Source organism: Rhineura floridana, chromosome 9, assembly GCF_030035675.1.
Source record: "Rhineura floridana isolate rRhiFlo1 chromosome 9, rRhiFlo1.hap2, whole genome shotgun sequence".
Taxonomy (NCBI): Eukaryota; Metazoa; Chordata; class Lepidosauria; order Squamata; family Rhineuridae; genus Rhineura; species Rhineura floridana.
The window spans coordinates 99,049,824-99,338,181 of record NC_084488.1 but is presented as its reverse complement, the minus strand read 5'-3'; the positions used below and the strand labels follow the sequence as shown (position 1 = coordinate 99,338,181).

Below are 288,358 nucleotides of genomic sequence, written 5' to 3'. Positions count from 1 at the left end.
GAAACTTAATTAACTTGTAAGATCACACCTGGCTCATTGGCCTGCAAACCAATCAGTCGGACCCGGACAGACTAGTTTTGTTTTTGTTTTGTTTTTTAAGATCAGTTTTTAAAAGATCAGGGAAATTATGCAGCTCTCTACTCAGTCCCCATCTACTCCATACATTTAAAGCAGTATTATACCACTTTAAACAGTGATAGCTACCCTGAAGGAACACTGGGAACTGTAAAGGTGCTGAAAGATGTTAAGAGACCTCTGTTCCCCTCACAGAGCTGCAATTCCCAGAGTGGCTTAAAAATCAATCCCTCTTCCCAGGGAACTCTGGGAATTGTAGTTCTGTGTGGGGAACAGGGGTCTTCTAACAACTCTCAGCACCCTTAACAAACTACAATTCCCAGAATTCTTTGAGGGAAGCCGTGACTGTTTGAAGTGGTATCATACTGCTTTAAATATGTTGTGCATATGGGGCTGAAGTGTTAAAAAGTTGGATTTTTTTAGCTCGGGAGAAGGAGAAGGAAGCTGAACAAAAACATTAAAGGGGAATATTTTGATTATAGCATTATGTGGATGTCCTGAAGAATGTGAGTAAACATAGTGTGTTTATTCCACAGTAAATGCTCAGTGAAGAACAAGCCAAAATCCCAAGGAGTTCTCTGCTTAATTATATCAGGTATAGCATGCTCTATGCACAGTTTCCTGTGAAGTCACAGAAGTCTTTTCACATATCATGCTTAGTGTTTACATGGAGCAATCCAGGACATCATATTCTCTCATAACTATAAAGGAGCCAGACCCTTGGGGAGACCTATCTTGAGTCAATGGGAGTTTCTGCTTATACATGTATACAACTGCTCTGTTAGAAACTATTTTGGAGCTGCTTTATGTCTTAAGATATCATTTAAATGTTTCAGGCAGATGGAAGCAAATGGGGTGTCTTACTTGCAAGCAGCCTCTGTTTCAAAACAGAACAGATTGTGTGGAAGGAAATCATTATACAGATCTGAATGATATAAACTGCATTTGAAGGGAAAGATTAAGAAGAACACAACCACTGTGACATTGTCAAATGGTGTAGGGGCTAAGAAGCCACCAACTGTAGATTTAAATTGTTGCCTAAATTGCCTGTGGGAGATCAGAGCTACAAACGTAGTCCCATTTCCCTTTGTGAACCCAAGTGGATACTAGTGCATAGCAGTTGTCTCTGTGTAAAGGGGGGAAAAGCAAAGGAAAAGACCCTTTTCTTAAATAATCTGCCAGTGGACAAGAGGAACATAATGAACAGCTGCAAACATAGTGTTCCATTTTAACTTAAGGTTCTCTGTAAATTTACACCAAGGGTAGCCAATATGGAACCCTCTAGATGTTGCTGGACTACAACTCCCATCAGCCCCAGCCAGCATGGCCAATGGCCAGGGATGATGGGACTTGGGGTCCAGCAATGTCTGGAGGCCACCACATTGGCTACCCTTGATTTGCACCATTTTGAATGCCCTGTGATTCTAGCTGCACATTTTGTACAAAATGGTGCAAAATGCAATGGTACAATAGCAGGATTACAACACTGCATCCATCTCATCCTGACTAACTAGTACAGGGCTGTATTATTTTTCATATATTCTCTTCAACATCTCCAGCCAGAGCAACGCAAAATAAAAAATAAAAAAGAGGGTTCTAGGAGACTTATGGTCAAATCTCTGTTCAGTGTATGCCCTTCCACAAACTGCTATGTGAAAAGACAGTGTGATAGACAGATATTTTTTTCCCATGACAATGAGGTACCCAGAGTTTTGGACATGCCAAGAGTTATCACAGACTTCCCTTGTTGCTGGAAGCTCTACATAAAAAACAGTCCATTTTGCAGTTATAGGATGTGGCACTTGAGTTGATAGCTCTCATGTCACATAAGATTGTTAGATAGATGGATAGGACCCTCTCTGAAGGCATCCTACTGGTTGGAAAAGGCTTCCTTGTTTCAACAAGCCTGCATGTCTGTTGGGCTAATTATGCACAGCTATTGGAGGGAGGTTTTAGTTTTACTTGATTGCTGTTTTCACTTTATTTTTTATATGTGTGCTTTTATCATATTGCAATTGTATATTTTATTGTTAGCTGCCTTGGTTGCATAGCATGGTATTCAACACTACACATGGGAGGGAATTAACTTGCACCACTTCTAAGGAGCTTTTTGGAGGAGTGCCAGGGAAACAAGTAGCCATAGTGTCCTGCAGATCCACAACCTTGTGAACCGCCTTGAGGGCCTTTCGGCCAAAAGGTGGCATAGAAATAGAATAAATAAATAAATAAATAAATAAAACACTAGACCTACTCGGAATAGAACCACTGAACTTAATGGACATGGCTAACATAAATTTATTAATTTCAATAACTCTGCTTTGAGTAGAACTTAGGTGAATGCAACCTATAGTGCGGAAAAGAAGAATAGAAATTAAAATAATAAATGAGAGAAAGAAAGAGAGAGAGAGAGAGAGAGAGAGAGAGAGAGAGATGGTTTGTTGTAGCACCTCAGGAATGGGGAACATTTGGCCCTCCAGATGTTGTTGGACTACAACAACCATCATCCCTAACCATTGGCTGGCTGGGCTGATGGGAATTGGAGTCCAACGACACCTGGAGGGCCACAGAATAATGGGGTATAAAACAGGATAAAAGAGGATAGCACCATTGTGGAGAGGTACCTGGGAACAGTCCCAGGTCCCACACTCCACTAGATGTGACACAGCTATGCCAGAGAGGACAACCCTTGGCTGCCAGAGTAGCCTGAAGATGCTTAGAGGTGGAGGGGAGGCCAGCAGAGATAGCAGGGCACATAGCTGCAGCACCAAATGAAGGAGCTCGACTAAGAATGCCACCATAACCTCAAAGGCAGCAGAGAAAGCTGAAATGAAGGAGATTTGAGGTGGGGACTGCTAAAATAGAGGACTGTGAATGCCGAGAAACCCTAGAAAGGAGTATATAACACTTTGCATATTTATTTATTTATTGAATTTATATCCTGCCCTTTCTCCCACAGGAGCCCAGGGTGGCAAACACATCAAGACAACATTTTAACAACAACAAAATCTAAAAACAGTTACAGATTAAAAAAAAAATCTTCCTGTGCATTTACTGTAGCATTAAGTCACATTAGAACTTACATGATGAGAAGACCTCCTCTAATAATAGAGTAAGAGTCTCTGAAAACATGAGTAGCCTTGGAACTAGGGATGGGGGAGAAATTCAACTCTGTTTGCTTTTAGAGCTGAACCTATCAAATTTACACTTTCTGAAACAATATGAAAACCGAAAAACAGCCATCCTTCTATATTTGCACGTTTCTGAATTTTGAGATACAGTTCTTCAACCAAAGGATGTTTACAAAAACGCATATATTAGGGGAAGGTGTGCACAAAAATGCATATAGTGAAAATATTATTAAAAATGCATTATATTAGGATAATGTGTTTGCAAAAATTTGTACATTAGTCAAAACTGCAACAAAAATGTGTTTATTAGGAGAAAATCACACTAAAATGCTGAAGAATTTCCATGAGGATTTTTTTTAAAAAAGCAACTTCTTGTAAAAACCTGGAGAATTAAATTTAAGACTGGCAAAATGAGAAAATGAGAGAACCAAAACTGCCATATTCTTCCATCTGGGTCTCTGAAGGGATCCAGTCACAATGCTGCAGCCTTCACGGGCGATAAACTAGAACAATCATGTGTACTTTCAGAGCTTGGTGAAGAAAAGGTTGGATACAAATGTAGCACAGAAAATAAACATAGACTATGGATATAAGATTGGTAAAATATTTTATATTTCCCAGAGGACTATAGTATTTTTTTGGGATAGCTTCACTGGGTTTAGTTCCCATTGCAAAACATGGTGACATTTGAGTATATGTGGGATTGATGGTGTTCCTCAAAATTCCAACTTCAAGGTTGGATTTATTACAATGCATGCTATGTGGAGCTACCCTTGAGGTTGCTCTGGAGGCTGCAGCTAGTGCAGAACATAGTGGCTAGGTTGCTTTGGGGGAAAACTACTGCCAGCATGTAACACTTTGGTTGTAGAATCTGCATTGGCTGCCAGTCAGCTATTAGGCCAAGTTCAAGGTCTTAGTACTAGCATACACTGTATGGCCCTGCTGGCGTGGAAAATTCTCCTTCTTTGAGGTTTATGTCTGTTATAAAAAAAATGTATCTCTCCCTAACCTTTTAGGCTTGTGCTAAGTATGTGTTAATTCTTGGCAAAGCAATGACATCTATAATCTGTTGTAACTGCCTTACTTTATCTAGAACAAATACAGAGTCATGTTCCTTTTAGAGACGATTTCAATGATGCATTTAACCACTGGTCACAAAGTGTCTGGTTGAAGGGGTGATAACATTAGGGTAAGATCTAACAAGAACAGGAAGACAGAAAGGATGAGACTTCACCTTCTGTTTCTTTTGAATACGTATGTTCCCTATATTACGTCTGTTTACATCCTCGTTTGATGACTCTGTCTTTTGCAATGTTTACTGCTTGCCATGCCATGTTGATCTATAAATTGTTGCTGTTTCCTGAATAAAGTTGTCTTTCTGACCAAGGTTGCACTCTCGGTTGGACTGAGAAGCTTCTTTGATCAACCTTTGATCAAAGTTCTATTGTGTTTGAATCGTTTTCCTTCCTCACTCGATTCAGGGTCCAATTGCAGCTCGTGTCTTACCTGGGGAAGGTGGCACAGCAAGATAGCCATTGAGATCTTGCCCATCAGCCCTATACAGCTCAGGACTAGTTTACTTGAGAGACTGCCTTGTTGAAAGTGTGGCAAGAACAACTCCTGTTTGGGGTCTTTTGCTTGTATTCCAGAAGAAAGATAGAGTTAGGGTCCTCCAGCTGGATAGGCTTGCCTACCTTCCCCTGTGCTCTTCTCTATCTAACTTCTTTCCATTGTAAACTGTTATGCTCAGGTAAGATAATCTGTCCCTCCACCTTCTTCTTCTTCTCCACCTTCTGAGGAGAGAGGAAACATCTTCGTCTTTGGCCTCTCCTGAACCATGAGGGCCATACCCAAGGGCTCCTGCTGAGAGGAAGGGAGGGATATAAATCAAATAATAAATAAATAAATAAATAAATAAGTCTGGGCATTGCTCCTCCACCTTAGTTAGAACTAGGTATGTCTTTTCTATCTACTATGTATTTCTATAAACAAAGTAACTTTTTTCTTATTTTACTAAGTTTTACGTTTCACTTATTTAAATGCAGGGTAAAAGCCTGCATAATCTTAGATAAATATACACACTGGCACATGCAGGTCAGATGACTGGATTACTCTGCATATGCATAACATGCCTTATCCCTTACATACCCAGAAGGACACTGCATTTTGCAGGAGAGATTCTCCTTCAAGTCCCTTCAAAATATCAGAAGCCTACTCCACAGTAACTCAGAGCAAGGCTTTCAGAGGGCTACTCCTGTTCTTTGGAACAGCATCCTTGTTGAGTTATGGCAGGCAGCCACACTCTGTTCTTTCCAGAAACATCTGAAGGCACTTTTGTTTTGACAAGCCTTTCCAGGTGGATGAAAAGATCTCTGCCTTAGGTGTTCATTTTGTATTGTTTTTAAACTTAACTTTAGTTGTTTCTTTGTACCATTTTAAAAATTATTTTAGCTGTTTTTGTATGTCTGTAAATCACCTTGAGCCAAATGCAAAAAGCAATTCAACAACTCTTATTATTATTATTTTATTTATTTATTTATTTATTTATAACAAGCACTAGGCAAAGGGAATTTATTGGCATTTAGCTTCCACTCCTCTCATAGAAATGATTTGTTTTGATTTTCTCAGTGAAAGAAAGGAGAACAGCAGGATTTTATTCTGCCATATGCTTATTTGCTGAGACAGCAATACTTGGAAGTCACTGAAAAGGACTTCTCCTTTGGAGTCCAGCATCAGATCTATAGAAGGCATATCCTTGGGAGGGTTTACACATGATGCTGTCAGGTGATGCACAGAGTTAAAACAAGGCAGTTACAATGTTGACTAAAGTAGGACATCACATCTCACAGTAAGGGATTCTCTTGGGTTTTTGTCTTTTGTTGTTACTACTAATAAAAGCTGAATGCAAATCTATGGCCCAGAGACAGGGTAAAGATAGGTCAGGAGTAGGATGGATGAATTTGTCAATTTCAGCTTCTCTCACTTTCTCATTTTTCTCATTTTAAGTTCAGTTCTCTATATTTCCACATCAGTTTGCAATTATTATTTTAAAGTCCTCATGAAAATCAATCAGCATTTTTTTTGTAAATTCTCCTACAATACACATTTTTGTACTCAATTTTGTCTAACATACATATTTTTGCAAATTGAACTCCCCTAATAAAATTCATTTTGGTATGTTATTTTCACTAATACTTGGAATTATATGCACACTTTACTGTGATATATGTGCATTCTGAGGAACATAACTTGGCAGGAGAACTGCTTTGGAAAATTTGGACTAGTGAGAATTCCAAATTGTGTTTCAGTTTGTGTATTGTTTCAGAAAGTGTGGATTAGATAGGTTCATCTTTCAGTGCGAATGATTTGAATTTCTCCCCCATCCCTAGTTAGGAGCTGTCATTATGGCCAGCTGAACCCACAGGAGAATTCTAAATGTCAAAGAGGGGGTGATTTGCTTCTTTTAAACAGTAGAAGATATTCCAGCAATTTTTTAAATTTATTGATATATTTGTATACCCCTATTTTGTCAAAAACATCAGAGTGGTTTACAGCAAGCTAAAAACCAAACAAAATAAAATTAATAACAACCATACAATAAAAACATTAAAATACAATAAAAACAAAGGTCACTTATTGCAAATGGACATAATCTTAATTGCCTGCATAAGCCTAGAGGAACAGAAAGGTTTTCAGCAGGCATTTAAACGTTATAACAGAAGGTGCCTGCTGTTTATCCTGTGAAGAACTGTTGTATTGATACTACAAGGAGAAGCCTTAAAGAGAATCATTAATGGGGAGAACGAGTGTGCGTATGTGTGTGTGTTTAGATGCTATCATCCAAAGCTTGGAAAAGTTACTTTTTTGAACTACAACTCCCATAAGCCCAATCCAGTGACTATGCTGGCTAGGGCTGATGGGAGTTGTAGTTCAAAAAAATAACTTTTCCAAACTCTGCTATCATCATTGCCCAAGTATGTTATATGAGACTTCTGAAAAGAAGACCACAAGCCGCCCTGGGCTCCTACTGGGAGGAAGGGCAGGATATAAATCTAATAAATAAATAAAAATAATCATAAGTAAGATAATGATGGGGTGATGTAGTTATGAGGACAACTGATCTAGAGGAGCCCCAGATTACCCAATCAGGTGATCTACAGAAGCATCATGCAGGTCGGCTTGGGTATGGTAAGGGGCAACAGTTCTTCTGAGAAGCCTCTCTTGGGTAAGATACCCTTACAATCCAGGTGGATGGGCTTAAAAATTCATCTAAGAGACAGACGCCAATGAGGTAACTCATGTTCCATTCCAAGTCCTCTTGCTTACACAGATGCCTACGAAAAAGACATGTTCCATAAGCAAGCAAGGTGATACACAGATCAAAATCTCAAGAACACAGATGCCAACATGGTACCCTCCAGGTGTTGTTGGACTACAGTGCCTAGCATCCATAGCTAGCATGGCCAATGGTCAGGGATTATGGGAGTTGTAGTTCAATGGCATATGGAGGACTGTTGGCTGACCCTGCTTTAAAACTTATATTCACTTTATTTTCTCTCCTTTCTTTTTATTCATTCCTCTCTCTCCCTTCTACAGAAAAATCCTTGAAAACATGGTCTATTAACACACAACAAACGGAAGATGGATTCTGCAGTTATTTGGGTCACATGTGTCCCTTATATAAGAATCCCAGCTGTGCATATTCTTAGAATCAGGGTGCTAGTGAGCAAGTAAGAAACTAACAAGCTTTCTCAGGAGAATGTGTCATTTTTGCTGAGAAGTCGCACTGAGCAGTAATAATAGAGTAAATGTAGGCCATCATGATAAAGGTACAATGACAAAGTGCAGAGTACCTTTTCTTCAGGATATCTGAAAGAACATCTCTCTGCCTCCACATCAACCTATGTGCTGAGATCATCATCTGAGGTTCTCTTCTGAATGTCCCACATATAGAAAGGCTCCCATTGCTGTTGGAGAACTAAGATACCAAAGCAAGGCCAGGAAATCATCCTGCTATTGCTGGACTACAACTCTCATCATCCATGTCCATTGGCCATGCTAGCTGGGGCTGATGGGAGCTGGACTCCAGCAACATCTGGAGGGCTACAGGTTCCTCTCATCTGCTCTAAAGGAGATGATGGTGTCTGGGAAAAGTTGGATGGAAGCTGGAGAAAACAATCTCAGTGGAATTCTCTTCCCACAAAGACTCACCATCTGCCAGTTTGGCTGTCTTTTTGGTACTGGTAAAAAAAAATTATTTCCCAGCCTTTTTAATTGTTCAACTGATTTTATTGGCCTCCTGCAGGTTTTTATTATCTGCAATTCTATGCTTTTTAATAGAGCATTCTTAAATGCTCTACTAAATCCCCGTCCAGGGTTTAGTGAGGCAGAGTGGTGGAGCCAGCTAGGGTGAAATTTCTACTTCTACTCTTCAGACTGACACAGCAGATAAGCTCCTCAGGGGATCCATTGGGCACCCTGTGCCTGCTCTTCCCCACCCTGTAACAACCTGTCTTGGAGTTTTTCCTTAGGCCACCCCCTACTGCGAACATCTTGGGCCTCCAGAGTGATGGAACTCTTCCAACTGATGGAGCCCAGCAGAGGATCCTCTCTGCCTTATAATAATCCCCTCCAGTGGTACAGGTCATTGGTTAGGGTTGCCCTATATGGTATCATTCTGTGAACCACCAAGGCAATGTAAAGCAGATAAAGACAATAAAAACTGCAGCAAAAGCTAATTGGGGGTGATTAATATTTTGAAAGGTAGATACTTAACAGGTAGTACTGGATTGTTGCTAGAGATGGATCTCTCTCACACACAGAGCCGGTTCTAAAGGGTGGCCAGGTGGGGTACTGGCCCGACAGCCTCTGGAGCTACAGGGGGCCCCTCAGCTGCCCCTCTGCTCCCCTTCTGTGATCCACACCCCCCATGTCCCCCACCTACCTGTCTGCTGTTTTTTACCATTGCCCTTAACGAAGATGGTGGTCATGGTTTCCCTAAGGTACTGAAGCCCCTGCCGCCATCTTAGTTGATGGGAGAGATGCGCACGCATAGCACACACACGTGCCATCAACAAAGATGGTGGCGGAGGCATCATCCCCTTAGGGAAACCGCGGCCGCCATCTTTATTAAGGGCAATGGTAAAAGACAGCAGACATGTAGGTGGGGGGGCACATGCGTGTATGTGTGTGCATGCATGTGCATGCGCAAACACACAGACACTGGGGGCCAGGGCAAGCTGATGCCATCAGCTATGGTTGAGGGATCTGAAGCACAGCCTCAGGTGATAATCCTAGTATGTGGGGAAGAGTGAATGGAACCCAAGTCTTGAGCCTTTGGGGGCTCTAACGGTTTACATCAGCACCATGAATGAACTGGCAGTCAGAACAAGTCACATAAAATTGGTGTCATGCAACCAAAGAGCCTGGAACCTGTCAGCAACCTGGCTGCAGCATTTTGTACTAATTGCTAAACCAAACCTGAATTCATCCTGCTTGAGTCTTTAGCCCCCTCCTTCCCACCTACCAAGCTGCCCCTCCCTCAGTGGCAGAGGTTGGAAAATTACATTTTAAATGAAATAAATTACAATGACTGTTACGTGGCCCCCAAAAGGAATAAATTACCATTACCATTACAATTGTTCTGAAAGGAATTGATTACTTTACTGTTACTCAAAAGTAATTACTACAATTACACTTCAGCTACTTAAGTGCTGGCCTTGGCTGCTGCACACTAAGTCACCTAAAACAACATTAAAAATAAACAGAGAGAGAGAGAGAGAGGTAGTAGAATAATTCTCTTTATCCATAAGATAGCAGTGGTGGTCTCTCCATTGGTAAGGGGGGGCGAGGAGGAAGGCAGAGGCCACTACTCAGTTCTATGCACATCAAACCAAGTGCAACCCACACACACACTCAGCCAGCAAGCATAATCTCTCTCACTCAACCACCTCTCAGACCCTGCCCTGCCACCAACTAAGGAATACCCACCCAGGCAAACATTTTCCCCTGAGATGCAAAAAAGTTTAAATACTGCAAATACAGCACAGTAGCCAGAGAGGGTGGTGGAGGCCACTTTGTGTGCCAAGGGCAAAAATTGTATTCACACACACACACAAATGTTGTCATCCTTCTCCTCCACAGTTCTTTATCTCCATTCTGCTGCTGCCTCCTTCTCCTCTTTTATCCATGTTCTTGCCCTCTGGCTCCTTTCTCTCTCCCCTCCATTCTTCTCCACCACCATCCATTTTTTTAAACAATTGTTTTCTCCAATCCACCCCCATCTCGCTCTCCACCTCCTCCCCTGTCCCCTCCTACCCACCCACAGAGCACGAGGGAAGAGCAATGCTGCACAGAAACCCAGTTTGAGGCACATGATTTTCATCCACAAATCAGAGGAGTTGAAGACTTACCCTGCTCCCCCCTCCCAAGTAATGCCCAAAAATAATGCTGGAAACATTACAATTACTGCTCAAAAGTAATAAAATTACTCCTCGTTCTATTACAGTCAAAAAGCAAAGGAATTACCCACTTGTTCCTCAAAAAAGTAGTAAATTACAAGTAATTCATTTTTTGTAACTAATTACTTCCAAGCTCTGCTCAGTCCTTCCAACAATTTCCTTCAATCCCACTTCCCTAGGTGGCACAGTCTGACATGGTGTTCTGGAGGTGGCAATCAGAGGGGATAGGGAGAGAAGGAAGGTCTTTGTCTCTTCTCTCATCTCTTGCACTTTGCAGTAGCCTCTGAGAAATGCAATATTTGTATCATGAACCTAAAATCCAGCAGCCATCAAGACACATTGTCAGAGGCTGTAGATTCATAGAGCTGGGAACCTCATGGGTGCCTTCCACTGGGCCTAAGGAACTGAGTGCCTTTTAGCTTACTTCACTGGTCCACTGGCACAGGGAGCACACAACACAGGAGACCAGGAAGCACAAAAAAGGTGCTTGTCTGCAGACACCACTGTAAGAACTGCAGTTTTGCAAAGGGAGTCAAGTTTAGCAGAGGTGGATTGGAAGTAAAGGCTCAAAAGGCCTCTGTCTTCCTCTAACTTTTGTTGGAGCAAGTTGCTCACTGGGAGCTCTCCATGGTGCTGCAACAACTGACCTGCTTTGCTGCATGAGCTCCTTCACCAGATCAGAACAAGACAATTCCCAAGGCCTCTCTCGCTTTCCTCTTCTCCTGGCTTGCAGCTGGAATGCTGTGGCCACCAGAAACTGAGGTGGGAACTGGTTTGGGTCATCAGTAAGTGAGGATGAGGGAGCCAGGTGGAGGCTTAGAGGGCACAGCAGAATTCTTCTATTGCTTGGATTAAAATCTGAGCTGGAGAAAAAAATTAGAGGGCATTAACTGTAGAAGAGGCTAGTGTTATGAGAGCCCTGGAGCTCTATTTGCTGCAAAATTCCAGAAATGAAATGCCTTCTGGCAGCAGACTCTGAAATCCATCCTTTCAGATTAGTGGGGGAGACATCTAAGGCTTAGCAGAGAGCGTGCCAGCTCTAAACTCTGCCCCCTACACACACACACTGATGAAATATCTGGCCCCCCTCACCAATATTGGATCTGACTAAACCTGAGACTTGAAATGCCACTACAAATTAGTGATATTCTTCACTTATGTCAGCATGCCAAGCTTCAGTGGGCTATTGCCAAACCTGTGGAAGAAGGGGCAGCCAATGACCTGCAATGGCATCTCAATCTCCATTCCAATTTAGCAAATCCTGGCATGCTGTTGCTGCAACCACAGACCCTGACAGTTGCAGTGATGGCTGGTGTTCCTGAGCCCAAAACCTAGAGAAGAAGAAAGGAGGAGGAGGCGGCAATATGAGAAGTATAATTTTTCAAAAATTGCTAGAAATATTTCAGATGGGTAGGAAATTGAGGGGGAAATGATGGATGCATTCCAGCGACATCTTACTGAGAGAAATAAAGCAGCTACCACCTGAAATTATGTATTTCCAACATGCTATAATAACTTTGGGAACCCTGTTTGGATGAGTATGACTTAGACTTAGTGAGATTCAGTTAGCACTTCTTCTTTTTTGCTTTTAATCAGTTGTTTAGTGAGAAGAAGGGTTAATAGTAAAATCAATAATTTAAAGTCTTTCTATTTCTTAGGATGTCAGTTACCATTTGAAGAAATATTACTACTGCTTACTTTTGTGTACCATAAAAGCTTGAGGAATATTGGCAAAGCAAACACCTGCAATTTATGGGCAGTAATCAAATCGTTCATGCATTGCCTTTAAACATTTTATTCTGTTGACCATTTCCAAATATCCTTTGGGCAAGAGGGTCATGTTGCCATATTGCCTGTAACTTGACAGTGCAGCCTCACTCATGCGACAATCAGAATTCTTCTGAGTGGAGTGACTTATATGCCAACGAAAAGAAAGAAGAAAGAAAGAAAGATGTATCACTCTCCCCTCTCCAAAAAAAAAAGACAAAAGAGGATGCAGGCATGCATAAAATTTCAGTATGCTAATTTACATGTCTCGATACAAATTTATAAATAATGACTATAATTTAAATAGAAGTACAATACATCACATCATGTCTTGTCTGGGCTGTGTATGTGTGTCTCATTTAGAACATGGGCACCATGACAACCATGAGGCTACCTCAATACATATTAGGGAGACATATCCTTGACCTGAAAGACATATCCTTGATTGCCCCAAAGTAGGTTGTTAGTGATCCGGTATGAGGGTGGAATGTTAGTATTCTCCACTGTCATTGACAGATTTGAACTGGCAGCATCATGACCCTCCTCCCTTGCAAGGAAGGGAGTCCAACCCCAGAGATGAATGGAATCCAAAGGATTCCCTGAATGCTTTGAGGGATTTTCTGGCTGGCATGGCAGTGTGCTTATCAAGACCCTGGTCTCACTTAGATTGGTGACATGGAAAAGTTATTGTGATGTCTCTGTGTATATATAATACTGTAAATATGGTAAATGCAGGTTTATTAGAGTAAATGAGGTAGGTGGACTGAGTGAGAGGGGGAGTACATGGGTTGGAATGTTGATGAGTGTTGCATGATGATTGGCTGAGCATTTGAGTGTCTGAAGGTATAAATGAGAGGATAACAGTTGAGAGGGAGTGAGTTTTTGTAGGGCGGTTCATTTGGTTGGTTTTGGAGAGGGTTGTTGGAAGGATTGGATTACGCAGGTCATGAGGCAGGATATTGATGACTAAGAAACATAAAGAGTAACGTATCTTATGAAACCACACACTTGTTGACTATACCTTTAAGTAATCTTGTTATTCCCTGTGTATATAAATAAATATTTCTTGGTTTACCAAAACTCCTGATCCTTGGCTGGGTTTTCACAGACCAGAAGGGTGGGCAGAGCATATACCAAGGTTGGGAAACAGTATCAATTGTGGCAGCAGTGAAGAGATAGTGTAACATCATCAGGTATCCAGAGCAACCCAGGGCTATAAACTTTATAGGCACAAAGATACAGGGGGGTTGAGGCCTGTAAGTGCACCCAGACACAACATAGCAATAAGCAAGGAGGAGACAAAGGCATAGTCTCAAGGCAATATTGTTTACTGGGAGTGTCTGGTGGTGCTGCCTAGCAGAGGGATCTTGAGAGACCTTTGCTAGAGCCAATGAGAGAACTGTTAAGATACCAGGACCCTGAGGTGGGACTGTAACAAGGTGGGGTCCACAGGTGGGGTCCTGACAGGTGGTGACAGTTGCGGTGGGATATGAACAAGAGAGAGTCCCTAGAAAGTAGTGTGATTGTGAAGGGAATAACTAATAAAGATAACTTGTGAGTGTGTGGTAAAGTTTATAAGCTCTGAGAAACATGGCTGAGTTCTTGAAAATGAAGAGAGCAGAGGTGGTGGAGAAATTTATAGCTTTTCATTCACCTCAAAAGGGTAAAGGGGTAGATGAATTGCGGGTAGCACTAATCACTTATACATCGGTCCAAACACAAGAGCCTGTAAGAGAAGAGACCCCTGAAGGGTGTTCAAGTAATCCTGCCTATGTGGAGTATTTAAGAGAGAAGTTAAGATGGGAACGTGAGGAAAAGGAGAAGCAGCGGGTCTTTGAAGCTGAGGAAAAGGAAAAGCACCTGGTCTTTGAGGCTGAAAGATTTAAAATGGAGGCTGAAAGACTGAGAATGGAGGTTGAGGAAAAGGGGAAGCACCGAGTCTTAGAGGCCAAAAGATTGAGAATGAAGCTGAGGTAGACGTGGAAAAGTTAAAATTAGAAAGGGAGAAGTTTCATTCTGAGGAGACAAGAAAAGAGAGGGAGGAAGCAAAAATAAAAGTCACTCCAAAAGATTTTGCTGTGTATGAGCCTGGTCAAGATCCACAAATTTACCTCACAACATTTGAAAAGGCAGCTCAGATGTGGGGGTTACCTGAAGATAAATATATGCAGTATTTATCAAGCTTAATTAAAGGGGAATTGGCTGAGGTGTATCAATATTTCTCCTCAGATAGGCCAGTGACATATGCTAAATTTAAGGAAGCAGTGTTCAAAAGATTTAGATTGGGGCCTGATTATTTCAGAAAACTGTTCAGAAATTGCCAGATACAGACAGGGAGGTCTTTTGTGGAGTTGAGGGCAAAACTGATGGACATATATGAGAAGTGGATGACAAGTGTGAAAGCTCAGTCTGTTGAAGAGGTGAAAAGCCTCATGATATTAGACCAGTTATACCATCAACTGCCACCAGAAATTAGGTTACTGGTTAAAGATCGTTCCCCTAAGTCTGTGCAGGAGGCGGCAGAGCTGGCAGATCATCTTACCTCAAACGAACTGGTTAGATGGGAAGGACACCAAGAGATTTTAAAACAAAACCCAAATCTAATGGCAGAAGGGATGTGGCACCACAGACAGTAAACCCTCTAATAAAATCGGAATGACACAGGACACCTCAAATTGGGTCTGTGTATCCTAAAATGGAGGAAAAACATCTGTTTCAGATGTGGTAGGCCAGGACATCTGTGTTTTCAATGTGAAGCTACAAACCCCATCAGTAATCCTGTTCAAGGGAGAACAGTGAAAAATGAGCTGAGAGAAGGGGAAACTAAGAAAATACAATTCTGTCAAATAAGCTGGTTATATGTGCAGGATTTTGACTCAAGCTTAAGAGGAGAAGTGTGTGAGCAAGGGGTGAAATATTGGGCTTTTTCTCTTTCTGTGCTTTATTTGGGTCAGAATGGGACTTCCATATCTAGCCCATGAGCCAAAACTCTACCTGTACTGTAACCTTCACTAGACCCGAAAGATCTCACTCTTGCTTAGTTCTCTTGTTTCCGTGTAGCTCTGATGTGGTTCCCAGAATGCGTTGTGTAGAGTGAGGAAGTCGTTGGAGCCCCAAAAGGTGCTGCTGACTCCTCCAAATGCTAGGTTTAAATATACAGTACTTTGAACCTTCATTGGACTTAATGTAAATTGGGAGGGGGGATACTAGTGAGCGATTTGGTACATGAAAGAATATCCTGTGACTTGATTGTTCTACCTGTCCAGAGTTAAACCTTCACTTGTAGCCTCCAGAGAAATTGTGTAAGTGTAAACTAAACTAAAACCTTATCTTGTGTGGGTTTTGCTGACTTGAGCTTTACCCTGGGCACAGGCCATTGTTTAGTTAAAGGGATTATTCCTGAGCAAACCTGGAAATTGGAACCTTTCTTATTACTTGTTAACTCTGTTGGTACAGATCTTCCTGAGATCAGCAAGTCAGTCGTGACCATCCTGAAACTTGGGGTCAGCATAAGGCCTATATTATAGAGGTCACCCATACGATAGATTGTTCTACGCTGATCCATTGAGATGAATCTGAGAATAAAACCCCCATTTTATGCACACCTCCTTACAATACTGCATATAAGGAAGGAGGGAGGGTATGGCAAACTTTTACGGAGGAAGAGCTAGGGGAAGGAGCAGGATTATAAAGCCAAGCTTCAACCCCCTTGTGATTGGCCAGATGGGCTACCATGTGGCCCTCCCCCAACCCCTCCCTTTGGGAGACAACTACCCATGTCCTCTTTGAGAAAGGAATGGGTGGGAGCAAATGTGCTCCCACTAGAAGTGTGGGTGCAGAATTCAGTTTGCTGAGATCCCCAGACCTAGTCTAACAGCATTAAGCATGACTGCACTCTGGCATTTGTACTCCCTCCTCACAATTGACACCTACTAGGGAAGGAATAAGCTGGAGCTGAACCCTGACAAAACCAAGGTACTGTTGTGGGAGACAAGGGAAGGTTGGGGGATGTGGACCTGATGTTCAATGGGGTACAATTGTCCATGAAAGACCAGGTCCGCAGCCTGAGGGTCATTCTTGACTCCCAGCTGTCCATGGAGGCTCAGGTCTTGGCTGTGAGCCGGGCGGTGCTGTATCAACTCCATCTGATATGGAGGCTGCGCCCCTACCTTCCCAACCATCTGCTCCCATCTGTGGTACATGCCCTGGTCTCCTCTCGCCTAGACTACTGTAATGCGCTCTACGTGGGGTTACCCTTGAAAACGGTCCGGAAGCTGCAACTGATACAGCTTGATTAAAGGAAGCCGCCGGCAAGATCAAATCACTCCAGTGCTGAAGGAGTTGCACTGGTTACCGGTTGTTTTCCGGGCCCAATTCAAGGTGTTGGTTCTGACCTTTAAAACCCTATATGGTTTCGGCCCAGTCTATCTGAAGGAGCGCCTCCAACATCATCAGGGATGCCACTCAACAAGATCAGCCTCAAAAGGCCTTCTCTCTATCCCACCAGTTAAAACAGCTAGACTGGTGAGAACTAGGGAGAGGGCTTTTTCAATTGTGGCCCCCACTTTGTGGAATTCCCTCCCAAATGACTCCACCATGCCCCCTCTATGATGAGCTTCCGCTGGGCCTTGAAGACCTGGTTCTTCAGGCAGGCTTTTGGGGTGGGTTAGGTTTTATTATTATTGTTGAGATTTTTAATGTTTTAATGTATGTATATGTTTTTATTTTGTACGTCGCCCAGAGTGGCTGGACAGCCAGCCAGATGGGCGACTAATACATTTAATAAATAAAATAAATACTAGTCTCCATGTGAGAACAAAGCCATTCCATCATGTGACAAATGCTTCAAATGGCCAAGATATCATATGACAACTGCTGCTATCATCTGAATTTCAGAGTTGTCTTCATCCACCTGTGGAAGAGAATTGAGAACTGATGACTGTAACTGTAGAGCCAGCATTAGAACATGTTTTTCTATGAGCAATATTGTAGATGATGATGGCCGGGACCAAAATATATGTACCCAACACCAACTCAGTAGTTTGTCATTAATAAAAATGTGTTTAGTATAGTGTTCACACTAAAGGAATCTAGGGCACTGAGGAGCTGCAATTCATGCAAAACTCAAGAAAACAACTAGACTTTGCATGCAAATATAAAATAAAATAAAGTAACTGTTTCCTTTGTAAACACCTAAACGAAAAGGTTCCACTTGTCGTGCTAAGGAAGACAGTGTCTAGCTTTTGCATGAAGAAAATGATGCTGGAAAATGGTTAAACAGTTGTCGTATTTCATTTCACGCAGGTCTTGAAATCCGATAATGGTGCTTTCTCAAAGAGCTGCTGGATGCTGTTGCCCGGCTTTTTTCCTAAGCTGCATGGCTATTTCTGCTTTCTGCCAGTGGCCTGTGAATGTCTGAACTGAATGGTTCAATAAAACAGTAGATCAGCAGGTATCCTTTGTCCACAGCTGAACAAACTGTAGCAGGCAAACTGGGATGCTGGCAGAAAGAATATAGCTGGAAAACACAATGGAAACTCAGTGGCTTTAAACATCGCTGATGAAGTTTCATTCAATATTAGATAGAAAGGTAAATAGAAATCAACAGACAATGCATTCAGGAAACTGCCTGTCATTCCTTCTAGAAAAGCAAGTTACGCTGCTGTTGACAACTGACTCCTCCCTCCCCTGCACTATTTTCGCCTCAAGAGAAACTATCTTATATCTTCTGGGAACAGGTCAGTAAACTTTACAGCGTTTGCTGATTCACTCCAATGTTACTCCACAGTCTCTTAAAATAACAACTACCACCTCATATGTTATCCACTCCAGGGTCAATGGTAGATAAACATCAATGCACTCTGATTTTAGAGCATAGTGCTTTTCTTTGTAGTAAGCTGTTCCACTTTGGCAAAGTGTAATGGGGGGAAAATGATAAGGAGCCACAGCTGGTCACAGGCTATCATCAGTACACTACTGGTACCACATGAAAAGAAGGGCATGGGTGATGGCAGGACTTTGGTTGAGATTGAAAAACCGCACACATCCTATCCATGAAAATATTTAGCCTAGAATAAATTGCAGATATCAGGAAAGAAGGATAGTTTCTCACTGAGATCATAGCTCAGGGCTGGGGACCTTTGGCCTGCAAGCCTAATTAGGCATGCCAGCACTCAGAGCTTAGCCTGTCAGGAATGGGAGACTTTAAGGTGCATCTGAAATGAAGGATCAGTAGTGCAGTCTAAGTGTGCTCCCAGTTCTGCCTATGAAGTTTGGGCTTTTTAATGCAAAAGAAGAATCAGGAGCGCATTTCAATTGTATCTTCATAGTAGGGATGGGATCCATTGGCCGGTGCTGGTTCAAAAGCATTTTGTTGACCTGACAGGCCGGTATCAATCTGAGTTAATTCTCTGTCTGCTAGCTGCTGCTTTTACCAATTAATTCCAATATTAATATCAATACTTTTAAGGAAATATCAATACTTTGAAAGGAAATATTGATAAAATTATCATTCATGATATCAATATTTTAAATGTGGATTGTTTTTTTAAAAAATCCACTTTTGAAAACAGCCATGGAAAATTGCTACATAAAAATCTGATCTGAAATTATAGAGGATAAACAATTTAATGGAAAATTCAGTACCAAATCCAAATTGGGCAGAATTCTAGCACATACCTAATTCATTGCATAGCCCTATTCAGTTGTTCCTAATATAGCCTTCCCAACACACACACACACACACACACACTTTTGCCGTTATAGCGCTTCCACCTCCAATTTGTCCCCATCATGGTCCATGCAGTTCTAGCAGTCAGTTATTAAAATAAATACCAGGTCAAGACTTTCCTCTTCTCCCAGGCATTTTAGCATGTGTTCTATATTGTTTTAAATTTTTTAATTGTGTTTTAAATTGTTTTTAAAAGATGTATTTTAAATTGTATTTGTTTTTAGTTGTTGTAAACCGCCAGAGAGTTTCGGCTATGGGGCGGTATACAAGTTTAATAAATAAAATAAATAAAAATAAATGTGTTGGAGGCTGAACTGCTCCAGCAGGGACTTTATACCTTGAGTAGGTGCCCCACATTATTTAGAACCTAATACTCTCCCAGCTTTCTAAATCATGAGGCAGGCCTCCTTGAGTCAAAAAAGCTTTTTGCTGCAACAAATGTGCAGCTCCCAATGCAGGGAGGGCTCCAGCAATGACTCTGGGGATATATGGAAGGAGAGAGGCCAATGGGATCATCTCCACTCCCCCACATACAATGTTAACTGTATGTGAGGAAGATGACTGAATAGGGCTCAAGTAATGCGTTAAAGTAGGGGTGGGGAACCTTTTTCATATGATGGACCACTGAACCATGGGAAAAGTCAATCAGAGTCCGCAGCCAAGCCAGATCCAATGGTGGATGGTGACAGAAACAGAAGTGAACTGAGTTTGATGATTACAAGATTGCATAGGTCTTTCTGTAACTGAGCCACACCATCCCTTCTCTACTTCTGTGATTGCTAGAGGTCTGGGGGGCCAGAGTAGGCCTGCAGCATCTAGAAAGCTGGATGGCACCAAGGACTGCATGACATTAGGCTTAGAGCCACACGTGGCTCTTGGGACTCAGTTTAGCCACTCCGGAGTTAAAAGGAATCTGTTTCTGACTTCCGAGCATAAAGCATCCTCACCAGCCTGACCTGATTAATGCTGACCACTTAAGCATAAAAATGAGATGAAAAAATGGAAAAGGACTGCCTTCAAGTCGATCCCGACTTATGGTGACCCTATGAATGGGATATCAGCTGAAAATAATTATGAAATGAATGAGAATTTCAGGGTAAGGATGCCCGACACATATTAAAAAATGATGCTGTGCTGCATGCGGCAAAAAAACCCATATTTCTATGTCTTTATTTGTTAATTTTATCAACATCACTTCTTAAAATTCACTGTTTTAATGGAATTTAGCAACAGGCCTTTAAACCTTGCTATGTTGCTCCCCCATTAAACTATTACCAACCTGGGCTCCTACTGGGAGAAAGGGCAGGATATACATTTAATAAATAAATAATAATAAACTATCTTTGCCCCCTCTTGAAATCAGAAATGGCATCCCATGTCTTTCCTCCAATAACAACTCAAATACAAGCAACAAATTGTATAGCAGGTCTTCATTTAACCTGTCTTCTTGATAAATCTATGCTCTTTACAGCTTCTTTGAGATTTTAGTGAGCTAGCTTGCCCCCATAACTTGCATTGGCCCTTTTCCCACAGAGGAAATCTTAGGGAACTATTTTTATAACTATCTTTTTTTCCCCATTTGATCTATGAAGCTTTTTTAAAAAATAAAAAAAAATCTCATTAGAAATATTTTGGTATTGCAGTGTTCAAAGTTAAGATAATAGCAGATTTTGTGATATCATTTCATCTGCTAGAAAAACATGTTGTCAAAGCCATTGCACAGCGTGACATTCTTCCTGATCAACAAAGATTGCTCTTTTGTGACATCTTGTCTAATAAAGGAAGTTAAAAACAAGGGCACATTTTTTTTAAAAAAAGGATCCAAACTGTAAGAGAGGGGGGGGGGAGAGAGAACCAGAGTTTATTTTTAAAAACCTTATCTGCACAGGTGGGAATGGGGAGGTTTGATCATCTACAGCTAACAACTGACATGAATAGAACAGGTAGCTCTGAAATAAGGGGGGACAAATCTGTTGTGCTGCACCATCCTAACTTGCTGTTCTCTCTGTATGTGGCCACATCTGCACCATACATTTAAAGCACTATTATACCACTTTAACAGTTATGGCTTCCCCCAAAGAATCCTGGGAGCTGTCACTTGTTAAAGGTGCTGAGAGGTATCAGGAGACTCCAGTTCCACTCACAGAGCTACAGTTCCCAGAGTTCCCTGGAAAGAGGGGTTGATTGTTAAACCACTCTGGGAACTGTACTTCTATAAGGGGTATAGGGGTCTCCTAACAACTCTCAGCGCCCTTAACAAATTACAGTTCCCAAGATTCTTTGGGGGAAGCCATGACTGTTAAAGTGGTACAATAGTTCTTTAAATTTATGATTTGGATGTGGCCTATATCTAACCAAATCTTTGTTTTCCCTTTATTATTACAGAACCCCATTTCTATCACTATGGTATAGAGTTCTCACCAAAATTTTACCTAAAATTCCCCCAGCAGGAGAATTTGGAAAAATATTTTTGACATGCCTAGTAAATGTTTGGTGGGGAGTTTATATATGTTACATTGTATGTTAGGATATCCTGTGTTGCTGACTGTTACTGAGCAGATCGGGCAAGATCTGAAGGTTCTTGGTGCACCAACACCACTGAAGCCAAACTAGTCTGGTCATTGCCAGGATGAGAGACCACCTGGAAACCCCATGCATGATACTTTGAGTTCAGTTATGGGGGGGGAGAAATAAAATAAATAAATGGGAGAGTGAGTTGCAAAATAGCCAGCCACAATCTGGGAGCAGATATCTAGTTGTGGAACTATTAACTGTTCTTTATGACTCTAGAAGTATTGGTACATAGTGTGAAATGGAAATAGACTGCCTTCAGGTCAATTCTGACTTATGGCGACCCTATGAATAGGGCTTTCATGGTAAGTGGTATTCAGAGGTGGTTTTACCATTGCCTTCCTCTGAGGCTGAGAGGCAGTGACTGGCCCAAGGTCACCCAGTGAGCTTCATGGCTGTGTGGGGATTCGAACCCTGGTCTCCCAGGTCGTAGTCAACAGTGTTTAAACATATGTAGAGTCACAGTGACCTTGATACTGCAGGCCAGTGATGAGCATTTATGGCCCTACAGATGTTGCTGGACTCCAGCTCCCATCAGCCCCAGGCAGCACAGTCCATGGTAAGGGATTACGGGAGTTGTAGTCAAACAACATTTAGAGGGCCAGGGGTTCCCCTGCACTACTGTAGGAATTTAATCAAATTCTAGCTGGTTTCAGAACCTTCATATTGAAAGAGGAAAATAATAAGTTGGTGTTTTTTTTTTTACTGAGATTACTGTTTACAGATAAAGATAACTTTATTTGTTTCACTGAACAGACACAATTGAAATTTCCACACAGGCAATTCCCTCTTGGAGATTCTCTCAGGTAAAGCAGTCACAGTCCTTTTCCACAGACGCAGTGGTGCAGTTAGGCAATTTCAGTCTCTGGACTGAATGGTCTCATGAGGAGGGGCTCTCTTTGGATAGTCCTATGTATTACCTCAAAATGTATTACTTCCAGTGTGTTGAGCCAGCACTGCTTTGTTTGCCCTCCCTGATCATTCTGCTGAGTGGGCCCCCGACATCTGCCCTAAAGTCCTGCCCAGTCAGCATCACTGCACAGAAGTGCAACCTTTTGTGCCTGTTGCATCCATGTGGGATTACCTCACTATTTGAGCACCATATTCCTTTCTTTTCCCATTCAATCCATACCTCAGAATCTGCAGGCTACAATTTTCTACTGCTTTCTACTCCACATGTTTGGCCTCAGGCCATGTTGCATAGACCCCCAATTATCATAAACAAGTGTGAGGCTGGTCAGTGACTGGAAGGGTGACCTCAAAAGCCCACATCAGTTGTTAAGGCCATAGCTCAGTGGAAGAGCCTCTGCTTTGCATGCAGAAGGTCCTAGGTTCAATCCCTGGCTTCTCAGGTAGGACTGGCAATATTCCTCTCTGAATTCCTAGAGAACTGCTGCCAGTCAGTGTAAACAATACTAAGTTAGATGGAACAATGATCTGATTTAGTATAAGCCAGCTTCCTGTGTTCCTAAGTTCATTTCCTATGCTCCTAAATTCATGAGCGTCTGCCAACTTTATTGTGTAGCTGCTCTGCAATACAAAGGATCCTTGTAAAGGATTTAACTATTCAATTATGGTATTGAGCATTTCCCAAATATATTCCAGAGCCAGTAGTAGCCTCTTACTGCATAAATTTTTATTGACCCCTGTGTATAGTACTTTATACTGTTGTAGGGTGCTTTTTAATATGGCAGATCAATAAGGAAACCAGAGTGAATGGTTCATGTGGGCCATTTTCCAGACACAATTACTGGGCTCAAGGAATCAATAATGGTAACATTTATTGTATAAAGTTAATATAACTTTTGCTTAATCAATGATAAACTCAATGGAGTGGCTATAAAAATACCCAGTTCTGCTTGTCTGTACGCAAGGAAGGGTTGCCTTCTGTTTTTCTGCTACAGATTTACAGTGGTGTAAACTCAATCCAGGATCTTACTGAGACATGCTACAAGTATAAATTTATGATGATTGATCCTCCTGTTCTTCTTAGAACATATAAATGCAGCCCTTAAATTCTTAATGTACTTTGAGTCAAGGAAGACTGCGGTTTCCTATTTTGCTACTGTATTATTAGATTATGGTGATTTTAATTAAATGAATGAGATAACAAGGGAGGTTTAAATAGGGAAATGGAAACATAACTAGACACCTTATGCCCTTGCTCAGGGTTGACCAAGTTCACCTTAACCCTAGTTATGCCATTTGGTCCTGATGCATTTTAGAGTTAAACTTTTTACGTAACATAATGTAAAATTATTTTCCATGTTAAATGGGGCCAGCCCTATTAATAGGCAGAGTGATGTGGCTGATTCAGGCAGTCAAGGCTGGAAGGTTAGAGGAGCACTGGTGGCAACTTCCCTAGCTGTTCCTCCTGAGCATTCCTGGTAGTTCCCTAATATTGGAAGGCACAGCAAGTATTGTGCAGGTATTATCTGTTTGGAGTAGGGATGGAAAGATCTGTCAATTTCACTTATCTTAATTTCTCAGTTTTTCCAATCTTAAATTTAAGTTCTGCAGCACTTTGCAATTTTTTTTTTAAAATCCTCATGAAAATTCTCCAGCATTTTAGTGCAAATCTCTCCTAATAAACACATTTAGACACATGTAGGCAGTTTTGACTAATGTACACATTTTTGCAAGCAATTTCCCATCATAAAATGCATTTTTGAATGTTATTTTCACTCATATATTCATTTTCATGTGCATTCCCCCCTAACATATGCATTTTTGTAAACATTGGTTGGCGAACTGCATTGCTAAATTTGGATAGGTGCAAATTTCAGTTTTGTGTTTCGGTTCTCATATTGTTTTGGAAAGTGTGAATTTGATAGATTTGACTTGAAATGCAAACTGACTCGAATTTCTCACACATTCCTAGTTTGAGGTCATATCATTACGACTGTAATTCTGTGAGCACTTACCTGGAAGTAAGCCCCATTGACCTCAATGATACTTACTTCTGAGTAGGCATTGATGGAACTGTACTGTCAGTAAGTTTATATTAATATCACTGGTATCTATTATATAGGCAGTTTTCACTTATGTATTCGCATCCAAGCTGCTCAAAAATGGTCCCAAAGTGTAGTTCAATGCCCTCAGGCACGTATGGAATTCATTTGAGGAAGTTGTAGGGTGAATTCCTAAAGCACTGCCAAAAAAAGAAGAAATGCCTCACCAAAAAAGAGGGGGGAATGTCTGGTATAGCATTTGCACATGCTAATTTATTCTGAATGTGCTTTCCAAATATTCACTTTCAATATTAAAAAGAAAAGGAAATGGTCACCTTAATATTACCTACCCTAGCCTTCCACAAAGACAGTAAAATATCTGGTTTGCACCTTGTATATTTCTCAGAATAATTTTCAAAGTGTTTCTTAGAAGCCCTAATGTTTTGTGGAAGAAGTCATACATCCACCAACTTTAGCAAATATTCCAGCCTAATGGAAGTGGCTGCATAAACAAGTAATTTAAAAAAACCTCCAATGACACGATTTCTCTCTTTCTCTCTCTGGCTAATTATTAGTCCATGCCATAGAAAAGAAAGCAATTATTATGCTGCTTAGATCAAAATAACAGAGTGAATAGGGAAGAAAATGGTTTTCCCCAGCTTGTGTTTTCATTATTCATTTGGCCTTTGATATTAATAATACATGGAAATATACTACACTGCAATAAGACATTACATAGGGTTCTTATTATTAAGTATCCCTAAGGTTATCTCAGAACAAAATCAAAAAGAAAACTACTGGGCAATAACTCACCCATAAAATGGAATTAAAGATTTCCTTTTAATCTATTGGGATAAGGTCCCACCACATGAATAAATTTCAGTAATGTTGCTTTCTTTCCTTACCCCCAGTTGTTTGGGACTTGTTTACAGCTTATATTATGCTAACTAGGAGGGAGAATGCCAGTCAGTTTCTCCTGGGATATCCCATGAAAAAGACTATGGACTGGAAGTCCTGAAAACTTTCAGTGTGCATTTGATGATATAGATCAGGGGTGGAGAACCTGTGGCCCTCCAGATGTTGTTTGACTATACCTCCCATCATCCCTCACCATTGGCCATTAGCCATCAGCTAGAGCTGATGGGAGCTGGAGTCCAACAACATGAGGGAGGGCACCATTCTGGCTACCGGTCTAGACCAACTGACTTGATTTTGGCCCCACCTCAGTTCTATATGGAACATGTCCCTATTCTCTGCTACATCACTTTAAAAGTGGACAACTCTGGTTAAAATGTGGCCACATCAGATGCAACTTCCATATTCATGATAGGACCTCTTTGGCCTGCCCAAACCAGTTGCCCAAGTCCTCAAAAGGAGTTGGCCTTTATTGTTACTCAAGCTGGGAGAGAGTTTCAGATCTGTAGAGACAGACAAATCTCTCATTTGTGTTCTCCCTGTTTCTCTTCCCCTCCTCCCCCAGTCTTAATTTTAGTTTTTTTGCAGCAATTTGCAGTTGTTGTTTTTTAAAAATCCTCATGAAAACTTGTCAGTACTTTAGTGTGAATTTTTCCTAATAAATGCATTTTCGTATGCAGGTTTTTTGTATGCAGTGTTTTTCTGTATGCAGTTTTGACTAAAGTACATAATTTTGCAAGCAATTTCTGTTAATATGGTTTTTGTCTATTTTCACTAATATATTCAATTTACACACATTTTCCCCAATATATGCATTTTTTGTAAACATTGCTTGATTGTGCCCGAACATTGTGTTCTAAAACACAAATTTTAGAGACGTGTGAATTTCAAAGGATGACTGTTTTAGTTCTCATATTGTTTTGGAAAGTGTGCATTACAGACTTTTGCCTTTAAATGCAAACTGAATGTAATTTCTCCCCCATCTGTGCCACAGTGCTAGTAGCTCTCTACTCCTTTCCTCCTGGACCAGCTATCAGGAAGACATGGATTCCCACCCTCTCCATCACCAGTTCTTCCTTCAGCAATTTGTCCCTCAAATCTCCTTCACCCTCTTCCCTTAGCAAGGATCCCATTCCTCTGTCCCATGGCAGTATCATGGTGGGTATCCTGAACTTCCACTTTACTTAAAAAGTCCACCTTTTTCATTCATGACAATTGATCTATTATTTAATTTCAAATTTCATGTTTAAAAGCTCAGAAACCCAGTGTTCTCTGAAATGAGATATTGACCAAGAAAATTTTACCAAAAATGTGAACAAATTTATTTAGTTCTTGTTCAGTTCTTTAACGTCCATTAATGTAAACAGCTACATCATGGTACATAATAGGAAAAGCACAGAATCCTGTCAGGCAGAAGAGAATTGGCGTGATATCCTGTATTTTAGAATAAATCGAAATAAACAACATAGGCAAGATTTGCAGCATCGACGATCTATTTTAATGGTAGTGGTAATTAAACAAAGGTCAAGCAAAGGCTATAGTTGGAGAGGTGAGAGCCACCACATGTCTGCTAGACCCTTGCCTTTCCTGGCATATAAAAAGTGCCAGAGAGGGACTGGCTGAGTGGGCGAAGGGAGTGATTAATGCCTCCTTATACCAAGGCAGAGTCCCAGGTTGCCTAAAGGAGGCAGTTGTAAGGCCTTTGTTAAAAAAAAGCCCTCCCTGGACCCGTCCATAATAGATAATTACCGGCCAGTGTCCAATATTCCATTTTTGGGTAAGGTAATGAGCATGTGATGGCCTCCCAGCTCCAGGGATTCTTGGATGAAACAGATTATCTGGATCCATTTCAGTCTGGTTTCAGGCCTGGTTATGGGATGGAGATGGCTTTGGTCGCCTTGGTGGACGACCTACGCAGAGAACTGGACAGGGGGAGTGTGTTCCTGTTGGTTCTGCTGGACCTCTCAGCGTCTTTCGATACCATCGACCATGGTATTCTTCTGGGCTGCCTTGCTGGGATGGGACTTGGGGCACTGTTTTGCAGTGGCTCTGTTCTTCCTGGAGGGACGAACCCAGAAAGTGGTGCTGGGGGATTCCTGTTCGACCCCTTGGCCGTGGCCTGCGGGGTCCCTCAGGGCTCAGTTTTGTCCCCTGTGCTATTTAACATCTACATGAAACTGCTGGGAGAGGTTGTCCGGGGGTTTGGGGTTCGGTGCCATCAGTATGCTGATGACACCCAACTCTATTTCTCCTTTCCACCTAATTCCAAGGAAGCTGTCTCGGTTTTAAACCAATGTCTGGCGTCAGTGGTGGACTGGATGAGGGTGAACAAATTGAAGCTTAATCCAGACAAGACAGAGGTGCTCCTGGTCAGTCGTAAGGCGAATCGGGGAATAGGGATACAGCCTATGCTGGATGGGGTTACACTCCCCCTGAAGACACAGGTTCACAGTTTGGGTGTGCTCCTGGACTCAGCGTTAAATTTGGAGTCCCAGGTTTCTGTGGTGGCCAGGAGTGCTTTTGCACAGTTAAGATTGGTGCACCAACTGTGCCCATTCCTTGAGCCGTCTCATCTGGCCATGGTGACACATGCTTTAGTTACATCCCGTTTAGATTACTGTAACACGCTCTATGTGGGGCTGCCTCTGAAGACTGTTTGGAAACTTCAGTTGGTACAACGTGCTGCAGCCAGAATATTAACTGGGGCTGGTTACAGGGACCATACTACCCCCCTGTTAAAAAAGCTCCACTGGTTGCCAGTCTGTTTCCGGACACAATTCAAAGCTATACGGCTTAGGTCCAGGCTATTTATCAGACCGTATCTCCCTGTATGAGCCTGCCCGGGCCCTGAGAACCTCAGGAGAGGCCCTTCTCTCAATACCCACATCTTCTCAAGTATGACTAGTGGGGACGTGTGAGAGGGCCTTCTCGGTGGCTGCCCCTAGGCTTTGGAATTCCCTTCCTAGGGAGGTAAGAATGACCTCCTCCTTGCAGTCCTTCTGCCAACAAGCAAAGACCTTCTTATTCCAACAAGACTTTGGAACTGAAGGCTGTTAAGGATAGGGCATGAAGGGTGCTGCATTGCTAATGTCTATTATATTATTTTTAAACTAGTTTGAACTCTTAGCTATATGTGTGTATGGTTTTAATATTGGAAATAGTTTAATTTTATTTTAATGTAGACTTTGTATGTTTTTAATTATATGTATTTTTATTTGGAAGCCGCTGTGAGTTCCCGTTTTGGAAAAATAGTGGGGTGTAAATAAAGACTATAATAATAATGATAATAACAATAATAATAACAATAATAAAAGTTTCAGTGCAAATAATTAACCCGGGTATCGTGTGTGTGTGTTTATATATATCTTAGAGATGTGCTAGAATTCCACCCAATTTGGATTTGGTTCTGAATTTTCCATTAATCTGCTTATTCTCTATCATTGTGGATTGGATTTTTATGTAGCGATTTTACGCAGCTGTTTTCAAAAATAGTTTTTTTAAAAAAAAATCTGGATCATGTATACCCAGTTGATCACTTCACTCTGCAAGTGAGGGGCCTCTGCAGATACCATCTTATCAGGAGGTCCGTTCCACACAACATAGGAAGTGGACCTTTAGTGTAGTGGCACCTACCCTTTGGAATTTATTTATTTATTATTTGATTTCTATCCCCCCCCTTCCTCTCAACAAGAGCCCAGGGTGGCAAACAAAAGCACTAAAATACATTAAAACAAAACATCTTTAAAAACATTTTTTTAAAAGCCTTCAAGACATCTTTTTTAAAAAGGTTAAAAACATGTTGTTTTTAAAAAAGCAATTCCAACACAGATGCAGATTGGGATAAGGTCTCAAATTAAAAGGCTTGTTGAAAGAGGAAGGTCTTCAACAGGAGCTGAAAAGATATCAGAGATGGCGCCTGTCTAATATTTAAGGGGAGGGAATTCCACAGGGTAGGTATCTGCAGGAGGCCCTCACCTCCAGAGCGCAGTGATGGACTGTGTATATAACGGGTAAGATGGTCTTTCAGGTATCCTGGTCCCAAGCTGTATGGGGCTTTGTACACCAAGACTAAATCCTTGAACTTGGCCTGGTAGCAAATGGGCAACCAGTGCAATTCTTTCAGCAGCGAGGTAACTTGTTGGTGATACCTTGCCCCAGTGAGCAGTCTCGCCGCCACATTTTGCACCAGCTGCAGCTTCTAGACCAACCTCAAGGGCAGCCCAACATAGAGTGCATTACAGTAATTGAGCCTAGAGGTTACCAGTGCATGGACAACAGTGGTCAGGCTATCCCAGTCCAGAAACGGCTGCAACTGTCTTACCAGCCGAAGCTGGTAAAAGGCACTCCTAGTCACGGAGGTCACCTGGGCCTCTAGCAACAAAGGTGGATCCAGGAGCACCCCCAGACTAAGGACCTGCTCTTTCAGAGGGAGTACAACCCCATCCAAAGGAGGCAACCAATTATCTGAACTCGGGAACCACCAACCCACAGTGCCTCAGTTTATCGGCCCTCATCCAGCCCACCACCAAGTCCAGGCAGCGATCCAGGGCTTACACAGCCTCTTCCAATTCAAAAGTTACAGAGAAATAGAGCTGGGTATCATCAGCATACTGCTGACACCTCACCCCAAATCTCCTGATGACCACTCCCAAGGGCTTCATATAGATGTTAAACAGCATGGGGGACAAGATGGTACCCTGCAGCACCCCACAGCACAACTGCTAGGGGGCCAAAATACAGTCACCCAATGCTATTATCTGAAAATGACCTTGGAGATAGGATCGGAACCACTGTAAAACAGTGCCTCCAATACCGATCTCACCAAGTCGGCCCAGAAGGATACCATGGTCAATGGTATCAAAAGCCACTGAGAGATTAAGTAAGAGTAACAATGTCACACTCCCCTGTCCTTCTCCTGATAAAGGTCATCCATCAGGGCGACCAAGACTGATTCAGTCCCATAACCAGGCCTGAACCCAGACTGGAATGGGTCAAGATAATCTGTTTCATCCAAGAGTACTTGCAATTCCCTCCCCTTAAATATTAGACAGGCGGTTTCTCTGTTGTACTTTTAGCACCTGTTGAAGATTTTCCCCTTTCAACCAGCCTTTTAAGTAGAGATATTTTCCTAGTTTGCATCTGTGTTGGAATTGCTTTGTAAGATGTTTTAAAGGCTTTTTTTTTTAAAAAAAGATGTTTTAAAATATGTTTTATTTTAATATATTTTAAAGCCGTTTTTTATGATTTAGAGTGCTTTTAGTGTTTTTGTTTGTCACCCTGGGGTTCTACTTGGAGGAAGGGTGGGATATAAATTTTAATCATCACCAACAACCATCAACATCATCATCATCTAAAATATCAATATTAAGAATGATAATTTTATCAATATTTCATTTCAAAGTATCAATATTAATATCAATATTTTCTGCAAAGGAAAAATCTGGATTGGTAAAAGCAGTGGCTGCCAGACAAAGAACAAACTCAAATTGATGCTGGTCTGTCAGGTCGATGCAAAGCTTTTGAACAGGCACCAGCCAATGGATTTCATCCCTAATGTGTGTGTGTGTGTGTGTTTATAGTAAATCACTTTGAGCTTTGTAGATAACCAGTAAAAATGTTTTGTTATTTTTGTTATTGTTCAGTAAAATGTTTTAATGCAATAATATCATAATTCATATAGTGAAAGAAGCTGGTAAGTAATAGTTGCTGGGAAATGATTTCAAATATTAAGCAAGCATTTTCCTATTGAACTGAAACACATGGCCTCATAAGCGTGTGTGGGGGGGATGTAGCCATTGCATGATCAATCTCATTTCCTATTATACGTTTTTGAGCCTAAATATGAAGAGGGGCTCTTGAGTTAAGATTATTAATGGGCCGATTCTAATGACAAGTCTGAAGGCTGAGGCTGTCAGTCCCTGGATAGAACTTGATACATTTGCCCACCCTGAATTTCCAATGCTGATGAGATATCAAGAGAGGACACGTTGTGTAACTGAATATAAAATGGAGCAATGAATTAGCCAGGATGAAAAGAGAGGGTGAGAGACAAGGGAATGTCACTTTTATATTCATGTCTTTCGGTGTTTTTATATTTAAGGGCCTGTCAGTCACATTTATTACAAACCTCTTTTTTATGGGCTTTCTTGCATCATTATCATCACCATCAACAACAACATTGTTAGGGAAACTTTTTAAACCTTTTTTTAAAAAAACAGTCTCCCTGCAGTAATTTTTGGTGTATAGTATGATGGCCTGACACTACTTCAACTTACTGCTGGGCAAGCACAGTTTGAGAGCTACAGCAGGAAGTGAGCCATGCCTTTACAGCTTTACTTCACTGGCCAGTCACTGGACCTAAAAGCCAGTGCAACAAAGGTACAAAGATGCATGCTGCTGGGGCCATGGGGCTGCTCTGCTTTGTGGGTCTGCCCAAAGCTCTGTAAGCAAGGTCATAGCCACCATCTATCAATTACCTTCCAGACCATGCCACTGTTTCTCAGGGATATTTAATTGCCTCAAGCAGACCAGTTGTAGTTGTAGGCTGCTTCCAGAAGATTCACCCACACTGGTAAGGGGCCATCCCAAGACATTTTGCTGCTTTTGATGGTTGCCACCCTGGGCTCCTGCTGGGAGGAATGGCAGGATATAAATAAATAAATAAATAAATAAATAAAAAGGCAAATTGTGCTCTCCCTCAAGTTAAATTACATCAGGGACGGGGAACCTCTGGCCCAGGGACCATATTTATCTAGACCTCAGGACTCTTCCCAGGTAGCAGCGCCTTCTGAACCACAGCCCTCACCAGCCCCGCTTTGCTCCTTGCTTAGGTGTTTTTGCTTGGCTGGAATGTGCCTGTTAAATCTGACAATGCTTTTCCCTTGCTTCCATGGAGGATAGAGAATGGTGTTCCCGCCTTGTGTGGGGGCGTGTTTGCCGCCACCCCATCACTTTTAGGGAAGACTTGGGAATATTCCTGAAGGTTGTGAGAGGGGTCAGGTGGGTCTGATGACCAATAGGATGAAGGGATGAGCGGGGTTTAAAGCCTGCTCCTCCCTTGCTTACTTGCCATTTATGCCTTGCGGCACCCTCCCTCCCTTGTCAGTATGGGCTTTGCTAGTCACCAGTTGGGGCTGAGTAGGAATTTGGGGGGGGGATTCTGATTTCAGAGTCCCTTTTGTTTTGCCTACTCCATACTGCTGGGATTTGATTCAGTTGGCCTTCCGGGGGGGTTGAGGTTGTCTAGCTTTGGTTGGCATGGAATTTGGGCAGGTGAGGAAGCAGGGGGTAAAAACAGGAAACTGAGGCATTTTGGTAAAGGGCAGTCTCTAGAGAACCATCAGTGCTGAAGGTCTGGTGAGGATCTGGCGGGTGTCCTTGTGGAACCAACTTGCGCAGCGGGGTGAGCGCCTGTACGGTGCAGCCACGCTGCAGAGGTTGGAACCACATACCTGGCTCCAATAGCAAGGAGGGACTGGTTCTCCCACATCCTTGACTGGTGGGTTACAGTCCGTGGTGACTGACATACACTGAGGAATGGAGGGAATACTCCCTCACAGTTAGGTTTGTCCTCACCTGCCCGAAGCGGATTGAATCTGGTTATCTGGTTTAGATTGGCTAAGATTTAATCATTTGTTATATTTTAATAAATATAACATTATTCCATCTCTGTGTCACGAGTCTTCCCTGGTGTGGTGGCTGGGGTGTGTGTAGAAACCAACCTACTCTACAAAGGTAACATTCACATTTATTGCTCTGCCCACTGCTGCCTCCAGCCCCACCCGTCACTGGCATGTGGCCTCCAGAAGGTTGCTGAGAAGGGAAAGGGAATGTGGCCTCGGGCTGAAAACGTTACCATATCCCTGAATTACATGTTACCCAATCCCAGTCAAGTTATTTTGGTTCTTGAAGTAGAAAATCCCACAAGTGGACTATTTTCCTACCTGGCAGAATTACAATAATAAACCCAATAACTAACAATTTGCTGCCTTTTCATAACTGATGCCCTTTCTACTGACTGAGGCAGACGCCTCACTCTGCCTAAAGAGAAGAGCGGCCCTGCAAACTTTCATGTACAATTTACAGCCATTTTTTCTGTTGTAGCTTTATGACTGTAGTATTATATGAACACACATATGATTTTGAGTCACCTGAAGATCCTTTTAAGGTGAAGAAATGCAGTGGCAAAACAAACAAACAAAAGGTGCAGCAGATGGAAACAGCTGAAACGGGATCTTAACTGTCAACTAAAGTTACCAACTGCACAAACATTTGGATAACTTCTGGTTTTGTCTTGAAAACAAGTTGCTAGCATATCAAAAACAAAGTGTCAAAAATGAGAACAGTTACCATTACTGGGAACCGCAGATGGGCAATTCTGCACGGAGCACACTCACCAGGATTTGTCTTGAGGGTAACTGTTTTTTGGGGTTTAGCCACAGACTCAGTCTGGCTTAAGTCAAAATTAAAGTGTCCAGAATAGCAAATGTCAGCTTTTGAATGTCAATTATATTTTCCTTAGAGAACATGCTTTTTGGTGAAGAATTGCAGGAGAGTGGGAGGAGGGATTATCTTTCTAACGTCTTCCATGAATTGAGGCATAAGGAAAGGCAAGAACACTGTAACAGAAGAGATATATATTTCTTTTGACACCGATTCCATCCCGTCCTCCTTCTACAAGAATCTGTACAAAAATCCACACAAAATTCTAATCATCTTCCAGAGAATTTATGGTGTACTCTGATGGCTGCAATTAATTACAGTCCAAAGCTTCATTAAGTTGGTATTAAATGGGACCAATCCTGCAGCATCTCTCTGTGTTGTCATTTTTCTAGGGACTGCATATTTTGATTGTTTTCAGGCCTTGTTTTCTCATGAAAATTCATATGGTATATGGTTTTGATGTCCTGTTGGAAAAGGTGGCACATGCATTTAAGAAAACGGTCAGGTGGTTTAAAGTGTGGGCAAGACAGAACTTCCTGTACTGCTTTGTCAATCTCATGACTAGGGATGGAAAGATCTGCCAGTTTCAGTTCTCTCACTTTCTCATTTTTCCAATCTTAATTAAGTTCTCCACAATTCTGCAGTAATTTGTAATTTTTTTAAAAAATCCATGTGAAAATTTGTCCGTTATAGTGCATCTCTCTTAATAAACCCATTTTGATTGCAGTTTTGATTAATGCATATATTTTTGCAACCAATTTCTAATATAATGCAGTTTTGACTGTTATATCCACTAACAGATTCATTTTTATGCACACTTTCCCCTAATATATGCTTGTTTGTAAACACTTAGTTGGACAACTGCATCACAAAATTTGGATGAGTCTGAAGTTTGAAGAATAGCTGTGTTTCAGTTTCTCATATTGATTTGGAAACTGTAGATTTAATATATTTGGCTTTAAATCCAAACTGAATCAAATTTCTTCCCCATCCCTACTCATCACTAACAAGGCCCACCAAGGACATTCACCTGCTACCTTTCAGACAGTGATTAAGAACTTCCGGTTCAGACTTCCGGGAAGGGTGACTTAGCCTGTGCCTGCTTTTGAGACGGGCTCCTGCCTCAAAAGAAGCTTATTCAGATATATCAGTCAGTTTTTTCTTTTTTTTTTGACTGATTAAACTTCTCCCGGGTAGGGAGAAACGAAGAGATTAACCTCAAAGCCTATTTTTGTTGGGACGACCAGATCTCATTAATTTATGGGACGAGGTCCAGCCGACGAAGGTGGGACGGATTTTCAACAGCAAGCTCTATCTGTTAAAGCGAACGTTCATCTTATCTTCTAAGAGAGAACGCACTAACAGGCAAGCACCCTTCTTTCTATATTTTTCTTTTACTTGACTTAAATTGTTGCTGCTTAAAAGAGATTTGCCAGATTGATCGGTTTTTGACATCTCACTGGGGAGCCGTAACTTCTCTCTGCTACGCACTAATTAATAGCTTATCTCTGTTTTTGTTGCAAAAAGCTGTCCTGGATTTGCATTCTAAAGATATACACAGAAGAGGGATTTCTATTCCAGATTTTTATTTTGAAAAATATTATACTGTTTTGAGACTACTCTCTTTTTGGTCTATTTTATTTTGACGAATCTGTTTCTTGACGATTGCCATTAATTGTTTCGATCCTGGGAACTGCATTTTGTTTACTTAACTATTGGAGAGATAAGGCTGTCTGCTCTGTTTATACTGTGATGTCACCAAGTTTGGAGTATTAACCCAATTGTTGCTGAAATAAGAAGTGGTTTTCCTATATTTTTCTTTTAAAATGGCAATTAAGAAAGTGGCTGAGAATCTGGAAATAACTATGTTTCAGAAAATAATGGATGAGATTGAGATAATGAAAATTGAATTGAGTAAAATGAAGCAGGAGATTAAAGATATAAGGGTCCCTGTGAGAGAGGTGACCCTGGAAGGGGTCCCTGTGAGAGAGGAGACCCCGGAGATTGGAACAGGGGTCCCTGTGAGAGAGGAGACCCTGGAGACTGGAATAGGGGTCCCTGTGAGAGAGGAGATCCCGGAGATTGGAACAAACGTGGAACAGGAACAAGATTTGGAGTCTATGGACTTTAGAAATAAAATCTATTGTTTGGAACTCAATGTTATCTCTGAAGAAATTAATGAAGATTCTAGAGATAAAGTTATCAATGGCATGGACTATCTTCTGGACTGGAATGATGTGATGGAGCCCAATATAGAGAAAATCTATGGACTTAACTGCAGCCATGTGACAATGGAAAAACTTTTAAGAGATGACCCAGTGTATTTTGAAAAAAAGAACAGAGATATGATTTTACAGCAGTATTTCAGCAACCTATTCAGAATGGATGGCAAGAAAATATTTGGGATAGAGGTAATTCCCATCAGACTCTTACTATATGACTATGGCTTTGACAGCAAGATTATTATGGAATACTGATAATGGAAGATTGGATATTGAAATTACTGGACTTAACAAGACTACTGAAGATGGAAGATGGAAAATGGAATTACTAGAGATAATAGAGCAATGGCTACTGAAATTACTGAACCTAACAGATTCTGATGTGATGGATTAATTGAAATGTTTATTTTGACTATGGTTATGACAATAAGATTATCATAATTAGTAATGAGATGGATTAATCGATATGCTTATCTGGAAAAAAAAAATTGATAGATATATTTCTTAAAGAATTGAAACCTCTCTTTGACTTTTTGTGGAAAGAATAAAGTAATGTTTATGAGATTTGATGATTAAGTAAGATAACTACTGGAGGAAAGTGATTTTATAATATGACTTAAGAGACAGGATTGTTATATATTATAGACTTATAACTGATTTGATCTTTGACAAATGGGAAGTCAATATTTTACTCTTTATTTTTTATTTTTGTTTTTTTTTTCTTTTTTTCTTTTTGTTTAACTATTTTTGATTTTGTTTTTTGTCTTTGAATGTTTTATGATTTTGTCTTGTATGTTTTATGAAAATCTGAATAAAAATTATTGAAAAAAAAAAAAAAAGAACTTCCGGTTCAAACATATTTTTAATAGATATACCTGCTGTCTCGATTTTATATTGCTTGTTGCAGTTTTACTCCATTTAAATTGTAGGTTTAATAGTCCCATAAGCTATCTTGAGAACATCTGTGAGGACAGCAGCCAGGGCATAAATTGTAAATAAGCAGGTATAAAATATGGAAATAATGAAGATCGAAAAACTGCTTGCGTAGCTTGGATTGTACATACTTTAAAGACAACCATGCACACCTTGATGTGTCAGTCATCTTGGAGGAAATATATCCTTTAGTTTAGTTTCTGGGGATAAGTATAGGGTAACTTTTGCAATGTTAATAAACGTTGAAAGAAAAATCTTCAGAATTGCTGTTTCATGCTGCAGTGCTCTATGTAAATACTCTATGTAAATACATTCAAAGCTACCATGAATTTGAGGAAGACCACAATGGTGAACCTAACTGAGTTCCTTTAGTTTTTATTGGCATTTATATAAAAAAAAGTACATAATAATAATAATAAATTTAATTTTTGTGTCGCCTATCTGGCCGAAGCCACTCTAGGCAACGTACACATTAAAATGCAGTAAAATACAATATAATACAAAATAAAATACAATGCAGTCAACACTAATGTAGCAGTATAAAACCATGTAGGGCAATCAATAACAATTATAAAACAATCACAGAAAAATTAGCCCACCCCGGAGATCCCAAAGGCCTGTCCAAAGAGCCAAGTTTTCAAGGCTCGGCGAAATGTATCCAGGGAAGGGGCATGGCGAAGATCGAACGGGAGGGAGTTCCAGAGAGTGGGGGCTGTGATGTTCCTATATTAGTGTAAATAGGGTAAGTGCTGTTTGTTTAGAAGATACATGGTAAGTGGAGTGAAAGAGGAAGGGGGAGTGAATGGGCAGTAGAATGCTGGATGATTGGCTGAATGTTTAAAATGGCTGACAGTATAAAAGGAAGAATGTCAGGTAAATCTGGGTGGATGTGGTGTGGATGTGTGTGGACGTTGGTGGACTTGCGAGTGTTGTTTTGGTGGGTTTTGAGAGGAGAGGGTGGAGTTCGGATTAATACTAAGACCAGTACCTCAGGAATAGATGTAACCATATGCTTAAGTGACTTTTAAAGAAATCTTGTTATCTTTGTTATTCAATAAATACTTTTGGTTTACCAAAGGCCTGATCCTTGGCTGGGGTTTCACAGACCAGAAGGGAGGGTAAGGTAAATACCAAGGCTGAAGGATAACAAATGGTGGCAGCGGGGAAGGGTAGAATAACACCACAAGCAGTCTGAGTAAATCAAAGGGATTGGGACAGCTTAAGCACGCAGTCACAGAGGTAACCTAATTGAGGGAGACTCAGGCCGAGTCTCTGGGACTACTGGTTATAGGACGTGACTGGTGGTGCTGCCTAGCAGGGGGATCTGTTGAGATCTGTGCTAGAGCGGGGAGAGAAACCATAAAAAAGGACAGTCCGGACTGATGGAGTCCCTGGTGGTGCCTAGAGACAGGCAGTAACCACGAGCAGGTAGGAACGTGACAGGGAGAGCCAGGGAAGGGCGTCACAGGGGCCGCCACTGAAAATGCCCTCTCTCTAGTCCCCACCAATCTAGCTGTTTTTGTTGGTGGGACTGAGAGAAGGCCCTGCGTGGCTGATCTAGTTGGGCGGCTTAATTGGTGGTACTGGAGGTGCTCCTTCAGGTAAACTGGACCGAAACCGTATAGGGATTTAAAGGTTAATACCAACACCTTGAATTGGGCCCGGAAAACAACTGGAAGCCAGTGTAGATGAAATAACACTGGCGTGATGTGATCACACGGCGGCTGTTTGTAAGCAAACGAGCTGCCGCATTCTGCACCAGTTGTAATTTCCGGACCGTTTTCAAGGGTAACCCCACGTAGAGCGCATTGCAGTAGTCTAATCGAGAGGTGACCAGGGCATGTACCACCAGTGGGAGCTGATGGATAGGGAGGTAGGGTTGCAGCCTCCGTATGAGTTGTAGTTGATACCAAGCTGCCCGGCTCACTGCCGAAATCTGAGCCTCCATGGACAGCCTGGAATCAAGAACAACCCCGAGGCTACGGACCTGATCCTTCAGGGGTAGACTCACCCCATTAAGCTTCAGGTCAACAACACCCAACCTTCCCCTGTCACCCACAAGTAGCACCTCGGTCTTATCAGGATTGAGCTTCAGCCTGTTCCTTCCCATCCACCCACTCACGGATTCCAGGCACTTGGACAAGGTCTCCACAGCCGACTCCGGTGAGGATTTAAAAGAGAGATAGAGCTGCATGTCATCAGCATATTGGTGACACCGCAGCCCAAAACTCCTGATGATAGCTCCCAGCGGTTTTATATAGATGTTAAATAGCATGGGAGAGAGGATAGAACCCTGTGGCACTCCACAAGTGAGGGGCCAAGGGTCTGAAACCTCATCCCCCAATGCTACCTGTTGATGCCTGTCAGAGAGAAAGGAACGGAACCACTGTAAAACAGTGCCTCCTATTCCCAATCCTTCCAGGCGATCTAACAAGATACCGCGGTCAACGGTATCAAAAGCTGCTGAGAGATCCAGGAGGACAAGAAAGGTGGATTCCCCCCTGTCTAATGCCCTCCTCATATCATCCACCAGAGCGACCAAGGCTGTTTCAGTACTATGTCCAGCCCTGAAACCCGATTGGTATGGATCCAAATAATCCGTTTCATCCAAGTGTGCTGACAATGACATGAGCTCAAGATTTACAGAAATATCTTTGGGAGTTTGTCAGCAAATATAGGGGTTACATAATCTGAAAAGTTCACATCTTTGTTTAGGATGTTTTTAATTCAAAAGCTTAACGCTTAAGACTCAGGATTCAAGACAGAATTTACTACTAAGCAGGGTAAGAGGATGGCTTTATATTAATGGCTGTCAGTTATTCTGTGCCTTTTTTCAACCACAGAAAATATGTGTGTGCATGCATGTATGCTAGTGTGTCTAGAAAAAGATGAATTTGTTGGAAGAGCAGGTATTGAGTAATAGTTTTGAAAAGCCTTTGCCATTAATGTTGAACCCTGACTCAACGTAGGGCACATTGTACAATTAGTTCCCTGTACTCCATCTTCACACAACTACTGCGACACAGAATTAGTAAGGATAGAGAAATATTCAGATGGAGCAGCAGCACAACTAAATTTTCTGCGTTATGTATGGACTGCTTTCAAGTCAATCCCAATTTATGGTGACCCTATGAATAGGGTTTTCATGGTAAGTGGTATTCAGAGGGGGTTTACTATTGCCTTCCTCTGAGGCTGAGAGGCAGTGGCTGGCCCAAGGTCACCCAGTGAGCATCATGGCTGTGTGGGGATTCGAACCCTGGTCTCCCAGGTTGTAGTCCAACACGTTAACCACTACGTTAAAGGTAAATTATTAAGGAATCCTGTCCACTGATCATGATTTTAATCCGTTTGCTTAGTCTTCAGTTCATGCAGTCAGTACTAAAAAGTCCTGGATTCTGTCAGTCAACAAATGGTTTAGTACAGTTTGTTTGGTTTCTTGGGTAAAAAAAACCAAAAAACAAATGAGGTGTTGGTATTCATATCATGGGCAGCAAAATAAAAGGTGGTGGTACTCCATACTAGTGAGTACCATCACAAAAAAAAGCCCCAGTTTAGTAATACGTAAAAGTATGCTATAAGCAGTGAATTTGGGGTGAATGCATGCTGATGAATATGCATATTTTCAAGGATACTTTCTATACTTCTAAATATCATAACATCTAAATTGTGTTCTACCAATTATTCCCTTACCCTTCAAGTCAATAGCATTATGAAATAGTTAAGATAATTCACTTGCAACCACTTTACATTAAGTGGTACTAATTACACCATGACAAGAAATTAATTGAGGGCCCCCTTGCTATCTTTGCACAGTTGCCTGGATTTATGCATCACAGATCCTGTTCTAAGTAACCAGCTTTTTGCTGTTGAGTCCTTGTCTTGCAAGGCCTAATATGAACAAATGTATGTGTAATTTCCCAGTGTAACTCTATAGAGGTGATTGTGTAATTTGGTGTAACTCAATAAAAATGACAATATAGCTTCTGCCCAATTACATAAAGGTTGCCGGATACTCTGTGTTTTTTGTGTAAAATGTAATTGATTCCTAATTTGGGAGATAGGCTGCAGTCCAGAGCTTCATTAAGGTGGTATAATATAGGACCAATTCAGCAGCATGTCTGTATTTGCATTTTATTGAAGCTCCCAGTCACTTGAAATACATGGATTGTTAGAGGAGGACAGAATAGTACCTGAGCTCTGCATGACATTTGTAGCCACACAGATACACAAAAAAAAAAAACCCTTTAAATTTGCCTTATTATTATTATTAATATGTTGTTATTGTTGTTGGGACCAAATACATAACTGGAGTGAAACTATTTTAAAAACTGAGCAACTGAGAATCAAACATTCTTGAAAGTAGTATCAGATTTGTAGGTGGATGGTATTGCCCTTTTAAGCTATCTGTCTTTGGAATATGAACTAATGACCAACTCTCATGCTTGCCTCAAAGGTGGTGGCAGAAATCAGAGGTCCTGGGCAGGGCAGATGTTCTTTAGAGTCCTCTTCTCAGTCCACCAGATATTCCTGCAGCCACTACAGTATTAATAGTTCCTGGTCCTTAGAACTCTCAGAATCAGTGGTTGTTGGAAGCATGATTGAGCATGAGAAGCCAGAGAAGAATAAGGAAGGTGTTACTTGTCCAAACTTTCCCTTGATAGAGCCATAGACATTATTGAGAAAGACAAAGGGCTTAAGTGCTACATTCTATGCAGCACTTAAGCCCTTTGACAGATTCACATGTAATGGATTAATCTACCTAACGGATTAATGAAATATATTAATATGTTTTACATAATTAATACAACAAATGACCCAGATTCACACTTAGTTAATGCAGGACATCCCTCACTCCACCCTGAATGTATTGAATGGGCATGTGGCACATTGCTTATGCAAATCTGCCTGTCAAAAATGCAAATTGCAACTCTGTTGGTACAAGAAAGCCAGCATGGGCACTGCCATTCACACATTTTAGTGTGAATCATAACAAAATTAACTGCAAAGTAGATCTCCATTTCAACAAAATGAAATGTGGAGTGGTTCTCTGTTTTAATCTAGTCTAATGAGTGGCCTTTACAAAGATGCAGCAAGACAGATAAACCCTTCTCAGACCCTACAATCCAACAAGGAGACCCGGTTTGTGGTGCTGTCCAGGTGGCATTGGGCTTGCTGTGACAGGGCCTTCTCAGTGGTAATTCCTCATTCATGGAATGCCCTCCCTAGTGAGGTGCGCCAGTCTCACTCATTGTTATTATTCAGGAGGAATTTAAAAACATTCCTATTTACCCAGAAATTTGATACTGTTCCTGGCAGCCCTGAAATTATTATCTGTGAAGATGTGTTCTTCATATTTTTGAATGTCTTTATTTTATTTTTGATTGTGTTGTTTGCTGCCGGGGGCTTCTTTCAGAGGGAGGGCAGAACAGAAATCATCATCATCATTTGTAATCTGCTTAGAGGTCATATTTACAATTAATACAAATTCTGATAAATAAATAAAATCATCAACATTAACCTAACCATTTGGATACTGTCATGTTGTTGTGGCCTTTTCAAGACCTTCTCCTGACTCAGCATTCTGCCATCTCTTTTCTTCTGTCACTGTGTGAAAGGCACAGTGTGTGAAAGTGAGTGAGCTCCATACAGCATAGCAGGAAGCCTGGCTGCTTAAGGTCCACAGGGATTGCATAGTGGTAGGAGGTAAAAATAGCTTTCCTAAATGCAACACTTCCTACTTCTTTTCCTGGGTCTGTAGCAAAGAAGGATGTCAGGTGTCACAACAGTGGATGGGAGAAGAGGAAAAAAGAAGAGGAAAGAAGGCGCTGGATTTTTTTTAAAAAAAATGTGGCTTGAAAAGGAGCGTTTAGCTAACAGATAAAATCCACACTTATGAATAATCCAAGTGCCAAGAATGTGATGCTATATTATTATTAAGAGGAAGCATATCATGCCCTATGATCCAATGGATGCTTGGAAAGACCCAGTATCAAATAAATAAGTAGAATGAAATCTACTTTAAAATGGAGTCATCTTGATATTAGAAAGCCAGGATTGCTCCCCAAAGGCCTTCCAATACAGGGAGACAGCTGTCACTCTTCAATGGCCTAGTTTGCATGACACAGTAAGTCAAGCTATGCCTTACCAAGCCCATGTGAGTATGTGGGCTCCCAGAGAGGCACATGCAACCACTTGCTCCTCCCTGGCCTTTTTTATTGCCACACCACACTGAGCTGAGCCAAGAACTAGCAATTAAGCTCTGTCCTCAATTACCATGAGCTCTATACAAAGTTTGCTCTCGGTGTGGCTTAGCTCAGTGCAGCAAAGCAGTAAACAGCCCCAAGAAAGAGCAAAGAGACTACAAGCTCCTCTCTAGGAGCCACATATTTGTGCAATCTCATAAGAACATAAGAACATGCGAACCAGGCCTATATGCCACAAAGGCATATGTGCCCACTCGAGCACTTTGATCTGAGGAACAGGTACTGTTCCACATTTGTAAGAAATTGTTCTTTTAGTGTTGCAAGCAACTACACTTTGGAATTCCCTGCATATTGACATCAGGCAGGCACCTTTGCTGTATTCCTTTCAGCGCCTGCTTAAAAAGTTTTTGTTTAGGCAGGCCTATCCACACACCTAGATGAATTCTTTGCATCTGTCTTCCTAGTGGAGGATTTAGGGCAGCTCCCTGTTCCTGAACTAACTTTTGCAGGAAGGGAGTCTGAGAAACTGAGGCAAACAGGGGTGATGACAGATGAAGTCCTAGGCTTAATGGACAACATAAAAACTGACAAATTGCTGCGTCTGGATGGTATCCACCAAAGAGTTCTCAAAGAACTCAAATGTAAGATTGCTGATCTTCTAACAAAAAATATGTACTTCAGTTCCACCTTCGTACCTGATGACTGGAAAATAGCCAGTGTAATGCCCTCTTTAAAAAGGAATCCAGGGGGGATCCCAGAAATTATAGGCTGATTAGCTTAAAGTCTGTCCCGGGAAAACTGGAAGAAAGTATTTTTAAATATAATATAAACGTATAGAAGAGCGAGACTTACTATAGGAGAACCAGCATGGCTTCTGCAAGGGTAAGTCCTGTCTCATTAACCTATTAGAGTTCTTTGAGCGTGTCAACAAGTATATAGATAGAGGTGATCTGGTTGACATAGCATACTTGGACTTTTGAAAAGCTGTCAGCAAGGTACCTTGCTAAAGACTCCTGAATAAGCTTAGCAGTGATGGAATAAGAGGAGAGGTCTTCTTGTGGATCAGGAACTGGTTAGGAAATACAAAGCAGAGAGCAGGATGAAATGGGCCTTTCTCCCAATGGAGGGATGTAGAAAGTGAGTCCCCCATGGTTCAGTATTGGGACCTGTGCTTTTTAACTTGTTCATAAATTATCTTGTTAGAAGTGAGCAGTGAGGTGACCACGTTTGCTGATGATACTAAATTGTTCAGGGTGTTTAAAGAAAAGGGATTGCAAAGAGCTGCAAAAGTACCTCTCCAAACAGTGAAAAATGGAAATGGACTGCTTTCAAGTCGATCCCGACTTATGGGGACCCTATGAATAGAGTGTTCATGGTAAGCGGTATTCAGAGGAGGTTTACCATTGCCTCAATCTGAGGCTAGTCCTCCCCAGCTGACTAGGGCCTGCTCAGCTTGCCACAGCTGCACAAGCCAGCCCCTTCCTTGTCTGCAACTGTCAGCTGGGGGGCAACTGGGCTCCTTGGGACTATGCAGCTTGCCCACGGCTGCACAGGTGGCAGGGCATGTAACCCCTGGGCCACTCACTGTGGGGGTGATCTTTAGCTGGCCCTTGACACCCAGGAGACACAAGGGGTGATTTGAACTCACAGACTCCCAGCTAGGCTCTCCTCCCCACTGTGCTATACTAGCTCACCAAACTGAGTGAATGAGTGGTAAATGGCACATGCAGGTCAGTATAAACAAGTGTAAAGTTATGCATATTGGAGCAAATCTAATTTCACATGTGCTCGTGGTGTTTCCTCTGGTGGTGACTAACCAGCAACAAGACGTTGGGGTTGTAGTGGATAGCTCAATGAAGATGTCAACCCAGTGTGCGGCAGCTGTGGAAAAAGGCAAACTCCATGCTAGGAATCATTAGGAAAGGTATTGAAAATAAAGCCACGATATCATAATGCTATTATATAAATGTATGGTGTGGCTGCATTTGGAATACTGTGTACAGTTCTGGTTGCCTCACATCAAAAAAGGATATTGTAGAGCTGGAAAAGTTTCAGAGAAGGGCAACCAAAATAATCAAGGGAATGGAGCGACTCCCCTATGAGGGAAAAATGCAGCATTTGGGTTTTTTTAGTTTAGAGAAAATGTAAGAGGTGACACGACAGAAGTGTATAAAATTGTGCACGGCATGGGGAGAGTGAAAGAGAAAAGTATAACCCCTCTTTTACAACAGCTGCATCGGTTGCCAGTTCATTTCTAGCCTCAATTCAAGGTGCTCACACTAATGTTTAAAGCTCAAAATGACTTAGGCCCCAACTATCTGATAGTCTACCTCCTCCTATACAGATCCTCTTGAGTGTTGAGACCAGCAGAAGGGACTCTTTTGGTAGTTCCACCACCCTCAGAAGCTTGGGGATGCTATCCTGGGAGAGGGCATTCTCTGTGGCAACCCCTAAGTTGTGGAACTCCATCCCTACTGATAACTTCACTATACAGCTTTTGGTGAATGCTGAAGACGTACCTGTTTACCCTGGATGTTGACACCTGAGGGTATATTTTTAATATCCACCCTATTTTGTGATTCTGGTTGTTTTTAATTGTTTTTCACAGTGTATTTTAAGATTGTTGTAACCAGCCCTGTGACCTCTGGGTGAAGGGTGGGATAACAACAACAATAATAGTAAATCTAAGGTTGCAATCCTAACCCCATTTACCTGGGCGTATGCCCTATTGAATCTGAGTACTTCTGAGCAGACATGATTAGGATTGTACTGGTTGCACTTTTTGCCTCTTATTATATGTAACACTATGGCTCAGTAAAAGTACCGTTATTGAGTATCTTCCACATCACAGTGAGCCCAGGAGCAACCAAGACAACATTTAGGCATGAAACTGAAAGTGGATCCTACTTGAAAATGATTGAACAAGCTCAGGACAAGTATGTTATAAAGTCATTTTTTCACACTTCACATTTCCACGTTGTGAAGACTCTAATAAGACTTTCCAGCTTGGCTGTCAGTTGTTCCACTACTCCGATTTTCCTCTTCCTGGCAACTGAAAAACCCTCTCTCAAAACCTTCACACCTGCTCTACATGCTGTACTATCTTTATGTTAGATGAGGCAGGAGATGTAAGCCAGGCTCAGCAGCCTCTTAAAGCACTCTGTCAATTCAGCCTCTTTGATAGTGGAATATGGAAGATTTTGTGTACCTCTCAGTAAGGCTGTAATCTTGGCAGCACTCATACAACATAGAGAAAATATAGGTGAGCTTATTGTTGTAGATTATGGGCTCTGCAATCTTCCCCCTAGAAAACAGTGGGGGGGAAAACCGTACTTGCTAGGAATGGGTTAGGATTAGGATTAGGAACTTGGTGAAAGCAAGTTCTGATGATCATCATCATTGTTTATTTGCATGCCTCTCTTCCAAGCTAAGTCATGTGTCTCACCACATCAACAAGGTTACAGAGTTCACTAACAGGTACAAGACATTACAAAAGTCATACACAATAAGCTAATGGAAACATCTCATATTAATAAATATACAGTAAAAATAAGCAATCCACTGATATGATAAGGTCTAACAATAAAAACACAGGGACATAAGCCACAGGACAGCAAAAATAATGCATCTCCGAAGCTAAATCTTAACTCTGAAACAATACTGTACCCCGATGGTCTCTAGGTAGCCTGGGCAGCTGAAGCAGCCTTTGTAGCTGGAGTCAGTCAAGGCCCCACCCTCCCAAGCCAGGTGGAAATAGCACAGCACACACCAAGCAGGGAACAAGTCTTACAGGGATCACAGCAAGATGCTCTCTGGCACCTTTAGCAGCTGGCATCAGTCAGGCCAAGTGGAAATAGGCCAGACACATCTGATCTGCCTGTTTGGACCAATGTAGGGATTGGATAAAGTGTCTACATGAATCTTCACATTGTTGGATTCGCTGCTTACCTTGTGGCTATCATACAAAGTGGTCTGAGAGCTGCTCCTCTGGCTCCTCTTGTTTTGTGTTGTTTAAAGTAATGACAGCCACCTACAAGTGGCTAGCTAGGCTATGTTGCTTCTGCTTCCACATGAATTGAAAACAATGCAGTAGCAGCAAGTCCCTCTGGGAGTTGTGGGACCTGATGACATGCCATTGTTCTTAGGAGGAATTGTACAGGAAAAAAATGGCACTCCTGATAGCTCCATGGGCCATATGGATGGCAGCATTTCCCCTTGTCTGGGGTTTGCAGTTAAGTGATTCTGTGTATATGTAAATAAAGGATGGGGAAACTTTTTCAGCCCAAGAGCTGCACTCTGCTTCTTGGCAAGCTTCCAAGAGCCAATGAATGTAATTTTTACCTTTGTACAGTAGAATAATAGAATAGTAGAGTTGGAAGAGCTTATAAGGCCATCTAGTCCAACCCCAGTGCAGGAATCCAAATTAAGCATACCTGACACATGGCAGTCCAGCTGCTTCTTGAATGCCTCCAGAGTTTCAGAAATTGCAAATCTGATAAATTCTGCTTGAAATGTGAACTAAATCGAAATTCTAACCCATTCCTACTCAAGTATGGACTTCCTTGTGATCCACATCCTCTACAGATCAGGCAGGTCCCCAGAAGCAGAAAACAAATTATATGTGGAACAGCTTCAACATGCATTAAGGCTGCATGTTCAATGGACACATACTTAGGAGGAAGTCCCACAGAATTCAGTGTGATTTATTTCTGAGTAGGGATGGAGAAGAAATTTGATTCAATACACATTTAAAGGTGAAATTACTTAATTTGTCCTTTCTGAAACAATATGAGAACCAAAACAGAGCCATCCGTCAAAATTCACACTTCTCTGGATTTTGTGATGCAGTTCTCGAGGCAAAATGTGTACAAAATGCATGTATTAAGGGAAAGTGTGCATAGAAATGAATATATTCATGAAAATAACATACAAAATGCATTATATCTAGGAACATTGCTTGTAAAATACGTACATTAGTAAAATGCATTATATTAGGGGAATTGGCTTGTAAAAATATGTACACTAGTAAAAACTGCATATAAAAATGTTTGTTGGGAGAAATTTTGTCAGGCAGTACTCCAACCTAACAGCATTTACAAAAATGTACTGTACATAACATTAGTGAAAATAACATACAAAATGCATTATATGAGGGGAAACTGTTTGCAAAATATGTAATTAGTAAAAAAAAAGATCTGCATCCAAAAATGTATTTCTTAGGAGAAATGCACACTAAAATACTATTGAATTTTCATAAAGATTTATTTAAAAAAATGCAAATTGCTGCAGAAATGTAGAGAGCTGAATTTAAAATTGGGAAAATGAGAAAGTGAGAGAACTAAACTTTGCAGCTCTGTCCATCCCTACTTCTGAGTAAACATATCTAGGATTCCACTGTTATTTTTTATTTTTAAAAACCCTCTTTATTTTATTTTATGCATACAACTCCCAGAGTTCTTTTATTATTAACAAAAATGATCTTTCCCTTATTTGAATAAAGTTGGAATGCCCTTCTTTCTCCAAGGGTTCTTAACACAAGATCGAATTGCACTGCTCTTGCTCCAGCAGTTCAGAAAAACATCTGAGACAAAATAGCTTAAGTATCCACTTTACTTTCACCACTTTGAGTTGTCGTTTTGTTCCTTTTTCCTCTATAATTCAATATTGTTATCCTTCATCATTGTTCCAGTGGTGGTGAATGTCAAAGAGCCTGTATTTGGCATGCAATCAGCAAATAATTTCCAGATAATTAATTTGTGTTTCATCCATTCCATTTGGATTTTGTGTGGGTAATTTGCAGGTCAGGTAACTCATCAGAATCATGTCTTTTTATGGGGAATGCAAAAGTACATGGCTGATAGTAATTTTTAATCTGGCTTCCTTCTCTTTCCTGACATTAGTTTTTCATTGCCATTAGTGCATCACATACAATTACCAACAGCTTCAGGATATAATTATATCATCATTTAATTCATTTGTAGTAGGGGGAAAATGAACAAAGCAGTGAAATAAATATGTAATGACTATTGGCGTAGGATGACTTTTCCTTTTTTAACACCTTCATCAATATTTTGCAATGTTTGAAAGGAATAATTCCTGCTGCAAAGAATAGCCATTGTATCTATCTAATCTGATGACAACAGCAACATCAGAAAGATTGGGGGGGGGATGAGCCTCTGATCTCTAGGACACCCCTTGTTTTACACAGCAGTTATGATACATTCTCCATGCAAGCCAAGGCTCTTCAACCTTCAACCAACAACGTGAAATGCAACTATGGATCTCTCAAAGGTCTTCCCACGAGCACTTCAAGGGCCACATGGCAGTTTATTGTGGACTCAGTGCTGGTCATGCGTGCACATTTTGTGCAGCATCCACATGATGACACCCTCAGCACAAGGCTGAGGAAAGGCCATTGCTCAGTGGTATTATTTATTTATTTTCTTATTAAACTTCTGTCCCGCCCAGAAGGAGTCCAGGGCAGTAAACAAAGGACAAAACACACAAAACATCTTAAAACATCTCCAAAACAGCATCTGCTTTGCATGCAGAAGGTCCCAGCTTCAAAGCCTGGCATTGCCAGGTAGGACTGGGAAAGGTCCCACTCTGAAAGCCAAGAGAGCCACCTTAGTCACTGTAGACAATACTGAGCTAGATGAACTGTGGGTCTGACTTGGTGCAAAGCAGCTGCCCGTATTCCTATATTATTTTTCTATTTACTCTGTATTTACCATTTCAATGGAAAACCCAAAAAGTAAAAAAACGACATCTGGACTACATGGGGAAAATATGGGAGATCATTTTAATGAGCACAACGTTGTATGGACAACTGCAAAAAAACCACACCTGTTTGCATGAGCAACACCAGGTCTGCAGGAAGGTGCTATGTGGAAATGCCTCAAGTATTCATTCCCATTTGCCTGTGGCTCTGTTCTTACACTTACCCAGCTGACAATCCTCTTTTTATGTATGGAGAATGAGAACATGCTGCTTTCCAACATGTCCCTGAACGTCCACATGACAGTCATGTCTTCTAACTTCAATGGATCTGCTTGAGTAGGACCAACATTGTATACTGCCCTGAGCCTCCACCCCTTTCTTTAAGAATATACCTTCTTAAAAAGGAGCTGCCAGCCTGAATTATAAAATGCATTATAAAATGCTCTTTTCTAGACAGAGACAGCTTGTCCACTGTGATTCATGCAAATGGTAATCTGATCTCATAATTGGATGACTGTAATGTGCTCTCTGTGGGGCTTCCCTTGGGATTGGGCCAGAAGCGACAGTTGATGCAGAATGCTGCAGCCAGATAGTTGAAAGGAGCACCTGGACACTCGCATATTACACCTGTGCTGAGGAAACTGCACTAGCTGGTGATGAGCAACCGTGCAATCTTCAAGGTCTTGTTGTTAACATATAAAGCCCTGAACAACTGAGGACCAAGGTACCACTTCTCCCAGTATAGACCTGTAAGATCATTTAGATATCTGGGAAAATTCTGCCCATGGAACCACACCCTGCAGAATATCATAGGGCAATGACCCCCAAACAGGCATTCTGCTATTGCCACTGTACTATGTACGCTGTACCTTCCCGCTGCCATACATGAAGCAGCAATCATCAGTTGCTGCAGACATCTTGTAAAGGTGTATCTTTTTGCCCAGGCTTTCACTGATACATAAGATCAGACCCTGTTTTATGTGTTTGAGTCCCTTAATTCCTGGCTTTTATGTGTTTTTATACTGCTGTTTTATTGGGTTTAGGCTGTATTTTTAATACTTGTATGGGGGTGGGTAGGGGGTGTCTGTGTTTGTGTCTTTTAAAAACTGTACAGAGATTTTTAAAATATCATGTGGTTTATAAATGCTTTTCAATACATATATGTATACATATTTATTTTATTTAACAAAATGTATATACTGCTTGATTGTAAGAATATTATAGGCGGTTTACAAAAATATTTAAAATATTAATAAAACAATTAGAAACAATAATTAAAACATTTTAAAAACAATTAAAACAGCATCTAATTAAAAAGATTAAAACACCTGTGTCCGGGTAGGCTTGCCTAAACAAAAAAGTTTTAAGCAGGTGCCAAAAGGAATATAGTAAAGGTGCCTGCCTGATGCACTGTTATTTTCCATTTGACTCATATCTGAGTGTTGAATTGAATATAGCTGTTGACAATGAAATATGCATCACTCTTCTGTTATGGATCCACTTTCAAGGTGACAGAGTCAGTTTATCACTGGATACTGACACCTGATTTGTAGAGGATTATCAAGCTCACAAATTACAGATTTTCTTTAAAATCCTGAAAGATGAGTCCAGGCATGTGATGATGCACTCACACATTCAGTCATGCTGGTTTCACATCTGTTGTTTTGGTTGGTGGTGGTCGAGTTATCTTGCTATGTATTATTAATGTCACTTGCAACGCCCTTATATGTGGTAGTGGCACCTCACTGGTACTTTTACAGCAGGGTTGCCCTTCCAGATGTTGCTGGACTCTAACTCCCATCACCTGAAGCCAGCATGACCAACGGTCAGGGATGATGGGAGTTGTAGTCCAGCAACCTTTGGAGGGCACCAGGTCTTATGTAGCATCACAACTTGATGTGATAATAAAAACATCAACAATTAAAACACATATTAACAAATTCATATACAAAAAAGAATCAACAATTTCATATATAAAAACAATTTCAAAACCAGTACGGATATAGTCTGGGATAAAAGTCTCCACTTAATAGGCTTCTTGAAAAAGGATGGTCTTGAAAGTTGCCAGAAAGGCAATAGAGACAGTGCATATGTAATGAGAGGGAGTTCCAAAGGATAGGTGCCGTGGATGCCACGCTCAAGGCCTGATTCCTACAACATATCTACAAGATGGTATCTGTAGAAGGCCCTCTCCTGCAGAATGCTGTGATCGGTTGGGAATATACGGGATCCGAAGCTATGTAGGGCTGTACTAGCACCTTGAACTTAGCCTTGTAGCTGTTTGGCAGTTTAGTTCATAGTTAAAGAGTAACTGAAGTGTATCCTAGGTTATGTGGGTTGTTAAAGACAAAAGACACACATGATAGCAGTGAAAAGCCGGCCGTAGTCTCTAAAGATAGACTGCAGTTCTCTGGCTTTTAAAAAACAAAACGGAGCTGAAATTAGGAACATGGGAAGCTGCCTTAGACCAAATCAGACCATTTGTCTATCTGTCCCAGTTTTGTTGACACTGACAGGCCATGGCTCTCCAGGGTTTCAAGCAGAGGTCTCTTCCAGCTCTATGTGGATGATAATGCAGAGCATGAGCTCTACCTCTGAGCTTTGGTCCTTTGCCAAAATGTCTCAGAAGAGAATACTCCTCTGAGTGGAATCACCATAGACACAATTTTCAGATCACCTGAAGTTGGTACAAACACCATCATCTTCCATGGAGGCAAGTCACGTGTTTAACTGCAAACCATTGATGGATAAGAGCTAATACAGTTTACTGGATTAAAAATGAAATGTGTAAGTTGGGAAGTTCTGGACTAAAATCTTATGTAAATCATAACCTCACTAGGCAAGCCAATCTTCTCTCAGTCTCAGGCCCCCAAATTACAATACAGGAGGTGCCGGTACTCATATCTTAATAAATGTGCTGTGGGTGCCAGCCCAAAACGACTGCCATGGACAGCAAAGAAAAGAGGTGCTGGTACTCCATACTAGCGAGTACCATCACAAAAAAGGACTTTGATTATATTATTGTGATAAAGAATTATTGAGAGCATGCATGTGAAGCACTGTGAAGCTTTGAAATGTGTTATAGATATGCTAAGTCTTGCTTAGATTATGTGTGAATCTGGCCTTTAGTATCCTGAGGTTGGTGACAGGTTGATTAAATGGCATTGACAGGTAACTAACCCACATGTAGCAGTGTCAATTATGTTCCTGTGTGCCTTTCAGAGACAGAGGAAAAGTCTGTTTTGTGTTCGATCTCAAAAATCAGCATCGCAAAAGAACAGGGAGGTTTGATACTTTGAGAGCTAAACTTTTGTCAGCCCCTGGTGTGGATTTATGATCCAGTATAGTAATCCCTCATGATTATCTGGCTTGTTGTTCTCCATTACTGCATCTTTGAGGAGGTTGCTGTGCTGTCTGCTCTCTATGTCATGCTTAGCTGGAGTATAATTGACTAGCAGCCCACCTACACTTATGGTGCATTCATAGACAAAATAAATGAGTCCTGGTAAAATTGTAACATCCATTAAGCAGAGTATTAACTTTGATGTCGTTCATTCATCTGCCAGTGGTGCCTCACATGGTTCAGTTTTCCCAAAGAAAACACAATTTACAAAACTGGACGCTTGAGCACAGGGGCTGCAAGGGAGAAAGTGACACAGATCAGCTAGTTGAGGACTATCCTAGGAATTCCTCTTGTAGCTTTTCCTCTATCTCTGAGGACTCCTCCAGATGACCTGCTTATTGAGCATTCAGCCTGATTTGCTTTCACAAAACTTAAGCAGAGGTTAAACTATGTTCAGCCTTCATTAACCGTTCATTCTGATTTGTTTGCAGGAAGGTTATACAACAATGACCATTTGCATCCTCATCCACAAAGACTTGGGTATGGACCTAACACGAGCACCCAGGCCCCACTCTACCAGCATTCACCCAAAACATGCATGTCCTTCCCCCCCAGCATATAGATCCCTAAAGGGTGCCTCTTAACCTAATAATGCCTCAATACACCTAAATATTTTTCTCCCCCAACATCCTCACCTGACTCTATTCCCCAGAAGAGCAAAAAAGAAAATGTCTCTCCCCAAAGCCAAACAAATTCATCTCAACAGTGTGAAGCTGGTGAAGAAGGCCAATCAAGGAATGCCACGAAAAATTCCTACTTAGCTTCTTCACCCAAGTGACTAGCAAAACCCACCCTATATCTACAGTATGTAGGGAGGGAGGGTGTTGCAAAGAGGAAGGCTCAGGTGGAACCGGTCTATAAGCCATATTCCAATCCTTCCCATTGGTTGTTAGGCCAGCATACAGTTCTCCCCTCAGCCCCTTCCCTTCAGGAGACAACCTCCCGAGTCGTCTTTGATGAAGGGAGGGGTGATGGCAAATTCACCTCCACTTCAAGAGTGGGAATGGCATCCTCCTGATTTCCTTGCATGGTTTTATACATCTTCCCACAAATCAATCCTTCATCTCACTTTTCAGTGCATTTCCCCATCACTTTCCTAACTGCAAATAGTCTGTGGGTTTGTAAAGTGGATTTGTTGTGCTTGGGCAACAGAGCACTTCAACCCACTTTAATTTTGCAAAACTTATTTTTTTTTATGCGCTTGAATCCTACCCTCTCACAAAACACTGAGAATCTGGAGGTGACCCTATACAGATCTAAACACTTTTGATTATTTTTGCCTATCCCCCAAATTTATCCACATTGATTCTTCCTTTTTTGTACCATTGTAGAATGGGTTTCTACTCATATCCCTTCTGAGCCTTCCCCTCAAAGACTGATAACTAAGAACTAGAATATCTTCACACATTTCCCACCAGTTGAGATGCCATAAGTGAGGGATAAATGAGGGCTATTTCCCAAGGTAACAATTAAGGGTAAGATACACTATCTATTATGTTTTTCTCAGAAACAGGTGTGCTGTTTTTCTCAAAGTGCATTTTCACACTTTGTCAGGTCTGGGGATAGTGGTGAATGTGTGTCTTATAGCTCCTAAGGGCAAATATGATTTTGCATAAACTCAAAGCTTCAAGATTAGCTTAGACTTGAGTCAGGAATGTTCTGATATGGCTTATTGCTGTCCCTTGCCATAAACTTCTCATAAGTGCTGATTAAAGGTGAAAAGAAAAGTGCTATCATCACCATAGCCAGTATGACTCTAACTCTCAGATAGCCTATTGGTTGTCCTGAGAACGTTAGAAGAATTCAACATTTGCAAATACTGATACAATGACTGACCTAATCTGTACCTCCCAGACAAATAATGAGCATACTGGAAGGTAGTTATTCTTCAGACTGAGCAGGTTTCCATATTTTGTGATATAGTCCTCAGCTTAAAACAAAAAGTATTTTGAGAGCAAAATACTATTTCAAATGCTACTTTAGGCTGCATTAACAGAAGTATAGTTTCCAAATCGGTATTGGAAATCAAAGTATTGGTTCCCCTCTATATGGCACTGGTTAGGCCTCATCTTGAGTACTGCATTCAGTTCTGGACTCCACACTTTAAGAAGGATGCAGACAAACTGGAACAGTTTCAGAGGAGGGCAACGAGAGTGATCAGGGGACTAAAAACAAAGCCTTATGAGAAGAGACTGAAAGAACTGGGCATGTTTAGGCTTGAGAAGAGAAGACTGAGGAGAGATACGATAGCACTCTTCAAGTACTTGAAAGGTTGCCACACCAAGGAGTCACAGGATCTCTTCTTGATCATCCCAGAGTGCAGGACATGGAATAATGGGCTCAAGTTGCAGGAAGCCAGATTTCGGCTGAACATCAGGAAAAGCCTCCTAACAGTTAGAGAGGTACAGCAGTGGAACCAATTACCTAGGGAGGTGGTGGGCTCTTTAACATTGGAGGCCTTCAAGAAGCAGCTGGGCAGCCACCTGTCAGGTATACTTTAATTTGGATTCCTGCAATGAGCAGAGGACTCACTGGCCTTATAGACCCCTTCCAACTCTACGATTCTATGATTCTACCTTTAGAAGTGTGCATTTTGTGAGAAAATGCATGTTTGATGACTGCAAGTTCTATTTAAAAACAACAACCCCATATTGATCCAGAAATGTGGGGAACTGAATTTAAGATTGGAAAAATGAGAAAATAAGAGAACCGAAACTGACCAATCTGTCCATCCATATTCACAGGGGAAGAAAACTTTCAAGAAAGTGGAGGACAGGATCCAGCACAGCTCCAGAAAATATAGGCTGTGTCTGTAAAGTTAATGGGTGTTTTGTGGACTGAGACCTGCAATGCCTGGATTCTCATTTATTGCTCCCTGTTGCATGCACTGAGATGAGATGATCTTGCAAGGAGTTTTGGGGGAAGTTGGACAGCTTGGTTGTTACACTGTAACTCCATTTCTGTTGCATTTGCATACAAATTGATCTGGAAATCCATCAGCTGACTCTCTTAATGAGGTCAAGAAAAAACATGCAGACTTAATCAAGTCCAGCAACAGCTTTTGTTGGTTACCATCTCCCAGGAAAGAAATTTAGGAATGCTGCCCCCTCCCTGCTCTGCTTGCAGAGACCCTCTGCTTATGGAGACACCTCCCCTCATCTAAAGATAGCAGGTTTGTGTTTCATTGATGAGCCCACACTCTTTCCTTTTACCCAAAAGTTATCCATGCATGCCACTCTTGTCTTTTTAATTGACTGGCACATGAGGAAATCGTCTCTGGCAGTATAACAATAATAATTTATTGCTAAAGGTCTGGGAAAGAAACCTGGGATTTTTACTAAAAGAAAGAAAGAACAGGGGGAAAGGAAAGAGGATGTACCTACGACATGCAGTTCTTGCTGCCTGTCAGTACTGCCACCTTATCCATTTATTCCTGTGCCTTTCTCTTGTTGCTTAATTTTAATTATGCCCATCATATTCTGAGCTATAGCTATTAATCAAATAGCTCCATCTGTTCCAGCCTATATGGGTTCTTTTTGAAAAAAGGAATAGGCCAATGTTTTCTATTGCCCCTGTTTTAATAGCTGTGAAGGGTTTGTGCAGATGTAGTTCCATTCTCTTCCTATCCTTGGCAAGTGCAATAGGTTTGTCCTACTATGAAGTATGCTAGTTCCAAGCCCATTGAAACACTTGTTTGCCTTTCCCATAAAGCATGCTGGTTGTGGTACACTATTGATTTGGGTGACATAGGCAGCTGGTTGTGGGTCTAAATAGGCCTGCTTCTTTGGTAGAAGTTAATATGCAACAGGTTTCTTTCATTTACTTAGCATATCATTATGATTGTTTTAGTATTCCTGGGTAGATGATATCCAGAAGGCCTTTGGAATGTTGTGTAGCTATGTTGTTATCAACCTTATCCATGTAAATATGGAGAGTGTTGCTGATATGTTTATTATTTATATTCCACACTTGTTCCAAAGTGCCTTATCCCCATAGCAGGTTGTCAAGCATAGATTTGAACCTAGGTGTGCCCTGTTTTAAGTACAATGTATTGACCACTATACTAGGGTGGGCAGACTTCATGGTTGTAAGATCTACTATGTTTTGTTTTGTTTCCCCAGACCATAAGGTCTACCAGATGGAACCAAGTGCAAAATAGTGGCTTAGAAAGAGGGGCAAACATATTTATTTGTTGCATTTATATCCTCCTCTTCCTCCAAAGGAACCCAGGGTGTAGGGTTGCCAGGTTCAGGTCCTGAGACTGATCCTGTACCTTTAGGAGAAGAGAAAGTCAGCCAAGTGCAGGTGTACTTGCAACATTATTATGGGAAAAACCACAAGGTGGAATTCTCCCTTCCCCCTGCACAACTTTTAAAGATACAGAATACCTCTTGGTTGGCAGGCCCAGCCTCCAAGAGGTCTTCTGTATCTTTAAAAGTTGTGCAGGGGGAAGGGAGAATTCCACCTTGTGGTTTTTCCCATTACAGGGTTGCAAGAACACCTGCACTTGGCTGACATTCTCTTCTCCTAAAGATACAGGATCAGTCTCAGGCCCTGAACCTGGCAACCCTACCAGGATGACATACACCTAGGACAGGTGAGGGATCCTTTGGTCCTCTAGATGCTGCTAAACAACATTTCCCATTAGTCCCAGCAAGCATGGCCAAGGGCCAGGAATTATGGGAATTGTAATTCAGCAACATCTGGAGGGTCAAAGGTTCTCTACATCTGTCTTAGGATAAAGGAGGAGAGCACCTTTGAGTGCATCTCAATCCAAGAACTTGTTTTCAGTACTGGAACTGAGCTCACAATCCTTTCACACAAAATCCATTCCTGATTTTCCCTCAAATTGTATTTATTTCAGCAAAAAGAGAGAGTTGTTGCTATGATTTAAAAAAAACTAGGTGTCAGAAATCCTTGGTGATCTACTGCAAATCAGCTAGAGATCTACTGTTGTAGCAAAAATGCTACAAGTTCTCCCAGGTGGAGAATAATAACATACACGTGGGTAAAATCGAGTTCAAGGCTCCTTATTTATTTACTGCAGTAAAAGCAAACCATACACTTCACACAAGGGGTGAGGCATGAGAGAGCCCCGAGCCCCCCAAAACAGGGATTTTTATACCCTTTACAAAACAAGCTGGTTAATTTTACACCCATCGTTTATTATGCTCTGCTTAATCAATGGTATAGTTACTCTTTCCTAAGGTCAAACGGTTAATCCTTACTTTTGCAAGCGTATGTTAAACAGTGGGTCACAGTCCACTGACCATGCTTATTTCAAAATGCGAGCCTTAAGCTTTTAAGCAAACAGACAGATACAAGCAGTATTTAGGCAAATAGGCAATACTGTGACCTTTAGATTTTTCAAACTTCACATACCAATAGATCCTGATCTACCTTTTACCCACCTCTGCACTATATACCACATTAGTTCCCAATGATGAAATGTTGCTGATGTCACCCATGCTAGTGAATCAACAAGACAGCCGATGTCAGTTCTGGATCTTAAGCCAGCACTCCAGGTTGTGACATTTCACTGGTGTGGCAGTCATTTTGCCAGGCCCTTATCTGCCACTTAATTTATCACTTGTGCAAGAGCAGCAACCATTTTGTGACAAATGTTCTTATGCCTTTAAATGAATTGCAGAGCCAAGAGTTTCAGTGCAACCCTGTTATACTCAGAAAAACTAAGTCCCTTAAGAGTATGCTAAGGTTTGAGGCCCACATCCACTTGATCACCTTGAAGGATACCAGTGAGACAGTGAATCTCTGATTATCCTTGATACTATATATTTCTGATTATATATTTATACATGGTGACTGAGCAAAATAAATCCACCCAGTTTGGCAAAAGCTTGTGTTCATAGTTAGATCAAAGGTTCAGTCCAAGGGACCCATGTAAAACCAAAGTCTGTACATGAGGCCCGTTTATAGATACATGTTCATCAAACCCCTTTGAACTGGTTGAATGCATATTTTTGATGTTCATGCTCTGTTCCACCTGGGGCCACTAGTTCCTTATGCTGCTGAAGCTGCACTAGGGATATAGAATCACAGATTACAATGGAGGTAAACTGATATTGTGGATCTTCTATATCTCTCAAAGTGAGGATGGCATTTCTGTTTTGGTTAAGGAGGCATGATTCTTAATATATTCAGTAGTTTCAGGGTGGCTTGAAGGTTTTCCAGAGGCCTAAGGGAATCCCAATAAAATCATATATGGTAGTCAAGGCACTGCATACATTCCCCATACAATTCAGTTATGAATTGAAAAAGCCATATATTTTCATTGCGGCAATGAGCAAAATAAAATAAAATAATGTTAAGGGACAAGAAGATGACGACGACGAAGAACTTTATGCAGAATCAAAATGCAAAGACTGGCATGAAAATGGGATGATTTAATATGTATCAGTGCAACACAGTTCTTTTTCAAAATCCATGTATTATAGTTGCCATCACAAAATCCTTTCTCCATAACTGGTAGATATAATCTCTTTCTTCTGGTTATGTAGGGGAAGCTGGGGAGAAGATGAGAAGAGACTCTGAGTACACTAGCACATGCACAGCTTTCTGACTTTAAGCACTAGGGATTGGGTGTAGAAGTACTTTCTATATCTGTCTACATAAGCTACTGAATAATTAAAACTCAGAGCACACTGATGCACCAAAGAATGAAGTATCAACATTATGCAGGTCTGTGAAGCAGCTGTGCCCCTGTTAACAGACACACAAGTTGACTATTAGAGCTCTGCTGGTATTGCTGGAATATGACAGCTGCCCTAACCAACCTTCAGCTTCAGAAAGTTATTACCATCAGGAAACCGACAGAAGTACCATTATTCTGCAATTTAGGTCCCCAATACTTATTCTTAGGAATTACCACTCTGTGTTTGTGTGTTTGTTGGTACATAACCATCCCTTGCAGAAATGCTCTCAATGTATAATTTCTTGCAGAGATCATTCAAGGAGACTTCTGCCATTTTCAAGTATTCAAAATGCATTATGAAGATTGTACAGCCAGTGTTGTGCAGATAATTATGGATGTAATAAAACAATATAAGAGAGAGAAACCAAATGCAATCCTAGCTTGATGCAACTCTGCTAATAGAAATATAGTTTAGAAATATACCACAGGGAACAGCAAATTAATGCATTTATTCATGAGGATAATACTCGAGAAATTAATAACAGCTTTCAAGCCCCAACACTGTTCCTGGTAACCAAACAGCAGGGATTCACTACTATATATGATACAGATTTAGGCTCTACTTACACGTTCAAGTGTTTAGTCTTGTTGCTGGGGGGAAATGCAAGTACCTGAAATAACTGATCAATAGGAGAAATCCCAAAGGTTGAATATGAGCTTCTGCACACATGGGGAATTTCCAGGTACAGTAAGTTTGTCTTGGATGCCACTCTTAATTGAACACAAATATATTGAGGAATGTATGCTTTCAAATAACGCAAGCTCTTGATCATGCACAATGGATATGCAGGTAATGCTAATTCCATATAGTTTGGATTTGACAGTGCAATCCTGTTTATGTCTACTCAGAAGTAAATGCAAAAAAGGAGTCACTACCCAGTATAATGTAAAGCAAAAAAGAGGAAACAACAGGCACTGGGGCATATCATTGTAATGCAATGTAAGCAAGCATACAAATAGCCAAGCTACAATGAAAATCACTGCAAATGGTATATAATATTACAGATACCAAAGACAATGAAGTGTAACACTGTAATCCCAATAATACAATGCAAACATACGTTACAAATGGCCTAAATGTAATACAATAGACAAAAAGCAGTACAATATGGCACAATAGCCAAGAGCAGTGAAATGAGATACAATGATGGAATTACACTGACCACAAGCAGTAAGGAATGAAGCTGCAGTGACAGCTACTCCAGATTGTAAAAACTGTTTCAATACTTCTTCCGATACCCTTGCTTCTAAAATCCCAGATTCTTGAATCAGCAGCTGGCCTTGATTAATCAATGTGCTGTTGGGATTGTAAAGTAAATAACCAACATATAAATATATGAATATAAAGGTTCTTAGATCTTTTACCAGTTGTAATTCGCATCATTTACATCAGTATGTGTCCATGTGCTAAAATAAAGTTTGCTTTCCATCATACTGGGTAGTGATTCCTTTTTTGTGTTTGTTTGTAAATCCCATTGAGTCCAACCTTAAAGTTGTAAACAAAAGGTGACAAGAATTTGTCCCCAGGAGACCTCTGCAACTCCTTTATGGATTTTAATGCTAAATTATCTGCCAAATATTCAGTAATCAGTATTGGATATCTGATAGTATTTTATGATATTATTAGTATTTATTAAACATTAATCGCTTGTAACCTAAAAGGTATCCAATGACTTAAGTTCAGAAATATAAAGATAAATACATTATACTATAAAAAAGAAAAAATAATAATATAAAACATTAACATTTTCATTCAACATACCCCCCCCCAAAAAAACCAAAAGTGTCCCGCATAGCAGCCACAGGAGGTTTTGGCAGCATACTAACAATAAAACACAATCAACTCAGTCCATCAGAGACCTGGGAAAAAGGTAAGTCTTTACCTGGTGCCAAAAAGATGTAGTGAAGGTGCCAGGCAGACCTCACTAGGAAGACAGAGCATTCCACAGATGGGGACCCACAACTGAAAAGACCTCCTCCCTTGTCATCACCCTCCGAACCTCCCTCAGAGGATTCAATTAATATTTAATTTCAGTATATGAAACTGTGCATATAGGTGGGATCTACAGAGCGTCTGTGCATGCACAAGAGTTTCTGCTTGTTCTCTGATATTTCAGAGCCTCTCCCTTCCTTGTGATCCCAAAAGACAACTTGGAAAATTTTGAAGAGTTCTAGCAATATGGATACAGAATCACTTTGGCAGACAGGGCCAGCCCTACCATTAGACAGAGTGAGGTAGCTGTCTCAGGTACCTAATTTTGGGTGTCATGTAGTAGACAGTGGGGCCCCCGATGTCAAGTGAGTGTCCTGGCCGGTTCCATGGGATTCAGGCTCAGGCTCACCAGTGCGTTTTTCTCTGTTATGTTTAATGTGAAATCTCAATTTAGAGCATTTCATAGATCAGCTTAAAGATTACACCGAACTCTGTATCTCTGCACAGCATAAATAGGCATGACTATTCAAGCTAAGATGTTGCAGCAATTAGACACGCCCCTTGAAACCCTTTAAATAGGCTTGGGGTAAGGCATTCCATTTGTGTGGAGAGGGTTTCTCTGAATGGGAGAGAGCTAGCAATCTGGCAATCCTACAAACAGGTTGAAAAACTAGTACCATTTGTAAGTGCCTGTGCAGCTTTGGCAACGATGACAGTGGTACTTCATTGAGATCCTCCTTGGACACCGCCTCTGGTTGAGCCACTCATCCCTCCTCCTCAAGAGGAGGTGCAAGTGGCAACGGTTCAGGTGATGAGGGAGAGCTGAGGGGAGGGAAAGGGGCTGGCTTATTGTCAGACAGTGTTACTTCAGTTATATAACTGGAACTACAGGGGTGGAGCTATCAGTGTCAAAAGTGCTGAAGCCTTCTACTGTTTCAGTCCCCTCCTGCTGCAACCCGCTGGGCCCCTCCCCAGGACCCCAGACTTCCTCCTCCTCTTGATCACTCCAGGAATGTTCCACAGGGCTCATGAGAGTGGGACAGTGAATACACCCCAGGTTTTAGTCCACATTTTCAAGAAGCTGTCCAAGGTGCTTTTCCCAGATAAAAGAGACACTTCTCAGCATGTCAGAGAATGGAGAAGAATAAGCCACCCAGGTCCCTGTACTGAGTCTCAAACATCCCTTTGCCTCCCATGCCCCAGAGACGGTGTATATAGTCTGCTAGTTCCCTGGTGTTTCTTGCCAGCCCTTCAAGGTGAGAACTATCCACTCTTCTCCCTTTCTCTATATGTCACCCTCTGAGTTTATATTATGGGAATGGACTTTATCCTGGTTTTCTTGATGCATTTAGCCAGATCCCTGTTTTGTTTCCTTCCAGCATGGTGCCAGGGAGCCTAGCAATCCAGTGCCTTTGCCCCAAGATGGATCAGTTTGTTATTATTTCTGGAGATTAGGAATGCCATGTCTTCAGCATGCCAAGATGTGTCAAACCTGCGGGTACTATTCACTGTTGTGAAAACAATCAGATGATTTGAGATATTTTATTTTATGAAAAGATTATTATTACTTGATAGAAGTATTCAATTTTGCCTTCACAACACTTCTGTGAGGAAGGTTAAACTGACTTGCCCAAGAACAACTTTAGGGCTGAACAAGGATTTGAACCCACAGCTTCCTGATTCCAAGGTCTTGAGCCTACACTACCCTAAAGTGGTCTTGAGCTTTGCTCTTGCACTGTACTGTTTCCAGACTTGTGGCATATTTTACTACATATGATTTTGATTCATTTTTAATGCTTGGTTTTCCAAACTTAGCCTTTTACACCTCTCTGTCCAGTCTCTCCCACCCTTTCATTTCTTGTCTTCAAAGGAAGCTGGATAACATCTTTAAAGGACACGTCTGGAAATTAAGAGGCGTAACCTTGATATATTTAAAGGATGGTGGCTCAAACAGAGCTCTAAACAACTTGGATCCTTTACAACTCTGTGCAGACATTACAGATATCTGGAGTTCTTTTCAACTGACATCTTATTTATTTGATGCAAGTTCTGAGTTCAATTCTAGGAAGGAATGATCTCTTCAGAGTATATAATGAGTAAAATGTTCACCTGTGACAGCACTGAACATGTTCATACAGTTCAAAAACAAAGAAATAAAAAAAGAAGAGAAAAGAACACAATCTCATTATAAATCTGCACAAACACCATTGGCCCATTCTTACCACAAGTCCCAAAGGCAGCTGGTGTTTAGATCTTTTTTCTTGTTTAAAACATCTAGGTTGTGGTAAGTGAAAATTTATTTAAAAGGTCAGGCTGGATTTTGTGCTATGAGATGTAGTAAATGTTATATTAAAAGGTCATTGCTATATAAATGTACATAATAAGAAATATACCTATTTGAGAATTTTACTTAAAATAAAAATATGCATACCTATTTTCCCCTCTTCCCTCCCTCTCCCCCTAAATTATTAAAAATGTCAGCATCTGCCAGTGGCTTCTGTTTCATAACTTGTAAGATTATATTAGGCCCCATCTGCACTATACATTTAAAGTGGTATTATACCACTTTAAATAGTCATGGCTTCCCCCAAAGAATCTTGAGAAGCGTAATTTGTTAAGGGTGCTGAGAGTTAGCAGACCCCTATTCCTCTCACAGAGCTATGATTCTCAGAGTGGTTTAACAGTCAACTCCTCTTTCCAGGGAACTCTGGAAACTAGCACTGTGAAGGGAAAAGGGTCTCCTAACAATTCTCAGCAGTGGAGGGAGGGAGAGGAAAACAGAAACTCAAAAGTGTGACACTTTAATTGCTTCATTCTGCTGTATATGCCTTTGACTTGGTGAGTCCATGTGTACCGTTTATCAAGGACTTTGTTGTTTCTGCTAATCAGAAAACAGAGGCAAAAGAGTGTGGAATTATATTTGAGGCTGCCATGATTCATTGGGATGGATCCAGACAAAGGCCTATATTCAGCATTCTCTGGTCACACAATAGCATTTGCGCTAGTATATGACAGAGTAAAGGTTGTGCAACAAAGGGAGCCAACACAATAGTTGTACTAGCAGAAGCTTGTTGTGCAACAGCAGTGTCTTATGTAATCTGTGGCACAACAGTGTTTGGTAATGTGCTTGTGTTTCCCCTTGTGCAACACCATTCTGCCAGCATAACAAGTATACCACTAAGTGACTTTAACGTAGCACTACATTAGATACAAGCCTCAGTTAGTCATGCTTTGGTCTGAAATGAATTAAGTTAGTTGCAATTAACTTGTCCCCTTGAAACAGCCAAATCAAGCCTGAGCCTACCATAAATGTAATTGTACTGCCTTCAAGTCAATTTTATTATTATTTATTATTATTTATTAAATTTATATACCGCCCGACTAGCAATAGCTCTCTGGGCGGTGAACATAAAATTTCGACTTATGGCGACCCTATGAATAGGGTTTTCATGGTAAGCAGTATTCAGAGGGGGTTTACCATTGCCTTCCTCTGAGGCAGTGACTGGCCCAAGGTTACCCAGTGAGCTTCATGGCTGTGTGGGGATTCGAACCCTGGTCTCCCAGGTTGTAGTCCAGCACCTTAACCACTACACCACACTGGCTCTCGTCTACCATAAGCCAATCAAATTAAGAGCAGTGTGAAGTAGGTGAAAGAAGATGTACCCGAAGCCAATCAGGGTGCACCCAAAAAAATCCTATTCAGCTCCAAATTGGCAACTGGCAAATCCCATATTGCTCAAAGAGTGGGAGGGTTGGAAGAGGAGGACTTAGGGAAAGGGCATCCCTTTGTAGGCAAGCACACTCTTGCAAGCCCATTGGCCATTACAGGCCACATAATGGGGAGTGGTCTCCTCCTCCCCTTAGGAGAAAACGTGAGGCTGCCTCCTTCATGGGTGGAGCAAATCTATTCCCAGCTAAGTTGGAAGTGATGTTTTGTTTCTAGGGCTAGCTTTTTAAAGTAAAACCCTGTCCCTGAAAGTATGTGATAAACACATTGCTCCTGCAACATGGTAAATTGTGGCCTTGAATCAGCAAGTTTAAATTGTACAGGAGTAGCTCACTCAGTGGAGTAGAGTCACAGCAATAGCCTCCCAGCAGCAGCAGCATCACTGACACTTACTGGGAGGGAAGGGGAAGGGGTGAGGCAGTGCCAAGGTCAGGGCTGTGTGGGCACACTGGGAAACTCAATTTGGCACTCCCACCAGTGCATTGTTGCATCAAGGCTATTGTTGCAGCTCCACCCTGCTGGGCAGGCCACTCATGGTGTTATCCCATTATCAGATCAGTTGACTCAACAGGCTTGAAACACTGATAACATATGATGCTGCAGGAATACACAGGAATAGACATATTATATTTACAACGCAGGCAGACAGTCCTTGTTTTCTGTTCATGTGTTTAGCCAACATATGGCGGGAATGCCTGAACAGAACTAAAAGCTTGCAGACATTTAAGCTTAGCTTAGAAAAGTGACAACCTGGACTTTTTTTTAAAATAGCCTTTTCATTTGACTATTTACAATTTTGTCCTTGTACTTCTGTGTGAGTATGTCGGGGTGGGGAACATTTGGCCCTCTAGACATTGCTAAACAACAGCTCCCATAATCTCTGCCATGGGCCATGCTTGCTGGGCCTCTTGGGAGTTCCAGTTCCAACAACATCTGGAGGGCCCAAGGTTCCCCACACCTGGTATATGCAGTAATAGGGATGTATGGCTCTGTCCGTTTTGGTTCTCTCAGTTTCTCATTTTTCCAATCTTAAATTCAATTTCTCTGCATTTCTGCAGCAATTTGCCATTTTTTTAAAAAAAATTCTCATGAAAATTATTCACAATTTTAATACAAATTTATCCTCATAAACATATTTTTCTGTGCAATTTGGACATACGTTTTGCAAGCAACTTTCTTGAATATAATGCATTTTCATGCTATTTTCATGAATAAATTCATTTTTATGCACACTTTCCCCTAAGTTATGCATTTTTAAAAACATTGGTTAGAGAACTGCATTGCAAAATCTGGTGAATTGTGAATTTAAAAGGATAGCTATTGTTTTTTTGGTTCTCGTGTTGTTTTGGAGAGTGCCCCTTTAAATATGATCTGAATCTAAATTCTGCCCCATACTTAGTGTGTAGGCATCTGTGCATGCATAGACGCACATCTGATGGTGGATTCTAGTTCACAAAAGATTATGCCATAATTAATTTGTTAGTCTTTGAGATGTCACAAGACTCTCTTTTTTGTGGGGTTAACAATGCACAAGGAAATGTAAGCCAGTGCCGGGTGTATCTGCATCAAGGCAGGAAAAAAGATAGCTCCTGCTGTCGGGCAAGATTCTCTGCTCTGGATATGGCTCTCCTGGTGCTCTGAATGTGTTACCCTTTGGGGTCAGTGCAATTACAGCAATTCTCCATGGAACTAGTGTTTTTCTTCACTTTATCATTTCAAATCAATGTATTTAAAATTCCACAGCATCTTCATCTGAGGGGGGGAAAAGGAAGAAGACTTTGCACTTCACCCGAAGGTCTTGGAGTTAATTCCCAGGAGAGCTCTCTGATGACTGTGTTTGTTGTAACGTGCTCGTGTGCATTTGACCCTAGCAGTGTTCTCCTACAGGTGTAGCTATAGCCTATCATCCTTTAGAGAAAAAGAAAAAGAGAGGAATTAATGCAAGACTCCCTTCACCAAATGCGGTGTTTGATAGGAAATTATATACATATTGGGTTCATAATATGCTATTAACTCCAATATGGTAGGATAATGCCTACCTATCCATCATCACAGTGGATTAAAATGATTCCTAGTTAATTAGATATCTGCAGTCATATTGTACTCAGATGGAAATGCAAGGATGTAAATCACACAGTGCGAGTTCTTCAACATAGCATTGTTCAAACCAGCATTACAGATATGTGGTTAAAAACTTGTCATTTGGTTAAAGACGTCTGTTTGTTTGTTTTACAGGCTTTACATTATAATCATAAATCAGAATAAATTCTCTTTTTAATTGCACGTAGAAGCCATTTATTTTTCAACATAATTAAAAAGCAAAGAAAAATGCTTCCACAATAGTTAGAAGGAATCTCAAGCAGGCTAGTTAATGAATGAGCCAGGTATGAGAAACGCTTTCCCTACTCCTAGATGTGAAGGTTGGCTGTGGTTACGCAGCAGTAATACATGGGCACTTTGCACAATCTCAGAGGCACTCTTTTCTGTATTATTACTTTGCCTCTCCCAAGGTCAGTATTTAAAATAGCTGTGTTAACCGATGTCAGCTCAGATTCAGGCTGCCCTAAGCTGTGGCTGGAATCCAAAGACCTACTTTAGGTGAGCTCAAGCGTTGGTGTAGACTTAGGGCTGGTTCACAAGGAGGTTAGTGTGAATCAGGCATTATTTGCAGCACCGTTTAATTCACAGGGTTTACATGATGTATCTGTGAATGCAAAGGCATGCTGCTGCTTTTCCCTTTAAATCTGCATCAAATCAATCCAATTCTAATCCGAAAAGGGAAGGAAAAACTGTATTTGCTTCATATTTCTGGGACTTGTAGACGCTTAGCTCCAATGCTTTTGTGAGTCCACGCCCACTCCCTCCTCCTCCTCTTGTTCATGTCATTTCCTGCTGGCTCCCATTCTGCAAACCTGCTGTAAACTGTGCTTTTTTTTTCTTTCCCCCCTAACTTGTGCAAAAAAGCATAACACTGTTCAAACAAATATTTGTATTTCTGCTGGATTCTGAAAATGCAAATACTTGCGCTTGAGGGTTTTTTCTTTTTTTTAATGAAACTTACTCTGGAACAAACTGAGCATGCTTGGTTGCCAAGATAACCAGAGAAAGTGGTAGTTTGACCTTAAGAGGGCATGGCCATTAGGAAGCCGCATGATTGACCCTTTTCCTTCAGTATGAACAGAAAACAGCAGATTTGAAGGTAGGAGCGTGAACCTTTAAACTCTATCACGATGGGAAAACCTTTGTCTTTAAAGCGGAGTTCAGCTCCCATGTGACTGAGCTCTTAGTTAATTTGTGAATAGCAGACATGCATACACCTGCATGATGACATATCATCAATTGTTTTTAACTCCTTGAGGTTTCTCCCCATATAACACAGGTTACTGAAATTCTCAAGCCCAAAGCACCAGTGGGCAGCTGGAATCAGCTGATTGGTTTTCATGCCCTTCTCTTCTTTCCCTTTCTAACTATTTTTCCTCTTGAACCTCAGCTAATGATTTCAGGAACCACCCAAATCTTGGTAATAAGAAGTTTATTTATCAGAGCTATATACAACTCCCTGGCAGGGCTTTCAAACACGGGTCTGCTGCAGGGTTTCTTCTAGGCCAAGAGAAGGGGTCTTGAAGGCTGGCATGGACTTAAGAGGGCAATCCCCAGGTAATTCACAGTACCCGAATACAGTGGAACACCACTTCTCACTTTCCAATATGCAGTATCTTATGACCCACCAAGCTAAATGCAGTCCACTAGCCAAGTACAGAGGTCCACTGGGGCATTGACAAAGCTCCTGTGTTCTGTAATCTACCAGGAACTACAAAAATATATGGCTCATGTAGGGGTATAGTCATCCCGGGCCTGGGGAGGGGATCTTACGTTTTTGGGAGCCGCGTTCCAGCAGCCTCCATAAGTCTCTGAGCCAATCAGCATGAAAAGGGAGTGTGTTATCCACTGAGAAGAGTCTTCTAACTTGCTTCCTTGTTGTTGCTGACTGGGGCCAATCAGAGTGAAAGAGTTGAGTCAACCACTGAAATGACACTTCTCAGTGGCTAACATACTCCCCTTTCATGCTGACTGGCTGCTGGGGACATCTGTTATTGTGGGAGAAGGCGGCTATGCACGGGAAGGACTAAGGAGTCCTCCAGTTTGTTTGTTTGTTAACAAGGATCTCATTCTCAACCCAGGGGGAGGGGGAGGGGGAGGATGCATAATTTTGTTCCAGCCCAAGCCAGGAGGAGGGAGAGAGAGAGAGAGACAGAGGGTTGCCAGGTTCATGGCCTGAGACTGATCCTGTATCTTTAGGAGAAGAGAAAGTCAGCCAAGTGCAGGTGTTCTTGCAACTCTGTAATGGGAAAAACCACAAGGTGGAATTCTCCCTTCCCCCTGGACAACTTTTAAAGATACAGAAGACCTCTTGGAGGCCAGAGTGGAAAAAATCCCTTCCCACCTTATAATAGGTGGCGAAGTTCAAAAGGTTATAAATACCTATGCAAAATTAGTGGCCTGCTTAGAGATTGTGAATTCCTTCCTTTAGGAAAAACAGACTTTGTCTTAACATAGCAGTAAAAAAGCCCCCCGAGAAAGAAAGTGGGAAGGTGGGGGAAGCATTTATTGTTCTATGGCTTTCTGAGTCAGTTATGCAGGCCCCAATGAGTGTCAACTGCAAGTAAGCCTTTATTAGTTCCTACTTCAAAAAGCCAAGTTGTGGAGAGTGAGAATTCTCTAATTGCAGAAGAAGAGAGATTGAATCCTCATGACAGCATCCCATCTACATCATCAGGCAGTTTGGTAACAGCAAGACATAAAAGATTAGACACTGAATTCAGTAATTCCAGCAACATCTCTGACAGTGAGAAAGGACAGGCAAATGGTGACTGTGATGGTGGAAGCAGAAAGCAGTATTCAAGCCTGACCAGATTATTCTATAATCTTAGAAGGTTGTATAATCTTTGAAGACACGGCATGGCTGTGACTATTATGAAGGAACCCTGCACTTCCGAATTTGCCACTACGCTACTGGTATTGTATTCATATCAGTGGGTCAAAAGCTGTGATCAAAATTTAGGGATTCTTGTGGAATTTAGCCTTTGCAAATCCCTACGTCTTAATCAGAAGCTGTGTAACTCAGCCTTTCCCAACTAGTGGGCCACCAGATGTTGTTGGACCACAGCTCCCATCAGCTTCAGCCAGCATTGCCAATGGTCAGGAAAGATGGGAATTGTAGTCCAACAACATCTGGTGGCCCACTAGTTGGGAAAGGCTGGTCTAGCTAATGCACAGATCAGAAATTAGCTATGCAGATGATTTTGCACTTCTCTGAATGTTGCAAAGCAACTTGCTGCATTTTATGTGCAGTAGCAGCTGGTGTGGTGGGGTGGAGACATCTTCCTGCTACTGGTTTTGCTGCAGCTTACCTGGATGGGGATGGGGATGGGGATGTGTGACGTCCTTCCCCAGCACCACCAGTGAAGCTCTCACTTGTGGCTACCAGCAGACAGGAATGTCAGGTTTTCTTCTTACCCTTTACAGCTCTAGCACAGATTTCAACAAATCCCCCTGCTAGGCCTTACTACCCCACACTCTGTATCTCTTATAACCTTTAGACTGTACCTAGTCTCTGCCTGGCTATCTCGATACCTTGTGTCTATGGGTATAGGTAATTTCCAACCCCCCCTGCAGCCTCCTGCACTTAAGCATACAGCCCTGGGTTTCTCTGTGGGACTGGATACACTTTCCTCCGATCCACCGCTGCCACCATTCGATACAACTGTTCAGCCTTGATTACTTGCTATCCCCCCTGGTATGTGTTTCCCAGCTGAAGGAATCAGGCTTATGTTTAACCAAGAAATATATTTATTAAGAATTAGAAATAAGAAGATTACTTTTAGAATGTTTCACAAGCGTATGGTTTCATCTATATTCTGTTATGTACTTTACTTCTTACTAATTGCCTCAGAACTCCGACTCACTCTCAGCAACAACACCAAACACCATCCACCTCAATTCACCTTACAATTCACCTCTCAAACACCACCTTCACCTTCCAAACACCACCCTACTTCACCATCTAAACACCACCCCACTTCACCATCTAAACACCACCCAGATTCAACTGTCATTCTTCCATTTATACTCCCAGCCATTCAAACGCTCAGCCAATCTTCCAGCATTCTACTGCTCATGTACTCCCCCCTCCTCTTTCACTCCACTTACCATATGTCTTCTATATAACCAGCACTTACCATATTTACAATATAAGCAGGAACATCACAGGATGTGGCGGGGTGGGGCAGGGTGATGGTCAGGTCAGGGCTGTGTGGAAGCACCAGCAGGAGGACCAGAATGGATCTGCTGGTGCATCTGCACAGCCCTGTACTCTCTGCCACCCAGTCCCATTCAGGTAAGCGGCAGTGACCCCTGGGTTGGGAGGGCAGCTCCACAGCTCTGACTCACCGCATTGGTCACTGCTGTTTATATGTAGCAAGTATGCGTTGAAATTAAGGATGTGCTAGAATTCTACCCAATTTGGATTTGGTAACAAATTTTTCATTAATCTGCTTATTCTGTATTGTTGCAGATTGGATTTTTATGTAGTGATTTTCCGTGGCTATTATTTAAAATGGTTTCCCTCCCCCCCAAAAAACAGAATCCTCCTCTAAAATATTGATACTAAGAACAACAATTGTATCAACATTTCCTTTAATGTATCAATATTTTGTTTCAAGGTATCAATATTTCTTTTAAAGTTATTGATATTTCCTTAATAAATATTAATATTAATATCAATATTAATATCAATATTTTACAAGGGAAAATAATGGATTGGTAAAAGCAGCAGCTTGCTGACAAAGAATGAACTTGAGCCTTAATCGATACCGGCAAGTTAAGCCAATGGAATGCCTTCGAATTGGCACTGGCCAACAGATGCCATCCCTAATTGAAATGCATGCAAGCTCAGGTGAGGCCTTGCGAAACCTTGCTGAAGACTGGCCCTCCCCTTGTCGTGGAGGCAGTTGCACCACTCCACGGTCCCAGGTGCAAGGGACAGCACCAAACTGTGAGCTAGGATAGCAGCCTAACTGTGCAGTCCTTCACATGTTTACTCAGAAGTACACTCCACTGCATTTATTAGGACTTACTCCCAGATAAGTATGTACATGGTTGCAGGCTAATGTATAGGATTGTGCTGAAAGCCCACCCAGTAATAGTAATTAGTTCTGTGCCAAAACCTGTTTCTCAATTTCTCAAGAGTGTTTTTCCCTTGCAAAACAAGCTTCTGTTTTCCAGCCTCATTCATGGTTTTATCATTTTGATGCATGCAGGGTTGAGCTGCAGGTAATGGTAGCACCGCCGTCTAAGGGTATGTATATTCTACACATTTGTATTCCTTTCATATCTATGGAATGTCATGGCTTCCCTCCAATGAATCTTGGGAAGCGTAGTTTGGGAGAAATGCTGCACTAGAGGTCCTGAGTCTCCCCATTATGACCTGCACTTCCCAGTGTTCCCTATCAAGAATGACAGTTAAAACCAGCTAAAATGTGTAGCATAGATATGTCAAATTTCAGAAAATGTATTGTTGGTGCAATTTTGGTTTGTAGATTGCAGTCAGTATTAGGAGTAAGCCATAATCTTTTGTTTGCTGCTTTGGGGAAGGGATAATAACGGAAAACAGAGCAGCATAACATATTCTTGCTTGCTATCAAAGGAGACGGATGGTCTCATCTGCTAAGTTTTTTAAAAGATGAAAAAGTAAAGAGTGTGTTTAACAGGGGGAATGAAATGCTTTAATCTTTGGTGGTGTTCAGCAGAGCTCTGCTTTTGAGAGGCTTAAGTGCCCATTATTCCTGTAGTCAGTGCCTTCTCAGCTTCCCCACCTGCTGAGTGTTTTCTCTGGCACTTTTTAATTAAGCAATGCCTTACAGTCAGCTGCAACACATTCTTAAGTGCACTTTGAAAACATAATTAGTCAAGACTCTTCTCAAGGTAGGCCACATCAGTCCTGTGTATCATACAGAGCACATATCAAGAGAGGCACAGCAAGTCAGGCAAACAAACCTTACACCTGGAAGTTTTTTTCTAGTTATTAAAAATACTAATTTAGCAATATGCTAAGATCTTGTTATGTAAATGGAGTTTTAAGGGAATAAGAAGCCAAGAAGGGGGAGAAATTCAATTCAGTTCTCATTTAAAGCTGAACTTATCAAATTCACAATTTCCAAAACAATATGTGAACTGAAATGTAGCCATCCTTCTAAATTCACGTTTCCAATATTTTTGAGCAGTTCTCCAGCCAAAAATGCATATATTAGTGAAAATATCAGAGAGAAATGCATTACAATGGGAAAGCTGCTTTGCAAAATGTGTACATCAGGCAAAACTGCTTACAAACATGTGCATTAAGAGAAACTTGATTAAAATGATGATGGATTTTCAGGAGGGTTTTTTTTTTTTTAAAAAGAAACACATACACACAAACTGATGTGAGAATGGGGAGAACTTAAATTTGGAAAAATTATGAGAGAAACCAAAACTGACAGATTTGTCCACTGCTAATAGGACAAATCCTGCTGGATCAGATGGATGGTTCATCTCCTCCAGTGTTTCCTACAGTGGTCAAGCAGAGGCTTCCATGAAGCTCCCAAGGAGGAAGCAAAGGCAACAGCTCTCCCTCATTATATGCCCCCCTCAAGTAATGGGTACCCTGAGAGGCATTCTGATTCTCAACATGGAAGTCCCATTAAGTTTTTGCAGTTAATAATCATTGATAGACCTCTCCCCCATAGCCCTGTTCAAGAATCTGGATGAACAAAGGGGCATGCATACTGACTGTATATCCAGTGTCCGCATCTGTGCTAGCTCTCTCCATCTACTCTCAATGTGAAGGTCTGCGGGACAATACCAGAGCTCTCCCTTTGATCAGGAACCCTGATTGTTCAGGACCCTGATCATGAGTTTGGCTTGGTTTGTTGGGTTTTACCTTAATTGTTATTCCCTAAATTATGTTTTTACAATTAAAATGATCTTGTCATGATCTGAGGTGATTATGTATCCAAGAGTATTTTGAAAGATATTTTAGCTGCTATGCAAATGAATTAAGGCAGCTTTGCAAAACTCACTCAGACTGCAAACTCCATCCTGGCTCCAGAATCTTAGCTATGGTTAATGTATCAAGATTTCATACTTTTTCCAAATTCTAACACTAGCTGATGCACATGGATAAAATAATAGCTTGGTAGAGGGTAGTGCGCTCACCCTTCAGTAGAGGCAAGTCAAGTAATGTGATTAATCTTGGGTCACTGCAATTAAAGATGAGCCAGGAATTTCTATATCAGTTTCCTATTATACGTATTCGTATCATTTGACGATCCTGCATAGTTAATAGGAAGTGTTTCCACTGTTTTAATCTCATTTCTTCAAGAACCTCATAAGACAAATCTTACACTTACTCAATTTTTATATTGGTTTAGTACTACATATTGTAACTCAGTAGAATAATAATACACATGATTTTTATTTTTTGTAACACTACTGAATGAATTGCACCAGCTACCTATTAGCTACCAGGCTAAGTTCAAGGTGCTGGTTTTGGTGTACAAAGCCCTATACAGCTTGGGATCAGGATACCTGAAAAACCATCTTGCCCCTTATATACACAGTTGATCACTGTGCTCTGCAGGTGAGGGCCTCCTGCAGATACCATCTTATCAGGAGGTCCGTTCCACAGAAGTGGAACATAGGAAGTGGACCTTTAGTGTAGTGGCACCTATCCTTTGGAATTCCTGCCCCTTAAATATGCAAAGATGTATCACTAAACAGAAAGCCAGGATCATTCAGACCATGGTATTCCCAATCTTTATGTATGGATGTGAAAGTTGGACAGTGAAAAAAGCAAGTAAGAGAAAAATCAACTCATTTGAAATGTGATTTTGGAGGAGAGCTTTGTGCATACCATGGACTGTGAAAAAAATCAAATAATTGGGTGTTAGAACAAATTAAACCAGAACTATCACTAGAAGGTAAAATGATGAAACTGGGGTTATCATACTTTGGACACATAATGAGAAGACCCGATTCACTAGAAAAGACAATAATGCTGGGAAAAACAGAAGGGAGTAGAAAAATAGGAAGGCCAAACAAGAGATGGATTGATTCTATAAAGGAAGCCACTGACCTGAATTTACAAGATCTGAACAGGGCAGTTCACAACAGATGCTATTGGAGGTCGCTGATTCATAGGTCACCATAAGTCATAATCGACTTGAAGGCACATAACAACAACAAATATTAAACAGGAGCCATCTCTGTTTTCTTTTCTGTGCCTTCTGAAGACCTTCCCCTTTCAACAAGCCTTTTAAGTAGAGACCTCATCCCAGTCTGCCTCTGTGTTGGAATTGCTTTTTAATATGTGTTTAAAGATTTTATTAAAGGTATTTTTAAAGATGTTTTGTTGCAATATATTTCAAAGTCTGTTTTAGAGTGTTCTTAGTGCTTTTGGTTGCTGCCCTGGGCTCCTAACTGGGAGGAAGGGTGGGATATAAATTGAATAAACAAACAAAAAAACCCTCATCCATTCCCTCATTCATTTCATTAGTTCTTATACAAAGGAGTTTCCCCAGGATTGTGTACCTGATTCCTTGATTAAATATCTTGTCAATTATTAAGGAGAGGCTAATTCATCTGCCATAGCCACCCTCCAAGAAAGGCTTTGTACCCCCAATCCTATTATGATTATTTTGCTACAAGGGATGTGAATTCTGCCCAATTCGGATTTAGTACTGATGTTTCCATTAATTTCCTTATTCTGTATCATGGCAGATTGGATTTTTCCATGGCTATTTTTGAAAACTGATTTTTTGTAAAAAATAAAATAAAAATCAGCCTCTAAAACATCGCTATTAAGAACAATAATTTTATGATATTCTCTTTCATTTTATCAATATTTCCTTTCAAGATATATATTTTCTTTACAATTATTTCCTTTAAAAATATCTACAGGTGGGCCCTGCTTTACAGCGCTTCGCCTTTCAGTGTTCCGCTAATGCGGCGGCTTTCAATTAGGGAAAGTCCCTGCTTTAAGGCACTTGTTCCACTTTTACAGCAGTTTTTGCTCATTGCGCGCCTTTTTAATAATAAATAATAATAAATTTTATTTGTTGGTCGCCTATCTGTCCAGGTTAGTGGACACTCTAGGCGACTTACAATAATAGAGAGCAGTACATAATACAAAATAAAATACAAGCAAACACAATCATAATCAATTTAAAACCAATTTCTATTTAAAACCTTAAATACCCGTTTTATTATCATGTTTTCTGTTGTGTGTATCCCAAGGTGGGCCTTGGCGGTGTCCTGGCGCCCACTGAGAAACACCTTTCTGGTGAGTAAAACGGTTCCTTCTCCAGTGGACACCAGGACACCCCCAAGTGGGATGTTCCAGAGCTGACGTATTGATTGGGTGGGTACATAAATGTTCAATGATCACTCAGGACCTGTTGAATAACTCGCCTCCCAAAGGCTGCTTCAGCTGAAGCATAAATATCTATTTTATAATGTTTAGTAAAAGTATTAGGGTTTGCCCAAGTGGCCGCCCTACATATTTCTTGAAGAGATGCATTTGTTGAATAAGCTGCAGTGGCAGCTGCTGCTCTAGTGGAATGAGCCATGATGCCTGAAGGTAATGGTATGTTGAGAGAACTGTATGCTAAGGCAATGCAGCCCTTAATCCATCTCGCCAAAGTAGAAGAGGACACCTTTTTACCGAGAGTAGTTGGGTGGTAAGAAACAAACAAAGAATCAGTTTGCCTTATTGGCCTAGTCCTATTTATATATACTTTAAGTGCTCTCCTCACATCCAATGAATGTCAAGCGTGTTCTAGAGGATGCTTTGGCGAAGGACAAAATGTTGGCAATACTATTTCACGTCATTTTCACTCGACGTGCACCATTATCTTCAATGGGTTCTGCTTTTCGGCAGTTTCCGCTTTTCGGCGGCAGTCCGGAACGGAACCTGCCATATAGGCAGGGCCCGCCTGTATATTAATACCAATATCAACATTTTTTGTGAGGGGGAAGAAAACAGATCAGTAAAAGCAGTAGCTAGTGGACAAAGAATGAACTCACATCAATAGTGACGTGTTAGTGGACAGAATGCTTTTGAACTGGCACTGGCCAACCAATCCCATCCCTACTTGTTACCAAGGTCTCCAATCGACTTGCATTTAAAAACATCAAATACATTATGCCATTAAAAAGCCATATAAATATTGACATTATCCTACAAAAACCTATAGTTCATGAAAAATGAAAATGGAGTGCCTTCAAGTTGATTCCAACTTATGGGCGACCCTATGAATAGGGTTTTCATGGTAAGCGGCATTCAGAGGGGGTTTACCATTGCCTTCCTCTGAGGCTGAGAGGCAGTGACTGGCCCAAGGTCACCCAGTGAGCTTCATGGCTGTGTGGCGATTTGAACCCTGGTCTCCCAGGTCGTAGTCCAACACCTTAACTACTACACCACACAAAATCCACCCCCCAGCCACAGAAAGCTTTGGCAGCACACTAGCAGCAGTACAGAATCAGCCTTGGGGGGATTTTACTTTGCACTGCAAAGATGTCAGCAAAGGCACCAGATAGTGAAGGCACTGTGGAGAGCATTCCACACAAAAAATAACAATTTTTAAAGTATTATTATCATCATAATCATGTGATGCTAGGCTACTAAAAGTTTTGCGGTTTTTCTGTGGTTCCCCCATGGCCTCCAAATCTTCTCCATTTTCAAATGCTGTGTATACTGACTGCTTCAGTAGGTCCTCTACTGTAATAATGCCCTCTCTACTCCATCCATTGTGATAATGACCCCTCCAATCATGGATGTTTACTTCCTTGTTGTCTTGTTGGCCCCTCAGAAGACATTAATTGGAAATAATTCACTACTACTAAAATAACCTGTAGAAATATCAAGGAAAACAATTTTTTATAAGATCAGTATTACTTCTCGGGAGAAATCAAATTCTGTCATCAAACATCCTGCCATCAAATTTCACTTAAAGCAAAATTTAAGATGCCTTTGGAGGGTGTTTTGCAGGCAAACCATCCATAGGAAGAACTGGGGGTAGTTAAAAATTTGTTATGAGATTCAGAACATTTATCTAAGGGTTATGTAAAATTATTTGATGTTGGTGGGCTGACCCAAATTCAAAACCAGGAAGCTAACTGGTTGACCATAAACAAATCACACTCTCCTTCAGCCTAAACTGCATCACAGTATTTTTGTGAGGATTAAATGGAGGGGGGGGGTCATGTATATTCTTTTGACCTTTATATTTATTTAAAAAATTAACAAATGAAAATAATGAACAGAATAATACATCTATATGGTGCTTCTACATTGAAAATATTCTGGCTAAAGCAGAGGTATGAGAGAAGTTCTGTCCAAAGTCATCATATAGGAGAGACTTTTGCAGGTGTCATACATGAAATAGCATAGGTGAGTGTGATCAATATGTGCTCTGTAATCCTATTAATGTCCTCATGCCCGGAGGAGCACTGTTAATTTGATGTTGACTGGAGTGCATGGTAGAAGGCATGGAAGAAGGCTATCCTTAAGGGTTCCAGTCTCTGAGAGCTTTTAAAAATCAAGAGCCTGCACCTTATCTGGAGCACAGAAACAAATGGGTATCCAGCAGAGACCAAACAGCACCAGAGTTGTACTTGCCACTCCAGAACAACAACATAGGCTCTGCTCAGGGCTTCTGTGGCACACAGAAGACTCTGGAAAAGGTCCTGTGCAGACAGACTTCAAAAACCATACATATATGGATTGGAACAAAATGCTTGGCCTGTAGTGAAGAGCATAAATAAATTCCCAGGAAATTTCATTAGCACCTTGGACACCATCCCAGTGCTTTGCAAAAGAACCACCTTTATGTCCTATTCAATGACAGGAAGACATGTGCGGAATGGCAAACTGTGAACCGCTGCCAAATAAAACATTTATTCTGTAATGCATTGGCTTACAAAAAAGGCATCATTTGTTTGCTTGTGAAACATGCTGCAATACAATGCTTCCTATCGCACAGCTATCCATAGGCTTGGTTGAGAGACAAGCTGTTTCCTTCTTAGGATGCCAATCTCATTTCTTCTAGGGTTACTCACACAGATAATGATGTAGTACTTTCTGCTAATATCTCCTTTAACAAATGTCTGCTCATATCAACACAATTCCCTTGCACTGAGCAAAGCTGCCAGAAACAAAAATAGCCAATCAAAATATTAATTTTGTGCACTGAATATACTGACTAGGGTTACCAGATCTCTGGCTTTCAGTCAGACATTCCAGCTTTTCGGAGTCCTCTCCGGACCTCCGGTCAGATCATCCTTATGTCCCTAAATCTCCAGTTATTTTGGACCCCTGCCCAGCCTCACATGCATGTTCTAACACATGTATGCCAACCCCCCCCAGGCTTCCACTTTCATGGCTGCTTCCACACCCCTTCCTTCCTTTGCCTCAGCGGGGACTGGCAGATGGGAAGGGCGCCAACGGTCTCCCTCTGTTTTGCACGTGCACACACACACATACACCGCTCCAAACCAATACATTATGTGCACATGGCACGTGGAGAGGACCTCATGGCAGGACAACGAGCAGAGAACAGGATGGGAGGGGCTGGGGAAGAACTCAGTGTGCCTTCCCAGCAAGCGCCACCCCGCATTCTCATTGGCTGCACCCTAAAGAGGCATTTACAAATGTAAACAAGCAGACATCTCCGTAGCCAGTCTGGAGCGGATAAAGCTGCTGCCACCCTGCACACTCCTGGGATATGGAGTTCTAAGCTGAGATGTGAGTATATGCAGTGCTTGGGAAAGGAGTTGTTCCCACCACCCATGACAAACTATATATTATTGGAAATTCTGTGGTGAGATTCATGGGGTTCAAATGTGTGTTGAATGTACATTAAATGCATAGTATGGATCTGCCCTAGGTATGCTCTTTATTCATTAATGAGTTGAAAAGAACAATGTTAAAATACACTTTTTAAACAGCGGAAGGTCTGTAGGTCTGTGGTAGGGCACACTCACTCATGTCACCAGTTGTGCTGCAGCATTCTGCACTAACTGTAGCCTCCAGGTCAGATTGTGCTGCATGATGATTTCTGTTACTTTGGCTGACTGGCTTCCAGGATTGTGGGATGCTGAGGTTTCTGTCTTACTCATAGGAATCTTCTTGTGGTTGGTATGGCATTGCATTTAGGAAATCATCACTGGTTTTGGTTTTCTTTTTTATTTGCATTTCATTTACCTCTGACCTCACATCCATAAAAGTGATAACAGTGATTCCATACACTCAGCTCAACCTCCTTACACCTATTGATGATGCACCTTGTTGGTTGCGTGACAGTTTGTTCCTTGTCCTTAACATGGCTGCAACTATATCTACTCAGAAGTAAGTCCTATTGAGTTCTATGGGCTTAGTTACTTAATAAGCATGTTTAGAATTGCTGCCTTCAGGGGCATCCATCTGTGCTCCCATCTAACATATCTGCAACACTAGGCTCCTTTCTTCCTACAATGGCCTTCTGGTAATTGGCCTGGCGTGAGGGCTCGTAAACCCTTCTTGCCAGAAGAAAGTAGGCTAGATTAAACGTTCCCTAAAGGTGTTGGACTATGACCTGGGAGACCAGGGTTCGAATCCCCACACAGCCATGAAGCTCACTGGGTGACCTTGGGCCAGCCACTGCCTCTCAGCCTCAGAGGAAGGCAATGGTAAACCACCTCTGAATACCTCTTACCATGAAAACCCTATTCATAGGGTCACCATAAGTTGGGATTGATTTGAAGGAAGTCCATTTCCATTTTCCATCCATGCTTCCTAAGCCGGTGAGAAGGAATGACCTTGTCACTTCAGCTGGACCTGGGAACACCCTCTTTTAGGTAAGATTTCTATCTTAATTTCCAGTCAGTGTATTTTTTTTGAATGGTATGCTCCAAGTAACTGTCGTTGATACTTAATGTATCATGCTTAATGACATCATTAAGGCCCACCCCCATGATGTCACTAGGGCCCACCCCCATGATGTCACTAGGGCCTGCCCCGTGACATCAGTAGGGCCTGCCCCATGATGTCACTAGGGCCCACCCCCATGATGTCACTAGGGCCTGCCCCGTGACATCAGTAGGGCCTGCCCCATGATGTCACTAGGGCCTGCCCATGACATCACTAGGGCCCACCCCCGTGACATCTCAAGTTTTGGGATGGTTCCGACCCAGCAACCCTAATACTGCCAGCCTGTATGGGTGAAGGGTGATTCAAAACAAAAGACACCAAGTTTCCTCTTTCTCATTCTGTTATTCAGTATGAATAATTTAATAAGTTCATTGAGATTTTGTTAGGTGTGTAAATACTTTCTTAATGACATAACAGTCCTATTTCCCACATGCAGAATTAAAGGACAAGAATGAAACATCATCTGGAGTTGTCACTTAAATTTCCTCTGAACGATATTCAAAGTTAGCTTGAGAGATCAGCCTCATGTGAAACATTTATTGAGTTTTAAGGAAGGTCAAAGTTCAGTTATTATCATTGCTGTCGCTCTGGTAGTATCTGAGACTGAAATCCTAGGGACACTTAATTGGAGGTAAGTTAGGGCTGTGATGATCCATGAAACCAGGGGTAGAGCCAGCAGATTTCTTTGTCTGATTATTGGGGAAGGGAACAAATGTTTCCAAATTGTTGAGATAAGGGGGGCTGTACCTTTTAAAAGTCTTGACGTAGCATGTCAAATCTTCACTCATCCAGGAAGCTCACTGACAGCTCTTTGGCCAAGGGCATATGAGAGAGGGAGACTGCTAGCTAACAAGTAAGTTACTCACCTGGCCAGCTTTGTCTAACAACACTCTATGTATAGCATCACAACATTGTACATAGCTTGCAGATACTATTTGAAAGCCTGTGGCTAACCAGGTGGGTGAACAGGTAGCTAGTGCATCACTTTCTTTTCCCTCAGACAATGAAGGGGGTGAATGGAGCCATTTTGTCATGATACATCAAATTACTACAAGAATTGCAGACTTCCCTCCACACACACACAAATGTAAAAATGCTTTCTCCCTGTGAATGAAGCTGCAGAGTGGAAGAAGGCTTTTTTAAAAAAAGTCCTAATTAACTCACTGGGAAATACTGGGTAGGACAGGGATTGCAGTGGATTAACTAATTAAGTGTGCATAAATTTACATCGACAAAAACAGTTGTTCTAAAGCAAAAAAGGGAGTGCAGGAGAGAAGGGACCAAGGTGGCAAGGCATAAAACTGAGCAAATGACGTTTCATGTATCTGGGTTTTGTTATAAGTAAGGGATGAGGATTCAGAGGTATATAAGAACTTAACAGCCCTGCTAGATCAGACCAAAGGCCCATCTACTCCAGCCTCTTTTTCTCTCAGTGGCCAACCATATATCTATGGAACAACCAACAAGCAGGACCTGAGTGCAACAGCCCTCTCCCACTTCTGGTTCCCAGAGACTGGTATTCAGAGGTGTACTACCTCCAACACACTGGAGGTAGATTAGAGCCATCATGGCTAGAAGCCATTTGTGACCTTATCCTCCATGAGCTTGTCTAACCCCTTTTAAAAGCCATCCAGAGTTGGTGGCCATCAATTCATTCTGTGGTAATATGTGAAGAAATTTTTTTGTTTGTCTTTAATCCTACAGCATTCAGCTTCATTGGATAGCCCTGGGCTCTAGTATTATGAGACAGAGAGACAAATTCCTCTCTATCCACTTTCTCCACACCATGCACAATCTTATACACCTCTTATCATGTTCCCACTTACTTACTTTTCTCTAATCTAAAAAGCCACAAATGTTGTAACATTTCCTCATAGGGAAGGTTACATAGGGAAGGTAGGCAAAGGTTTCACAAAATGGAGAATTTTGAGGCAAGATCTGAAGGAAGAGTAAGCGAAAGTATCACATGTTTTAAGGTGGGAGCGCCGGGCGTGAAGGGCCCAGTGCTGCTGCTGACTGGATGGTGGGTAGAGATGGGTGAATTTGTCAGTTTTGATTTGTATTATTTTCTTGTTTTTCCCCTATTAAGTTCTGTTCTCATTTCCACATGAAAATTCATCAGCAGCTTAGTGCCCATTTCTCCTAATATATATATATATATATATATTATGCAGTTCGCCTAATACACAATACATTTTTGCAAAGCAATTCTCCCTAACATACTTTATTTTTTATTAAATTGATAAGCTGCCCTCCCTTCCAAAGGAGCCCAGGGCAGCAAACACATCTGTAATAAAATACAATTAAAAACAAATTAAAAAACATATTTAAAGCATTTGAAAACTGTTAAAACATTAAAAACAATGAAACATAATAAAAATGTGTTGTTTTTACAAAAACATGCACGTTATATGCACACTTTGCCCTAATATATACATTTTTGTACACATGACTTGGCTGAGGAACTCCTTTGCCAAATTTGGAGAAGGGCAAATTTGAAGGATGGCTACATTTTGGCTTCTATGTTGTTTTGGAAATTGCAGATTAGGGAGGTTCTTCTTGAAATGCAAACTGAATTGAATTTCTCCCCCACTTCTAACTGTGAGACACGTGACTAGGGCTCTGCAGTGCAAATGATGCCAGACAGCCAGTGGCTGCAGCAAGCAATGGCAGTGTATGCTACGAAGGGTATCAGCCGGTGAGCTGACCACCATTTTAATTTCAGTGATTCCCCCCTAGGTAGAGAGCAGTAGCTGGTTGAGCCAATCGGATGCTACCTTTGAGAGATGGGAGTTATGATGGCACTGGATCAGCAAGGAAGTGGGGGGACAGCAGCAGACAGCGAAGGGACCTTTCCTCATAAAACCTGGCAACACCTCTGAAAGAACAGGAAAAGAGAAAGACTGGAGTCCTTCAAGGGAGCAGGAGCCCTTTTGTCATGTCAAAGATACTTTCAAAGGAACATCTGAGACTTCTGGAGGCAAGCTGCTCTTGTCCTGATCTAAATACAGCTTGGGAGGAGACTCAGGGAGCTGTTCAACACTATCCAGAAAATTATTAATTTTTATTACATTTCTTACCCACCCTTCACCATAAGTGTCTAGCAGTGGCAGCTGGTGCCCGTTGGGACTGGTCGGGTGGAAGGCTGGGAGGCGTATGGTAGGTACAGCCAGAGCCAATGACAGGCAGAGCCATCTGCACTATACATTTAAGGTGGTATCAGTGATTCCCTCAATGAATCCTGGAAACTGTTGTTTGTGCAGGGTGCTGAGAGTTGTTAGGAGACTTTCTGTTCCCCTCACAGAGCTACAATTCTCAGAGTTCCCTGGGAAGAGGAATTGATTGTTAAACTACTCTGTGAGGGGAATAGAGATTTCAGCTCTAACAACTCTCAGCACCCTTCACAAACTACAATTCCTGGGATATTTTAGGGGAAAGCATGGCTGTTTAAAGTGGTATGACACTGCTTTAAATGTATAGTGCAGATGGGGCCTAATTCTTGTTTTGTCCCCATCTTTTTCCATGCTGAATTCTACAAGTATAATACTGAGACTAAGAAGGAGGCAGCTCACAATCAGGTCCACCCTTTGGAATTGTTGTAAATAGGAAGGCAGACAGGTGAGCACTGACTGAGGACAGACTGAGATTAGTGGGGCAGTGCCCCATTTTCCTTAATGGATTAGCCTCCACTGGTTCTCAGATTCAAGTTCAGCCCATACTTCTCTAAGCAGGTTATTTTATAGTGTCTGAATCACTCACCTCTTTGGATACCATTTGTGACTATACCCCAAAGGTATGTGTTATCTGTACATAACATATAGACTGGGATAACAGCGCAATTGCCATATTGTACATCACAGTTACATTACATACAATGTAAGCAAGAAGCCCCTGTGAGCACATGATTTTAATAAGCTGTATTATTTATTTATGTATTTATTTATTTTGCACATTGATGCTCCATCGCATGGGGTCTCTACGTTAAAAAAATGGCAAAATAGCCAAACAGTTTCTGCTTTTGTTTATGACACCCTTTACCAACCTCTGTTGCAATTCATCCCCTTTGATGCAAAACTGAAATCTATACATAAGTAACTTTCATGAAATATGAGCTTGGTAAAGTGAGCTATGGTTTTGGAAATGCTGCTGGACTCCTTTCTTTTCAAAATCATCTTACATATATATATATATATATACATATACATATACATATACATATACACACACACACACACACACACACACACACACAAGATTCTTAGGTTTTGTATGCAGAGCTGATCTTACTCCTCCCAGCCACCCCATTACCTTAAATTCCTGGCTTTATAGCCGAAAACCTGCCCCATCTTTTCAACTGTCCTGTTGAGAAAGTAGAAAAATAAGATTTGTCTGTTCATTCATACAGAAACGCGGCAGAGATTTCACCAGAAGTGTCTTCCTTAAACATATGGAAAAAAATCTCATTCAGCCTGACACTCCATAAAAATTGTCTTGGCTTCAATATCTTTATGCTTGGTTAAGTTAAGTATTTATTTAGATATTTACTTAGACACTTTTATTCTGCCTTTCAGAGCAGAAAAGTATTTTTAAGGTAGCTCTCAGAAGCAAATCAATTATTGTTAAAATATAAAACACAAACATTAAATATTAACAGTAAAACAGCAGCAGCATAAATAATTTCAAATCCATAAAAACATAATAGAAAATAATAAGCTGTGGCCAGTTTAAAATTATTATGATTTATTGAATTTATACCCCACCCTTCCTCCTGAAGGAGCCCAGAGCAGCAAACACATCAACAAAACAATTTAACAAAAAGCATTTTAAAATCAGTTAAAAACATCCTAAAATTGGATAAAAACATTCTAAAAGCAGTGATCTACACTGTTGCCAGAACAGTCTGCTTCAGCCTTCAAATGCTGGGTAAACAGGATTGTTTTGAAATTCCTCCTAAAAATCAACAGTGATGGAGACAGATGCACCTGATGAGGAGGACATTCCACAAACAGGGAGCCACCACTTAAAAGGCACTATCATGGGGTCAATGCCAACTGGGCAGCCCCAGTGGCAGCACCACCAACAAAGACCTCACCTAACAATCACAGGGTCCAAGATGGTTGATATTGGAGAAGACGCTCTTTTAGGTATTTGGGTCCCAAGTAGGGTTGCCAGGTTCAGGGCCTGAGACTGATTGTCAGCTCTTCACTGAGATAGCAGTGTCAGTGGGGGTGCAGGCAGGGCTGGAGATTCCTTGGTAATTGCCAGGCCGTAAGTCCTCAGCCGGCAGCTTGGCTATAAATCTGCCAGGCTAGCAAGGAGGAAGCAAGATAAGGGCAGAGGCCGTTCAAAGCTTACGTGTCAAGCCAGAAATCCAGAAGAGATGTCAGTGAAGGTCCAGGTCTAGTTTGCCGAGAGATCAGTCCAAGTCAAGGTTCAGGGGATAGGAAGACACACAGTGGTCACGCCTGACGTCGTAGTCAGCAACAAGCTGAAGCCAAGGTTTGACTTTTAAGGAGCAGGTTTGTCAGCAGGTGTGAGCCATCAGCGTTTTGGCCTTAAGTGGACAGGCCTGCCCATCTTCTGCCTGACCTTCTGTTGTCTACGTTCTGCAAGTGAGGGGGGAGTATCCTGTTCACTGGCTGCGTCTGGCTGAAGGGCTTCAGCTGTGTCTGGGGTGCTCTGCAGCTGAGGGGGAGAAGGAGCTGGGTTCTCAGGAGTTTCCTCCATTTCTCCTTCTGGGTCTGCTGCTTTTGGGTCTGCTGCTGTTACTCCTGAGTCATCCTCGTCTGATGAGTCCTCTGACAGGGCCATGACACTGATCCTGTATCTTTAGGAGAAGAGAAAGTCAGCCAAGTGCAGGTGTTCTTGCAACACTCTAATGGGAAAAACCACAAGGTGGAATTCTCCTTTCCCCCTGCACAACTTTTAAAGATACAGAAGACCTTTTGGTCGCCGGGCCCAGCCTCCAAGAGGTCTTCTGTATCTTTAAAAGCTGTGCAGGGGGGAGGGGGAATTCCACCTTGTGGTTTTTCCCATTACAGGGTTGCAAGAACACCTGCACCTGGCAGACTTTCTGTTCTCCTAAAGATACAGGATCAGTCTCAGGCCCTGAACCTGGCAACCCTAGTCCCAAGTCATTTAGGGCTATATATGCGCTGGTGCTGAATGCAGTATTCATCATTAATGAAAAGCAAACTGGAACAAAAACATATGTTTAGCTGTTTGCAATCAGCTGAAGAGGGGACCATATATACCTCCCAAATGGAGGGAGCTCCACAAAGACAGGCCCACCACTGAAAGGGTCACTTCTCTCATGGCTGAGAGTCTGATTGACCTTAATAGTGGGCCTGTAAGAGCCTCTGCAGCCAATGATAAGGCCCAAACAGGTTAATAAGAGTTAATTTCTAAAATAAATACAAATAATATCTATTTTAATTGCTTTTGGGGGGTCTTTAGGAGGCACATAACACTTTCTGTTTGGGGACTCTGCAAAGGATGTGAATAGGGATGGGGGAGAAATCCAATTCAATTTGCATTTAAATGCCAACCTACCTAATTTGCACTTTCTGAAACTGTGCAAACTGCCACACAGACATCCTTCAAAATTCACACTTTTGTGAATTTGCAATGCAATTCTCTAGCCAGTGTGTGTACAAAAATGCATATACCAAGATAAACTATGTTTATTTTAGTAAGAATCTACCCAATTCACACATCCCCCTAAAATACACCAAATGCCATATATTAGGAGAAAATGTGCATAAGATGTATATAACGTGGAACCAAGTTACCTAAGGGGGAGTGTGTCTCTGTTGGTTCTACTGGACCTCTCAGCGGCTTTCGATACCATCGATCATGGTATCCTTCTGGGCCGCCTCGCTGAGATGGGACTTGGGGGCACTGCGTTACAGTGGCTCCAGTCCTTCTTGGAGGACCGAACCCAGAAGGTGGTACTGGGGGACTCCTGCTCGACCCCCTAGCCATTGACCTATGGGGTCACTCAGGGTTCAGTTTTGTCCCCCATGTTATTTAACATCTACATGAAACCACTGGGAGAGGTTGTCCAGGGTTTTGGGGTTCGGTGCCATCAATATCTTGATTACACTCAACTCTATTTCTCTTTTCCACCTGAAGCCAAGGAAGCCGTGCAGGTCCTAAATCAGTGTCTGGCATCAGTGATGGACTGGATGAGGGCAAACAAGTTGAGATTAAATCCTGATAAAACAGAGGTACTCCTGGTCAGTCAGAGGGCAGATCAGGGAATAGGGATTCAACCAGTGCTGGATGGGGTTGCACTCCCCCTGAAGTCTCAGGTTCGCAGTTTGGGTGTACTCTTGGACTCAGCTTTGAATTTGGAGGCCCAGATTACTGCTGTATCCAGGAGCGCCTTTGCCCAATTAAAACTGGTGCGCCAGCTGCGCCTGTTCCTGGAGCTGCCTGATCTGACTAGGGTGATGCATGCCTTGGTTACATCCCGCTTAGACTACTGTAATGCGCTCTACGTGGGGCTGCCTTTGAAGACTGTTCGGAAACTTAAATTGGTACAAAGAGCTGCAGCCAGAGTGCTAACTGGGGCTGGTTACAGGGACCATACAACTCCCCTGTTACAACAGCTCCACTGGCTGCCAATTTGTTTCCGGTCACAATTCAAAGTGCTGGTTTTGACCTACAAAGCCCTATACGGCTCAGGTCCAGGCTATTTGACAGATCGTATCTCCCTACATGAACCTGTCTGGGATTTGAGATCTTCAGGTGAGGCCCTTCTTGTGCTCCCCACACCTTCACAAGTACATATGACGTGGACACGAGATAGGGCCTTTTCGGTGGCCGCCCCTAGGCTATGGAACTCCCTTCCGAGTGAGGTGCGATTACCCTCCTTGCCGTCTTTCCGGCGACAAGTAAAGACTGTTTTATTTCAACGGGCATTTGGGATAGAGAACGACCAAGATTAAATGTCATAGGATTGGTGTCTACAGTATATGATTTTATTATTTTAAATTGTCCGCTGTTTTTAACATATGTTTTATGGTTTTTAATTTTTCTCATAGTTTAATTCTATTTTAATTGTATATTTCTGTATTTTTTAATGGTGTTGTTTTTAGTTGTAAGCTGCTCTGAGTCCTATTGGAAAAAGGGCGGGGTAGAAATAAAGTTTATTATTATTATTATTATTATTATTATTATGTATCGCCGCCTGGCACCTGTGCTCCTCAGATGGAACACTGCTGAGAGTACCACATGCCCCAGAATTGTGTTTACTGTGTACTAGAAAGTGCACTTTTAGTGTTGCAGCTGCAGCCTCCTGGAATCAATTATCAGCTGAAATAAGGCAGGTGCCCAGCCTCATGATGTTTAGCCACCCACTGAAGATGTTTTTGATTGAGGTGTGACTCAGTCAAATCTTCAATGGAACATATGTAGGACTGCTTTTGTTGTTGTTAGAGATTATAGAAATGGTTTTAATTGTTTTTAGAATTTGTATTGCTTGTATTTGATCTTATTTTTATCTGTTTGTACACTGCTCTGGGAACTGGTAAAAATAATACACAAAAGTATCAGGGGAATTTCCTTGAAAAAAATGTACATCTTGGGAGAAATGCTTGCTAAAATGCTGATACATTTTCATGAGGATTTTTTTTAAAGCAAACTGATACAGAAATGAAAATTTGCCCCTAAAGGATAAGCAGTTAATTAGTTTTATGTTAGTGGCAGCCCAGTCTCTTATTGCTTGATTTTGGAAGGATTTAAAGAGCACCTCCATCCTCGTCTGGTAGGAAAAAAATTCACAGTTAGCATTAATAGAAAAAATTGAACAAACGATAAAGATTGCAAAAGGCAAAAAACAAAAGAACACATTTATCGCAGAATTGTGGAGTTTTATTTCCTACACTAATGAGGCAGATACCAATATAACAGTTCCCAAGGTTTTCGACAATCTATGGATTTTGTGAAGGTGAATATTTTTTTTATTTGTGCTATATCTTTTTTCTTTGTATCTAGGTGCAGAAAAAAATTATATATATATATATATACACACACACACACACATACTTTTGTGGGCTCTGTAGCTTTGTGGACTCTCAATATGCAGTCAAGATATTTTTAATTTCCTGTTTTTGTACCCCCACTGATATTGTTGTTTTGATATACCTTAAATAATAATAATAATAAAATAAATCTAAAAAAAAGTAGAAATATGATGAATCAAACTGCAAATTGGAAAAAAAAGAAACCAAAATTGACAAATTTGTCTTTTTCATACAGTTGCAGGGAAAGGGGTTGAATGGGTTATTTCCACATCTTCTCTCTCTGCTTCTTTGTTGTTGTTGTGTGCCTTCAAGTCGATTATGACTTATGGTGACCCTATGAATCAGCGAACTCCAATAGCATCTGTCATGAGCCACCCTGTTCAGATCTTGAAAGTTCAGGTCTGTGGCTTCCTTTATGGAATTAATCCATCTCTTGTTTGGCCTTCCTCTTTTTCTACTCCCTTCTGTTTTTCCCAGCATTATTGTCTTTTCTAGTGAATCGTGTCTTCTCATGATGTGTCCAAAGTATGATAACCTCAGTTTCATCATTTTAGCTTCTAGTGACAGTTCTGGTTTAATTTGTTCTAACACCCAATTATTTGTCTCTTTTGTGATCCATCGTATCCGCAAAGCTCTCCTCCAACACCACATTTTCAAATGAGTTGATTTTTCTCTTACCCGCTTTTTTCACTGTCCGACTTTCACATACATAGAGATCAGGAATGCCATGGTCTGAATGATCCTAACTTTAGTGTTCAGTGATACATCTTTGCATCTGAGGAACTTTTCTAGGTCTGTCATAAGTGCCCTCCCCAGTCCTAGCCTTCTTCTAGTTTCTTGACTACTGTCTCTATTTTGGTTCATGACTGTGCCAAGGTATTGATAATCCCTGACAAGTTCAATGTGCTCATTGTCAGCTTTAAAGTTACATAAATCCTCTGTTGTCATTACTTTAGTCTTCTTGACGTTCAGCTGTAGTCCTGCTTTTGTGCTTTCCTCTTTAATGTTCATCAGCATTTGTTTCAAATCATTACTGGTTTCTGCTAGTAGTATGGTATCGTCTACATATCTTAAATTATTGATATTTCTCCCTCCAATTTTCACACCTTCTTCATCTTGGCCCCATCCTGCATTCCATGTGATATGTTCTGCATATAGATTAAGCAAATAGGGTGATAAAATACACCCCTGTCTCACACCCTTTCCAATGGAAAACCAATTGGTTTCTCCCTATTATATCCTTACAGTAGCCTCTTGCCTGAGTATAGGTTGCGCATCAGGACAATCAGATGCTGTGGCACCCTCATTTCTTTTAAAGCATTCCATTCAAAGGCTTTGTTGTAATCCATAAAGCACAGGGTGATTTTCTTCTGAATTTCTTTGGTCCGTTCCATTATCCAACACGTTTGCGATATGATTTCTGATACCTCTTCCCTTTATAAATCCAGCTTGCACACCTGGCATTCTCACTCCATATACAGTAAGAGCCTTTGCTGTAGAATCTCAAGCATTACTTTACTTGCATGGGATATTAAGGCAATAGTTTGATCATTACTGCATTCCCTGGGATCCCCTTTCTTTGGAATTGGGTTGTATATTGAACACTACCAGTCTGCGGGCCATTGTTTAGTTTTCCCTATTTCTTGACAGATTTTTGTCAAAATTTGTACAGATTCAGTCTCAGTAGCTTGTAGCAACTCTATTGGTATGCCATCTGTTCCTGGTGATTTGTTTCTTCCAAGTATTTTAAGAGCAGCTTTCACCTCACATTCTAAAATTTCTGGTTCTTCATCATAAGGTTCCACCGTGAATGAATCTGTCATCCTTGCATCTCTTTTATAGAGTTCTTCAGTGTATTACTTCCATCTTCCTTTTATTTCATCTCGGTCAGTCAGTGTGTTCCCCTCTTGAATATTCAACATCTCTACACTTGGTTTAAATTTCCCTTTCATTTCTCTAATCTTTTGGAATAAGGTTCTTGTTCTTCCCTTTTTGTTGTCCTCTTCTATTTCTACACAATAACTATTGTAATAGTTCTCTTTGTCCCTACAGACTTATTGCTGTATTTTTGCATTTAGGGTTCTGACTGTGTTTCTATCTCCTTTTGCTTTTGCTTTCCTTCTCTTTTTAACCATTTTAAGAGTTTCTTCAGTCATCCATTGAGGTCTTTTTCTCTTTTTAACTAGAGGTATTGTCTTTTTGCATTCTTCACTGATCTTGCTTCACTCCATAGTTCTTCTGGTTCTCTGTCAACTAAGTTTAGAGCCTCAAATCTGTTCCTTATTTGATCTTTATATTCTTCTGGGATGTTATTTACATTGTATTTTGGCATTATGATTGCTTTGTTGTTGTTCTTTAGCTTTGCTCTGATTTTTATATGACCAGTTCATGATCTGTACCGCAGTCTGCTCCTGGTCTTGTTTTTGCAGAAAGTATGGAACTTCTCCATCTTCTGTTACCAATTATATAATCAATTTGATTCCTATATTGACCATCTGGTGACGTTCACGTGTACAGATGTCTTTTCGGTTGCTCAAAAAAAGTGTTCACAAGAAACAAATTACTGGCTGCACAGAATTCAATAAGTCTTTCTCCTGCTTCATTTCTGTCTCCTAAGCCCCATTTCCCCACTATTCCTAGTTCTTCTCTGTTCCCTACTTTTGCATTCCAGTCCCCCATGATTATCAGAACATCTTGTTTTGGTGTGTGATAACTTCCTCCTGTATTTCTGCGTAAAATCTCTCCAATTCTTCTTCTTCTGCATTTGCCGTTGGAGCGTAGATTTGGATGATGGTTATGTTAATTGGTTTCCCATTAAATCTCATTGATATCACTCACTCACACCTTGCGTTGTAGCTCTTAATTGCTTTAGCTACATCACTTCTCACTATTAAAACAACCCTGTTTCTTCTTGATTTCTCATTTCCTGCATAAAATATTCTGTAGTTGCCTGATTGAAAATGTCCCATTCCTGTCCATTTTAATTCACTCACACCAAGTATTGTAATGTTGATACGTTCCATTTCTTGCTTGACAATTTCTAACTTTCCCTGGTTCATGCTTCTCACATTCCATGTTCCTATTGTGTACGTAGGAGTGTACAGCTCCAGACTCTCCTTTCGCATCTGTGCGCATCAGCCTCTGGGCTTCCATTTGGCTTTGACCCAGTGGCGTCATTAGTCACAGCACTACTCGTACTTGTCTGTTGTTCTTCCCTAGTAGCTCGCTGAGAGCCATTGAACCTGGGGTCTTCCAGCACTATCTCGTGTTGCATTTTGGATACTCTGTTCATAGGGTTTTCATGGTACGAAGTGTTCAGAGGTGGTTTACCATTGCCTTCCTCTGAGTCTGGATGCACCTTAGTCTGGTGTCTCAGCTTTGACCATTCCACCTTGGTAGGAGTCTAGCCTCTTGGTCTGGATTCCTGACAGCATTGCTGTCAGCTTCTTTGACACTCTCAAACCCCCTTACCACGTAAAGGTGTGCATCCTAGGGGAGGCCCTGCTTCTTAATAATATGCAAAGCATCCCTCAGTGGATAAGAATAGCATACATGGCAATGGATGATAATAGTTGACCCTTGTCAAAGTCTCCTAGGTAAACTAGTGATCGTGTGATGAGAGTACAGATCAGCAACTGGTGTGAAAGAACAGAAAGCAGTGAATAAATGCATATTTGCATAGGGGAAGGAAGTGAGTATTGGGTCCCCTGGGGATCTTAATCAGGACTGAGGCTATTTGACTATAAACTGTCTTTGTTTAAAAATGCATTGCCTTGGATTATATTCTCTCTTAAAGCTTGTAGGCATCTGGGTACACACCCAAGGGCACTTTGAAGAGATAAGAGTTTGAATGAGGATGTTAATAAGATTTGATTTGGAGAGGTATCTGTGTGTGCACGCATAGGGAAAGTGTGTGGGGAGAGAAATATTATAATGTTTTGAATTTGAATAACATGTTCGCTAACAGCTATGGAAAGAAACATCAATTCTGAGAGAGGGGAAGCTGCCAAAATCACATTACACATTATGAATCACAGTATAGCTGCAGGAGTGAGTAAGAAAGAAAGACTGGCTATTTTGGGTGAAAGATCTCATGTAGAAAAGGCAGGCACTTTCTGTTTTTTCTTTCCACTCCCACCCCCAATTAATGTTGGTCATACCTCTAGGAGCAGAAGACTACATTGTGAAAGGGATGGAAACGCACCAAACTATATGGTATATGGTATAAGGCTAGGGTGATTTCAAATCATTTCTGTGTTTGACAACATGAGTAAACCTTATCTTGTCCCTGGTTTCCTCTAGACAGCAAGCCAATGTTATGGGCCAGAACAATCTGCAACAGCAAATCTGCTACTGACGTTTCACACATTCAGGCGGTCACTTGATAGAACTTGGCAAGAGTCACACAGAAATTGCCATGAATGAAGGCTGATTCTCATGATCCTTTCTACACATGGCTGACGTGATTTTTCCTGTAGTTTGCCAACTTTTCATGTGAATGCTAATGCCATCTGTAGAGGGCACCACAAACTGTCATTTTGCACACCTTTGAGAACTGTAACGATGTGTATGTTAGGTGGGTAATTCCTGGTTCAAATCTTACATCTGTCATACATTTCCTAGATGGCCTTAGGCAAGCTAATCTTGCCTCAGCCCCATTTCTGAGATGAGAGGTAATAATAGTGGCCTACCTAACTGAGTACCTGGCATATGCTGGGGGGTAAAGAAAGGCCGGAGAAGGAACTGGCAATCCCACCCCATATATATGGTCTGCCTAGTAAACGTCACAAGACGTCACCCTAAGAGTCGGAAAGGACTCGCACTATAAGTGCGGGGACACCTTTACCTTTTTTTTTACCTGTGGTTGTAATAATTACAGAGACTCTCACTCTCTTTCACTCTCTCTCTCTCACTCTCTCTCTCTCTCTGTGTTTTAAAAAACACCTCTCATTGGGTTTGACCAGGATTTATATCAGAAACCTGCTGGTGTTTGTGGTGAGTCACTAAAGCAGGGAAGGGAATCTTTGGCTCTCCTGATGTTGCTGGACTCCAATTGCCATCAGTCCCAGCCAATATGGTCAATAATCAGGGATTATGAGAGCTGGAGTTCAACAACATCTGAAAGGCCACAGGTTCCCCTCCCCAGTAGAGTCTTCATTGTGTAGAAAGAAAGCACATCATTGTTCTTCTAGGTTCCATCATGGTTCCATCACCACAGATGGTCCAATGGTTTTCCTGACTAAGCTTGCCTATAATGCAGATATAAAGGCAACAGCTAGATTCTAGCACTGCTTATATGTTTCCCCATCACTGCTTTAGTTATTAGTGCCTGTTTTTCTGTTGTCTCCTAGCCTGTCTGCTCCCCTCCTACTTGTGTTAACTGTTGTCATGCTTTTCCTTCAGTCCAGCCCCACTCTGAATGGTTGGCTTAGACCAGCCTTTCCCAACTAGTGGGCCACCAGATGTTGTTGGACCACAATTCCCATCTTTCCTGACCATTGGCAATGCTGGCTGAGGCTGATGGGAGTTGTGGTCCAACATCATCTGGTGGCCCACTAGTTGGGAAAGGCTGGTTTAGACCATTGCTTGAAATTAATCTTGATCTGAACATTATCTGTAGAAAATCCTTCAAATTAAGGGTGGTGTGGTCAAGAGGTGCAAAAGGTGCCCCGAAATCTCCTTACCAATTCATCTTTTCTTTTTTTCTTTTTTTGCCACTGCTGCTTCTTTCATAGTGGTGATCTTCTTTCTAGCAGCTGGCACTCACCATTTTCACATGGAAGGCATCTCCAAAAAATGCTATGTCCTTACATAGGACAATTCTCAGGAGACATCTGGTGGTCCATTGGGAGGAGCATCGCTGGTCGTTAAGTATAACTGGCTTTCACCTCTGCCCTTCAAAATCATTGAAATGCCATCTTGCTATCACCACCAGCAAATAGGCCAATGAAATGGGGAGGGGGGCACTATCTGAAACTGACTGAGCCTTTGTAGTGACCTTCCCCTTTGGATCTGTTCCAGTGCTCCACTGACTGAATTCCAAGTAGGGTGGCCATCTACATATCACCCTCCCCCCATAAAAGAAGAAAGTATAGAAATGATTGCTGTAATCATGACCAGGTGACCTGTGTCAGCCTGCCATCTGGCTGCTAACTGTTGACAGGCAACTTCTAGCCCTGCCCCTCCTGCTCTCCCTTATTTTGAAATTGAACATGGTCCAGACACCCCTTGAAATAGAGGTGTGTCCTCTGTAAAGTGGAACATATGATTGCACTGATTCTAGGGATAGCATCACTGCCTTCTAACTGTCCAAGGAGCCTAAGAGGCAAGGCCAAGAAAGCTGTTGCCCAGGTAACAACTTGGACCTGATCTGGAATCACATCCCTGATATAACCATCAGGGACGCTGATATACAATCCTATTTGCCTGCTGCCTTAGTGCAGCAGTTTGTCGGATTAAGACCATTAGGTTCCTGATATTTGTAAAATAATATACATCTCAGAGTGAGCTGTTTAGCTCTAGCTGAGCAGAAAAATTAAATCTGAATCAATCTCCTTGTCAAAAAATGCAGTGTATAATGGTATTGATAGTACATGCCACACAGTATTACTCTTCAGTTTCACACCATTACTAGTAATTAAGGGATAACCATAGCTGCTCACTGGATTATGAGACAATAATCCCACTCCCAAAGGGATAAACCTCTGAGACCAAAAGAGAATGAAATTATCGACAAGGAAAACTAAGAGGGTAGTGTTCTCACTTTTATACAGAGAAATAATGAACATAAATGTTTTTTGGAAACAATTCCCTTGGCATTTTAAAAGCACATCCTGCCCATTAAGAAGGGGAGGTGTCCATTTTTGACTGTTGATTTGCTGTTCACTACTGGGGCTCTCAAAGCCAAACAGCCATTTTATGTTTCAAACAAATCTAATTTGTTTAATAAATTGCTTACCTGGAAAGTGTAGAATCGTCTTTATTTAGGATTTGGTGTGTGTCTGTGTCTGTGTGTGTCTGTGTCCATTTTCTCACCAAAAATGACTCTCTCTGAGAGTAAAATGGCTATTTAGATTTTAAATGGGCTGCCAGAACTCAACTGGCAGCTAAGCTATTCTTTTTCTTTCTTTTTTTATGCTGATACAGGCAGGGCATTTACAGACTGGGCATTTCCAGCTCAGTTTTCAAATTGCTTCTAGTTATTTCAGTTCCTCAAACCAACACTGCTGAAAAATTAATGACTTACAAATAGTTAGAAGGTCTCTATCCGAAAGAGCTAGTTGTAAAATCAGACCATAGGCATTGCCAATATGTAAAGGGAGATGGTTGCAAAGCAACGTCAATGGACCCTGGATTAGGGATTTGCTAGACCAATTCATATTTGGTACCAGATTTTCCATTAATTTGATTTTTCTTGGTTGCTGTGGACCAGTTTTTTATGTAGCAATTTTTCGCAGCTATTTTTGAAAATGGATTTTTTTAAAAAGAAAGTGTGCCTCTAAAATAGTGATATTAAGAACAATATTTTTACCAATATTTCCTTTAAAAATATCAATATTTCCTTTAAAATTATCGATATTAATATCAATATTTTTTGGGGGGGAAACAATCATTTAAAGCAGCTGATAGTGAACAAAGAATGAACTTAAATTGAAACCGGACAATTAAGACGACAGAATGCTTTTAAACCAGCACCAGCCAATGGATCCCATCCCTACACTGAATGTGTGTATATTTACTACCCAACAGAAGGTGAATTCGCAGGAGAGAGAAAAAATTACAATGGTGGAAGAAAAGGAACATATTCACTTCCAGATGGAGATGAAGAAATGAAAGCAGTCAGAAAGTAAGTCATGTAAGATTATGAGAGTTCTGTCCCTTGTTATCTCTTGACAAACATTCTCTCTCCACCCACTTCTTGGACTACCCACACTAGTACCCTACATTATTTATAGCATTCTGGAGGGGGGGAACTGTTTTATCAGACATTTGCTGAAAGTGCAAATCTGAGCAATCTATTCCATTCTAAAATGTAAATTCCCCCATTACATTTTCAAATTTACCCTTCCAACCATAAGGACCAGAAACTTGAAACTACTACATTGGATACTTGAAATTCTAAGAAGAACTTATACAAAAGACTGCAAAAGAATGTAGCCTTCAGCTTGAAAGTTACCATCCAAGAGTTTAAACTGTGAATATCTTTTCAATTATCTCAAGCCGCAGTCCAAGTTAATGCAACCTAAATATGCCAGAAATGCAAACATGCACATGTCTTATATTTCCAAAGGGAAAATAAATACTGTCTTGTTCCTCAGGTAGGCGGTGGTTCTTTGTTTAACTCCAAATCTTATAGCTATGGCTAGTTTCTAACCTCTTAATTGCATATCTGCTGCATGTACGTTTTGCATACACATGCATGGAATTAGTCATTTTCCATCAACAGTAAGACAGCCACTTATGGAAAATAACGTGTTGAATCATATTGTTTTCTCTTCACCATTCAATGCCATGGTAAATATTCATGCAGAGACAGTTATAAAAATAAGCAGGGAAAGAATTAAAAGCTAATCAAAGCTAATAAAAGAAAAGAACTTCCTTCAGGCTGGCCATGTATGTCTGTCGTTCGTCTGTCATTTATAATCCTGCAGCCTCTGGTTCATTGTCAAGCTGTAATTCTGCCAGTTAATGTATCCAATTAACCCCACTAATGAGCTAATCAACAGTGTAAAATCTGTGTAAAATCACAGAGGGTATATGATGAATGGGAAATGAAATGAACTCTCCTGGTCTAAAAAGGGTTTTATTGCACTTGTTAAAGTGGTACTGTCTTTTCTCTCTCTAAAGGGTAATTTATCACCAGGGCCTGTAACAGTGCCATGCCCTGATAAGGGAGAGGTGGCAATAAACCCATCATAAAATGATTACTCAGGAATGTAGAGCAATTAAAATGTCTCTGTGTATTAAAGTCATAGGCAGGAGAGCACAGATGTTATTGTGTTAGTAGAGGGTGCTAATATAAAAAAAATGACAGTCATCTGAAAGTGGTCTAGCATGACGGGAAACAATTATTGTCTTTCTTCATCCAAACATTTCTTTAATGCCATATACATATTATTTTTGGGAACTGGCATGCATGTTGTACCATATCACACTATTGGGTCAAGTTCCTTTTAACTTATTGTGGGTGAAGTTATGGCCAAGCTAAGCTGCAGATGACTTCAAAAACATTTAAAAGAGTAAAATCAAATGCAGGATATGAAGAGCTCCAGAAACATGTCTTCAGACTGAATGCTGTGGTGAAAAAATGGCACATAACTTTAGGGATGGAGAACAAATGAAATTCAGTTGGCATTTCAAGGCAAACCTGCTGAATTCACACATTCTGAAACAAAGCCATCCTTTGAAATTCACACTCCTCTGAATTTTGCAATGCAGTACTCCAACTAAGCAATGTGTAAAAAAGTGCATATACTGGGGCAAGCTGTGCATATAAACACATATATTATTGAAAACAACATATAAAAATGCATTATATTAGGGGGAAATTGCTTTGCAAAAATGCGTATATTAGGAGAAAAAGCTCTACAAGGCATTAAAAAGCTGATGAAATTTCATGAGGACTTTTGAAAACTGCACAAACTGGTGGAGAAATGTGGAGAACTGAAAGACTGAGAGGAAATGAAACTGACTCATCCCTATATAAGATTTTGTATTAAGAGTTGGAAGGTATTTGGGATTTATGGTGTGGTAGAGAACCTGAGTACATACAGAGTTCAAATGACATCCCCACCCCCTTGCATTAGAAGTAGGGATAGATGGGACTCCTTTAAATCAATTTATGCACAGAATTCAGCACTTCCAATGTGATCAAATTTTGCTGCATTGGCCAACTTCTTGCCTCAAGCACCTGCTTATGTCTCAGCTGGTCATGCATTGTTATAAAAAAAAGCCTAACTGATTATATGCAAAATTATACAAACAGATATGAATACTATTCATATAATCTGTAGAAAAGAGTCAACTCCATGCAATACTATATTGCTGCAGCATAATTAGATAATTTTACAGAATGTTGTTAGCATTTTTATCATTGTATTTTTACAGTAAGACACATAACTTACATAAAGCATCATTTTACATACAGAGAGAGAGAGCTTGTTTTGTCCTTAAACTGGTAATGAATACTGGCACCTCTTTTGTTGCTGCCCATAGGAACCATTTTGTGCTAGCACTCATGACACATTTATCAATATATGATTATTTTACCCGAAAAACAGTATTTACCTCACCTAGACATTAAAAAACTCCAGAGTACTACAACACTTTTTCCACCACCACCTTTTTCCATCCCTCAAAAAATATGAGTTTGGGGAGGTTTAAGGTTTTTGCCCATTAGCTACCAGGCTACGTTCAAGGTGCTAGTTTTGGAGTATAAGCCCTATACAGTTTGGGATCAGGATAACTGAAAGATCAACTTACCTATACACAGTTGATCACTGTACTCTGCAGGTGAGTGCCTCTTGCAGTTACCATCCCATTTGGAGGTCCATTCTGCACAACATGGGAAATGGCAGGGCCGGCTCCCCAGGGTGGCTAGGTGGGGCCCTGGCTGAGGGCCCCCAGGGCTACAAGGGCCCCTGAGGGGCCCCTCCACTCCCCTTCCATGATCCGTGGAGCTTCTGAGCCACCTGCCATTCCCTCGCTCCACCTACCTTTCTCTGCTGACTTCTTTTGCAGCTGCCATTAACCAAGATGCGGGCCGGGGTTTCCCTAAGGTGCTGATGCCCCTGCCACCATCTTGGTTGATGGCAGAGATGCATGCATGTAGCACCCATGAGTGCCATCAACCAAGATGGCAGCAGAGACTTCAGCCCCTTAGGGAAACCTTGGCCGCCATCTTGGTTAATGGTAGTGATGCGCGTGCAGCCCACATAGCCGCAAAAGACAGGAGACCGTTAGGTGGGGGCACGTGTGGCTGTGTGTGTGTGTGCGCATGTGCGTGCGCGTGTATGCGCTCATGCCGGGGTTGGGGCAAGCTTATGTACAAGAGCCCTGGCATGCCTGAGGCCAGCCCTAGGAAATGGACCTTTAATGTTGTGGCACCTACCCTTTGGAATTCCCTTCCCTTAAATATTAGACAGGCGGGATCACTGTTATCTTTTCGGTGCCTACTGAACACCTTCCGCTTTCAACAAGCCTTTTAAGTAGAGCCCTTATCCCAGTCTGCACCTGTGCTAGAATTGTTTTTAGTGTTGTTTTTTTAAAAGATGTTTTAAGGATTTATTTTTAAAGATGCTCTAAAGATGTTTTAAAAGACATTTTGTTTTTATATGTTTTAAATATGTTTTTAAGGGTTTTGTTTGCAGCCCCGGGCTCCTTCTTGGAGGAGGGCAGAATATAAATTTAATAAATAATAATAATAATTTTTGTTTACACATGGCAGGGTTGGTGAACTTGTGGCCCTTCATATGATGCTGGACTGCAACTTCCATCATCCCTGACCACTGACCAGGTTCTCTGTGGCTAACAGGAGTTGGAGTGTCACAGCTTCCCCATCCCTGAGATATGATATGAAAGGAAAGTACCATTTCTTATGCTCATGGCTTCAGTTCTGTTACAACACATGTCTATGGGACCTGAGTGTGTGTGAATCTACCACCCATGTGTCCCATTAAACACACCTCACTGAGAGGAAGGGAATCTTTTGCTAGGGATAAAACAAGCGCTTTGCCCTGAAATGTGCCTAAAAAGTGCATATATAACCCCCCAAAAATGCAGGTCCAAACCAGGCTAAAGCAAAGCTTTCATTTATTGAAAGAAAAGAGAATAGCATTACAAAACTACTAGGTGCATGGCAGCATTAATCATTAATACCCTAACCCATTCATAACTATAAACTAAATAAATAAAAGATCCCTATTGCTATAAGGAATGACAGGTATCATAGATTACGTATCCTAGGCCCAGGAGGGGGCAATGGAATACAGCTGGTGTGATGGAGCTCTGACCAAAAAGCAGGAAGGAATCTCTTTGTCTCAAGGTTTGCACCAAGACACAGACTTCCTTCCCATTCTGTGGCCTGCAGTCTTGCACCTTCCTTGAGAGTGTAGTTACACATGTTGGAGCTAAGATTGCCATCGCCACCCCCTTGGTCTCCAGTCCCACTCTTATGTACACTTTCCCTCTTACAAATCAATGTGAAAAGGAGGGGTCTGGGTATGAGGTGATCTCATGTTGTGTGTGTGTGTGTGTGTGTCTGGCTGACACTCAGAAAAACTACTTTCTAATGCTGGGATGGGATTGTTCTGCTGAGCTTGAGGGAAGCCTGCCAAGGAAGAAGATAACATTTATTTCACTTTCTTTTGGTTATTTTAGTTGCCCACAGAATGGCCTTCCTTCTGTCCTCATTTCACAGTACTACAGGAATGCACAAGTCATAAAACACAGGGTGTGGGGTGGGAATTATAGTCCAGAATGCTCCAGGGCCTTGCCACCCCTTCAACTCCACATGAACCAAAGTGGGGTTAGCCAAGCACTTGTAACGGTACTAGTGGGCGTAGATAACCCATTCCTATGGGCCACCATGATTGGGCTGGAAATATTGGTGAAATATACTGGCTCGCATAATATCTTCCTTTCTCCATTTTCTACTCTATCATTATTTTAGAAATGAAGATAAGTACAGGCAATTCTAGGGTCGGGAGGTTGAGATATACCAAGGTTGATATTTGTTTGACAAGGAATAATCAGTCTCAGAAGTTAAGCTGGATGCTGAATTGCAGGAGAGGTAATCCAACTGGTTTGTCTCCTCACCAGAAGATATACAAAGTATATGCAATGCATATATACACATGTGTCAAGAATGCTGCTATCTTATGTTGCTACATGAATGCACAATGAAATAGACAAACGTGCATTGCAGCCCATAGCCAGAAAATGAAGAGGCAAGACAATTTAATTTAATTTATTTAGCTTTATTTTATCCCAGTTGAGCTAAAAATGTACTTATTCGCTTTGTACTTAATGTATTTCAATCTAGATTATTTCTTTTGTAATACAGAATTTATTTTATGTTTGGACATTGTTGGTTTTTGTCCTGCTTGAATTTATTATGTTTTGTAAACTGACTTCCCTTTGTTGTAAGCCACTTTGGGCACAGCTTGCTGTGGAAAGGTGGCATATAAATAAACTCAATCAATCAATCAATCAAGACAAGATGAAGTGTGGGTAAATCAAGGGCCATGTTTGTTCAAATAAAGCCAATTAAGTGCTTGATTATATAATAAATGATATGCAGAGAAAAGTGTGGGATCTAACTCTTACCCAATCAGCGAGGACACCCTGCCATGGAAAAGGGGGTGGTCCAAGTCCAATCCCCTTCTTCGGGCCCCATGCCCGCAGGGTGGTTAGGGAGGCGTTCCTGCTCCACCCCCACTCAGGGCTGCACAACTCTGAGTGGGTGTTACAGGTTAGCCCCAAAGGTGAGCCTTATCCTGCCAACAGGCTGCACAATCCAGAAGGCAGGCCTCAGATCCCACCTATCACCTTAAAGGGTGCCTAAGGGTACTCACCAAACCCTACCCTGTGAACTTTCCGCACATATCCATCAAACGTGACCAAATTAACCTATTTACAAGATTAAACTCCCTGGCCAGGCAACAAATCAGCCAAATCTAATTAAGCCAGAATAGCAGAATGAGGAAGAGCCAATCAGCCGAATTAGAAGAACAGTACAGGGTAAGCAAAAAACTTGTCAGCAAACGAAGGCTGGCGAGCTAAAAATCCTTACCTTGCCCTGAGGTGACCAGTTAAACTTGTACTGCCTTAAGGGAGGGAGGGAGGATGGGTGTTGCGCAAGGCCAGAAAGAAGTCGAGGGAGGGCGGATCAGGGCTTAAATAGCCACCCTGCCCCACCCCCTGAGCGGCGTGGCATGCATGAGCACACCGCCATTGGAAAAAGTGAGGGGGCTTTGAAGCCATGGCAGGTCCTCCCCAATATGACTGCAAAGGCCCACCATCGCCAGACCCCAAGGGGTCTGGCGATGGCGGGAATCCTTCACACACATCTGTCGGGTGATGGCTTCAGTCTTCAGCCCTCTCTGGCCTCATCACTGCCAAGAATAAATGCATGCAAGCGGGCCAGAAATTGGCTGGCGTGGTGATGGGATGGGGATGGGAGTGTCGGTCCCAACTTTATTGGCAGATAAATGGAAATGGACTGCCTTCAAGTCGATCCCGACTTATGGCTACCCTATGAATAGGGTTTTCATGGTAAGCGGTATTCAGAGGGGGTTTACCATTGCCTCCCTCTGAGGCTAGTCCTCCTCAGCTGGCTAGGGCCTGCTCAGCTTGCCACAGCTGCACAAGCCAGCCCCTTCCTTGTCTGCAACTGCCAACTGGGGGACAACTGGGCTCCTTGGGACTATGCAGCTTGCCCACGGCTGCACAGGTGGCAGGGCACATAACCCCAGAGCCACTCACTGTGGGGTGATCTTTAGCTGGCCCTTTACAACCAGGAGACATGAGTGGGGATTTGAACTCACAGACTCTGGACTCCCAGCCAGGCTCTGAGCCCACTGTGCTATAACAGCTGTATTGGCAGTAGGGTTGGCAGGTCAGAAGCAACCTAAAACCTGAGATTTGAGGGGCGGGCCCGAGTGATGTCACAGGGTGGGCCCGAGTGATGTCACAGGGTGGGCCCGAGTGATGTCACGGGGTGGGCCCTAGTGATGTCATTAAGCATGATACATTAAGCATCAATCACAGTTGCTTGAAGCATACAATTAAAATAAATCTGATTGGAAATTAAGATAGAAATCTTAGCTAAAAGATGGAGCCTGGGTAAGGAACATTTAATCTAGCCTACTTGCTTTCAGCAAGAAAGGTTAAGTGCCTTCAGGCCAGGCCAGTCATCAGAAGGTCACTGTAGGGACAAAGGAGCTTAGTGTTGTGGAGGTGTTAGATGGGAGCTTTGGGGAGTATAGATGGATGCTCCTGAAGGCTGCAATTCTAAACACATTTACTAAGGGATTAAGCCCCATAGAACTCAACAAGACTGACTTCTAGTAGATATAGTTTGGATTGTGCTGTTGGTAAACCTTGACTAGGGTTCCTCTACAAAGACATCCATATCCAAGCAGGGTTGGCAACTCCCTGCCTGGAATGCCCTGCCCTTATCTTTTAACGTGGCTGCTCCAAACGTCTTTACAGATTTGACCCTTCAATTCAGAAAGAGGTCTGAGAAATGAGTAAGAGTAAGAAGTATCTCTTAAAATTATTCTTTTCAATTCACTCTTGAATGCACATCATACCTAGGGCAGATCCACACCATTCATTTAAAGCACATTCAACACCCATTTGAAGCACATGAATCCCACCACAGAATCATGGGAACTGCAGTTTGTTAAGAGTGGTGAGAACTATAACTGTGAGGGGGAAATGACACTTCCCAGGATTCTTTAGGGGACGTCGTGCGCTTTAAATGCGAGTTGGATGTGCTTTACACATATTGTGTGAATCCACTTAATAAATTTTGCCTGCATGTAAATCGTTTTAATTAATTTTTCAAAATGGAAATGAGCTATAAAGTGTAGTGGGTGACCATGGGCTATTCACCATCTCTGAGCCTATGTGCCCCTCAGGATGAAAACAAATGCAGCTTCGCTTACCTGCGCGAAGCTCTGGGGAGCGGTAGCACAGTTGCGGCCTAGGGTGAAGCCGCAGTAGCCATTTTGAAGAAGGGAACATCGTGCGTCGCATTGGGATGACGCGCGATGTTCCGCACGGAGGGGGTGGAGCTACGGGCCTATTTAAGCCTGCTCAGCTCCCTCTGACTTCCTCTTGGCTCGCGACGCCTGTCCCGCCCTCCCTCTTTTACGGTGTGACCATGGTCGCTTCGGGGCCGAGTAGGAATTTTTATCCTGCCCACCCTTGTTGGCGGGCAGGTTTTTTGCCTGCTCCACACTTTGGGGGATGGAGGGAACTGGGTTAGAGGGTGTCGTGATTAATAGGCTGTGTTTTGGCTAATTTGGCTGATTTGGTTCAAATCAAATTATTAACGTGGACATATTTTGGACATGGATTCGGTAAAGTGCGGGAGGGGAAATAGGTAATGACAGCTAGGTGGCCCCCTTAGGCACCTTTCAAGGTGATTGGTGGTTCCGGAGGCCTGTCTCTCAGGGTTTTACAGCCCGAGGGCAGGATATGGGCTGCTTTTGGGGCCAACTTACCTCATCCACCTGAGGGTTCTACGGCCCCGGGGGGTGGTGACGTGGGAAGGCCTCCCTACTCACCTACAAGGTGTGGCCAGGGCAAGGGGTAAGCAAAAGGGGGCTTGCCCTTGGCCCCAGCAGGGGCTGGTCGCCCGAGAGCTGTAGGGCAAGCTGCTTGCCTATAGTTAGTTCCCGCACTTAGGTTTCACCTCTGCAGGTTGCTTTAAACGTTCTTGTTTATAATTTAATAAAGTGGCCCTTTATTCAACCATAGCTGCTGTTGTCTGCGTATTATTTCACCCATCGACCGCAATGGAGAACCATGACCACTCCAAGGCATACTTAAAATGTAAAGGAAGTATTGTACAACCATAGTGTGAAATCGGATACTTATTGGGACACAGTATGACAAAATATTTATATAAGCATGACTATCAAATATGTTTATTATTTATACAACCTGTAAAGATATTTATAGTGCAATCCTATGTTTGTTTACTCAGAATCAAGTCCCAATGTATTCAATGGGGCTTACTTAACCAGGGAAAACTGTACCCTGAAGTGATAAGGAACTTGTTCTTTTAACAAGCCTTTTAAGTTGAGACCTTATCCCAGTCTGTGTCTGTGTTAGAATTGCTTTTTAATATGTTTTTAAACCTTTTATTTTAAAAAAAATGTTTTTAAAGCTTTTAAAAATGTTTTTAAAGATGTTTTGTTTTAATATATTTTAAAGTCTGTTTTTATGATTTTTAAAGTGTTTTTAGTGCTTTTGTTTGCCGCCCTGAGCTCATACTGGGAGGAAGGACGGGATATAAATCAAATAATAAATAAATATAAATAAATAAATAAACTTCATTCACTCAACCCAAAATTCAGAATCATGCCACTTTAAGCTGTTTTGCAACTGTTTATACTTGTTTTATGGTTATTAGTTTTTAAAGTGATTTATTTCTTATTGTGAGCTGCCTTGGTTTCCAATCACCAACCCTACCTCACAGGGTTGTTGGAAAGGACACACACACACAGAGAGGTGTAAAAATACACCCCATATAATCCTAACCACGTCTACTCAAAAGTAAGTCCTAATGGAGTATTGGATTAAATACTTTCATATTTCATAGCCCAGGGTCTGACTCTTGCACAGAAGAGGGGAAAAAAACTTTAAGCCATATTACTTACACAAACTGCAAAATCTGAAAGCCTCCATTTTCTGATGTTGAAATTAAGCTTAGGTATGCCTGGATCAAGAAGTCACAACCTGGCTTCATTTATTGGCTACAATCCTGAAAGGGCGGGGTTAGAGCCAGAGCTTGAACAAGTTACTTTTTTCAACTACAACTCCCATCAGCCCCAGCCAGCATGGCCACTGGATTGGGCTGATGGGAGTTGTAGTTAGAGCTAGGAGCTGTTCTAAACATCTGTAAAACAGATTTAACAGTTGCGCGGGGGGGTTGACATTATGATGTATATCTCAGGAACCAGACCACCTAGAAACTTAATTTTTTAAAAATGGAAGCCGAGAGTCCAGAGATTAAGGAGCGCTAGCCGGAGAGCTGGAGGGCCCCCCAACAAACTGGAGACTCTGGCCGAAAACTGGAGACCTGGTAACCCTAATTGGCAGATAAAGGCCTTACAAAAGAGGGAGCAACAGCCATCTAACTGGGAAGCTCCACAGGCTAGCCTACAGAGGGTTCGATTCCAACGGAAGGAGGAAGTTGAATCTCCGGTAAAAGGGGTCGAGGTCCACTCAGCCTTCCATCCATCCGTGGTCGGTAAAATGAGTACCCGGCATACGCTGGGGGGTAAAGAAAGGCCGGGGAAGGAACTGGCAAACCCACCCCATATATACGGTCTGCCTTGTAAAACGTCACAAGACGTCACCCTAAGAGCCGGAAACGACTCACACTATAAGTGCGGGGACACCTTTACCTTTAAGAATTGATTAAATGAAGTGGCTAAACGATATTATTTGAAATTTAAGTTCTGGTGGTGAGAAGAGGCTGGGATTTTCTGTGGGGATAACAGCATCACCAGGTCTCCTCTAAAACCCTGGGCAGACTTGGGACTTTGAAGGAGCCTAGGTTGTTGAAGGCTCCCAAATTCTCTTAAAGGGAAAGTAAACTGTGACAACATAGATCAATTCCCCATCCCTTTCTCATCTTTTCTTCCAAACCCAAAAAACCCAAACGTCGTAATGGAGCATTCATTGTGCATTCATGAGCTTGTGTATGTGTTTCATGACTTGAGTCATGCCCCAATGTCCAATTTAAAACTTGCTTGAAAGATGAAGATGATGGAGGGTTGAATGGTGCCTAGTTGCATGCATGGAACACATTTCACAGGTTTGCAGCCTTAATGGAGGGAATGATCATGGAGATAGAGGTACAGAAGTTGTTTACACCAACATTAAAAGGATGTTAAAGAGAATGAAGAGTGCATTTTTTCCTTGCTGTTCTCAATCTATAGAGCAGCCTTTCCCAACCAGTGTGCCTCCAGATGCTGTTGGACCACAACTCCCATCAGCCTCAGCCAGCATTGCCAATGGCCAGGAAAGATGGGAACTGTGTTCCAACAACATCTGGAGGCACACTGGTTGGGAAAGGCTGCTATAGAGACTGAACAAGGAGAGATGAGATTATGATGACTGAGCAAGCATATTTAGCTCCAGTATCTGATAATGTGTATAACTGTTAATATATTAGTGCTTTGGAATAAAAATACATGGAGATGCTGGAAAAAACATTTTCAGCAGAAAGATGAAAATTAAAGCCAGCTATCAGGGATCATTTATAGATAATGAAATTTGCTTTTTACATGATGCAGAGGAATGGATTAAATGACCCACTGGAGATCTCTTTTAATCCAAATTAGTCCAGGGATAAAATCGAAACCATTATTTCCCCATGTACTGTAGAGTCAAACGACCAATCTCCTTTCTGAACAATTTTGTGTTATATAAGACAGCCTGATGGTTTGTAAAAATGAAGGAAAAACAAAGATTTAGAGATACGAGCAAATTTCACAATCCAAATCCCATTAAACGTAATGGTGGCAAAATTGCTATTCACAGAGCTGGGGGACAAATTATTCTTTACAGTTCATCTCCTTAGAAAGGAGAAGTAAAATGAGTTTTTGGACAAGGGCTATGCAGCATACAGTACAGGCAAAAAAGTTCTTGCTTGACGAACGACTGCAGATCTTTTCCTATCACGTATTTGATGGGAAAACTAAAAGCTCATTGTAGAAAGCCAATTAGTGCTTAAGGAGCCAGACTATGTTTTATAGCCTAACTTGTCTCTCTGTGAAGTAGGTATGTTGGAGCATCTCACTGAAAATGCATACGGGAGCAGAAATTGCCAATGTTGATTTATTTGTACCATGTCCAGAATGGAAATCAATCCAACAAATACGATTGGTCAGTTCACAAATGACATGTAATTAATTACAGCTTTTTTCCATTTGCATTTGTTTCCCTTGCACTTAAATTTTTATATATATATACATACTGGGAGGAAGGATGTGATATAAAACAAATAATAAATAAATAGATATTTATTTAACACAATTTATATACTGCTTGATTGTAAGAAAATCTCTAAGCTGTTTACAAGAAATGTTAACATTATCAATAAAAACAGTTAAAAACAAGTAATTAAAACATTTGAAAGATAATTAAAACAGCAGTAAATTAAAAAGTGATTAATACACATCAACCTCCACGTGTCTGGATAAGCTTGCCTAAACAGAAATGTTTTAAACAGACACAGAAAAAGAATACAGTGAAGGCACCTGTCTGAATGGGGTGGAATAGTTTCCAGCTTTACCACCACCCCCTGCCTTTGGAGGGCTTGTAAAAAGTGGCTGCAGGAGTGGGTCTCTGAATAACTTCATAGAATCATGGAGTCATAGAATAGTAGAGTTGGAAGGGGCCTACAATGCCATCAAGTCCAACCCCCTGCGCAATGCAGGAATCCAAATCAAAGCATTCCCGACAGATGGCTGTCCAGCTGCCTCTTGAATGCCTCCAGTGTCAGAGAGCCCACTACCTTTCTAGGTAATTGGTTCCATTGTCGTATGGCTCTAACAGTTAGGACGTTTTTCCTGATGTCCAGTCGAAATCTGGCTTCCTGCAACTTGAGCCCATTATTCCGTGTCCTGCACTTTGGGACTGTTGTGGTGTAAATTTGTTAAGTAGAGAATAAAAGTGGTCTGAAATGTGAGTGTGCTAGAGTGTGTGTGAGTTTACCTAGGAAAGCAGGCTTTTACCCTGCATTAGGATCACTGAGACTTAAGACTTAGTAAAATAAGAAAAGCTACTTTATTTATAGAAATACATACTAGATAGAAAGGCATACCTATTTCTAACTAACTAAGTTGGAGACGCAACGCCCAGGCTTGGAAGTTGCCCTCATGGCTAGGAGAGAGAGAGAGCAGAGACAAAGGTGTCTCCTCTCTCTCAGACAGTGGAGAAGAGAAGAGAGGAAAGGGCTGAAGGAGAAGGGGCAGGTAAACTTCCCCTTAAGATGTATCAGTCTAACAGTGGAAGGCAGTCAGTCAGAGCATCACAGGTAAAGGTAATTAAGCCTATCCATCTGGAGGACCCTAACTCTATCTCAGAGCTTGGAAAAGTTACTTTTTTAAATTACAACTCCCATCAGCCCCAGCAAGCATGGCCACTGGATTGGGCTGATGGGAGTTGTAGTTCAAAAAAGTAACTTTTCCAAGCTCTGCGTCTATCTCCCTTCTGGAGCATAAACAAAAGGACAAAACAGGAGTTGCTCTTGCCTCCACTTCCAACAGGGACGATCAAGAAGAGATCCTGGCCCTCCTCTGTGTGACAACCTTTCATGTAATCGAAGAGTGCTATCATATCTCCCCTCAGTTTTCTCTTTCCAGGCTAAGCATGCCCAGTTCTTTCAGTCTCCCCTCATAGGGCTTTGTTTCCAGTCCCCTGATCATCCTTGTTGCCCTCCTCTGAACCTGTTCCAGTTTGTCTGCATCCTTCTTGAAGTGCGGAGACCAGAAATGGATGCAGTACTCAAGATGAGGCCTAACCAGTGCTGAATAGAGGGGAACTAATACTTCACACGATTTGGAAAATATACTTCTGTTAATGCAGCCTAATATAGCATTTGCCTTTTTTGCAGCCACATCACACTGTTGGTTCGTATTCAGCTTGTGATCAACGACAATTCCAAGATCCTTCTCACATGTCGTATTGCTGAGCCAAGTATCCCTCATCTTATAATTGTGCATTTGGTTTCTTTTTCCTAAATGTAGAACTTTGCATTTATCCCTGTTGAATTTCATTTTGTTGTTTTCAGCCCAATGCTCCAGCCTAGCAAGGTCCCTTTGAATTTTGTTTCTGTCTTCCACGCTATTAGCTGTGCCCCCCAATTTTGTATCATCTGCAGATTTGATAAGCATGCTCTGTACCTCCTCATCCAAGTCGTTAATAAAAATGTTGAAGAGCACTGGGCCCAGGATCGTGCCCTGTAGTACCCCACTCATTACTTCCACCCAGTTTGAGAAGGAACAATAGATAAGCACTCTGAGTACGATTCTGGAACTAACTGTGGATCCACCTAACAGTTGTTCCATCCAGCCCACATTTAGCTAGCTTGCTAATCAGAATATCATGGGGCACTTTGTCAAAAGCTTTGCTGAAGATGAGATATATTACATCCATAGCATTCTCACAATCTACCAGGAGGTTACCCGATCAAAAGATGAGATAAGATTAGTTTGGCAGGAATTGTTCTTCATAAATCCATGTTGGCTCCTAGTAATCACTGAATTATTTTCAAGGTGCTTGCAGATTGACTGCTTTATAATTTGCTCCAGAATTTTTCCAGGGATTGATGTTAGGCTGACTGGTCTGTAGTTCCCCGGTTCTTCCCTTTTGCCCTTTTTGAAGATAGGGACAACATTAGCTCTTCTCCAGTCCTCCGGCACTTCACCAGTCCTCCATGGTTTCGCAAAGATAATAGACAGAGGTTCTGAGAGTTCTTTAACCAGTTCCTTCAATACTCTAGGATGCAGTTTATTGGGCCCTGCCGATTTGAACTCGTTCAAAGTGATTAGGTATTCTTTGACCATTTGTCTATCAATCTCAAGGTCCAGTCCTGCCCCTTCTACTTCATGTTTTCTGGAAGGGTCATAGACCCTTTTCTGGGAGAAGACTGAGCCAAAGTAGGAATTGAGCACTTCTGCTTTTTCTTTGTCATCTGTTATCATTTTGCCATCCTCACTGAGTAGCCGTGCCACCATTTCTGGTCTCTGTCTTTTACTATGGACGTACCTGAAGAAAGCTTTTTTGTTGCTTTTAGCATCTCTTGCTAACCTCAGCTCATTCTCAGCTTTAGCCTTCCTGATGCCATCCATGCAATTCCGTGATACCTGCCTGTCCTCTTCCTTTGTGGCCTGGCCTTCTTTCCACTTCCTGTATGTGTCTTTTTTGTTTTCAGGCTATCTCTAAGCTTTTTATGAAGCCACATTGGCTTCTTCTGCTGTTTTCCCCCTTTCTAAAAGCCATTGCGCTTTTATAATTTCCTTTTTTAGAAACTCCCAACCATCTTGGACTCCTTTTCTCATTAGGGTCGCTCGCCATGGAACTGTACTTACAATTCTTCTGAGTTTATTAAAATCAGCTTTCCTGAAGTCCAGGGTGCGCGTATGGCTACTCTTAGCTTTTGCTTCTGTTAAAATCAAGAATTCAAGTATGGTGTGGTCGCTTTCCCCCAGAGTTCCTGTAACTGCCACTTCATCCGCCAAATCATCTCTATTGGTTAGAATCAAGTCCAGGATAGCTGATCCTCTGGTTCTTGCTCCACTTTCTATAGGAGAATGTTATCTCCAACACATCAGAAATTTCTTGGAAGGGCCGTGTTTGGCAGAATTTGTCTCCCAACAGATACCAGGATAATTGCAATCCCCCATTACTACTACATCATGCCTCCATGAAACGTTGGCAATTTGCTTTTCAAAAGTTATATTCTCATCTTCTTGATGGGGTGGTTGGTAGCAGACTCCAAGCACCACATTCCTTTTATTACTTGCCCAATTAATTTTAATCCAGATACTCTCGGTGGAGCTACCAAGTTTATCTTCCTATATTTCTGTGCAGGGATATATATTTTTAACATATAGCACGACTCCACCTTTTTTTATTCCTTCTGTTCTTTTTGAACAAGTTATATCCTTCAATTGCTGTATTCCAGTCATGGGAGTCATCCCACCAAGTTTCAGTTATACATATCAAGTCGTAATTGCCCTCCTGTATTAAGAGTTCAAGTTCGTCCTTCTTGTTTCCCATGCTCTGCGCATTAGTATACAGACATTGAAGACCATGTGATTTGTGGCTTCGCTTCCTTACTACATTTTTCTGTTACTGGGCCCTATTAGAGCCAATCTCTCTGTTCCCATTATTGTGCACAAGCCTTCATCAGTCATTACCACCAAGTTTACATCTCCCTCCCCCTTAGAATTCAGTTTAAAGCCCTCCTGATGAACTTCTCCATGCTGTGGCCAAACACATTCTTCCTAGTCCTTGTGAGATACAACCCATCACTTGCCAGCAGTCCATCTTCCAGGAAGCATAGTTCGTGGTCCCAGAATCCAAATCTCTCATGTGGGTACCACCTTTGTAGCCATTCATTTACATGGATTATTTTTCTTTCCCTTTCTACTCCTCTTCTAAGTACTAGAAGGATGGATGAAAAAACTATCTGGGCCCCAAAGTCCTTGAGTTTCCTTTCCAGAGCTTCAAAGTCTGATGTGATTTCTTCATAGCTCCATTTGGCAGTATCATTTGTTCCCACATGGATGAGGAGATAAGGATGTCTGTCAGTGGGCATGATGGCAACCCTTCCGTCACATCTCTAATCCGTCCTCCTGGTAGACAGCATACCTGGCAAGTCCACAGATCATCTTGGCATACTTAGGAGTCTCCACTGTTAGTACTCTTCTCTTCTTGTTGTGGGGTATGGTTTCATTGTCCCTGCTTGATTGACTTTCAGCCTCTTGCTTGTTGTTACACGGGGTCTCCTGTAATTCTTCCACCACAGGCTGTTCTCTAGTCTCATCCTCGAGTGGTTGAAAGCAGTTCCATAGTTCCCCTGGGGAAGGGTGTCTTCTAGCTCTTCTGCGCCTGTCACCCTTTCCCACGGAATTTCCTCTACTTCATTGTTCCCCTTCAAAGCAGTCTCCCCTTCTGCCACCACATGCTGTTGTTCTTCCACCTCCACTTCTCTTTGCTGCTGTTGTTCCAGTGTTCTATCTAAGAACTCCTCAACTTCTCTTATAGTCCTCAGTGTGGCCACCCGCCGTTCCAGGCCTCTCACTTTTTCTTCCAACAGTGCCATGAGCTTGCACTTGTTGCACGTGTACGCCATGTTGGTCTCAGCTAAGAAAATAAACATGGCAGACACCTTGCATGGGTGGGATGTTTTCAGGAACCAAGTTGAAACTGTCTAATTCCCTTTTATATTTGTTGTATTGCCAAGAAGAGTAAAGCTGCCTGCTAACAGATATAATGTTATATTTATTGTATTGAAAAGGTTTTTGTGTTTGCTGTGGTATTTGCTATTATGTTACTGTTTTATTATTTTTGTTACTATGAAATTGTTTTTGTAATTGCTGTTCACTTTGTTGAAAGTTGCTTGGGGCATGATTTTTTGTAGAAAGATGGCATACAAATAAAATGATGAAGATGATGATGATTCATGTAATTTACATAAATACTTAATTATGTAAATTGTGTCAGTATGTAATTTTGCCATAGTGGATGGGGAGATGAATCATCATTTTTAGCAGAACATGAACTGCAGTGGAAGGGAAACAGTGCTGCATGTGACAAATACAGGGCAGAATGGAAAATGATGTCTTCTTAGCTCCCTACTGTGAAGTGAGCCACGCACTAGAGCAGAGGTGGGCAGAAGGCAGATTGAAATCTACTGGTAGATCCCCGGCTAATTTGCAGCAGATCAGCAAGGGTTTCAGACTTCCAATTGTCCATCAATAACAACAACAAAACTATCCTCCCCACCTAAACTAGACTGCTGAAATGGGGGAGGGTACTAACCAGTGATAGACCTTTGAGTACAAGGACTGTGGGCTCAGTTCACTTATGGTACTGAAAAAAATGTACAAACTGTACTCAGAGGCACCCTGATATTTATTTCTAACTGTATCTCTTTTGGACTTGGCTTTGGTTGGTACATCTTGGGGTTTTAGGAAAAAAAATAGATCCAAAATGTTTGAAGGGTGGAAAGACCTATTTTGCCTTAATGGTAGAGGTGTTCACAAGAATGTGGTGGTGAAGTGGCTGACATCCCAGAGACAACACAACTTCCAATTAATTGTGTTATGGCAAATTATCTTTTTGATCACCACAAATTTGGAGGATAGGGAAGGAAGGGCCTGTGTGATTGATTTCACGTACCTCTGATTTTGTACTGTTCTTTCTAAGCTGAAAAGATATCAAATTCCTGGGAAATGGAGAATGGGGAAACAGCATCCCCCCTCTCCTTGCTTTGTGATCCCTATTGACCCCCCACTGCACCCCCACAAAACAACTTTTCCAGATTAAAACACATAACATGGAGTTTAACCCTAATATGTGGTCTCTCATATTTGCACTGAAAGCTTATCATGAATCAACTAAAATGTGAGTTTGGTGAAGGTCTCTGACCCATTTCTTATTCTATTTTTTCCCCAACAAGCCAGATCTATGGGTGAGAAGGTTGAACTCAAATCACAAAACCCTGGTAAGAAAGGTAGCTGGAATGAAATGAAATGAAAGACATTAATAATGCTCTAATAGGAGTAAAAGGCCTAACAGAGTGAGTGAATTAAATGACTGTAATATTCACAAAGGGATACATTACTTGGGATTCATTTCAGCACACCTCTGATATTCTGTAATTAGACAGTTAGAGTCCACTTTTAACTCTGTGAGATAGTGTGTTCCTCCCCATTAGAGTTATTTCTCATTGAATTTAAATCTCGTTCATACAAGATTTCAAGTATTAGATTGGCATATTATCAGTGTTAAAATATCTTCAAAGGTTTTCTCTGGATTGAGGTTTCTGAGGCTCCTTTTCTTACTATCCACTCCATAAAGGCATGTCAGAACAAGTATAATGAATGTTCTAGGAAAGCTGGGGAAATCAGGGCATGGGGGTCCACAGAACTTATTTCAACATGATGGATGGATGCAATCAAGAGTACACAGAGAACTCCATATACTCTCTTAGGGCTTGTAGACACATAGACATCAGAGTAAAGCATGGGAACTGCTTCAATGTAATGCAATCTCACCTTGTGGAATGTGAGTGAATGAAGCAGCCCATTGGTAGAGGTCACATGGCTCTTTCCACATATACCAGAAGGTTCCTGTGCTGCTGCATGTGAATGCATTAGAGAAGGGGGCCAAAGTGCTAGAGAAGATAATTATGCTGCATCACATAAAGCTTAGAAGTCTACTCTATGTTTTCTAGTTGTTCTAGCATATCATAATCTGGCAGAGTTCAAACTCAGGTTTTACTTATCAGTGGAACCCTCTGCCTCTCAACTGGCGAGAAGACCAAGGAAAGTAGTTCATGAAAGATTCTGGTACTTACTTAAAGTGGCCACTTACACCAGTGCTATGCCAACCTGCTCACTAATCTCTCCAGAGTTATTTTGTTTTTCTCTGGTATTCTCAGGGGGCTTTAGAATATTGGTAAATATTAACATTTTGATTAAAAAATGAGTTGCTGATAATCATATCTTGATAAACGTGCTGTGGGTGCCAGGACAAAATGGCAGCCATTGGGCAGCCATCAAAAGCGCTGTAGTATAATACCTGTACCTATTCTAGCCATATTCTGTCTCTTAGTTTGAACTAGAGTTGTTTCATAGACTGGACTTTTCCCCTTAAACATCTGCATTTTCCTGTGTCAATGAAGAATCTTACACAGTCCTGACAACAGATGTGGCTTGTGGGGACTGGGAGTTGTGAAGGCCCAGACCTGTTTTGTAGGCAACTTTAGGTGCATAGATTAAAGAACATCAGAGCAGTACTCTTAGATGTTAAGATTAATATACCAACTCTAGTATATTGCTGAGTAAAACTGAGGGATAAAGATTCTGAGGTATTTTTACTGCTGGCTGCTTGATCCCCCCGCTTCTACAGGATTAATATATGGGAATAAATTGTTCACTTGGCATGAGTGGGTGGCCACATTTTCAACATCCATGGGAACTAGTCACTTAAGTAAATCTATCTTGCATACCTTACTTGTTCTTCTCAGCTGGAAAAGCATAACAAGGAAATGTGCAAGATCTAGATTTGAAACACAAAAGACATTTGCTCTCTTCACTCTTTACTCATGGAAAGGAGCCTCAGGCCCATGTGTTTAGTTGCACACCCAAGACATATGTCTTCTCCTGCTCCCACTGTTGCTATTGTTGCATTCAGCATAATGTCTGCAGCAGGGACCCTTCTCTATGCATGGAAGTTCCCAGTGTGATCAGCCTCTACACAAAGAAAGGTTACTGCACAGTCACAGAACACTGCCATTCATGCCTGCCTTTTATGCAGAGCATCCCAGGTTCAATCCACAGCATCTCCATGTAGGGCTGGGAATGTTCCAGGCCTGAAACACCTGAGATCCACTGCTAGTCAGTGCAGGCAATACTGAGTGCTCTAACTCAGTATAAGGCAGTTTTCTCTGTTCCTAGAGAAGTCTCTTGTGCAGACCAGAGCTTGGCAAAGTTACTTTTTTTGAGCTACAACTCCCATCAGCCCAATCCATTGGCCATGCTGGCTGGGGCTGATGGGAGTTGTAGTTCAAAAAAGTAACTTTTCCAAGCTCTGGTACAGACAGTATACTGAACATGATAATGGCAGTGGCTGGGGTAGGAGGAGCAGTGTGGCTTTGGAGGTGCAGCTAAGTCTATGGCCCAAAGCCCCCTTTCAACTTCTTGTGATCTGTGATGAATGTAATACAGTGATATAACCTTAAATCTCCAAAATTACTAAGTGGATAACTTGCAACTGCTAAAGCATTAGGAGTCCATTTCCCCTCTGATAATCTATGAACTCGTTCACATTCAGGATTTTTGTACTGTACTACTAAAATGGGTTGGAAAGGCCCTAAAAATAAGAAATTAAATATTAACGCTTCCTGGCCCAGTTTAAATGAGAAAGTCAGAGTATAATGGATTAGGAAATACTATTTTCCATTTTTATTTTTAGAATCTTTTTCTCCACTCAATCTATTGGGCTGTTGCTTCTTCCTCTGTGCCTTTCTCTTTTAATGACAGAGAAAGTCTAATTATATTGCTTGACACTTCTGTGCTCAAGACTATGCCAAACTATAGCAGCTACTTTAGGGGGAAAATATTCATTTTATTTATTTTCTTTCTTCTCCCATCCCTTAACCAAGACTGATAGATGACACAGTTTTAACAGCTAAGTGAAACAGAGATAGCTACAACTTAATGGCAGTAACATGAGTGGCATTTAGTTGTGTTCAAATTACTGATGGTAACTGGCAATTAGACTTCAAATGAGTCATTAGATTTTGGAATTCAGATGGCAAATTTTTAAATGTTAACAATGCTACTGTGTCTCACTGCATTTTTCAGCAGCAGTAGGTACTTTAAGGCAGAAAGTGCAATGCAGGCATTGCTGATTTAAGGCAGTTTTACAGCAGTTTTGCAACACTGTTATTCCATAATGCAAGTGGAACCTGCAATCAAATGTTGCACCATGAAATGCTTCTCTTCAGGATTCCAGCCAATCCATCCCATCCCATCCCATCCCATCCCATCCCATCCCATGGTTTCCCTCCCCCCCCAGCAGTCACATTCCCTGCCCATGCTCAGTTTTCAGTCTTAAGAGGTTCCCCCCTCCTAGCTATTTACACTTCTGCACACTTTGGGGTTCTTCCAAGCCTTATGATCATTCCTTCTCATGCACAGATGTTGCCATTTTGGTCACATAAGCAATGGCACAGACCACCTGACATTGGAAGTAGAGGGAATTAGTATAACTATATCCCAACCCAGCCAAAGGTTTTGTTTGCTACAGCCTGCTCCTATGCACAGCCTGATGAAATCAATGGGCTTAACTGCATCTAACTGCACAACTTCAGCTTATCAACATCAGTATACTTCGTTGGGTAAATATCCCAGTAAATGGGAAATAATTGGAATTGTTTCAGAGTTCATTGAAACTTTTCCTCAGCTACATGCTATGCATTCAGATAAAACAAAAAATGAGTAATATGTAGCACTGAGCCCCAAAGATGGTGCATTAGATCACACCAACACAAATGACTGCCCTCTCTTCCACCCTGCCATTTTTTTCTGACCATCTCGGGAAATCCACTAGAGATGCAGGAGGTTTGCCTTTTCTTCAATCAGAGCATTAATTACAGCACAAATGACTAAACTGATATCTCTACATCCCAGCACTGTGTATATCAATGTACTTCTGAGCTGTTCAGTTAATTTAAATGCACCGGACAAATCCATATATGTTATGAGGGGAAGAGCAGAGGTGGCTGCCAGCTGCTGCACTGCTGTGCTTACTAAGAGGAAGAGGGGGATAAGATGGGGAGATCAGCACAGTGTGGGTGCAGCAGCAGGACTCCCCCATGCCTTTCACTCCTACCCCTCTCCCTCCCAGTAAGCACACTGATGTAGGTGGCACTGCCCTGCCTCACCAGTTGTACAGAGTACAAGTGAATTGCACTAAGGTAGGTTAAAAGCAGCAGAAAGAAAGAAAGAAAGAAAGAAAGAAAGAAAGAAAGAAAGAAAGAAAGAAAGAAAGAAAGAAAGAAAGAAAGAAAGAAAGAAAGAAAGAAAGAAAAAGAGCAGGTTCCTTTAACCAGGGTGATCTTCCAATATGTCAGTGTTTACTACAAAAACAAAAGGGCCAGTATACCCTCGTGAACCTGGAAAATTATCTGTGCCTCCCCATCCTTCATGTGGTTTTTATTCCCAGAAATAAGGAGAGCATTAACACAGCATGCTCTCTCTTCCTACTCATAACCTAGTGTGGCTTGACTGATTCCTTCCTGCAGAGTTTTTAGAAAGCGCTGACTGTCCCAATGGGAGAAGGTATGTAATGAACTGGCAGGTTGCTAAGGAATTGTAGAACGCACTGATCAATCACCTCGGGGAGGAAAGGGGATGTCCCTAACTGAAACGGAGATATAAAATAGTTACATAGCGGAGAGGGGAAGAAAAAGGATGTTGTTGCCAGCTCAGGAGGAACACAGATTTTGGCTGCATCCACATCAGACATTTATTCCACTTTAAACAGTCATTGCTTCCCCCAAAGAATCCTTGGGAATGTAGTTTGTGAAGGGTGCTGAGAGTTGTTAGGAGATGACCTATTCTCCTCACAGAGCTCCAGTTCCCAGAATTCTTTGGGAAGAGGGGCTGACTGTTAAACCACTCCAGCCACTTATAAATATTTACAGTTGGCATTTGAGAATGTTCCCTAACTACACAGTTCAATAATGTTGACATTTGTCCTTTAGGGGCAAAACAGTTACTTTACTTTAGTTTCACTTTCTTTTCAGCTCTTTCCTGTTATGCCCTGGCAGGCCCCAGAAGAAGCCTAGCCTGGTCAATCCTGTTTAGCTGCCAGTTTTTGGAATGATTACAATACAGTAGGGTCCTGCTAATACGGTGGGTTAGGGACCAGGCCTCCGCCGTAAAGCGGAAATCGACGTAAAGTGGGGCCCCATAGACTATAATGGGTCGCATTGCGCGAAAATGACATCAAAATGGCGCGCGACTGAAAAAAACCGCCGTATTAGCAGAACAAGCACTGTAAGAGCGGGGCCTTTCCCTAATTGAAAACCGCCGCATGAATGAAGCACCGTAAAGCAGAACGCCGTAAAGCAGGGCCCTACTGTAAGTCCTTCAGGCTAACCAGAAACAGTAATATCAGTAATTTTGCTGACCATTTAATTGGCATTGGTAGAGACTTTTCCTTTTCCTAATCATTGGCTTTAATTGATTCCTCCCATGTAAGTACATTGAGATTCACAGTCTAGCACTTACTCTATTTTCAGTCTAGAACATTCCAAATGGGCAACCATATGAGCTATCATCCTGCATTTCATCATAACCTATAACAGATAGAAATCTGCAAAACAGAGTCTCAATTCACATTTGCATTTCACCTTTTACTTGTATCTGTTTTTTTTTAAAAAAAATATTGGATGTGTTTCTGAGACACTCTGTGCTTTGTCCACTTCGATCTGTTCTGATCCACACTGTATAAAGTGAAGGACTGTGTTCCCCGTTCACTCTTATGAGGAATCTAAAAAAGCTATAACTTTTTTCCCTTTTGGAGAAGCAAATGAAATTAGCAGGCACAGAAGCCCCCCCAGAGAGTGTTAAGTCTGCCAAATTGCAAACAAAGTGATCCAGGTACATTTGTGAGTAGGGTTGCCAGGTGCCTGGTTTTTGCGGCTCCAGTTTTTTGGGGTCCTCTCTTCCAAGCTACACAGGAAGTGGATTGGACTGTGAAAGACCAACCCAAATTGTGTTTACATTTTTACAAATTTGTAGGGCAGTACAATATGTCAAAGAGGAGGTCAGGTCTCCTGCTCCCCTGGTGCATTCACTATAGCTGCTAGGGTTGCCAGGCTCAGGGTCTGAGACTGATCCTGTATCTTTAGGAGAAGAGAAAGTCAGCCAAGTGCAGGTGTTCTTGCAACACTGTAATGGGAAAAACACAAGGTGGAATTCTCCCTTCCCCCTGCACAACTTTTAAAGATACAGAAGACCTCTTGGAGGCTGGGCCTGGCAACACAATGGCTTCTACCTGCGTGGGTAGGCTTACCTAAACAAAAATGTTTTTAGCAGGTACTGAGAAGAGTACAATGAAGGTGTCTGCCTAATGTCAATAGGCAGAGAGTTCCAGAACATAGGTGCTGCCACACTAAAGGACCAATTTCGTACAAGAGTTAAACAAGTACTATGTGGCAACTGTAACATGGAAAGCACATCTTGAACTTGGCCTGGTAGCAAATTGGCAACCAGTGCAGATTTCAGAGCAGAGGTCTTATGTGCTGATAGAGTCTCACTCATGTCAGCAATCGTGCCACAGCATTCTGCACTAACTGCAGCCCCCAGGTCAGGTTGTACTGTATAGGGATTACTGTGACCTTGGCTGACTGGTTGCCAGGATTTTTTTAGTTTTGGTTTTTGATTAGGAATCCTGACTGGTTGTGAGATGCTGAGTTTTCTGCCTTACTCATAGGAATCTTGTTGTGGTTGGTATGGTATTGCATTTAGGAAATCATCACTGTCTTTTCCTTTTCTTTTTCTATTTGCATTTAATTTACCTTTATCTTCACTTCCTTACATCCATAGAAGCAACAACAGTGGTTCCATGCGCTCAGTTCAACCCCCTTATTATTATTATTATTATTATTATTATTATCTTTATTTATACCCCGCCATTTTTCCAAAACTGGAACTCATGGCGGCTTCCAGATAAAAAATACATATAATTAAAAACATACAAAGTCTACATTAAAATAAGATTAAACTATTTCCGATATTAAAACCATACACATGTATAGCTTAAAAAGTTCAAACTAGTTTAAAAATAATATAATAGACATTAGCAATGCAGCACCCTTCACGCCCTATCCTTAGCCTTCAATTCCAAAGGCTTGTTGGAATAGGAAAGTCTTTGCTTGTCAACGGAAGGACTGCAAGGAGGGGGTCATTCTTACCTCCCTAGGAAGGGAATTCCAAAGCCTAGGGGCAGCCACCGAGAAGGCCCTCTCACGTGTCCCCACTAGTCGTACTTGAGAAGATGTGGGTATTGAGAGAAGAGCCTCTCCTGAGGATCTCAGGGCCCGGGCAGGCTCATACAGGGAGATACGGTCTGATAAATAGCCTGGACCTAAGCTGTATAGGGCTTTATAGGTCAACACCAGCACTTTGAATTGTGTCCGGAAACAGACTGGCAACCAGTGGAGCTTTTTTAACAGGGGGGTAGTACGGTCCCTGTAACCAGCCCCAGTTAGCATTCTGGCTGCAGCACGTTGTACCAACTGAAGTTTCTGAACAGTTTTCAGAGGCAGCCCCATGTAGAGCGCGTTATAGTAATCTAAACGGGATGTAACTAAGGCATGTGTCACCGTGGCCAGATCAGACAGCTCAAGGAACAGACGCAGTTGGCGCACTAATCTTAATTGTGCAAAAGCACTCCTGGCCACTGCAGAAACCTGGGACTCCAAATTTAACGCTGAGTCCAGGAGCACACCCAAACTGCGAACCTGTGTCTTCAGGGGGAGTGTAACACCATCCAGCACAGGCTGTATCCCTATTCCCTGATTCGCCTTACGACTGACCAGGAGCACCTCTGTCTTGTCTGGATTAAGCTTCAATTTGTTCACCCTCATCCAGTCCACCACTGACACCAGACACTGGTTTAAAACCAAGACAGCTTCCTTGGAATTAGGTGGAAAGGAGACATCGAGTTGGGTGTCATCAGCATACTGATGGCACCGAACCCCAAACTCCCGGACAACCTTTCCCAGCAGTTTCATGTAGATGTTAAATAGCATAGGGGATAAAACTGAGCCCTGAGGGACCCCACAGGTCAATGGCCAAGGGGTCGAACAGGAATCCCCCAGCACCACTTTCTGGGTTCGTCCCTCCAGGAAGGAATGGAGCCACTGCAAAACAGTGCACCTAAGTCCCATCCCAGCAAGGCAGCCCAGAAGAATACCATGGTCGACGGTATCAAAAGTCGCTGAGAGGTCCAGCAGAACCAACAGGGATACACACCCCCTGTCCAGTTCTCTGCATAGGTCGTCCACCAAGGCAACCAAAGCCGTCTCTGTCCCATAACCAGGCCTGAAACCAGATTGAAATGGATCCAGATAATCTGTTTCATCCAAGAATCCCTGGAGCTGGGAGGCCACCACACGCTCTATTACCTTACCCAAAAATGGAATATTGGACACTGGCCGGTATTTATCCATTATGGAGGGGCCCAGGGAGGGCTTTTTTAACAAAGACCTTACAACTGCCTCCTTTAGGCAACCTGGAACTCTGCCTTGGTGTTAGGAGGCATTAACCACTCCCCCCACCCACTCAGCCAGTCCCTCTCTGGCACTTTTTATAAGCCAGGAAGGGCAAGGGTCTAGCAGACATGTGGTGGCTCTCACCTCTCCAAGGATCTTGTCCACATCCTCGGGCTGTACAAATTGAAAAGAATCCGTCATTATTGGACAGACAGGAGCCAAAGTTACATCCCCTGAGACTGTATCAATTATAGCGTCTAAGTCGGAACGAATCTGAGCGACTTTATCTGCAAAGTGCTGTGCAAACTCTTGACAGCGGACTGTTGAGTGATCTATATTACCCTCTCGGGGGCCAGAATGTAAAAGACCCCTGACCACTCGAAACAGCTCCACTGGACAGCTCCCTGCAGATGCAATGGTGGCAGAAAAGAATGATTTCTTTGCTGCCCGCACTGCCACGGAGTAGGCCTTCAAGGAGGCTCTAGCCCATGTTCGGTCAGACTCGCTCAGAGTCTTCTGCCAACGTCGCTCTAGTCTCCATCTCATTTGTTTCATCACCTCCAGCTCCTTGGTAAACCAAGCGGCTGGTTTGGCTCCACTTCGTGAGAGGGGACGCTCAGGAGCGATCATGTCCACCGCCCTGGCCATTTCCCCATTCCAGAGGTCAACCAGAGCTTCGACAGAATCGTCTGCTGAGGTGGCAGGAAAATCCCCAAGAGCCATCAGGAAACCATCCAGATCCATCTGCCTCCTGGGGCGGACCATCCTAATCGGTCCCCCACCCCTGCAGAGGTTCCGAGTCCCAGTGAGTCTAAACCCCACCAGGTAGTGATCTGTCCATGACAAAGGAACTACAGAAAGTTCCTCCACACCAAGATCACCATCATCCCCCTCCACACAGAAAACAAGGTCCAGGGTGGGGCCAGCAACATGAGTGAGGCCAGATACTACTTGGGACAGACCCATGGTTGTCATCGAAGATGCACCTTGTTTGTTGCATGATGGTTTGTTTCTTGCCCAATAGTGGTAAAAGAGAATTCACATACTGGGAAGTGTGGCTGCAATTGTTGTTGTTCCCAAGCTGCTGCCTGCGAAGGTAGACCAAACCATATGTTCTTTCTCTCTGTCAATTATTACTCACTGGAATTGGGTTGGCTGTCAAAGTGAGTTTATAGCAGCCTACATGGTAGACAGAAAAGGGTAGAGAATCTTCTTACTCTTACTTATTTTTCAAACCTCTTTCTGAAGTGAAGGGTCAAATCTGTAAAGACGTTTGGAGCAGCCATGTGATAAGAAGGTAGGGGCAGGGCATTCCAGGCAGGGTGTTGCAACCTTGCTTGGATAGGGATATATTTTCAGAGGATCCCTACTCCAGCTTTACCAACAGCACAAACCAAACCATATCTACTCAGAAGTGTCCTATTCCATGGGGCTTAGTAAGTGTGTTTAATATTGCAGCCTTCAGGGGCATCCATCTTTACTCCTGAGTACTCCGATCTAACATCTCCACAACGCTAGGCTCCTTTCAGTGGTTTGTGTTGGGAAGGAATGTCCTCTAATAGAATTACAAGGTGAGGCTGTCATGAATGCTGTCTGCAAATTGCTGAGGAGCTGTGGAGGATTTTATTTTCAAGCAGAGCACTGTTAAAAAAAATCTTAAATGAAGCTTTTTTAAAAAAGAAAATCCCCCACTGTTCTGCTTTAACCAAAAACTTATCCAAAGATCTTCAGTGCTCCACAGGCAGCATTATTGCAAAGGCCATGGACCCAGAGAAATATAGAGACATAGGCACATAGCAGTATAGTGTACAAAAATGTGGTGAGTACAGAAAAACAGAGTGAGAACAACACAAGCCTTTGTGGTAACCTTGATCTGACTTGTGACACTGTGTTGACATTGTGGTTTTACTCACTGAGAGGTAAAAGCATCCTGGTTCACCTTGTTATATGCCCACATCACAGGCCAGCTGCACACTCCTAATATTTTCTCATACTTCTCCCATGTAGTTAGAATTCAGTAGGATTAGAGTGAAAAGTATCCTCATGTTTATTTTTAAAAAAAACAAAACCTCACGCCCAATTCTTTATTCCTACATGTACATACAAACGGGACATGATAAACTTTTTCTGTATTAACCCTCCCTTCCCATTCACACCCTAATATTTGGTGCATGGAATTAGAGTTGCATGCATTTGCAAAATACGCACCAGGTTCAAAGAGGTTTTTAGAATTCTGAACACAGTGCCACCATGTGTCCCATAATGGGCTAAATTGCCTTAATTATTAGTTTAAAATGTTATTGAGGGAAAATCATTTCCTGAGAATGACTGTGCAATAACTGACAACAATATTGACACAATATAGTAAGTAAACAAAAATATTTGATTAAAGCATGGTTATGTAATCAAGGCAATGAATATTCATAGCTCCCCTGATAGGTGGCTAATGTCTTTACACTAACAGAATCATCTGCACTTTCTAATACACAAATCTGTTTTTGTACCATAAGATGGATATGCTAATTAGACCTTGACATATCAGTTTGAGATAAAAAGAGACAGAACTATAGCTAGGGCAAAAAAGATGTTTGCTCTCATCTTCAGACAAGATGTGCTAATATCATTAGTACATTTTTTAAAAAAATACTGGTGTGTACATGAGTGTGAGTTAATTTAATTTGTTCTAAACTATTTGTAATAATGCATTTTATATTGTTAGGACCCACCCAAGGGCCTACTGGTGATGGGTGGGTAATAAATCTACTAATGCTGCTGCTGTTGCTGCTGCTGTTGCTGCTGCTGCTGCTACTACTACTAATAATAATAACAGTAATAATAGTGTTCTCCTCCTGCAGTGAGGAGTTCCAGACATAGCACTATCCAGGTTTGATTTTCTTTGGGTGAAGTTGAAACTTACACCATTTTTGTAATATTTCCTTTATTTACAAAATATACAACTAAAACGTGACTGAAGGTAAACAGCAGACATACAGGACAGAATACCCCACATTGGATCCAAGGGTAAAAGGATTTGCAAACCCAGATCCTGGGTACCCAGAACCCAAAAGTAAGTTCAGCGACATCATAGTGCTCTCTATCTCTCTACTTCTCCACCTGTTTTTCCAAAATTCTCTCTCTCTCTCTCTCTCTCTCTCTCTCTCTCTCTCTCACACACACACACACACACACACACACACACCTTCCCCCTCCTTTTAGAGAAAGATCCATGGTTCAGTGGTAGAGTACACACTTTGCATTCAAAAGGTCCTAGTTTCAGTTCCTGGCATCTCCAGGTAGGGTTGAGAGAGACTCCTGTCTAAAACCCTGGAAGGTTGCTGTCAGTCAGTGTAGAACAGCCTTTCCCAACCGGTGTGCCTCCAGATGTTGTTGGACCACAACTCCCATCAGCCTCAGCCATTGGCAATGCTGGCTGAGGATGATGGTAGTTGTGGTCCAACAACATCTGGAGGCACACTGGTTGGGAAAGGCTGGTGTAGACAGTATCGAGCTAGATGGACCAATAGGCTGACCCAGTGTGAGGCAGCTTTTTATGTTAATGTGAACACATTGCAGATGCCACCTTCTCCAAGGCCCAATGAGTTTCTCATTCAAACAGAGAAATTTCCAAGTGTCTTTAACCATTTAGCTCCCACTGAGGAAATACCATCAGTCAACTATTCTGGATTATTCATCTGCAATCTGCCTAACAAAGGGATGGTCGGTCAGAAGCTACAAAAAATCCAAAGTAGGCCTCCCTAGGCCCTGTGTGACAAATCCCTTGGAGAATGGTTTCCCCAAATGTAGGGAATCCACTCACAAAGGAGCAGCACCCTGCAGTGGGAATCCTATTGCTTATCAGCTGATCAGTGGGAGAATTCATTCTGTGTGGTTGCACTCACTCGCTCTCAGTTGGGGTTGGAGGAGAAGGAGTTCTAACATCTCCTTATCCCCCATATTTTTAATTTCAAAAAACCGTTAGCCCAACCTACCCCCAAGGGGATGGATCCAGGGTGAGGTGGGTAGTTCCATTTTCAGGACAGGGTGGCTTGGCCCTCCTTGGGGCCCACAGATGGGGGCCACAGGGTGGATAGGGAGGGCTGTGCACAGTCCTAAAAACAAGCCCCTGTGAAAGGTGGAGAGTCAAGGCTGACTCTCCGGTCTGTCCCAGGGAACTTTACTACTTAGTCAAGGAAATAGCAGATCAAAACAGTGCCATCCAGAGGGAGGTATTCCGGCCAGTGACTTTGCCAACCCACTGTAACTATTTCTGACCTATTTACAGCAAACGTTCCAAGTTCCTTTAGAGGAAGATGTGCTGTACAAGAAATATAGTAAAACTGCTTTGTATGTGTGTCTTATAGTCTCTAGCATTCTTACAGCGACCCCTACAAAAAAGTATGGGGTGGGATACGAAGATGATACTGCCAATGGGCATCACCAACAATAAAACAAATCTATTAGACAATATTTTTGGACAATGATGGTCATCAATGCAAGCCTGGGGCAACAAAAGAGAGAAAGAAAAAAGAAGGCTGTCACCTTTTGGGTCCAACCAATTAACAGCATTTTATTATGCCATTGGGTCTGAAGGTCATCTGCTGCCACATCAGGTATCAATAAATGGATGTGATGATAATGCAAAGCACCAGTTAGAAATACTATGCATTATTTAGGAAGGGAGATAAAAATATTGTCAGCTCCAAAAAATGTGGACACTGGTATCTGATGACTTCAGAGAAATTTATTCCAGTGCATACAATATCTCCATATGGAGTGGGTAATGTGTGCCAGCCAGACATGTTATGCAGTCTAGACACACATAGATTATGTAACCTACGCATGATTTGGGGCCCTGTTTGAAATGGCATTCTTTTTTCTTACAATAGGAGTGTTGCTAATGGGGACTTCAGACATTACTCCTTGCTTTTGAGCCCCAAGTTATGTGTAGATTACAGACAGGTTTTCCAATCTAGCAAGCACAATGTGCACATAGAAACTAAAGGGCTCTAAAACTGTCTCCGTTCCCTGTATCAGCTCTGTGTGTATTTGAATAACCAGGCAAATCAGGGTAATTTGGGCAAACATCTTATGCTCCTGTGCTGTTAACAAGGTGGATCAAGGTGGATTGGGGGCATCCTAAGCTTCCCCTAAATAGTGGGGAGGAGTGGAGAGCTTTCATTTTGATGGACAAGTCTAGCTTGTAAGCACAGTGAATTATTTTCCAATGCCACTCCAACCACAGTGATTTGGGACAAGAAAGTTGAAGTAAATAAACAGAGTTGTTTGTCATGTGGTTCATCATTCTTCTGTGAGAGCAGGGTGTAGGTGATGGGCTGTGAGAGCAGGGTGTAAGCAATGGACTTAAATGATTGGGGTGGTGTGCTTCTTGCTCAATCATTATTTCTACCCATTAAAAATCATGGCTTGTTTTTTCTTTTTTCTTTGAAGATGGTACTTTCAAGGGGTGGGTGGGAGCAGCAAAAAAAAAAAAGGTGACTTTTTCAGTTTTCCAAAAATAAGATCACTTAGCACAATAGCCCCTGGGCCTATTTGTCAGAATTTCGGTAGGTTTCTAACTCTGTGGCACATCCATCACGTCCCCAATTTCAAACAGACTGTCCACAAAAACTAGGGCAGGGAATGTGATTTCCATTTCCCTGGTTTTTCCTTTAATAGTAAAGTCTACACAAAAACCCTTGGATGAATGCACTCTGGAGAGCTCCTTTACCTGTAAATTTCATCCACATATGTTATTGCCACCACACCAAAGAAGACTCGTGACACCACAATGGAATAATTTTATATTTATTAAAATATAACAAATATTAAACTTCAGCCAATTACATCCAAATCACCAAATTGAACTTACTTTGGGCAGGTGAGGATAACCCTCACTGAAAAGTAGTATTCCCTCCAGTCCCCTGGGCATGTCAGTCACTGCGGACTGTTACTCCCCAGCCAAGGATGGGGGATAACTTGTCCCTCCTTGCTAGCAGAGTGAAGTATGTGTTTCAAACCTCTGCAGCCTGGCCCCGCTGTACAGGCGTTCACCATGCTGTGCAAGCTGGCACCAGAAGGACACCCCCAGATCCCCACCAGTCATTCAGCACAAGTAGTTCCCTAGGGAGTGCCCTTTAACAGGCAAAAGAGGCAAGTTTGGAGGGAGGAGCGGGCTTTTAACCCCACTCCTGCCTCCCATTTCATTGGTCAGCAAACCCCACCTGACCTTTCTCAAGCCTTGGAAAAGATTCCCGAGGGGAGGTGGCAGCAAACATGTCCCCGCTCAAGGCGGGAACACCAAAAGGGAAAAAGTATTACAACTATTTTTAGTTTACCCATGATAATCAATGGGGGTGAAACTGAGATTCAGATTAACCAAATCAAATTGAATTATATTCAGTTAAGGCCTACTCAGAGTGGATCCATTGAAATTCATTAATTAATTCATGTATATTATGCCACTCAGATAACAAATTGAATTGGATTGACCCAGAGCAGATCTGAAAGAGATTGAGCTGCTTCTAAAAATCACAGATAAAAGGTTAATCTTGAGGTCACCACTGTGCACCCCTAGTACAAACTGTGCTTGTCACTTTCCTGACCAGTAAGGCATTCTAGAGGAACAACTGATTTGGGTTACTATTGAAGGAGAGATCAAAGGAGATTTACAGTGTTATAAAAATATTTTCAAATTTATTTATTTAATATATATACTGTTTGATTGTAAAAAAAACACCACTAAGTGGTTTTCAAAATGTACAAATTGAGCATAAGTGGAGGCAAGCAGTGACATACTCTAGCCAGGCAGAGAAGCACCTTTCTTCCTCCCAGATACTCTTCAACATTTTTATTAACCACTTGGATGAGGACGTACAGAGCATGCTTATCAAATTTGCAGATGATACAAAATTGGGGGGCATAGTTAATACCGTGGAAGACAGAAACAAAATTCAAAGGGACCTTGAAAACAACAGAATGCAATTCAACAGGGATAAATGCAAAGTTCTACACGTAGGAAAAAGAAACCAAATGCAATTATAAGATGGGGGATACTTGGCTCAGCAATACAACATGTGAGAAGGATCTTGGAATTGTCGTTGATCACAAGCTGAATATGAGCCAACAGTTTGATGTGGCTGCAAAAAAGGCAAATGCTATATTAGGCTGCATTAACAGAAGTATAGTTTCCAAATCGCATGAAGTATTAGTTCCCCTCTATTCAGCACTGGTTAGGCCTCATCTTGAATACTGCTTCCAGTTCTGGTCTCTGCACTTCAAGAAGGATGCAGACAAACTGGAACAGGTTCAGAGGAGGGCAACAAGGATGATCTGGGGACTGGAAACAAAGCCCTATGAGGAGAGACGAAAGAACTGGGCATGTTTAGCCTGGAGAAAAGAAGACTGAGGGGAGATAAGATAGCACTCTTCAAGTACATGAAAGGTTGTCACACAGAGGAGGGCCAGGATCTCTTCTCAATCATCCCAGACTGCAGGATACAGAATCATGGGCTCAAGTTGTAGGAAGCAAGATTTCTACTGGACTTCAGGAAAAACTTCCTGTTAGAGCCATACACTGAGCTCAACATCAAAGGCCCTCCTCCGGGTGCCTACTCAGAGAGAAGCCCAGAAGGTGACAACGAGAAAAAGGGTCTTCTCAGTGGTGGCCCCCGAACTGTGGAATACTATTCCTGACGAGGTACGCCTGGCGCCAACATTATTATCTTTTCGGCGCCAGGTAAAAACCTTCCTCTTCTCCCAGGCATTTTAATATTTTAATACCTTTAATATTCAATGTTGTAATTCTTAACACCTCAACATCTTCACATCCTAATATTTTAACTAATTTTAATTTTAATATTTATTATCATGTACTGAGTTTTTTAGTTATTTCTGTGTTTGATTGTTTGATTTATGGTATAATGAATCTATTTTCAAGCTGTTTAATATATGGTTTTAATTATGTATTGGCTATTTGTCTGTTGTGCACCGCCCAGAGAGCTTCGGCTATGGGGTGGTATATAAATTTAATCAATCAATCAATCAATCAATCAATCAATCAATCAATACGACAATGGAACCAATTACCTAGAGAGGTAGTGGGCTCTCTGACACTGGAGAAATTCAAGAGGCAGCTGGACAGCCATCTGTCAGGAATGCTTTGATTTGGATTCCTGCATTGCGCAGGGGGTGGACTTGATGGCCTTATAGGCCCCTTCCAACTCTACTATTCTATGATACTTTCAGCTGTTGTTACAGCTCTTTCTCTACTTCTGTCTCAAATTTCTGTTCCCTCCACCAACACATCTCATCTCCCTTCGTGTGTGTGTGTGTGTGTGTGTGTGTGTGTGTGTGTGTGTGTGAGAGAGAGAGAGAGAGAGAGAGAGAGAGAGAGAGAGAGAGAGAGACATTCCCAAGCTCTGATGACTTTTTTACTCCAAGTATTCCAAAGAGATCCCTGGTCTATTTCTCACCAATTAGCTTCCATTAAGGAGACATCTCCCAGTCATTCTGCGCTATTAACAAGCACTCTCCCTAACAAAGTAAGTTTCACGGTAAGAGGATCTTAAAAATAAAGACATTTTGCTTGCTGTCTGTGCCTATCTTAGAGGACAGTGCCAAAGCTCCTACTGATTTTAATGGTGCTGGGATTACATCCTTTGGCCCCAGTCAAAAGATCCTCACATAGTGTGCACATGTTGTGCATGAAGAAGACCCTCCCTATCCCCACACATCAAAGCTATGATTGATAGTGTCACCTCTGACAGCCCTAATCATCCAGAGGGATATGGGAATGCATATAGGAAACCACCCCCCAACAGATTTCAAGGCGAATGCCTTGTGCATTGGTGACAAGAACATCACATCAAAACAAGGGATGCTGTCCCCCCCCCCACTTTTTTGTGCACATATAGCTTGATCCAGAAGGACAATCCAAGTAGAGAATTCCAGATGAAGACTGTTGTAAAATAAAAAAGAGAAGTCATTAAATGTTCTTCAGCTGTGCTGGGAACCTGGCTTCCTGTCGCTTTGCCACTTGACAGTGAATCAGATGCTAGTCCAGCCATCAGTCTCATCTCTCCCCTTGCTTCAGATGGGTTGCTTGCCAGATTTTTTATTTTTAATGAGCCACGTGGCTCATCTATCCATCCATCCATCCATCCATCCATTCCCCCATCCATTCCCCCATCTATTTATTCTCCACTTTAGGTTTTTTTTTTCTGACTAGACACAATTTAAAAACAGCAGCAAAACTGCTCTGGGGATTTTGATGTAGTTGGGTTCATGATTTCACTGGTGTTATCCAATCAGCACCATCCACTGTGACCCTGCTGTTAACTCCCTCCCTCCTTCCCAGAACACAACATTTGAACTGAACACAATGAGGCTGCTTCCCAACCAGCTTCTGCATGAAGAATACTTGTGTAAATAAATACTTTGTAATTTGCTTGGGAACTACTACAATACATATCTGTGAATTATGCTGTAAAATAATATAGCATATTCCATTTTATTCATGTCTGTAGTGCATTTAACATTTAATTGGAACACTTAAATCAAAAGTCTTTATGCTCCCATTATAACTTGCTTAAAACAAAACAAAACAGAGGAGTAAAAGTTAATATCTGTACTTCGACGAAGTTAGGAGACATGCAGCTACAATTTCATTATCTCTTTCATGAGGCTGGATACAACTTTGTTTCTGTTCTGCTTCAATGTCGACTAATGGACAAAATATTAAATTTAAAAATGGGTGAGTCACTTCACTTCTGCCTTTTATATTTGTGACTCCTTTTTATTCCTGCAAAGGCTTGAGAGAGAGAAGGAACTTGATGATTAAATGATTTTCTGTCTAACATTAAGAAGATGAGACTAATTATGTCCTACCCACATGATCACTGTACCATAACTGCACAGCTATCAAGCCGTAACTGCCAATCAGATCATTTAATTTTCAGATCTTATATCATAATGAACTTCAGTGGGGTTTTGAAGCAAGAATATATCAGAAGCAGTCGGAAATCAGACAGCTTTATGGTACATTTTAACCTCCTGAGGCTTTGATATCTAATCCCCACCATCTTTCGAGGAGGCAGGATAAAATAAACTGGGATGTATCAGCAGCTTGCGAAAACACCGTTGTCTTCTCCCAAGGATTTGTACCCTTGTATCCCTGGAGCCTAAGATGACCATGTGTTCTACTTTACAGAGGACATTCCTCTATTTGAAAAGCTACCAGTGGACAACTCTGTATTGGAAGGGCTCTCCAATCCAAGTCAAATTTAAAGATAAAGAACCATAAGGAGGGCCTTGAAATTGTCCTTCAGTGTTTACAACCCATATTCAGGACAAGAGATTGACCAGGCAAATAGATTTACCTGGTCACAGCCTTCTACATTATGGTGAGATGTTTTGTATTTCTATTTAAATTATTTCTGGTAGCAGCCGTGAAGCTGTCCTCCTAACACCAGCATTCCTGCAGCTTACCTGGATGGGGTTGGGGTAGGACAGGGTGGCGACTAGGTTGGGACTGTGCACAGTAGTGTAGTGAAGTGACAAGTTCAGAAGTGTGGGGTCCCTTCATGATAGTCATGCCATCCCTCTCTTAGCCACATCCCATCATTTACTTGCTTGCTGTCTGTCGTCATCTCCACACTTCTCAGTCCTTCCCACATCCACCTTCTCCCAGAACAACAGATGTGCATAGGAGCCAATCAGCTTGCAAGAGGAGTGTGTTAGCGACTGAGAAGAGTCTTCTCAGTGGCTGGCTCACCTCCTTTCACTCTGATTGGCTCCAATTAGCAGGAAAGGACAGGGAACCATGTAAGAAGATATTTCTCAGTGGCTAACACAGTCCCTTTTCATGCTGATTGGCTCATAGGACACTGGAGACATTGGGAACCTGCTCCCAAAAAAGTAAGGGATCTAAGATGCCCGAGAACCTGGACCACTACACCCCTGACTGTGCAGCCACATCAGTGTGAGTGACAGATTGGCTCTGCCGGTGCATCTGCACAACCCTGACTCAGCTGCTGCACTGCCCCACCCTGTCCCCGCCTATGTAAACTGTGGCAATGCTGGTGGCTCTGCCCTACTACACTGGCCTCTATTGATTATTTTTCAGTTATTTCCGATTATTTCTCACATAGAAATGAGCATCTGCAGTTTATATTGAAATCGTATCCCCTTTTGTCTTCTTTTTTGGTGATGATTTTTCTCTTTTTTTGGTGATTCATAAATGGCCATCCTTCACAACTGTATAAGAGATCCTTTCTGCTCATAGAACTCACATAGATCAAGATGTCTGCTGGATTCCTGCATTGAGCAGGGGGTTGGACTCAATGGCCTTGTAGGCCCCTTCCAACTCTATGATTCTATGATTCTGTGCTCTGTTGCGAGAGCTCCTCTGCAGAGAAGTAACTACAGCTAAACTCCACTCTATTTCTAACACACTGTTTATAAAGTAGCAAAGATAAGCTGTGCACTTTCCCAAGTGTATAATGCATATATTGATCCTTATTATTTAAACTGATGATGATGATTTATAACATGCTTCAAATGTTATAGTAAGGTTAGAAAAGAATCAACCCTGTCCACAGACTTTTGATCGATAAAGTTTCTTAGTGTTTGTCTTTTTGGGTTGGGGGTGGGTGGGGAATAAGTGTCTTCAGTATAGGTGGTGCACTGGCATGTGAACAGGAAGCCACTTTAGAAAATGTGAATTCCTGCTCAGCAGCTGCTGTTTCAGCCAATATTCCATGCATGTTTTGCTTTTATGGGCATCATCCTCTATATCAGGATTTTTATTGTTTTTAATATCACAACTGTAATTAGAATGGTCACCAAAATGACTTGATAGAAACACACAGTAATGTATGACCTCCACTAATGCATCAGTTTTAACCTTGCTTTCAAACTGGGCTAATGGGTTTGGATATGACATGGACATTTTTCAGTAGACAGGCAGCTCTTGGGGGGAGGGAGGAAGAGGGGTGTGTGTGTATATGTACTACACAGATTTATAATAATGAACATATGCCTATTAGCACTCCAATAAATTAAGCCATTTGCCTTGCCCTCTGAGAATTGTTTTGCTCTCGTCTAGGCTTTTAACACTACCTTTTGTTACCATACAACTCCATCCACACTGGATAGAGTACACTCCACCTTGGGACAAGTTTAATCTATCTCACAGGGGACCCTGTGACCCACCAACCTGAGAAAGTGAGAAAATACTGGATAGCATTGTGCTCCAGTGTCAGAAATCATATTGCATTACACCTCTGTTAGGATCAATGCAATTCAAACCTTGCATGTCATTGCCAGGTATTTAGAAACATCATATTGAGCTCAAGCTTAGGATGCAAAACTTAATAAGGCTGAGTTATAAACAAAACAAATGATATTATTTGTGTTTTGCCAGCTACATTAACTTTGCTAAATGCATGTCAGCAGTTATTTCGGTGTTTCCTTTTCAGGACAGGACAGAAGTATACTTGCCAAAGTAATCATAATCAAAATGTACATAGAAACACTGGAAGCTGCCTTATGTGGAGTTGAACCGTTGGTCATTCTAGCTCAGTATTGTCTACACTGACTAGCAGCAGCTGTCCAGGGTTTTAGACTGGGGTCTCTCCCAGCTCTACCCAGAGATGCTGGGGAATGGGGATTAAACCTGGAGCCTTCTGCATGTAAAGCAGATTCTCTGTCACTGAGCAATGACCTTTCTCTTAAACAGGATCAGAATTAGATCTCATGCAAGACTGGCTCCAGGATTCTGGAAGCTCTCAGGCAGCAGCCAGGATGTCCTCCTGTAACCTGGAAGAGGTGGGGCGTGCACTATTTCTCCGTAACATCTGAATTGGGAGACGCCGTGCAAGCTCTGGACTGCTGCCTGGACTTGGTGGTGGGCTGGATGAGGGCCAATAAACTGAGTCTGAATCCTAGCAACAGGGCCGGCTCCAGGAATGCGGGGGCCCTTGGGCATTAGCCTGCCCCGGGCCCCTCCACTCCCCTTCCGCGATCCCGCGAATCACAAGACAAGAACTTCCGAGCCACCCGCCATCCCCCTGCCATCCTCCCCGCTTCACCTACCTTTCTCTGCTGTTCATTGCAGCTGCGCGCACTGCGCGTGCAGGGTTGCCATCAATCAAGATGGTGGCCGAGGTTTCCATAAGGGACTGAAGCCTCTGCCGCCATCTTGGTTGATGGCATTCAGTGCGCGCATTGCTGCCATCAACCAAGATGGCGGCAGAGGCTTCAGTCCCTTACAGAAGCCTTGGCCGCCATCTTGATTGATGGCAACCCTGCGCACACATTGCGCACAGGCGCAAAGAACAGCAGAGAAAGGTAGGTGAAGCGGGGGGGATGGCAGGTGGCTTGGAAGGTTTTGTCTTGCGATCCGCGGCACACCTTGTGCCGCGGATCACAGAAGGGGAGTGGAGGGCCCCCCAGGGGCCCCCCAGGGGCTCCTGTAGCTGCAGGGCCCTCGGGCCAGTGCCCAACCTGGCCGCCCCTTAGAACCGGCCCTGCCTAGCAAGACGGAGGTGTTGTGGGTTGGTGGTTCCCGTGTTCAGATAATTGGTCAGTTGCCTGCTTTGGATGGGGTCGTACTCCATCTGAAAGAGCAGGTCCATAGTCTGGGGATGCTCCTGGATCCATCTTTGTCGCTAGAGGCCCAGGTGACCTCAGTGGTTAGGAGTGCCTTTTACCAGGTTTGGCTGGTAAGACAGCTGCGGCCGTTTCTGGACAGGGATAGCCTGACCACTGTTGTCCACGCACTGGTAACCTCCAGGCTGGATTACTGTAATGCACTCTATGTGGGGCTGCCCTTGAGGTTGGTCCAGAAGCTGCAGCTGGTGCAAAATGCAGTGGCGAGACTGCTCACTGGGGCAGGGTATCGCCAACATGTCACCCTGCTTCTGAAAGAATTGCACTGGCTGCCCATTTGCTACCAGGCCAAGTTCAAGGTTCTAGTTTTGGTGTACAAAGCCCTACACAGCTTGGGACCAGGATACCAGAAAGTCCATCTTATCCCTTGTATACGCAGTCGATCACTGCACTCTACAGGTGAGGGCCTCCTGTAGATACTATCTTATTTATTTATTTATTCCTCACCTTTTTTTTTCATGAAACCCAAGGCTGCTTACATATGGTTCCCAGGCTGTCTCTCATCTAGGCACTGACCAGACCTGACCTTGCTTAGCTTCAGCAGGGAGCTGGCCTTATGTGCCTTCAGACCACAGCCTGGGACCAGGAGGTCCGTTCTGTACAACATAGAAAACCTAGGACCTTTAGTGTGGCGGCCCCTTCCCTGTGGAATTCCCTCCCCTTAAATATTAGACATGCGCCATCGCTGTTATCTTTTCGGCGCCTATTGAAGACCTTCCTCTTTCAACAAGCCTTTTAGTAGAGACCTTATCCCACTCTGTGTCTGTGTTGGAATGGCTTTTTAGTATGTTTTTAACCTTTTTAAAAAACAATATGTTTTTAACCTTTTTTTAAAAAAAAAGTTGTCTTGAAAGCTTTTTTAAAAAAATGTTTTTAAAGATGTTTGGTTTTAATGTATTTTAAAGTCTGTTTTTATGATGTTTTAAAGTGTTTTTAGTGCTTTGGTTTGCCGCCTTGGGCTCCTCCTGGGGGGAAGGGCAGGATATAAATTAATAAATAAATACATAATAAATACATAAAATGCAAACTCAGAATTTTGTTCGGTTGCATCTGTTCTTCTCTTATACTGTTAGGACTGCAGGTCTTTTGCTGTTCCTGGGGCCCAGCCTTTGCCATCCTCTGGAGCTCTCACTTCTGTTGCCCTATTAGAGGTAATTTTGTTTTTGAGATGTTTTAAGTGAAGAAGAGCACACACATCCCACCATCCTTAATACTTTGGTTTTGGTCACATGGTCTTTAATATATTTTATAAAATCCAGCCATTTGGACTTCCTGTGAGAATTGTCCAGAAGCATGCATATAACAGATACCACTTGGATTTTAATGAAGATCACATTGTGTATATATGCCTCCAGGGTATCCACATCTACACTGTATCTGCTTTCATCACACGTAGGAGGGTTATAGCACATTGGAAGCATGATTTGCAAAGTACTATGTCAAAGGGCTGATGATACTAAATTGTTCAGGGTTGTTAGATCAAAAAGGGGTTGCGAAGAGCTCCAAAAGGAACTCTCCAAATTGAGTGAATGAGGATTAAAATGGCAAACACAATTCAATGTAAACACTTGTAAAGTTAGGCATATTGGAGCAAAAAAATCTTAATTTCACATATATGTTCATGTGGTCTGAACTGGCAGTGACTGACCAAGAACAAGACCTTGGGGTTGTAGTGGATAGTTCGATGAAGATATTGAGCCAGTGTGCGGCATCTGTTAAAAAGGCAAATTCCATGCTAGGAATCATTAGGAAAGGTATTAAAAATAAAACTGCCAATATCATAATGCTGTTATATAAATATACAGAAATCTACTTGAATTCTGTGTGCATTTATTATCAAAAAATAAACAAATAAATAAATAGAGCAATAGCCACCTTTTTCATTATGATCATCTTATTTTGAAGGTGTAGAATCTAACATGCACCAGAAAGTGAAGTGAGCCAGTATATCACACTGTACATAGGAACTCCCACAAACAATTTAACACTGAAGTGAATAGGGATTAAACAAGGCCCTAACAAAATCTTAAATGTGTGCTGCTTACAATGACAGCTGCAGAAACAAAAATTAAAATGGATAAAGTTGCTCTCCAAACATTAGATCTGGATTTATAGAATACTAGGTTTCCATGTGTTGGTTTTTTTGAGGTGAGCATTTCTGCTTTGTTAGTAGAAATGTGTTCTTTTCTTGTTTCAGGATTATTTCTTATTTATTTCTTTTAATTCTGACATTAATGAGAACACCATTGCTCTGCATGGTTTTCACAGTGTCGGTACTGCAAGCACAGTTTTTGGATGTGCAAACTAACCCATTCATAATATTTTCAAGGATTTCCATATTTGCTTGCCAGAAGGGCTCAGTGGCTTTTAATTAGTGGCTTCCAGCTATTACACATACATACATGCACTTTGCTTGGGTGAGCACCCAAAGAAAGAGGTCATTAGTTCTGAGTTCAGCCAACAAACGACCAACATGTTTAAGGTTTTGCAGGCAGCTGGCAAGAAGCAGCCTTGCAAGCTGTTGCTTTTAGGAAGGGGCCAGCTACTTTCAAGAGACTAACATTTCTCTCTGTTCCCTGTGTTCCAGCGTGCACATGTGTTACTTCCTATATTCCCTCCTTATGTCTGAATGGATGTTACAAAAACACTGTGGCACTGCAATCCAAAATTGCTTTGCACTGGGCTGAAGGTGTGGATTGGGTGGAGGTGTCCCTCTGCTTATCCCTGTTGGCCTCCACCTACAGTGATTCCAGCAACTCTCCATTTGTGTGGAACTCTGCATTGTGCCCACAAAATATGTGGGCAGGCAAAAGTGCTGTAGTTGAGATACCCAGTGGTGGCAATCCACAGAAAGCCTTGAAATAGGGTATTCCATGGGGGGGGGGGAGGCTGAGCTGACCCAAGATGCACTGGATCCCATGCTGGCTCCACTGTTTTCACATGATGGCACTGGGCCCAATCAGCTCCAGGTTGGTGCAGCAATTTGCCTGCCCCCTGCTTTCCATCCCAGCTGGTGTGGGAGTCAGGATGGCAGATATAACATTGGTCCCACCACTCCATTAACCCCTACCACTGCCTGGATGGGATTTGGATTGCACCCTATGTTCTCCAGTAATCTAATTCCACATGGAAATAGACCCTTTAAAAGGTTACCCTTAGACCCTCCTGTCATGGGGAAGTGAGGAAGATGGAAAAGTGAAGCAGACAGAGCCAGCTTCAAGTTTCAGTCGGCCTTTAAACAAGATGTTATCAGTAGACTATCATTCCCAGAGTTCCTTGAGAAGAGGGATTGATGGTGAAACCACTCTGGAGACTGTAGCTCTGAGAGGGGAATAAGGCTCTCTGAACAACTCTCAGCACAAACTAAAATTCCCAGGGAAGCCATAGCTGTTTAAAGTAGTAGTGTAGTTTTAGTGTAGATGTGGCCTTAGTGGGACTTCTGAGTAAACATGCATAAAACAGGCCTTTCTCATTAGAAGCTTGTCATTTTTTGCCGAATATTGCTCATACCTTCTCCCTGGTACAACATTCCTCTTTAAAAATGGGAATGGCCACTGAACCTTTTCTCAGATTCAGACACATAGCAGTCTTAGACAAATGAAGGTAGATGATTCCCTGAAGAGTGTGTGATGTAGCCCGCAAAATGGACTAAATTCAAGGAAATGCTTACAATGTGAACATTTTTCACATGTTCTGTCCTAGACTCAGGAATAGAATTGTTCCCTGCAGGGTAGTGTTCCAGTGCTTCGCTTAGTCTCTCTACATAAATGTCTTAAGTGATGCAACTTCACATGAAAGATTAGTCCTCAGCCTAATAGAGCCATCATTAAGATTTTCATCTTATATTTTCATTGTCTTAATTTGGAGATTCATGAAGCAACTCATTGCAATCCCAGTGCAGTAAATCACTTTGGCCAGATGGTATTCATAGGGGGTTCGGGAAGAAATAAAGTGCAAAACAGTAAGGATAGTGACAATAATAAATCATCAAAAATAGCAGCTGTTTCTTTAAAACTGGAATATCTAACCTGATGCCTCTTTTTTTTTAAGCACTGAGGAAAAGAGCAATTTCAGAAACGACTGCTAAAATTTACGAGCCTCATATCTGCTCCCAGTAAACTTGCAAGGAATCAAAATAACTTAGATCAGACTGAAGAGGTCATATTTTTTTAAAAATAAAGAAATTAAATATCACCCATCATGATGCTTCACACCATGGGATTTATGTGTGCTCATGACAGCACATTCTTCTCTGACAATCTCTGCATTATTGGAGGCCACTCTGTACTCCAGTTAAGTGATCAAAAGTATATTTTGCCATGCAAACTAACCTCTACATAGACAGCGATATTCTATGACAGTTGGTGTGACAGGAAGAGTGATACCCAGCAAAAGGAATTCTTGGGTTCAGTGAAAGAGGTATACTTCACTATCTAGCTCACCAGGATTATCTCCTGATCCTGGTGGGTGAAATATGAGAGGATTTCTTTTTGGCATAGTTGCTGGAAGAAATGCATAGAGTCTGCAAGGAATGAGATCTGTAATGTCAGATTGTAGGGAAGCCCTCCCACCCCAGAAATCATGGTGCCTCAGGCCCAGAAAACTCCGAACCAACCCAGCCCTAGATGCATAGGTGCATATCCCTTTGATTTTACTGGAAGACATGCTTAGTTCTCTCCAGTTGAAATCAAAGGAGTTAATATTGCATAACTTTGACTAGAATGGCCCCTTTAATTTTGAAAGTTTTCAGTGAAATTCAAGAGATACCTGTATATTTGTCACATATGCCGATGGTGTACATGTGCCTACTATGTCCCCCCAATAGAAATGTATTGGAAAATTGTCAGCCATTTCAGCCATTCTTCTGGCTTTGGAATTTTCACCAAGAGCTGCCCACATGTTCTAGTATATCTTGGCAGTCATAAGAACTAGAAACTTAGTTTTAAAAATGATTCTCTGGAAGCCTAGTTCTGTTTGGGTGGTTGCAATCTTGTGGAATAGTGACATGCACACAGCCAGCTGTGGCCATAAAGCACTGCTCAATCAGCCTTTTTATTTATTTATTTTTGGGGGGGAGGTCGTTGCAGCAACAAAAATGGAATCCACCACAGCTATGTAGGCTGTGAGGATTTGATACAACCACAATCTCCAACATGTGAGGCCCCAAAATGTTAGGATTTAGAACAAAAACAACAACAACTATCTTGCTTGTCCTAAAGGGCAAATCCATATAATGTGAGTAGCCCAAACCTCCTGCAAAATCTTCCACAGTTCCATACTAAACTTACCAGCTGACCAGCAGAAAATTAGGTTATTGTACCCTGCCCTGTCCTTACAAAAAAGAAAAAAGAGATCCCCCTCCAATTTTAGTTAATAATCATGATCATAACTCTTAATAATATAATAATATTTATTTAATAATATAAGAGAGCAACTCTACTAAAATGCAGAAACTATGCTGAATAGCTCACCCACTTTCAAAAATATTTTTGAAAACTGCAGGCATGGCCAGAAACATAAAAGGAAATGTCAAACTGGATCTCCACCTACTTTTTCTTTTTTCCCCACACTTCTATCCTGCCCTTTCTCCAAAGAGCAAAGCATGGCGGTAAACATTGGGCTTGTTTGCCCATTTTCTCCTCATAACAAACAACACTGTAAAGTAGGTTAGATATGCACCTTTTTCAGATGTTATTCTGTGCAGGAATGAAGGTGTCAAGTTGGGGTAGCATCATGATGTTAGGCTCCACAGACCCAACTCATACAGATTCGTTTTACCAAACATCTGCTTAGGAGAAGAGGAGCATAGCTCAGTGGTAGAGCATCTGCTTTACATACAGAAGGTCCAGGGTTTAATGCTCAGTATCTCCAGGTTGGATTGGGAGCAGTAGTGAGTGGTGAGGCTGCACTGCTCTCCTGGATCTTCCTCAGACCATCCACTACTGACGGCAAGAGATGGTGAAATCTCAGTTTGAAATCCTGGACAGCCATTGCCAGTCAGTGTTTATGACATGAAGCCAAATGGACCAATAGTCTGACTCAATGTAAGGCAGCTTCCAATATTCCTAAACAATGTGTTGGTCAGAGATGGAGCGTACTGCCACAATGATGCTCTTTGCCATCTAGTCTAGGGATGGGTGAGAAATTTGATTCAGTTCGCATTTCAGGCTGAATCTATCGAATTTGCATTTTCCAAAACAAATTGAGAGCCAAAACGCAGCCATCCTTCAAAATCCGCACTTATTCAAAATTTGCAGTGCAGTTTGCCAACCAAACAATATTCACAAAAATGCATATGTTAAAGGAAAGTGTGCACAGAAGTGAATATATGAATGACGATTACAACAATGCATTATATGATGAGAAATGGTTTGCAAAAATGTGTATATTAGTCAAAACTGCAAAAATGTACTTACTGGGGGAAATTAGCACGAACATTCTGGAGAATTTTCATGAAGGCTTTTAAAAAAAACAAAAAACAGATTGCTGCAGAAATGTGAACTGAATTTAAGAGTGGGAAAATGACAAGCTGAGAGAGAAGACATTGAGAGTCCTTTGTGATGATCCTGTATTAGTATAAATAGGGTAAGTGCTGTTTGTATAGGAGATACATGGTAAGTGGAATGAAAGAGGAGGTGGATGTGATGTGATGAAAGTGAGTGGGTTGTTTTGGTGGGTTTTAGAGAGTTGTTTGCCAGGAGAGCGTGGAGAAGGAGGGGGGTGGAGTTCGTATTAGTATTAGATAAAACCATATGCTTATGTGCCTTATGAAGAAATCTTGTTATCTTTGTTATCTTTGTTATCTTTGTTATATCTAATAAAAACTATATTTGGTTTACCGAAGGCCTGATCCTTGGCTGGGGTTTCACACACCAGAAGGGAGGGTAAGGTAATGACCAAGGCTGAAGGGAAACTGTAACAAATGGTGGCAGCGGTGAAGAGAATAACACCACAAGTATTCTGAGTCTCTGGGAATACTGGTATTAGGACGTGACTGGTGGTGCTGCCTAGCAGGGGGATCTGTTGAGATCTGTGCTAGAGCGGGGAGAGAAACCATAAAAAAGGACAGTCCGGACTGGTGGAGTCCCTGGTGGTGCCTAGTGACAGGCAGTAGCCACGAGCAGGTAGGAACCTGACAGGGAGAGCCAGGGAAGGGCGTCACATGTGGTGGCAGTAGCGGTGGGATCCGAACAAAGGAGACTACGTCACAGGTGTTGGCTGTAGCGGTGGTACGAATACTAGAGAATCCCTAACAGTGGTGTGGCAAACAGAAATAACAAAACAAGATTACTTGTGAGAGTGACTGGCAAAGAGTGTGTGGCAAAGAGTGAGTGAACTCAAACACCATGGCTGAATATATAAAAATGAAAAGAGAGGAGCTGGTGGAGAAGTGCATAACATTCAATTTACCTCACGAGGGTAAAGGGGTAGATGAATTGAGGGTAGCACTTATAGGATTTGCAACTGCCCAGCAAAAACAACCTGTCAGGGAAGAGACCCCAGAAGGATACTTAGGCAATCCCACTTATATAGAGTATTTGAGAGAGAAGTTGAGGATGGAAACTGAGAGATTGCGGATGGAAGCTGAGGAAAAAGATAAACAGAGGGAGTTGGAAACTGAGAGATTGAGGATGGAAACTGAGAGAATGAGAGTGGATGCCGAGATACCAGGGGAAAGATTAAAATTGGATAGAGAGAAATTTCACTCTGAGGAGACAAGGAAAGACAGAGATGGAGCAAAAATAAAAATTACTCCAAAGGACTTTGCTGTCTATGAGCCTGGTCAAGATCCTCAAATTTATCTCACAACCTTTGAAAGGGCAGCTCAGTTGTGGGGGCTACCTGAAGATAAATACATGCAGTATTTATCAAACCTGATCAAAGGGGAATTGGCAGAGGTATACCAATATTTCCCCTCAGACAGGCCCGTCACCTATGCTGAGTTTAAAGAGGCAGTCTACAAAAGATTCAGACTGGGGCCTGATTATTTTAGAAAGCTTTTCAGAAACTGCCAGATACAGACAGGGAGGTCTTTCATGGAGCTGGGGGCAAAACTGATGGACATATTTGGGAAATGGCTGACAAGTGCAAAAGCTCAGTCTGTGGAGGAGGTGAAAAACCTCATGATACTGGATCAATTATACCATCAGTTACCACCAGAAATAAGGCTCCTGGTCAAAGACCGTTCCCCTACATCTGTGCAGGAGGCCGCCGAGATGGCGGATCACTTTGCCTCCAATAGAACTGGCTGGGTGGGGAAAACATCAAGATATTTTAAACCCAGACCATATAATGCTGGCAGAAGGGATGCGGTACCACAGCGAGTGAGTCCTCCAATAAAATCTGAAGGGCACAGGACACCCCAGAGTGGATCTGTGTACCCTAAAAGTGAGGAGAAATTATGCTACAAATGTGGTAGACCGGGGCACCTACGTTTTCAATGTGAGGTTGCCAACCCCATTAGTAATCCTGCTCAGACAAGGGCAGTGAAAACAGAGCCCAAGGCTTTAGAAACAGCAAAAAAGGTTCAGTTCTGCCAGATAAACTGGACAAAAGTAACAGACTTGGATTCGAGTCTAAGAGAGGAAGTGTGTGTTCAAGGGGCAAATTATTGGGCATTGCTTGATACTGGTGCCGCTCAGACATTACTGAGGCCAGATTTAATAAAATCTGAGGAAATATTACCTCAGGAAACTGTGACTATCCAAGGAGTGAGGGGACAACCTGAAAGCGTGCCTATGGCCCTAGTGAAAATGGAGTGGAGAGGAAAAGGGGGAGAATATAAAGTCGGTATTAATGCCCAGCAACAAGAACCAGTGATACTGGGAAGAGATGTTATGGGGGCACAAGGAAAAATATATGTGGTGACCAGACAGCAGCTGGGCAAAGAAACAGAAGCCATGTTAACACAGGCTGAAAAGAACAGGGTGGAATCTGTTAGCCAGCCTCAGGTCACCATAGCAACCACTAGCAGGCCTGCTGAAGGAGACAAACTGTATCAAGTGGTCTCTGGGAAAGAAGCAGATCAATTCAGGGAAGAGCTGCATAAAGATATCAGTCTGAACCAAATAAAGGAACAAGCCCTGACCCAACAGATTCCTTTCACTGACAAGCTGAGGAATCAAGTTGTGTGTGAGAATGGGATTTTATATAGACTGTGGATGCCTGCTGAGAGAAAGGATGAATGTGAACCAGCGAAGCAATTGATAGTACCTAGCAAATACAGAACCAGATTGCTAGAGGTAGCCCACGATGTCCCATGTGCAGGACATCTGGGAATAAAAAAGACCAAGAGGAGATTGGCTGCACACTATTATTGGCCAAACATCTCCAAAGATGTAAAACAACATTGTCTATCTTGTGGTATATGCCAAAAGGTGGGAAAAAGTGGAGTAAAGACTAAGGCACCCTTAAAGCCCCTTCCTATAATTGGACAACCCTTTTATAGCGTGGGAATAGATTTGGTGGGCCCTTTTTCCAAACCCACAAGGCATGGCAAGAAATATCTATTGGTGATGGTGGATTTTGCCACCAGGTACCCAGACACAGAAGCACTAAGATCTGTAGAAGCCCCTGTAGTGGCAGAGGCTTTATTAAAAATCTTTATGAGGCTGGGTTTCCCTCATGAAGTGCTGATGGATCAAGGCAGTGTATTCATGGGAGAAGTGATGCAATGTATGTGGAAATGTTGTGGTCTAAAACATCTAAAGACCACTACTTACCATCCCGCCACTAATGGGCTAACTGAGAGATTCAATGGAGTTTTGAAGGGCATGATAAGAAGCTATGTGCAAGATCACCCACAAGACTGGGATGAACGTTTGGGATGCTTCTTATTTGCATACAGAGAAGTCCCTCAGGAGTCAACAGGCTTCTCACCCTTTGAACTCATGTTCACTAGAAAAGTGAGGGGACCTTTGGAACTGTTAAAACATTCATGGGAAGGAACCCTGGGAGAGTACAAAACATCTGTAGTAGATTTTGTATTGGAATTCCGCAATAAATTAACATCAATGATGGAAGTTGTGAAAGAGAATCTCAGTCAAGCACAGCAGAAGCAAAGTTACTGGTATGACAGAACAGCCAGGGAACGTATGTATGATGTGGGAGATATGGTTATGGCATTCATACCCAGGAAACATGACAAATTACAGGCTAACTGGGAAGGACCATACACCATCAGAGAAAGGCTTGACACAGTGACGTATGTAATCACCACAGACCAATTAAACAAAAGCAAAGTGGTTCATGTAAATAAGTTAAAGCCTTACCATACAAGGGATGCACAGGTGTTGCAAGTTACTTTATTCCCTGAGGGAAGTGGGCCTGAACTTCCGGATCTGGTACAGGAAAACAAAGACAAAGGAGGGGTAGATCAAGTGGAATGGTCAGAGGAGGTGAAGGAGGAAGTAAAAGAAGAGATTCTGAGAGTTTTGAAAAACTATGGAAATCTCTTTAGTAATAAACCTGGCCGAACCAGTATAGCCAAACATTCCATTAATACTGGAGATCATGCCCCAATCAGATCTATGTCGTACCGTGTGAATGGGAAAGTTTTGAGTGAGATTAAAAAGGAGGTCGAAGATATGCTGGAACTAGGAGTGATCAGGGAATCCATCAGTCCCTGGGCCTCAAGTATTGTCCTGGTTCCGAAAAAAGATGGAACGACAAGATTTTGCATTGATTATCGGCTAATCAATAAAATTACTGTCCCAGATGCGTATCCTATGCCCAGGGTAGACGCAATGTTAGAGTTGTTGGGGGCAGCAACCATTATCTCTACGTTAGACCTCTGTAAAGGATTTTGGCAAATGGAACTAGATGAGCAATCCAGAGCCAAAACTGCCTTCAGTACACCAGAGGGGTTATATGAGTTTGTGACCTTACCCATGGGACTAAGGAACTCACCAAGTTCGTTTCAGAGGCTAATCAATACTGTGTTGCGAGGCATGTCAGATTTTGCAGTGGCCTATATAGATGACGTGGCCATTTTTAGCAAGTCGGTGCCTGAGCATGTCCAACACCTGACAACAGTATTAGAGGCATTAAGAAAGGCAGGCCTCACAATAAAAGCGAAGAAATGCCAGTTTGGGTTGAAGGAGGTGGTCTATTTAGGACATAAGGTGGGGAGTGGGAAAATCACCCCCTTATGGAGCAAGGTGGAGGCAATACAAGCGTGGCCTATCCCCTTAACCAAAAAGCAAGTTAGGGCATTTCTAGGTGTGGCTGGTTTTTATAGAAAGTTTGTGAAAGATTTTGGGGAAATAGCAGCCCCCTTGCATGAGTTGACAAAGAAAAAGTGTTCTGAGCGTGTGGTATGGACGGATGAATGTCAGAAGGCTTTTGATCTGCTGAAGCAAGCCTTGTGCAAAGGACCCATATTAATAGCACCAGACTATGAGCAACCATTCATCGTGGCTACAGATGCGTCGGACCTCGCGTTGGGAGTCGTCTTGCTGCAGGAGAGAGAAGGCACCAGACATCCAGTGGCGTATCTGAGTTGCAAGCTGACGCCGAGGGAGAAAAACTATTCGTCGGTCCAAAAGGAGTGCCTAGCGGTCGTGTGGGGACTGAACAAGTTGCGCCCATACGTGTGGGGACGAAGATTCACGGTAACAACGGATCATCGGGCCTTGTTATGGTTACAGACTATGAAAAACCTTAATACTATGCTGCAGAGGTGGTCCTGGGCCCTACAAGACTATCAAGTGGACTTCCAGTTCATCAAAGGCAAGGACAATGTATTGGCCGATGGACTGTCAAGGCAGGTGGCTGGGACTGCAGTGACGTGACCAGACGGAGGAACAAAGAAAGACACTTTCCCCAGAGAGACTTGTTTTATTTGTTAACGCGGTGTATGAATCCTGGAACAGGAATAATACTCTGCCGTTATTTTAAGGGGGGGGGGAAATGTGATGATCCTGTATTAGTGTAAATAGGGTAAGTGCTGTTTGTATAGGAGATACATGGTAAGTGGAATGAAAGAGGAGGTGGATGTGATGTGATGAAAGTGAGTGGGTTGTTTTGGTGGGTTTTAGAGAGTTGTTTGCCAGGAGAGCGTGGAGAAGGAGGGGGGTGGAGTTCGTATTAGTATTAGATAAAACCATATGCTTATGTGCCTTATGAAGAAATCTTGTTATCTTTGTTATCTTTGTTATATCTAATAAAAACTATATTTGGTTTACCGAAGGCCTGATCCTTGGCTGGGGTTTCACACACCAGAAGGGAGGGTAAGGTAATGACCAAGGCTGAAGGGAAACTGTAACAAATGGTGGCAGAGGTGAAGAGAATAACACCACAAGTATTCTGAGTCTCTGGGAATACTGGTATTAGGACGTGACTGGTGGTTGCCTAGCAGGGGGATCTGTTGAGATCTGTGCTAGAGCGGGGAGAGAAACCATAAAAAAAGGACAGTCCGGACTGGTGGAGTCCCTGGTGGTGCCTAGTGACAGGCAGTAACCACGAGCAGGTAGGAACCTGACAGGGAGAGCCAGGGAAGGGCGTCACACTCTTTCCATCCCTATTCTGGGCACATTCATTCTACACAGAGCAACATTTGGAAAGAGTTATTTGTCTATCCATATTTGTTTTATATTCCACCTTAGAGTACTCAGAAGAGACCCCAAAGCGGAAGGGAGCTGGAAGCTATGCCTGCATCCACAATGCACAAGGCCTTTCCAATGGAATGCGAGTTACTGATTAGCCCACCCAGTGAGCTTCATGACCAAGTTGGGTTTTGTATTCAACTAAGTCCTACTTGGAGCAGACCCACTGGAATTAATGAACCTAAGTTAATCACGACTATTAACTTCAGTGGGTCTACTTTGAATAGGACTAATGTTACCACCCCAGGTCTCCCTAGTCATAGTTCAACACTAATCACTACACCTCTGCATGTGCACACACACACAGTTTGAGGCCCTGTGCATTGGAGGCCCCGTGCATTTGAATGTTCAAAGGGTGCTTTTGTTTATTTATCATCATAAAACTGGTGAAAAGACTGCAGTGCAAACTCCAGGTGAGCTAAGACAGTCATTATCACAGAATTTCAGATATCTTCCTGCCACACACAATTGATTGCCTCTCACTTGTAGCATCTAGTGCATCTTCTGTTCCAATGACTTTCTGAGGACAAATTGTCAATGAAGTTTAAAAGCAAAACCCTCTATCTGTGTAGTCATCATGAACTGTCTCCCAGATAACTGATGAGCGATGCCAAAGTTGACAGGCATAACTCTATCAAGTCGAAGGAAGGAACAGCAGCTCTTTGCTCTTAAAAAGCCATGTTTACATAACAAGACAGGAAATAGAGGCTTTCTCTCATATGGATGGGAAAATACAATATCCCCCCACCCGTCTTCTGATCTCATTTGAAATTGACTTTGGACTTCCTGCAATGATCCTGGGGTTTGATGCACATGTTTCAAGCCTCCTTTCAGCTGATGAGTGACGGATGGGCTGGGGATAAAGGCCAAAAGCAAGCAGGGGTTGTGTGCTGCAACACTAAGGGGATGGTAGTCCAAGTGACAACCGCTGGGAATTGTATGTAAATAACTGTGGAGAAATAAACAGCTACCACAAAAATAAGTCATTCATCCACAAAAGCAATCCTGTGAACAAAGGAATTACAATGTACATGCACGCACACGCACACACACACACACACACACACACACACACACACACACCCCTGAGTCAATGTTCATTCCTGTCCTTCTGGGCATTGGTACTTTAACGGTAAACTGTGGGAGGATTTAAGGCATTTCTTGTTCATTCTGTTTGTCTGATGTAATAGGACCTTTGTGATGAATCCTGAAGATTTGGAAAGGAATGTTGACTTCTGAGCTTATTTGTCATCATTCCCCTCCCAACAAATGTTAGAAGCTGTGACAGGTATTACCTTATACATATGGGCAGTGTCCCGTTGCTAAAGGTGCTTGTAAATATTTAAAAGAGCCACATTAAAAACTGTTTTACTTTCATGGGCATAGGAAAAAGGAGACAGCGGCATGGTAGAGAGGCTGCACCCATGTACAGATGGGTTTTTGGCATCACTATTAATCAGGGTTAGGGAACCTTTATCAGTTTGAGGACCACATTCCCTTCTGGGCAACCTTCCAAAGTCCACATGCCAATGGTAGGCAGAGCCAGAGGCTAGAGTACAGTAAGCTAGTGTCAGGGATCCCTGGCCCCTTTCAGCCTCACTTCATGTAAACACAGGTTCCTTAACTTTCCACTGCCATCAAATCTCAAGAAAAATTTCAACACACCCTTGTAGCGGGCAGAGAAGGCTTTTAGGCGTGAGATGGACTCCAACACTAGACAGGTTAAACCTGAAACCAGTGTTGTTCAACTTTGGGTCCCCAGATGTTGTTGGACTACAACTCCCATGGTCCCTTGACCAGTGGCTAAGCTGGCTGCGGATGATGGGAGTTGTAATCCAAGAATATGTGAGGACCCAGGGTTGAAGAACGGTGCTTTAATGTTACAGGTTTATGAAAGAGATACTCTTTACACAAAGGACTGCTGATACTTTAAAGGTGCTTGCTGACAGTTTCAAAAGACTCAAGAGACACTGTTGCTGACACCAGTCTCTAAGTGGCTTTTAACTCAGACCAATTTCCCTAAACCTCTAACTCAGCCACATGTGACGCCCTTCCCTGGCTCTCCCTGTCAGGTTCCTACCTGCTCGTGGTTACTGCCTGTCTCTAGGCACCACCAGGGACTCCACCAGTCCGGACTGTCCTTTCTTATGGTTTCTCTCCCCGCTCTAGCACAGATCTCAACAGATCCCCCTGCTAGGCAGCATCACCAGTCACGTCCTATAACCAGTAGTCCCAGAGACTCGGCCTGAGTCTCTCTATCTGGTTACCTCTGTGACTGAGTGCTAAAGCTGTCCCAATCCCTTTGATTTACTCAGACTGCTTGTGGTGTTATTCTCTTCACTGCTGCCACCATTTGTTTCCCTTCAGCCTTGGTATTTACCTTACCCTCCCTTCTGGTCTGTGAAACCCCAGCCAAGGATCAGGCCTTTGGTAAACCAAATAAGTATTTTATTATATAACAGAGATAACAAGATTTCTTTAAAAGGCACTTAAGCATATGGTTACATCTATTCCTGAGGTACTGGTCTTAGTATTAATCCGAACTCCACCCTCTCCTCTCAAAACCCACCAAAACAACCCTCTCAAGTCCACCAACGTCCACACCACATCCACCCAGATTTACCTGACATTCTTCCTTTTATACTGTCAGCCATTTTAAACATTCAGCCAATCATCCAGCATTCTACTGCCCATTCACTCCCCCTTCCTCTTTCACTCCACTTACCATGTATCTTCTAAACAAACAGCACTTACCCTATTTACACTAATACAGGAACATCACATTCCCCCCCCCCTTAAAACAACGGCAGAGTATTATTCCTGTTCCAGGATTTATACGTCGCGTTAACAATATAACAAGTCTCTATGGGGAAAATGTCTTTCTTTGTTCCTCCGTCTGGTCACGTCACTGCAGTCCCAGCCACTTGCCTGGAAAGTCCATCGGCCAGTACATTGTCCTTGCCTTTTATGAACTGGAAGTCCACTTGATAGTCCTGTAGGGCCCAGGACCACCTCTGCAGCATAGTGTTATGGTTTTTCATAGTCTGCAACCATAACAAGGCCCGATGATCCGTTGTTACCGTGAATTTTCGTCCCCACACGTATGGGCGCAACTTGTTCAGTCCCCACACGACCGCTAGGCACTCCTTTTGGACCGACGAATAGTTTTTCTCCCTCGGCGTCAGCTTGCGACTCAGATACGCCACTGGATGTCTGGTGCCTTCTCTCTCCTGCAGCAAGACGACTCCCAACGCGAGGTCCGACGCATCTGTAGCCACGATGAATGGTTGCTCATAGTCTGGTGCTATTAATATGGGTCCTTTGCACAAGGCTTGCTTCAGCAGATCAAAAGCCTTCTGACATTCATCCGTCCATACCACACGCTCAGAACACTTTTTCTTTGTCAATTCATGCAAGGGGATAGGCCACAATTGCACTGCCTCTACCTTGCTCCATAAGGGGGTGATTTTCCCACTCCCCACCTTATGTCCTACACAGATTACTTCACTCACAACTTTCCCATTCACACAGTATGGCATAGATCTGATTGGGGCATGATCTCCAGTATTAATGGAATGTTTGGCTATACTGGTTCGGCCAGGTTTATTGCCAAAGAGATTCCCATAAGTTTTCAAAACTCTCAGAATCTCTTCTTTTACTTCCTCCTGCACCTCTTCTGACCATTCCACTTGATCTACCCCTCCTTTGTCTTTGCTTTCCTGTACCAAATCCGGAAGTTCAGGCCCACTTCCCTCAGGGAATAAGGTAACTTGCAACACCTGTGCATTCCTGGTATGGTAAGGCTTTAACATATTTACATTATTATTATTATTATTATTATTTATTAAATTTATATACCGCCCGACTAGCGATAGCTCTCTGGGCGGTGAACATAAAATAGTATAAAAATACAATGAATAACAAAATAATATTAAAATACAATCAACAATACAATAAACATTATTAAAATTAGATCAATGTAACTTAAAATGCTTCAGAGAATAGGAAGGTTTTGACCTGGCGCCGGAAGGAGAGCAGAGTCGGCGCCAGGCGTACTTCCTCAGGGAGACTGTTCCATAGTTCGGGGGCCACCACTGAGAAGGCCCTAGATCTTGTCATCACCCTCCGGGCCTCCCTGTGAGTTGGAACCCGGAGGAGGGCCTTCGTAGCAGAACGTAGTGCACGGGCCGGTTCATATCGGAAGAGGCGTTCCGCAAGGTATCGTGGTCCCGCACCGTATAAGGCTTTATAGGTTAATACCAACACTTTGAATCTAGCCCGGAAACATATTGGCAACCAGTGCAAGCTGGCCAGAACAGGTGTTATATGCTCGGACCGCTTGGTCCTTGTCAGCAATCTGGCCGCCGCATTTTGCACTAGTTGTAGCTTCCGAACTGTCTTCAAAGGTAGCCCTACGTAAAGCGCATTACAGTAATCCAAACGTGAGGTTACCAGAGCATGTACCACTGATGTAAGGTCCTCTTTACTCAAATAGGGACGTAGCTGGGCTACCAACCGAAGTTGGTAAAACGCATTCCTAGCCACCGAGGCTACTTGAGCCTCAAGTGAGAGGGAAGAGTCTAAAAAGACTCCCAGACTACGAACCTGGTCATTTAGGGGGAGTGTAACCCCGTCCAGGACAGGGTATATATCCACCATCCGATCAGAGAACCCGTCCACCAACAGCATCTCAGTCTTGTCTGGATTGAGCTTCAGTTTGTTAACTCTCATCCAGTCCATTGTCGAGGCCAGGCAACGGTTCAGCAAATCGACAGCCTCACCTGAAGAAGATGAAAAGGAGAAGTAGAGCTGCGTGTCATCAGCATACTGATGACAACGCACTCCAAAACTCCTGATGACCTCTCCCAACGGCTTCATGTAGATATTAAAAAGCAGGGGGGACAAAACTGACCCCTGCGGGACCCCATATTGGAGAGCCCGCGGTGTCGAGCAATGTTCCCCAAGCACTACCTTCTGGAGACGACCCGCCAAGTAGGAGCGGAACCACTGCCAAGCAGTACCTCCAACTCCCAACTCCGCGAGCCTCTCCAGAAGGATACCATGGTCGATGGTATCAAAAGCCACTGAGAGATCAAGGAGAATCAACAGAGTTACACTCCCTCTGTCTCTTTCCCGACATAGGTCATCGTACAGGGCGACCAAGGCTGTCTCAGTGCCAAAACCGGGCCTAAAACCTGATTGAAATGGATCTAGATAATCAGTTTCATCCAATAGCGCCTGGAGCTGGCCAGCAACCACCCGTTCCAAGACCTTGCCCAGGAATGGAACATTCGCCACTGGCCTGTAGCTGTTAAAATTGTCTGGGTCCAAGGAAGGCTTTTTCAGGAGTGGTCTCACCACTGCCTCTTTCAGACAGCCCGGGACCACTCCCTCTCGTAAAGAGGCATTTATCACTTCCTTGGCCCAGCTACCTGTTCCATTCCTGCTAGTTTTTATCAGCCAGGAGGGGCAAGGATCCAGTACCGAAGTGGTTGCACGTACCTGTCCAAGCACCTTGTCCACGTCCTCGAGTTGAACCAACTGAAGCTCATCCAACAAAACAGGACAAGACTGTGCTCCGGACACCTCACTAGGATCTACTGCTATAACTTGAGAGTCTAGGTCCCGGCGGATACATGAGATCTTATTCTGGAAGTGATCGGCAAACTGATTACAGCGGGCCTCCGATGATTCCACCCTGTCCGGAGGATTTGAATGGAGAAGCCCCCGGACAACTCGAAAGAGCTCCGCTGGGCGGCAAAGAGATGATTTAATAGTGGCAGCAAAATGATGTTTTTTAGCTGCCTTCACTGCTCCTACATAGAGCTTAGTCGAAGCACTAACCAGCGCATAATTGTATCCGTCGGGAGTTCGTCTCCATTTCCGCTCAAGCCTCCTCCTATCTTGCTTCATCGCTCTCAGCTCCGGAGTATACCATGGAGCTGTATGAGCTCTACACAGGAGAGGGCGTGCAGGAGCGATCGTGTTTACAGCCCGGGTCATCTCCGTATTCCACAGAGCGACCAGGGCTTCAGCAGGAGCGCCAGTCCTATCAGCCGGAAAATCCCCCAGAGCCCTTTGAAAACCTTCAGGATCCATTAGTCTCCGGGGGCGGACCATTTTAATAAGTCCCCCACCCTTGCAGAGGGAAGAGGTTACTGAAAGTCTAAACTTCAGCAAGCAGTGGTCTGTCCATGACAAAGGGAGTGTTGTAAAACTCCCCACATCCAGATCACTTTCCCCATGCTCAGTAGCAAAAACAAGGTCTAGAGTGTGCCCCGATACATGTGTTGGACCACTAACATATTGAGACAGCCCCATGGCTGTCATGGAAGCCATGAAGTCCTGAGCCGCGCCAGACAAAGTGGTCTCGGCCTGAATGTTGAAATCCCCCAGTACTATTAGTCTGGGGGACCTCAACAATATATCCGAGACCACTTCCGCCAGCTCAGTTAGGGAAGCCATTGGGCAGCAAGGTGGGCGGTACACCAAAAGGATTCCCAGCCTGTCCCTCTGGCCCAACACAAGGTGTAAACACTCCAGGCCAGTAACTGAATGAACATGGTGCTTGGTGAGTGAGATGGAACTCTTATAGACGACAGCAACCCCACCTCCCCGACCCTCAGATCTACCATGATGCTGGACCAGGTACCCCGGTGGGCAGAGCTGAGAGAGACCAACTCCTCCCTGCTCACCCACCCAGGTCTCGGTTATACATGCCAGATCGGCTGCCTCATCCACAATCAAATCGTGGACGAGGGAGGTTTTATTATATACCGATCTGGCATTTAATAACAGCAACTGGAGATCTGAGAGTTGGCTGATAGGACTACCAACGACCTTGCGGGTGTGGGAAGGACCGGAACAAGGCACAGCCACAACATGTCTGGACCGCGTTCCCCTTACCTGGCACGTCCTTCTCACAGCGCCATACCTTCCTTTGCCCGTCACTACAGCAATTGGGGCCCCCTCAAGTCTCCCCGCCTGATGGATAAAACTCTCTCTGAAGCACATAATACAACTAAAATATACAACAATTAAACGTATAAAAACAGCTATATATAGAGCCATATATACAGCATATAAACAAACATACATTCATATAATCAGGCACCCATTCATCTCAAATTGCATCAACACACCAACAAAAAGTAAAAAAAAAGAAAAAGAAAGGAGCAGCACAGCAGCAGCTCCTTCCCTTGGGGCGATGCTTTCTTTCTCCTGCAGGGCCTGGGTCTCCCAGGCCACCTCAGCCAGCCGGCTTATGTATCCCTCCAAAGAGGGACAGGTGGTAAGAATCAGTCCTGGCTGGCTGGGTACCTGGGGCCTGGTCCTGCCAGGCAGAAGTCCCTCTGGGAAGGGTGGTGGAGGTGGTGGTCCCGCAGCAGCAGCAGCACAGCAGCAGCAGCAGCCTCTCCTTCCCTTGGGGCGATGCTTTCTTTCTCCTGCCGGGCCTGGGTTTCCCAGGCCACCTCAGCCAGCCGGCTTATGTATCCCTCCAAAGAGGGACAGGTGGTAAGAATCAGTCCTGGCTGGCTGGGTACCTGGGGCCTGGTCCTGCCAGGCAGAAGTCCCTCTGGGAAGGGTGGTGGAGGTGGTGGTCCCGCAGCAGCAACAGCACAGCAGCAGCAGCCTCTCCTTCCCTTGGGGCGATGCTTTCTTTCTCCTGCAGGGCCTGGGTCTGTGGTGATTACATACTTTGCTTTTGTTTAATTGGTCTGTGGTGATTACATACGTCACGGTGTCAAGCCTTTCTCTGATGGTATATGGTCCTTCCCAGTTAGCCTGTAATTTGTCATGTTTCCTGGGTATGAACGCCATAACCATATCTCCCACATCATACACACGTTCCCTGGCTGTTCTGTCATACCAGTAACTTTGCTTCTGCTGAGCTTGACTGAGATTCTCTTTCACCACTTCCATCATTGATGTTAATTTATTGCGGAATTCCAATACAAAATCTACTACAGATGTTTTGTACTCTCCCAGGGTTCCTTCCCATGAATTTTTTAATAGTTCCAAAGGTCCCCTCACTTTTCTAGTGAACATCAGTTCAAAGGGTGAGAAGCCTGTTGACTCTTGAGGGACTTCTCTGTATGCAAATAAGAAGCATCCCAAACGTTCATTCCAGTCTTGTGGGTGATCTTGAACATAGCTTCTGATCATGCCCTTCAAAACGCCATTGAATCGACTTCTGGGAAGGGTGACTTCGCTTGTGCCTGCTTTTGAGATGGGCTCCCGCCTCAAAAGAAGCTTATTCAGATATAAATCAGTCAGAACATTTTTTTTTGACTGATGAAATTTCTCCCGGGCAGGGAGAAATGTAGAGATCAACCTCAAAAGCCTGTTTTTGTTGAGAGGACTGGATTTCATTAATTTATGAGAAAAGGTCCAGCCAGCAATGCCGGACGGACTTCCGAACAAGCTCTATCTGATTAATGCGATACGTTTATCTTTTCTTCAAAGAGAAAACGGACTAACAGGCAAGCACCCTTCTTTCTATTATTTTTTTTACTTGGTTTAAATTGTTGCAGCAAAAAGAGATTTGTCAAATGAATCAGCTTTAAAGAACTTCTGGGTGAGCTATAACTCTTCTCTGTTATTCACGAAATTAACAGCTTATCTCTGTTTCTATTGCAAAAAGCTGTCCTGGAAGTGCATTCTAAAGATATAAACAGAAGAGGGATTTCTATTCCGAGGAACATTATATTGTCTGGGACTATTCTCTTTTTGGTCTATTTTATTTTGATTAATCTGCTTCTTCACGACGCCACTAACTGTTTTGATGCTGGGAACTAAATTTGTTTTGTATTCTTGAACATAGAGAGATAAGGCAGGCTGCTCTGTTTATACTGTGATGTCATCAAGCCTGGAATATTAACCCAATTGTTGCTGAAATAAGAAGTGGTTCTTCTTTATTTTTGTTTTGTTTTGTTTTCATGGTTTTAAAAATGGCAATCAAGAAAGTGGCTGAGAATCTGGAAGTAATTATGTTTCAGAAAATAATGGATGAGATTGAGATAACGAAACAAACCCTGCGACAGGGCAGTAAGGAGCTGAAAATTGAACTGAGCAAAATGACGCAGGAGCTTAAAGAAATAGGGGATCCTGTGAGAGAGGAGAATGAGATCAGAGATGAGAAAAGAAAAAATAAAGGGAAGATACAAGCCCTGGAGATTGGAACAAATGTGGAATTGGAAAAAGATCTGGAGTTTATGGATATTAGAAATAAAATCTACTGTTTGGAATTTAACGTTATCTCTGAAGAAATTAATGAAGATATTAGAGATAAAGTTATCAATGGCTTGGATAATCTTCTGGACTGGAATGACGTGATGGAGCTTGATATAGAGAAAATCTATGGAATTAACTGCAGCCATGTGACAATGGAAAAACTCTCAAGAGATGAGCCAGTGCATTTTGTAAAAAAGAAGAACAGAGATATGACTTTACAACAATATTTCAGCAACTTATTCAGAATCGATGGCAAGAAAATATTTGGCATAGAGGAAATTCCCATCAGACTCTTATTATATGACTATGGCTATGCCAGCAAGATTATTATGGAATACTGATAATGGAAGATTGGACACTGAAATTACTAAACTTAACAGGACTATTGAAGATGGAAGATGGAATTAATATGGATAATGGAATAATGGCTATTGAAATTATTGGACCTAACAGATTTTGATGAGATGGATTAATCGATATGTTTATTTGGACTATGGTTATGACAATAAGATTATTATTATTATTAACGAGATGGGTTAATCGACATGTTTATTTGGAGAAAAATTGATAGATATATTTCTTAAAGAATTGAAACCTCTCTTTGACTTTTTGTGGAAAGAATAAAGTAATGTTTATGAGATTTGATGATTAATTAAGATAACTACTGGAGGAAAGTGATTTTATAATATAATTTAAGAGACAGGATTGTTATATATTGTAGACCTACAACTGATTTGATCTGCGACAAATGGGAAGTCAACATTTTATTTTTTTGTTTAATCATTTTTGTTTTGTTTTGTTTTTTGTCTTTGAATGTTTTATGATTTTGTTTTGTATGTTTTATGAAAATTTGAATAAAAATTATTGTAAAAAAAAAACGCCATTGAATCTCTCTGTTAACCCATTAGTGGCGGGATGGTAAGTAGTGGTCTTTAGATGTTTTAGACATGTGACGCCCTTCCCTGGCTCTCCCTGTCAGGTTCCTACCTGCTCGTGGTTACTGCCTGTCTCTAGGCACCACCAGGGACTCCACCAGTCCGGACTGTCCTTTTATATGGTTTCTCTCCCCGCTCTAGCACAGACCTCACCAGATCCCCCTGCTAGGCAGCACCACCAGTCACGTTCTATAACCAGTATCCCCAGAGACTCTGCCTGAGTCTCTCTCAATCAGGTTACTTCTGTGACTGCGTGCTCAAGCTGTCCCACTCCCTTTGTATCAACACAGATACATATATTTCTGGTTTGCTCTGAATACTTGTGGTGTTATTCTTCCCTTCCCCGCTGCCACCATTTGTCACTCTTCAGCCTTGGTATTTACCTTACCCTCCCTTCTGGTCTGTGAAACCCCAGCCAAGGATCATCTGCACTGGCTTCCTATCTGTTTCCGGGCTAAATTCAAAGTGCTGGTTTTGACCTATAAAGCCCTACACGGCATGGGACCGCAATATCTGGTGGAACGCCTCTCCCAATACGAACCTACCCGTACACTGCGCTCAACATCTAAGGCCCTCCTCCGAGTACCATCCCATCGAGAAGCTCGGAGGGTAATGACTAGAACTAGGGCCTTTTCAGTGGTGGCCCCTGAACTGTGGAACAGTCTTCCTGATGAGGTGCGCCTGGCGCCGACGCTGCTATCTTTTCGGCGCCAGGTGAAAACTTTTTTATACTCCCAGGCATTTTAAACTGTATCTTATGTGTATTTTATAGTGTATTTTAACAGTATTGCATTATTGTTGTATTTTGGTGTAGTTTGGTTCCCTGCTTGTTTGTTTGTTTTTTGATTCTGTTATATCTATTGTATTTATATATTGTGCTTGTTTTATTTCTGATGTACACCGCCCAGAGAGCCTTTTAGGCTTAGGGCGGTATATAAATTAAATTAAATAATAAATAAATAAATAAATACTTCCACAACACAATCCAGCTATTGGGGACAATCTAGCTCCTCTGGTTTTCATCCTGGTTGTGTTTGGATAGTTCAGTCAACTTTATAAACCCACTTGCATCACTTTCCTCTGGCGAGACAGGGCAGCCTCTCAGACCAACCCAGTCACTGGCTCCATTCTTGTCTTCACCAGATAATTCTTAACACCCTGCATATTACTGTACAGGCCTCAATTTTTTTCTCAGCTATTACACTGGTCTTATTCCTCTCATTGTCCTCATCAGCCAACCTCTGCTCTTAAGTCCAACCAACTCCTAACTGACTGCTACCAACTGACAGTTAACTCCCAACCGACTGGAACCTCCAGCCAAGCAGAATCTCCTGTCACCCAGACCGATCAGAATGAATTTACTTTATCCAGGCCCCATTTAAGGAAATCTTAATGTAGTTGTTTCTTTCTCCTCCCAGAACCTGACACCAAGCAACCACTGCTAAGCCGCCTTGTAACATCGTAATAACTAAGGCCTTGTGACAGTCACAGAGGTTACAAAACCTGCTTTTCTCTTCAGACAGAAACATAAAAAATATATATACAGCATTTCCCCACAGCTGGTTTCTACACACACCCCTCTCTATCCTCCAGCCAGACGACCAAGAGTCCTAATCAGGAGAAAGCACTCAGGATGCAAAGCAGTATCAGTGAGGAATAAGGTCCAGGGGAAATTCCAAAGATCAGATAGAGAGGTCTAGAGAGCTGCATCTGGTCCTCAGGCCTGAGGTTTCTCATACCTGCTATTAATAGTCTCAACATTTATATATATATATTTAAAAACCTAAAGCTGAGCCCAAACTACTCCGCTCTTTTCAACCAACATTTTCAGCAGTCTGGCCCCTCTTTCATTTTCCTTGTGGTGTTAATTTATATGCCTTCACGTTCCCAGACTGATGCCATCATGTAGCCAGCTCTGATTGGCTATAAACCATAGTGACAGTCTTATTATTATGTAATCTAGGGGTAGCCAACATGGTGTTCTCCAGGTGTTCTTAGACTCCAACTCCCATCATTCCTGGCCATTGGCCATGCTGGTTGGGGATTGTCATGGCCGCTTCGGAAGACACATCAGAGGGGACATCTCAGGAGTAACAGCCACAGACCCAGAATGGGAAACAGAGGAAACTCCTGAGAATGCAGCTCCTACTCCCCCTCAGCTGGAGAGCATCCAAGACACAGCTGAAGCTCTTCAGCCAGAGTCAGACAGTGACCAGGAGCCTCCTCTCCCACCTTCACAGTGAAGACGACAGAAAGTCAGGTAGCAGCAGGGCCAGCCTGTCCATCAAAGACCGGCATGCTTGCAGAAGCCAGAGGGGTGATTGTTCCCACCTGTCTGCAGAGGTGTTATTTTGAAAAGACAGACACTGGGTTCAGCATGTTGCTGATTGCAATGTCAGGCGTGACCACGGTGTGTCTTCCTATCCCCTGAACCTTGACTTGGACTGATCTCTTGGCAAACTGGACCCAGACCTTCACTGATGTCTCTTCTAGATTTCTGGCTTGGCACGTAAGCTTGGAACGGACCCTGCCCTTATCTTGCTTCCTCTTTGCTAGTCTGGCAGATTTATAGCCAAGCTGCTGGCTGAGGACTTTATGGCCTGGCAATTACCAAGGAAGTCCCAGCCCTGCCTGCACCCCCACCGATGCTGCTGTCTCAGTGAAAAGCTGACAGGGATTATGGGAGCTAGAATCTGACAATCTCTGGAGGACATCAAGTTTGCAGCCCTTGATTATTAATCCATAATTGGGTAGGAAAGAGGAAGAACTAAGAGCATAAAAAGAACCCTACTGGATCAGATGAAGGGTCCGTCTAGTTCAGCATCCTGTTTCAGCACTTGCCCACCAGATGTGTCTGGGGAGCCCATAGCAAGACATCAAGACAATAGCTCTTTTCTGCTGTTTGTGCCCCACCCCACAGCAACTAGTATTCAAAGCAACCCACCTTCTGAACTAGGATCTCTTTAGATATCATGGAGACACATTTATCCCAAAACAGAAGCACCCAGGAGAGAGAGAGAAAAAAAAACACCAAACAAGATTGGGAATGGTAAATATTGGCAAAGTGCAAGCATTTTTGGGATAACTTTCCACCATACCTAAATAACTGGTTTTGACCCCAAAAATCAAAATGGGAGAATAGCACTAATTAAGCTCCGGCCCATTTTCTTAGTCACCTATCACTGTAACTTTATTGTTGCTAAGCATTGCCTTTTTCTTCTTCTGGTGGAGCTACAGTGTACTGAGAAGCTGCATGGACAATAAAATGGCAGGAGCAAGAGGTGAACATTTTCCATCACTTCATCTCCATGTTAGGCGGTACTAACTTCAGTATGGTTTTTTTCTTTTCTTTTTAAAAAAATCCAGTTTGTTATGACAGCAGTTCTATGAAAGGGTAGAAGGAACTGGGAACAGGCAGGTTAAAAAAGTAGACAAGGATAAAATGCTGCTATTTGCGTCCATTCGTTGGTGAAACGTTTCTGTGTATTTATGCCAAAATATACATTTACAGTGGAACCCTATATGTGTCTACTCAGATGTAAGTCCTTCTGAGTTCAGTGGAGCTTATTCCCCAAGGTAGGTATAGTATTATACCCTAACAGTATTTTACAGGACAATCATGAGGTGCTGTGGTGTAGTGGTTAGTGTCAGACTGAGACCTGGGAAACCAGGGTTCAGATCCCCAGTCAGCCGTGAAGCTCACTGGGTGACCTTGGGCCGGTAATTGTCTCTCAGCCTAACCTACCTCACAGTGTTGTTATGATAAAATCAGCAGGAGGAGAACCATGGCTGTATGCCACCTTGAGCTCCTTAGAGAAAAGGTGGGATATAACTATAATTAAATAATTAATTAATATCATGCCTACTCATTAGTAAGTCCTATTGGATTCAATGGAGCTTACTCCCAGGTAATTGGAAAGAAAACAAACTGTCTTCCACAGTACCTTGCCAGTGCAATGGTACAGGGATCATACCAGACATGGGAGACCATGGAGCGCTGAAGAAGAGGGTTGGCCCTTTAGGAGACTCCGGTTCTCCAAAAAGCGGTGGAGCCTAGGACAGTTGGACTGGAAGCAGAGACTGAAAATACCTCACCTCCCTTCAAAACTTGTTGGAACAAGTTGCTCACTGTTATTTGTTTATAGATTGAAACCCAGATTTCTCCCATTACACTCAAACCAGCTTGCAAGCAAAAAGCAAATATAGCACCAACAGTAATCTATTCATTAAATACAAATGAACAAAACTAAAGACAGCAGCTAAAAGCAAGGTCACAGAGAGCAGGACTAGCAATCGGTACATTAAGCAGCAACTAGGGATGGGTGAATCTGTCAGTTTTGGTTGCTCTCTGTTTCTCACTTTCCCAATCTTAAATTCAGTTCTCCACACTTCTGCATCAGTCTGTGGGTATTTTTTTAAAAAACTCATGAAAATTAATTAGTTTTTTTTGTGCACATTTCTTCCAATATACACATTTTCTATAGTTTCCTCTAATATACACATTTTGCAAAGAAAATTCCCCTAATATAATGCATTTTACTGTTATTTCCACTAATATATGCATTTATATGCACACTTTACCCTAGTATATGCATTTGTGGACACATTACATGCAAAATTTGGAGAAGGGCAAATTTCAAAGGGTGGCTATGTTTCAGTTTGCATATTATTTCAGAAAGTGCAAATTAGGTTCGTCTATAAATGTTAACTGAATCAAAATTCTCCCTCCATCCCCAGCAGCAACAGAGTAAAAATTTTGTTTGGAAAATAAAGTTGACAGTTGACAGTGGCACACAAATAAGGAGGAATATAGCATACAATGTGCACCACAGAAAAAGCCTTCTTGTGCATTGCCACCAACTTTTCATCAGAAGGCAATGGCACATGCAATCAGAACACAGCAGCTGATCTTAACACATGGGCAAATTTACATATGAAGAGATGGTGTTTTAGGCAGCTTGGTCCCAAGCTTTTTAAGGATTTAAAGATGATAGCTAGCACCTTGAATTGTATATGAAAACAGGCTGGGAGCCACAGCAGAAGATTCAACAAAGAGGCCACATGATCCTGTTACCTTGTCCCAGTCAGGGTGTCAGCATCAGCATTCTGCAGCAGCTGAAGTTTCCATGAGGTTTACAGTGCATTACAGTGGTCCAATCGAAATCAAACTAGCGCATGTAGGACCATGTCTAGGTGTGATTATACCAGGAACAGGCACAATTTACACACCAGCTGAAGCTGGACAAAAGCACACCTGGCCACAAGTGACATCTAAGTGTCTAACAGTAAGGCAGAGTTCGAGTATTTATTTATTCATTTATTAAATTTATATCCTGTCCTTTCTCCCAAAAGGAGTCCAGTGTAGCAAAAGGTGATTAAACACTAAAACATCTATAAAACATAAAAACCCTTTCAAAAAAATATTTAAAAATATCTTTAAAAGTTCCAACACAGATGCAGACTGGGATGAGGTCTCTATTTAAAAGGCTTGTTGAAACAGGAAGGTCTTCATCAAGCACAGAAAAGACAGCAGAGATTGCACCTGTCTAATATTTAAGGGAAGTGAATTCCAAAGGGTAGGTGCCATAACACTAAAGGTTCATTTTCTGTGTTGTGCAGAGTGGACCTCCTGACAAGATGGTATCTGCAAAAGGCCCTGACCTGCATACCTCAGTAACCAACTGAGTATATAAGGGGTAAGACAGTCTTGGAGTATTTCCAAGCTACAAATGTGATATTTTAAGAGAAGTGAAACCCTGTTCAGAAGAGGTGAAACTCTAATCTCTGAACTTATAGGCTTTCCAACCAACAGCACTTCTGTTTTGTCTGGATTTCCCCCCCCCCAGTTTCATTACCCTTATCCAGCCTATCACTGACTCCAGGCCGTGATTTAGGACCTCCACAGCCTTCTCAGAATATGATGGCAAGGAGATACAGAATTGCGTATCATAAGCAACCCAGTCCCCATTTCCTGATTTTGTCTCCCAGTGGTTCATATAAATAGCATGGGGGGGGGAATGAATTACAGAAGTAACCCATAGGTTACAGGGCAAAGGGTTGAGCATTAGTCCCCTAGCACCACCTTCTAAGACCTACCCGCAAGGATGGATTGGATCCGCCCCAAACTGTTCCCCCAACTCCAACCCAGCATGGTTTCAGAAGAATACTGTGGTTGCTGGGAGGTCCAGCAGAACCAGCAAGCTCCCAGTGAAGATCATCTACTAAGGTATCCCCAGACTAGGCTCCTTCATGCTGTCTTGCTTCATGAACTCTTTCACAGGACTAGAATAGGACAACTATTGGCACTGAACTATTTGCTTGAACACAGCTATACATTTGGTATTGCCACCCCTTTACCTCAAAGACTCATCCTTTACATTCATAATCAGACCTTAACTTTCAACAACACACAAATATATGGTGGAAACAGCCATTTTCAAAGTTGCTGGAGAAAAGTTTCGTTATCAAGTGGCAAAAAAGATAAAGACTTCCAATATAGGGATTATTTTTTGTGAAAAGAAAACACTGCTTTTTCTCCCCTGTTTGTAGATAAAACATTACTGGATAAAATAGAGGATCATATTCTTCTTTTGAAAATCTTACTACTTAGAGATTTGAAGAAAAATCAATGTGACATTTGAATACACTTTGAAGTTCTTTCGCAGCTTGAAACTTCACAACTTTTGTCTCTCCTTTTTTTATCAGCTGTATTCATTACATTTCCATGTAAAGTAGCTTGCTTGTTAAATACCATCTCTCCATTTTCTTGTTCTTTCCCTCCCGCCCTCCCCTTTTCCTTGCTGTCATGGTGCTCTCCAGGAAAACCGAACACTTTTTCTCTCAAAGGTAGCAACGCACCGTTCAATTAAAGCCCTTGCCTTTGTAAAGACAGATAATAACTTTGATCACTGCATTTGTATAATTAAGGGACAGGCCTCCAATTTAAAGGGGCAATGCTTTTGCCTTGAAACCAGCAGAGTGTGATGAATTTCCTGTAATGCTCACGCGGTGGGAAAGAGCCAGGCTTCTCTGGTGTCGCATCTATCTGCGTCCCCCAGATTACTCGTCCGCTATCCCAATGACAATGATTAGCCGGATCGCCTGCTGGCTGCAGATGGAATGAGGCAGAGCGATAAGGCAAGCAGCCTTTCCCTCATGCTTCAGATCAACACAGAGAGAATGTTTCTTCACAGGAAGCCCAAGTATAAGCTGTTTATACTTATACTGCAGGAAATATTGGGGTAATTACCAAACACAGGGAGGGGGTCTCCCACTATCAATAGCATTAAGAATGGATTCAAAAATTCACTCACCAGATTAATTGATCCCCCCCCTTTCTCCCCCATTCTGTCTTTCTGAAATGTATTTTAGGGCTCAAAGTTGGAGGAACAAAGTGATATTCTCATTACACCACTGCATATTTGCTACCAGTTTAAGCTGGTTTTCTTCTTTCAGATCAACGTTCAGAATTTTAGCAATAATAACTGAGGCTGAACAAACTTGTTCCCTGTAGTAAGATCAAACTCAACAGAAAGAGAAGAAGAGAAACCCTTTCACAGCCTGTATCTGATGGCGACCAAAGGCTCTGATCATAGAGAAGAAGCTGTAACGTCATTCCTTTTCAGTCTGTCCTTGCTTTCCAAACAGGCCATTTAGAATGTTAAGTTTTGCTAAATCTAAACAAGTTGCCAGATCACTGGAGCAAGAAGAAGCAACCAGACAATCCTCATGGGATTGAAGTGGAACACCAGCAGAATGACAAGTTTCTTGCTGGGGGGGGGGGCAAGAGAGGAAAGATTTGAACCAATCTTTCTATGTATCCTTTGCATTACCCCCCTTCGCCCCCACTAGCTGGCAAAGTGATGACAAGGGCTGCTGAGTCCATCAAGGATAGGGATGCTTGTCAAACACGCCAAGATCAAGAGAAGTATCAGGAACTTAGAAGGACTTTGCCTGCCTTCATCCACTGAAGTGCATCTGAAACACACTGACTTGTATGATTACATGTTCCTTGAATTCAATGAGTTCAGTCTTTCTTCGTTTGGAAACAGAGCAACTAATGATTTATTTTGTATACAGCATCTAGCTGCTGTAGATGTTTGATGGATGTCCATTATTTTTTATTAATAAGTCTTTTACAACACATTAACATTGTGATGAGGGAGGAAGAATAAATCAGTAATTTCAACTCTCCCTCCTTCCTCCATTAAGTGTAAAGTAGGAGTGAAAGGATTCTCCCTTTTCTGTTCCTTTCTTATTCCTCTGGTTCCCTCTGTTCAATTCTTGCTGTCTTCTGATTCGGCTGGGTGGGAAAAATTATACAATGAAATCAGGAACTGGAAAATGCAGTTTTCTGGTTTATTTGCATCTATTCCTTTGCCCCCGGCACCCCCCACATATTGCATGAGTGCATTTATACAGCAGCAATCTTTATGTGTTAATTTGTACTTCGGGGCCCACCCAGTGTGTTGGTATCACCTTTTAAGCCTTAAACCAGGAATGAGAAGCTTGTGGTCCTTCATATGCTGTTGGATTCCAGCTCCCATCAGCCACAGCTAATATGGCAATCTTCAGGGATGAGGGGATGTGTAATCTTACAAAATCCCTGCCCCAAATTATTTTGTATCAGGTGATCTGCACTTATATGTAGCTGCCCAAGTTTTCAGATCAGCATCTAAGGCACTGCTCTCTATATCACCAGTGAGAACAGTTATGTTGGTGAGTACCAGTATGTCTTTTCTGTACCTTTGGAATACTAGGGTTGGGCACAGACCCCCAGATATGCCCCATGGCTCTGATCCAGGGCCACTGGATTGGGCCAACCCTCCCTGTGGCAACCCAGGGACCACCCACCCCACATTAAGCTGACTTCTTCTTTGATTTATCAGGGCACATGTGTATGGGTAGGGTACATAAAAAGGGCCTAGATACCATCGTGCATTTGTTCACATCAAGATTGTCTTTTGCAGTGCTTTCTCAATGTGCACATGTATGATGTAGAGAACTTTTTTTTAAAAAAATATGTTTTTAACCCTTTTTTAAAGATGTTTTAAAAGCTTTTTAAAAGAATGTTTTTAAAGTTTTGTTTTGGTGTATTTTAAGGTCTGTTTTTATGATGTTTTTATGTGTTTTTAGAGCTTCTGTTTGCTGCCCTGGGCTCCTGCTGGGAGGAAGGGCGGGATATGAATCAATCAATCAATCAATCAATCAATAAAGGCACTAATGGACTGGCAATCTCCTCATGAACAAAAGTGAGGGTTTTTTTTAAAAAAAATGAAGAATTCCTAATGCATCATTTTCACTTCAGAAATAACACTATGTAATTCAGAACACGGAATTCTGGGGGGAAAGTCAGATTAGGAGAATTTGGGAAGCATCTTCAATGTGAAGTAATTGCTGCATTTATTTTACAAAAGGTGGCAAATTCCTGTAGCCTCTTCTTTTCTATTTTATAGGACTATTCTATGGGGTCACTCCAGCCACTGTGGTACCACAGTGGTTAAAGAAGTAAAGAGGTACTCTGCATCATACACATGGGTCATAGCTGTGAAAATTATGATACCGAGAAAAATTGGGGATGCATTGCTCCCACACACAGTATTCAGTGGAAGTTCCTTTTTAGATCTGGCATACATGGACAGTAATGGTACTGACTTTCTACCTGAACTTCATGGATGGCCCCACTACTGAAACAAGGTTTCAAGTTCTTCTATCAAGCCAATGCTGGTAGAGTTAACCCTACCACTAGGCAGAGTGAAGACCTAAGTACACATGACACTAAATCTGTTGCTGGTAATCACATCAGGATTTTTCTTTTATGTCAATAGTAAGGACAGGATCCATGATTTTCACCAGGACTTCTGTCCGCAGGGAGGGGAGGTTTAACCTTTACTTCCCCAGCTGTGATCCCGATGAAAATCTCTCACACATGTGCAGTTATTAATAGGGGGAGGGGAAGTTCCCATTGCCTAAGCCCTCCTTTCAACCACCTTGCAAAGATAAAAGAGATTTTTTTTTGTACGTACAAAGAGTGTGAAGGGTTCTCCTGGTTTTTAAGAGTCCACCAGGAATGCTTGCAAAACTGAGATAGCTTTTTAGGTGAGCCAGGAAGATGGTCAGTTCTCACATCATGACTTGCTATAGGCGAGGGAAGGAAAAGCTATAAAGTGCTGGAAGAACATTAATAGATATACCACTGACTGATATTTCCTTTAAAAAGAAAGAGATGAAGAAAAAAGTGTTTAGATCTTCTCCGTGAAGTAAACTATTCTTGAAATGTTGTAATTCTGAGGAATGGGAACAAAACTTGAATGCATTTCAAAGAATCCTGTTGATGCCACAGCTGTTGTGGCTAATGTCTGACTGTGTATAGGAGCATCACACAAGAGGCAGAAAGGCCCTGATTATCCACATATGCCAAGATCCAAAGCAGGTGGCTGCCCTGTCCCTGTGCAGTTTCTGGCATTTAACGGAGTAGGAGGAAATAATGAGAGAAGAGATTGCTCATAGAATCACATGGGGGGGGATTTCCCACCAGTGGGATTTAGCCCAATTGTTTTCTCTGTTTCTGCCCAGTTAATTAAATGCTAATCCTAAAGTACCAGAGCATGTACCAGATAATAACCATCATCATCACTCATCCACACAGAAAGGCTCCATGTTTTAGATCTGGAGCAAAGAGGGATGGGAGTTAAGAACAGTTGTGTGTAATGATCATGGCAATCTTAGCACGAATGCTAAAACCGAAGAAAAGAGAAGAAAACCCAGCATGAACTAAATTCATCTCTGGTTTACCCCCCATGATAGTGTAACATTAAAATTCAATTGATTCCCCATAAAGAGATTCATAGACAGGTATAAGAGGATGCTTACCTTATAAAACAGTTTCATTAAAAACAAAGTAAAAGGATTCTTGCTGGAGCAAGCCAACAACTTGTATAGCATCCTATCCTGACTTAAACACAGGTGAAATGGTTATGCGGTGCATGTCTTGCTAGGCTATACCACTTCAGATAGCCGGTGGGGGACCATATGCTTTAATATTCCCCCATAAAACAAAAGGTCAGGCAAACAGATATTAGATGATGGGGGGGGAGATAGAGGTTGACAGTGCATTCTGTATATGTCTGTTCAGAAGTACACACCATTGAGTTCAATGGGATTTACTCCCAGGAAGGAATGGTCAAAACTGTCACTTTTGAGTTTTCTCAGTTTCTCATCTTTCCAATTTTAAATTCAGTTCTTCACATTTCCACATCAATTTGCATGGAAAAGAAAAAAGTCCTCATGAATATTCACCAGCATTTTAATACTTTTTTCCCTAAATACATTTGTGTGCAATGTTGTCTATATACATATTTTTGTAAAGCAATTTTCCCTAACATAAAGCATTATAATATGCTATTTTCACTAAGATATGCATTTTTATGCACACATTACCCCAGTATATGCATTTTTGTACACATTACTTGGGTGGAGAACTATCCTGCAAAATTCTTTTTTTTTTTTACAATAATTTTTATTCAAATTTTCATAAAACAAACAAAACAAAATCATAAAACATTCAAAGACAAAAAACAAAACAAAACAAAAATGATTAAACAAAAAAATAAAATGTTGACTTCCCATTTGTCGCAGATCAAATCAGTTGTAGGTCTACAATATATAACAATCCTGTCTCTTAAATTATATTATAAAATCACTTTCCTCCAGTAGTTATCTTAATTAATCATCAAATCTCATAAACATTACTTTATTCTTTCCACAAAAAGTCAAAGAGAGGTTTCAATTCTTTAAGAAATATATCTATCAATTTTTCTCCAAATAAACATGTCGATTAACCCATCTCGTTAATAATAATAATAATCTTATTGTCATAACCATAGTCCAAATAAACATATCGATTAATCCATCTCATCAAAATCTGTTAGGTCCAATAATTTCAATAGCCATTATTCCATTATCCATATTAATTCCATCTTCCATCTTCAATAGTCCTGTTAAGTTTAGTAATTTCAGTGTCCAATCTTCCATTATCAGTATTCCATAATAATCTTGCTGGCATAGCCATAGTCATATAATAAGAGTCTGATGGGAATTTCCTCTATCCCAAATATTTTCTTGCCATCGATTCTGAATAAGTTGCTGAAATATTGTTGTAAAGTCATATCTGTGTTCTTCTTTTTTACAAAATGCACTGGCTCATCTCTTGAGAGTTTTTCCATTGTCACATGGCTGCAGTTAATTCCATAGATTTTCTCTATATCAAGCTCCATCACGTCATTCCAGTCCAGAAGATTATCCAAGCCATTGATAACTTTATCTCTAATATCTTCATTAATTTCTTCAGAGATAACGTTAAATTCCAAACAGTAGATTTTATTTCTAATATCCATAAACTCCAGATCTTTTTCCAATTCCACATTTGTTCCAATCTCCAGGGCTTGTATCTTCCCTTTATTTTTTCTTTTCTCATCTCTGATCTCATTCTCCTCTCTCACAGGATCCCCTATTTCTTTAAGCTCCTGCGTCATTTTGCTCAGTTCAATTTTCAGCTCCTTACTGCCCTGTCGCAGGGTTTGTTTCGTTATCTCAATCTCATCCATTATTTTCTGAAACATAATTACTTCCAGATTCTCAGCCACTTTCTTGATTGCCATTTTTAAAACCACGAAAACAAAACAAAACAAAAATAAAGAAGAACCACTTCTTATTTCAGCAACAATTGGGTTAATATTCCAGGCTTGATGACATCACAGTATAAACAGAGCAGCCTGCCTTATCTCTCTATGTTCAAGAATACAAAACAAATTTAGTTGCCAGCATCAAAACAGTTAGTGGCGTCGTGAAGAAGCAGATTCGTCAAAATAAAATAGATCAAAAAGAGAATAGTCCCAGACAATATAATGTTCCTCGGAATAGAAATCCCTCTTCTGTTTATATCTTTAGAATGCACTTCCAGGACAGCTTTTTGCAATAGAAGCAGAGATAAGCTGTTAATTTCGTGAATAACAGAGAAGAGTTATAGCTCACCCAGAAGTTCTTTAAAGCTGATTCATTTGACAAATCTCTTTTTGCTGCAACAATTTAAACCAAGTAAAAAAAAAAATAATAGAAAGAAGGGTGCTTGCCTGTTAGTCCGTTTTCTCTTTGAAGAAAAGATAAACGTGTCCTGCAAAATTCAAAGAAGGGTGAATTTTGAAGGATGGCTGTATTTCGGTTTGCAATTGTTTGAGAAAGGGAGAATTAGGCAGGTTTACCTTCAGATGCAAAGATCCTCTGTGGTGCAGAGTGGAAAGCAGCGGTAACGCAGCCGAAGCTCTGCTCACGGCCGGAGTTCAATTCCAACGGAAGGAGGAAGTCGAATCTCCGGTACAAGGGTTCGAGGTCCACTCAGCCTTCCATCCATCCGTGGTCGATAAAATGAGTACCCGGCATATGCTGGGGGGTAAAGAAAAGCCGGGGAAGGAACTGGCAATCCCACCCCATATATATGATCTGCCTAGTAAACGTCGCAAGACGTCACCCTAAGAGTCGGAAACGACTCGCACTACAAGTGTGGGGACACCTTTACCTTTACCTTCAGATGTGAACTGAACTGAATGACTTCCCCATCCTTACTCCTAAGTGTGCATATGAGTGCATCCTTAGTCAGACTAGCCTTCTCCCTGTCATGCTGGTGTTGTGTGTACAGAGAATTTTCAACATGAATTTTTATTTCTAACATTTCTACCCCATCTTTCCATATAAACATATAATCAAGGAGACTTACAAACAATAAAAAAAATAAAATTACAACTGAAATATCTAAAACAGTTTAGATCAAAAGTTAAAAGTTGGAAGTTAAAAGTTGCACCACATGTATGAAATGGTACAGTCCAGCAAATGATGCATCAGGTAATTATCTGAATTGTGTAGCTGTGGTCAGAGTTCTCCATGCTAAAGTGCTTACTGAACATCATAAGACAATCATGAATGCATACAAATCTGGCATCAGAAACGTCAACATTCAGAAACCAGTAGTAGAACATTTCAAGCTATCAGGTCACTCTGTTGCTGATGTTAAGGTGTCCATCCTGGAACAAAGGAACTTTAAAGGAAAACTCAAGCATTAAGCTGCTGATTGCAACATTGAACAGTTCGATTCTATTAACTTGGGTCTATTCATTTGCTTTTCTGTCCCACTACAAGTGTGAATTTACTCAGCGGTGCCAAAACAACTGTAATACCATAAGGGTCATGCTGTGAAGAGTCATTTTGCATACATTTAAACTCTTAGTTGTCACAAACTTTATTTTCTGCATTCCATTGACATTTAATTCCAGCCACTTAACTCAGGGGTGGGACCTGGGGCCCTCCAGATGTTGTTGGACTCCAACTTCCCTTAGGGAGGGGATGCCAGGATGCCAGGATGCCAGGGAAGATGTGAATTGCATTCAAACAACATCTGTAGGGCCACAGGTTCTCTGCCCTGTTTTACTGTTATGTGCGTATATATATATATATATATATATATATATATATATATATATATATATATATATAAAATAAAAAATACAAGTTTCTGATGAAGTGGGCTCTAGTCCATGAAAGGTTATGCCATAACAACATTATGGTGAAAGGGGGATTCAATCCTGTGGGTTCCAGGGTGCTCCTTTGTGAGCCCCTTCTCTGCATGGAAGGAGTGTATTGTTGCACGCCTCCCCAATCTCTGAACGGTGAGATTCCAGGGGTCCCTGCACTCATCCAGGGTTTGGTTTCCTATGGGAAGAAGGTCAGCGGAGACTGTGGTGTCTTTATGAAATATGGTTTATTTATTTACACACATTCCAACCTGAGCTTAGGATAGAGGGGTTCAAGGCATCAGCAGTCCAGTATCCAGCTTTTCCATCAGTGTTACAAGGAGGCATCCTAAAGCCATGATGCAGAGTGGCAGTCTCTCTGCCTGTCTCCAGTTCCCAGCCTTTCTCCCGACAACTCTAAACACACTCAAAACCCAAACTTCTGCTAGCCACCAGGAGTGGGGAAGGCTCTCCTGAAGAGTTTCAATGACAAAAGGATCTTCCTGGCCCATTCACCAGTTGCTGGGCACCTAATAGGCCCATTAACTACCTAGCCACACTAGTAGCTTAACAAAAGAAAGGGACGGTGTAAAAGCCGGAATGGAACAGGCTGGAACGGGCCCTTTATAAACGAAATTGATGCCAAAAACACTGGGATGTGTTAAAGACACTTGAGAACAACATTTAGGAACAAAAACCATTCCGATAGGATTTTATTAACCTTTTAACAACCAAAATGCCCTTCGGAACGGAATGAAACGGCAACTTCCCAGTGAGACAGACCTCCCAAATTCACCAGTCCCACATGACTAAATGGGATTCATGCAATAAGACACAAAACTTCCACGCAAACCACGTTCCGATACCTGTTCCGGGCTATATTATGCTTTTATGTAAAACAGCCGCGGAACGTCGACTTCCCAGTGAGCCAGACCTCCCAAATTCACCAGTCCCACATGACTACATGGGATTCATGCAATAAGACACAAAACTTCCATGCAAACCACGTTCAGATACCCGTTACGGACTATAATACGCTTTTACGTAAAACAGCTCAGAACGGCAACTTCCCAATAAGCCAAACCTACCAAATTCACCAACCACACATGTTGCTGCCTCTCCTTTTGTTGGGAAATGGGAGATAACACAGGATGAGCCAGGAACCTCTGGGGTGATCAGCAATACCCTTTCTTGCTGTTTGTAGGTCCACTAAGCAGCACTATTGGTGCTGCTACCAGGTTGCAAATGGCTGGTGAATTGGGGAGAGAGAGAGAGAATGAGAGATTGGAGGGGCAAGTCGGCTGGCAGAAGGGGGAGAGAAATAGAGTTTGCCTTCTGTGAAATAGATATGCTATCACAGGAAAAAACTGGGTTCAAAGAAATGCTCTTGTGTGCTTGGGCTCAGACTCCACCTCTGCCTTGTATTCAAGTTCTGGGCTAAACCTCACCAGTTTGCTTTCTGTGAAATGAGTTTCTGACATAACTACTTTCAAAATCAAGGTTATTAAAGTCTGGAACCTGTGGGAGGGACTCCCACTCATTGGGCAGAGCGCATGAGGTGGAGGCAGAAGAACTTTCCAGTCAAAAGGCTCTCAGGCAAGAAGGCTGGAGAACAGGACCTTGGACAGCCACTGCCAGTCTGAGGGCCAAACTATCTTACCTATAAAGCCCTAAACGGCATCGGACCGCAATACCTGATGGAGCGCCTCTCTCGCTATGTACCTACCCGTTCACTACGCTCGACGTCGAAGGCCCTTCTCCGGGTCCCAACCCATAAAGAGGCCCGGAGATCAACAACTAGATCTAGGGCCTTCTCGGTGGTGGCCCCCGGACTATGGAATGCCCTCCCAGACGAGATACGCCTGGCGCCTTCTCTGTTATCTTTTCGGCGCCAGGTAAAAACTTACCTTTTCGCCCAGGCTTTTTAAATTTTGTAAATTTTTAAATATTTTAAATTTAACATTCTAAATTTAATATGATCTTAATTTATAAATCTCAATGGCAATTTTATTAATGTTTTATAATTGTACTATATATATATATTTTTTCCACACTTGCTCATATTTTAATTGTGATTTTATTTGTTGTACACCGCCCTGAGAGCTTTCTGCTATAGGGCGGTCTAGAAATGTAATTAAATAAATAAATAAAATAAAATGAGATACCAATCATGCAATAAACAATTGCATGATGAGCTTTGCAACACTAAATTGAAGGTGCAGGGCAGCTGATCCCTAGTGGGGTCCTGACATGTTGTGCCATATTGTAACAGAAGTATTTTGTTACTTTGGCTAACTCAAATTCTGTGAATTTAGTTGACCTGCCTAGCTAGAAAGTTGCCATTCTGGGCCATTTTCCCAACAAAAATGGGCCTTGTAATGTGGTTGCTGTGAAAGCTTGTGGCCCAGAGCATTGACTCATACAGTTATGCATAACTGGTGCATTTGATTGACTTGGCTGGTTCAGATGTTGTTCTGGGCTCTGTTCAGAAAGATGTATTATTGCATGGAACGTGGTTTGTGTGGAAGTTTTGTGACTTTTTGCATGAATCCCATCGAGTCATGTTGGACTGGTGAATTTGGTGGGTCTGACTCGTTGGGAAGTCACCGTTCTGGGCTGTTTTACGTAAGAGCATATTATAGCCCGGAACGGGTATCAGAACGTGGTTTGCGTGGAGGTTTTGTGGCTTACTGCATGAATCCCATGTAGTCATGTGGGACTGGTGAATTTGGGAGGTCTGGCTCGCTGGGAAGTCGCCGTTCCAGGCTGTTTCATTCCGTTCCGGAGGGCATTTTGGTTGTTAAAGGGTTAATAAAAATCCTATCAGAATGGTTTTTGTTCCTAAATGTTGTTCTCAAGTGTCTCTAACACATCCCAGTATTTTTGGCATCGATTTCTTTTATAAAGGGCCCGTTCCATCCTGTTCCGTTCCATTCTGGCTTTTACACCGTCCCCAAAAGAAACTCATCTGGCCTGCAGAGCCAGCTCCGCACCCCAAGGCATAGGATTCCAAATCAGAGGCTGGAAGGGGACCCACAGGAATCATCCATTCCAACCCCCAAACTCACAACAGCGTGAAGCAGACCCCAGCAGGACTGCAACCTCCTGATCTCAGTTGCATTTCCTTCTTTCCCTGCTCCCTCCCAACTGTATGTTTAATTAGCCCTGCCCCTGAATTGATTTTGAGCCGGATCCAGGCTGGTTCAGTGCTCTGTGGTAGACCCAGGTCAGGGTGTGTGCACAGCCTTATTAGATTACAAACTGAATTTGTCACATACACTTGGTCACCTCTTATATCAATATAGTTAATCCTTATTTTAGCTCTCTGAAAATTTCAATTACTCCTGCTGTATGAGCAACAGCAATTATTTCAATCACTGAGGGTTTCTGAGACTTAAGATAGTAGCAAATTTTTGTTTCTCCAAGGAAAACATCGAAGGAATTTCAAAATCATTTTTCTAAAACGAGCAAAATTCAAAACAATTTTGCTGGTTCTTCTTTAGGCTGCAGACGCTTGTAGGAAATTCAAAATCTGTGCAAAAGTCAAAAGATGCTCAGCGAGATTTGTGAAGCTTCCCAGAGGATTGCATCATACTAGATCAATTTTTCTGTACTTACTATCATCATAACCCTTTAAATGAGTTTGAAATCCAACATGTTGAGCCCAAACCCACAAACGTTCAGATGATATAAGAGCAAAAGAACTTAGTGGGCAGGTATGAAATACTCACCTATTTCTAGAATACTATATTTCTTCTTTCAGCTCATTTCTGTTGGCTCTGATCTAAAGCAGTCTATTGTTTCCATGCAAGCAGAAACAATTTTTACAAGCTAAAATCCTATTGATCATTTGCTGGGTGGAGAAACAGGGCATGTATGTTGGGGGGGGGAAGAGTTCAACCAGTATTTCTGCTGTTTCAACTTTTTTGACAAAAAGAAGAGGTTTTGAGTGTGGGAGATTAAGCGGAAAGAGGACACCCATGTGCTGTGTATGTTTGTATGTGGGATTCCCCATCTAGCTATGGAAATGCACACAGAAGCCCCCTTTGGACACATATGGCCCCTAGCTGGATTGGGAATTTTTTTTTCTCCCCTTATGCACTTTTCCACTTTTTTTTGTTACTGTGCAACCATCTGTGAACAGTAGCAACTATAAGGGTGTACAACTGCTCTGTTCTGTACTGGGACCAAATAATGAGGTGGTTCAGGGTGATTTTACATCTCCCCTCACCAAACTACGATGCCAATAACCCCCTTCCCAAGTCAGATCATCTTCAGTCAACCCCCTTCCCAAGTCAGATCAACAAATCCTCTTTTCACTCTGTTGCTGTTTTTATGTATTGTCTCCTTTTCTGTTCACTATATCTCTGTGCTTTTCTATATCTCTGTGTTTCTTTAATATAGGCCCATGAACTTTGCAAGAAGTGAGGCCTGAATGATGCCTGGAAGATTTTTGTTTTGTTATGTTAAAGCAGCAGGGGATTTTTTTAAAAAAAATCTTAAGAACTATCTACTGCTCTTTAGCACTTCATTGGTATATTAAGGAGAGCCTCATATTTTAATGCCTACATGAGAATGCCCCCTCCCATCACAGGAAGCGCCAGAAAAGGCTGCTATGCAGCTGCTATTTTTTTTAAAAAAGGTACAAGCAAAAATACACTCCACCTGGCTATTCTCAATTATTTTAAAGAAAGAGCAGAAAACAAACCCCTGCTCCTCCTCTCTTGAAATTATGGAACTAATAAAGATTTTGGAGTTCTAGCTAGCCTTAAAAAGGCCCTCCGTCCCACAGAGAGGTAAGCAGCGGTAACGCAGCTGAAGCTCTGCTCACGGCCGGAGTTCGATTCCAACGAAAGGAGGAAGTCGAATCTCTGGTAAAAGGGGTCGAGGTCCACTCAGCCTTCCATCCATCCGTGGTTGGTAAAATGAGTACCCGGCATATGCTGGGGGGTAAAGAAAGGCTGGGGAAGGAACTGGCAATCTCACCCCATATAAACGGTCTGCCTAGTAAATGTCGCAAGACGGCACCCTAAAAGTCAGAAACGACTCGCACTATAAGTGCGGGGACACCTTTACCTTTACCTTTAATAAAGGCATTGCCCTAATATAGATTGTGGAGATAAATGAATCCCCTTTTGCAGCCCCGGGATCTGCAATTTGGCAGGCTTAATCCACTCTGGGGGGCTCCTGTGCCTGCAAATTTTATCTGCTTTTGCCAAAAGGGAAAAAAGTTATAGCCACTTCAGATTCTCCATAAAAGTGAATGGAGAACATACAGCTTTATTTTATTTTATACAGAGCAGCTCAGAACCCAAGTAACATATCAAAGAGGATAGAGCACAGAGAGACTCAGAAGCAGATCAGAATTTTTTAAAAGCTCAAATACAGATACTAGACCAATCTTGGAGCCCATTCACACCCTTAGTAACTACAGCATTAAAAATGGGTAATTGAACAAGGCTGCAATCCAATTCGTGTCTACTTAGAAGTAAGCTCCACCGGGTTCAATGGGACTTACTTCCAGGTAAGTGTGTATTGGATTGCAGTGCTTGTTCTTCAGGATCATCCTCTAATAGGGCAAAGCTCTTCCTGTAATTTGGGCACTTCTAAGGTTTTAAATGATAAACCAATACAAAATTCTACAGGCAAAAGGATTTATAATAAATCCTTTTGCCAATTGATAGGAGTTGAAAGTTATATTTCTTTCTTAGTTGACCACATATATTGAATTTAAGTCCATAGTGAATTATTTTTTCCATGAGGAAAAATAGCACTAAAGTCAATAATTAATTGATAATTAAGACCATCTACCCACTCCTGACATTTAGATGTGTGATTGTTATTTTTTATTTCATTGTTTGTTTCTGAATTATTTATTTGTTGATGTTTCTTTGTGGTTTAGCTTAAAGCAACTCTAACATTATCTAGGACAAGTGTCTGTAGGTTCTATAATTATTAATGCCACTAAGGAAAACATCCTATTTTTTAAAGTCCATCTCTCCACCTCAAACACCTAACAATTAACTCATCTGGAAAAAACAGCAGATAGAGTGATGCTATATGAGTGCTAGGACACTAGAATGTGTATACTTTCTTCTTTACCACTGAATCCAAATGTTGTTTTATGTTTCACTGTTTTGCTTTTTGCACCCAACACAAGCGTCACACATATAAGCAACTATTTTCCCTTTACACACACACACACACAAAGTGTGTGGGCAAAAACTTTAAAGTGAACTGGTAAGGGGAGTTGTACATATAGACTATAGACATATAGATCACAAGCAGAATAGGAAAAGTGCAGACCCAATCACAGAAATGTAGCATTGCATCTTTCTGTTTAATTGTGTTTCTTCATGTTTCTCTTTTGCATCTTATGTACATAACCCTGTAAGGCAAAAAATGGCCCCCCACACGTGTGTACTACCAGCCCAAGTCCACTTCACATAGTATATACAAGAAGGGGGGTCTGTGCATTGAAAGTGCAGTGGGGCCTAGCTATTGGCCCCACCCCAATCATGCACAATTTCCCTGATGACATCCCCTATGTCAGTACTTTAGACATAGAAGCCTTTGTACATAAGCCTTCATGGTTGAGAGCAACTAGCACAGTGGGACTGTGCCACAGAGTCAGCCTCAAATACAAGTGTCATTACCACCTATCTGAGTGGTATGGGGGAAGAGCAGGGTAGCAGTGGGAGCACTGGGTTGGCCAATGCTCAGGGATGATGGGAGTTGTAGTCCACCAATATCTGGAAAGTCACAGGTTAGCCAGCCTGGTTTTACAAATACTGTTTTAAAAAGTTTTGGGGCTAGCAATTGGTTTTCAGAGTATGGAAAAATGGGAAATTTCAGTAATCCCAGTGTCATTTTATTTGGGCTTGCAAGAAGCTGCCTTGAACTATCAGAATATAGACAGATGAATAGACCAATTATACATAGTTACTCACAAGTAATCCTCACTACTCAGTACATGACTTACTCTTAAGTGTGCTTCACACCTGGAGTCCCTCAATACTTCTTCACATAGCAGAGATTAGCACTCTTTATCAGCTAATAAGAAACCTACAAGCTATGTTTGAAATGACTATTAATCAGTAAGTCATGTATTAAATGTTGTCTAATCCCCTTGCTGGATTGTCACCTTGTAGTGGTGAGTGGGATTGTGTGTTCCAATGAACCCTGTGAGCGATGCCGTTGGGAGTCATGTACTCCCAGCAGGGTCACCCATGGCGGTAAGGTCAAGGGAGAGGAACCAGATGAAGAACGATCCAAGAATGTCCTCAATGGCAGAACAGGCAGAGGATAACAATGTGTATGTTAGAATGGCTGTGAAGGCAGTTGAAGGCTGCAGCAGATAAAAGACTTCCAATCATTGTGGTATCCATGCCATTGGATCAAAGCCTTTTTCTGTCAAGGCTGTGTGTTGATCGTTGATCTCTCCACATAAAACAAATTCACGCACAGGAGTCTTCCAACCAACCTTATTTTGGAAGACAATCTTACTCGGTCACGAGTGATCGCCAGTTGTTCGTCCAATGATTTCTAGATACACAATGCCAGTTGATATTTTGTATGTACAAAAGTAAGCTGAAGTTTTAGAACCAGTCAAGGAAATATGCCTTTTTCTATTCTGCTAATAGAATCAACACATAATCCTTTGGGATCTTTGTTCATTTGGCTTTGGTTTGGAAACTCACATAAAAGTAACCTCTCAGAAAGTAATGCATTAAACCAAATAATATCTTTTCTAATCCCACGAGATCCCTCTATCCCTCAGTCTAATATGTGTGTGTGTATACACACATATATATGCAAGGATTTCATTTCCTCATCCTGGGAAAGGCACGTTTCTGTGTCAGATTAAATAGGATATGAGCAAGCAAGCAGAATAAACTAGTAAAATGTAATTAAGCCATTTAGCACCCCATAAAACAGGTTCCCATAAAAAACTAATGCAAACCACAGGGGTGCAGTCAGTACAAGGCCAAGTGTATCAGCTGGATTTAAAGGGCCGCTGTCAAACTGCTACAGTCTCACATTTCCTGAGCTGGAAGAGCAATACCAAGTGAAAGGCACTTAGATTTCTTTTCTCTTGTAATCTAGGGCACAAGAAGCTCCCTGCTAAAATGGCTCTGAATGCAGGAGCTGTTTGAAAACATCATGAGCTCATCCTTAGCAAGCCACCTAAAACTATTCCCCAGCTTTGTTCATATAAAAACTGCCTAGCTTCTCTTTATTCCTGTTTTCTACCTACCAAGGAACCTGTGTGTTTCACCTAGGGATGGGACAGCCTGGGTAATAGCTGGATTTTATATTTCCAGAGATAGAGAACCAGTCATTGCATATTCCTTAATCCTTTATCCCAGCAACCCTAAGCGTAACATGAAACCTGCATGGCATCTAACAAAGCCTCATTTGATTGTCTGCTATGTCCTCCCACATTCTGTTTTTAGACTATGCCCAAATACAGACTACATGGCCTCATCATCAGCCAAGTTACCCTCCACCTTGCTTTGTTTATCCTCTAGCCTGATACAGAGTTATGGAGAACTCAAAGGCTTGCCTACTATTTTGTGATATTTTGGTTAGTCTAATAAAGGTATTGCCCTAATATGGCTTTTGGAATCCTTCTTATAGCCCTACACAGTTACCTTTACTTTTGAAACTGAATGAATGAACAAACGAATGAATGTATATTGACCATCAGTAAGGCCACTGTTTGGTTTGCTGCAAGCTCACAGTTTCCAAGAGCTGCATGCAGATAATTGTTAGTCGGTTGTCTTCCACCCCTGTCTTTTTGGACTTGGAACAGAAAAGCAAGAGAAATCCCTAAAGACACATGATTTGAATTTTGTTAACCTGAACACCACCTGCCCTTGTTTAGACTTTATGATCACTTGGATCAATTGGAGAATTTTTACTTGTGGCACCACACTCTACAGAATACCACAGGGTGGTAACCCCAAAATGGACATTTCCCACCATTGCCCTTGCACTATGTAATGGGATTCCCTCTGACATACGTAAAGCATCATCCAACAGTTGCTTCAGACGTTTAGTAAAAACATTTCTTTTTGCCCAGGCTTTCCCTGACTCATAAGACTGGGCTCTTGTCGTTTGCGAAATCCTCTTGTGTTATTATAATGTTTTCCTAGCTTTTATATTGTAGCTCTGTTTTTACAATACTCTTTTATTGTTTTCATGTTGTACTTCTGTACACCACTTAGAGATGTTGAAATATTAAGTGGTTTAGAAATGCTTGGGGACTATGGAGGCATGTGGGGAAGGGGCCATCGCTCAGTGACAGAGCATCTGCTTTGCACGCAGAAAGTCCCAGGTAGGGCTGAGAGAGGCTCCCTGTTTGCAATCCTGGAGAGCCACTGCCAGCGAGCATAGGCCAGGGGTGGCAAACCTTTGGCACTCCAGATGTTGCTGAACTACAATTCCCATCATCCCCAGCAAGCATTGCCCATGGGCAGGGATGATGGGAGTTGTGATTTAGCAACATCTGGAGTGCCAAAGGTTCGCCATCCCTGGCATAGGCAATACTAAGCTAGATGGGCCAATTATTCTGACTCGGTACAAGACAGCTTGCTGTGTTGCTGTGATCCAATAATAAATGAGCGGCATCACAGGCAAGGGCTTGATATATATATAAAATAATCTGAGAGGGTTTTTCTAATGGGCAAAGTGACAGCTTGGGGTAAAATTACACTTTATATTTTTATTGTAACTTCTGTATAATTGCAATGTAATTACATTCACTGGACTATGAAGTGTATTTAACCCAGGTAGTTAACCCTCCCATTAAGAGACTTATGAACTAGATACGCATTTACTAAAATTCTTAAAAAAAAGAAAACCACATTGAAATGTGTTCCATTATGAAGTCAAACACAAGCTGTTTAATAATGAAATTAGGCGTCCAATTATATGAACTAATTTTTAATTACAATAAAAAGAGCATAACCTAGTGTAGTTATACTGTAATTACAGTGCCTGCAGTTACACTTCAATTATGAGTAACTAGGAAAAATGTAGTGCAACTACATTTATCCAGACAGTCAAAATATCTGAATGATTGAAGAACCAGGGTTGTAGTGAATATTAGTCATACTTGGAGTAGGCCCATTGAAATTAATGGACATGTCTAACTTAGGCCCATTCATTTCAATGGGTTTACTCTGCGTAGAGTTTAGTTGCACACAACCCATGGATGGAATTGCACCACCAGTAGTCTGTATGAAAAATATACAATTGCTGAAGTCTGGTTTAGGGATAGGCAAGTTAATCTATTTTCAATCCATGTCACTTTTGCTTATGTCCATTCATAGATCCATTTCCACATTAAGCTACTGTTTTTTAAAAAGATAATTTGCACAAAATATGCATTTCAATACATATTTCTGTTAAAGTACACATTTCCAAATGTATTTTTCTTCAAATGTGCATTTCTAATAATATTTCCTCTTAAAAGATAAATGTATTTTGATATGTATATTATATGTATTTTGATAGGCGTTTTCTCAAAATGTGCATTTCTAATCATGTTTTATCTCAAATGCCACGTTTTAAAATGTATGTTTTGAGCTAAGATCTGAATCAGAGTATTTGGGAAGTACAAAAGCCAATGAACAACTAAATGCTGATCTGTGCTTGAGTCTGGGAAGGGAGGATCAGGTCACTTCTTATTAGAATATACAAATATATATATTTGTCTTGTCTGGATCCTAGGATGGCTGCCCAAGGCCCTGACTAAAAGAAAAATACTTTGAGTCAGACTGAACCATTATCAACAACATAATCATCACCAGTTTCCAAATTATACTCAAAGCTACTCACAGGAAGAGTAAATAATCAAATTATACCCTTTATAAACCCAGTTGATCACTGCAGGAGGGGGCCTCCTGCAGATATCATCTTATCAGGAAGTCTGTTCCTTATGATATAGGAATTGAGACTTTAATGTGGTGGTAGCTACCCTTTGGAATTGCCTCCTGTTACATATTAGACAGATGATCTGTTGTCTTTTTCAGTGCCTACTGAAGACCTTCCTCTTTCCACAAGACTTTAAGTGGAGATCTTTATCCCAGTCTGCATCTGTACTAGAACTATTTTCAACTGCTTATATACATGGATTTGTTTTTTATTGTTTTATATATGGAGTTGTTTTTAATCATTTTTACACTTGTTTTATGTTTATAACTGTTTTATTTGTTTTATAATTTTACATGTTATTGTAACATGCCCTGGGACCATGGAGAGTGATAGACAAATATATAGGTACAACAGAAACAATCATAAATATATAAAACATATTTCATAATAATATGTAAATATGCATTAGCATACTAACAAAAGTATTACAATAAAAAGTTCCCCTAAACATATGAAAAGTGTTCCTTTATTAAACAAGTTCACACAAAAAATCCACACTTAGTTAACAAAACTATATGTAAATTAATGCATTTTTTTAAAAAAAAAAACCAGTACCAAAAATACATTAATACAAAAAATACATTAAACTGGTGTTTAAGTCAGAGTTGAAATCAGTTTGAAACCAGTGTTGAAGCATTCCTGCTCTGATATAAGGATTTCAGAGGGCCAACAGAAATGACTGTGACATGCAGAGGCTGACTCTGCTAAATGTGTACATTTGAAACATAAAAGTGTGCCACAAGTGTGTCTGGTGCAGAAAGAGTGCAGAAAAGAAGGGTGGAGGAGAGGAAAAGGAAATGGAGAATTTTTGTAAACCCCCTTGCTATACTCAGGTCTGGGGGGGAGGTTTGTTTGTTTTTTCTAAACACACTTCCCTGCAGAAATAAGCTCTGTTGACCACAATGGATCTAAGGGTACAATCCAGACTCTTCACTCTCACTGACGGAGCTTTGTGGAATGATGGGACCACCACTGCATCCACAGCCCTGCTGCTCATGGTGGCCATGGCAGAAGGTGAAGTGAGGACAATCAGCCCTGGATCAGGCCCAGTGACATTGTGTAATGCCAATGAGACTGTCTCAGGATACAGCAGATCCTGAGCTGCCTCAGCTCCTCCCCATCTCCAGAACACCCCATTTTGGAGCCTTCTGATAGCTACCAATGGTAAGCAGCCTGTCTATGGCCCTCCTGCCCACCCGCACATTCAGAGGGTGGAAGGGGGAATGACATGTCAACTGAGTGACACTTCCTCACACTGTTGGTGGCAGCTAGCAGGATGCTGGCTTAGTTGGGAGATCTGGGTGGAGGTATAAGGGGGGGGCTGCATTGTTCGTTAGTTTTGAGAAAACAGGCATAGGACTGCACCAATTTTTTGTGGCTAAGATTCAACAACATTCAGCGAACTGCTTCTCCTTCCTCTCCTCCTGCAGCCCTCCCTGCTCCACTAAAATCTGCTCTGGAGGACCGTCTATAGTAGAATTTGGGAGCATGCAGGAAGACTGGAAGGGGGAGAAAAGAATCCAGAGGTCCCATTACACCACTGTCATTGCACAAATGGTTTTCTGTTGAACAATCAGGCAGACTTCACTGGATATTGCCCTGCATTTACACTTCATACCTTCAATGCCTTACAATTAAAATCAGAAATACAAAGGATTGTATTCAATGTAGCACTACTAAGGCTAAGGTTCCATCACTACAAGGATTTCTCCCTGTGCAATGGAAAAATGCCCCCCTTCCTTCCCCCTGCGCCCCACAAATCTGTTCGCCCAACCCCCCGGATCAGATCTGGGGATGGCATGGAGTGCACATAGGGAAGGAGAGGGGGGAATCCCATTGTGCTTGCACTAATCCTTGCACTAGTACAAAAGATCCCTCGCTGGATCATCACCTTGTAGTGGTGAGTAGGCTTGTGTGTTCCAATGAACCCTGTGAGCGATGCCGTTGGGAGTCATGTACTCCCAGCAGGGTCACCCATGGCGGTAAGGTCAAGGGAGAGGAACCAGACAAAGAACGATCCAAGAAAGTCCTCAACGGCAGAACAGGCAGAGGATAACAATGTGTACGTTACAACAGCTGTGAAGGCAGATAAAGGCTGCAGCAGATAAAAGACTTCCAATCATTGTGGTATCCCATGCCATTGGATCAAAGCCTTTTTCTGTCAAGATTGTGTGTTGATTGTTGTGCGCCAATCTCCCCACATAAAACAAATTCACGCACAGGCGTCTTCCAAGCAAATCCATCTGGAAACCTATGTCCTCACTGTGGAGGCTATGTGGATCCAGAATTGGCCTCCACAGTGACTTATGGACCCACTGTTAAAGACCTTATCTTGGAAGACAATCTTACTCGGCCACGAGTGATTGCCAATGAAAATGACAAAAAATTAGTTGAATATAGGGATGAAATCTGTTGGCTGGTGCCAGTTCGAAAGCATTCCATTGACCTACCAGGCCGGTATCAATTCGAGTTCATTCTTTGCCCGCTAGCTGCTGCTTTTGCTGGTCAATTTTTTTCCTTTGCAAAAAAAATTGATATTAATATTGATAATTGTAAATATTGATATTTTGAAGGGGAAATACTGATATTTTGAAGGGAAATATCAACAAATGAAGGAAATATCGATAAAATTATTGGTCTTAATATCAATATTTTAGAGGCGGCTTTTAAAAAAACATTTTTGAAAATAGCTGTGGAAAATCACTACATAAAACTACAATGATAGAGAATAAGCAAATGAATGGAAAATCCGATTTGGGCAAAATTCTAGCACATCTCTAGCTGAATACCACCCAATATAAAGAATATAGCAAGTATAAAGAATGTGAATATAAAACAGCATCAAAACCCAGCAATAAATAAATAACCAAACCACAAAGCAGAATAAATCATACTCAGCTGCTCAAAAAGTTGATAATCCTGAGCAAAGAAAATGGTCTGTCTGGTTCTGACATGACTTCCTTGAGAGGGCATTCCAAAGGCAGGAGGCCACAAATAAAGAGACTTTTTCCTGTCACTCAGTTGCTATGCCTCAGAAGGCAGAGACATCCGGAGAGGATAACCTCAGTAAATGTGCAGAATGATACTCTTTTAAGTAGCTCTGGTAAATTTAATCATACAGGTTCCTTTTAGGCCATTTTGCTCACCACCCTGCTCAGTGCAGAACTTGAGAGACAATGTGGATTGACAGCACAATCCAAACCCAAGTTCTGCTGAGATGAGAGCATTTGGATTCTGCAGATCTTGGGCTTTCCTTGCTCAGCAGGCACAACTGACACCAGAATAAGTCCAAAAGGGGGGTGTTCCTACGGTATGGTGGGGACAGGATGAGGCAAGGAAAGATACACATTGATTCCAAGCCCCGTTATGCTCGGTCATGTTACCTAGGGCCCAGCCCTCAAAATGCAGACCCATTTTTACCTGCTGAATGAGCTGGTAGTAGCCTCTCGCAGAGGCTCCTGTACCGAGTTTGCAATAAGGGTAACTTACTGTGGTGTAGGTTACATCAGCCTAAGTTACACCAGCTTTCTATAGTTAGGACTGTTCTGTTAGTGGATTTGAGAGAAAATAGAGATACTAGTTTCTTTTGGGCTACAGTCTCTCCGAAAAGGTATGGGGAGTAAAGACTGAAATTTGTGACATTCATGCAGGAACAAGGTTGGCCCAAGGCATTTTTCTGCTTGAGGCAGAGCAGGTAATGGCATCCTCCACCCTCTATCAAAATGCATAGTCCCTAGGGACAGAGGATAAATTTGGTTCTGTTCACATTTTAATGCAAAGCTCTCTAATTCACACTTCCTGAAGCAAAATGTGAACCAAAGCCCAGCTATCCTTCCAATTTTGCACTGATTTCCAAATTCAGTTCTCCAGCCAAATATTCTGTACAGAAATGTGTGTATTAGGGGGAAGTGTGCATAAAAATGCATTTATTATTGAAAACAGCATGCAAAATGCATTATATTTTTTACAAATTACAAAAATGTCTATATCAGAAGAAATTGGTACTAAAATGCTGATGAGGACTTAAACATTTCAAACTAATGTGGAAGCCTGGCAAACTGAAAGGAGAGAAACGGAGAGAAACCAACATTGACCAATTCATCCATCATCCCTAATAGTTTCCAAGGTTAACCAAGTGATTTGGGCACCTGAGGCAGAAAATCCCACAAGCTCCTCTTCCCCTCCCCTGTCTGGCAGTAAAATACAATCATAATAAATTCAATATCTTATCATTTGCTGCGCTTTCATGACATCCAGAATCAGCTGCCTGAGGTAGCTTCCTTGCTCTTCCTAATGGTAGGGCCAGTCTTTTACAGGACATTCTGTCAAAGATATTCCCTAACAAAGCGTGAGTATGGGTGGCAACTAACAAAGATGCCATAGACCCTCATTTTATTTCTTTAAATTCATGACAAATCTGTGGACAAGCCCTGAGATGACAACCTAGCATTCTTTGCCTTGAGAAAGTGATTGCTTGGTAAATAAAACTACACCCTATATGAAAATAAATGTTAGTACGGTAATTACACAGTGAGAATTTCTCGTTCTATCTCTCTCTCTCAGTTGTGGCACATAATTTGTCTTTGACTACTTCCCTTGGAGATCGATGAACAATTGGAGTGAATTAATGCAGGTACGCGTTTGCAGCTCAATACCTGTAAAATCATAAAAGATCTCTTAATCATATCTCGTTGGGTTGGTGGAAGACTGGCAGCTGCCTTTTCTTAGTAATCACAAGATGATCTTAACAGGTCTAAATTAAACTTTGGATTTTGGTGTATAGCACATCTCATGTCTTTCTGCTTATGTCATCATATAATGGTGTCAACCGAATATATAATTGATATATTGGGGAGTAAATCTGGGTAAAAACTGCGTAAGGTCACCTCCAGACTGTCAGTATTTTTGTGGGAGGGTTTCAAGTGCATACTGGAGATTTAGGTTTGCACAATTAAAGTGGATTAAAGGGCCCTTTTGCCCTAGTGCAGGTGTGGGCAACCATTGGCCTTCTAGATGCTGCTCAACTACAACTCCTATTATCCCTGGGAATTGGCTATGCTTGCTAGGGCTGATGGGAGTTGTAGTTCAGCAATGTCTGGAGGGCCAAAGGTTCCCCACTCCTGCCCTAACACAACAAATCCACTTTTTAAAAAAATGATTTCCCCCCCGAGTTTGGAAAGTGCACTGAATATTGTGTGATGAACAAATAAAGATGTATAAGAACCTCAGAAGCAAATAAGAATTAATGCTCATTAAGATGGGACATAATCTAATCTCCCTACAAGCTTTGTGCAAGTGAATCAGGATGAATGCTCAATCAACAGGTCATCTGGAGGAGCCCTTTGTTGTTGTTATGTACCTTAAAATCGATTATGACTTATGGCGGCATCTGTCTTGAACCACCCTGTTCAGATCTTATAAATTCAGGTCTATGGCTTCCTTTATAGAATCAATCCATCTCTTGTTTGGTCTTCCTCTTTTTCTACTCCCTTCTGTTTTTCCCAGCATCATTGTCTTTTCTAGTGAATCATGTCTTCTCATTATGTGTCCAAAGTATGATAACCTCAGTTTCATCATTTTAGCTTGTAACGATAGTTCTGGTTTAATTTGTTCTAACACCCAATTATTTGTCTTTTTCACAGTCCATGGTGTGCGCAAAACTCTCCTCCAACTCCACATTTCAAATGAGTTGATTTTTGTCTTATCCACTTTTCTCACTGTCCAACTTTCACATCCATACGTACAGATTGGGGATACTATGGTCTGAATGATCCTGACTTTTGTGTTCAGCGATACATCTTTGCACTTGATGACCTTTTCTAGTTCTCTCATAGCTGCCCTCCCAGTCCTAGCCTTCTTCTGATTTCTTGACTATTGTCTCCATTTTGGTTAATGACTGTGCCAAGGTATTGATAATCCTTGACAGGTTCAATGTCCTCATTGTCAGATTATGTAAATCTTCTGTTATTACTCTTGACGTTGAGCTGTAGTCCTGCTTCTGTGCTTTCCTCTTTAACTTTTATCAGCATTTGTTTCAAATCATTACTGGTTTTTACTAGTAGTATGGTATCATCTGCATATCTTAAATTATTGATATTTCTCCCTCCAATTTTCACACCTCCTTCATTTTGGTCCAATCCCACTGTCCGTATGATATGTTCTGTGTATAGATTAAACGAATAGGGTGATAAAATACACCCCTGTCTCACACCCTTTCCGACTGGGAACCAATCGATTTCTCCATATTCTGTCCTTACAGTATCCTCTTGTCCAGAGTATAGGTTGCGCATCAGGACAATCAGATGCTGTGGCACCCCCATTTCTTTTAAAGCATTCTATAGTTTTTCATAGGAGAGCCAGTGTGGTGTAGTGGTTAAGGTGTTGGACTATGACCTGGGAGACCAGGGTTCGAATCCCCACATAGCCATGAAGCTCACTTGGGTGACCTTGGGCCAGTCACTGCCTCTCACCCTCAGAGGGAGGCAATGGTAAACTCCCTCTGAATACTGCTTACCATGAAAACCCTATTCATAGGGTCACCATAAGTTGGAATCAACTTGAAGGCAGTCCATTTCCATTTTATAGTTTTTCATGATCTACATAATCAAAGGCTTTGTTGTAATCTATAAAGCACAGGGTGATTTTCTTCTGAAATTCCTTGGTCCGTTTCATTATCCAACGATTGTTTGCGATATGATCTCCAGTACCTCTTCCCTAACCCTATCAATATAAAGGAAATTTTGGTGTGGGGTTTGTTTTTTGTTTGTTATATACACATTCATATTGCAGAAGTCACATTTGGAACAAATTCAGGCTATGAAAATCCATGGACTGGTAACTTTATTGTGTTTATATGTAGGAAAATATCACAAAGATTACAACCAGAGAGTATATTGTAATGACGTTACAACTGCTGTGAAGATTGGAAATGAGGACCTAGATGAAAGGTGATGAAAAGAAAAAATCTTGCGGGAATAATTTAAAGATGATCTAAATTAGGAGAGTAATAAATGGTGATAGGGCACCTTTCATAGAAGAATAGACTCAAATTTCAAAATTTCATAGGAATTTCCATATAAGTTCCTTTTTGCGTTTTTTATGAACAATTTAATGGAGAATTATAATTAAAAATACAATAATATATCAAACTCTTGACATTCACATTTCCTGAAATAAACTTTATCCCAACTCTCCCCATACATAGTTACCTGTGATCCCTGTTGATAAAAACCTTAGTAATCCCAAGAACATAAGAAGAGCCTGCTTTATCAGCATCCTGTTCCATACTTTGGTCAGCAAGAAATAATATTAAGAGTGGGCATGGCCAGGAAAGACTTACAACCAGTGACAGGAGCTCTAAGCAAGAAGGTGGGAACTGCAGCACTGCCACCTGTCAGGTATGCTTTAACTTTGATACCTGCACTGAGCAGGGGGTTGGACTTGATGGCCTTATTGGCCCCTTCCAACTCTACTATTCTATGAATCTATGGTTCTATAATAGGAGGTAGTCTCCTACCACATGATGTTTTTGCCCAGATACTGATAAGAAAGTTGCAATTTAAGTCATATGCTAACACCATAACTCAGTATTCATAAACTGTATCCAGATATTCACCTGAACTCCCAAAGAATTATTAAACTGGGGGTGGAGAGAGGTGTGCACATAAGCCCCACCCCAATGTCCAGTCCCAGAAAAGTCTCTTCCGTTATGCTTGGGGTCAGAGTCAGATAAACCATTGGCCTAGACAAGCCATTGTCCAGAGTCAATGATGAAATATAATTGACCTAAGGCATGCTGTATATCATTTGATAAATGGCACATGCGTCTCTGCCCTAGGAAAGGTGATGGGGTATCTGAGAGGTACTTGAGAAGGAAGAAACCGGCTGACTGAAGATGGTGATAGTGCTGACACAATTTGGCTGTCTGGGTCCGAGAGAATGTGGCTACATTCACACCATACATTTATTCCACCATTATTCCACTTTAAACAGCCATGGCTTCCCCCAAGGAATCCTGGAAAGTGTAGTTTGTAAAGGGTGCTGAGAGTGTGCCCCTCACAGAGCTACAGTTCCCAGAGCTCTCTGGGAAGAGGGACTGACTGTTAAACCACTCTGGGAACTGTAGCTCTGTGAGAATAGAAGTCTCCTAACAACTCTCAGCACCCTTCACACACTATATTTCCCAGGATTCTTTTGGGAAAATCTTGACTGTTTGAAGTGGAATAGTGGAATAAATGTATGGGGTATGTGGTTTCAGAGAAAGACAGAAAGGGAGAACGTAGAGCAGTTTAAATCAACTAATTGAGGACATTAAACAGAGAGAGTAGGCAAAGACTAGCCCATCATCCTGCTGACTTGGTGCAGTATTATATAGTTCGTTTTTCTTAACGTCATTTATTGCTAACTTCCACATTGCTTCTTTCAGTCAGTTGTCTTCTAGGGAGCCTTTCACAAGCTTTCTTACACCATATGTCACACACAATGTTCAGCAACATCTACAGAGTATAGACGCATCGGAATTAGTTAAGTATGTAGCAAATGCAATACTGCCAAAATACTCCCTTGTTGTTAGTTTAACATTGTTTCATGTGAATAATGTCTCCAGAATAGCTGTGTTTCTGTTTCAGGTGAGGCGGGTTGAACATCCCTAGAGCTGACAGCCACATTCCTTCTGTTTTAGAATGCAGAAAGCACCATTAAAATCTTGACATTCTCCACACCTAGCTACTTAATTTATCACGGCGTGTTCTTAGCCAAAATACTGAGAATTCTACAAATAAGGTGATAAAGGTAAATACTGTGAAGTGGTAAATGCCAAGACTTTAATGGCACCCACTGTAGGTGCCATTTTAACTAGCTGTTTCCAAATGACATATTTCATGCTTTTCTTTTCATGTCCCTGAAAGTGAGCAAGATAGTTTGAGCCCCAATTGAGATGACAAAGCCATCAACTCTTGAGTCATTCTCTACATATAGTTGTTGTGATACAATGTTCTGACCTTGTAGGGGGTTATTGGCCTTTATATAATATAAAATTATATAAGTGCCTTCAACAATTAAGCAGTATACACATTTTATTAAACAAATCAGGATGTTAGGTACAAGGAGAACTGAGACTGGAAAGTGCGTGGTGAGAGATTTCTCCTATACTGCTGTCCAGTGGGTATTTCTCCAAGTTGCTGGGGATCACTTTGGTATACCATCAAGCACCAAGAGCAAACTTCCTGTTAATACAAAATGCCTACACTTAGCAGAGTGAGGGGTTGGTGAGGGTCTCTATGCATGGCAGATACTCTCCAGCCTTATTGAAAAATAGCAATGAAACACAACAACCATCTGCTGTATCACAAGACACTTTCCCTCCCCTCTCCAAACTGTTCTCGGCTAAGAGATGAACATATATGCTGCTTTCATGCCACCAGTGAAAATCTAAGGCTTAAGGTTTGAGTGAATCAGTTCTACCATTTGGCAGAGTGAGGTGACCACTTCAGGAAAGGGCAGCAAATTGTTCTTTGATGTTCAGTTGTTGCACTTTTACGCATGGAATTTTCTGCCTCAGGATGAAGTACATGGTGTGGGGGCCAGGAGAGGGGCCGTTTTAGTGGTGGCTCCTCACATGTGAAATCCCCTCCCTAGTAAGTGCATCTGACCCCATCTCCTTTTAGTTTTAGGCAGCTGGTTAAGAGGCACCCTTTTTGGTGGGGGTTTGGAGGAGGACAGACCTTATTAGACAAATGGATTACTTGCTGCTACTGCTGCTGCTATTAGTAATTGCTATTTAGTGATTTGTTATCACTTGTGTTGTTATTTTTAAGGACTTTATTATTTTATGGACTTAATGTATCCTTTTTCTTTTATTTGACTTTGTTGGATAACACCCTGTAGCTTGTGCAAAGGTGCAGTATATCAATAACTGAAATTGAGAGTCACCAACCTTTTGGGGCCAGTGAGCACTTTTGGAATGCTGTGGGTGCCAGTCACAAAATGGCTGCTGTGGAGGCATGGCATAACACAAAATGGCTGCTGTGAAGCATGGCATAAAGGCTTCATTGTACAAGCGGCCAAGCCAGTGCAAGCAGGAAGTGAACAGGAACAGCAAACAGCCTCTTACACATTATGGATTTAAGAGGGGATCATTACTGATACCTTTTGTGTGCACTATAGGGTGCACATTGGTGACCCCAGTATAAATCAATTAATAATGCATCCTAGTTGCTCTTGCTCCCTTCCCTATGTAAGGAACTTAGAGTGGAGGGGGGAAGAGAGCAAGGAGTTGCACCTGTGCTGGGAGGTCACATGCAGGTTCTAATGCAGAGTTATCACTACCACCAGAGAGTAATGAGCACGGGGATATCACTGTCACAGCTGATAGGGTACCTGCAGAAAGAGAGAAAACAATTCTTTGCATTTATGCTAATTGCAGCACAGTCCATCTCTCGGGTCTGGAGGAAAGGAGTGCAGTTAGCAGAAGGGAGTCTGCAGTGCTTCCATTAGGAGCTGATCTAATATCCATCAATGTCAAAAAGGGCCCTTCGATTAAATTAAAATATGAATGGAGAGCAAAGTTCCTTGACTGGAGTCTATGTTTCCTCTGAGGCAGAGCTGTACTACTTATTTTAATTATTATTTTGCAGGAATGAGAGTAGGAAGGCTAAATGAGAAATGAAACTGTGGATGGTGCAAAATGACTGCCCATTGAACTCCAGCTGGAATCCTTTTTCAAATGTGTTCAGAGTTAGACTGGATTCTACTTTTACACTCCAAAGAACTGGGGGCAAGACAGCCGCTTCCAAAAAGGGACTCCAAACCCATTTCCAATCAGTCTAGAAGTTGCTGATTGCTGTGCTCATCCCATTCCTAAAGAAGCTACGCCTTCCTGATTCCCTTGGTCTCATTACGTTCCTTTGTATCAAAGGATGTGTGGAGTATTCATGTAATAGAAACTGCTTTCATGTGATGTTACTAGATTTGTGTACTGTAAAGAAAGCAATGTAATTTTAAAGCCGCTCTGTGCTGTCTTTATTAATGTCAGTTGGGGTAGCTGTCTGTATACAATGGCTGGTCAGCAATCATTTACTGTACTAATGCCATTTGGGATGTTCACACAACCACTATCATGGAAGGCTTGGACAGGGTCGGTCCCAAAGGGTGACCAGGTTGGGCCTTGGCTGAGAGCCCCTGGAGCCACAGAGGCCCCTCAATAGGGTGGGGAAGGAGTAGCGCTCCTTTTCCATGATCCGCGGCAGAGCAGCTGCCGCGGATCACAGCGAGGGAACTTCTTCTTCTCCATCTCACCTGTCTTTTGCGGCTGCACGGGCTGTGTGTGCAGGACTGCCATTAACCAAGATGGCGGCTGAGGTTTCCCTAAGAGGCTGAAGCCTCCGGTGCCATTTTAGTTGATGGCAGCAATGCGTATGTGTAGCAGCCCGCGCAGCCGCAAAAGACAGGAGAGATGGAGCCAGCGAACGGGTGGGCGGAAGAAGCTCTCTCCCTGCGAGAGACAGGTAGGCGTGTGTGTGTGTGTGTGTGTGTGTGTGTGTGTGTGCTGGTGCTCAAGGACCCCGGCATGTCTGCACTGGGCTTGGAGGACACAGCAATCTAAAAACTTGCCAAGAACTCTTATTGTCTCTCTTTTATTTTCCTGGCAACCATGAAATTATCAGCTGTGAGAGTATGAGGTTGTTTCTAAAATTGTTTTTAGAACTTATTGTTTTTACATGTTATTAGATGTTTTTAAACGTTTTAACTTTTCTTTAAAAAATTGTGTTGTTTTACTGCTTGGTGGTTTGCTGCCCTGCGCTTCTACAAGAGGAAGGGTGGGATAGAAATGTAATTAATATATTAAATTTGATATTTAACCAGAGGCAGCATGCTGCTGCATACCAGTTACTGGAAAATGCAGGAGGGGAGAGTGCTGTTGTGCTCAGGTCTTGCTTGTGTGCTTCCAATAGGCATCTGGTTGACCACAGGACGCTGGACTAGATGGCTCACTGATGGGATCCAGCAGGCTCTTTTTATGTGGTGGTGATGATGATGGAACAGAACAGTCCTATGAAATTCCTGACTCCATCCAGATGTAACAAAGTCCAATGGCATTTAAGCCCTCTTCAGACATTCTGTAATTGGGTAGAGGAAAAAACGATGGAAGGCAAAAAGGGATGAGTGCATTTGCTCTGCCCATCTCCCCGCTGTTCTCATTGCCCTCCATGAGTTGGAGGCTGACTGTCTAGAGTGGTCAGTCTCTGCTATTCATGGAATCCCCCTGTGCATTTTAGAACTCAGTTACACTTGAAGAGGGGTCTAATGACTAGACTATGTAACGACACTATCTATACCTCTCCCTCCTTTTTTTTTTAAGAAACAATAATTAACAAAACCAGCACTGTTGAAACACTATTAGTAGTTTAGGTAATCCATCAGTCCTTTCTAAATCTCAAAAGCTGCTGAATAGATCTTCTCTCAGTCTCAAAGGGTTCCAGAGCAGGGGATGACCTGAGTATTCACACCGCTGTCAGTCTCACAAGATGGCTCAGGCAGAGCCTCAATGGATGAATGTAGCTAAAAGAGGTTTGCCTTATTCTGAGTTAGACGTTTGGTCCATCTAGCTCCATATTGTTTACACTGACTGGTGGTGGCTCTCTAGGGGTGGAGCTGCCCGTGACTGAATCTGGGACCTTTTGCGTGCAAAGCAGGTGCTCCACCACTGCGCCACAGTCCTCCTCCTTCTTGTTCATTTGGAAACTGTGTGTTCTCAGGAACAGAAAGAAGATGTTAATTTGAGCTAAGCATTCCATCGTCAGTCTCAACAGGATATCAGATGGCGTGAGTGTCACCCTTTTTCCTTCTACAGTAGCTGGACTCTGCCATGTCTTTTCTCCATCAGTTTGACATAAGATGTTGCTCCTGGCCTCCAGATATTGGAGTTCTCTTGCACTGAATTGTGAAGGTTACAGAAACTCTCATAACTTCTTTTAGCTTGGTAATCTGAAAGCCCCCTAGCTCCCTTAGGGATTTTATGGGCCAGGCCAAAGCATGTTGTAACAAAACTTTGACCACAGTAGTAAGGATGAGGAAAAGAGAAATGGTTGTGAATAACACTGAATGCTGAAGCAACTGAAGTTGCTTCCTGTCCTTTAATATCTTGCAAGGAAAACATTATCAAAGGACACTGATCCAGTGCTTACACAGAAAAAGGAAGCCATGAGCCAGGGATAGCAAATGTGGTGCCCCCCAAATGTTCTTGAACTACAGCTCCCATCAGCCCCAGACAGCATGGCCACAGGCAGTAGCAGCCAGTGGGGTGGGACCATGTGCTGCACTGCACTGACCTGCAGTGTTGGGAAGCCGAGAGAGCAATGGAGTACCACCCACATCACCCTACCCGCTGCTACTGGCCATGGATCATGGAAATGTAGTCCAGCAGTGTCTGGGCAGCACCACATTAACTACCAGTGCAATGTGTTGTTCAACTCTGCAGTTCATAAAGTAGATGTAGAGTCAGTGGTGCAGTTAGGGCAGGACTTTGGTGCAGACGTCCAGGGCTCTACTTACCAGAATGAGCAAGGGGGCTTCCAAAGGCAGCAGAGCTGACATCACATTTTGAAGTAAGTGAAGGAATACATATTGCCATCTAAAGAGGGAGGCCCCCATAAGACCATTAGGTCCAGAGGAAGAATGGTGTACCACTGGCCTGCAGGCCTAATTCAGCCCACCAGGCCTCCCCTTTCGGCCCGCAAGTCTGTTTTGGACAAGCCATGCCCATCTGCCCTACACCTGATTTTAGCTGAAAGGGACTTTTGCAAGCACCTCTTCCAAAGCACGGGGCTTGCGAAGCCCCTTGTGCAGTGCTTCCTGAGTGCCCGACCACCAGCTGATTGCCAGGCATTTAGGAAGTGCTGTGAAAAGCACTTAGCAAGCCCTGTGCTCAGCACTTCCTAAGTGCCAAGTGCAGAGCTTCCAAAGCCTCTTGTGTGGTGCTTCCCAAGTGCCCAGGATAGGTGCTTGTCAAGCAAAGCATAAGGGACTTTGCAAGTGCCTTTAGAAAGGAAAAAAAATGGTCTGTTTTTAAAAGGAGCAATATATTTTTCTTTCCAAAGGAAGCAGTCTGTATTCAAAGCGTTTTCCCCAGCTCTAGTACATGGCTCTTACAGAATACCTGAATCGGACAATGGATCTGATTACTAGGATTGGGTGGATTGGTGGAGGCTGGTCCATTAGGGCAAATCGGGCACTTGACCCACCAGCCAGCCCCTGCCTGCCTTCTTGCTTGCAACCAGTCCAGGGGGTGGTACTCCCTGTCAGCTTACTCCCCCTCAGTCTCAGTATTGCTCTTGTAGAGCTGAGCAGGGAGAAGGTTGGGAACTAAACTAGAATTGCCTGTCATTGGCCCTACCAATTCCAATGGGCACCAGCCACCACTAGGGTGGATGATCTCATATGAAGTATTTTAAGTAGGGCTGTAACATTGTGATGTTCCTGCTTATATTGTAAATATGGTAAGTGCTGGTTATATAGAAGACATATGGTAAGTGGAGTGAAAGAGGAGGGGGAGTACATGAGCAGTAGAATGCTGGATGATTGGCTGAGCGTTTGAATGGCTGGGAGTATAAATGGAAGAATGACAGTTGAATCAGGAAGGTTTGGTGGTGGATGTTGGAGGTTGAGAGAGGTGAAAGAGAGGTTTTGGTGGTGTTTGGAGGTTGGTGGGGTTGTTGAGAGTGAGTTGGAGTTCTGAGGCAATTAGTAAGAAGTCAAGTACATAACAGAATATAGATGAAACCATACACTTGTGAAACATTCCTTAAGTAATCTTGTTATTTCTAATTCTTAATAAATATTTCTTGGTTAAACAAAAGCCTGATTCCTTCAGCTGGGATACACATACCAGGGGAATAGCAAAGTAACCAAGGCTGAACAGTTGTATCAAATGGTGGCAGCGGCGGAGGACAAGATATTGTATCCAGTACCACAGAGAAACCCAGGGCTGTAAGCTTCAGTGCAAGAGGCTGCAGGGGGGATTGGGAATTACCTATACCCATAGACACAAGGTATTGAGATAGCCTGGCAGAAACTAAAGCACAGTCTAAATGTTATAACAGATACAGAGTGTTGGGTAGTAAGGCCTAGCAGGGGGATCTTCTGAGAACTGTGCTAGAGCTGTAAAGGATAAGAAGAAAACCTGACGTTCCTGTCTGCTGGTAGCCACAAGTGAGAGCTTCACAGGTGGTGCCGGGGAAGGACGTCACAAACATCCAATTAATTAATTAATCAGATGAATTGATTAAAAACTTTTTAAAAGACTAAAGCATACTCTTAATTAATCAGACTTCCAGTATTTGGACACAAGTATTGTAGATGGCAAGCACCAGCTTGAAAGAAGCACTGTTTCAGTATCACGTAACATATTCACTTACAATGAATATTATTGTGCTTTTTTTCATTAAGAGGCTGTTCATCTTTTGTTTACCAACTGAGGAAAATGGAAGCGTGATTATACGGAAACACATTTGCCTTCATGCAACACTCATGATTTTCTTTTAGTTACTCACTGGAAATACTTTAACATTGATCATATTGATCTCACTGTCCTTAGAATTGTGGGGTGGCAACTGTGATGCTTCTTCAGACTCAGGCACTGAAGAATTATGTATTTTCCCTATAATTCATTCAGTGATTACTGTTCCAAAATCTACTGAGAGGCTATTACTATCTACAGGTCTTTTGGTTTGCATTAATCAGTCTATTGGAAAAACATTGAGGTGATGTTAGGTAATGTGGAAGTTCTACCTGTGATGCTGTCCATGCATATATTCAAATAATCAGTTGAAGTAATGCACATTCAAGTGTGAACTAGCCTACAGCATTCAATCCTAAACACATTTAGTGAGATAAAAGTCCCAACAAACTCAATGAGAGGCAAGTAATAATTTTTACTTTTCCAAGTAAAAATGCTTGCAGGCTAGTTCCAGGATTTGAGGTCCCCCAGAAAGGCATCTACCTGGAAATCTGGGTGGATGGTCCCCTTGGTGATTGCAGTTGTGAATGCCATCTTTATTTTCCCAAATTGCTATGCAGAGAGAGTTCTGTTTCTGTGCATCGTGGATTTCAAAAACATGCTGCCACCATCATACACAGAAAAACCATAGCAATCACCAAATTTTTGCTGATGTTGCCTGTGATGTTCCTGCTTGTAAATATGGTAAGTGCTGCTTATATAGAAGACATATGGTAAGTGGAGTGAAAGAGGAGGGGAAGTACATGAGCAGTAGAATGCTGGATGATTGGCTGAGCGTTTGAATGGCTGGGAGTATAAATGGCAGAATGACAGTTGAATCAGGGTGGTGGATGTTGGAGGTTGAGAGAGATGAAAGAGAGGTTTTGGAGGTGTTTGGAGGTTGTTGTTGTTGTTGAGAGTGAGTCGGAGTTCTGAGGCAATTAATGAGAAGTAAAGTACATGTCAGAACATATATGAAACCATAAGCTTGTCAACAAAGTAATTAAGTAATCTTGTTATTTCTAATTCTTAATAAATATTTCTTGGTTAAATAAAAGCCTGATACCTTCAGCTGGGATACATATGCTGGGCTGTGACCCATGGGCATTACTGTCTCTAGTTGTTTTCCATAAAGCCTGCAAGTTTGGAGAAGTAACTGTTATCTCTTGGCCTGAGAGTGAGCAGACATTCAAGGCCAGCGGTTGCTATGGTAACCATCTGATAGACTGGGAAAGTTCTAACAGAGTCTGTAAGTTGTGTCTTCTGTGTATTGCCTCTGAACTGTGAGGTTCTCTTCTGTGTTTACCTTTGGAGAGAGATGTACCAGAGGGGGGGATGACTGAAGAAACTCTACATGTATTTACTCTTAAGCCTTAAGCCATAATGTCTTAATAAAAGACTCTTAACATGCTCTAATGCTCTGAAGAAGTTTCTTGCTCAACTTAACTCCAACGTAATGTATGCTGTTTCACGCAACAACGCACACACGCCAACAACACATACCAGGGGGAATAGCAAAGTAACCAAGGCTGAACAGTTTGTATCGAATGGTGGCAGCGGCAGATCGGAGGAAAGTGTATCCAGTCCCACAGAGAAACCCAGGGCTGTATGCTTCAGAGTCAAGGGGCTGCAGGGGGGGTTACAAATTACCTATACCCATTGACACAAGGTATCGGAATAGCCAGGCAGAGACTAGGCACAGTCTATTGGCTAAAAGGGTTACAGAGTGTCGGGTGGTGCTGCCTAGCAGTGGGATCTTTTGAGATCGGTGCTAGTGCTATAAAGGGTAAGAATAAACCTGATGTTCCTGTCTGCTGGTAGCCACAAGTGAGAGCTTCACAGGTGGTGCCAGGGAAGGACGTCACAGTGCCCATGTTTGTTTCTTTGTTTATCCACAATACACCATAACTGGAATTGTCCCCCTTTTCCAGCCAGTGCTGCCACTGATATTGGACCCATCATTCTGCGCAATGGTGCCAGGCCTGCTTCCTTAGGATCAGAATCTTTGCATGAGTGTTGATTTTATCTCAGAAACTTTGTAAGGAAAAGCCCTACTATCCTTGTTGATTTAAATCTATTATGCCTGTATTTTATACTGTAATAAATTTATTTTTATGTTCTATGTGCCTCCAAGGGATGGGATCTTAAAAACCACTCTAGGAACTGAAGTCAGAATAAGTGGTGTTCTTAAAGTGGCAATTTGTGCAGTTATATCAGGGATGGAGAATCTGTGGCCCTCCAGATGTTGCTAGACTGCAACTTCCATCATCCTTGACCATTGACCATTCTGACTTGGGCTGGATGGAACCAGAGCTCAGTGGCAGAGCATGCCCAGTTCAAACCTTGACATCTTCTGTTAAAACGATCTAGTAGCGGGTGATGGGAAGGTCTGGAGAGCCACCGGCAGTCAGAACAGACCACAATGGCTGAGACTGAAAAACAGTCTGATGTGGTACAAAACAGCTTCCTGTGGATCATGTCCAACAATAGTAATTTCCACAAATGCAGCATTAAATATTAGAAATATATTTTCTACCACTGACCAAAGCACACATACTAACTCTTCTCCAACAAAAAATGAGAGCAAATAATTCTTTCTGCTGGCCATATGCTACACCAGGGATAGCCAATGTGATGTCCTACAACTCCCATCATCCTGACAATTGGCCATGCTGGGTGGGACTGATGACAGTTGGAGTCTAACAACATCAACCTCTTTGGCTGTACAACACAAATATATTAACTTGGTTTTTTTTCCCCCAGGAGACAGCGACACTGTCTGATTTACCCTGGTTCGGTGGTCTAGCATTTGAAGTAGCTGGCATCCTTATTATTTATTGCTTTGTTTCTTGTTTAATTTTTTTTAAAAAGAGGAGTCTGTCCATTAAGAGCCTCACTCTGATGTTTGAAGTGGCAACAGTATTTTGTTTCCATCAAAGGCACTTTGGCTGACAGCCCACTCTGACATCATTGTGTCAATGCAAATGAATGATCAAGGGCCACTTCTACTTTGGAAAATGTATGGAAACAAAACCCTTTAGAACAGAATAAACAAAGTGCTAGGGCCATGGCTGTTTGAATGATACTTGGGTCTAAACTGCAGTCTCTTTAAAGGGTTTGTTTTATACAGCATTTGTTTTACAAGAAGCACTGAATAAATGAAATATACAGGTTGGTGGGGTTTTTTTTGTTTTTGTATTTTTTGCTATCTTCAATTGCTGTAAACCACCCAGAGAGCTTCGGCTATGGGGCAGTATACAAATTTAATAAATAATAATAAACTTACACTGTTCCCACTGGTTGCCTCCAGGTGAAGCTTCCAAAATGATGTTGTTCTGATGATTTATAACACAGAGAGACCCCTTCAGATCTCAGATCTCAGTGTGCCTTGAAAATCATAAAATGTATAGCTATCTACATTGAATCATGAGTACTTTGGGTACAGAAGGCTGTAAGTCTGGGTAAGTTAGGGGAAACTTTTTTTTAAGTATTTGTGCAGCTTTTTAACAAGTCTTTGCACAAGATTGATGATGTGTTTGGTATGTGCAACAGGTTTCTGCATGTGGGTCAGATACTCTTATTGTAGCTGCATTTTCTTTGTGCAGGGTTCTTGGATGCTCTTGCAAACAACAGAAGCCTCTTCCTGCATGCTGATGAGATCCTCTGGATCTTTGCTTTTTGTAGGAAGCCATTTTCCATGGCAAAAAAGTTGGAGAGGATATGCAGGAGTTTGTATTATTTTATTTCTGCTTTTCCCCCAGCATAAGCAATGGTGGAAGTATGCACAGAAATAAAAGGTGGCATTATTTACAAATATGTAAGAGAACTGGATTTCTTCTTCGTGAGTGTATAGAATTGTAACCCTTTCCTTTCCTATCAGAGTATAATGAAAGGGCTTTTTTCATTGCTGATATGTCATCCCATCCATTATCCAAACAACCATATCCTTTTTTTTTAAATTATAACTCTTTAAAGTCAAATTTATTCTGCTACAGATCTTAAAATGGCCATCCTTGAACAAAGGGATTTCAAACGGATGTGAAACTAGGAGTTCTGGTTTATTTGTTTGGGTGCGCATATAGGCAATGGTTTCCTGCCCCCCTATAGATGTTAACTAATACATCTTCTGCACTTGGAGATGATGAGCATTGTAAACACGTTGCCAGTTCTAACCCCTTTCACATTCTCCATGTCCCCACCCCTTGCTCATATGTTTTTTATTACATTTGCTGGGCTTCCATGGGCAGAGGAACATCAAAAGGCCGAGTGCCCGGGTCCCAGTCTCCCTCTTCCAGCACCCAAAGAGCCATAACCCCAGGACTGTTTGACTTCCTTTTCTTTATTAGGGACAGGGAGTTACATCACACCCAGTGATTACTTCCCCAGTTGATACTTCCCCAGTTGATACTTCCCCAGTTAATATTTCCCCAGTTCTAGCAGAGGGGGTAGCTGAGGCTTCACACCTCACCCTGTAGCCTGCCAACGTCTCAAGTTCCCTGCCAGCCTCTTTTCTCTGACAGCATTGGCTCCACTGGAACTCCAGTCAGGCTCTATCTGCCTCTCCCTTCCTCCTCTGTTATATGGGACTTTGAAGGTTTCCTGTCAACAGCCGGGTGTTTTGTATGTTATTTTCACTAATATATTCATTGTTATGCCCACATTCCCCTAATATATGCATTTTTGTACACACAGCTTGGCTGGAGAACGGCATTGCAAAATTCGGATAAGTGCGAACTTTGAAAAATGGCATTGTTTCAGTTATTGTATTATTTAGAAAAGTATGAATTTGATAAATTCACCTTTAAATGTGAACTGAGTTGAATTTCTCACCCATCCCTACCAGGGACTTGATCCTGCATGTATGCAGGAGGGAAGCCAAGGGGGCAGCAGGGTGGTCCCTGGTGGCCCTTTATAGCATGATTATTGAAAATGGAAATGGACTGCCTTCAAGTCGATCCCAACTTATGGCGACCCTATGAATAGGGTTTTCCTGGTAAGCAGCACTCAGAGGTGGTTTTACCATTCCCTTCCTCTGAGGCTGAGAGGCAGTGACTGGCACAAGGTCATCCAGTGAACTTCATGGCTGTGTGGGGATTCGAGCCCTGGTCTCCCAGGTCCTAGTCCAACACATTAACCACTACACCACACTGGATCTCCAGCATTATTATTAGGACACCTTTATTCTGATTCTCTCCAGTTTGGTCACTATACAAAATAACTACTCTGCCAGTTGGTTACTTTATTTTAATTATGTATAAAAGCATTTTCTCTAAAGGCTACCATATACTACAATTTAATGTTAGATTAACGATATGCACAAACACAAATAAGATGTGAATAAAGCAGGTGTCTCCTAAGAATTAAAATGTAGGTGTCATTTGCTTTTCAGTCCAGATTTCGTTACTGTACTCTTCTTACGTTACGGAGATCCAGTGCCTGCAAGGGAAGAGGACTATCACCGCCCAGGGAGGGAGAGCCATCTGCCTGCTTTGCTGCTGCTGCTTGGCCAACATCTCTGCTCTCTCCTTCTTGGGCTCCTGCTCTGCACGTGGGCACCTTGCAGGACCAGGCCCCAGGTGGCGTTTTACGTGGGAAGAAGAACGGTCTTAGAGCTGGCGTTTGGGCGCACAGAATACGGGACTGTGTCTTCTGTGTGGGTTTGAAGTGGATGAATGGGTGTTATATGAGTGTATGTTGTGAGTGAATGTGTATTTTTATGTATATGAGTTTTTTGTATTTATAGTTTATCATGTGCCTCGGGAAGAGATTTTATCATCAAGAGGGGAGACCTGAGGGGGCCCCAATTGCCGTAGTGACGGGTAGAGGGAGGTATGGTGATATGAGAGGGACGTGCCAGGTAAGGAGAACGCGGCCCAGACATGTAGTGGCTGTGCCGTGTTCTGGTCCTTCTCATACCCGCAGGGTTGTTGGTTGTCCTATCAGCCAACTCTCACATCTCCAGTTGCTGCTCTTTAATGCCAGATCGGTACATAATAAAACCTCCCTCGTCCATGATTTGATTGTAGACGAGATGGCCGATCTGGCATGTATAACCGAGACCTGGGTGGGCGAACAGGGAGGAGTTAGTCTCTCCCAGCTCTGCCCACCGGGGTATCTGGTTCAGCATCATGGTAGATCTGAGGGTCGGGGAGGTGGGGTTGCTGTGGTCTATAAGAGTTCCATCTCACTCACCAAGCACCATGTCCATGCAATCACTGGTCTGGAGTGTTTGCACCTTGTGCTGGGCCAGAGGGACAGACTGTGAATCCTTTTGGTGTACCGCCCACCTTGCTGCCCAATGGCTTCCCTAACTGAGCTGACGGAAGTGGTCTCGGAGGTACTGTTGAGATCCCCCAGACTATTAGTACTGGGAGATCTCAACATTCATGCTGAGGCTATTTTGTCTGGGGCAGCTCAGGACTTCATGGCCGCCATGACAACCATGGGGCTGTCTCAATATGTTAGTGGCCCAACACATACATTGGGGCATACTCTTGACCTGATCTTTGCTACTGGACATGGGGATAGTGATCTGGATGTGGGGAGTTTTACATCTCTCCCGTTGTCATGGACAGATCATTGCTTGCTGAAGTTTAGACTTTCAGTAGCCTTTTCCCTCTGCAAGGGTGGGGGACCTATTAAATTGGTCCGCCCCCGGAGACTAATGAATTCTGAAGGTTTTCAAAAGGCTCTGGGGGTTTTTCCGGCTGATAAGACTGGCGCTCCTGTCGAAGCCCTGGCCGATCTGTGGAATACAGAGATGACCCGGGCTGTTGACATGATCGCTCCTGCACGCCCTCTCCTATGTAGAGCTCATACAGCTCCTTGGTATACTCCGGAGCTGAGAGCGATGAAACAAGACAGGAGGCGGCTTGAGCGGAGATGGAGACGAACTCCTGACGAATGCAATTATGAGCTGGTACGTGCTTCTACTAAGCTCTATGTAGGAGCTGTGAGGGCGGCAAAAAAACAACATTTCGCCGCCTCTATTCATTCATCTCTCTCACGCCCACGGGAGCTTTTTAAAGTGGTTCGTGGCCTACTCCATCCAGGCCTACAAGATACGGCAGATACATCGGTAGCTCGATGTAATAAATTTGCTGAACACTTCCAGCATAAGATCTCATGCATTCGCCGGGACTTAGACTCCTATTTAATAGCAGTTAATCCTACTGAGGTGTCCGGAGCACAGTCTTGTCATGTTTTGTTGGATGAGTTTCAGTTGGTTCAGTTCGAGGACGTGGACAAGGTGCTTGGACAGGTTCGTGCGACCACTTCGGTACTGGATCCTTGCCCCTCTTGGCTAATTAAAACTAGCAAGGAAGGAACAGTTGGATGGGCCAAGGAAGTGATTAATGCCTCTTTACAAGAGGGAGTGGTCCCTGGCTGTCTGAAAGAGGCGGCAGTGAGACCACACTCCTGAAAAAACCTTCCTTGGACCCAGAGGATTTCAGCAGCTACAGACCAATAGCCAATGTTCCGTTCCTGGGCAAGATCCTGGAACATGTGGTTGCTGACCAGCTCCAGGCGCTATTGGATGAAACCGATTATCTAGATCCATTTCAATCGGGGTTCAGGCCTGGTTTTGGCACTGAGACTGCCTTGGTCGCCCTGTTTGATGACCTATGTCGGGGGAGAGACAGAGGGAGTGTAACTCTGTTGATTCTCCTTGATCTCTCAGCGGCTTTTGATACCATCGACCATGGTATCCTTCTGGAGAGGCTTGCGGAGTTGGGAGTTGGAGGCACTGCTTGGCAGTGGTTCCGCTCCTACTTAGCGGGTCGTCTCCAGAAGATAGTGCTTGGGGAACATTGCTCGACACCGTGGGTTCTCCAATGTGGGGTCCCACAGGGTTCGGTTCTGTCTCCCATGCTTTTTAACATTTATATGAAGCCGCTGGGGGCGGTCATCAGGAGTTTTGGAGTGCGTTGTCATCAGTATGCTGATGACACGCAGCTCTACTTCTCCTTTACATCTTCTTCAGGTGAGGCAGTCGACGTGCTGAACCGTTGCCTGGCTGCAACAATGGACTGGATGAGAACTAACAAACTGAGACTCAATCCTGACAAGACTGAGATGCTGTTGGTGGATGGTTTCTCTGATCGGATGGTGGATATATACCCTGTCCTGGATGGGGTTACACTCCCCCTAAAGGAACAGGTGCGTAGTCTGGGAGTCATCTTAGACTCTTCCCTCACACTTGAGGCTCATGTAGCCTCGGTGGCCCGGAATGCGTTCTACCAACTTCGGTTGGTAGCCCAGCTACGTCCCTATCTGAGTAAGGAGGACCTCACATCAGTGGTACATGCTATGGTAACCTCGCGTCTGGACTACTGCAATGCGCTTTACGTAGGGCTACCTTTGAAGATGATTCGGAAGCTACAGCTAGTGCAAAATGCGGCGGCCAGACTGCTAACAAGAACTAAGCGGTCTGAGCATATAACACCTGTGGTAGCCCGTTTGCACTGGCTTCCAATATGCTTCCGGGCCAGATTCAAAGTGTTGGTACTTACCTATAAAGCCTTATACGGCGCGGGACCACGATATCTGTCGGAACGCCTCTCCCGATATGAACCGGCCCGTACACTACGGTCTACTATGAAGGCCCTCCTCCGGGTTCCGACTCATAGGGAAGCCCGGAGAGTGGGGACAAGATCTAGGGCCTTCTCAGTGGTGGCCCCCGAACTATGGAATGGTTTCCCCGAGGAGGTGTGCCTGGCGCCGACACTATCATCTTTTCTGCGCCAGGTTAAAACCTTTCTCTTCTCTGAGGCATTTTAATTCCTGTTAATTCTAAATTATTATATTTTGATTTTAGACTGTACAGTTTTTTGTACAGTTTTGTATTGTGATATACTGTATTGTGTTATTTTTATTGTATTTTTAATGTTCACCGCCCAGAGAACTGTTGCTAGTCGGGCGGTATATAAGCTTAATAAAATAAAATAAATAAATAAATAAATAAAATAAAAATGGGGTCAGCCTAAAATCTATCCTTATTAAGAGGACTTTAAACAGAATATTACATTATATAAATTACTTTACATTACATTTACATAAGGAGTTTGTATATATGTGCTCATGCATGCATGCTATAAACAAAATATTTGATAATATAGGTTTATAGTTTGTGGGTATGTGTGTGGGTATTTGCCTCAAGCAAATGTGATTTTATGAACAGCATTATGTTAATGCAAGGAAGATAGGAGTGAAATCTAATATGCATTGATATTTTTGTTGTGGTTAGATACTAAGTTTAAATACCTGAAATCTTAAGAAACCTCTTAGAATTTGTTATTTATATCATCCAAATGGAACTATTGCCCCCACACCCACAAAAAAGACTCTCAGAATTTTGTAATAAGGTTATATGTATTAATATATTAACTTGGAGGAACTGCAAACCAATTAACCAAATTGACCTAATTTAGAAATACAGGCAGGTGAGGAATTTAACTAATTCTCGTAGGGAACCATCCCTCCAGACCCCAGCAAAGGAAAGGGAAGAAATAACTTCCACCTTGCTAGGGAACGTTAGGCATTAACCCAGCGTTAGGAATGAACTCGGTGAACATTAGGCATGTACCAGCATTCACCCGATTCCTGAGTCATCTTTAATGAAAGGGGGTGAAGGCAATCCTACCCCTGCCTAAAAACAGGAATGACATTATCAAATTCACTGGATGAAGCCAGCATTTGGTCAAAAGTTCCAGTCCCAATGCTTTGTGTATAGAGGGGCTACGACCCTGTTCACTTTGCTGACCAACCCTCCACTCGCTCCACTCGCCAACTCTCCTCGTCAACCCACTTGCTGTCCTGCCCGAACTTGAGGAACTCTGACTCAGACACAGCTGCAGTTTTTTTCTTTTATTGAAGTAAGAGAAAGTTTCCATTCAGTGCGCTTCATGAATCTACCTACTGCTTACTCAGAACTCAGCATCCCTCTCTAAACAACTAGGCACAACTTGTTGGCGTTAAGACATTGACTCTGCAACTAACCCTCCGCTCTTGCCCAGCTTAAGGAGGGCTGGGCAGCCCCTTGCTTGTGTGTACCCAGAGTCATGACTGGAGGCGGGTACATAAGCACACATTCCTCCTGAGCTGGGCTTGTTAAATCTCCTGCTGCACCCATCTCCCGGACCTGGGTGAAGATGGGGTCTTGCCATCAGTGCCGTCCTCTCCCTCCACTGGGGGAGAGCTGTCGGGTGGTGGCAGAGGAGGAGGACTAAGGGGCCAGTCCGGGGGTCCCTCTTGGGGGGTGTCTGGGATGGCAGAAGGTGGGCTGTCAATGCCCAGAGTGGGGGCTGCTTCAATGTCCCCCCCCCACTGGGTCCTTCCCCAGCTGGGACATCCCAGTCCAAGTCTTCCTCCTCCCCTCCTGTGCGTCAGTCCACTCCCAGCTAGCATGGCTCACAAAACTTGCCTCACCTGTTCCTAATCTGCCAGCACCCCCTGCCAATCTCCCAGTCCCCTCACCACCACCACCCAGGCACACACACTCCCCAACATGCCTGCCTCACCTGTTATGCCACTGCTGACCTAGACAAAGTCTGTGGGTGCTGCTGACTGCCTCTTACCCTCCCGTGGACCTATCCAGGCTGCAGCCACAGCCTTCAGCACGTAGTTGCTCTCCAAGCCCCAACACCCCTCCCCTTACCACCACCATCCCAGGCACACACACTGCCCTCCCCAACCTGCTTGCCTAGCCTGTTGTGGTGCCACCTCCCTCCGCACAAATTTTGCAGGTGCTGCTGCTGGCTTCCCACCCTCCTGCTCACCCAGCTGCATCCGCTCCTGCTGCTGAATAGCCCGCTCACTCAGCAACCCCTTCACCAACCCCCACCCACTCCTCACCACCACCACCACTCCCTCCCAGGCACCCACACTCCCCATCCCAATCTGCTTGCCTCACCCAGTCAGCCATGTTTTTTCTTGCTGCCCTGTGACCATGCCCTGCCACCGACGTTATGCTGTGGGATGTCAACATGATGTGATGGCATAACATCTTACACACACACACATATATATATTACTGTTTAATTATTTATTTTTATTATTGATGTCTAATTTTGTGGACAGATGATTAGAATGTTTTCTGGCCATTAAAAAAATTGGACAATGCATTTTATTGTTCCATAGCCATGAAAAAAATATTGCACGTGTAAGGAAAGGGGACTCATCATAACAGAGAGCTCATAAAAGAAGATGAGATATATTGAAGGAAGATGAAGCAATAGCTACATTCTTGAGCAGCTAATAATCTTTATCTGCTGCTCTTGGGGGGAAAAAAGCTATGAACTGTGAATGGCATTTTGTGCTTCCAGAATCTGCAACAGTACCAACATGATACTTCTATGACCCTGATATATTCATATTCATTTTAATTAGTTACAGAGGTAGTGTTCAATATGAGAGAGTTTGGTATATGAACTCCCTTAGTTTTAAATACCTCACAAGCTCTGGCCCTTCCAAATTTGGACCTGAGTTTGTATTGCCTGGTACTAGGATTCCCCACCTAACACAATCATTGCCAGCAAACCACCCTTCCCTGGTTGCGCCTTCCCTTCTCCCAAAGTATATCTGGCAGAGTGGCAGAAACTGTGACAACAAGGTCTCTTTCCAGCTCCTTCTCCTCTCTGGAGGCTTCTGCTGACTCCTGCCCACTCTCTTCCTCCTTAATTCATGCCCTGGAATCAGAGCTTGGAAAAGTTACTTTTTTGAACTACAACTCCCATCAGCCCAATCCAGTGGCCATGCTGGCTGGCGCTGATGGGAGTTGTAGTTCAAAAAAGTAACTTTTCCAAGCTCTGCCTAGAATGTAATAGCATCATGTTAGATACAAGGACCCCTAGGAAACACAGGAGTCAGGAGCCCTGGAGAACTATGTTTCCCAGTTACCCTTGTGCTTAGGGCACTGCCTCTGTAGCATTATATACACTGGAATGAGGAAAGGCACAGTATAAAGCAGCTTTCTTTGTTCCCATTTGTGGCCAATTCTGACTAAAACTGAAATTTAAGAGAAATCTGAACTAAAGGGCGCAAGCAAAACTTATGAAGGAATCCTGTAGAAGTTAACAGGATGAGCAAAATTTCTCCAGGATTTGCTTATCATTAGAAGATGCTACAGTCCCGCAACATTATGTAATGGAGCCATTGCAAGGAGCTGTATTCTGGGTTGTATCCAAGTTAGTCCTGCTCAGAGAAGATTCATTGAAAATAATGGACATGACTAACTTAGGTTCATTAATTTCAGCGAGTCTACTCTGACTCTAACTAGTTGGATGCAATCCCCTGGGTATTTGTTTTCTCTTTGTCTTGCTGTTATTTCCTGACATATGGTCTGTGGGTGGTATGTTCCTTTGGCCTAAAGCCATGTTTCTTTCAACTGTTTTCAAGAAAAAAATGTCTCCATCATTTCACTCCCTTATGTCCAGTAAACATAAGCCAAAGGTCACTGAAAACTCAGGCTGGCAAGGGCCAGAGATGCATTAAGCATGAAGATAATATTGCAGTTTGGTATACATAGCAGCAGAGTGCAGAAATAAATAGTCTGGTAAGACTAGTGGTTGAAAGTATAAAGAAACTTAAGGTTTATTACTCCCAGGAAATAAAGCTATTCTGATTACAGACATATATATGGCCATTATAAAGTCATCATGTTCACACACTAACACTATCCAACAAGATGAAGGAGGAGGAAGTAAAGCCTGAGAAAAACAATTAACAAATTGTAATTAAAGAAGGAATCAGAATTCTCACTCCCCATTGGTTCAGGTTACTTGTTACAAGTGTTGGTGCACAGGCCTGTGTTAGACCAGAAACAGATCTCTAGATGAGATTCTGTTTGGCACCTAGTACAGATACAGAAATTTGGGTGTTTACTGGTTACATCTGGGCTTGCTTTTCAGTCTTCCAAATCTGCTCAAAGTAATAACTGAGACATATGGGTTCCTTGAACCATTCCTACATGCCCTGCTGCCTCCCTGGGCCTGCTTGGGTCATCATTTGTAAAATCCATCAGCTGTCCTCTAAAATCTAGCTTTCAAATGAACACAACAAGAGCACATCATCGTGAAGTCTAAAGGATCATAAGGAGACAAGTGGTCCCATTTGTTGCTGCTCCTGCTATTGCTACTACAGTTTTCCTCATCTCATCACCCTTTTAAACCCACGCTCCTGCTCAGCACATTCAAGATGGCGGTGTAGGGAAGGGATGGATGAATCAGTTTCTCTTTGTTTCTCATTTTCCATTCTTAAACTCAGTTCATCTAGGGTTGCCAGTTCTCAGGGATCCCACTGGAGACTCAGGGATCACTGTTGCTGTTCTGACCTCCAGTCAGACTCACCCGCATGTCCCTGAATCTCCAACTTTTGTGGATAGCCACCCAGCCACGCATGCGTGTCCTAGCTTCCAGACACGCATATGCTAATTCCCGCTTGCTTCTACCTGCTTCAACGCCTCCTTCCTTTGCCTCTCTCTCTCTCTCCTTTGCATGCACGTGCATTGTGCCACCCACCCTAGCAGCACAACAACCCACCAAGCCAGGGACGGGGAAGGACTCCATTCACCTTCCCAACAAGCACCACCCTGCATTCTCATTTGCTGCCCCTGAGGCCCAAAGAGAGCCCAGACTTCCTCAGCAGCAGCGCAATTGGAGAGAGAAAGCGGGGGAGTAACTTGGAACAGGTATGGCGTGAGTTGGCTGGCTGGCATGCTGGCTGGCTGGGTCTCTGGGAAGGGCCCCAGCTTTGGGGTTTTTACCTGGATTAGACCTGGTACCTGGTGCCTGCTTAGTTACTGGGTGACCTTGGTCCAGTCACTGCCTCTCAGCCTCAGAGGAAGGCAATGGTAAACCCCCTCTGAATACCGCTTACCATGAAAACCCTATTCATAGGGTTGTCATAAGTCCGGATCAACTTGAAGGCAGTCCATTTCCATTTTGCATCCATGCTCCCTAAGCTGGTGAGAAAGAATGACCTTGTCACTTCAGCTGGGCCTGGGAACACCCTCTTTTAGGTAAGATTTCTATCTTAATTTCCAATCAGAGAATTTTTTTTGAATGGTATACTCCAAGCAACTGTGGTACTTAAGGTATTCTTAATGACATCTTAATGACATCACTAGGGCCTGCCCCTGTGATGTCACTAGGGCCCACCCCATATCGCTGGGGCCTGCCCCATGACATCACCCCATGACATCACTGGGGCCCGCCCTGTGACATCACTGGGGCCCACCCCATGATGTCACTAGGGCCTGCCCCGTGATGTCACTAGGGCCCGCTCTGTGACATCACTAGGGCCCGCCCCCATTTTCTCAGGTTTTTGAATGGTTCCGACCTGGCAATCCTAAATTCACCACATTTCCACATCTTGGGAGGCCACAGTATGATAGGGTGAGGCTGGGATGTTGCAAGTACAGAAGGATATCCCAGCTTTTATTTGTGAAAGGTTAGAGGGTTATGAGACTGTGCTTCAGGGAACCTTGCTGGAGGTGGCCTGAGTAATCTTTATCTATTCCTTCAGTCAATAGCTGTACTTCCAAGAAAGGAAACATCAGCTCAGGAGGAAAAGTAAATGGCAAAACTGATTGAACAAACATCCTTCAGTGATGCTGTGTCATCTAAACAGATACAATGTTGTATTTTTAAGGTAGTACTTAGACTAGGACCTGAGAGACTAGGGTTTGAATTTGCACTCAGCCAGGAAGCTCACTGGGTGACCTTGAGCCAGTCACTGTCTCTCATCCTAACCTCCCTCACAGGGGTTGTTGTGAAGATAAAATGGGGTGGAAGAGCACCATGAACACTGCCTTAAGCTCCTTGAGGTAGGATATGGATGTAATGAATGAATCAATCAATTACTTTTAAATAATTTACCTGAGAGCAAAAATAAAATATTTTTAAAACAATACAGCATTTTTATCAGCTTATGTGACACATAGCATCTTTGAAGGCTGCCATTTACTTGTCCTCCTTATTTGATGCTTCCCTCCTTGAAAATGCATCTATTGAATGAAGGATGGCAAAACCTGCTGCCTAAGGAAACTGTCAGATTTCCATCAGTTTATCGCCAAGTCCCAAATCAGCATACAAACAAGCCTCTCCCTTCCAAGAGAGCAATAAATTGCTTTAATGAAACGGCATATATTGTCCAACACACTGGGAAGCCTGACTGTTGCAGGGAATGATTGTAAACAAACTGCTCCATTTTCCTGCTCAGCTGGAGCCAGTGTGAAGTTTATAAAGGTTTATTTGGGGGCAAGTGAGGAACTGGATAACTGTCTATACACCTGTGTTCATTGCCATTGCAGTTTTATTGAACAGAATAAAAATAGAGCACCAGTGCTTATTATTACGCCAGAAAGTCTTGAAAGGAATTAAGTAAATATTGAGGTTCTATGAAAGCAACAGATGTTTGCATAAATAGTATGATATCTATCTAGTTGTGTGCCCACTACATCACCAAAAAAAGAGGACAAGGTAACACAAATGTGCATCATTTATATATACACATGCACACTTACTACTACAATTTATATAGAAATGCAATACTGCTCATATGTCAGAGCATCAGCAAAACACAGTGAATCAATATATTAAAAAAAATAGCAAAAGCTGCAGATAAAAACAGAAACCACACCTGTTTTTCCTCTCCTGAGAATGGGACAAGGGGTTAAATCAACAGAGATCTGATTTTGAGGCCTGTGGCCTTTTGGGGGCTTTGAGAAAGGCAGCTGAGAAAAGGGTAAAGAAGGTTACACCTTTATTGGGGAAAATGTCATCGGACAAACTTGGAGAAAGTGTGGCCTCCTTAAGCCTTGCAAGAAACTCTAAGGAGCAGGTGGTAAGTCAGCACAAAAGGCTTGTTCACATGTTACACAGAGCAGGTACAAGATACCTGTACACATGAAGAAGTGCATGTGTGAAAGATTTACATTTGTTGATTTGTGCAGCTCATGTACACAGGTACGCAGACTGAACTCTTATTGAACATTCCTTGTGGACAAGTGGACAAACGTGCCACTCAAATACTTGTGCACACAGGTACAGAGATTGTACACTCATTGAAGTATGAATACTAAAGAGGCACAGGCTCTTGGGAAGGATGAGAAAATATCAGGTTGGAGAAAATATATTGGGGAAGACTTAGCTTCAAAGAAGTTTAGAAATTGCCTATGCAACTAGTCCTCTCCAAAGTAATTAAAACATACTGTTTCCCCAACATCAACTATTGATCATACTTTCTTATTTCTTATTAGTGGCAGGTCTGGATTGCTTTTTTAAACAGAAGCAGGGAGAAGGCCTTCTGCTGTTCTGTGCCCTCTAGCTAAAAGTACAAAGCATCAGCAGCTTATGGTCTTTTGCTACCATCTGCATAGAATCACAGAATAGTAGAGTTGGAAGGGGCCTAAAAAGCCATCAAGTCTAACCCCCTTCTCCATGCAGGAATCCAGGTTAAAGCATAACCAACAGGTGGCTGTCCAGCTGCCTCTTGACTGCCACCAGTGTTGGACAGCCCACCACCACCCCATGTACTTGGTTCCATTGTATTATTACTATTATTATTATTATTATTATTATTATTATTATTATTATTATTATTAGTCACTTGATACCCAAAGGTCCCCAAGCAACTTGCACAATGTTAAAAACAAATAAAACACGCAATAAAAACATAACATAAACAGTAACAAACAACAGCAATAGCATACAGCCGCAGGAAGGTTTGCAGCATCTTAAAACAAAACATCACCTCAATCTATCAAATGCCTGGGAGAAAACATACATTTTTACCTGGCGCCGAAAAGATGTCAATGAATGTGCCAGGCAGACCTCGTACTGCTCTAATGGTTAGGAAGTTTTTCCTGATGTTCAGTCGAAATCTGCTTCCTGTAACTTGAGTCCATTATTCCACGTCCTGCACTCTGGGATGATCAAGAAGATCATGTACACATGGAGGTGCTTGCTCATTCTTCCTCCACCCCCTAGCATCAATGGTGTGTGCAGCTGCCACCACCGCCAGTAAGAAATCCAGCCCCCAGCCACAGCAACAGCCTGAAAAAGCAAAAACAAAACGAAAGCAAAACGTCATTATTGTGCAGGACACAGTATCCAGGATCTTAGATTCTTCACGGACCATTGAGACAATAGAGTGACGTTTTAAAAAAGACCTGTCTGCTTTGAAAGAGGCTGTTATCAAGCCAGCTCTGTTGCACTTGCGAACAAAGATACAGTGGGCAAGTTGGGGAAGGCCCAAGACATATTGCTGCCCAAGGCTTCCCCTTCCTTTGGAGTGCTCCGCACACCTCTCATTCATCAACATGCTGAAATTAACCATCACATGCACACAGCTTTAATCTCAATATTATCCATTGTCATGTCCCCAGCTCTTTACTACTCTCTCTCTCTCAATCTCTCTCTCTCTCTCTCTCACACACACACACACACACACACACAATCAGAGAGAGAGAGAGACTCTCTTACTCAGCTCTTCTAAATACAGAACAGCCTCGGAATTCATTAGCACACATGAAACTCAAATTGATACCATCCTGTTAGGTCAACAAAATGCTTTCAGACTGGCATTAGCCAATGCCTTCCCTAGTCCCAGCCGTCATAGGTCAGGGATTGTGGAAGTTCTAGTGCAACAACATCCAGAGAGCACCCGATTCTACACCTCTAGGTTAAATCCAGCGGAAAACATTCTATATTTAAACGTCATCCTCACATCTTTGAATTAGCCCAATAACAAATTAGATGACAGTGTTGCTGTTGAAAGAAAAGTGTAATCAGGGTGACTAAGTGAAGAAGAGGATAAAGCTCCTGCACCTTTAGCATGTTAAGCAGGAGCTGCCTCTGTTGTCTTCTTGGTGCCTAGTGAAGACTTTCCTCTTTCAGCCTTGAAACAGAGATCTTTATCCTACTCTGCATCTGTAGTGTTTTAACAGCTTTTTATATATGGAATTGTTTTTACATGTTTGTATTGTTTTTATATATGAAATTGTTTTTAATTGTTTCATACATGGAACTGTGTTTATTTTTATTTATTTGTTTTACATTTTTCTTGTTGTATGGTTGCAACTGTTTTATTGTTTTATGACTGTATATATCCTATTGTTGTGACTTGTCCTGGGATCTTATGGAAAAGGAAATCTAATAAACATATAAACAATTGTATAGAAGAGGGGATTTCAGCAGATGTAATCCCATGAAGAAGCTGTACATGCTGAAATTCCTTCTTCTGCACATGACTTCTTTGTTAATAATCTTTTTACAAGAGAGAGAGAGAGAGAAAGAGAGTTTTGAAAGCAACTAATAGAATTTCACCTTGCTCTGGATCTCTATAAGGATTCTATTACTCACCTAAAAATATACACATATAATTGTGATTAACGGAACAGTGGTGTTGTTTTTTTACTAGCAAAACGTTTCGACTTCTGCCTTCATCAGCTGCTAACATACAAATGCTGTTACCAAGGTGGCAGTTATAGAGCTTTGAGGATGGAATGCTCAGAGGGGCTTCATTTGCAGAAGCAAAGTAGTGGTGGTACTGTCCTCCAGGTTCAGGCCATGTGGTGCCAATGTGTCCAGAGAATATATGCAAAAGTTCTCCCTCTTAGTCAATGCTGCTCGATCTGTTGGCATCTCTATAGCTGTTATAGAAAAGTCCAACAGGCTGCGGCCCTCAGCATTAAAATGTTTTGCAACTGGTTGCTCCACTTTTTTTGTCATGATTGCCGATTTATGGTTTCTGAAGCATATGCGTAGGTCAGTTGTAATTTTTCCTACGTATTGGTTATGACATCTTGGCTTTTTGCATTTGATGACATAAATTATATTGCAGGACTTGCAGGTAATGTTCTGTTTGATGTAGTATGTTCTGCCTGTCCTAGTGCTTTTCAAAGTAGCTGTCACCGTGAGGTGCACACAGGTGATACAGCATTTGGAGTGATAAGGTTGAGATACAGGTTTCCTGGTAGGTGGCTTAAGCACAGCTCTCACTAATAGTTTGCATAAATTAGGAGGCTGGCAAAATGCTACAACATGAGGTTTGTTGATGGCTCTAGCAACACGTTCAGAGTTTGCTAGCAATGGATAGCTCTCCCAGAGCCATCAGAGCCTGTCGTAGCTTCCTAATTTTTTTCCTAGCTCTGGCTAGGGTTGGGGGTGGGATGTGATTAAATTTGCATTTAAAGCCAGATCTATCAAATTCACACTTCCCAAAACAATATGAGAATTGAAGCAGAGCCATCCTTCAAAATTCACACATATCCATGTTTTGTGACATTGTTCTCCAACCAATGTTTACAATAATGCAGGTATTTAGTAAAAGGGTGCATAAAAATTAGTATATTAGGGAAAATAACATACAAAAATGCACTATATTGAGAGAAATTGCTTGCAAAATGTGTACATTATTCAAAACTGCATACAAAATGTGTTTATTAGGAGACATTTGCACTAAAATGCTGAAGATTTTCATTTTTTTAAAAAAACCCATTTACAAATTGCTGCAGAAATGTGGAGAACTGAATTTAAGATTGGAAAATGGGAAATTGAGACAAATGATATTGACAGATCCTTCCCTAGCCATGGCATATAGTAGACTTGCAATAGTTAAGATTTGTAGGATCTAGATCTTGTATGATTATAGGGGTCTGTTGTTAACATAATTTAATAAGTAAATCAGAGGATCTAATAGGATTTAAACTTGCAAGGTTTCTCTTATTCAGAGCTTGGAAAAGTTACTTTTTTGAACTACAACTCCCATCAGCCCAATCCAGTGGCCATGCTGGCTGGGACTGATGAGAGTTGTAGTTCAAAAAAGTAACTTTTCCAAGCTCTGCTCTTATTATCTGACATTATTCCAAAACTGCTTTGCTTGGACACATACCCTCCACATATAATTGCTAAAAGATACAGGAGCACTGTCCTCTTCTTCACTTGACCACCCCAGGTGCAATGCCCTCTCAATGACAAGTCATCCTGCTCTAGCTGTATAGTTGAAGCTAAAGAGTTCTGGCCTTCTAAGTTTCCTGGATGGATGACTACTTGGGGACCATACATAAGCCACTCTGAACTCTGTGCAAATTCTAGATGCCACCTCTATTATATATTGAGCTTCAGGGGAAGTCCTGAAAATACCAGAGGTTGCACTGGATGTCCTTCTTTTTGCAAATCATGCACTTTAGAACTGAGTTATGGCCTCAAGAAGTGTTTGGCTTCAGTTCATGCTTTTGGTCTTGGGTGTTGTTGTGGGTTTTTTTTATACCTGAGAGCTGACCTAGCTGCAGATCTTCACTGCTGTGATACCATTGGCATTGTTCTTAGGTTGCTTTAAATGTTACACTTTGTGCACATGGAAAGCACTTCCATGTAAGAAAAAAGAACAGGAAACAGAAGCAGGTATATTTATCACAATTAAAGATGTATTTTCACCATCTTTTTTACAAGGAATATAGAAAGCTGTCTTATACCAAGTCAGACCACTGGTCCATCTAGCTCAGTGTAGTCTACACTGACTGGCAGTGGCTCTCGAGGATTCCAGACAAGGAATCTTTCCCAGCCCTACCTGGTGATACCAGATGAACCTAGGACCTTCTATAGGCAAAGCAGATGCTATGTCACTGAACTGTACAGAAGTGTTATCCACAGAGAGAAAGCGAGATTTGAAATAATCCCGAACTTCCTAAACTGCCAGGCTTCACCAAGCTCCAGTACCACAGCTATTGTATATGAATCCTGCTTGTCTAAAACCCACTTATTTATTTATCAATTCATTCATTCATTCTATTTCTATGCCGCCTTTTGGCCAAAGGCCCTCAAGGTGGCTCACAAAAAAATAAAATAAACACAAATACAAAATACACATCAGAAAAGAATACAGTGCACAAAAATTCAAACAACAAAATATTAACATTGTTTAAAAAACAAGGTTCTTTACAGGCCGGGAGGTAATCTCTCCTTAAAATGTAGCACTGCCACTCCAAGAATTTTAGTCCTCAAACATTTTTCTGGAGGATTTTTCTCTTTAGTGAAATACAGTGGTGATAACTCTCAAAATCCCTCAAGGACTTTAGTACTGCCATATGACCAAAGAAGATAAAGTCCCACCAACTACCAAATAACAAAAAGTTTAACCTAATATATTACTGATTATAAATAGGTAGGCCACTGATCCCTTACAGTTTGATTAAAGTAGCTTTTTATTAACAGTTCTTTGGCACCCTCTGATATTTATGAAACTGTTCAAACACACTTACAGTAATGAAAACAGACTACAGTTTATGGTAAAGTAAATAAAGTCAATTTAGTCCATCATTTTTACAAAGTTGCAAATTAACATAACAGTGACAACTAGAGTTAAATGCTCACAATTAATCATTATTAATATAAAATTTGGGGTGATCAATCATGTTTGACAGTGTAACCAGAGCTGGCCACTCCAAAGGGCATCAGTAATTGTGCAGAAGCTACGAAAACTTGCCCCTTAATTTCCTATTCTAATATACTAATATGAGTCATCATTGACACATGTCTGGGTTTGTTTAGACTTGTGTCATCAGAATTAACCTTGACAGGTGAGACATAAGATTTAACAGAGACCTACAAATTGAATGCATGCCTCTGTGCTTGTCTCGGGCATCTGCCTGTTTGAAGATTATATCTGATGCTTAAATGCTTAAACCATGTGGTTCCTTGTCAGCAGCATCTCTCTTATATATGAGGTTCTACAATTACCTTTAAGATCAACCCTGTTGATACCATCCATGTACCAAATCAAAACTGCAAGGCTAGTAGATGGTGTTTTTCAGAGGCTGCTGAAGAAACACACAACTCCTTTGCACTGGAAAACAGACCATTCTGAGCATGAGCATCTTTTAGAGCAGGATTGGGGAACCTGTAGCCCTCCAGATGCCGTTGTACTCTAATTCCCATCATCCCTGAGCATTGGCCTTGCTGGCTAGGGCTCATGGGAATTGGAGTCCAATAGCATCTGGAGAGCCACAAGTTCCACATCCCTGTTTTAGAGGCACTATATTGCTTTCTTTTAGCTAAAGTAAGCTGGTAGAGGGAATTCAGTTGATTTTATTAGATTGGATTAGTGCCCCAGCACTAAACTCTTGGGAAGAAGTGGATTAGAAATGTGAAACAAAAAGGGTGGGGGGAATGGAAAACAAAACAGAAGGCTTCATACTGCTGGTCTTAGGCTTTGCATCCAGCTACAGGCTAGACAACTGGAAATGTCAGTATTTTAGTGCAGAGATTACCACACTGTCGTGTGCAGACCACCAGTTATCTGCAAGCTTGGAAAATATGGAATTCACTCCCACAAGAGGCAGTGATGGCCACCAACTTGGATGACTTTAAAAGAGGGTTAGACAGATCCATGGAGGATAAGGCTATCAATGGCTACTGGCCAGGTTATGCTCTGTCTCCATAGTCAGAGGCGGTATGATTCCAAATACCAGTTGCTGTAAACTGCAGGCGGGGAGAGAGCTCTTGTGCTCATGTCCTGCTTGCAGGCTTCCCACAGACATTTGGTTGGCCACTGTGAGAACAGGATGCTAGACTAGATGGACCACTGGCCTGATCCAGTAGGCTCTTCTTACGTTCTTATGAGCTTCTTTCAGGTGGTCTGTGGCATGCCTGCAAAAATATAATTAAAAATCATATAGCATGTAGCACAGCACCTGACAATTGCTATAACAGGCAGATAAATAATTAAGCAGCCTACTAAGATTCTCAGCAATTTTCAAGTTGTCCATGGGGGAAAACATTTGGGAACCACTGTTTTAGTACAAAACAAAGTAGACATTTGGAAGCAATTGTTTGCCTCTAAATCCCCTGACTCTATGACTATCTTTAGGATAATATTTCTGAGTAATATGCACAGAAGGCTTTTGTGTACAAGTTTAAACTGAAGCTTTTGACAACTGATGGTTGTGCATAGTGTGTCCTCGCAGCAAGATGAGCATAATGAGTAAAAGTTCTTTGCATATATTTGTCTCAAGCAGAGCACACAAGGAAGCTGTACTGGGAAGTACATTACTTGCCAATAGCTTCTGTACATCTAACATCCTTTTTTTTAAAAAAAGCACTTTTGTTTTTATTATTAGTAATAATGTGTCTAAAATCACTTGCCCAGTAGCTGTCAATGGGGTGTTGAAAGCAGAGTGGCATTTTGTCCCTGGCTTCCCAACACTGAGCCACTTACTAAGAGGGAAGAGGGTGAGGTGCAGGAAGCTCAGCGCAGTGCAGGCATGGTGGTGGCAATGTGGCAGGAGCATTGGATTCGCCCCACTACTGTGCCCACACCACACCTAGCTCCTCACACCTCGCCCCTCACTCTCTACTTCTCAGTGTGTGCCATCAACACTCGGTGTTGGGAAGCCAGGGGCTCAACTCCTCCACCACCCCACCAACCGCTCCTGCACTTGCCCCTGATGACAGTTCAGTGTATTGTGTCTTCAGACTTCTAAGTGACACACTTGGAAATGATTATAATTTTATATGATGTAGTGGACAAGGACTGGCCTTTGGGTTCAACTGGCTGGTGCTTAAGCAAGCTTGTACTGTAGCATCTTAGATGGCACCCTCAATGAAGAGTCTACTAGGCTCCCTGTGAAAATAATGCTGGGGAGCACAGAAGGTGTTTATTGGTGCCATACTACTGAGAACAATACTTCAACACAGACACACACACAAGGCCAGCTCAAGACATCTTGCGGCCTGAGGCACGGGACAAGATGGTGTCCAACTCTCATTCCCCATTCTACTGAAGCAGATGAGCATGGCAGTTGGATCTTACTTCAGTTTTGATGCCAGGACAGCATCCTCCACCATTACAATGGGCAACAGGCTAACCTGAAGGACACAGGGAAGACAATGTGATACACACAGCTCTGTCTTCGACCTTTGCCATTGCTTCCTGCCCCCAACATCTGATGCCTGAGGTAGTCACCGCTACCTAGTACAGCTGGCCCCACGTGCATGCACGCACACACACGCTTACAGTGTTGAAAGTGTTAATTGTTTGCAGAAAAAAAATGAATGACAATGACATTTTGATGAATATTAACATAGAGACAATATGTGTGGGCTCAGGAACAATGGAAAACACTATGGTCTGAAGATTGCAAAGGAGATTTTCCTTTGTTCCAGTGTCTGCCCTTGGTTGACATTCTGTGAAAATAACTGCTAAGTAAACTCAGACCACAGAAAACAAATATAGTTCAGTGAAAGGGCAAACAATGCCTTCAGCTTCTCTTCTGGATTTTCTCGGGCTTTTTCATCCTCACTCGGGGAATAAAGGAAAACAATTGTCAGAGTGTGTCAGTAGAATAATTCACAGAGCAAGTATGTTGTGAGCCAGAGAGAGTTTTCCGTGCCAAGGTGTTATCTCTTGTGCTCTTGAGGGTACATAAATTATTTTCAGTTACTAAACTATTTAAACATTCTGTACCCCTCCGAGTAGTTCATTCACAGAGAAAAAGCAGCTTTAAAATACAACCCGGCAGTCAGATTTCTAGCTGATATTCAATGGTGTTGTTCCACTAACTATTTGTTGGAGCTACAGTTCAATATAGCTAGTCTGGGTCTTACTTTTTATAAAGTTGTTTTCCCCACTTCCTCAAATCCCCATTTCCAGCATGGGCATGTCACAGCACGATAGGTTAGCAGTGATGTTCAAATGTGACTTCCAGTGCCAGCTAGAAAACTTGTGATCAATCAAGATCTTCAGTTTATATCCTGTCTCCAAAAAGATTTGAAATGCCTTCTTTTTTGAGTCCCATTATTATCCCATCATAAGGACCAAAAATCTGGTGGCCCTGACCCAATATAACCTATACTTTATCCCTCCCATATAGACCTATGCAATCTTAAGTGTTAATAGAACCTTCAGGATTGCTGTCATGTTTCTACTACATGCTGCTTTGGCAGGAGTGTGTGCGTGTGTTTAACTTATCTTCTCTATGCTTCTCAGAAGAGTTCTGCCTGACTTTTTCTCCTCCTGAAGGATGAATTCAGCAGCTGCTCCTGATCACTCGTCTAGGTCAGTCAGGAGATCACCGAACCTTTTGCTCATCCACTGCTGTTAAGAGTCATCCTATGCCATTGAAGAGACGTCCAGTCTTCTTTCCATCAATCAGAACTACACAACAACAGTCACATGAAGAAGGAGAACTAGGTCACACATGTTCACTCCACTCCACCACCATACATCATGCTAGCCCCTCCCCAAAACTATCTAGACACTTGGGGTACCTCTGCAGGAGGGCAGCCTGCTAAATAGACTTTACTGACACAACAAGCTTGTCTATGTTGCCCGCTATAGGCATGTCCCCAACAAGTGGGCAGCTTTAGGGAGGAAATGTGGTAGTAATGGGTGACTTCAACTACCCGGACATAGACTGGCTGCATATGTGTTCCAGTCATGACAAAGAAGCAAAGTTTCTAGATATTCTAAATGACTATGCCCTAGACCAGTTGGTCATGGAACCGACCAGAGGGATGGCAACCCTGGACTTAATCCTCAGTGGGGACCGGGACCTGGTGCAAGATGTAAGTGTTGTTGAACCGATTGGGAGCAGTGACCACAGCGCTATTAAATTAAACATACATGTAACTGGCCAATTGCCAAGAAAATCCAACACGGTCACATTTGACTTCAAAAGAGGAAACTTCACAAAAATGAGGGGATTGGTAAAAAGAAAGCTGAAAAACAAAGTCCAGAGGGTCACATCACTCGAAAATGCTTGGAAGTTGTTTAAAAACACTATATTAGAAGCTCAACTGGAGTGCATACCGCAGACCAGAAAAGGTACCGCCAGGGCCAAGAAGATGCCAGCATGGTTAACGAGCAAAGTCAAGGAAGCTCTTAGAGGCAAATAGTCTTCCTTCAAAAAATGGAAGTCTTGTCCAAATGAAGAAAATAAAAAAGAACACAAACTCTGGCAAAAGAAATGCAAGAAGACAATAAGGGATGCTAAAAAAGAATTTGAGGAGCACATTGGTAAGAACATAAAAGCCAACAACAAAAAATTCTATAAATACATTCAAAGCAGGAGACCATCTAGGGAGACAATTGGACCCTTGGATGATAAGGGAGTCAAAGGTGTACTAAAGAACGATAAGGAGATTGCAGAGAAGCTAAATGAATTCTTTGCATCTGTCTTCACAGTGGAAGATATAGGGCAGATCCCTGAACCTGAACTAACATTTGCAGGAAGGGATTCTGAGGAACTGAGACAAATAGTGGTAATGAGAGAGGAAGTTCTAAGCTTAATGGACAATATAAAAACTGAGAAATCACCGGGCCCGGATGGCATCCACCCGAGAGTTCTCAAAGAACTCAAATGTGAAATTGCTGATCTGCTAACTAAAATATGTAACTTGTCCCTTGGGTCCTCCTCCGTGCCTGAGGACTGGAAAGTGGCAAATGTAACGCCAATCTTCAAAAAGGGATCCAGAGGGGATCCCGGAAATTACAGGCCAGTTAGCTTAACTTCTGTCCCTGGAAAACTGGTAGAAAGTATGATTAAAGCTAGATTAACTAAGCACATAGAAGAACAAGCCTTGCTGAAGCAGAGCCAGCATGGCTTCTGCAAGGGAAAGTCCTGTCTCAGTAACCTATTAGAATTCTTTGAGAGTGTCAACAAGCATATAGATAGAGGTGATCCAGTGGACATAGTGTACTTAGACTTTCAAAAAGCGTTTGACAAGGTACCTCACCAAAGGCTTCTGAGGAAGCTTAGCAGTCATGGAATAAGAGGAAAGGTCCTCTTGTGGATAAGGAATTGGTTAAGAAGCAGAAAGCAGAGAGTAGGAATAAACGGACAGTTCTCCCAATGGAGGGCTGTAGAAAGTGGAGTCCCTCAAGGATCGGTATTGGGACCTGTACTTTTCAACTTGTTCATTAATGACCTAGAATTAGGAGTGAGCAGTGAAGTGGCCAAGTTTGCTGACAACACTAAATTGTTCAGGGTTGTTAAAACAAAAAGGGATTGCGAAGAGCTCCAAAAAGACCTCTCCAAACTGAGTGAATGGGCAGAAAAATGGCAAATGCAATTCAATATAAACAAGTGTAAAATTATGCATATTGGAGCAAAAAATCTTAATTTCACATATACGCTCATGGGGTCTGAACTGGCAGTGACCGACCAGGAGAGAGACCTCGGGGTTGTGGTGGACAGCACGATGAAAATGTCGACCCAGTGTGTGGCAGCTGTGAAAAAGGCAAATTCCATGCTAGCGATAATTAGGAAAGGTATTGAAAATAAAACAGCCGATATCATAATGCCATTGTATAAATCTATGGTGCGGCCGCATTTGGAATACTGTGTACAGTTCTGGTCGCCTCATCTCAAAAAGGATATTCTAGAGTTGGAAAAGGTTCAGAAGAGGGCAACCAGAATGATCAAGGGGATGGAGCAACTCCCTTACGAGGAAAGGTTGCAGCATTTGGGGCTTTTTAGTTTAGAGAAAAGGCGGGTCAGAGGAGACATGACAGAAGTGTATAAAATTATGCATGGCATTGAGAAAGTGGATAGAGAAAAGCTCTTCTCCCTCTCTCATAATACTAGAACTCGTGGACATTCAAAGAAGCTGAATGTTGGAAGATTCAGGACAGACAAAAGGAAGTACTTCTTTACTCAGCGCATAGTTAAACTATGGAATTTGCTCCCACAAGATGCAGTAATGGCCACCAGCTTGGATGGCTTTAAAAGAAGATTAGACAAATTCATGGAGGACAGGGCTATCAATGGCTACTAGCCATGACGGCTGTGCTCTGCCACCCTAGTCAGAGGCAGCATGCTTCTGAAAACCAGTTGCCGGAAGCCTCGGGAGGGGAGAGTGTTCTTGCACTCGGGTCCTGCTTGCAGGCTTCCCCCAGGCACCTGGTTGGCCACTGTGAGAACAGGATGCTGGACTAGATGGGCCACTGGCCTGATCCAGCAGGCTCTTCTTATGTTCTTATGTTCTTATGCAGTTCCAGCTGTTCAAGACCAAAGCAAGCCTTTCCCTCAGATGAGGTACAGCCAGGATCTAGATCAGACTGGCTCCTGACAGCGATTATCATTGAGTCATTCTGAACCCCTAAATAAAAATGTATTTGGTAATTAGAAGCATGTACCTCCTGCTTCAGAGGAAAAAAGGACTGATCTCCATTATTCCTTTGTTCTTATGTACTTGCAAAGTCTCCCTGGTGTAGCAAAGTTGCTGCTAAGCCAGATCATATGTTACGCTGAAAGCTCAAAATGTGGAGACTGTAGACAATCATGACAGAATGTTGACAATTCCTTATGCATCTTGAGAATACCTAGACATATGGAGAACCCAGACCATCTCTGTATGTTCAGGAATTCAGCAGATGTGTAAGGCATTTTTTAAAAACAAAATAGCATTCACTGGAACACATTGAAATCCTGAAATTCATGAAGACTCAGCATCTAGTTGTAATTCAAGAAAATAAAGTATTTTATTGTCTTTTTTCAGTGGTATAAAATGTGTTTCATTCCTTTTGAGGTATCTGCTTACCACCATCATTATTCCCTAAAAAAGAACAGGAAGAGACTTGCTAAATCAGATGAAAGACCCATTTAGCTCAGAATCCTGTTTCCCACAGTGGCTGACAAACTACATTCCAGACAAGCGCACAACCAAGGCAGGAAGACAATTTATCTCTCTTGTTTTTGTTCCCCAGGAACTGGCATTCAGAGGCATGGTACCCCTGATCCCCGAGGTTCCATGTAGCCATCATGACTGCCATTCCTAGCTTTCCAAGCTACTTAAAGCCTAGAATTTGCCTTACCCCCTTTTAAAGCCATCTGTGTTGGTGGCCATCACAACATTTTGTGGTAGTGAATTCTTTTGGCCTCTGTCAAAATAGTTAGATGTTTCATCTGAACCTCCTCAACCCCACCTCACCAATTCACCAAATTTCACTGTAGGCACACCTTTGATAGCAATTCTGATTGCAGTGATACCTGTGTAAGGAGGGTGGAAAAAATCAGTTCATTTCACATTTAAAGGTGAGCCTAACTAATTCTCACTGTCCAACACAATACACAAATGGGAACAAAGTTATCCTTTGAAATTCACACTTCTCCAAATTTTGCAATGCTGGTCTCCAGCCACGTAGTATGTGTACAAATGCATATACTAGGGCAGCCTTTCCCAACTACTGGGCCACCAGGTGTTGCTGGACCACAACTCCCATCAGCCTTAGCCAGCATTGCCAATGGTCAGGAAAGATGGGAATTGTGGTCCAACAACATCTGGTGGCCCACTAGTTGGGAAAGGCTGTACTAGGGTAACATATACATAAAGTTCATATATTCATGACAATAATACTGTATATAAAAATTATTTTATCAGGGAAATTGCTTTGCAAACGTATGTATATTAGACAAAATTGCATACAAACATGACTATCTAGGGGGAAATTCACATTAGAATGCTGATGAGTTTTCATGATGTTGAAATTGATGTGGAAATGTAGAGAACGGAAGACTAGAAAAATGATAAATTGAGAGAAACCAAAACTGACAGATTGTTCTATCCCTATACCTGTGTCAAGATGGGATGGGATGGTCTTTCTAATGAGAAAGTGAATCCTGTTGCCCTCATGGCCCTGCTTGTAGTTCTGACTCGATGTTTATTGTGAAAAAATGAACTTCTAGTGTAATCCAGTAAGGTATATCTTATATTCTGATATCTATATAGCAAGATGACATTCAAGTCTTTATGGTACGTTTTGCAGCTGAAAATTTAGTACATCTTTAAGCTTATCATCGGAACAACAGTCGTCGATTTAAGGGGAAGATAATGTAACACCTTTTGTAGAGATTTGTATCCTATACATGTAAACCAGTTATATAGTTGAACTGTCTCATCTATTTATCACCCTGAAGGAAGCAGAAATGACCCTGTCATAAGATGGAGATCATATACAAGACCACACAACATGCAGTCCCCACTGCATTTTGAAAAGTGATCTATTTTGGCATCTAATATTTATGTCCATTTCAACTCGTGGGGTCATTTTTCATTCACAGTGCCCTTGGTGATGATGAAAATTAGTTTTATTATGGCGTTTCCTTAAAGGACAGCCAGGCTTATAGAGAAGGTGAGGGAGGGGTAAAAAGCATCCAGAGGCATTTGCTCCAAATTGATATGTCAGGAAAGTACATCAATGAATTTTCTGTGGAAGCACAGTGATCTATAATGGTCGCTTGTATTATGCACTTATAAATTACTTTCCTTTGGTGATGTGGCATTTAAATATATACAGGTCTTTGTAACAAACCTTGGGGTTTTCAAGCACAAGCAGAGACTGTCAGTACTGCAAGGGTCACCCTGGGAAAATCACATTGATAGCACTTTTGACAAGCAATGTTTTTTCTTCTATTGCTGACACATATGTGCTACAAAAATCCATGTGACAGAATTGGTTTTGTTCTTGCTTGGAATCAGAATGGTGATTCTGTCAGCAAGTTGTAACATTGCCATATTTATAATGCAGCTAGAATCGAAATACAGCATGTCAAAAACTGAGTTCTTTTCAGGATGTGTTTGGTGGTCAACCCTCTAATCCAGCCTTTCCCAACCTTTGGGTCCCCAGATGTTGTTGGACTACAACTCCCATCAGCCCCAGCCAGCATGGCCAATGGTCAGGGATGATGGGAATTGTGGTCCAGCAACATCTGGGGACCCAAAGGTTGGGATAGGCTGCTCTAATCCATGTTTGCTTCAATTTTGAACATCATGATGTCATTGTGTTCTTCCAAAACATTCATTTTTCTCCAAGAGCCACCATTATAAAAAACCTTTTGAAATATTTAATTGCTCAGCTTATCAATTTCTGCAGTGTCTAGAACCTTTAACAACTATTCTGACATAATATTTATCTGTTGAGGACCTCCTATTTCTGGTGCAGTCTGTGGTGACCAGGAAGAGGGCCTTTTCTGTTGAGATGCCCCCTCTTTAGAATACCCTTCCCCTGCCCCCCAAAAAAGTCATGAGCTGCAGGTGCTGCAGTTTTGGCGCATGCTGAAAACTTTCCTATTTACTGAGGCTTAAGAATGTAAGAATATAAAAAAGAGCCCTTCTGGATCAGGACAAAGACCAATCGAGTCCAGCACTCTGTTCTCACAGTGGCCAACCAGAAGCTATAGGGTAACCTAAGAGCAGAGTCTGAGAGCAACAGCATTCTCCCCAGTTACTATTCCTAGCAACTGGTATTCAAAGGCATACTTCCTCCAACAGTGGAGGTAGAAGGTAATCATTATGGCTAGAACTAAGCCTAGAACTACTGCTGGAGGAGGAATCCATTTTAAACTGATTTATACACAGAATGTGGTATTCAGACCTGACTGAGCTTTGCTCACTTCAGTCTATCTCTTGTATCAAGCACCCATTTACTTCAGAGCAACTCATGCATTGTTCGGCATCAACAGGTAGCATTGGGAGAAGAGGTTTCAGACCCTTGGAATCTCAATTGTGGTGTGCCACAGGGCTCTATCCTCTCTCCCATGCTATTTAATATCTATATGAAGTCGCTGGGGACAATCATTAGGAGATTTGGGCTGCAGTGTCACCAATATGCAGATGACACTCAGCTCTATCTCTCGTTTAAATCCTCACCAGAGTTGGCTGTGGAGACCATGTCCAAGTGCCTGGAATCCGTGAGTGGATGGATGGGAAGGAACAAGTTGAAACTGAATCCCAATAAGACCAAGGTGCTACTCGTGGGGGACAGAGGAAGGTTGGGAGATATTGACTTGATGTTCGATGGGGTGAGATTGCCCCTAAAGGACCAGGTCCGCAGCCTTGGGGTTGTTCTTGATTCCAAGCTGTCCATGGAGGCTCAGATCTCGGCAGTGAGTCAGGCAGCTTGGTATCAATTACACCTCATACGTAGACTGCAACCATACCTTCCTGTTCATCAGCTCCCATTGGTGGTACATGCCCTGGTCACCTCTCGTTTGGATTACTGCAATGCGCTCTACGTGGGGCTACCCTTGAAAACGGTCCGGAAATTACAACTTATACAAAATGCGGCGGCCCGACTACTTACAAACTGTCGTCGCCGGGAGCATATCACTCCAGTGCTGTTTGACCTGCACTGGCTTCCAGTTGTTTTCCGGGCCCAATTCAAGGTGTTGGTATTAACCTTTAAATCCCTACACGGCCCAGTTTATCTGATGGAGCGCCTCCAACGCCACCAATTATGCCGCCCGACAAGATCAGCCACACAGGGCCTTCTCTCAGTCCCGCCAACTAAAACAGCTAGGTTGGTGGGGACTAGAGAGAGGGCATTCTCAGTGGCGGCCCCCACTCTCTGGAACTCCCTCCCATATGATCTTCGGCATGCCCCTTCCCTGAATGTATTCCGCCAGGCCTTGAAGACCTGGCTTTTCAGACAGGCCTTCGGGACTTCCGGGGAGGGTTAATCTCTATGACTAATTGTCTATTACTCTGAACTGTCATTGTTTTATAGTTTTTATCACTTGTATTGTGTTATTATTATGTATTTTATTGTAACTGAGATGTATGTCGCCTAGAGTGGCCACCGGCCAGATAGGCGACAAATAAATTAAATTATTATTATTATTATTTAGGGTATCCAATGTTAGTTCTACTCAGAGTAGACCCACTGAAATTAATCGCAAAGACTAATTTAGGATTAATTTCAATGGGCTTGCTCTAAGTAGGGCTTAGTTGGATACAGCCCTTTGTTTTTTTTTAAAGCCCAACTAATTATTCACTAATAGGCAAAAAACCCTTGCAGTTTAAGAATGTGCCTACAGCCCACATATATTTCTATCAAACTTTAAAAAGCAGGGAAATTGGGCAGCTATAGTGAATGCACCAGGGGAGCAGGAGACCTGACCTCCTCCCTGAGATATTGGACTGCCCTACAAATTTGTCAAAATGCAAACACAATTTGGATTGGTCTTTCACAGTCTAATCCACTTCCTGTGTAGCTTGGAAGAATTTGGTAACATGTGCCAAAGATGGAGAATTACCTGCCAAAGATGGAGAATTACATTTTTGTATATTTGTTGGCGTTCTTCTTACTTTGCTTCTTTCCTGTGTTACTACGGTTTCTACAGGGAATCTAACCTAGAAAATTATATTTCTCTCATTCATCCAAGAAATCTGTGTTAAATTTATTTTTATTAATTTCAAAGCCTTTTTATTGGTCAGTGTCATGTGATGGTGAAGACAGCCTTTTGTGTTTCAAACTGGAGGTTATGTTTTATTTCTATTTTGGGTGCATTAACAGTTGAATCTGAAACTGTAGCTTGATGTAAAATCAGATGGATTACAATATGTTGCTACTTAAGCGATGACTCTAGCTGTTGGGGGGAAAAACTTGGCCTGTCCAAGATGCATGGTTTCAGCCTGCTGTGCTTAAACCACTTCATATAAGAAAGGTGGACATGGTCAATTAAAAACATGCAGCACACTTAGAATTTTGCTAGAATATATTACACCTCCCACTGTTTTATCTTGTGCAAACTGAGACACTCCTCATGTCCATTGGAATCTATTCTGCAGAATAGTCAGTGTCATTATTCCACAATTATTTTTGGAGTTTTTTTAGTATTGCAAAGTGTTGCCGTACTTCACATATTCACAGTAACAGAAGCAAAAGAAAATGATTTACTATAGGAGACTTCACTAAAATTGCAAAGTAAATCAAACATATTTTAAGCGACTTTGTGAACTATAGCAGTGCAATCCTGGGCTCCTACTGGGAGAAAGGGCGGGATATAAATCTAATAAATACATAATAAATAATAAATAACATCAACTGTCTTAACATTGTTGCTTCCTTCCTGCTAAAACAAGATCTGCACAGCACAGCACATGTCTTGTTTCTGTTAATTGGGCTGATTGCAGGTGTTGCCACCACTCACCATATGCTCAGAGGCACACAACAAATTCTTCCAAGTTACACAGGAAGTGGATTAGACTGTGAAAGACCAACCCAAACTGTGTTTGCTTTTTTTACAAATTTGTAGGGCAGTCCAATATCTCAGAGAGGAGTTCAGGTCTCCTGCTCCCCTGGTTCATTCACTATAGCTGCCCAATTTCCCTGCTTTTTAAAGTTTGGTAGAAATATCTGTGGGCTATAGGTACATTCTTAAACTGCAAGGGTTTTTTTGCCTGTTAGTAAATTTATCTGCTTTTTAATCCAGGAGGTAAGAAATAGGATCCTGTGCAAGTTTGCTGAGAATGTATTGATCATTTGCATGCTTATTGAGTTCAGTGGGATTTACTGCCCTGCAATCATGGTTACGATTGGTGAAACTAACTACAGGGGATGGGGAGTAGAGGAGGAGGAAGGGCAGGGGTAGGAGAGGAGGAAGGAGGGGAGGAAGGAGGGGAGGAAGGGCAGAGAGGGGGAGGGGGAGGGGGAGGGGAGCAGGCAGGAGGGAAAGGGGAGGAGTGGGGCAGGTTTGATCATTTGCATGCTTATTGAGTTCAGTGGGATTTAGTCCTATGCAATCATGCTCAGCATATGAAAAACTGACCGTGGGGGGGGGGAAGAGAAGACGGAGGCAGGGAGGGCTGGAGTGGGCATGGGAGGAGGAAGAAGTAAGAGGGGAAGGAGGGAGAAGGGAGGAAGAAGAGATAGGAGAGGGGAAAGAGGGGAAAGGCATGTCTGATAATTTCCATGCTTATTGAGTTCAATGGGATTTACTCCCATGCAATCATGGTTAGGATAGGTAAAACTGACTATACTGGAGGAGGAGGGGGAGGGGAGAGGAGAAGGAAGGAGGGAGTGGAGAGGGGAGAGGAGGGGAAAGAGGGGATTAAAAGGGAATTGGGGGTGGGTGGGGGAGGGGGAAAGGAAGGGGGAGGGAAGGAGCAAGATGGGGTAATGAAAAGGAGGAAGGGGGAGGGCAGGTTTGATCATTTGCATGCTGTTTGAGTTCAGTGGGATTTACTCCTGTGCAATCACTTAGGATAGGTGAAACTGACCTGGAGGAGGGACAGGGAGGTGGAGGGCAGGGGAGGGGAGGAGACTGGGTGGGTAGGCACTGGGCAGAGGGAAAGCCCCTTTCCTTTCCAAAAGGAAAACATTGTGAACAGTATCATTCTTTTTCAGCGTTTCCCCCACCTTTTTATTCTACAGCAGGCACATGTAGCCTCCCACCCAAATCTAAACCAAAACTGTCCCTGACCACATCCACACCAGACTGTTATTTCACTTTAGACAATCATGGTTTCTCTCAAAGAATCTCGGGATGTGGAGTTAGTGAAGGGTGCTGAGAGTTGCTAGGAGATGCCCTGTTCCTCTCACAGAGCTTCAGTCAGAGCAGCTGACTGTTAACCCACTCTGGCCACTGGAGTTCTGTCAGGAGATTAAGAGTCTCCTCTCAGCATCCTTCATGAACTATACTTCCCAGGATTCTTTGAGGGAAGCCATGACTGTCTCAAGTGAAATCAAAGTCTGGTGTGGGTGTGGGCCCCTGATTAGGCAAGCCAAGCAGCTGTGAGTCTGGCTTTAAGAACACTGACAGTTGGTTCTACTGAGCATGCCCGCGCTTATCACTGACTATAATGCTACATTTCTGAAATTAATTAAAAATCAGCTAGGCATTTTTTAAACTTTTAAACAGCAGAGGATGAAGGTCAGAGTATGGGGCAAGGTCAGTAATAGGATTACAGGTACTCTGTGAACATGGCTGATTTTTAATTAATTTCAACAAAGAATGAGAACACTGACAGAAAAAAGTCCAATATGGGTCTTTTTTTTTCTTTTTACACTTTGAACTCTCGATTCTCTCTGACTGTTTTGAGTATCAAAATGAAAGTGTAGAGGGTTGTTAAGCAAGCATTTCTGAGTTCAGGACTATAGGTGTTGTAAAGGTTTGTTTTGAAATGAGCTTATGGGAAGCATCAGAATGGCATGGAGGTATTTTTCAATTTAACATTGTGGAATGCGAAAAATCCATGCTGGCTACTCTCACGGGTGTATAATATGAAAACTACATGGAAAAATATCATGCAGTGAAAATACTTTTAGTATATATATAATAAATATAAGAGTCAAACCACATTCAGTAGTATATTTTTGTAGTGTAATCTTACGTGTTTTTATATAGTTATATACATTGTTGTAGGTATCTGTTTATTATTTATTTATTTAAAAAATTATATCCCACCCTTCCTCCCAGAAGAAGCCCAAGGCAGCAAACAAAAATACTAAAAACACTCTGAAACATTTTAATACAAAATGACTCCAAAAAACATCTTTAAAAAAAAAGTTTTAAAAACACCTTAAAAAGCAATTCCAGCACAGACACAGACGGGGATAAGGTTTCTACTTAAAAGGCTTGTTGAAAGAGGAAGGTCTTCAGTAGCCACCGAAAAGATAACAATGATGGAAGGAGGAAATTCCAAAGGGTAGGGGCCACTACACTAAAGGCCAGTCTATGTTGTGCGAAATGGACCTCCTGTTAAGATGGTATCTGCAGGAGGCTCTCACCTGCAGAGCACAGTGATCAACTGGGTATATAAGGGGTAAGACAGTCTTTCAGGTATCCTGGTTCTAAGCTGCATAGGGCTTTATACACCAAAACCAAAACCTTGAACTTGGCCCAGTAGCTAATGGACAGTCGGTGCAATAGTTTTAGCAATGGGGTAATATTTTGGCGATACCCTGCCCTAGTGAGAAGACACACCACTGCATTTTGCCCCAGTTGCAGCTTCTGGACCAACCTCAAGGGCAGCCCCATAGATTTATATGTTTACATATATGCATCACAGTAATCCAGGTTACCAGTGCATGGACAACAGGTTACTAGTGCATGGACAACAGTGGTCAGGATATCCCAGTCCAGCAATGGCCATAGCTGTCTTACCAGCCAAAGCTGATAAAAGGCACTCCTACCCACTGCAGTCACCTGGGCCTCTACTGACAAAGAAGAATCCAGGAGCTCCCACAGACTATGAATCTGTACTTTCAGAGGCAGTACAACCCCATCCAAAGCAGGCAACTGATCAATTATCTAAGCTAGGGAACCACTAACCCACAGTGCCTCCTTCTTGCTAGGATTTATAATCAGTTTACTGGCCTTCATCCAGCCCACCACCGAGGCTAGACACCAGTCCAGGGCTTGCATGGCCTCTCCCAGTTCAGATGTTACAGAGAAATAGAGCTGGGTATCATCAACCTCACCCCAAATCACCTGATGATCACTCCCAAGGGCTTCATGTAGATGTTAAACAGCATGGGGGACAAGATGGTACCAGCAGCACCCCACAGCACAAATTCCAGGGGGCAAAAGACCGCACCCAATGCTGTTGTCTGAACAAACCCCTGGAGATAGGATCGGAACCACTGTAAAACAGTGCCTTTGACACCCATCTCACTAGTCGGCTCAGAAGGATGCCATGGTTAATGGTATCAAAAGCCACTGAGAGATCAAGTAAGAATAACAGGGCTGCATTCCCCTGTCCTTCTCCCAATAAAGGTCATCCATCAGGGCGACCAAGGCCAATTCAGTCCCATATCCAGGCCTCAGCCCAGATTGGAATGGGTTAAGATAATGTGCTGGCTACTTTAGGAAGGTTAGCGTATGTATTAATATGATATGCATAGCATGTATGTATAATAATGCATAAAATAATGCATATAATAAATGAGAATTGTTTGTATTTTTAACAGAACAAGGGGTCTCACTTCTCATTGAGGTTAAGGAGTGAGATAGGAATTAGAAAAAAAAATCCATACTCAACATCAATAGTTTCATAGAATTCCATCCCTACCTAAAACAATCATGGTAACCACAGCTGAGGCTGTTCTTTTTATAAAGAACAGACAGGATTACATACCTGGCTGTTCTTTATGAAAGAATACCTGGATTCAGTTGGGACCATGTCATAGGCTGAAGTCAAATTAATCAGGGTGATAAGATTCATTAGCCCTTAATCAATCCAGTCTTTCTGTAGCCTAGGCCAACACATGCAGAGCCTAGTCAATATTGCAATGTCTAAACCCCAACCTTCCTCTGTCAATTATAACTGTTCTGTGACTCATTCCTCAAGTTGCATGATGCATAGTAACAGTCCATTGGAGATGGTGACATTACAGCCTGGCCATTGTGATTTCCATTTATCATGATGGCCTGAAAAATCTGTGATTTTTAGACATATCCCATAAAGAAGTGGTTCTCACAAATGTTCCCCATGTGAATACTGCTAGACTGTGAAACTTTGCATGTTTGTGCCCCTTGAACTGCTCATGTGGAGGCCATCATGCGTCTAGGCAAGACCTCGCTCATCCACTTGCTGTTGTTATGTGCCTTCAAGTCGATTACGACTTATGGCGACCCTATGAATCAGTGACCTCCAAGAGCATCTGTCGTGAACCACCCTTTTCAGATCTTGTAAGTTCAGGGTTGTGTCTTACTTTATGGAATCAACCCATCGCTTGTTTGGCCTTCCTCTTATTCTACTTCCTTCTGTTTTTCCCAGCATTATTGTCTTTTCTAGTGAATCCTGTCTTCTCATTATGTGTCCAAAGTATGGTAACCTCGGTTTCATCATTTTAGCTTCTAGTGACAGTTCTGGTTTAATTTGTTCTAACACCCAATTATTTGTCTTTTTCGCAATCGATGGTATGTGTAAAGCTCTCCTCCAACACCACATTTCAAATGAGTTTATTTTTCTCTTATCCGCTTTTTTCACTGTCCAGCTTTCACATCCATACATAGAGATCGGGAATACTACGGTGTGAATGATCCTGACTTGGGTGTTCAGTGATACATCTTTGCATTTGAGGACCTTTTCCAGTTCTCTCATAGCTGCCCTCCCCAGTCCTAGCCTTCTTCTGATTTCTTGACTATTGTCTCCATTTTGGTTAATGACTGTGCCAAGGTACTGATAATCCTTGACAAGTTCAATGTCCTCATTGTCAACTTTAAAGTTACATAAATCTTCTGTTGTCATTACTTTACTCTTCTTGACGTTCAGCTGTAGTACTGCTTCTGTGCTTTCGTCTTTAACTTTTATCAGCATTTGTTTCAAATCATTACTGGTTTTTGCTAGTAGTATGGTATCATCTGCATATCTTAAATTATTGATATTTCTCCCTCCAATTTTCACATCTCCTTCATTTTGGTCCAATCCCGCTGTCCGTATGATATGTTCTGTGTATAGATTAAACAAATAGGGTGATAAAATACACCCCTGTCTCACACACTTTCTCAATGGGAACCAATCGGTTTCTCCATATTCTGTCCTGACAGTAGCCTCTTGTCCAGAGTATAGGTTGCGCATCAGGACAATCAGATGCTGTGGCATCCCCATTTCTTTTAAAGCATTCCATAGTTTTTCATGATCTAAACAGTCAAAGGCTTTGCTGTAATCTATAAAGCACAGGGTGATTTTCTTCTGAAATTCCTTGGTCCGTTCCATTATCCAACGTATGTTTGCAATATGAGCTCTGGTGCCTCTTCCCTTTCTAAATCCAACTTGAACGTCTGGCATTTCTCGCTCCATATATGGTAAGAGCCTTTGTTGTAGAATCTTGAGCATTACTTTACTTGCATGGGATATTAAGGCAATAGTTCAATAATTACTGCATTCTCTGAGATCCCCTTTCTTTGGAATGGGGATATCTATTGAACGCTTCCAGTCTGTGGGCCATTGTTTAGTTTTCCATATTTCTTGACAAAGTTTTGTCAAAATTTGGACAGATTCAGTTTCAGTAGCTTGTAGCAACTCTGTTGGTATGCCATCTGTTCCTGGTGATTTGTTTCTTCCAAGTCTGTTAAGAGCGGCTTTTACCTCACATTCTAAAATTTCTGGTTCTTCATCATATGGTTCCTCCGTGAATGAATCTGTCATCCTGGCATCTCTTTTATAGAGTTCTTCAGTGTATTGCTTCCATCTTCCTTTTATTTCATCTCAGTCAGTCAGTGTGTTCCCCTGTCGATTATTCAACATCCCTACTCTTGGTTTAAATTTCCCTTTCATTTCTCTGATCTTTTGGAACAGGGCTCTTGTTCTTTCCTTTTTGTTTTCTTCTATTTCTATACAGTAACTATTGTAATAGTTCTCTTTGTCCCTATGTCCTAGTCGCTGTATTGTTGCATTTAGGGTTCTGACCGTGTTTCTATCGCCTTTTGCTTTCCTTCTCTCTTTAACCATTTTAAGAGTTTCTTCAGTCATCCATTGAGGTCTTTCTTTTTAACTAGAGGTATTGTCTTTTTGCATTCTTCCCTGATAATGTCTCTTGCTTCACTCCATAGTTCTTCTGGTTCTCTGTCAACTAAGTTTAAAGCCTCAAATCTGTTCCTTATTTGATCTTTATAGTCTTCTGGGATGTTATTTACATTGTATTTTGGCATTATGATTGCTTTGTTGTTCTTATTTAGCTTTAGTCCCCCATGCTGTTCAACATCTACATGAAACCGTTGGGTACAGTCATCCACAGCTTTGGAGTGCGTTGCCATCAGTATGCTGATGACACGCAGCTCTATTTCTCCTTTTCATCTTCTTCAGGTGAGGCTGTCAATGTGCTGAACCAGTACCTGGCTGCGACAATGGACTGGATGAGGGCTAATAAACTGAGGCTCAATCCAGACAAGACTGAGATGCTGCTAGTGGGTGGTTCTTCTGACTAGATGGTAGATGTCCAACCTGTACTCGATGGGGTTGCACTCCCCCTGAAGGAGCAGGTTCGTAGCTTGGGGTTCTCCTAGAACCATCTCTGTCACTTGAGGCTCAGGTAGCCTCGGTGGCACGGAGTGCCTTCTACCAACTTCGATTGGTGGCCCAACTACATCCCTATCTGGACACGGATAACCTGGCTTCAGTTGTCCATGCTCTAGTAACCTCCACATTAGATTACTGCAATGCACTCTACGTGGGGCTGCCTTTGAAGACGGTTCGGAAACTGCAGTTTGTGCAAAATGCAGCTGCCAGATTGGTAACAGGGACCAGACGGTCCAAACATATAAAACTGATTCTGGCCCGCTTGCATTGGCTTCCTGTATGTTTCTGAGCTAGATTCAAAGTGCTGGTTTTGATCTATAAAGCCTTACACGGCTTGGGACCACCTGATGGAACATCTCTCCCGATACGAATGCACCCGTACACTACGTTCAAGATCAAAGGCCCTCCTCCGGGTGTCTACTCCAAGAGAAGCTCTGAGGGTGGCAACAAGGGAGAGGCCTTCTAAGTGGTGGCCCCCAAATTATGGAATGATATTTTTGATGAGGTGCGCCTGGCGCCAACACTGTTATCTTTTTGGTGCCAGGCCAAGACTTTCCTCTTCTCCCAGGCATTTTAGCATGTGTTTTAAATTGTTTTAAATTGTGTTTTAAATTGTTTTTAAAATATGTTTTTTAAATTGTATATTTGTTTTAATGTTTTTGGTTGCTGTAAACCGCCCAGAGAGCTTCAGCTATGGGGTGGTATACAAGTGCAATAAATGAATAAATAAATAAATTTAATCTGATTTTCGATATGACCAGTTCATGATCTGTACCGCAATCTGCTCCTGGTCTTGTTTTTGCACAAGTATGGAACTTCTCCATCTTCTGTTACCAATTATATAATCAATTTGATTCCTATATTGACCATCTGGTGATGTCCACGTGTACAGTTGTCTTTTCGGTTGCTCAAAAAAAGTGTTCGCAAGAAACATTGGCTTCACAGAATTCAATAAGTCTTTCTCCTGCTTCATTTCTGTCTCCTAAGCCCCATTTCCCCACAATTCCTAGTTCTTCTCTGTTCCCTAATTTTGCATTCCAGTCCCCCATGATTATCAGAACATCTTGTTTTGGTATGTGATCAACTTCCTCCTGTACTTCTGCGTAAAATCTCTCCAATTCTTCTTCCTCTGCATTTGCCGTTGGAGCGTAGACTTGGATGATGGTTATGTTAATAGGTTTCCTGTTTAATCTCATTGATATCACTCACGCAGACCTTGCGTTGTAGCTCTTAATTGCTTTTGCTACATCACTTCTCACTATTAAAGCAACCCCGTTTCTTCTTGATTTCTCATTTCCTGCATAAAATATTCTGTAGTTGCCTGATTGAAAATGTCCCATTCCTGTCCATTTTAATTCACTCACACCAAGTATTGTAATGTTGATACGTTCTATTTCTTGCTTGACAATTTCTAACTTTCCCTGGTTCATGCTTCTCACGTTCCATGTTCCCATTGTGTGTGTCGTATAACTCCAGACTCTCCTTTCACATCTGTGCGCATCAGCCTCTGGGCTTCCTTTCGGCTTTGACCCAGCTGCATCATTAGTCACAGCGCTACTCATACTTGTCCTTTGTTCTTCCCCAGTAGCTCGGTGAGTGCCTTCTGCCCTGGGGTCTCATCTTCCAGCACTATCTCATGTTGCATTTTGGATACTCTGTTCATAGGGTCTTCGTGGTAAGAGTTATTCAGGTATTTGCTGTCAGCTTCTTCAACACTCTCAAACCCTCTCACCATGTTAAGGTGTGCATCCTAAAGGGGGCCACTTAACATAACTATTGTAATATCCAAATCCATGTAACACTTTCAATCTGCAAATAACAAATCTGAACTTGTGGAGGGGGGAAGGATCATTAAGACATTTTATGCCCTTGCTAATCTTCTTTTCGAAAAGTCACATGTACAAGGAAAAACCTTAAGCTTTTCTACTTTTGTAACCTTTTTGCTAACCCTTTGTAACCTTCACCCCTGTAAAGCTAATTGTGTGACATTGACTTTTTTGGTCCCTCTGCTTATCAAAATCCGTGAAATATATATGTATATGAAAGCATGGAGCAAGCTGTAGATAATAACCTTGCCCTTTGGACCTCTGCTGGCAGAGATAATGGTTTGGAGTTTGCTAAATATTTGGCCTAGGCATACTTCAAGCTCAAAAGCAAATTGTTTTCCTTCTTAACATAAGCAGGGCAGCCTTCACTAATGTCTTTGCAGCTATTGTTAAGGATAGTCAGTCTACCACTGACTACCTACTGATCTAAAGCTATTCGTAACAGAGTAAGGATGAGGAAACAGGTTGACTGGTGAATAATAATAAATCCAGAGTTTCTATACAAATGGAAAGTCTAGAGTTTATTTTCCAGGCACTAATGTGCTACCCAGGAACTGCATTCAGATGCAAATGCCCTCAAGCTTGTTAGCAATAGTAAGTCACAATTCCCTGTCTTAAAGACTCATGCTGTCAATTAGACAAAAGTGTGTGTGTTTGGAGAGAACAGGAATCACACAGTGAGGAAGATTACATTGGTGCAGATCATCCATCCTTTTTGCTTCTTTTTCCTCCATTTTTACTATTATTAATACATTTATAATCCACCTTTCTTCTATGCAGTTTAACATACATGGCCCTCCTGCCCCCTCATCTGTAAACACATTGGTCTGGAAATACTGTATCCAGGTACTCTATCCCAGAGATGGGGGGCCTTTTGGGCCTGGTGGGGCATATTTTTAACTGTTGCCACCTCTGTGAGCCACCTTTGACAGGTGGGCAGGCAAATGCCCTTGTCAATCACTCAACTTCATTAAGACCTCAGATGTTTTATAGGTGGGTTGCCGCCCCCACCTGTGGAGGCTTTCATTGAAGCCAATTGCTAAGTGATGATGGACACTGGGCACGTGCCTTCTCCAGTAATACAAAGTGGTTTGCACTGAAACCACTGCCAAAATAGAGAAGTTCCATTTTAGCCACAGCTTCAGCACAACCCACTTCCTGCTATTGGAGCAAGGCACGCTCACGTGGCCCATCAACATAAAATTTATCCAGAGGGCTACAGGCATCTTACACAAATCTTTCAAACGTGACATTTTATGAAGGGAAGAGAACAAGGAATGAAGACATAGGTTCATATTAAGCATTCCACAAACCACCCAGAGTTCAGCTGGCAATGGTAATGGAGTCTCGAGCTGTGTTTGATCCTCTGGCTGGGTGCTGGCCCTTTGGCGGGTGAGGCTGAGTGTCATTACACTCATTTCTCTGGCCAGCCGTTAGCAGTGATGGGCCAGTTGCTGGAATAATAATCAATGCTGTCAGTGCCCCGGGTTATGCCTGATGTATGGCAGCAGTTGCCTTGCCACTAGGTTCAGGTTAGATTTCTCAGTACAAAACTATCTAGAATGCACAAGTGAGACATATCCATGGGAAACGACGACGAGTTCACCTTGTGTTTTTTTCTGGTGTGAGGGGGGGCTAAGGGAGTTTTAAGAAAGAGCCATCTGGATGTTGCTGTGCTAACAGCTGGCTTTATTCTATTTATTTCTCAGAAGAGTTTTTTAGGTGGCCTATCAGCAATGCTGCCATGGTGGCAAACAAAGAAACAGTGAAAACAATACAAAGAGTAAAATCAAATAGAACAATCAGGCAGCACTCAAAGCAGCACTAAAATGGCACTAAAACAATCACAGTAGAGAGAAAGGATTTCTTTTCCCATTACAATCTTAGAGGAGTAATTTTTTCCTTTCTTTTTTTTTCTGAAAAAAAAAAAGCAGTCTGTGCCAACAGACTGTCCATGGAGGGATCGTTCAATAATCGGGGAATTACCACTGAAAAACCCTGCCTGCATCTCAGGGTGATGAGGAAACACTCAGAGCAGTTCCTCTGACCCTGGTATGAAGAATTCTAGGGCTGGCTAGCTGGACCTCGCTATGAAACCAGAACTGCTTGTCTTAGTTTCCACCTGCAGAATGCCTGGTCAACCTGTACATTTGTAATAAACCCATTATGGCATCATAATTTTCCAATTCTCTCTCCTCCATATGAAAGTTATATTCTAAAACAGGGTAGGAGGCTTTATTTCTGTTGTAAGCCACATTTCCTCAAGGGTAATCTCTCGAGCGCTGCATGCTGGTGATGGGCAAGGCTGCAGCCAAAACAGTAGTCTGGAGTCAAGAGTGGGTTGTGCTTGCAGGAGTGCAAATATATCTTACTCTGCACAACATCTTATCTCCTTCCACCTGCACCACCGGGGCATAACATTTGATGGGGGGCTCCACGCTGCCCCTCGAGTGCACGTTCCCTACCACGTCTGTAAAGGCAGCCCCAAATGTCCCACTGCTCTTCCCAATGTCCCACTGGATCTTAGGTATATTTGAGGGTTTACATCTTTGTGAATTCCTATAAAAATATCTTGATTCACATGAATGGACTAAGTGATCAGAACTTAGTTATCCAACATGTTTTGTACTCCTCTGAATGTTGCAAAAATCAGTTCTCAGTAGTTGAAATGTATGGAAATGCATTCTGAAATAATATTTTGGGAGACATAGTTAAATATGTGTTTTGAAAGAAAATATACAAAAATACTTATTAAATTACATATTTATGGTGCTGTATTGATGTTTATGTGCTGTTAATTGATGGCATGCTGACGTTTGTGCTGCTGTTTGTTCTATCAGTTATTGCATGATATTGTAATGTATTTTTCTGACTTTATGTTTTGCTTTATACTCTTAAGTTTTTGTAAGTTGCTTAAAGACTCCTTATGCAGCAAGTGACTAACAAAATTGAATTCATGATGATGGTGATTATGATGATGATATTTAAATGCATATTTCAAAATGGTTTTTTTCCCCAAGTGCAGATTAATGCATAAGTGGAACGGAACAGATCTATGGGTGAGTGTCAAAGACCAGAAATAGACAGGTTTGCCCAGTCCTGCAGGTCCTTTACTCTGAATAAGGATCTGATCGGAGATTTTTGGACTAAAGTATGTCCACCAGTGAAGGGAGTAGAAAAAGAGGAAGGTTAAACAAGAGATGGATTGATTCCTTAAAAGAAGCCACAGACCTGAACTTACAAGATCTGAACAGGGTGGTTTATAACAGATGCTCTTGGAGATCACTGATTCATAGGGTCGCCATAAGTCGTAATCGACTTGAAGGCACATAACAACAAAATGTCCACCAGTGCTGCATCATTACCACCATCTGGCTTTAAATCTGAACACTGCCTGTATCTTTCCAATGAAGGCAAGTGAAACCACAATTTCTTTTTTTTTCTCTGCCAAAAGCCACAGAAGGCTGGGATGATTGGGGTCTTGGCAGTTTGGAGAGTTCTTGCTGAGAAGCTTCAAATGTTTGCAACATCCTTCATTAGATACATGTGCAGAGAAGTCATTCAAAGAGTCAATGAGAAGAAACAAGTTATGATAACAAGTCATTAGAAAGAGGAAATATGAAAAAATAAAGCAAATTCAACAACACTGAAAATAATGTAAACCAGTACCAGAAATCAAGTCAAGAAATGTAGTAAGAATACCAAAAAATGATAAGTGCAAGCTTGGGAGAATATAGTTAATTGGGAGAGAATGCTGAAAATAAGACATTAAGGTAGAAAATGGATAAAACATGTAAATGGGATGACAGGAATAAGAATTGGAAGTAAGATTAATTTACCAAAACATACAAAAAACCTCCCACCCCTACATCAAACACAGCAAAATAAAATCCAAGTTGCTGCAGAAACATTATATTATGCAGAAATTGCAAGTTAACTTTCCATAAAATTGGAAAATATGGGATGGGTAAATTGAAAAGTAACCTCAATGTAATAGGGTCAGCAAGAGAAATAAGAAGCTAATAGCCAAATGAGTCTTAAGAAATGAGTTTTAGGCTTAGAGTCCATCAAATATTTGTTAATTTCAATATTTGCTTTGAAATCAGCACACTCGGTGCAGCCAGTTACAAAATAAAACTAATCTCCCTGAACATTCATGCTGTTCCAGTATCGTCTGGTGTCCCTTTGTTGTCTTGGCTACGACTTTTTCTTTGCTATTAGTGTCCTCTGCCTGATTTGCCCTTCGTGCCATTTGCTCTAGTTGGCTGTGGCAATCCATGTGATTTCTGTTTATGGCATCATGACATGAAATGGAGCATAATGCTCTTGTCAACATACAGCATTAAATGTTGCCTAATGTACATATTTTTGTGAGCAATGTCCTCTAATATAAAGCCGTTTTTACATTATCTTCAGTAAGAAACATATTTTATGCACACTTTCCCTTAATGCACATATTTTTGTACCCTTTTTATTGGAGAAGTGTTGGTTTCAGAGATAGCTGCATTTTGGTTCGTTTATTGTTTGGGGAAGTGCAAAGTAGGTAGGTGCACATTAAAATGTGAGCATGGGAACATAGCAAGCTGCCTTATACTGAGTCAGACACTAGTCCATCTAGCTCAGTATTGTCTGCACTGACTGGCAGTGGCTCTCCAGGGTTTCAGGCAGGGAGTGTCTCCCAGTTGTACCTGGGGATGCCAGGGATTGAACCTGGGACCTTCTGTATGCAAAACAGATTCTCTGTCGCTGAGCTACAGCCCTTCCCTTGCTCAGCCTACATAATTGCATAATTGTGGTTCAGGCAGCCGGCAATATTATATATGCATCTGGACATGTAAAAAAAATGCCAGCACATTCACTGGCCCTCCACTATATCACACGTATGTTTGTACAACTGCTCTTTCAGGATTTAGAAAAATTACATGTACAGACATTGTTGAGAAAATGCAGCGTTATCCAAGATTCTCTGCGGGCTTTCTGTAGATATCCAGGAACATCAAGCAAATATGTAGAAAACTCTGGGGAAATAAAGGGGCTGGTTTCAAGCAATCCTACTATAAGAACACACAAAGCATAAAGCCTCTGCCACCACCAGAATCATTAAACTAAAAGGAAACATTCCCACAAAAAACACCAAGCACAATTACTAAAAACCTCAGTGTCATTGTTGACAGCAATGGTGATTAGTGTGAGCTGATAATTGAAGATGGGAAGTGAATTCAGAGAGAGGCATATTCTACACCCAAGTCCTTTGATAGTACATCATTTGAACCAATTAGCTCAAATTACAGAGACAGTACTGAATCAACTGCACTAGATGCTGTGACTCAGGAGCCCTTCAAATGTTACCCTGGGCATGTGTGAGCTGCTTGCTCAAGAACAGCTCCCACAAAGCTGGGGTAACATTTAAATGACCCATCCTTGGGGGTAAGGACTGATCATATGGTCTTTCTCATGGAATTGGCAACCACCCCTCTTTCTGCTGGGGTGCTGATTCCATAGTCATCAGGACGCATGCAGTTGGCCTCCACCCATGTGGCTGAGTCATTTAACTTTATTTTAACTGCATGGAAGCTGCATATAGAAAACATCACCCACGTAGCTAGGGTCCATCACATAAGTAGCACATTATTAATTCAATTGCTAATTGAAGTCAGTAGCTGATTGCCAGATGGCCACAAATCTGTAAATTATAATAGGCTGCTGTAGTGATTGGGTTGTCTGTAGGTTTACAAAATGTATTAAAAGGAAGGCAAAATCAAACTTGTCTAAAAGTGATAGTTTATTTTAATGCCCATGCAATATTTTGTTTCACAAATTAACTAACAGGATTAACCCGTTTCCCAACTGAGGATTGCCTTGACCCATTTGTATAGATGCCAGTCCCTTGAGTCCATCTATGGAGAACCTGGGCCATGTCCCTTCACCGTCTGCTGGTGAGCCTGAGAGACAGGGCCTTCTCTGCAGTGGAACAGCTCTCTTCAAGAATTTTTTTCCATTTTAAGTAGGCTTTGGCTGATAAATTTGGTCTGTGGCTGCTGTTTATTAGTTTATTATGTTTTCACTATGGTTTAGACCATTTCAAGAACTTCTTGTTGAGCCCCATTTCAATCTGTTTTCCTGCCTGCTTTCAGTATGATGACTGCCGTACTCACTGTGATGGTCAGGGCAAACTGTTAGGCAAACTGAGTCAGCTGACTCAGATAATGGACACAGGGGTGTGTGTCTGCGTGCGCGTGTTCGTGTCTGTGTACTGCTGCATCCTGGGCCTGTAACTTGCCTCAGCTGGCTTGCCAGCTCACCACCTTCTCTCTCCCTGCCTCATTCTAGGAAGAACTTGGGGGGGGTGTCTTTGCTCAGGCATGCTGGGGTGGGTTGTTTACAAAAGTGCCTGCTCCACTGACATGATTTGCATTGAAGGTTAATAGTTCCTAAAATTAGGGGGGAAATGTTTAAAGTTAACTTTAAGCTCCCATCCCCACCTCAGTTTTAGGAATCATTAGCCGCTGCAGCAAGTTGCAGAAAACTGTGGCTCTGGCACAGGCACTTTCATAGTCACTCCACCCAGAAAGCCTTGCTTTGAGGGAAGGACCCTCCTGGTCCTCTGTAGAATGAGGCAGGTAGGGAGGAGGAGGTGGAGGCAGAGGGCCTTGCCACCACTGAAGGAACAACAACAAAAAGTAAGCCAAGAGCGGGAGAGGGCACCACTTTTGCAAGGAAGAGGAGGAGCAGCAGAAGTGGTATGGATTAGACAACTCAACCTCTTGTGTCAGCTCTGGTGATGGCTGTTGGAGATATCACTTGGAGGCTGGTAAGTTATGTTTGTATGTCTTTGTTTGCTGAGAAGGGCAGAGACAGGTAGGTTAAAGGAGACAACCAATATCCTAAGTGAGAACTGCTTGCATAAATATGTACCTGCCCAGCCCTGCTCCATGTCCACCATACTGCCCTGCAACTGGCACAAGGGATGGGACCTTTCCTGTAGTGGCACCAAGACAGGGGAAATGATCACCTTTCAACAGTTTTTTTTTTAACCAGGCTTTTGCTTATGAATTTGATTGGATGCTGTTTTCTCTTCTCTTGGTTGCTGTGGTGGTCGTTGGAGATACCATTTGAAGACTAGGGGTCTACACCTTCATGTCTCTTTTTGGGGTGGAGGGTGGAGACAGGTGGGTTAAGGCAGAGAACACTCACTCAACAGCACCACTGTACCCAGTGAATGATTTGTCTTTGGAGATGAGGTTTGGTTATGTGTGGACCTGTCTGTATGAGAAGCAGAAAGGTGAGATGAAATGAAAGAGTCCCTTTCCCTGATAAATAGGTTGAACAATAAAATGTGAGGGAGCAGGGAGGTAGGAAAGGTTTGTGTGGGTGTAGAGGTTGGGATGTATCACTGAACACTAAAGTCAGAATCATTCAGACCATGGTATTCCCAATCTCTAGGTATGGATGTGAAAGTTGGACGGTGAAAAAAACAGATGAGAGAAAAATCAACTCATTTGAAATGTGGTGTTGGAGGAGAGCTTTGCGGATACCATGGACTGCAAAAAAGACCAATACTTGGGTGTTAGAACAAATTAAACCAGAACTATCACTAGAAGCTAAAATGATGAAACTGAGGTGATCATACTTTGGACACATAATGAGAAGACAGGATTCACTAGAAAATACAATAATGCTGGGAAAAACAGAAGGGAGTAGAAAAAGAGGAAGGCCAAACAAGAGATGGATTGATTCCATAAAAGAAGCCACAGACCTGAACTTACAAGATCTGAACAGGGCAGTTCACAACAGATGCTCTTGGAGGTCACTGATTCATAGGGTTGCCATAAGTCGTAATCGACTTGAAGGCTCATAACAACAACAAAAGGTTGGACCACCCCCCAACATCACCAACGTCTTTCCCTTAACTTTAAGGGCTTGGGAGTCTAGCTTCACCATGTGTAACCATGTGATGTGTGTGTGTAACCATCATTTTTTTAATTATTTGTGCTGATACAGTGAATAACTGAAGACTAGTTGGCCAAAAACATGTAATTCTGCATTAGCTTCCCAACTTGTGTACTAATAGCAAATTAAACACTTGCTCTATAGTTTAAAAACAATGCTGTCCTGCTTTTCCTTTACATGAAGGTCATCTCACATGTGAAGCACCCCCCCATCCTGCACTTCAACATAGTTAGTGTTCCATGTGTGCTAAATTGCAAAGGAAACAGGAGACTTGATTATGACCTACCTTTGGACTTCAGCTATAGCCTACACAGATTAAATTCAACACCTTGATTTGCGTCCATAATCAAACCAGAAGTCAGCCAGCTGGAGCATCTGAATGATCTTCTAGCCTCACATAGAACTTATTACAGTGGACCAATAAAGTATCTATAAACAGCCACATACTCAGTTAGCCTAACTGGCATGGCTGTCTTAATTTCAATAGAATCTGGCTGATTTATCCCAGTTAAGCAACAGCTGGCCCCAGAATGGCAGTAAATATCAGAACATGATTGTGGATTATATAGAGGAACATAAAACATTTGAAACTATTCGAGATGAGGCTTAACAGAACCTGTTTACAATCTTATGTTGTTGCACTTCTGTAGGGGTTTATTTTTTCAAATCATAGTGGGGGAAAATGTTAAGTAATTAATACTCACAACAACCCTGTAAGGCAAGTAATTAAGTATTAATACTCCCATTTTACAGATGGCAAATTGCATCCACCACCCACTTGCTTATTGTTCTCTGGCTTTGTTAGCTTGACTAGTAACAAACTGAAATTTCCAAAATCCTTCTCTATGTGAAGGATGGTTCCCACTTGGTTTTTTTGGTGAGAACATGCTACCCTGCCCTGATGTTTGTTCTTCATACGTCCTCACGTCTGGTTGACCAGCACACTTCTTTGGTAGTCTTAGAAACTGAGCTCAGTCCTATCCCCACACATGAGCTTCAAAAGTAAAGACTTTACCCTTTCTGTCAGTTTCACTTTGCTTTCTGCCTGTTGCCTTTTGACAAGCCTGAAAGACAGCAATACCCAGTAGCATAACTGAGAAAACCTCCAGGTTTTTTTCTAGAACATTGAGGGTGTAGCCATCTGGGATCAAAGGCTGATCTGTATTCAGCAGTGCATCCAAAATGTTTGAAATATGTGCACATATGGGCCATCTGTTTACCCCAGCCTTCACCTTTATGCCTGTGCTGGTAAGACCCATAATTTTTCAGACCTATAGGAATGATAAATTCATTTAAAATCAATAGAACTTTTCACTCACATGGATTTTGAAGACCTGTAGAAAAGCAAGGGCATGTGGTAGGTTCAGCCAAACAAATGATTATTGGCCCTTGTTAGATGTGAAATATAAAATTACAAAGCTGGAAGTATCTTGAAAAGTGAGAAGCTTGAAAATTATCTATTGTAGCACCCCAGACCATGCCTCAAAATATAATCCGACCTTTTCATTTGACGTGCAAGGCCACTTTGGGCAAGCCATGCCAATCTGCCCTGTGATGTCAGGTGACTGACAGGTGGGTGGTCCCAACCGCATGTCAACATTGGCCCACGGGTAGCAGGGTAGGTATGGATCCATGCTACTCAACCTATGGTGAAATCAATCAGCCAAAACAGAAACACTAACTAAAGAAGGCAGGAAACGGCAGATAAAAAAAGAGGCCAATTCAGGGCTATGGAAAAAATCCTATTAACCCCCCCAGCCAGCTGTGACCCTCACTGTCAGCTAGGGCTGTGCAGCGACACACACCCCAGTCCACCCTGTGGCTCTGATCTGGGGGGCATCAAGCTGACCCACCCTGGGTTGACCTGGGGACCACTCCCCCTGCCCCGGATCCAGTCCCAAATAAGTTTAGGGGCAGGGCTAATTTTTAATTAGGATTTTAAAACCCTAATTAAACATATAGCTGGGAGAAGGGTGGGAGAAGGAGACCTTGTGAGCTTGCCAGAGGAGTGACATACTGATTGGACAGCATATGACAGCTTCAAATGTAATTGTGGAGTTTTTGTTTTTTAAAAAAACACCATGAAAGCCCTATTCATAGGGTAGCTACAAGTTGGGATCAACTTGAAGGCAGTTCATTTCCATTTTCAACATGGTATAGGCACTTTGAATGCTGTGCACACACATGAATAACAATGGCCTTGGACTTCAGCAATGTCCTGACAAGCATAAACTTGTCTCTTCCAAATGTGATCTATTTCTTTGGTCAGTTGAATGAGACCAGTCCTTCTGATTGGAGTAGTATACATCATTTGAGGATGAACAAAATTGCTTTGCTGGGGGGTGCTATGTTCAATAAGATTTTTTGCTCATGGGATTGCGGCATGCTTTTTCTACAGGTAGCATATCCTGGGGGCTCACATACTATTGTGACATAAAATGCTGGGTCTGGAAAAGGGGCCACTGAGCATAACTCATTGCACTGAAGAAGGGCCCCTTGTAGCCTGTCATTCTTTGCAATATTTGTTGTTTGGAATATGTGTTTGGCCAAAACTGCTGCTTTGTTATTTCTAAAGAACTGGAAATACAAAGCAGGTATCAAAGAGTGGGATCTGAGTGATGGCCTAGATATGGATGAAGAAAAATAATACTGTGGAAGTAACCTTGGTTGGGGCTCTGGCTGACCTGGGTTTAATGCATAGCCTAGGATTGTACTCAGTGCTTTTTTGGTTAAAAAAAATGAGGTGCTGGTACTCATACCTTGATAAAAATGCTGTGGGTACTAGTAACGAATGGTTGGCATGGGCAGCCACAAAAGAGGTGCCAGTACTCTCTACTGGGGAGTACCATCACAAAAAAGCCCTGATTGTACAGCCCTGATTGTACAGCCCTGATTGTACAGCCCTGATTGTACAGCCCTGATTGTACAGCCCTGATTGTACTACCTGTTAAGATTCAGGTTGGTATTGTCGGCTCCTGATCAGGGATGGGGAATGTATGGCCTTCCAGGTGTTTTTGGCCTCAGCTCCCATCAGTCTCAGTCATCATGGCCAATGGTCTGGGATGATGGGAGTAGTAGTCCAACAACATCTGGAGGGCCATGGGTTCCCCATCCTTGCTTCTGATTCCTGGGTGTTCAGGTAACGGTGATAGCAAAGAGAACATTTTAAGACCTTGCTGGTCTTTCAGCTCCACCTCTTTTCTGGAAAAAACTAGAGTTGTGCACAAATGGCCCCTCTAAATCATCAATTGTTTTTGTAAGCAGAGAAATTGGGGAGAGGGACCATTTCACAAAATTTCTCCAGGTTGAGGAGAAATTCTCCACCAGTTTCTTAGAGATGAGGCTAAGAATATTTACATGTGCATCAGTCTGTTCTGACACTGATTTGAACTTTCAGAGTATATTTTCAGCTACTGCAATTGTTATATTTCGCACAAGTCTTTCTTCCATTTGTTGCATATATGATATGCACACAATAGACTCTGATACGACAGCCATCAACAGATTTTTTATAAACAGTTTATCTTTCCTGTGTGTTCCCTTTCAAAGTTAATGAATTTCCAGAGAGGTACCCCTGTTAGTCCTTTGCAGAAAAAGCTATTTTGTGGCAGCTTAAAGACAAAGATAATGAAGTGGCTAATAGCCCATCACAAACTCATCCATGGCTGAAATTCCAACCATGTCTACTCAGAAGTAAGCTCCATTCAATTCAATTGGTATTTCTCCCAAATGACTGTGGTTAGGATTACAGCTTATCTCGCTATATTGATTTCACAGTTCAGCATAAACTTGTCATCCTGTCTTGTTTCTCTCACTCAGGCATTAGGAAGGAACAGTTTAGCACCCTGTTTATATTTTCTTCTTTGTGTCTCAGATTGTATGAATTACTCCTTCACTTAGTGTTATGACACTTAACCATATGTAAATCCTTTTTAATTGCAATATTTTATTTCATAAATGTGCATTTTATTCAGAAAATGATCATATGTGTGTTTCTGTTGGGGCAAGGACACTTATAAAGCAAACATTTTAAAACAAAGATTTTGGGGATAGATAGGTGGTCAAAAATTAGTAGTCAAAACCATGTGGTTATCCCCACTTTGACAGAAAGGTTCAGATTTTAACTGAGGCTCACGGATAATGTCCACAGGTAGCAAAAGAGATCACTTCTTCCAATATGAAAAGAATAATAATGATGCATTACATTGGTTTTTAAAATTCACAGTAGGAAATAGATTAAGGCTGCAATCCTAACTCCGCTTACCTTAGAGTAACCACCACTGAATTCAGTGGGACTTACTGCTGAGTAGACATGCTTAGGATTTCAGCCTCGGTGCACATAGACTGACTCTAGCAATGAACAACTTACACAAACTCACCAACAGCAATGAGGCACCTGTTGGGACAATAGCAATTATATATCAATGAACCATAGATTACATATATTTGAAAGCAATTTATATGTCTATTTATGTATTATGTGTGCATGTTATAAAACCTTTAATCGTAAAGAAGTAAGGAAAAAAGCATTCATAGCAATAGCCTGTGCCAAGATTTGGGGAGAACAAAACAGTTAATGCAAGAAAATCTGCTTTCATAGTCTTTTTTCAACTTTCTTCAATATCCCTAGGGGTCACCGCTAGGTGTAGCAGGAGCACAGCTTCTTTCTTTTTTACCAAGTTCCCCTCCCCCTTTTTGCTGTGGTTCTGCAAGGGTGTTTGAGAGCCTGGGCATCTTTTTGCATCCTCCACGATACCGCAGACAGTGTAATTCTGGGACATTCGGTGGTGCTGGGGAATGGTGGCCACCACCACAGAAAAAAAGTACAGTATTTGGAGGAAAATTATGTAAAGTATCCATTTTCTAGGGTGAGAAAACAAAACATCTCAGAAAAATGACCTGAGAAATTTCAGCTCAGCTCTAGAGAACAGACCTAGTCACCGTCATTCATAGATTGGTAACATCTAGATTAGACTATGGAGAGAAAGAATTTTACTTCACTTTTCAGTCTGTGGTGAGCTTCGCTGATTTGGAATGGATCAAAATGTCGACATATGGATTAGCCCACATTTTGATGAAGTTTTCTGTACTGTGGTTCAAGGGTCAACTATTTACATTTTTACAAGATGAAGTATACCTTAAACATGGCTTAGAAGCAGCTAAAAAGCAGAGTACTTGCTGTGCTAGTTGAAAATGCATCTAAAAAATGCTCTGGAAGTGATGTTACATAAGGGTGTACCAACCCTTTCTAGGTAGTAGTAGAGGTAGCAAGAAGGCTGTTTCACTTCACAAAATACACATAACAGTGTGTATTTTGTGGGGGAAGGGAATCCATAAAAACATACGAAAAAGGGCACAAAATTAGTATAAAATGCATCTTTTAGAGGCGTGCATACAAAAAGATGTAATCTAAATGCACATTTACCATGTCTTTTAGAAAAAGAGTCTCCCAAAAATGGAAGGGAACAGAGTCATGAATGAATGCATGCCAGACTGACATAGGGCTCATCCACACGGAGATGTAGTGTGTGTCTGGTGCTACTTGCATCCCTTTGTAATTTGCATGGTTGACATGATGTTGCAGGCAAGCAGATGCTATCACACAGTTTTCCCCTTTGTTGTTGTTATATGCCTTCAAGTTGATTACCATTACTGACAGTCTAGTCAGGTTCATTTTTTCTTGTCAATTGCACACTGAGGTACTCTCCTGGCTTCAGCCTTGAACTGGGCGGAGTAAACATGTAAAATTAGAAGGTGGAGCCACAAGGAGACAGCCACACTAATCTTTCCCAGAGGAACACCTACTAGTGTGAATGGAAAACAGCAGATTTGAAGCTACCAAGTGTGGATCTTGCAAATCTATCGTGATGGTAAAAGCAGCAACTTTAGTATGAAGGTGTGCTCTCGTGTGGATAAGCCCATAGAACAGAACTAGGCTGATCCGCCTATCCTTGTTTGAGATATAATGCATTATTTACACTTGTGGTTCACTACCCTGGAATGGGTATTGGATGAAGGGTGGTATCCAAGTGTTTTAAATAAATGAAACCATTCTGGGGATCAAGTTAATTCCAGGCTTTCCACATTCTCCTCTTCTATAGGTTTATTTCTCATTTAACTGGGAAGAGCTGAAGTGTTCCATTATCCTACACGATCCTTCTCTTGCTGTAATAGTTAACAAGATTGCTTTTGCGCTGCTAGGGAAACATTTTGAGAACTGTGCCCTGGAGGTCTGACGTATTTTGCATCCACCTGTGTTCCTGAATGTTTCCAGCTGGTTTTCTTAAGGGTCCCCTCCTCCTCCTCTCCCCCCCTCCGCCGCACTTTCACATCCTAGGGCAACCTCATTTGCTGATGACAGAAGAGTGGCATTTTCTTCTAGCAGCACCATCAAGTTCTCTCTGTCTGCTACAGAATGTACAGCACTGACCTTCATGCCTGGAACAATCTTTTGTTCTGTGCTGTTCTCGCCTCACTGAAGCCAAACACCCCATTTTCTGTATCTTGCCAATGATTAATGCCCTTCAGTTTCAACGTTTTGTTCTTTGCTTACTTCATTCAGCCACTGCATACATACAAAAACACACATAGACATCAGATAAAAATAAAAATAAAATGCACCATGGGCTCGATACCGTGAGCAGCAGCTGCTTCGGCACTTAATAAGAGTAAACCCTTTATCTGAGTCTGCTTTTGGCAGCACTTTGAATGTAGCAGGCCCTGAACCAGGAGGCTTTTTTAAAAACTTAAAGTCCCTTTTGTAAATGTTGAGCACAGTTTGTGAAGATCCATGTTCCATCAACATTAGCAACAGACAATTGTGCTTCGGTTGCCTGAGTGAAACAGCTTTCACGTGTAAGGCCATTGCAGCTGGAAAATAAGGTAAAATGGAGATCATGGCAACTTGCATTCTTGCTAAGAAAAACTGTACTCTACATCAAGCACAGTGCAAAGTTTGTGTGTGTGACAAACCTGAAACAAATAAAGCCACTAGAAACAAACCTTGCATCTTATAAAATAGCCCAGTGACAAACAATATAATACTTTTTAAAAAAACCCAACTATCTGGAGAAACGACAAAACAAAATAGAACCTCCAAAAGATTACTCTCTCATGATTTTAAAAAGGAAAAATACCCATTCAGAATAGAAAACATTGCAATGAGAAAATGACTGCTGCTTGGATTACTACCATCCAAACTAATATTCATTGTCAAAATTCTCACAGGATTTTTTTTTATTCTGATGTGTTTCTGATGGACTTGGGTTGGACTCAATGGCCTTATAGGTCCCTTGCAACTCTACTATACTATGAGTCTGTGATGGTAGATCCTGCCATGGTTGGGATGTTAGCGGTGGCAGGTGATCAGTAACCAAAATGGCCCATATCTGATTCTGAGCAGGCTATGGAATGGCTATGGAATTTGATTAGACTTTCCCTGTCACATGACTCCTTCAGAGCAGGCACCAGCACCTGACATCTCCCGGCAGTTGCCAAAATCCTAGCAGGACCCACTGCTTATTCCTGCCCTGGGCCCCCATTAAAACAAATTCTAAGCAGCACTGGATCTAGCACTTATGATAATTTTCCATAATGCCATTGATAGCAGGGGTGTAGTGGTGCAGGGTCTCAGGGGGGTCTTATACTCAGCAGGGTCCCTATGTCTCCAGCATCCTACAAGCCAATCAGCATGAAAGGGGAGTGTTAGCCACTGAGAAGAATCTTCTAACATGCTTCTTTGTCCTTTCCTGCTGATTGGAGCCAATCAAAATGAAAGGAGGTGAGTTAGCACTCTTCTCACACTCTCCTCATTCATGCTTATTGGTTCCTAGACATTCACAGGGCTCTCATTTTCAACCCTGCAGCAAAAAAAAAAAAAAGGCAGGGAAGGGGGCATGGCTGTGACTAACATGAAGTGACCCTGCACTTCTGAATTTGCCACTACGCTACTGCTTGATAGCATCACCCAGGGACACTATAGGAAATGAAAATGCAGCTCGGCTCATCTACCAGGTGTTTCTTCCAGTGTTGCTCAGAGTACAGAAAATCTGGAGGGCACGAGGTAGGGAGAGGCTGCAGTACATTAGGAAAGAATACTAAGACTGTGATCCTATACTCCAGGGCAGTGGAACCTTTTTTCAGGTGGAATGTCACATTCCCTCATGGTAACCTTCTGCGTGGATGTGGCAGAAGTGGGTGTGGCCAGAATATACACCATTCTGCATTCAGACAAGCAAGTGGTATTATCACAGTTCAATAACACATTCTAGCCAGGTAAAATCACCAAAGGAGGGTGCAGAGCAGGGACAGTGAGGGAGGCCTGAGTGTTTGTGGCCTGGGCAGAGTCTTGAGGGCAAGCTAGAGAGATCTGGAAGGCCATGTTCAGCTCCTGGGCCTGAAGTTCCCCTGTGATGTTACCTATGTTTAAATTTGGGATGGGATCTGTTGGCCTGTGCCGGTTCAAAAGCATTCTGTTGATCTAATAGGCTGGCATCTATTCAAGTTCATTCTATGTCTGCAAGCTGCTGCTTTTACCAATCTATTTTTTCCCCCTTGGAAAAAAATGAAAGGAAATGGACTGCCTTTAAGTCGATTCCGACTTATGGCGACCCTATGAAGAGGGTTTTCATGGTAAGCGGTATTCAGAGGGGGTTTACCATTGCCTTCCTCTGAGGCTGAGAGGCAGTGACTGGCCCAAGGTCACCCAGTGAGCTTCATGGCTGGGTGGGGATTCGAACCCTGGTCTCCCAGGTCGTAGTCCAGCACCTTAACCACTACACTACACAATATTGATATTGATATCAATATCGATATTTCAAAAGGAAATGTCAATAAATTAAAGAATGTAATTCCTTCAATAACATGAAGGAAATATCAATTAAAATATCAATAACAATATTTTAGATGTGGATTTTTTAAATAAAAAAATCCATTTTAAAAAATAGCAGTGGCAAATCACTACAAAAAAATCTGATCTGCAACAATAGCAAATAAGCAGATTAATGGAAAATTTGGTACCAAATCCGAATAGGGTGGGATTCTAGCACATCCCTAGTTTAAATGTCTGTTGCCGTTTATGGTAAGTAGGCAGTGATGGGAGGGGAAGTGAGTGAGATGGAATGTTGGTGGATGCTGCATGTTATTGGTTGAGAGAGTGTGGGATGGCTGTTTATATTTGAGTACATGACAGCCGAGGGGTTAGATAGGGCTACGTTTATGAACAGATAGGGATTTGATCTGAGAGGGTAGGGTTTGAGTGAAATAGGGAGAATAGGGCTTAGTGATACTTAGGGTATGGGTTTAGAGTTAGATAGACAGAGTTAATGACTTTTTATTTGTTATTTTTATCAACTGTATTAATAAATATGTTTCCATCATCCCATGCCTGATGTTTGGTGACTCTGCAGAGGGAGTGTGATATAGTGTAACATTAAAGTGAACACATAGCCTCACATTCTGAAGTGTATTTGGACCTGAGGTAAAGGTCCTGGTGACAGCATTTTGCAGTGTGGGTTAGAAGGTGTTGCCTATTGGGGAAAAGGCCTGGACAGACAGGGTATTGCCCTTTAAAGAAAGCAGAAATGCCATCCATACATCCCTATATCCACTTACTTGGGGGTAAGCCCTATTGAACTCAGCAAGGCTTACATTAGGGTAGGCATGCATAGTATTGCACTGTGAGTATAAATAAGAAAGAAGGATAATGTAATATCCCATTGTTAAAAAAAAGGCACAGTATAAACTTCTTAGGGTTGAATAAGAAAAGGCTAACAGCTAACTGCACACACTTCAGTAAAAACAGATTGATAAACAGACATATTGCTGGAAAAAGTCCTAATCAACAACAGAAAACAAAACAAAAAATCCCCATCACACATAAATCTGAAAGATGTCTGTTGCTGGTAAAACTACTGATGATCAACATTTAAATAAGCATTAATATAGAACATGTTCTAATGACATACTGTTCGGGAATTTTTAGACCTGACTTTCAGAACTGCTGATTAACACCCACTCACGTTAATGGGAACTGATAGATCTTCTGTCTATTTAAAAAATTACACTGTGCACTTAGGAGGCTAACTGTGGGCTTAAGTCCATCCTTCTGTCTCCCAACTTCTGTCTGTGTTGCAATTTTTAATGGGAGAAAAGGTTGCCACTTTTTTGCTACCTCTGCTTCTGTGGCTTTAACAGCAAGCAGGAAATTTAGTGCATTAGCCTTGCCTGCAGAATTTCCAAATGTCAGTCTCCTGCTAAAGCCACAGGATCAGGGGCAGAAAAAAGGTCTCAAGCTTAGTTGATGTTAATGATGGATGGATCAGTCCATTGCTGGTCCGTGTCACTTATGGTGTTCATTCATAAGTTTGTTCCATCATGTTCCCACGGTAACCCTCTCAGCCCACTAGCCTTGTCTTCCTTCCCCCTCCCACCTCTTAGCCTGTTTCTGCCCCTTCCTTGCCCCTAGCCTTACTCTTGCTGCCCTAGCCATTTAAACCTTACGCGTGTCAAGTGTGCCTATTGTGACCTCTGGCTCTGCTGCCCTGCCCTCTGCCTTGTCCTCCAACCCACCACTTCCAGTGATCAGCAGCTGCCAGTGCTGACCATGTAGTGATCATATACGCAGATACGTCATCAGCTCAGGGCTCTTGTGGTCCATCAAGCCCCAAACAATCCTCCAGTCCCAGGCAGACAGCTAAAAAAAACCCCAAGAAGTTCTTTGAACCCATTGCAAGCCACCATTCATCACTGATGGTCCGCATTGCCATTTGATATTGTAGGTCACCACTTGTACAGACCTGTGTTAGATAAATGCACCAGAGGGTAGCATTTTCAAGTAACTTTTCAAAAATGTAAGCAGCCACAACTGGGCTGCGACATCCTGACATCTTCTGAGCTTCAGCACCAACAAGGGTGTTAAAATCACTTATTCTGGGATAGAAGCAATGTGTTCAGTCAGAAACCTTGCACTTCCCTTTCCACTCATGGCAAGCAAAGATGTACCTCCCCCTCCCTCTGAGGTTTCATAGCCTGCTTTCATATGCTTTCAGTAGCATGTAAAACTTCAAACCAAGCAACACAAAGAGGGGCAGGAAAAGGAGAGTTCTCACCCTCGCAGTCCTACCCCAAAGCAATGCCACTGAAAATGAGGGAAACTTCAGAACATTTCCATTGTGTGAATCTACCCAGGGTATTAAGGTGTCTGGCAGTCCAGTCCCCTGCAAGCAGTTCTTCTTTGTACCTTGGCTCCTTTGCAAATACAAGATTTGAGAGCACCTTTCAAAAATGTTTAAACCTCCCTTTGACTGCAGGATCAAAGGGGAGGAAAGTTCTGTCATGTAGCACAGCGGGCTTTGGCTGTACAACCTTTGGCATGCCCAGCAAGACTATACCAATCTCTCGTGGCCCTATCCTGCATGATACTGAGCATCCTCATTTCCCATTAACTTCAAAGAATGTTGGACAGTAGTCTTCAAAGCAGTTGGATCAGGAAGGCTAGCAGGGGATTGGTCTTTTGTGCAAATGTAAGGCTCTTATCTTCATCAGCTCAGTTAACATTCTGAGCACATTTCAGCGGCAAATTCACATGGAACCACTGAATGGTCAAACAAATGCTGCCTTGTAGCCTTGTAGTGTACAGTCTTTTCTCATTTTGTGGAAAGATTCCCTATATCAAACTTTTGATAGCCAGGTCATATTTGTTTTTTTGTTCCTGTATTCAGAACAGATGCAAACTGAAATTACTCCAGAAAAGGATTCCACTCCCTCTCAACCATATGTGAATCAATGATAGGAAGAAAGAACCACAGCTCAGTGGGTAAAGCTCATGTTTGCATGCAGGGAGTCCCAGCTTCCATCCTTGTCATCTCCTGTGAAAGGATCAGGTCGTGGGAAACGCCACTGCCTGGAACCTCTGCCAAAGCAGACAGATCATATCTCAGAGGCAGAGCACATGTTATGCATGCTGAAGGCCCCAGACTCAGTCTTTAGCATTTCCGGTTAAAGGAACAGGTAGCAAGTAAAGAAAACGTTCTCTACCTTAGATCCTGGTGATAGATCCTGATGAGTCACTGCCAATCAGACTAGATGATACTGAGTCAGATGATAAAGGACAATTTCTATTCCGATGAGGCAAGCATAGAGCAGGGATTCATGCTAAATGCAACGAGCAACCTTCTTGGTAATTCTCCTGCATCTCTTTCTGTTTTGGAATTGGCTGAAGGCTCCAGTTTCAGAAGAATTAGAACTGTGTGCCAAAAGAGGCAAGTTGAGAGTAGTGATTCATGCAGAGATGCAGTGGACAATCTCCACAAAGGATGGGTACGCTGGGCTCACAGGGACCTTGCAGCATACAGCTTTCTTGCAGTATACTTAGCCATCAGTTTACTCAGCTTACACTATTTTGGAATCATTCCCCTACAGCACTTCACAAATGAATTCTTAGTCGAATTGATGCAGTCTTGGACAATAAATAGTTTAGATGACCCTAGGTCCTTTGAATCAGTTAATTTCATCATAGTCAGCAATTAATAATCTTAACGAAAGCTATTTCATGGATCCCATCTTGCTCTTTCTCCAACTCAGATGGAGGAAGCCATCTTAGAGACAATGTTTGATTTTCATCAGTGGGATGAAAAATGTAAAGAAATTGCCATTGTCATAATTGTACAGTCTACTGACCTATGTTTTCCAGTGGTTTTAAACTCGAAGAAAAAATAGCAAAAGACCTAGATTTCTAATCAGGGCCGGGGCCAGAGGGCAGCCAGGCCCCCTCTTTAAGGTGGGTGGGTAGCACTCCCATTACACGATCTGTGGCAGCATCAGCTGCCTACCATGGATCACAGAGAGGGAGCTCCCAGGCAACCCCCCAATCGTGCAAGCCTGCAATGCCACTGCTCACCCCACCTACCTCTCTCATTGTTGTGAATGCTGGCAGCGCTGCACGTGCATGCCTGCCATCAACTAAGATGGTGGCTGAGGTTTCCCTAAGGGGCTGATGCCCCTGCCACCATCTTGGCAGGGTCATCAGCCCTTTAGGGAAGCCTCAGCCACCATCTTGGTTGATAGGAGGCATGCGTGCACAGTGCAGCCAGCATTCACCTCAGTGGGAGAAGTAGGTGGTATATGCAGGCAGGCACCGTGGACCTGGAGCAGGCTGGTGCCCAAGTGTCTAGTCAAGCCTGGAGCCAGCCCTGCTTCTAATGTTTCAACAGCATTGTTGTACAATGGAACAACATGTTTGTTAGGCCATCAAAGGATTGTTCCTAAGTGACCTCTCCTATTCTGTCACTAGATCAAGGACAGCTCCTCTATTTCAGCCTGAGGGCCACATTCCAAGGGTGTAGCAATGAATGTAAATTTTGTATTTGCATGGCAGATTAGTTTCTAAATACCCATACACCTTTTTCTGTCCACCATCCAGGAATGCAAGAGACATAATCAGAATTCAAAGACACACTCCAGCCAGGCAAAAACACTGAAGAAAGGTGGGAAGCGAGGCCAGTGAAAGAAGGTGTATCTGGGAAGGGGAGGTGTGTGACCTGAGGAGAGTCTAAAGGGCAGAAAGAGATGGAGGGCCATATTTAACAGTTGACAACTATATTGTAGGCCTTCTACTAACCATACAAAGAATCTAAGGTGGATTAGAACTGTCGCTTTCTCTTCCAACATGCAATCATTTCAGACTAGAATCTAGATTCAGGTTGCGCATATTTTTATTACTTAATTGTAACTATACTGATAACTTTTCAATGTCGGTGTTGAAAACTCCTCTTAGTATAACTGCTGGCAGCTATTTCTCTCTCCATATAACAGCTTTTGCTTGCTGGCATTGTCCCTTCCTAGGCTGGAATCAGAAACGTGACTATATATGCTCATACATATATAGTATGGTTGATATAGTCTGTTCCAAGTCTGAATGCATGTTTTAGCTTATGGAACAGAATGATATTGAATTGTCCTAACTCTATGTAACAGTTTCAGCTTCTTCTGAAGAGTCTAAAAAGCATGCCATGGGCTGATAAATGATAATTCTGTTTTTGCCTGGATATATGAAGTTTAACATGTTGTTTTCACTTAATCCCAGTAGGAGAGAGAAAATAAAAATGAAATGTTGATCTCAGGGGTGGGGAAAAGTGATGTAGATCTATATAGTCAATTATCAGCTAAAGGAAATCTTCCAGTGCTTATAAAACACCTTCAGAGATAGACATTATCTCTACTGTGATGGCTGTTTTGGTTTGGTTTGAGTCACATGCACAGACGCTGAAGGCTGTACTATGCTCAGACCTCTTACACTCAGAAATACTGCAGTCCATCTCTACCATGAGTGGTTGGGCTATTTTGCTTTAGCTTTAATTCAGCATTTCAGAATAATGGAAAACATCAGACAGGCCTTTGCTTACCATCCTGAAACCGACATTTTGACACGTCGACTGCCTCTAGAAAATGAAACCTAGCTTGAAGAACTTGAAAGATGTGGGGAAGGGCCATGACAGTTGTCAGAGCATCTGCTTTGCATGCAGAAGGTCTCAGTTACAAGCCCAGACATCTCTGATTAGGGCTGGGAAAGAGTTCCTATCTGAAACCCTGCAGAGCTGCTGCTAGTCAGTGTAGATAACACTGAGCTAGAGGACCAGTTATCTGACTCTGGTGAAGACACCTTCCTCTGCACCTAAAAGACACAGTAAATCTTTTATTTTTTCCCCTTTTCTTCTCATTCTGCCTAGGGTTGCCAGGTCAGAAGCTTCTCAAACTATGAGATTTCAGGGATGTGCCCTAGTGATGTCACAGGGGTGGAGCCCTAGTGATGTCATTAAGCACGATATGTTAAACATCAACCACAGTTGCTTGGAGGAAACCACTAAAAGAAAAAATTCTCCGATTGGAAATTAAGATAGAAATCTTAGCTAAATGAGGGTGTTCCCAGGTCCAGCTGAAGTGACGTGATCATTCCTTCTCACCTGTTCAGGGAGCCTGGGTAGGGAACATTTAATCCAGCCTACTTGCTTCTGGCAAGAAGGGTTTAAGTGCCCTCAGGCCAGGCCAGTCACCAGAAGGCCATTGTAGGAAGAAGGGTGCCTAGTGTTGTAGAGATGTTGGATGGGAGCACTCAGGAGGAAAGATGGATGCCCCTGAAGGCTGCAGTTCTAAACACATCAAGGGACTAAGCCCCATAGAACTCAACAGGACTTACTTCTGAGTAGATATGGTTAGGATTGTGATGTTGGTAAGGCTTGATAGGGATCCTCCGCAAACATATCAATATCAAAGCAGGGTTAGCAACCCCCTGCCTGTAATGCCCTGCCTGCCTTTTAACATGACTGCTCCAAGCCTCTTTACAGACTTGACTCTTCACTGCAGAGAGCAGTTTGAGAAATAAGTAACAGTTGAGAAGATTCTCTGCCCTTTCCTGCCTATCCTGTCAGCTGCTATAAACTCACTTTGACAGCCAACCCAATTCCAGTGAATAATAATTGACAGAGAGAAAACACACATAGTCTACCTTCACAGGCAGTAGCTTGGGAACAGCAATTGCACCACACTTCCCAGTATGTGAATTCTTTTCTACCACTATTGGGCAAGAAACACACCATCATGCAACCAACAAGGTGCATCATCAGTGGGCTTAAAGGGGTTGAGTTGGGCACATGGAACCACTGTTATTGCTTTTATGGATGTAAGGGAGTAAGGTCAGAGGTAAATGAAATGCAAGCAGAAAAAGAAAAAGACAGTGATGATTTCCTAAATGCAATACCATACCAACCACAAGATTCCTATGAATAAGACAGAAAACTCAGCATCCCACAACCAGTCAGGATTCCTAACCAAAACCCCAAACCAAAAAAATCCTGGCAGCCAGTAAGCCAAGGTCACAGAAATCCCCATGCAGCTCAACCTGACGTTAGGGTTGCAGTTAGTGCAGAATCCTGCAGCACGGTGACTTGAGTAAGACCCTATCAGTACATAATACCTCTGCTCTGAAATCTGCACTGGTTGTCAGTTTGCTACCAGGCAAAGTTCAAGGTGTGTTTTCCATGTTACGGGTGCCACATAGTACTTGTTCTGCTCTTGGAAGAAATCAATCCTTTAGTGTTGTAGCACCTACGCTTTAGAACTCCCTATTGACATCAGGCAGGCGCCTTCATTGTACTCTTTTTGACATTTGCTAAAAACATTTTTTGTTTAGGCAATCCTACCCAGACATGTAAAAGCTTTATGCTTTTAATCTGTTTTTAACTCATTTTTGGTTTTATTATTTTGAATGTTTTTAAATACTTGTGTAACTGTTTTTGCCACTAATTTTATTGTTTTAATTCCTTCTGTAAACTGCTTTGAGATTCTTTACAATAAAGTGGTATATAAATGTTATAAGTAAAATACATAAATAAATTTCAGAGTTGCTATGGCCCTTGGGTTTCTTTCCACTTTTAGGAAAAAAGGAATCTGCCTTATACTGACTCGGGCTGTTTGGTACTATCTAGTTCAGTACTGATGACATGGACTGGCATTAGCTATTCAGGATTCCAGGCAATAGTCTTTTCCAGAAATTGGATTTTGGACCTTTGCAGGCAAAGCATATGCCCTACCACTGAGCTACAGCCCTTCCCCTGTTCAAAAAATATCTTTTAAAATTGCTATTTTGAATTCACTAATGAATGCACAACATACCTAGGGCAGATCCACACCATGCATTTTAAGCACATTCAACATATATTTGAAGCACATAAATCCCACCACAGAATCATGACATCTTTGTTAAGGGTGGTGGGAACTGTAACTGTGAGGGGGAAATGACACTTCCCAAGATTCTTTGGGGGGAGTCATGCACTTTAAATGTGAGTTGGATGTGCTTTAAACGTATTAGTGGATCTGCATTACTGCATAAACTTTGCCTGCATATAAATCATTTTAATTATTTTTTAAAATGGAAATCAGCTACAAAGTTTACTGGGTGACCATGGGCTGCTCACCATCTCTCAGCCTAAACTGCCCATAAGGGTGAAAACAATGGAGGGGGAGCATGACCACCCCAAGGAAGAAGGGCACACTTAAAATATAGAGGAAATAATAATGTACAACTATAGTGTGAAACCATAGATATAGTATGAAAAAATATTTATACAAGCATGCATGTCAAGATGTTTATTATTTACACAATCTGTAAAGATATTTATAGTGCAATCCTTTGCATACTTACTTAGAAGCAAATCCCAATGTATTAATTGTATTCAAACAGGGAAGCATGCATAGGACTGCAACCTCAAATGATAAGGAACTTCAGTCACCCAATCCAAAATTCAGAATCATGCCACTTTAAGCTGTTTTGCAACTGTTTTATACTTGTTTTATGGTTATTGGACTTTAAATGGATTTATTTCTTGTTGTAAGCTGCCTTGGTTTCCAACCCTACCTCACAGAGTTGGAACAATTCCATATACACACACACTGGAGATGTAAGAATACATATACCACATATAATAATTTATTGTCAAAACCAGTTCGTCACTGCAGAACTTTTTTTTTTAAAAAAATCAGTATTAGCTTCCTACCAAATAAAAACATTGACCTTTGGGTGAAGGGTGGGTAATACATTCTAATTCTAAATTCTAAGTAAGCCTTGCCTTGTTGCTTTAAAAAAGGGATTGGAGGAGGAGAGAAGGATTTACAATGCCTGAAGGCACATAAAGCCAGCTCCCTGCTGAAGCTAAGCAGGGTCAGGTCTGGTCAGTGCCTGGATGGGAGACCAGCTTACATATGGTTGTAAGCTGCCTTGGGTTTCTATCATGAAAAGAAAGGTGGGGTATAAATGTAATAAATAAATAAATAAAATCATTTGTTATGTTCACTCAAAAGTCCCAGTCCTAACCATCAATCAGATCAAAAGCACAATCCTAACCATGTCTACTTAAAAGTAAACCCTACTGAATTCAATGGGGTTTACTCCCAGGTATGTGGGATTAGCATTGCAGCTTTACTCCCAGAAAAGTGAGCAATGGATTAAAATTTCAGTTTTCAAAACAGGCTATGAATTAGGCAAATAAACTGCCTTCTTCAACAGCCCAGTAACATTTAAACTTGTTTGACTCCTTATAAATAGAAAAGTGTAACATATTATACGAGAGTAAGAGTGGTGTAGTGGTTAAGGTGTTGGACTACGATCTGGGAGACCAGGGTTCAAATCCCCACAGAGCCATAAAGCTCACTGGGTGACCTTGGGCCAGTCACTTTCTCTCAGCTTCAGAGGAAGGCAATGGTAAACCACCTCTGAATATCGCTTACCATGAAAACCCTATTCATAGGTCGCCAAAAGTCAGAATCGACTTGAAGGCAGTCCATTTCCATCATATTATACACTCACTCAACTCCTGATGTGCAGACAAACAGGAAAAGGAAACTCTTTTCAAAATTTGCAATGGGTTCTAGCTCTTGCCTGGAGGTCAGCAAACCTCTTGTCACTCATAAGCCTGACTTCACTTATTGGGTAAAAACCTAAAAGGGTAGGGATCAGAGCAGCCAGCTTCGAACAGAAGTTGCGAGGGGCAGCTGACTTTTTGGTGTATATCTCTTGAACCAGACCACCTAGAAACTTATTTTTTTAAACAATGAAAGCTAAGAGTTCGGAGATTGGGGTGACTCACCCAGAGACCTGGAGAGGACTCCCAAAACCCGGAGTCTCCAGGCAAAAACAAGAATTTGGCAACCCTGATTCCATCCAGGTCTGAAACTGAAACCTATCAGTAGATAGAGGAAGGTACGTTAAATGATAAAGGCAATGCTTCTTGCTTCCAATATTTATTATGAACTTTTAAAAATATAATTTATTACTATCCCCCCCCCAATTTCTGTTGATTATAATATATATGAAAGGGTTGAACTTAGACAGGCAGATGAATTTAAATATCTAAATAAAATATGGAAGGTGTGTGTGTTTGTGTGTGAGTGAGTGAATGAGTGAGTCAGAAAAGGAGAAAGAAGTACATAAATACTCAACTAGGGGGCAAAACAGGATTAAGTTAAATAAGTTAGTCCATTACTATATTGTTTCCAGCGAACTACATGTGTGAACATTGTCCTATGTCCTATTTCACCAGTACATGATGAAATTGCTCCATTTTTTAGTTCTCTGGTTGTTTACCCTCTCTCATTCCAACAATATTAGTCAACTTAGCCATGGTTAAGATTTACGACTTCTGAATAAATTATAATTTATGTATAGCTCTCTCCTTTAGATGGGCAGGTGTGGCCATTTTGGTTTCTCTCTTTCTCATTTCTCTAATCTTACATTCACTTCTTCACATTTTCACATCAGTTTGTGATTTATTTAAAAAAGATAGTCCTGAAATCCCCTCCTTGTACCCATTTTTGCATGCAATTTTACTTAACATATCATTTTTTGCAAATCGATTTTCTCTAATATAATGCAGTTTTGAATGTAATTTTCAATATATGCATCTTTATGCATACTTTCCCCCAGTATAAGCATTTTTGTACACATCACTTGGATGATGATCACTGGAGAAGCGCACTGCAAAATTCAGAGAAGTGTGAATTTTGAAGGATGGCTCTGCTCTGGTTCCTTTGGAAAGTGAGAATTAGCTAGGTTCACCTATAAATGTCAACTGAATTGAATTTCTATCCCCTCCCTATGCAAATGATACATTTCTAAACCTTTGTATTTTTTTATGAAGAAAAACCATACATTGAACAAATCACACAGCACTCATTCTGAGTAGGGGAAAGACTTTGCTCAACTCTAGCAACGTGGCAAGAAGACCTGCAGCCCAGCATCAGCCTTGGGGCCCAGGCAGGAGAAGAAATGTCAGGCTCTGATAGGAAGTAGGAGGTGCCAAATTTATTTTATTTAGCAATATTTGAATACCACTTGAATGTAAAGACCTCTAAGCAGTTTGCAAAAAACATTAACATTATCAATAAAATAGTTAAATATAAGTGATTAAAAACATATTTAAAACAATTAGAACAGCTACTAACAAAAGAAAATCAAACAGATCAACATCTATGTGTCTGGATAGGCTTGCCTAAACAAAAAAGTTTTAAGCAGGTGCCAAAAGGAATACACCAAAGGCACCTGCCTGATGTCAATAGGCAGGGAGTTCCAAAGAGTAGATGCTGCCACATTAAAAGAACAATTTCTTACAAGTGTGGAATGTGTATTATGTGGGCACCTGTAACAGTGCCTGTTCTACAGATCAAAGTGCTTGAGTCGGCACAAATAGCATTATTCTACCATCTGACTGATGAATACCTGCAAGGTCTGTAATTGGTGGAGGGATAAAGGAGCAAGCATCATGGTGGTGGACCCATGTTTTTCAAAGATGCAGTTTCATCCTGACTGGTGTATCTAACTCTCAGCTTACCTGAATAAGGATTCAGCTTTGTTCTTCTCTTACTGGGAAGCCAGTGGGATTTCCAACAACTCAGTACAGGGTGCAGTTTGGCCCATCATAATGTAATAATTTCCTTCCTTGTTGCACAAAAGTAAATCTAGAATTGCACTGACATCCTTTCTCTCCAGCATGGGTGTGATTTATGTTTTCCTCTGCTGCTTTTACTAGGTGATCAGACATTACAACCATCGCAAGAGCCATGAAAAACAGACCAGGTTTTAAAACTTGGGATTATGTTTGTCAAAACAGTAAATTCTTTGGGGGGCATGTTAGACGCATATGGTTAACCGCCTTGTGTGAATGCAGTTACACCAAGGGTGAACTGGAACCTTTCCTCTGTCTGTTTTCATCTTTGCATCAATAACAAAAAATCTCTATTTAAATAAAAAGAAACCAAATGAGTGACATGAACTAGTGTGCCAGAATTGTAAGTGGCTGGCTGAATGCCAACAGCCCAGAACCCTGCTGAGCTGAACCTGCAAAGATCCTGCTTCCAAAGGCTCTTGTTGAGGATTCTTGCTGTGGACCATCCATCCATTGGATGAACATGTCTGGAATAAAAGCATATGAGATGGGATGGTAGATGCAACTGCTCCCCTGCCCCCACAAACTAAAATTTTAAATGGAACTTATACCAGCTGTATTTTTTACTGGTGCAAGAGTTTAAATATTGTTTAAAGTGCCTTGTTGTGTGATCCCAGTCTTCAGTCTTAATTTTATAAACAGTTTGTAGCAATAAATGTATTTATATCATGCCATTCCTTCAAGGAGCTCAAGGCAATGTACATAATCTCCCCCTTTTCTCCTCACAATAACCCGGTGAGGCAGGTTAGGTTAAGAAATAGTGACTGGCCCAACAGCACTCAGTGAGCTTCATGCCGGAGTGTAGATTTGAACTTGGGTCTTCCTAGTCCTAGGGCAATGCTCCAACCCAGTCTTCCTCAACATGGTGCCCTCCAGATGTTTTGCACTACAATTCCCATCAGCCCCAACCAGCATGGCTAATCACCAGGGAGAATGGGAGTTGTAGTCCAAACCATCTGAAAGGGCACCAGGTTGGGGAAGGCTGCTCTAACCACTACACCACACTGGCTCTCAAACGTTACCATGCAGGCACAATGTAGTTCTGCTTGTGCTAGAAATGGCCTCATTTTCATGTTACAGATGCAGCTTACTGAAGTGGAGTAGAGTAACAAGAATATGTTTCAATACATTCAGTGTTCCAATATCAAGGAACAAAGGAGCACTAATTAGGTCCAGTTTTCTTTACAACTGAGCTATTACTATGAAATCATTCTTAAATGCAGCACATGAATCAGGCATTTGCACAAGATGTTCACTCACCATGCGATTTAGCGTAGTGACTCTGTTTTGACAGACTGGCATAGACTGGCAATCCCAGTACTTCAAGGGTGCCTCCAGGCTGTCGCTATTTTGAAGGGGGGATTCAGGGGAATAGCATAAATTTAGCTTTGCACAATTAAAGTGGATAAAGGCACTACAAATCCACTTTTTAGAAAATTGGACTTTTTGCAGTTTGGAAAGTGATGGGGAAATGTTTTGAAAACTGTGGAAGGAAGGAATGATTCATAGAAAGCAGCATAAACACCCTGCAAGCAAGTCAGGATGAATGCAGAAGATGCTCATTTTCACATCACCTCTCTGCAAACAAATGAGAAAGAATGTAAAGGTAAAGACCAGATATCATCTAACCTCCGTGTAAGCTTTGTGCAAGCAAATCATGATGAGTGGTTAATAAAAAGGTCATCAGGAGGAGCCCCAAATATTCATTCAGACATTGGGAATCTAACATGCTGTCTTTCTGCTACCATGGCAATAGATTTGATGCAAAGGAAAGTAAGCAAACGGCTTTCCAAAATGCTTCTTCATTTTTCCCCCTACTGAAAGGAAAAGAGGAAGAGAGCAGATCAGCTCATGTTAGTTGCCAGAACTGAGCTGAAGAGGCACATTGCAATTTCGTTGGGTTTTTTTAGTACACAGTTACCTTAATATCATTTGGATAACAAATTGACCTAACTCAATTACTCTTAATGTGCTTCTGGTGACTCAAAGTCAGAGTAACAAGGGGAAATATTAAGTGGTATTCTATAGGATTTAATTATTTCTTCCTTCCAGCTGCTCCACCATCATCTCCCCCCCAAAAAACTTGTCATTCCTGTCTAAGAGAGCTGTGCTGCAGGGAGGCAGACGTACAAAATGGATTCAGAGGTCAGAATCTGACATGGAGCAGTCATGTGGCCTTGGGGAAAGTCATTTACATCTTTCGCCATTTTAGGCTCTTTTGTCTTATCAAACCACTTCATTCAGCAGATATTTTGACTGTTCTAAGGATTTCAGAAAGAATGGTCTGTGATTTCACAAAAAGTGCTCTTCCCCTGTCCTGCATTACAAGAGCTTCATTTTAGGAGAAAAACATAAATGTACACATAGAGATACATATCACATTTTCATCAGGATGTTTATTGCACCAAGGATTCCTTGTCATTTAGACAAGGGAGGACCTGTAAGTGTGGTTAGTGGTTAGGGTGTTGGACTAGGACCTGAGCGACCAGGGTTCAAATCCCCACTCAGCCATGAAGCTCACTAGGTGACCTTGAGCCAATCACTGTCTCTCAGCCTAAACTAACTCACAGGGTTACTGTGAGGATAAAATGGTGAGGAGACAACCTGGTATACCAGCTTGAGCAACTTGAATAATAAACAATACAACAAACTGCTTACTAATATGAACTGGACATATATGCCCAGGGGAGGATTTACATGGGGTTCCCAGTGGTCTCCCTTCCATGTGACAATTAGATCCATACTTTCTTAGCTTCAGTAGTGGCACCAAACTGGGTGTTCTCAGACCATTTGTTTCCTTCAAAGGAACCCAAACAGAAATTTGGAACCAAGTTACCACAGCTTGTCTGAACCCACAAGAACTGGCCTAGTAAAGTTGAACATGTACCTTGTTCAACATAGTAAGCCAAACTTTTGCTGGTTAGTGAGAAGGAGAAGGCCTGGTGCCAGTGGGTGGCCAGTTAGGACACAGTACCAAGGGCCTCTGGGACTCGGAAGGGCCCCAGGGAAGGTGGAGCTCCCACTCCACAATAGTGTTGGGTCATGGAGCTTGATTTGCAGCACATGTCAATCCCTTACCCCAGGCTGCAAATCACATCCTGCAACCTGATGCTGGTGTGGATCCCGGAGCTCCACCCTCTCACACAACATCCCCCATGATGCAGCTGGCACAGGCTTAAATAAGCCTGGCAGCCCTGCCTCCCACATTGCCATGTCAGCATATGCAAAGGTGCGTGCACACAGCATGCTAACATGCTGATGTGATAATGTGGGAGGTGGGGGATCTGGGCCTATTTCAGCCCATGCCAGCTGCATGGGGGGGTTGGTGCCCAAGGGCTCCTTATGCCTGGCACTGGCCATGAGGAGCAGAGAGGTGAACCATGAGTCCCAGCTCAGATGACACATTAAGCCAAACTGGCTTAGCTCAGCATGGTGCAAGAGTAAAAAAAACTGGGGAGGAGCAAAACCACTATGAGATCCTTTGTGAGAGCCCACACATTTGCAGGGTTCAGGGTAGGGATGGAAGGATCTATCTGTTTCATTTATTTCAATTTTTTTTCCCAGTCTTAAATTTAGTTCTCTGGGTTTCTGGAGCAATTTGCAATTTTTAAAAAAATCTTAAATGAAAATTCTGCAGCATTTTAGTATGAATTTCTCCTACTAAACACATTTTTGTCTGCAGTTTTGACTATTCACAATCAGTTTCTCCCAATATAATGCATTTTATGTTATTTTCACAAATATATTCATTTCTGTACAAATATCTTCCTAATATATGCATTTTTATAAACATTGTTTGGACAGCTGCACCACAAAATTTGGCTAAGTGCAAATTTTGAAGGATGACTGTGTTTCATATTCATATTGTTTTGGAAAGTGCAAATCTGATCAATTCTGCTTTAAATGCAAACTGAATTAAATTTCTACCCTATTCCTAGTCCAGGTAAACTGTAGTGTTTTGCAAACCAGGCCACTATGTCATTGGGAGTTTCTCAGTCCTTATTCCACATCTGATCATGGGCAAACGCATATGTTCAGTTTCACTACCCATTACCGGATGAGGTGACGAACTAGACATAGAAGCTGCCAACTTTGCCCATGTCTCCTGTAGCATCTAGAGCTGGCTTAAACAGATGTTGTTGCTTGTTTTGTGATGCTGCAAGTTACAGGTTATGCTGCTGCAGCTCAAATAGATACACAAGACCAGGCTACTCAGTATTTAGTAACTGTATTGGGTGAGGGCTGCCTCCTTCATTCGATGAGAACAAAGAGGACATTTCCATCTTTTCCTGCCTCATTAAGAAGAGGTTTCAATTATTTCAGAAATGTGAGATGTACTCTGTTCTCAGGCAAACACAGAAGCTGACTGAAGCTGCTCTTTTGCTCCAGCTGCCTAGGAAACCATCTCTGAAACCCAAGGAATATCAGGAGCTCATTGTCCCCTTATGTTGCCTTGGGGGCTTGTACTGCCTTCAAGTCGATTCCGACTTATGGCGAATAGGGTTTTCATGAGGCTGAGAGGCAGTGACTGGCCCAAGGTCACCCAGTGCGCTTCATGGCTGTGTGGGGATTCGAACCCTGGTCTCCCAGGTCGTAGTCCAACACCTTAACCACTACACCACACTGGCTGTCCTTATGTTGCCTACACGAGAGTAAATAACATCAATGGGAAATTATTTTGGTGCATGAGAATGAAAATAAAAGCTAAGGTGTATGCATGGAAATGTTATGCAGACAGAATGTGGGGAAAGCAACTCACTTTCTCCCTGATCCATACAAACAGTTTGCTATAGAACTTAGAGAGCAAAGCACATTTTAATAACTGTTTGACCCTTTTGAGTTGATGAATAAAGGATGTCAGGATAAAGATTTATCTTCTTAACAGGTGCAATTGTATAGGGATGTCCATCCCAGTCTTTTTTTTAAAACCACCCCAAAGAAATGCACACTTCTCAAATGTCTCTGTGTTCCTTACATCTCAAAGGTGTGTGTGTAAAATCTATAAACATTTTATAGTACAACAGATCAAAACAGCTGTATTTTAGGGTTTACTTTACTACCTGTTTTCCTCTCTAGGTAGGGAGATCCTCTAGGTAGATATCTGGTTCCAGCTAATTGCGAGAGAGCGCAGAGCTTTTACTGCTGAACAGAGCTAAAAGGGTATCTCTGTGTCCCTTGCATTGGGACAAAATTGGAGGACAACAGTTTGAAAATTTAATGGGACATTCTGGACCAACTGTTGACCTTTCACTTCCAAAGTTACAGCACACATCTAATTTGATGCTTTGAAGTGCATTGGTTGTCACAAGGTGAGATGACATCCCAGAGAATATTAATCTAAATAGTTACACCTCAGGATGAGTTGGTGTGCAAAAGTGGATGGGGGGGTTCTTATAATACCAGGATTCAGGATCGTACAAGGAAACTGGCAGGACAGATTCAGGACAGATGAAAGATGCTTCTTTACGTAGTACATAGCTAAATTATGGAATTCACTGCTACACGAAGTGTGACAGCCACTTTCTTAAATGGCTTTAAAAAAGGATATTAATCAACTATCAATGCTTAACTGAGCAGCTGTCAATGACTATCAGTAGCTACTAGCCATGATGGCAATATGCAACATCCAGGTTTCAGAGGTATTATGCCTCTCAGTACCAGTTGCCAGGAAACAACTATGAGAGAGCTCTATTAAAAAAAGGAGGCTGCCTTAGATTGAGTCAGACCATTGGTCCATTTATCTCCATATCTTCAATACTGAAAGGCTGTGGCTCTCTAGGATTTCAGACAGGAGTCTTTCTGAGCCCTATGTTGAGATACCAAGAACTGAACCTGGGACTTTTTGCATGCAAAACATGTGCTGTGCCACTGTCCTTCCTCAACTCCTCTTGTGTTCTGCTTGTGGGCTTCCCAGAGGCATCTGGCTGGCCACTGTAGGAAAGATGGTAGACTACATGGACCTCTGGTCTGATCCAGCAGAGGTCTTCTTATGTAACAGCAAAATAGTTTGTGTTCTGCCACCACTACACGTTTCTGGTGGAAAAAACTGAGGAAAAATATAACAGGCCAGGGATGACAGACTCCAGTATTCTTGATAGTTGTTCTGTTCTTGGGTTATTGATTTGAGGGCTGCAAGTATATTTTGCCTCACCAACTGACCCCCTCATCAGTTGCGAGGTTCCATAATACAGCTGTTGAATAAGGGCTTTTATGAAGTTAATGCCACACACGTGGTCAAGTGTAATATTACATACAAATATGTGTGTTTAACTTGTGCCCATTTTACATACCCTATACAAAATGCATAACAGAGATGTAGCCTTAACATGCAGAAAATCTTTGTTGCCTACAACTTGAAGACATGCATTCCACAGGGCGAGGGGCTCCTGGCATTATCATCACTGCACAGGAAGGAGCTGAGCTGAAGATTCCTCCAGCATGGAAGCCGCCTGTAAAATGGGCCCCATCTCCATCAAAGTACTTCAATTTAAGCAGGTTTACTCCCACTGAATCACAATGAGTTTATATTGACGTTACAGACAGCAGACCCTTGATGTTCTGTAAAAAGAAAAAAATGAAGTAGGCTATTTAGCTGATGTGCAATTACTACCAAAAAAGAGAAGGAAGAAAGAGAGACTGAGAGGAGTGTCTCCCACACGTTTATGGCATTCAAGGTCTAATAAAACTCTAAATCTATTATCTAGCCACCACCAACATCAACAGGTTTCAGATTATGTCCTTCCTGCTGTGATTGGCAAAGCTCTTGATAGGAATGAGAACTCTCCATTGTAGGGCTGTGTTTGTCTTATCATCCAAGTCTAATTAGATCAGTAGCAATTAGGGAGCAGAAAAGTTCAAGCTGAAGTTCAGCCAAACCACAAAGCCAGCCAAGTAGTAAACTCTGTTTAGACAGTATGACTTAGATACCCTTCAGCCAACACCATTGATCTACGTGATCAATGAAGGCAAGGCAAGAACAAGAATCTGCTTGTGAGGTCTAACTAGGGCAAAACATGGGCTGCTTTTACCACTGAATTACTGTACACACTTCTAACCAAGCATGCTGTTTGAGTTTTGGTGGTGGTGGTGTTTTTAGAAACTTGGCATACATTTAGCTGCCCCTTACTGGCTAAAAGTAAAAGCGGGGGAAGGGAGGGCTTGGAAAATGAAGCATAAAAGCCATTTGTGAGCCAATTCACACAACAGTCGTGCAGATTCACACAATATGGAGGCTGCTAAAAATCTGCTTTGTATGTCATGATGCAATGGTCCATTTTCTTCCAAACCTTCTTAAGGCATCTCTCTGAAAAAGAGACTGTAAAAGGCAAACTATTTGGTGCAATTCATACTAGCACTGTCAGAGGAGCATAGATTGTAATAATGTGAACAGACAACAATGTTTAAGGGCTAAATGTAAAGCATCAACTGTAAGCGATGGAATGACATTTACACTGAGTGTAATTTATGTCTGATTGACAATCTTCCTTTATGAAAGATGAATTTATTTTCTTCTTTCTTTTTTTCAGGCAGGCGAGCTGAAACTGCAGAAGAAGCCGACTTATGACTTTATAATGCACAGCAAAGGTAACATCAGGGAAATCAGAAAGCTGATAGCAAACAAGGGCCAGCTGGTTTTGATGCTAGAATTGGCTTATTAATACATACAGGCATATTAACCTGCCTTATTAACTCTCCTGCTGGTAATATCACACCCCAAACCAGGATGGCCTTAGGGATTGCTAATGGGATAAAAAGTCACCATTCATATTCACGGGGTGGGATAGTAGTCACCAGATGTTTGAAGCATGTTATCCATCTGATAGCAATTTGCTGTTCCCTGTAGAATGGGTTTTACGGGGCTGGGATGGCAAGTCTTTCCAAAAAGAAAAAAAATGAAGAAAAACTTCACATCTCATTCTGGGATGTCTGTTAATCTCATACCATAGATTTGCATAGCCATGACAGTGCAGAGTGTGGCCAGCTGTGATGGAAGGCAGTACAACAATTCAGGGGTCTGTGGGCCCAGAAAGAGCACAGGGCTTGCAATTAGGCTTACCAGGTGACCACAACAACCAGCCTTGATGGCTCCTGTGCCTTTAGCAACAGCTCGATCTGCAAAAACCAGCAACTGAGCCTGTTCAGAATGTAGAGATAAGCGTTGTCACCTGCAAACACCTGCCCATTGAACTGCTCAAGATAAGACCACAAGGTTCAATGTTTATACATTTATCAGCAACATTTGTAGACTGCCTCTGAACAAAAGGCTGTTTTGTGTAGCAGTTCATAAAATGAGCAAGCCTAGCCATAAAATATATTCCCACTGCTAGTAGCAACACCTGTGCTGGGGCAGTATGGCACCGCCGTTGCTCTGGCTTACCTGGACAGGGCTGGGGCATGACAGCAGTGAGGTGGGGACCATGCAGGCGCACCAGCAAGAGTGCAAGAACAGTCATGTTGGTACAACCGTGCAACTCAGCCCTCACTGCCAAGCCCTGCCCATCCCCATCTACTCTAACTGCTACCCTGGGGCATGAAATCAATCAATCCCCCCTCCCAAAATTGAAGTCTATAAATAACAGAACTGTTGCTGCAAATTGTTCAGAACATTTCTGTTATTCTTGGAAGAGGAGGAAGGAGGAGAATGGTAGGTAGCATTTCTCTCCTACTGGGAAGGATTTAGATGGGGTCCCTATTGGTCCTGCAGTTAATATGCCTCTCGGACATAGTTACAGCACATACCATATGAGGCAGAATAATAAAACTTGCAGCTCACATTGCTTAAACTGATTCACAAACTGAGCCATGCTTCTACAGCCTCCACTTCTTCTGACTGGTGCGTAAATTAAAACAAATAGGTAGCAGTGCAGTCACCATTGCATATGAAGATTTGAAGGTCCTGGTTGGTGCTCTGTTTTCAAGAGGTCTGGTGAGAGTGAGGAAGGTGAGGAAGAAATGGCAAGGGCTTGAAAGTGGGGTTAATGATGCTGCAACTATAAACTGCCCTACAACGACCATACAAAGACATTCTTCAAAATTGGATGTTTTTGCCTGCATGGAGTTATTGTGTGCCTTGGGGGCTGCTGGGAAAATCTGTTTCTGATGGTCTGGGGAGACATCCATGACACCTAGATATATTTTCCTCCAGTATATCCTTCTCTGATAACGTTTGAAGGTTATTTGTACCCTACAACTCTGCTTGTAATGAATCACTCTGTAGATATGATAGCTATTTACTACATAGATTTAGTCACTCTTCCGCAAGGGAGCAAGGATGCTGGTTTATTAGTATTATTATTGTGGACTCCCATTTTATTGTTGGCTTCAACTGAAAATAGTCATGGCTAATCATAACTAAAAGTTGGTTATCCTGACTCTCAAGTTATTATGAATTCCTGTATTTAGCTATAGGTAACAAGATATGTAACACAAGACGAACCATACTGGATTAGACCAGAAACACACCTAGTTCAGTTCACTCTCCATTTTAAAAGTGGTCCGACAATCAGCCAGTACACAAAGTTAACAGTTCTTCCCAACTGTTTGTCCCCATCATCTTATACCCTGTGGTATACTGCCTCTGAATATGGAGGTTTTGTTCAGCAATTCTGGCTACCAGTTGTTGATGGATTTATTCTCTATGATGGGGTGGGGAACCTGTAGCCCTTCAGATGTTGCTGAACTTCAGCTCCCATCAGCCCTGACCCTTGGTCATGCTGACTGGGGTTGATGGGAGTTGGAGTCTGGTGATGATATATGGAGGGCAGCCACCAAGTTCACCATCCCTGTTCAACGAATTTGTCTCCTCAAGGCATCTAAGCTGGTGGTCATCATTGCATTTTGTTGTAATGAATTCAATTAGTTAAGTGTATGCGTGTGTGTGCGTGCGTGCATATATAAAATGGCAGAAGTTGCCATAAAGTGTCCTGGCTCCCAACCAGACCAGCAGACCCAGGACTCAAAGACTGCATTTTGCACAGAATTTTGATCCAGAGGTTGGTACAGGAATATACTATCATAACATACTAGGAATGAATTCTCTAATAGGCACAAAACCCTTCGGTTTAACAGATATTTCTATCAAACTTTAATAAGCAGAAATTGGGCAGCTATAGTGAATGCACCAGGGGAGCAGGAGACCTCACTTCCTCTCTGAGATATTGTCAAAATGCAAACACAATTTGGGTTGGTCTTTCACAGTCCAATCCACTTCCTGTGTTGATTGGAGGGGGAGGGGAGGAGACTGGGTGGGTGGGCACTGGGAAGAGTGGAAGCCCCTTTTCTTTCTAAAAGGAAAACATTGTGAACAGTATCATTCTTTTTCAGCATTTCCCCCACCTTTTTATTCTACAGCAGGCACATGTAGGCACTGACCTGGAGGAGGGGCAGAGATGGGAGGAGGAGGGCAGAAAGGGGGAGGGGAGATGGAGGGAAGGAGATTGGGTGGGTGGGCACTAGGCAGAGGGAAAGCCCATTTCCTTTCCAAAAGGAAAACATTGTGAACAGTATCATTGCTTTTCAAGGTTTCCTCCAACTTTTTATTCTACAGCAGGCACATGTAGCCTCCCACCCAAATTTAAACCAAAGTTGTCCTTGGCCACATCCACACTAGACCTTTATTTCACTTTAGATAGTCAAGGCTTCTCCCAAAGAATCCTGGGAAGTGTAGTTAGTGAAGGGTACTGAGAGTTGCTCGAAGATGCCCTGGTCCCTTACAGAGTTTCAATCAAAGCGGCTGACTGTTAAACCACTCTGGCCACTTGAGCTCTGTCAAGGGAATAGGAGTCTCATCTCAGCACCCTTCACAAACTACACTTCCCAGGATTCTTTTGGGGAAGCCATCACTGTCTAAAGTGGAATAAAGGTCTGGTATGGGTGTGGGCCCCCTTTAGGATGCACACCTTAACATGGTGAGGGAGTCTGAGAGTGTTGAAGAAGCTAAGAGCAATGCCATCAGGAGTCTAGATCAAGAGGCTAAACTCCTAGTAGGGGCACCCAAGGCAGAATGGTCAAAGCTGAGACACCAGACTAAGATGCATCCAAACTCAGAAGAAGGCAATGGTAAACCACTTCTGAATACATTGTTACTTTATGTAAGTTTAAAGTTGACAGTGAGGACATTGATCAAGGATTAGCAATGCATTGGCACAGTCATTAACCAAAATGGAGACCATAGTCAAGAAATCAAGAAAGCTAGGACTGAGGAGGGCAGCTATGAGAGAACTAGAAAAGGTCCTCAAATGCAAAGATGTATCACTGAACACTAAAGTCAGGATTATTCAGACCATGGTATTCCCAATCTCTAGGTATGGATGTGAAAATTGCACAGTGAAAAAAGCAGATAAGAGAAAAATGAACTCATTTGAAATGTGGTGTTGGAGTAGAGCTTTGTGGATACCATGGACTGCGAAAAAGACCAATAATTGGGTGTTAGAACAAATTAAACCAGAACTATCACTAGAAGCTAAAATGATGAAATTGAGGTGATCATACTTTGGACACATAATGAGAAGACAGGATTTACTAGAAAAGACCATAATGCTGGGAAAAACAGAAGGAAGTAGAAAAAGAGGAAGGCCAAACAAGAGATGTATTGATTCCATAAAGAAAGCCATAGACCTGAACTTATAAGATCTGAACAGGGTGGTCCATGACAGATGCTATTGGAGGTCGCTGATTCATAAGGTCGCCATAAGTCGTAATCGACTTGAAGGCACATAACAACAACAACATGGGTGTGCCCCCCTGATTAGCCAAGCCAAGCAGTCTCGCTTTTAGAACACTGACAGTTGATTCTTTCTGAACATGTTCAGCTTATCATTGACTTTAATGTTAAATTTCTTAAATTAATCAGCTAGGCATTTTTTTAACTTTTAAACTGCAGAAGATGAAGGCCAAAGTATGGGGCAAGGTCAGTAATAGGATTACAGGTACTCTGTGAACATGGCCAATTTTTAATTAATTTCAACAAATTATGAGAACGCTGACAGAAAAAAGTCCAACAGGGCTCTGTTTTTTCTCTCTTTCTTTTTACACTTTGAACTCTCGATTCTCTCATGAAAATTTAGAGGGTTGTTATGCAAGAGTTTCTGAGTTCAGGACTATAAGTTTTGTAAGGTTTTGTTTTGAGCTGTGCTTATGGGAAGCATCAGAATAGCATGGGGGTATTTTCAATTTAACATTACGGAATGTGAAAAATCCATTCTGGCTATAGTATGCAGCCACTCCTGTGGCTGTATAATCAGGATACAGAACACCAGCAGGTGCAACTAGGCTGTGGAAGCAACAGAAAATTGTCACAACAAAGCTCTCACCCTAAGACACTTCAGATAAAAGAGCGGGGTGGACACTATATTTGCATCAGCTAAATCAGGTGCTTTCCAGTCTTTGAGGCAAGGTGGGGGTTCTCATGGGAAAAGAGGATGATTTCTCAAGATGTAACCATCTCTTCTCCCATCTGTGTGACCTTGGGGAAACTGACCTTGGGCTCTGACTCTGTGAGATACTCCCCCTTCTTATCTCTCTGTGTTACTAGGCATGAGAGTCAGTGTGGCATAGTGGTTAGAGTGTTGGACTATGACCTGGGAGATCAGGGTTCGATACCCCACACAGCCATGAAACTCACTGGGTGACCTTGGGCCAGTCACTGACTCTCAGCCTCAGAGGAAGGCAATGGTAAAACCACCTCTGAATACTGCTTATCATGAAAACCCTATTCATAGGGTCGCCATAAGTCGGAATCAACTTGAAGGCAATCCATTTTCCATTTCATCTCTCTGGAATTGTCTGGCTGCTGAATGAATGAGTCTGGGCTAAGTGCATGATAACAGTTTATAAAATTCTGCATAGTATGGACAAAGTGGATGGATGGAGAAAAGTTTTTCTCCCCCTCCCAGAACACTAGAGATTATCCAATGAGTGGATTGATTGGATATTCAGAACAGACCAAAGAAAATAGGGGTTGTATCCAAAGCTGCACCAGGGGATTCTGCTGGTGCAACAGGACTTGCATTTCCTCTCCTCCCACATGCACCCCCAACCCTCCAGAGTTGATTTTGAGTGTGCATGAGGGGCTGGAGGGGAAAGGAGAGGTGAGGAATAGGAAGCACTATAGGCAACACTGCCATTACAGTATGAAAACAAGTCTGAAGTTAAAGTGAATTACTGGGTTGCTTTCCTAGTATAACTGACTATGTTAACAGGCTCTCATTATCTCAGTTACCATTCTGTTTCTGTGAACACTCACATCATGCAGCACTGTGGCAGTCCATTTCTCTAAGCATTTGATTAGCTGCATTTTTAATATTCTATATTATTAACAGATAACAGAAACTGGAAACGAAGCTGTTGCTAGCACAAATGAACAGGACCTACTTGAAGTGAGGAGAAAAGCTCCGTGTTCCAAAAATAGGAGTAGACTGGGGGTGGGGTGGCATTTCTGCAAGCTTGTGGTGCTTTTGGAGCAACACTCTGAAGCTACACTCAATGGCAGAACATCTGCTTTGCATGCAAAAAGTCCCAGGTTCAATCCCCAGCATCTCCAAGTACGGTGGTGGCTGGGAATGTCTGCCATCTGAAACCCTGAAGAGGTGCCATCAATGAATGCAGGCGGTACTGAGCTAGATGGATCAAAGGTCTGACTTGGTATAAAGCAGTTTCCTGTGTTCATAATTATCCACAGTAAATTTATCTCAAAGCAAAAAAGATGGACAATGACAGGCATTATTTACTGGGAAATGAATTCAAATGGAGGTCGCTGAATCACAACAAGGGCATAAGCGATTGGTGAACTCTCCAAAACTCGGGCTCAGAAAAAGGCCTCCACTGATCCCAGATAGCCCTTAATATCCCCTAAAGCTGTCCTTGCCAGCCTCCTAACCCTCAAAAAACACTTTCCCCCAGAACAGCAGCAGTATGCGCTTGGGTAGAGTAGAGGAAAGAAGCTTGTCCCTTCTTCCCTTCTCTGTCATATGCTGGGTTGCAAAATCAGGGAGCTATGGAAGGTATAGTTCCTGAAGCTTCCAAGTTGTGAAATAGGCCTTGGTCACTCTCCCTGCCATCTCTGCAATCCAAATACGACAGCAGGGAGTGTCCAGTTTGCATAACCTGCCTGGAAGCCTCTGAGCTCTGGCTGCACAGTGATTGTGTCATCATCACTAGGTTCCCAACTTTTGAATCAGCCTCTGTTTGAATGCACTCTAACTGCACATTGAATAGCAAATTGATCTGCAGGAATTAGCAGTTGCTCATGTTTTCACCTGCTAGTTGCTGCAAAGCTACTTGTTAATGTTAGCAGCCCTGTGTCATCACCATACCTGGAGGCCTTTCTAAAATTAATTTCAGATTGGATCAGGCTCTGATAAGTAGTCCCAAATCGAATCTAAAACTGGGTATTAAAAACAGATTCTGAAATCAGCCACTGGAATTTGCAGTTTTCTGGATATTGGTAGCAACCCTCATTTGTACGGAGAACAAAATGCAGCTCACACTGACCACTCTCATATGTATTTGAAAAAGGCCACTGCTACTTTAAAAGCCAGTTAAACATACTGGTGAAGCAGATGCGTCTCCTAGCTGCAGATTCCCATCCAGGCATGAAATGTTGCTCTGATAAGCATCCTTTGATTTCACTGAGATAAAAGAGAGCTTCACACTCTGTATACCTTGTACCATTGTTGGGACAGCAAACCAAGGTTGGGCACATTTAAGAGAGAAGA

At 42.1% G+C, this 288,358-nt stretch overlaps 1 long non-coding RNA gene across 1 annotated transcript; it reads left to right on the top strand.

Moving 5' to 3' along the window:
- The first annotated feature begins 80,649 nt into the window (after positions 1–80,649).
- Positions 80,650–208,110, top strand: LOC133364355 (uncharacterized). Its single transcript, XR_009757919.1, has 3 exons — positions 80,650–80,731; positions 98,674–98,770; positions 208,021–208,110. It is a non-coding gene; the product is annotated as an uncharacterized LOC133364355 (long non-coding RNA).
- Positions 208,111–288,358: the final 80,248 nt, after the last annotated feature.